This window comes from Bubalus bubalis, chromosome 23 (genome assembly GCF_019923935.1).
Source record: "Bubalus bubalis isolate 160015118507 breed Murrah chromosome 23, NDDB_SH_1, whole genome shotgun sequence".
Lineage (NCBI taxonomy): Eukaryota > Metazoa > Chordata > Mammalia > Artiodactyla > Bovidae > Bubalus > Bubalus bubalis.
In genome coordinates this window covers 23244254-23479680 of record NC_059179.1, presented here as the reverse complement: position 1 = coordinate 23479680, position 235427 = coordinate 23244254, and the positions used below count along the sequence as shown (strand labels likewise).

Sequence of the window (235427 nt, the reverse complement as noted above, 5' to 3'; positions counted from 1 at the left end):
GCTCAGGCTAGCGTAAACAGGCTTTCTCCAGTTCAATGGAGCAGTGAGCAGCTGACTCCGAGATTAGCTGCCTTCTCCACAGCCGTCCCATAGAAGGGATTTCTAAAGCTCAAAGAATTCTATGTTTAAATGATCACAATAGGCCGCTGCTATCAGATTTTAAAAATAAATGCAGCTTCACCATGAACCTGCTCCACTGAGAAAAGCCAGGCAGATCGATCTTCAGAAGAGATCAATTTTTACAGTGCTGGCAACTTGGTGGTGTGGGCTGCTCAAGGCTGGAGAGGGCTTGCTGCCAGGAGGCGCTTGGGTGTGTAGGGTTGCGGGGGCCTTGCCCAGAGAAGCCAGAGTCACCCCAGCTCCTGGTCCCCTCAGCCTCTCTCTAGCAAAATGTGTTCTCTGTTGATTGATCAGAGAGGAATGGCAGGAGATTTCTCCTGCCCTGTGTTGCAAAAAGAGCTTGTTTCCTTGAGCCTTAAGAAATCCCCAGCTTCAGACAAGGGAAGGTGGGCCAGAGCATCCCTTGGCGTCCCAACCGAGCTCTGTTCTGGTGCCTGGCCTCCAGGGTTTTCAGAGAATGAATAAGAGACCGTCCAGTAGCTGACGGGTCCCAGGCCAGCTGCTTTTCACATCCCAGGAGGCAGCCCTTTCCAAACCCACCAAGGCGTGCGAACAGACGGAAGGGGTTGCTCCAGCCCCTGGCCCTCAGTTCCCAGCCTTTATGGACCAAGCTGTGCCCATGAGGCTGAGGCATGGCCCGCTTCAAAGGCGGTCTGGGGTGAAAGTCATTAACAAGGCCAGACATGAAAAGGTGCCCTGGGGTGGCTATGGACAGACCTGTGAGGACTTGCAAAACAAAAGGTGAGGGTTTTTAAACCACTGTGAGCTTGCTGCTCCCTGTAGCCTCCTTAGGCTTGTCTGTCTTACCCAGATGCCTTTGAAAGGAAGCAAAACAGAATTACAAGGGACCAGAAATCCCCCTTCTATCCGGCTGCAAATATGGCTCTAGCACATGAAAATGTTTTTTCCCTCCGAATAGTGCAGCACGGATTCCCTCCGAATAGTGCAGCATGGATGTTATCTGAGGGGCAAAATGCCTGCTTTGAGGTCTTCGATTTGCTAACACAGCTATGTGGAACTTGGACTCTAGCAGTGGATGATCTGTGAAATATTTTTGTCCTTTTACCACCAACTTAGGGAACTGTTTGAAAGGGCACCCCCCCCCTGCCCTCCGCCAGCAGGCAGAAGCCACTTGCCTTCGTCTGATAACAGCCTCTGTGAATGTTCAGCTTTGCTTTTCAGCTAAAGACACAGAGATATTGTGGATGTCACAGGCTTTCATCTTCCCTCTGAGCCCTACCAAACCCTCCCGGGGCTCACAGGGTAGATGAGAGGAGCCTGAAAATCGCGGAGTTTGAAAGCTCGCATTTGTAAAAACAAAATGCTTCTAAAAGTCCCCTTTCCTCTCTCCCTAGTACCCCGCCCCCGCCCGCTGCCCCCCGCCGTGGAGGACAAAATTGGAAGCTAGAAGAGGGATGCTGGGTCTTTCCACTCCCAGGGAGTCTCAGTGGTGAGACTGGCTCTGGGCACAACTGCATCTGAATGTGCAGAGGGAGGGCAGAGGGGTGGAGGCCAGAGGGCAGGCCAGGCCTGGGACAGGGGCCCCAGGATGTGTGCTCAGACCAGCTGTGGGAAAAACTCCTTCCCCTCCCCTCCTCCCAACCTCCCCCGTGCGGCTCCTTCTGGCTGGCTTCCCCGAGCCCAGGGCAGCACACCCTTTCCCCTTCACTCTCCCTTGGTTACTATGGAAACAAGGGTGTCATTGATGTGGGCTGAGCTGGGGAACATGTCGGCGCACAGCTGAGAGTCAGCGATTATGCTGGCGGGTAGAGATGTGCCAGGGTTAAGGTCCGCAGCTCCCAAACTGCGGGAAGGACGTGGTCCTGCCCCCTCCCTCCCTCCCGCTCACTTCTCTCTCTCCTGGCTTTTAACAAATTTGTTTTATTCCCCTCTGGGCTAAAGCCGTGGCTATTTTTGCGCCACTCTGGGCCCCACCCTCGCTGTCGGCCGCTCCTTATCCGGCCTGGCCCGGAGGGTGACACCATGTCACCCTCGCCAGGACTCGTCCCTTGATTCCCGTCAGAGTTTGCTTTGATTTCTCTTTCCTTCTCAGGGGCCAGTTCTTACTTCCTTTTATTTTTAGCTCTGCACTCCATGTGGTTTCAGGGTTCAGTCTGCTCCATCGAAAAGTTCTTTTTTTTTTTTTTTTTTTAGTATCTTTTGAAAATGATAATCAAAGGAAGGGACATGGTATTTGTTCATGTGGAAAATTCAATGTATAATTTAGACGTCTGTCAAAAATCCGACAAATAAAATTTAGCTGAAACGAAGGCAGCCTGGAAAGCGTCGTGTCCTTTGCTAGAGAGGGGAGAGGGCTGCAGTGAGCTCGTCCTTTCAGAGGTCAGCATCTCTCAAGGTGCTTTCTGCAGGAGGGTGTGACATGAACACCACCACCACCAATAAACATAACCCTTTATTAAGCCCTTCTCACAAAGCAGACCCTTCATCGATGTCATGGGGCAGTGTTAATCTCACTTTACAGCTAAGGAAAATGAGGCGCTGGCCTGGGTTAAGGCATTTGCCCAAGATCACAGAGTCATCGGTGCCAGTGAGCCGGGAACCCAGGTCTGAAGGCAGCGGTAAGCTGCCACCGCCCCCCCAGGACAAAGACAATAACACAATAATGGCTCATTGTCTCAGCCCCCAGCCTTCCAAGTCCACACCAGGGGTCTTCTCTGATCAGTGCTGCTGGCGAGGGCGTGGGGGTGGGTGGGTAGGGAAGCGGGGAGGGGGGGGGGGTCCCCTGTCCCAACTGTTGTTGTCCTCTGTCCCCACAGCAGCACAGTTATTTTGTTTTGGTACCATCCTTTGCACAGACAGAAAAAAGGGAGAAATTAGGAAAATTGGGGCTGCAAGGATACTGGCAATTACCTAGTACTATTTCCTTTTAGACAGGGTTCAGAGAAGGGAGGAGACTTGCCCAAAGCCACACAGTAGGAGGCAGAGTGGGCTCCCGTCCAGAGCTCTGCCCTCTGGAGAAGAGCTTGTCTTCCCCTCCGGCAGCCTCACTTCAGCAGCCTAGAGACATACCAGCCTGGCTGGTCCCAAGGGCTGGCCTTTAAAGGCAAGCTGTTGGCAGAATAGAGGGGAGCTGGAGGCAGGAAGAGAGAGAAAGTCTAGTGTTGCCAGACAAATGGCAGGACACTCAGTTAAACTTGAATTGCAAATAAAGAATCATTTTGAATATAAGTACATCTATCTGAGACATAATACTCATAAAAAAAGTCACTGTTTACCTGAAATTCACATTTAACTGGCCATCCCAGTTGTGTTTGTGTTGTTTTGCTAAATCTGACAATTCTACCCAGAATGCCCTGCTCAATACAGCGACAGTGAGATACAATTAAATTTGTGTTCCCTGGGACTCAGACCCAAAAATCTATCCTTGCGCATCCATAAATCAGCTCTGTGATCTTAGGCAAGTTGCTTCCTTTCTTGGAGTCCTGCCTCTTCATCTGTGAAATGGGACAAGAGTGGCAGGGAGATTGAAAAGATATATAATGGCAATAGATGTAGATAGAAGGCAATAGCTAGCACATAGTAGGAACACTGTACCTCAGTTTCTTCCTGTAACATGAGGTAATCACCTACCTTGTTGAGTCTCCAAGAAACTAAATGAAGTTATGAATGTCTGGTGCAGAGTAGGTACTAAATCATTGGTAGCTATTATAATAACAGGCAAAAATTCTGGAGTCTAGGCTTTCCCAGGCCTCCAACAACCTCTGCCCTCCCACACGGCCCTCCATGTGTTTCGAGGGCCAGCAGCCTTCCCAGAGGTGCTGGCAGCCCCCTCCTCTCTCCAGAGGGCTCCCTGGGCCACCCCAGCCCCACCTCCTGCAATTAGATTTGTAAGTGGGAACAGGCTCTTGTCAGCGGCTCCTGATTGGCTCTGGGCAAAAACACAGTTTAGCGCTCAGTCAAGCTGCATTTCAGGGCCTCTGTCTCTCTCTCCCCCCCACCTCCCCCTTAATTGCAATCTGTTCAGTAATTTCCTTTTCCAACACTGCAGAACACGGAGAAGCTGCAGCATGGGAGCCGGGCAGGGAGGAGGGGAAGAGAGCTCCTGTTCCCTGCAGTGAATCTGCTGGTCCAGCACTGTGTCCTGTGTCATGTCCGTGCATGCGTGCGTGTGTGTGTGTGTGTGTATCCAGAACCAGACAGACACGAGCATGTGGTGATACAGCCAACAACCAGGCCCCTGCAGGGTCAGACCAGGGCATCCACTTGTACCAGGCACTTGGCTGTTATCATTCATTTAATCCTTGCAACAACATTAATAACTGTAGGTGTTATCACTCAGTTTGAGGCTAGGGCTCAGAGAATTGGATTCAGTTGCTCAAGATCACACCAGGAGAATGGGGCAGGGTCATGTTTTCACCTGGGCTTGTTTGACTGCTGGGCCCCAAGCCCGTCTCATGAAACCTTTTCCCCTTTTGGCTTCTGAACTCAGAAAAGGAGCTGAGGACTCCGGCACAAAGGAGCAGGGAGAGGTTTCTTTTCCCAGGGTGAATAGCAGTGTCCCAGGGACAAAAAACCTTCAGTAAAGAAATGAAATATTAATGACAGAAAGGCAGAGAGCAAGCTGAGTCAAGGAGGGGCAAGGTTTGCAGGAGAACTCAGGTGGGTACCTGAAGCTGAGACCTGCAAGGGTTGAGGGCAGAACTACCATTTAGATCAGCAAACGACTCCTCCTGTTAGTCATTCACTGACTGGATCCTTCTGTAGCCCCACAGGGTAACCATTCCGACCCTTCTCTTCCAGTTGAGGAAACCAAGGCTCTCAGAGCTTAAGTCACTGGCCTAGAAACACACAGCTAGGAAATGGTTTAGCTGGGGTTCCCTTTAAATAGAAAGACCATTTTTCTCCAGGGCACCTTCTTGACTAAACACAGGAGCTGAGAACAGTGGGGAGTGGGGCTCCAGGAAACCAGGCCGAGGCCTACGTCTCTTTCTCTCACTTTGCCACCCACCTCTTTAAGATTCACAGGAAACTTCACAGAGCCCAGAGGTGGCTGCTGCTCTGAAGGCCACCAGCAGAGGGGGCAGGCGGTGGCCAGGCCCCGCCCTGACAACAAAGGAAAAAGGCTGGGGAGGCTGTGACCCTTTGGACCTCGATTCTTCCCCAGGGCTCTGCAGCCCTCACTGAGTGCCCTGGCCCCAAAGGAGGAGAGACGGGCTGCAGCAAAGTGGTAGACGTCCCTGGAGCCCACTTAGATCACTGGAGGGCAAGAGAAAGGGCCGACGGCAGAGTCACACACAGACGCTGCCTGCCCCTTTCTTTGCCTTGTTAACAGAATGGGAATGCAAGTTCCTAAGACTGGGCAAGGCTGGCACGTGGCTTCCGCACACCCATTTGGGAAAGGATGCCCCCCTGACCCCACCAGGGTGCAAGTCTTGGCACTGGCTGAGGGCCCCTCAGCCGGGGTCAGTCATACTTATTACACCAGCCAGACCTCTCCCTGGACCAGGCTCTTAACACTCACATCGCCAATGCAGTCCCCAGTCTCTCCTGGACGACCTGCTCCGGTGAACTGGAGCCCACCAGCCTCCCTTGCTGCCGAGAAGGCAGAAGCCTGTGCCATCACACCATCACTCCCAAGCCCCTCTGATTCTGTCTGGGGCCACAGAGCAAGCCTGGTCTGGGCTTTCGAATATGATCTGAGGCTTCCCCGGAGCTTCCAGATGACAGGGTCGAAGCAGTTTTCCTGCCTGGAAGCTACAGATGGAATTGGGAGAGAAATAGATAAGGAGCTTGGGTTTGCAAGCAGCAGCCCATCCTGTGGCCAGAGATTACCGTACAATCCAACCATCCCCTCAACTCCCCCAGCTCTGGTGGGGGTGCAGCCTGGATTTCCTCCTGACTCACTCCCCAGGCCCCCTTCCCACCCTGATACCCTCAGATCTGGAGAGCAGCAGGTTGGGAGGAAGGAAAAGAGGGAGGACGGGGCAATTCAGGGGCTGGGATGCTGATCCAGGCAGGGGGGAGGTGTCTGCACAGCTGCAAGCAGCCCCCCTACCCCCAGCCTGTGAATGGGCACATCACCCCCTCCCACCCGCCTGCCACCGCTCCTGAAACAGTTGGTCCTAATGAGCGCAAAGCAGGCAGGGCAGCTGTGTGCATTATCCATATGCATGGGGAGGTGTATATTTATCCTCACGTCCCACCCCACCCCGCAGCTGCTGCCAGCCCCGATGCCAGGAGGGTGAGTGGGCACGAGCGCCCAGGCTGCTCGGGGCCCTGGGCCTCCTCTCCTGCCAGCCCTCCCTCTCCAGCCCACGCCCACAGCCTTCACTTGACCCATTTTGGAGGCAGAAGTTTGTGTGTGTGCTTGAGAGAGAGAGAAAGCGAGAGCGTGCACACATCATTTCCCCAGTTGGTGCTTTTGATTTCCTCTGAAGTATCTTGATTGCGGACGTACAATGGCATCTTGCTGCCAGTGCTCCCTCAGCAGCTTCTGGCTCTGCGCCCCCGCCTCCTCCCCAGGGCCGGGGTTTTCTGCTGACTCTGGGGCCCACGACTGGCTGGGAGGGAAGGAGCAGGGCCTGACCCCGGCTTCCATCTCTCAGCCTGAGCAACGGGACCCAGAGGTCCAGCCACAGACCTTCCTGCTCCTTGGGCTGAGGCAACCTGCACCCTGACTGCGCCACCCCCCCTCCCCCAGCAACCTCCTTGCTCCTTTGGACCTCCCACTGCCTCCTAGTTGGCCCCCTTGTCCCCACTGCTTGGCCGCTCACCCCTTAGTGCTCAGAAGAGCCATTGTTCTAACATTCAGTTCCTCTGTTCAGATGCCTGCGGAGGCCCCGCTGCTCTGAGACATGCAAGGTCAAGCTTTATCCTATCGTTCAAGTCCCCTCTGGTCTGACCTCAAATCTTTTTTTATCGACCTGTCAATCACGGGGTCTCACACACACCCTGAGCTCCAGATGAGCAATCCTTGCTGCCCCCTGACAGGGATTCATCTCCCCACCTGTGTTCGTAGAGACCTCCTCTCGGGGATGTCTGTCCTCTCTTCTGTGTTTTGCTCACCCCTCCTTTAGGGCACAATTCAAGTCCCGCCTCCCCAGGACGAAGGCCTGGCAGCCTCTAGCCCACAGGGCTCCCTTGGGAAACATTCAGAGCCCCAACAGCCCAGGCATTCGGTGTTCATTCATTCATCCATCATTCATTCATTCAGCAGATATCTTTTGAGTGGAGGCAGCGCACCTACAGTGCTTCATGTCCTGGCCCCCTCCTACCCGCCCCCCACCGCCCCCGTTCACTCATGCCTTTCTGACCTCATCACTCCCTGCTCTGCCCCTCACCCACCTTTCCAGCCACTCCTTGCTCTTTCTGAGCATCTTCTGCTTTTAGCCTTTGTGGTTGTTCCCTCCACCTGGGACTCTTTTGCTCCAAATATCCCCAGATCTTGCCTCCTCACATTCTTAAGATCTCCACTCAATGTCACCTTCTCAGCAAAGCCTTCCCCAACCACCTACATATATAAGAATTACCATAGCTCTTTACTCCTACTGACAAGCCCTGTCCCTGCTTTACTTTCCTTCTTGGTACTTATCACCAACTCACAGTTGTTGATTTCTTTTTAAAAAATATTTATTTATTTATTCATTTGGCTGCTCCAGGTCTTAGTTGAGGCACACTGGATCTTTAGTTGTGGCATGTGAACACTTAGTTGCAGCATGCAGGATCCAGTTCCCCAACCAGGGATTGAAGCCAGACCCCCTGCACTGGGAGCATAGAGTCTTAGCCACTGGACCACCAGGGAAGTCCCTTTACTGACTTCTTGTTTGTCAGCTCTTTCCCACTAAGTTATTAGCTCCAAGAGAGTGGAGTTTGTGTATTCCATTCACCAGTGTATCCCCAGCATTGGAATAGAGGCCAATATTAGAAGGACAGCAATAATTATTAGTTGAATAAATGAATGAGTGAATGAATGAAACAGGCACTGTTTCTTGGGCTCTGAAAAGTCAAAGATGACTAATATTTCACGTCCTCCAGGGACACACAGGCTACTTGGACACACAAGCTATGCAGCCTCTAACCTGACACGTAAATCACAATGAGTTAGAATACCAAGTGACAGCGCTAAGTGCATGGGAGTGTGGTTGGCCCAAAGGAACTTGAACATCATGATAACTATCAATGCTAGAAAGAGGCCTACACCAGCCCCATCTTGGCATCTCACACACATCTTTCATTATTCTTCATATACCCTCTGGAGAGGTGGGGAGGAATGCACAGAGAAGATGAGACTCTGAGGCTGGACAGGCAATCCAGGCAGAGAGAACAGCAGTTACCGGGGCACGGAACCACATGCGCTGCTGGAGGACTGACTCTAAGCCTATGACCTGACGGGTGGAGCTCAGGGAACTGCAGCTGGTAGGGATGGCATTTGGTGTGGAGGGAGAGTCCCTATGCATTAGGCCATGAGCTGCCCATTTGCTCAGTACCCTGCAGCAGGCACACACATGGAGAGTGTCTGAGGACAATATCCAACTCACAGCCAGGCAGGCAGGACACGCATATGTCAAGTGACTCACTGCCATTTTTTTTCAAGTGGGCTAGAAGTCTACACTGCCCTTAATTACGGCATGGTTCTTGGAAGCCTGCTCCCTCATTCCACTTCTTATCTGCAATTCTGAGATGTTGCCTATACCACCTCTAGACCACATTCTACAGGCTGTTGCAAACTACCCTGCACCCCACCCCACACATCACCCTCTTCTTGCCTCAATGTAAACCAAGAGAAATAATGTATGGCACTGAGCAGATGGGTTCTCTCTCAAAAAAGACCCAATTATTGAAGATCTAAGTGCAAGGAGACGTCATAAATAACCCAGTTTGCTGCAGTTGAGAGGAATTAACCACATAGCAATTAAGGAAAACTGGTCGCCTGTGGAGGAAACATCCAGCCTCCCAGTGCAGAAGTCCATTGGCAAGTCCTGGCATCATAAATGCCAGGGACAGGGAATTTTAGGGAAGAAGCCCTGGGCTTGTAAAGGCCTCTCTCCCTCAGGGGATGTGATTCTCATACACTGGAGAATGCGGTAGAGGCCAAAGCTCTACCCACCAGATGTGTTTGTTCTTTGTTAAGAGCTTTCATAATGCAAGGGGTGTCTCGAGGTTGTGAGTTCTCTGTCACTGGAGGAATTCAAGCAGAGAGTGAATACATCCTACGCTGGAAAGGAAGAAAGACTTTGGAGTGCAGGTGGATGGCACAGAGTGTTGGAGGAAGACAGATGCTGGAGAAAAAAGCTGGTATCCTGAAGGCCAGGCCCTTTCATGGGGGCTTCTCACCTCTCACCAGAAGTCCCCAGCCCCAGCTGCCTCTGCCTCCTATTACTGATCTGTTTCCCATTCCTTGCAGCCTCTAATGAAGTTTCTAGAATCTTAGCCCCAGCACTTTGGCAGAGTAAAGAGAGGGAGCAACCAAAGAGTGTCCTCTATTTCCTTCCTTGCCTCTTTAACTGAAAAAAACTGGATTCAGAGAGTTCTAGAATCAGTACCAAGATCCTAGGTTCTAGAGACCACTGTCGCTAAAGCCCCTCCAAGGAAGAGTTTTCCAAAAGCCTACAGGGAGAATCTCGCTATAGAAGAGGGGTAAAGTGTGGTGGGTCTGTCCAGGGATATCCAGGAATCGTTTTTCTTCCTCCCTTTACCCCACGGCACCCTTTGCTTGTAGGCCTAGAGCACTAGGCTGGGGAAGGGCATCTCCTAGACCTCCCAGCACCACACACCCAATCTACAGAAAGCAGAGATGGGATGGGGTAGGAAATCCCCCAGGGGGCCAGGTCTGATCCTGAAAGTGTTCTCCGGTTCTCCCCCACCCTCATATGGGAGCAGATGAAGGAGTCTGAGGAAAGGGCATGGTGGAGTGGGTGTATGCGAACAGGGCCTAGAAGAACCCAGACAGGAGGTTAGAACTCAGGGTCTCAGCCTCCAGAGAGGGCCCTGGTGCACTGACTCAGCGGCCTCCCCATTCAGGGTGCACCCCCGAGGGTGCCCTTTGAAGCCCGGAGGGGGCTTTGATCTGGGGTCTGCCGGGCTCTCGGCAGGCCGGGCCAGATGCGCTGGGGGCGGGGCAGGGGGTGGGGAAGAGGCGCAAGGGCCGAGAATCCCCCAGGCCTCACCCTCCCCCTGCACCCGGCCTGGGCAAGGAGACTGTTTCCGGCTGTCGCGGGAGGGCACTCGAACCCCCCCACCCCCACCCCACGCCTTGCAGCTGTTCCCCAGCTGCCCGGCCCCACCCCAAAGACAGCTGGGAGAGAGGCTGGGGGCGGAGAGCGGGGCGCAGCTGCTCAGCTCCGGGGCTGGGACCGGGGAGGGCGACATGAAAGAGCCCGGGCCCGCGGGGGTGGCGGGCGGAGGAAACCCCCCGGCGGTCGCCTCCGCGGGCTCCGCACATCTGGCCCACAGGAGCCCTCAGTGGGGTGGGGGAGAAGCGCTCCGCTCCTGACACCCTGCCCTGCCCTGCCCGGAAAGGGGAGGAGCGATGGCCTCCCTGGGGAGGGCGGTAAGACACTGCCTGGGGGGCAGAGCCCGTATCTCTGACAGCGCTTCGCGGAGGGAGGCACAGGGCGTGCCTGTGGGTGCGGGGGTGGGGGTGTCTCGAGTGTGCAGGGTGAGAAAGGCTCCCACACTTCCTCCCGCCGGCCCCTGTTCCTGGGGCAGCTCCAGCTCTCCAGGCCTCCTCTGCCCCTCCTCTGACACTTTTGGGAGGTGGGTGACAGCTGCTCGGACAGAGCCAGGGACAGCTGGGTAGCTGGGGACAGCTGGATGGGGTCAGCCTCTCCAGGCTTCCCTGGCTGCCCAGGCACCCCTGGCCATACTACACAGTTAGCTGCGTGGCTGCCTACAGCCTCTGTGCCTGGGTGTCTGTTTGCTGTGGTGGGCTTTCAGAAGTGGGGCCTGGTGGGGTTCAAGACCCTCCCACTCCCACCCGAGTCTCTCCTCCATATCCCACTCTCATTGATGTACATGGAGAAAGAACCTCTTCCATCCGCTAAACCAAAACTAGGCCAAGTGGGAAAGAAATCGGGCAGCTTTCCGTCTTGGCTCCCAACTCCTGGCACAGAAAATGTCCCAGGGTTCCTGACAACCGGAGAAAGCAAGAGAAAGCGACATGAGACGGGAGCAGATGTGAGTAGAGTTAAATGTCTATCTGTCCAGCAGCACCTGCCCCCAGGCATCCTTCCACCCTGGGTTGGAGGAGCACTGTGCTCCAGCCATCTGCCTCCCCTCAATAGTCCCAAACAGGTGCAGAAGAGAAGGGCGCAGGCCAGCTGTTGTCATCCTGAACTCCTGGCCTGGCTCCTTGCCAAAGTGGGGAAGGGGGAGCGGTGATCAAGGTCCACTCACTGCAGACTGAAGTCATTTTCTACCCCATAGGATTGGAGGATGCAGGAACTTAACAAGACCAAGACTTTGGTCTGGCTAGCCCTACTGGCTGGGGGACAGGGACTGACAATACCCTCCAACTTGCATCCTTTTCCTGAGAAGAGGGGTGACTAGCTGTTGGTGAAGTTTGGACCCCTGGCAAAGGACTTACCCATAGCTCCCTATCTTGCCCTAGCCCTTCTGGGGTGGGAGGCGTTCAGGCCCTGATTCCACCCAGACAAGGGGAAAGAGAACTAGGCACCCAGGAAAGGTTGCCCCTTCTACTTTACACATATGCAGATCTATGCAAAGTGTTAGGCAACAAACCAGAGAGCTTTTAAAAAGATCAGCCCCCCAATATTGTAAAGCAATTATCCTTCAATTAAAAAGATTTTTTAAAAAACTAGCCCCCACCCACCCTCAACCTGGCTCCTTCCCCAAGAGGGCTTGGTGTGCTCTGCCCATCCTTCCACTGTACCCACAGGTCTGACAAGCAGGTCCCTGGCCAGTCCCTCATGGCAGCACTTCTCAAACCCCAGGATGTGTCAGAATTACCAGGAAGTGAAAAATGCAATTCTTGGGAATCCCCTGATGGTCTGGTTAGGGTTCTGTGCTTCCACTGCCGAGGGCAGAGTTCAATGCCTGCTCGGTTTGATTCCTGGTCAGGGAACTAAGGTCAACCATGCCTTGGCAAAAACACACACACACACACACACACACAAAAGCAGGTTGCCCTCAGTGACTCCCACTGAGTCCATGTAGGGCCCCAGGAATCAGCTCTTTTTAACAAGCTCCCGACACACTGGACTTTGAGAAGCTCTGCCAAAAGGGATGAGGGTAGGATGTCTTTTTCACCTTGCCACCCAACCTCCATGCTTCCCAGCGTTTTCCTGCCTTCTCTTCTTCCATGCTCACTGGAGGAAGGGGCAGGGGCCAGAGCTTAAGCCACCAAAGGAAGAATGGAGCCAAGTGCCCCCCACCCTTATCGCATCAATGGGGGCTGAGGCTCCATTAGACTAAATTCCAAGATAGAGACTGCTGTAGCTCTGTGCCCTTAGCCCTACACAGTGCCTGGCGCTTAGCATGTACTTTAATAAATATTTGTGGAGTGAAGGAGGTAAACTTTGCAAGACTCATAGAAAGGTATTTTTTCCTTTGTCTGTCCTTGCTAAGAGCATGTTGGCAGCAACTCAAAGAGATGCCGGGGCCCATGCAGCAGGGAGGCTGGGCCTAGGAGGCCCTCAGCAAATATTTGTCAAATGAACCCAAGGCCGAGAGTAGATATAGTTAGTGGCTGACGAACTGACATTCACAGGCCTGGAACAGCCTAAACCCAGAAGAGAATCAAGGCCGGGGCTTCCGTCCCTAGAGGGGGCCCCTCCTCACACCAACGCCTGAAGACCCCAGGCCTGGGGGAGTTGGGGGTAAGAGGCGAGGCAGGGAGTGGGACTGCGCCATTATGTTTATTAGAAGGTTGGATTTCGGTGTGTGCTCTAGACAGATTACAGAATAAATACCTGCGCCTTGAGAACAGGAAGTCCACGATTCATACAAAGTGCTCACTACAGGAAGTTGCTGTGTCAAAACCCAGGCAAGGACCCAACTCTGGGCAGCCCCTCCTCTCCCGCTGACCTCGACAAGGGCTGTGCTATGGTTTCTTATTTTATTATTTCTTTTATTTCTCTTTATTATTATTAATATTATTATTATTTGCTTTTGCTGTGGTCACTATCATTGGCAAAGTTCCTTTTCCCCTTTCCTGGACATGGGGTTCCTGTCTTTAAGATTCCATTCTGAGGCTGAAGGTGCCGAAAGCTGCTTGAGAAGTGGCCTTTGAACTCCGTCTGGGAGGATGGTGAGAAGGAAGCAGGAAAAATCATTCTTCGTTTAAAAAAAAAAAAAAAAAAAAGCCCCATAATCTACAGGTCATTCCTTATTCAGTCAGTGATCAAACTGCCCAAAAGAAAACCAACAGGAGAAGCAGGCCAGTGGGCACCTGGGCCTTCCTCCCAGGGCTGGGTGAGGAGAGTTGGAAACTGCCCCTCCCCTCAAGGCTGTAAAGGAAGCTGAGGCTCCTTCCAGCCAAGGGGTGGGAAGGGGAAGGAGGGGAGGGAAAAAGGTGAGACAGAGAGCGAGAGAGAGCTCAGCGCCTTGAGGTAGACGCTTTCCCAACTCCGGGGCCACCTGCAGCCCCGGCCCAGGCCAGCTCCCACTGTCACCTCCGCGTCCAGGAGATTCATTAAAAAAAAAAAATCAAAACAAGCCCTAAACAAAACAAAATCCAAAAGGAAAAGACTTGGGGAAATGAAGGAGAGAGGGAGGGAGGACAGGAAGGTAGAGGGGCAGGTCTCTGGATGCATCATCCCCAAGCCACCGGGGGCTGAGGGGGCAGATTCCCCGGTGCTCACCGCCCGCGTGGCGTTAGCTCGTCACGTAGTGTTTGGTGGACGGCTGCCCATACACCCTGTAGAAATCTTGGTGGCCAGGCTGCTGGGAGGCATCGAGCCAGTCTCTGACTGCCAGGCCAGGAAGGGACTGGGGGACGGAGGGGGTGGGCGGGAGCGGGTGTGAGTACTCCTGCGAGGGCACTGTCCAGGGGAAGTGGCCGGAGCGGGGGTAGGGCTGGTGGCCGCCGTGGTTGGCCACGGAAGAACAGTAACAGTTGTCCACAGAACAGACGAGAATCTTGCGGCCGCCATACTGGGGGAGCATGGGCTGCTGAGCGGCGGAGCCGTTGGGATACTGCGATGGGGGGAACACCGGACTCGAGTGCACTGGTTGGGCGCCGCCCGGCAGGGCCACCAAGTGCTGCGTGGAGCTGCAGGGCCCCAGGGGCTGCCCTGACTGGCCCTCGCCGCTGGCTGTGCCCGCTGCCCCATACTGGCCGCCCACAGGGCCCGACGATGTCTCTAGGAAACTGGCCTCAGGGAAGGCCGTCGAGTGCTTGCGCTTTTCTGCCCCAGAGCTGCTCACGCCACAAGGATACAGGGGGACGCTCTGCAGGAAGGGCACCGGTGTGCTGAAGGGGCCTGTGGAAAGTTTGGGCAAAAGTCGCTAAAGCCCCATCCCAGGCCACCCCAGCCTCCTCTCCCCGGGGAACTTTTCTGTCTATGGGGCCAAGCACAGTACATCACACATCGTCTTGATGCTGGCTACTCCATTTCTATTTTACAGCTGAATAAGCCAAGGCTCAGGGAAGTACTATGGCCTGCCCAAGGTCCCACAGCTGGAAGTGGCAGAGCCAGGATATGAGGCAAGGCTTATGACAGGCCAGGCTACCGCTCAGAGGGAAGGCTCTGGCATTTACCCTTGCCCAGATGGTTCCCTCGGCCTTCCCAAGTGGCTCAGTGGGTAAAGAATCCTCCTGCAATGCAGGAGACACAGGCTTGATCCCCAGGTTGGGAAGATCCCCTGGAGGACGGCATGGCAACCCAATCCAGTAGCCTTGCCTGGAGAATCTTATGGACAGAGGAGGCTGGCCAGCTACAGTCCATGGGCTTGCAAAGTATCAGACACAACTGAAGCAACTGAGCATGCATGCAAAGTTTTCTCTTCCTTTGATTGAGGATCTCACACTCACCTTCTAGCATCTTCCGCAGCTGTTTCTCCTTCTTGGCCACCTCGTTCAGGAAGAGCTTGGAGTTCAGGTGGCCAATCTTAGGGGGAGAGAGGCTGCTGCCTGTGCAGGTCTGGGTCCTGGGGGCAGTGGACGGGGCGTCTGCTGTGAGGAGGTATCACGCGTAAGCCCGCCCTACCTCCCCGCGGTGGGCCTGCCCCTTCCTGCCCTCCCCGACATGTGTTCCCCTGAGGGCCAGCGGCCATCTGCTCACCTGTCCATTAGGATTTTCACAGACTTGGTGTTCTAGGGGGAGAGAAAAGGGTGTCAGTGGGAAAGGCAGCATGGGAGAGGAGAAGATGGAAGCTGCCCCATTCTCTCTCTCCCCGTGCAGGGCTGACACTTTTGAGGCTGGCCAGAGTGTTCAGGGGCAGAGGGTGGGGTGCCTCTGTTTTCAGAAGACTGAGCTCTTGCTGTGTGACAGACAACACGATGAGTGCTTTCCAGACATCCAGCATCTTATCTAAACAACTACCAAGAAGAAGGCTCTGCAGGCACTCAATATTTTATCCAGAATCTTTGGGGCAGCATATGTTTCGGATTATGGAATTTTTTGGATTTTGGAAGGGACATGTGATGCCTGTATCGTAATATGTGATTACGGAGGACACCATAATCTAACACATCAATGTTTCTACAGCAACGTTTCAACATTTGTACCAAGTAAGACCAATAAATACCATAAATTGCCAACATTAGTTCAGGTCAAATGTTTGCCGTTAAATGAGTTGCCTGAACTTTTCTCTTTCGGTTTTCAGAGATTTTTAAAAATCTGGAATTATGGATAACAGATAATAGATCTGTATGGAAAAGACCCTGATGCTGGGAAAGACTGAAAGCAGGAGGAGACAGGGATGACAGAGGACGAGATGGTTGGATGGCGATCACTGATTCAACAGACATGAGTTTGAGCAAGCTCTGGGAGATGGTAAAGGACAGGGAAGCCTGGCCTCTGCAGTCCATGGGGTCGCAAAGAACTGGACACGACTGAGTGACTGAACAAAAACATTATCAACACTATTTTATAAGTGAGGGAGCTGAGGCCTAGGGAATGTATATGACTTGCCAAGGTCATAAAGCTAGGAAGAACGGGGGTGGTGGGGAGGTTCTGAATCCATGCAAGCTGGCTGCAAACCCCTGTGGTGGGGGAGCCAGCTGGGGAGCAAAGCACGTGGACTCCAACTTAGAAATGTCCCCCTGGGTCCCGCCAGCCAGCCCTGGGCCCAGCCCACCTTCATGAAGCTGACGTCCTCTGTCTTGTCGAAGAGTAGCTGTAGGGAGCCCAGGAGCTTCTTGGCCTCCTGCATGCGCTCCCCGAGATGCAGCGCCTGCGCTGCGTTCTCGCTGCAGAATTTGGCCTGGGCCTTGTCCAGGACCTCCACTGTCTGCCGCAGGTCCTCGTCCAGCAGCTGGTGCAGCTTCTCATACTGCAGTCGCACCTCCTCCTTCAGCTGGCTCACCTTCTCCTGCAAGGGTGGGGGGACTGGTGAGTAGGGGTGGCTCTGGCTGCCACTCGTGCCTGACTCCCATCCTGGATAGGGGAGTCTGGGACCCCAAACCCCCAGGCTGCCTAGGGTTTCCCGCGGGCAAGGTCAGACCTGGAATCCTGAACTGGTAGTACAGCAACCCTGGCACCAGTTGGGGGCTCATCCACCGACAAGTCATTGAATGACTGAGCAAGGGATTCTGGCATATAGAGCTGACCATGCAACAGGTCCGAGCCCAAGCAAGGAACTAGCCCCAGGCCTTGTACCCAAACCATCCCCACCCTATACCATGGGCGTGGGCTTGGCTACCTCCACCAGGCGTTTGTCTGACTCAAGTTTGTACAGCTGGTCCTCAATATCCTGCTCTCGCTCCTCCAGTCGGTCCTGCTGCTTCATCAGCATCTTCTGCAGAGACAGTAGGGGGAAGGGCATCAGAGGGGGCTAAGATGGGTGAACACCATCCTTCCCTGTACAGAACAAACTCATCCTATTGATCCTTTGACCCAGATGATCTAAAACTTCGGCCACCCAATCCCTTCTGGCCCTCATGCAATCCCAGGGCCCTGGTGACAAGTGCCTGGCCAGCCTGTCCCCAGAACAGAGAACCGGGAATAGCTTCCCATACATATCTAAACCATGAGCTTTCTGAGGGCAGGGTCAGGCCAGCCTCCATTCTAAGCACTTTTCCTGTATAGAATTATCTAATCATTCCAGTAATGCTATGAGATAAATACTATTATTATCCACATTTCAGAGAAGAGGAAACCAGAAAGGTTAAGTAGTTCCTCCGAAGTCACACAGCTAGTAAGTGTCAGAGCTGGAATACAAACCTAAATGACCATGCAGTAGGGTCTGTTCTTATCCAAGTCATGGGGCCTCTCTCTGGGGAGCACCATCTTAGAAATGGTGCAGAGCTTCACACAGCCTTTCTGGATCTCACAAGTCCTCTGGCCCAGCCCAGAGATCTGATCTTATGCTTGCCTTACACTTGCGGGACATCAAGCCAGCCAGCTGACCCCTGGCTTGCGCCTGACACTGAGAGCTGGGCCTCTGAAGTTCTTGCTAGTTGGACCTGGAGGGAGAGGAGACTCTGGCTCTCCGAAGACCTGAGGCCAGTTTGCTGGAAGGGTCTGGACCATGCTGCTCTTCTCAGCCCTTAATCTGACTCCACAACCCCTTTCCTCCCAGGGCTGCTCATCCTGGCTGTTCCAACCACTTTGTTATCCTCCCTTACCAGACACACCTCTTGAAACAGGATCTGTTTCCTGCCCAAGAACCCTCAATGACCCCTCCTTCCAAACACCGTAGGCTCTTACAACCTGCTTCTCCCAGTCAGGTGGGCTGGTATCTTGTCCCTGACACTGCACATTTGAGCTCCCTGCAGCCTACTGATGCCTTTCTGTAGCCCACGGTGCCTTCTCCCATCCCCCGTCTATCCTTCAAGGCCCAACTTAAGGCTCCGCTCCTCTCCATGGCCCCTGCTCAGAGGCTCTGAAGGTCTCTCCCTGTCCTGGCTGTATGGTGGGGCTGTCACATTCTCTCCTCCTACAGCTGTGGGGTCCAATATGGTAGCCACTAGTCACAATGTGGCTATTTCACTTTAAGTTAATTAAAAGTCAAATACACTAAGCACCAGTTTTTCATGTGTACCACCCTCAGTTCAAGTGCTCAACAGCTCCATGTAGCTAGTGGCTACTATACTGGACACTACAGACACAAATCGTGGCCACGTCACAGGAAAAGCTATGACAACAGTGTTCTATAGTCTGTCTGACAAACTGCACTCTGATCTCCAAACAAAACTCAAGGCTTCTTGAAAACAGGGCTTTGCTGCTGTATTTTTCTACTTCCCTTCCCAGTTGAGACCCCAGGACCCCAGCACCCTACAGATGCATAACGTTGTTTGCTGAATAAACCCATGAGTTTTGTGCACAAAACAAGACTTGCAAAACAGATCACACAGACCCTAGCTCACAGTAAGTGTCCACTCCACAAGAAGTGGTTCTTTTTCTTCCTCTGTGTACACCTCAAAGTGCCCCTCAAGTTTGACCCCGTGACCCTCACTCCTATTCACATTCAGGTGGCTTCCTCAAGACAAGCTACCAGCAATCCCTCCCTTTTACCCCAACCCCTTTTACATATGGGGAAACCAAGGCCAGCAAGAGAGTTCAGCGACCCTGTTTTGTGTTGGTGGCAACCCTGGAAACAGAAAACCAAATCTCTGGGGCCAGGAGGAGGCATTCAGATTCTGAGCTGGCAAAGTCCGGGACACTGCACCGCGCCCTCCAACAACTTGACCTTTCAGTGACCCAGGACAGCACCTCATGACACGGATTCAGCCCTGCTCCCGCTCCAGCACCTCATCCTTCCAGCAGGCCCCTCACCCCAGCCCAATGCGCACAGGGATCTGCTGCCAGCCTGGGAGTCAGAGCCTGTCTAGAAACACAGCTGGCTGGGAGCAAGAATGGAGGTAGTCACACGTCCTTCCTTGGGTCTCAACTGGGAAGGTCCTTGGGTCTCAACTGCGAAGGGAAGTAGAAAGTGCCCCCAGTGACGTGAAGAGGGCAGGCAGCCCCCAGAGTACGGCCCAACGACATGTATCCACCTGCAGGGCACACACCAGCACACACCGCCCACTGGGCCCTGAGGCCGCCTCGGGCACGCTGTCTCACACACACCCCTGCACGGTGGGGGCAGGGCCTCCTGAAGGCCCCAGACAACAGAGGGAGGCCTGCGTGAAGGTGAGGTGGCCAGAATACCAAAGGACTTTAGACCTTTGTACCTCCCTGCAACAAATTTCTGCCTGGTGGCTGCCTCATCCCCACACTTGGGAGGACAGTCCCCCAACCCAGATGCCTCTGAGGCTCCAGGCCTTCCCAGTGTCCAGGACATCTGAGAGCCCAGGCTTCACCCACCCCCACACATCTGTGCACCGCCAAACCCATCAGTATCAGAGTAGGGGTACACCTGGGGCCGAGTCCCAGATGAGGGGCAGGAGAGAGGCAGCCCCAGATGGGATCCCAGCCCCCTTTCCCTCAGAGCCCTGGAGTGGGCCTGTTCACTCCCATCCTGCAGACCAGTGGGAGGCCCCCACCCCACCCCTCTGAAACCCCCCTCAGCCCAGGGAGGCACTTTAGGTCTTGTCCCAGGGGGTGGGACTCAGCCCCTTCCTTCTTCTGGGCTTTTCCCACATCCTCTCCTGGGAGCACTGTCACCCTAGGACCCTGAGGTTGTCCTCCCTTGACCTCCAGATCCAAGTCCTAATTCCTGCCTGCCCCGAGCCCTCTGGGACAGAGCCCAGCCCAGCCAAGTGGGCACATTCCCTAGCAGGTGGCTGGGTTTCATCAGCCCAAGCCCAGCCCAGAGGCCATCGGCCTTCTGTCTCCATTACAGGGGGAAGGGAGAGGCCGGGGATAGGAAGGAATCTGTCAGAGGGTAGGAGCCACCCTTGGCCTGGGAAGGGGGCCTACCTTGTCCAGCTCCCCCTTGCAGAAATCACTCTCCCTCGGGGCTAGGTGATCTTACTCCTGCCACAGTCAACACCTGGGGGAACAGCAGGCTGGGGGAATACTGCTGTCTCAGACAATGGAAAACTGGGGTTAGGAGTGATGGTGGGGAGAAGGGCAATCCGCTTGCTGCCCCTCGACCCCCCCAAATGACTGAATCAGGTTGCTAAGAAGCTAGAAGATGGAGAGCAGATGAAGCAAGGACCCCTTCCTCTACCAGCAGCCTCCTTTCCATCTCAGCCTCCCGGAAATTACTGAGAGTTGAGGCTCCATTTCCTACCTGGGAAAAACCCACAGGTGAGAGACTTCCCAGCTTGACTGCCTCTTATTGCAGGAAGCAGTGGGACACACACTCCACAAACTGCTCCCAGCACGAAGCAGGCCACCTGGACCGTGGCACGCCTCAAGGGTGCAGAAGCAGGATGGAGAGAACCATGGTCTAGACTAGCCGCACTCAAGGGACCACACCTCCTGCAGAAGGAGGGGCACTGTGGGCCCAGCCCCACTCCCACCCCTGTTCCTTCCCTGAGTACTTAAGACCTGCCAGTCTGCTCCTGGGCCTGTGAGGCCGAAAGTATCAGGAAGACTTGGGGGCTCACTATTCCCACACTTCCAAGACCCTCATACCTGTCGCCTAATGTTCTAGACTGCCTGGAGCTGCTCTCTCTGATGCCCAACCCCAGCTTGGAGAGGGATCCATCATGAGCCCCTCACATTCCTGCCCTGGGAAAGCTTCCCAGCCTTCTGGAGACTGACTGGCCAGGCCCAGCTGGCATTTCTGGTGCCAGACTAGACTGGGCAGACAGGTAAGGCCATAGAAACTCTAGGCTGTATAAAAGTTAATAAATGATAATAATAAAGTCCTCAAGTCAACCTTGAAGAAAAGCAGTCAGGAGGGAACAGGGCCCCAGGAGCCAGGCCCCTGGTTTTTTAGAGGAGGCCAGGGCTGGAGGTGAGAAAAGGGTGCTGGGCGGCCAGAGCATGTCTTTCTGCTCACATGACCCCCATGCCAGCTCCCGCTCTGGAGGCAGCCCCTGCGCAGAGTGACCCCCTCCTAACCTCCTCCCCAGCTGCCAAAGCCGCCCCCCACTCTCCCGCATCAGCCCTAGTCCCAGGAGCCTCCCCTCTCCTTGGGCCACAGCACTCCCGCCTGGCCTCAGAGCAGCTTCTGCCTGCCCTGGTCATCCCTTCCCGGGCCTCAGTCCCTGCTTGGGGCTACTGTGTGAACCCCTAGGCTGCAGACAACCACAGACCCAGAGTGAAGTGGCTACGGGGCAGGAGCCAGGGCAAGGAGAAAGGCCGCACCTCGGAGGCAAGCCTCGGCAGACCCAGAGAGGGTTTCCCAGCTGCAAAGTGGAATTAGCTTTTGCCATGCAGAGAGCAGCGCTCTGGGGCAGCAGAACAAAGAGGCGAGAGAGAAAGCCCCCTTTTGTCTGAGTTTGAATGCCAGGCCAGCCGGGAAGGAAGGCTTTCCCAGAACCCGGGATACGGCCAGCCAGGCCTGCCTGCTCAGGCCGGGGCTGGGGCCCCAGCCAGTCTCCCCTTCTTCCTACGACCACCCTGATTGCCCCCAACACAGCATGGCAGGATCCATCTGGGCTTCCTCCTCCAATACCCACCTCGGACAACAAGCTCACCCAAAGATGCGTCCCCTCCCCTCTCCACTCCAACATCCCCACCAGCTGAGAAAGTTACACAAGACTCACACCTACCAACCAACCACACAGGCAGGCAGTCACACACACACTAATGCCATCACTGATAGACATGTGTGCACACTCAACTTCCACGCACAGGTATACAGCAAGCAGGGCACCCCTAGCCCTCGCCAGTAACACACACATGGATCTTCCCAGCCCCACAGTCAGACACAAGACAACTCTGTGATTAAGTCAATCATTCACACTGCACCTTCTCGGAGATATACACGTGAGATACAAAACAGTAGTTCCACATGAGATGCACACCCAGACACACCAGTTACACACGCACATCTGTGGAGATGGATGCACAGGCACCCAGAGCTGGGGGAGGCAGAGTAATCAACAGCGCGTGCATGACAGGTGCCCGGCTGTATCAGCAGGATCCTGGGGTGGAGGTGGGGGAATGGGCCTCCGCCTCAGGTTCCTTCCTCTCCGCCTGGGGCCCAGGGAGGAAGGCCAAGCCCTGCCCCACTTCCCGATCCTTCAGGATGGTAAAGGAGCAGTTACCTGACCCTCACACGTCACACACACACTCACACACAGCCTCCCCATCCTAGCTCCCACCCCACCTAAGACCTGAGGATTATGGTCGGTGGAGGGCGGCAGGGAGCAGTGGGGTTTATACTGCCTGAGGCAGGCTGCAGCCACAGCTGGGCTCTAGTTGGGCCAGGGCAACCCTCTCCCCCAGAGCCTGCCTGGTGACAGACACATGAGGGAGAGACCTAGGGTCCCCTCCCGGGTCCCAGGGCAACCCCTCTGGCCAGCAGCAATGGGAACAGCTGCGAACCCCAAAATGGCCCAAGAAGTGGGATCCTGCCCCCAGAGAAAAACCTCTTCTCAACTCTAAACCTTTGAGAACTCAAGGTACAGAGTCCTGGGAACATTTCCAACCTCAGTCTGGGGGACTAGGAATGACACAGAGGCACAACTATGACCCGAACACACACACACACACACACACACACATACACACACGCCCTGCGTAACCATTTACAGACACATCTAGGCCTTATCTTGAGTCTTCTTTCTATGTTGAGGAAGGTTTTAAGATAAAGGTGCTCTCAGCTCAAACCAGTCCCAAGTTTGCTCACATGAATCCCTAAACCTGGGGGCTGAAGAGGGTTTGACAACCTGGATGCCCCAATCTTGGGTCCTCAGCCTTCCATAGCCGCAAACACACTGGGGAGGTGTCTCGGGAGCATGGACTCTAGGGTCTACCCAGTGGGCATCCAGGCTTCAGGGCAACACGGCCTGCACACTGGCTTCACAAGGGCAGAGTGGGGCAAGGATTTCAAAGGCCTGCCTTTGAGACCCCCTGCTAGGTGGAAGCTCTGCTTGGCTCCCTGAACCAGGTGGGTGCTTTGACTATGAGGCAGAGGACCACTGGGGGAGATTGATCAGGGTTTCCTGTTTCTAGCCAATAGGGCATTTCAGCAGCCCCTACCCCTTCTCTGGGATGACAGAAGAGGAAGCACAAGAAGTGGAGCTGTCTGTATCTTAAGGTGTGATCCAGGTTTCCATGCATCTGCTCCTGTATCTGGGAGAATTCTGTTGCCTTCATCCATGGCACCAGCAGGGGCCCTTTAAGACAGCCTCCCTCCCACAAGGGAAAAGAGGCCAGGAAAAGGCCCCTCCCCCTGGCTGGCCTAGTGAGGATGGAGCGCAATGGGTTCTTCCATTCAGATTCTCTGCGGCTTACCCCCTCCCATGAGGGTGAGGCCCTCCTTTTCAGTAAGTCCAGCTCACACCGAGTGGCAGTGGCATGGAGCTGAGACCACTGCAGGGCTTCCAACGCCAGTGCCCTGACACCAGAGAGGATCTGGAGGGCTTGGGGTAGGGAAGCCTGGGAAGGAATGAGACTCAGGCTGCGGGGCACAGATGCTGAGCACACAGAACTGCACATCTGGCTGTGATGCAACCCACTACTTCTGCGCCTGCCCAAGGCAGGCACGGGAACGAACACACACACACACAGACGCACATGGAGCTGCTAACAAAGTTCAGGCCTTTCCATGCGCTCAAGGACCTGCTGGTGGGAACTCCAGGGTGCACTGTGTATGTGTGCCAGGTACCTTCGAGGGCAAAGCAGACAGTCTCAAAGACACTCGAAAACACGAACCCACATCTACAGACACCCTCCTACTACCAAATCAGGCACAACGGTGTTTTCTCCCTCACTGAAATGAAAGACACCTGAGCACTCTGACACAACTAAGGGGAAAGCCGTGGGTGCACACTACACGCTCACTCATCACCCTGGTTTTTGTCCCTTTCTCTGCCTTTCAGCCACATCTCCACCTTTCCCCTCCTTTCATTTTCCACTGTCAAACCCAGGACAGAGAACTGGGCAGCTTTTCTTTCTCTGCACTTTTCCCAGCCTCCTTCCCAGCCCTTCTATCTTTATTAACAGCTTCTCAATACTAGGGACAGTCTGGGCTCTGCCTGCCCTGGGTGGGGGGTGGAGTACACTAAGGGGCTCATATCCTCCCCTAGGCCTCTGCCTTTTCCAGTCCTGATGTGTGTGAGGGGGTGGCTCTTCTCTCCATCCTCCCCCGTCACACACACACTTCCTTTAAGAATCGAGAGGCCCTGCCCTGGCACAAAACCCCAGAACTAGCCCATCCAATTGGAAACTAATTATACAGCAAATTTTATTTGTTATCCCTGCCCTCAGCCTGTGGCAGCCCTCCTGCCTTTTGTTAGTTGTATGTGTATGTTTGTTAATTGCTAAACAGTGACTCATTCTGACTGGTCCCCCTCACAGGAAACAGCCCCCATCTCCAACTGTGCCCTGTTCAGAGCTTCCTCATACCCAAGCTCCCACTGGCCTCGACTAGCCTCCAGGGGTCCCCACCCAGCAACACTCCCAGTCTCACCCCCATGATATCACACCCAGGCCCCAAGCTGGGGCTTCTGAGATGGCTCAGACAGTCCCAGGCCAACCCCTTCCTTCTGGTATGACTCAACCCTGAAAGCCAGGGGACCAGGGAGGAACCTAGGAGGAGCCCCCTCCACTGAAGGGGACGGAAGTATTGCTTCAGTCCAGCTCCACAGCCAGGCCAGACCCAGAGGCCTGAGGGGGAAGGCGGTTTTGACATTGGCCGCTGCTGCAGGGTGTATACAATGGGAGGGGATGCGGTTCCATAATCACCCAGCCGGCAGCCCAGGGGAGCCAGCTGCCTGAAACCAGATTGCAAGGCGGCTCAACCTTAAACCCACAGGATTCTTTTTCCGTCTTCCACTTCCCCTCCCCAAATGTGGGAGGGCTGTGATAGAGGGCTGGGCTGGGAGAAAAGGGTTCAGGGTGATGAAGACATACTTTAAGGTGTGTTCATGCGGACGCGTGCAACACACACAGGCACACCGTGGGCAGAGATTCCCACACATGGAGAGGGGGTCATGGGGAATAATCCCAATAGCCGAGATGCTGTCCTGGTGATGCCGTTGGCTGCCCAGGCCTTGGCCAGGGGCTCTGTTCTCCCTCCGGAAGCTCCCCCTCCACCCCCCCAATGTGTTTCCAATAGGGCTTGAAACTAACATGGCTGCTTTTGTTTACTTCCTCATTGGTATGCCAGCATCATGGATCATGTCAGCCACAGCAGCGGCACCAGGACACTCATTACATAAACAGCAGCTGGAGAAGCAGGACCTGGGTCACTGCCTTTAGTGACTTCCCCTAGGGCCTACGGAAACAACTGCCGGGCCAGGGAGCTGCGCGCAAAACAGAAAAGCAACAGCCAAACTCTACCCCTGACAGCCCCACACCTCATTTCTATAAGTGATTCACAAGATGGACCCTATGAGCACAGGTGCAGGAATATATCAAGTAGCGATTGGGGACCCTTCTTCCCAGGACCTTGCCTCCAAACTTCCAGAGTAGGAGTTTGGAAAGGGGCCTCTGGGCTGATGTCACAAGAGTCAGCCTGTCCGGAAGGGTGGTCCCAGGCTGCCTGGAAGGAGGGGAGTGTGTGAGTGTGTGTGTGTGTAGGGTACTTGCCCGGATCTCATTCCTCCGGATCTCCACGTCGCACACCGAGTGTCCCTGATGCGCACCGCTGTAGTAGCAGCAGTACTGGCACACGGCCACCTGCTCGGCTTCGCAGTGGTAAAGGCGGTAGGCGTTGTGCTGCGGGCAGCTCCAGGCCCGCACGTCGTCCGCCTCCACCAGGAGGTGCCCGCGGGCGGTGGAGGGCTGCTGCAGGTGCGTCTGCACGTGGGACTGGCAGCAGGGCGCCTCGCAGCGCAGGCAGACCTTCTGCGCGGGCAGCGGGGGGCCGCGGCGGCAGAACACGCAATGCAGCGCCGCCGGCGGCTTCTCCACGTGCAGGGCGTTGAACTTCTCCACGATGTTGGTGAGCTTCAGGTTCTTCTCCAGGCCCGGCTTCTGGTTGTAGGCCTGGTTGCACTCCGGGCAGCGCACCAGGCCGCTGTCCTTGGCCCACGCCTCGCCGATGCAGCCCCGACAGAAGTTGTGTTTGCACGGCAGCTGCACCGGCTCCACGAAGACGTGCAGGCAGATCGGGCAGATGAGCTCCTCCTCAAAGCAGTTCTTCCAATTCTCCGCCATGGCGGCGGCGGGCAGGGGGCCCGGGCAGGTCTCCCCAACTCCCCGACCTGGGGGGTCCGTCCGGTGCCGCGGGAGGGCCACCGAGCCCCGAGCGGTCCCGACAGTCGCTCAGTTCACCAGCGCCTTCCGCGCGCCCGCCCCCCCGGAGGAGTGAGCCTCGGTCCTCACGCAGCGCGCGCAGCCGGCTGCGTCTCCTCCTCCTCCTCCCGAGCGCCTAGCGGGAGCCGGCGGACTGCGCCAGGGCCGCGGCCGGGGCACCAGCCCTGGAGGGGAGCGCCGGGGTCTAAATTCCATATAAGAGGCCGCCTCCCGGTCGGCGCGGCTAGGGCTGCGGCGGCCGGCGGCCCGCACTCCGGCCCGCGGCTGACATTGGGGCGCGCCCCAAGGCAGACAGAGCCCGGGAGCCGCACACTTCCTCCAGAGACGGCGGCGGCAATGGTGGCTCTCTCCTGGCTCGCCGGCGCCGCGCCTCCCTCGCCTCGTCCGGGGTCTGAGAGGCCGGGGAAGCGAGTGCGGCCCGGCCAAGGACTGCTAGATCCGGACCGGGCGGGCGAGGCGAGCCGGTCCCCGGGCCGCGGCGTGGGCGCCTACCGGCTGGCCCGCGGTCTGCGGGTGCGGGCTGCGGGGCGCAGGCGGGCCGACTCCGGGGCGCTGCGTGAGCGCAGGGGCAGTCATTCAGATGAAATTCCAGTCCCCGGCCAGAGACAGCAGCCCGCCTCTGCCTTCCTCCTCCCTTCACAAATAGAAACGGAAGGGGGAGGGAGAGAAGTGGAAAAAAAAAAAAAAAAGCCAACCAGTAAGGGAGGGAGGAGAAGCCCCGGCGGAGCTCCGGCCTGACCCCCTCGTCTCTACTTCTGCGCTCCCTCGAGGCCTGGCGCCGGGCGCCCCCGCCGCGGAAAGACCCCGCTCTCCGTCTCCGCGCTGGGCGGGCGCCCCGGCTCTGCCGAGGAAAACAAGGATTGATCAAACTAGAAAGGAATTTTTCTCAACTGCTAATGAACAGGAGGCTCGGCTCCCGGCCTTCCCCTCCCCCCCCCGCCCCGGCCCGGCCCTCCCCCTTCGCCACCCCGGCCCCCCTCCTCCCCCCCACTTTCTTTTCTTCTCGGCCTCTGCTCCGGTCTTCGGGGCTGCGGTCGGAGCCAGCCCGCGGCGGCGGAGCCGGGCCGAGCCAGCCGGGCCGGGCTGCCTCTCTCAGCGTCCAGCCATCTTGAGCTCCCGGCAGCCGCCGCAGTGGCGGCCGGGGGTCCGAGCGCGCTCGCTGGAGGGTCCTGCAGCGTTCTTTCTATCGCTCGCTCTTTTTTTTTTTTTTTTTTTTGGTGGGATTTTTAAGGGGAGGGCTGTTGGCCTCCCTCAGATTAGAAGACAGGGGAGAAAATGCCAAGTCCCGATTTCTCTCCACCTCTGCTCCACCCACCCTGGTTCTTTCCAAAAAATAAAAAAAGATTAGAATTGGAAGAAGTCGTCAGAAAGGCGAGCGCCCGCGGCCCCCAGCTGCTGCCCAGGCGACGCGTCCGGGGCGGGCCCGAGCCAGTCGCTCCGTCTGTGGGTCCGTTTGTCCGCCCGCTGCTTCTCAACTGAGGGGAGGGCACTCCGGGCAGGGTCTCCGCAGCGGCTGTCGCCTCAGAGCTTTATCCTTAGATCAAAAAAAAAGGGGGGGGAGCCCCAACACTCTCATCACAGCCACCTTCAGCCATCTTGCGCGTATTATTATTTCAGGAATAATCTGTTTAATAAAAATAGCTGCGTCTCTAACCCCCTCCCCCTCATCCTGGGCTCCCCGCCCCCTTTTAATAATAATCTCGATAATAAAAATGATCTGCTGGCTGGGCAGTCCACGGCTGCTTTTTCCTGTCTCAGCTCGCTCGGGCTTAGGCTCTCCTTCCCCTAGGAAGGGGACGGGAGGAGGGGGCTCGCGGCTGGGAGTGGGGGGCTTCGTCCCTGCTGCCCGCCAGTCAGCCCTCTCTGCTTTAGTGGTGAGGAAAGAGAGCCCTCGCCACTACCGCGCTGTTGCGAGGACGGCAGGCGGGGGAGGGGCCCCAATTCGCGGGACCGGCTGGAGGGGTGCACAGGGGTCCCCGATCTTCCCGCCACAGCTTGGCCTCGGAGTCTGAGCCCAGGAATGGGGAGGATACAATGAGCTCGGAGCAGAGCGCGGCGGGCAGGGTGGAGACGCGAGCGGACTGCGGTGAGCCGGGGTCCCGAGTTAGCGCGGAGAGAGGCGGAGGCAGGAGGGTGGTGTCCCTACATCAAGGCCGGTCCCGCTACTCTGCGAGGGTAGCGGGGGGAGACTGGGAGGTGTAGGCGAGGAGAAAGCAGCAGCAGTACGGCGGGGCCTGTAATCAGCACCCGCTGGTTCTGCCCACCCGGCACTAGAGAAATAAGCGGACAGGGAAGGGGGAGGAGGGGAGTGGCTTATTGTCCGGAAGTGCTATAACAGTTGCTGGGCGCCCGGCTCCTCCCCTTATCCCTGTCTGGAGTTGGGGGCTGTTCCGGAGACTTTTCCTGCTATTGGTCTCCAAACTGAGACTCCGCCTCTTTAAGGCGGGGCAACCCGGGGCTCACGTGACTTGCACTAACTTCGGTACATTAAACATTGGAAATGGGGGGTGAGTTTCTCTGCTTCTTAAAAGGGAGACGATAATGCTGTGGAGTGGGACCACATCTTCCTAGGACTCTTCACCCGTGTCTCCTTTTACCTGAGAGGGAAAGGAGGGTTGTCAGTCGGCTCATCTGTTCTGATGGAACTCAGCAGCAAATTTCAAAGGTTCACTGTGCAGCAATTTCCCCGGTATCCTCAATATTTTTACCTACTTCTTTTTTTGATACTCTATTTTCGGCTGCCCAGGGCAGCATGTGAGATCCTAGTGCCTCCACAGGGATCGAACCTGTTCCCACTGCAGTGGAAGTGAAGAGTCTTAACCACTGGACAGCTAGAGAATTCCCTTCCCTACATTTCTGAGGCTCAAATCTACCAAACAAAATATGCATTATTAGTCTCTTCAGTTTATAAGGAAATGGAGGCCTAAAAAAATGGAGTAAAAAAAAAAAAAAATTGGAGTCAACCTGTCAGTTAACAAATGTTTAACAAAAGTCTCATGCACCAGGCATTTTTCTAGGCCCTGGGGATTCCCTGGAGTATATGTACCCCCCAAAAAAAATTTTTTTTAATTAATTATGTAGGATAATTTCTGTGACGGAGAGTAAGGGACTCACACAATATTCTCAGAAAGTGAAATTTGAGCTGAGACCTGAATATTCAGGAGGAGTCAGGGCTTCCCTGGTAGTTCAACTGGTAAAGAACCTGCTTGCAATGCAGGAAATCCCGGTTCGATTCTGGGTCAGGAAAATCTACTGGAGAAGGGTTGGGCTACCCACTCTAGTATTCTGGCCTGGAGAATTCCATGGACTATGCAGTCCATGGGGTTGAGAAGAGTCGGACACGGCTGAGAGACTTTGACTTCACTTCACAGGCAAGTGACAGTCTGGGTGTGGTATGTGTGCTTAGTCATGTCTGATTCTTTGCGACCCCATGGACTGTAGCCCGCCAGGCTCATCTGTCCATGGAATTTTCCAGGCAAGAATACTAGAGTGGGTTGCCATTTCCTTCTCCAGGGGAGTTTCCAAACCCAGGGATCAAATTGTGTCTTCTGGTTGGCAGGTGGATTCTTTACCACTGTGCCACCTGGGAAGTCCAAAGAGTGCTTCAATCAGAGGGAAAAACAAATACAAAAGCAATGAATGAAGTATGTTCCAGGGCAGAAAGAAGGCCTGTTGTGAGGGAAAAGCCAGGTAGGGACCAGAATACACAGTGTCGTGGTAAGGAGTTTGGACTTGAAGCTGGTTATGAGAAGCTACTAGATTTAGGATGTATTTTGGAAGTAGAGGCAAATTAGATATGGGGTGAAGAGGAATCAAGACATAATAGTAATAGAGTAAGAATGGGATCAAGATATGCTTATCACTGTATGAATACAGAATATTCTGAATTTAGGATTTGGGCCTTAACAAGAGCCTGGGCGGTGATGCCATTTACCCAGAAGGAGAGAACTGGAGAGGATTACATTTGGGTGGAGAGACTTTTGAATAGTTCTAAGTTATGTTTGAATTGGTTTAGCTATCCCAGTGGAAATTCCAGAGGAAACAGTTGTATATACAGACTCAGGGGAGGTTTGTGCTGAAGATTATGCATTTGAGATTCATGAGTTTGTTCTAAATGGTAGACCTGAGATTTAAGCCCAGTTCAAAATGACCCATGAGTCTGATCCTTTCATAAAACCAAAGAGCCTCTCTACTTTAGGACCTTCATTTCTTTATTCCTGATTGGGTGGTTAATATGGGTCCTTCAAGTACAGAGCATGTATCTTTTAGTACTTTGCATCCCCTTACATAGGAGGTCTTATGCTGAGTAAATGAACACATGCATGCATATCAGTGAATAAACAAAGAGAAAGTGACTTTCAAACACTAATCTTCAATTCCTTGGTTGAAAGATGGTGCAAAGAAACAAGGTCTAGGTTGGTGCTATTGGAACATCCTTCTCTGGCCTCCTCATCAATGACCTTCGGGATAATCTAAAGGATTCCACTAATTTCTCACCTTTCTAGACAGCTCCCCTTGACCTCTATAACATCATACTGTTCTGTCTCCTTATCTTTCTAACCACAGACTTCTCCAGTTTCTATCTCATAAATATTGACTGTCCTCCACACTATTATGAACCCACACCTGCTCCCTCATTTACTCCTAAGGCTTTCAGTTCAGTTCAGTCCCTCAGTCGTGTCCGACCCCATGGACTGCAGCACACCAGGAGGCTTCTGTTTGCATCACTAACTCCTGGAGCTTGCTCAAATTCATGTCCATTGAGTTGGTGATGCCATCCAACCATCTCATTCTCTGTTGTACCCTTCTCCTCCTGCCTTTAATCTTTCCAAGCATCAGGGTCTTTTCCAATGAGTCACTTCTTCACATCAGGTGGGCAAAGTATTCAGCTTTAGCATCAGTCCTTCCAATGAATATTCAGGACTGATTTCCTTTAGGATTGACTGGTTGGATCTCCTTGCAGTCCAAGGAACTCTCAAGAGTCTTTTCCAACACCACAGTGCAAAAGCATCAGTTCTTTGGTGCTCACCTTTCTTTATGGTCCAATTCTCACATCCATACATGACTACTGGAAAAACCAAACTTTGATTATATGGACCTTTGTTAGCAAAGTAATATCTCTGCTTTTTAATATGCTGTCTAGGTTGAGCATAGCTTTTCTTTCAAAGAGCAGGCGTCTTTTAATTTCATGGCCGCAGTCACCATCCACAGTGATTTTGGAGCCCAAGAAAATAAAGTCTGTCACTGTTTCCATTGTTTCCCCATCTGTTTGCCATGAAGGGGTGGGACCAGATGCCATGATCTTCATTTTTTGAATGTTGAGTTTTAAGCCAGCTTTTCCACTCTCTTCTTTTACTTTCATCAAGAGGCTCTTTAGTTCCTCTTTGCTTTCAGCTATAAGGGTGGTATCATCTACATATCTGAGGTTATTGATATTTTTCCTGGCAATCTTGATTCCAGCTTGTGCTTTATCCAGGTGGGCATTTCTCATGATGTACTCTGCATATAAGTTAAATAAGCAGGGTGACAATATACAGCCTTGATGTACTCCTTTCCCAATTTGGAACCAGTCTGTTGTTCCATGTTCTGTTCTAACTGTTGTTTCTTGACCTACATATAGATTTCTCAGAAGGCAGGTAAGGTGGTCTGGTATTCCCATCTCTTTAAGAATTTTCCACAGTTTGTTGTGATCCACACAGTCAAAGGCTTTGGCATAGTCAATAAAGCAGAAGTATATGTTTTTATACTAAGGCTTTACTACTGTCTATATACTGATGACTCCCCAATCAGTCTCCAGCTTAGATCCTCACCCTCCTGGTTGCAGATTCATGTAGCCAATGTGCTGTCCACTCCGATGTCCCACAAGTAGCTTGAATTCAGTGTACTCAAAATGAAAACCTTCATCCTCTTCACTTCCCAACCTGCTGCCCCTTCAAGATGTTGGCAAATCCTGACTACTTCTTAACCTCTCCATAACTTACCACAAACTCTTGTCTATTTATTTCAGTAGATCCTAACCGGTTTCTGTTTCTGCCCTTATGTGAAAGTGAAAGTCGCTCAGTGGTATCCGACTCTTTGGGAATTCTCCAGGTCAGAGTACTGGAGTGGGTAGCCTTTCCCTTCTCCAGAGGATCTTCCCAACCCAGGGATCGAATCCAGGTCTCCCACATTGCAGGCAGATTCTTTACCAGCTGAGCCACAAGGAAAGCCCCTGCCCTTAGGTCCTGGAGTCAATTCTCAACTGAAGAGCCAGAGTAATCTTTTAAAAATGTGTCAGATTTTGTCACTCTTCTGCTTACTCATCCAATGGCTTCCTACTTCCACCAGAATAAAAGTCAAAGTTTTATAATTGCCTGTAAGGTCCTACACAGGACCTTAAGGTCTGTGTAAGGTCTGGCCTCTGTGTAAGTAATCTATGGTCCCCTTCCTCTGCCCCAGCCACACTGGCTTCCCTGCTGTTCCTCAAGTATAGCTGGTGTGTCTCCCATGCCCCAGCCCCCAGGCTCTTCACAGTTGCACCTTACTTTGTCTGAATCTGTCTTCCCTCAGATATCCCTACTGCACCCTTCTTCCTGTCACTGAGATCCTTTGTTCAAGTGATGCCTAGGCCGTGAGGCCTTTCCTGACCTCCATATTTTAAAACGTGCCTCTCCTTCAGTCCTCACTCTCTCTCTTCCTCTGTTGCATTTTTTCTCCTTAGCACATAGCTCCATGTACTATGTGTCCAACTTTTAAAAATCTTCCATTACCAAGATTTAAGATCTGTGAAGGGATTTTTTTAATACTGTATCCCTGATGGGACCTAGCACATAGTAGATGCTCAACAAATATTTGTTGTATCAATGAATGAATCCCATTCTCTCCATTCCTACCACTTCTATTCTAATCTAGGCTTGACTGGTCACCTTGCCTCCAATCTACCTCTCTTTCAATATGTTCTCCATCCAGCAGGTAGGGGGATGATCCTACTGTGAAAGCTGGATGACTTAAGCAATCTACTGTAGGCAATTTGAACTCCACAGTTCCTGAGAAGAGTTTGGGGACTTTGCCCCTGTTGTTCTGTTTGCCTGGAGAGCTTTTCAAAGTACAGCACCCCACCCCGTTTTGCCCAATTTATCCTTAAGCATCAGGTTTCAACTTAGATGTCACTTCTTGCAGGAAACCTTTTTAAGTCTCCCCAGACTGGCTTGGGCACCTTCTCTGTGTTCATATCCTGGCACATGTGTGTGTGTGCTCAGTCACTCTGTTGTGTCCGACTCTTTGCGGCCCCACATACTGTAGCCTGCCAGGCTCCTCTGTCCATGAAATTTTCCAGGCAAAAATACTGGAGCGGGTTGCCATTTCATACTCCAGGAGATCTTCCCAACCCAGGGATTGAACCCTCGTCTCTTACATCTCCTGCATTGGCAGGTGGGTTCTTTACCACTAGCACCACCTGGGAAGCCCTTTAACAAAGTGGTATAGCCCTTTAATAAAGTGTTAACGCTAACTAAGCAATTACTATGATCCTTACAAAAACTCTGGGAGAGACCTCCCTGGTGGTTCAGTGGCTAAGACTCCATGATCCCCATGCAGGAGGCCCAGGTTAGATCCATAGTCAGGGAACTAGATCCCACATGCCACAACTAAGGAGCCCGAATGCTGCAACTAAAACCCAGTGCTGCCAAAATCAATAAGTAAGTATTTAAAAACAAAACATTTCTAGGAAGTGAGTATCCACTTTTACATGAAGAAACTGAGGCAGAGCTGAGTCAGCTTGTCTAAAGGCACACTGATGATAAGTGGTGGAGCTGGGGTGGGATGGAAAGCAGCCTTCCTCTTTTATGGTTCTTCCTGCAATTGCTTCCTCATCCGTCTTCCTCCCACTGCACTATGAGCTCCTTCAGGCTGGGCCTGTGAGGAGTCTCCCAGCATACATCCGAGTGCCTGCCGCACGTTAGTTGAAAGGACAAGCGAGCATATTTTCTAGTTCTTACGGTTTCCACAGTGGTATCATAGCAGCTCAGCACTGCTCAGGTGGCCCTCTTCTGTCTTGTCAAGGTTGAGACCACAGAAGCTCCATTCTCTTTCCTTTCGGTGCTTTCAGTACTGAGATGGAATGGGGGTGGCCGCAGTGAAATTGGAAAAACAAACGAACAGTGTCACTTCTCTTCGTTCTCTGGCCCCAATACGGCCACTCCTCTCATCACAATCCACTCAAGGTCTCCCTTGCCCCTCAAGTTCCTCAGAAAGCTACATTGACACCAACCGTGGATGCCCACCAGCAGTCTTCCTGCCCTCCCCGCATCCTGCCCTTACCTCTCTGCTGAAGACTTCCTGCGCTGAGGAGGAGGAGGGGCTGGTTAGTCTCTTCATACCCCCATGAAAGGGGCCCAAATGGCCTCCCCTCCCAGACCACATCCTTCCCTGCCCTGTGGTCTTGGGATGCTTCTCTTCCTTCTCCTGCCCAGTTGATCACCCTCCTCACCCCCTGCTGGCCTCCCCACTTCAGAGCCTGGCAGGCTGGGTTGAGTCACTCATTTCCAGTACGCATTAGCCTTCTGGTCAGGCCAGTTTGGCAAATCTCTCACCATCCCCTGTCCCATGGCTTGAAGCCTGTGGGTCCCCTGACCCCTCAAGTAGGGTGTCTACCTGGAGGAATGTATAGGCTTTTGGAGGAGACATTAGAGATCACATGGAAGATTCCTCTGTCCCTACATCTAGGGATAGAGTCTCTGCTTCACGCCCAGGAACTCTTTTCTTTCCAGAAACAAACTCAGCCTGCTCCTTCCCCCAGAGTCACCTCAGCACAGAATCTCCCTATTCTGTTTTCTCTGGGGCAAGAACGTCACCCTGACCCTGGGTCCTTCCAGGCTAGTCAGATGAGGAGGATTAGATAAGCACTCCGCCCCCAGTCTCCAGGGAGAAAGGGGAAGGGGTGTGGCCTGGGCCACCCCAGGGTAGTCAGCCTGGCTCCAGGAGGCTCTGCCTCCCGGAGAGACTGAAGGCCCCAGACAGGACTTGCCCCACTGCCTGGGGTGGGGGTAGGGGCAGCCACAGTTCAGCAGGAGGTCACAGAGGAAGGAGTAGTGACCTCCCTCTAAGGCAGGTCCCACAGATCCAGCTGCTTCTCAAGAGGACAGGGAGGGGAGCTAAGAGCCCTTCAGACAGGAGCTGACTCCTTCAGGTCCTACCCTCTCAAGCCACCCCCAGGACCTCTGCAGAACCTCCTGGGTACTATGGCTCCATCCTGAGGACCAGAAGAAAAGGGCTCTGCTACTCCACAGGATGGACAAGCAGGCCTAGTAGGAAGGGAAAGAATGTGTGAGGACCCAGAGCAGTCCTGCAGGGTTGTGGACCTGGGCTGGGTGCAGACCCCTCTCCTGCCTGCCTCTCGGGGCTTCTCCCCTCTAGCACTAGGCTCTGCTTTGCCACACCAGGCCCTGGAGAGACAGGAGCTGGGCGATTCGGGGAAGGAAGAGCCACCTGCCTCCTCACCCAGAGCAGGCCCAGAAGATTTCATAGGAAGGGTGGGCTGGTGTGCTGGTTCTGAGCCTACCCCAGGCCCTGAATTAGGAGATTGAATGTAGGTGGCTGGGGGTGGGGGTGGGGGTTGTTGCTGTCTCTTGCCCTCGCTGAAAGGGGCATAAGAACTCCAAACTGGACCTGAGGAAGGCCCGACTTCCCAGGGGAAAAAGGTTTCTTTTTTTTTTGGTGAGAGGAGGGGAGGAGAATGAGGCAGAAGAGAGGGTCTTTACCCACTCACTCATCACCCCAGATTGTTCCACCTCCTACCCCCTTGACCTTAGAGGAGTTCAAGACCAGTGAGAGAGCCTGTCCCTGTGAAGTCATTTCTGCATGACTGAAGAGTCACTGCTGCGTGATCCTGCTTCCTTGGCACCCCCTCCACTCCCAACATCAGTCTTCTGGGCCTTTCCACATCCTGGCTTCTTCTAAGAGGCTGAGTCCAACCCAGCCCTCTGCCAGGGCCCCAGGCTTTCCGCTCCCCTACTCCAGGCAGCCAGAAAGGAGCACAAGACCCAGGCACTTCTGCAAATACGTTTAATGCACTTAGATTACACAGAGGAAGAGGGGACAAGAAGGAAACGACATCTAAGTGAGTCACCCAAAAATTCTTACAAAAGTCCCAGGCTGGCTGCAGCCCCCAGGAACCGAGTCACCATTGACATTAGAAACTAATATAAAAATTTACAAAAGTCTGCTCATTGCAGCATTCAGGTACTTGTACAAAAGGAGGGCTCTTTCTACAGGGCTCCTGACTTATAACAGGGACCCAGGTACCTCACTTGACACAAGGACCTGGAAGCCAGCGAGGAAAGACAACCAGATAAAAAAATACAGTCAAGGGAATTCTCTCCTGGTCTGCCCCATAGGGGCGGACCTGCAGGTTTTTCCCCTGTTCTCAATCTCAAAACCCAGTCCCAAGAACTTGTGTTTATTTTTTAAAACATGCTAGCCCTTTAGTTTCTCCCCAAGGCTTCCCAGACCCTGCCCTGAAGCCTCGCCTTTGGAAGAGAAGGGCAGGAAGAGGCACCAGCTCCCCAGCCAGACCTGAGACCCTGCGTGAGCTTCTCCACCCCCACAGAATGGCAGCTGGGGCCGTGGTCCTCCTGCAGCCCACACTGGGCCTGAGGAGCTGCGGCTGTGTCCACCTTGTGTTGCCAGCAAATAGCATGAAGGAGCCCCTTCCCCTCAGAAGCTTCAGTCACAGGGACATGGAGGGACAGAGTAGGAAGGGGCAAGCTTCAGGGAAGCCTATGTAGGCAGATGTAGGGAGGAAGACTTCTTAACCTCCCCAACTTACTATGAGGTCAGGGCTTCCAAAGAGCTACGGAGAGGGAAAGAAGGGGTCCCTCTAGTGAGTGCCTGCTATATGCCAAGTGCTGTGCTGGACGTGCCCCACAATCTGTCTTGCTTTATCCTCAATGGGGGTCCCCTCTCAGTGAAGAACTCCCTCTGGAAGGCACCACCACCTTCCAGAAAGAGGAAAGAGGTCTGGGCAGAGATGGTAGATGCTCTGTCACCCCTCTGGAGCCAAAGCGTTGTAGGGAAATGAGATGGAGGCTGGTCTCAGCTGAACCTTGGAGGTTCCCGATAAGAGGAGGGGCTAGCGGGGGTGGGGGGAGGCAGGAAGGAGCCACAGGCTTCACAGGCTTGTTGTCTCAGAGCTAACCTGCTTCCCTTTTGCCTTCTGTACTGACCACAAAACTTAGCTCAGAAAATACCCGCCTGCCCCCAAGCCAAAGCAGGCGGGGTAGAGGCAGGTCCCCAGAAAGAATCTGTGGAGAAGTAGGTCAGGATGGCAAGGAAAGGAAGCAAGTCAATGACACCTCTTTGGCCACAAAACATCTAAAGACAAGAGTTTTCAAGGTGGGGATGCTGTGGTGGGTGAAGACCAGGAAATGTCCTTCTGGAAAAGTCCTCAGAGCAGAAGGCACAGCTGCTGCCAACATCAAGTCCAGAGGGGCTTCCACCTTTGCTGTGTCGGTGGTGGGGGGGTGGTGGTGGTGGTGGTATGTGTCTCCCAGATGCCAGGTGGATCTGCCTTGAAGCTCTGAGTTTGATGGTGCTAACCAGGTAGCCCTGAGGGTGTAAGCAGAGAAAGAGCCAGACCTGAATGGCCCCTTGGAAGTCCAATAGCCTGGCCACCCTCATGCCCCTGAAGGCAGCTCTTTGGCTGGATGGCTCATCAGAGGTGCCCTGCGCCCTATGGGCTTCCTCGGCACTCCTGATAGTGCCCATGTGTGTGGCGGTTGCAGACAGGGGCCAGGGCATGTTGTCTGTCTGTGTGGTCCCTGACAGACAAAAGAACTTTGTCATGGGAGAGCCAGAAGGGTGGTCTCGTAATAGCCATCCCCAGAGTTAGGGGTAAGAGGGCCTGAAACGGGCTTGTGATTACAGGTCAAAAGTGAGAGACAACACCAGAAGAACCCCCAAACTACGGGTCAGAGATAGGTTGGCTATGAGACAGGAAGACCGTGAGATCTGCAGTACTGGAGTGAGGAACCAAAGACCACTAGAGGCCAGGATGCCGGAAAGGAGACAGGACAAGGGGTAGAGAATGAAGGATGAGAAATGAATCAACACAGAAATGAATGAAAGGCGGGAGAGTGCAGTGTTTGCAAAACTAATGTGAAAGACATGTGAAGAGGTTGATTCTTCTGTTTTTAATAAGTAAGAGTCCTGCAGCCTGGAGGCTGGGAGGCCCAGTGGATGAGGAAATGGGATGGGAGTGGCAAAGAGCTGGAGACCCAGGCCCTGAGTGGCAGGTGGGGATGGTCTATGAAGTGCTGGGCTTTACCCTGTCTTGGGCAGGCCTGGTTGGGAGGAAAATGCCTAGAAGATGAGGCTGGGGTCACCAAGTCTCAGAGACCCTGATGATCTTGAACTCTGTGGGGGCCCAGTCCACCTGGGAACCAGCAGCAGCCCTTCCTGCCCCAGCTAAACTGGGCTCCAGGCTGCATGGGGGAGTGTCTTGGCTCCCCCAGGCCTGGCTGGGAAGAAAAGCCTCTGTGCGAAGCTGACTCCTCCGAGGCCTTGACCGGCAGGTGAACACCAGCACCTTTTCTGGTGGCGGCTCTGGGGGAGACGGCCCCAGGCCCTTGTCTGTGAGAATGAGAAAGTTCATCTGGAAATAAAGTTCTGTTTTTTTTAAAAAAACATATATACATGGCTTCTGGACATCTTTGAAGAGCAATAAAATACCATCCGGTTTCTACAAAATAAAATAAGGAGGAAGAAAACCAAACACGATCAAAGGAATCGTTGCACCGCCAGAAGAGCTTGACTACCGAAGGCTTCCCAGAGTTGAGCTGGGCAGGGTAGCTGGCTGTTACACCTCCCTCCCGCTGGGCTATGCGGCAGAGGGCAGGTGGGAATGAGGCCTGTCTCCACCTGGGGGCACATAAGAGGTCCAGAGGCAAATCTCAAACCAGAACCTGCGGTGGCAGCAGGAGGGGAAAGTTGACATTTGCCCGACTGCAGCCCCCTGGGGCCCCGGCCTGGTCATGTGGCTCGGCCGGCTGCAGGTGCGGAGACCCCCCAAGCTGCAGGTGAGGGGGAGCCCTGCGGCCTGTGCGGGGCATCCCAGCAGGCTGCAGTGTAGGGGCTACGCAGTCATCCTCACACTTGTCCTTGTGTTTGCAGGAATCTCGTTTATGCAGTTGTTACACTGGAGTCACCGGGAAGCAGCTGGGCTCGCCCTTGGCCCCTGCAGGGCCAGCCCAGGCTAGTGCAGCGGGCTGTCAAAGACCACGTCGGGGAGGATGGAGACTTTGAGCTTCTTTTCTGGCCAGCTGTACTCTTTGGGAAGTTTGAACTGTGGAGGGGGCAACAAGCACAGAACCAGAGGATACACGGTTAGAATCCACTGCCTTCTTCCCACACTGCCTAGAGAGGCCAGGACCCTCACCCAGGCCCTGTCTCCTGGGTGCTGGGGCAAGACAGACCACCGGTTAGTTGCCTGGCTTCAGTCACGAATGTTGAACCAGGTGAGAGGCTGGGATCCAGTGCTGACCCCTCCTTCCCCGCACCCAGCCAATAATTAACTGGGCTTGGAGGCTTGTTTTCTGACTCTTTCTTGACTGGGCTGACCTCCCTCCAGCTCACTTCCTTGGTTCTGCCTCTGGCCACAAGCATGTAAGGAATCTGCTCCCTGAGGCCTGGGGGCTAGAGGATGGGGGGGCAGGGGAGGGTGCAGATGCTACAGGGAAGTGGCTTGAGGTCTGGAACTCTGAGGTCCTGTCCCTGCCATGGCTCCTTTCTGAGGCTGGCAGGGAAGAACGTTGGAACCTGCCCTCTGGAGCCTTTGCCAAAGGGTCCCAAAGGAAGGAGGCCCTGCCTTGGCCTTGGTGGGAGTGGAGAAGCAGAGCTAGTGTGGTTTGAGGTGACTTCTTGGGTCTGGTGCAAACTTGAGAGGCGCTCCCCACCCTGCTCCCACTTGTTCATCCTCACACGCTTCCCAGGGTTACCAGCCTGAGAGAGGTGCTGGCAGTGGCCAAGGAGAGCCCAAGTTCTTACGACCCGACTCCCCGGAATCACTGATTTGCTTACAGTTTTGTTTCTCAAGCTTCTGGAGGGGGATAGGGGAAGAGACTGACATGTTCCCTGTGTATGCGAGGACCCTGCATGGGGCCAGCAGGCACACAGCTGGTGCTCATAGATGCTCCCTGATTTAGGAGTGGGGTCTGCCTTTTAGGTCTCCTGCTAATCTGGGAGCAAGCTGGGAAGGAGGGAAGAGCAGGGCCCTCAGCCTGCTCAGAGCTGGTGCTAGAAGAGGACGGCCTGACACTGCCCGGCTGATTCCCTCTCCCTCCCTCTTGATGGGGGACTGTCCAAGCCAGGACCAAAGTGGAGAGGAGGGCAGGGTGTGGGGACAGCCTTGCACAGGAAAGGAAAAAAAAAGTCATTTTTAGTGACCTACTTTCCTAAGCTCCTCCTGGCTCCTGTCCCTCCTGCCTGGACTACCCCTCTTCCACCCCCTCAGCACCCGAGCTGAGAGCAGCAGTCTGGCGCCATGCCATCCCTGTGCGACATGGCCTCTCCGGAAGCGCTTCTGGGCAGCCGGCTCTGGTCTGACTGAATGGGAGCTGGGCCTCAGGGGCTGGTGACTTGTGGGGCTTGACCAGCTGGCACAGACTGGGTACTTAGTGACTTCTGAATGTATAAATGAGAAGAGAGAAGACATTATCCCACTAGGGGTGACCTCAGGCTCTGAGGAGTTCCTGTCCACCTGGAGACCTGGATGGGCCAGTCCTGCCCCGTGGACTGTCCTCCGCCCTGTGGATATCCGTCGGAGGCCTCTGTGTCCAGGCTGACTGGGTCCTGGCTGAAAGCTGGCTCCTGCCTGGCCTCGCTCTGGCCTGGGAGGTGAAGGAGCTCTCCCCAAAATACACTTTTGGGCAGAAAGGGCAGAAGAAGGGTCTGTCTCTGCCCCCGGACAGGAGAGGGCCCAGAAAAGCCCTAGAACTATCAGCGTGCTAATGTTCCACTAACCTATCTGGGCAGGACTCTGAGGCCAGGAAGGCTCAGCCCTGCTGGGGTGCTGCTTGGTAGGAGGCCGGGGGAGGGGAAGGGACTTTCCAGGATGAGGTAAGTCCCCACAAATGAGGATGCCGGGAACAAGGAAGAAAAACAAAAGGGATTGTGGGCTCCACTCCTGTACCCCAGCGGAGTAGCCAGGACAAGCACAGGCCCCCACCTGGCCCACAGCTCGGCTGGGGCTGGAAGAGGCGGGCCTAGAGGGGAGCGCTTGTGGCCAGAGGCGGGAGGGAGAGTGGCTCCTGGGTGGCCTGAGGCTGGAGCAGGAGCCCCTCGCTGCCCACCAGAACTCCATGGAATGTTCTCTGGCAGCAGGCGTGGGCTTTCTGTTCAAAACCTGCCAGGGAACAGCAGGGGCTGAGGAGAACTCTGTACTAGCCCAAAGGCCCTGGCTGCCTCTTCAATGAGCTTCTTGGGAGCTGGCAATTCAGACAATTTGCTGGGTGTCCTCACAAGGGTTGAGGGTGGGGCAGGGGGAGGTTCAGGGAAGTGAAATAAAGCTGTTTAACATCTCCAGGGTCTCCTTTCCAGCCTCTCTGCACACGTCAGAGACAGACACATGCACACACGCAGACAGACTCCTGGAGACTGGAACCTGCTGTCAGAGAGAACCAAACAGCTTACTTCCTCTGGAGAAGTCAAATCTTCTAAGTCCTCCAACATTTTCTCTACAAACTCTTCGGTCAACAGAATCTGGGAAGAAGGCACAAGACAGGCTTTTATTATTATTATTTGTTTAAAGAATATGGTCTTTTTGCTAATTGCCAAGCTATGGACCTCTGTCCAGGCCGTGGAGGAGCGGTGAGCCCACTGTGATATGTTCTAGGGCCAGGGGAAGTACTTGAGGCCTAGCCCTGACTGTCACCCCCAGTCTGCCCCCACCTCCCACCACCAGCTGCCTACAGTATCAGACGGACGGGGGCAGAGAAGGGAGGACGTCCAGGACAGCGGGGAGCAGGGCGAGGACGTCAGGAGACATGGCAGTGCTGGCCCCGGGAGGGACATGAGAAGGGGCAGGGAAGGCCGCCTGTTTGGCAGTCCGGGCGCCCTGCACATTGCAGTATGGTAGAGGGGAAACAGAAAAGCCACAGGGCAGAGGAGAGTGACTCCAACATCCTCCTTGTTCAACAAGGTTTGCGTGTTCCCAGAGTCCCACTTGGGAGGACAAAACGAATCTGTCCAGGTTTGGAATACAAGCCTTGCCTGGAATCTGGAAATGCCCTGGAAGGTACCTCTAGGAATGTCTGAGCTGCACCAGCCTCTCTCATTTTAGCAAAGGGAAAGGGACGCCTCAACTCCCATGCGTAGTGTCTACCTCTTCTCAGGCCCCAAGCTCCCAAAGCCCTGCCTTGCCAGCCCCATTCAGCCACTGAGTCCTTCAAGTTCTAAGAAATGTCTTCTCCAGGGCACCTCCCACCTATCCCACTTCACTACTCTGGTCTGCTACCTGAGGCTTCACGCTTGCTGTTGAGAACAGCCTTGCCCCTCTGTTCAGGGGCACAACCACCACCCTCACCCATGTGTGTAGTCAACCATGCATGCAGTCAACAGCAAGGATACCCAGGACTTCCTCAACCTGCAGGGCCATCTTCTCAACAGGCTCCTCTATGCAGGCCGGTCCCACACTGGGCCCAGGCTGGGCATGTCTTTCCTCTTCCCAACCTGATCCTGTCTTCCACCCATCTCCTCCCCATGCTGGTCCATGGGACCTCCTGACCTCTGCAGTGGACCCTTCTGTAACCCCAGGCTGTGGCTCTCCCCACCTCTATTTTGCCTTCTCCAGTAGCCTCTGAATGCCCTGGGGTGGGATGTGGGGATGGAGGAAGAGAAACAACGAGGTGAAGACCAAGGTGTGGGAAAAGTCCCCTATGACAAGGAGGAGGATCCAGGACTTGAGAAAATACCAGCAGGTTTCCCCAGGGAATTGTCCATTCTGATAAGAACATATGGCTCAACATCTGGAATAGGTCAGTGTATCAGACAAAGTGGAATGGCAGAGGAAGGAGGGCAAGCAAGCAGGCTCACTAGGCACCTCACAGGATGGAAGTTTCCGAAGGGAGGAAGTTGACTGGGTGGAGGTGTGAGCAAGGAATGAGAAAACTACCCCAAGTGGGCAGACAAAATATCACCACACCGGGCACTGTGCTAAGCGCTCATAGAGCTTATCTCCTTCAGATGAGGAAACTGAGACACAGATAGGTTATGAGATTTGCCCAGTGTCACATGGCTTGTGAGCAGCGGAGAAAAGATCATCTCCTGGTCCTTATTTTTTTGGCTGAGCTGGGTCTTCACTGGGGTGTGCAGGCTTAGTTGCCCCATGGCATGTAAGACCTTAGTTCCCCAACCACAGATTTAACCCAGGCCCCCTGCACTGGAAGGCGGAGTCTTAGCCACTGGACCACCAGGGAAGTCCCCATGTCCCAGCCTTCTCTGGACTCTAAAGTTAGTGTGCAAAGCAGAGCTTCCAGTTCCTGAAGTCTAACCCTCACGGCGTTTACTAGTGTATTGATTCTTCCGGTCACCTGCCCGTCAACCTACTTGATTCCAGAAGCATTCCCTGGGTGCCTCTGCTAGGCCTGGCCCTGGGTGGAGCCCTAGGGAAACAGCCATGAAAGCAGTCCATTCCCCAGCTGGACAAGCACCTTCCTGGGGTTAACAGGGAGCCAAAGGTCGTCTCCTTCTCAGGCTACAAGCCCACAGTCAGGGACAAAACAGCTCCAACCACCAGCCCATATCTCCTCACCAGTTTCTGTTTAAGAGCTTAGGCTTCAAGTGGAGACAGAGACAAAGTTTGGACAGGCAAAGCGGGTCTGCGAGAATGCCCACCTGAGATGCCCCCTCCCACCTTCCTCCTGGCTCCCTAAGCTGGGACCGCGTAACTCCTCTCATGGACTACCGTGGCGCTGCCCAATGCCACTGATTCCAGCTCCCACAGCCGGAGCCTCTGCTCCTCTTGCTCTTATCCCAGGGTTCCCCCCTCCCCCCCCCACCCCCCAAAGCCCGGAGTCTCTCGACCAGTTATCACCAGTCTGCTTGGGCAGTACAAAAGTCATATTCACATTTTGGGAATTTCCGGGGCTTGTTGCCATCTCTGCAAATGTGAGCACAAACACAAGCATACCTAAAACCCAATTATATTACAATGGCTCCAGTCCGGGCCAGGCTGAACTGATTTCTAACCCACAAATACTTGGGAGGGTGGACATTTCTGCCAGAGAGGTAAATAGGCCTGGGACTGTAACTAGTGCTGGGGGTGAGAGGGGGTGGGGGAGGGTTCACAGGAATGGTGACCACACAGAGAGACTCCAAAGAGCTGGAGAAATGGGGAAAATAATCCCACTAACAGGAGTTCAGTCCTAAGCCAGTTCTTCTGACAAAGGTGTGGAGTTGGTGGTGGAGAGAGTGTGAGTTACGGTGGCTTTCGGTAGACCAACTACCAAATGTGTACTATTAATATCTGTGTGTGGACTCATTTTATACTCAGCTGGGGGAGGGGACGGCAGGACCAAAAGGAGGGACAAACCCTAGTGGCTCCTCAATTTTCACTTTTGGTGATTGGCTGGTTCCTGCTGGAAACTTCGCATTATTTTAAAAGAATTGAATGGGGAAAATTGTACACGAGATCTGCATGATATTAAGGGTGACATTCCCTACAAAGAAACACGACAGACTGTCATAGCTCCAGGCACCTAATTTAATTTCCTTTGGGAGTTAAACCTTAGAAGCTTAGATTGAACAAACAGGCCCTGTTCTTTGTATATTTCAGACCTGGAGCTGAGAATGTTAACAGATCCTATCAACAGGACACTGGAGATAGACAGCCGCGATGCAGCAGCTCCTGGATGCTCTCACGAGGAACAGACACGCCGTTGTGATGCAACTGTGGGAAAAGCCTGTGCAGTTCTGGGACTTGGGACTCTTGAAGCTCCCTGGGTCCCCATGGAGCTGCCTGGCTCTGCCACAAATAATAATAAGAAGGGTTATGAGAATGACAGCAGTAAGGATAACACCGCCAGCAGCAGAAGCACCAGTGCCTCCTCCATGTGCCAGGCACAGGGCTAAGTGCTTGACTGGTATCATCTTGGCCACCCTGTGAGGAAGGTAACCATCATTTCCACTCTGCAGACGAGCGGGTATCAAGACAAGTCTGGACTTTAGAAGAGCAGTGACCTGAACTCATGGTGGTAGAAGATGTTCTTTTTCTGTCTGGGGAGGGCACCTCAATTCTAGAAGCCTCGTATACTCAAAGCTGACTTCTCTTCTCTGCTGGGGGAGGTGGAAGTGACTCTGGCTTCAACCCAATGGCCTGGAAAACCAGCGACACATCTCCTGGCCACCTGCTCAGCTCAAGAGGGCTGGAACCCTGGGCGTCACAGACATGCAGCTGTTCAAAACCAGGTTGGCCAAGTGGAAAGGAAGGCAAACCATGCCCCGATATAGTTTCCAATGGGGCAGATTTCCAGGTCAGCTCGGTAAACATGTACACGAGGCGACAGTTGCTCCAGTGCAGAAAACAGCAGTAGAAATACTACTACTAATGAGACAGCACTCACTGATGCTCATGATCACCAAGAACTGGGCATAAGAGGCTTACGTCTGTGCACAAACAGCCCTTGGAGGGAGAAGACGCTCCAGTGAGCGGGGAAGCCCCCCAAGCAATCTGAGAAGAAACTCCCTGGGGAGGATTTTGAAAACCTGGAGATACTAGGCACCATCTAGACCTTCTGAATCTGAGTAGCTAGGTCAAGGGATCTGCATTTTAAAAAGGCAACCCCTCCCTGCAGAAGATCCTGGTGGAGGGTACCCTGGGGAAACACACTCACAGGGGCAGTGGGTCTAGGCACAGGTTTAACCAACAGGGATGAGTTAGTGGCTGCAGCTCTCCCACCAGCTCTGACTGGTAGAGCTGTGAGGCGGGCAGTGGCTCCCTGCCCCATACTCCCAGCCTCCACCTTTGATCAAGGAGGGGACTTGGAACACAGGCCAGCAACTTACTCCAAGGTGCTCACACCCAGTGCCTTAGGATAGCCTGGCTGGCGGATGAAGACGGAGGATCGTCAACAATCTTCCCAATTCCCCAGGCCCCGGCAAGTTCCAGAAGGAACCTGAAAAAAGTGATCTTTCATCATGCCTGCCCTGGGCAGGCCTGGCGGTGGGGCAGGCAGGGGCCCAGCCACTGCAGATCTGATTCAAATGTCTGCGGTCAGTGATATTTCTGAGTCTGCAAACAGCACTGACAATGCCCACTCCTTCCCCTCGGTGTGACAATCCTCACTTTGTCTGGGGCCTTGTTTGCTCTTCGTGTTGACACGTTGTTCTTGCTTCCCAACAAGTTTGGCTTTCTTTTTCCCTCCCTTTCCTTCTCTCAGGGAAGGAAATGTGTTATTTACAGGGTAGGGCCTGCCAAGGAGCTGCTCTGGCACCCATGATGGCAGGGAGGAGGCAGGGACCAGGAAGCCATCCAGTCTGCGTCCCCCCAACACCAACAGGCCGGACAAAAGCTAGACGACGGCCTGGAGCACCCCCACCCCCACCCCCAGGCTCAGGGGCAGAGGTGCGGGTGTGGCAGGTACCCACTGCAGCAGCCACACAGTGAGGCTGCATTCATTTCCTGTTCTCGGTGGGTGGCGAGGGGTTGGCTGAGGTGGCCAGGAGCGGGCTCAGACTTCTCTTGCTCTGGCTGGCAGCTAGTGAGGGCACGACAGGCCCTCTCAGTCCTCTCCTGTACCTCCCCAGGCACAGTGCTGGGATTGAAGCCCTATGGCTGTACCTGTGACAACGAGGACCCTCGGACAGCCAAGCAAAGGTCTTCTGGGATTCCATGTTCACTAGTGCAAGGAGAAATAGCAGAGGCAAGCAAGAGGAGCTGCGCAGGGCCAAGGCCAGGGTTCACCAAGTGTCTTCCACACAATGTCCAAATGGGTGCATGGGACAGGAGAAGGCTGAGGCTTGTCCACAGGGTGGGGGGGTGAGTCAGCCACTGGGCGAGGACCAGAGCCCGGCAGTGACTCCCCAGATCTGGCCTGGAGAAGTGAAGCCCACTTGAACAGCTGTTGGGCGTCTTCTCCCAAGCCCCAGGCCTCCCATCAAGGCTGGCAGAGAATGGCTGGGAAAGGGGGGCCACCTGGGTGAGCCGTCAGACACCACACAGCTGAGAAAGCATTGCAGGGCTTAAAAAAAATATTCTCATATTTGGTGATGTGACCTCTGAGTGACCTCTGGGGCCGACTTCTCCCCCTTCAGATCAATCTTGGCTGGGGACGGATGAACGACTCAGCTCTGGGCCAGGCTCCCGCTCAGAGACTAACAGCCCAGTGTTGACAGACTCAAGGGAGAGAGGCTTGTTAAAGCCACTGGGTTGAGGAATGCTGGGGGAAGGTGTGTGCGGGAGCGGACGCTGGCAGGCCTTCCCAGGTCCAAAGACCCTCCTGTACTCCTCTGGAGCTGGCTGACAGCCTTCACCATCTCAGCAGAGATAAAAACAGCCAAGGGTAGGGCGGACGGAGGAGTCTGGTGTCAACCTCCGGAAACTGAACAGCCTAAGGAGTTGGAGGATTCCTGCCTCTCCAGTTCCTCCAGGAAGCGGGGAGTGTCCCCTATACTCACTCTGGGGTGGCAGGCAGCCCTGCCTTTCTGTGCACCAGGCCTTGACGTTCCTGGAGCTGGAGAGATGGGGCGGGGGTGGGGGGGCGGACCTGGAGAAAGGGGGCAGCCTCAAGGCAGGTGCAGGCCCAGGAGCTGGTGGGTGTGGGGGCCTGTCTGGGGCTACTCCAGAAACCCCGGAAAGGGCCCAGATTCCCTCACTTTCTGCCTTTTTCTCTCAGGCTCTCCTTTGTCATCTTCTCCCATGAGGGGTGTCTCTGCCATGCCACTTCCCCAAGAGATAACAGGCCTGGGCTGGAGGCCAGAACAAGGTGCCAAGGCTGGGAGCGAGGGCTTCCAAGGCTGTTGAAGGCTGATGCAAGAAAAGTCATCCTAGCCCCTCCCAATTCATCTGGGACCAACGGAGAGTGTTCCAGCAGCAGCCAAGAGAACAGAAGTCTGGGTTTCTTCAGTCCTGGGGCGGCTGCATTCAGTTCCTTCCTGCCTCCCTGCCCCCCAGAGGCCTGGGCACATGGGCCAGAGAGACATCCTGGAATCCAGAAGCATGAGGGAGAGGTTCCCATAGGAGGTGAAGGCAAGTCTCTCGGCTGGGGTCTCCCTCTAGAAGGGCCCAGTGTCTTTCCTGGGCTAGTGGATTGGGCCTTCACTGGTGACCTGGAGCCTGACCCCAGACCTCCAGGAGGTCCTCAGACTCCCAGCGAGACAGGCGGCCCCAGGGGGAGACTAAGAGGCCCACAAGTAATTACAAGCCCAGGTTCCCACAAGCCAGGGAGCTGCCTGTGACCACAGTGGCAAGACCCTAGAGAGGAAGGCGGGCTGATGCTGGCAGTCAGATGCAGAAAGTGCTGACTGCTTTGGGGGTGGGGAGATGAGGAGGGCTGGGCTGGGGGCAGGGGCAGAGGGTTTCCCAAGGCTCCTTGGACAGGGCCTGAGAAACCCCTGGGTGAATTAGGGTGCGTGCTTGGGGAGCGGGCCCCAGCCAGCCTTCCCGGGAGCTCCCCTGTGAGCTGGCCCCCATGGTGGACCACACTAATGAGCCCATAACACAGGCCTTTGATTAAGCAGCTCCCAGCACAGCAACTTTATTGAAACATGCCGAGGCCAGCGGCTGGTTCCCACCGCTCCGGTTCCCTGGGCAACAGCGCCTGGGAGGGGACCATGTGCTGGGAGTCAGCGGGGCGAGTGCTCGAGCTGGCTGAGGGGCTGCCAGGGAGGCGTGGGGGAGCAGAGCTGGAAGGAAACCCCAGCAGCTAGGGGATCAGGGGCTTGGGAACCAGGGTTGGGCCCAGACCTTTGAGGGGACTGAGGATCAATGGGACATGTGCTGAGCCCTCTGGAGGCCCAGGTCACCAGGCTGCTGAGAACTGCAGATGCTGACCCCCTACCCCCACCCCAGGCAGGAAGATGTTCCAGGAGGGATGGCGGGGCTCCAAGGACAGGTTCAGAGTAGAGCACGTCAAAGGCAACTGGGTGGCACTTATTCTCGAGTTGGAGAGGCTCTAGTTCCTACTTTCCCAAGAAAAAGTGCTTAACCTTCAATACGCAAAGCGCTGAGGACACTTCTGCTGAGACCTGTCAACACACTGTCACCTGCTGGGAATGATGATCTCTGACCTGTCAGGGCTGGGGTCTCCTGCATGGTCCACCCCCCACTCCTTCCCAGCTCTGTGCCGCCCCCGCCCCTGCTCTCCACAAGCAGCCTGGAGGGCTGGTACATGCTGGGGGTGGGAGGAGGCCCCTTCCACTTGTTCCAGGCTAATTTCAAATGCTATAGTTCAGAGCTTTTGCTAAGGTAACTACCAACACCACATGGACAGAAATCTAATGTTACCAAGTGGGACTTATAAAATGTATTTATAACTTTATGGTTCAAAGTAATTTTGTTATGAAACAATGTAATAACAACAGTGGAAAAAGGCAAGATAATTTATGGAACACAATATCCCTAAAGCATGGCTTCCATTTCTACCTCAGCTTAGTCTTGGGAGTCTGGTTGGTATCCTTTGTTTGCTGTTTGTTTTAATTAAGGGTTAGTATTTTGGTGGGGACTGGGAGGGAAGAGCTGGCCTGAGGAGGAGACACACACACACAAACTAAAAGCATGCTTACATTAATGGTAAATACACTTCACAGAGCCCCCCAGACTGGCCTAAACCCACTTCCTCTGTACTGTAATCCCCCTGCCCACTGCTGCCCCCCACTGCCCAGGATACACCACAGACAAGGCAGAGTCATCTTTTACATTAGGGTCAGATTCCCTTTCTGAGAGAGGTAAGGTGGCGTGTTCCTTCTCCCATGCCCCCAACAGACAAAAAAGGATGTTGTTCCTCTACTACATCTGGGAGTGGGCTGGACCAGGCCAAGTACCCGTTAGAGACCTGGGCAGGGTGGGGATTGGAAGGAGGCCTGTGGCTGTCAGGTCTGGGCACCCTGCTTGGCAATGGCTCGAGGCTGTGCCCCAGCCAGAAAAGCAAAGGAAGGACAAAGTATTCTGGAAAAAGCCAGCAGGTTTGCACTGAGAAGCTGGATGTCCGTCAGGAACACAGGAGAACCATTAGATGAGAGGGGGCAGGCTTGGTCTGCCGAGACCTGCCCATCACAGCCCATTGCCCGGTCCAGGTTCAGATGCCTACTTTCTAGGTATTCTGGTGGGCTTCCCCATATAGCGGAGAGTGGCTTCCACACTCCCTCCCACCCTGCTGCACCCCTCATTTCCTGTACCTTGGTTTACCTGAGATGCAGAAAGTCGCACATCCCTCAAAACTGAATTTCCATGGCAAACAGAATTATCCACAGCCAGAGCCTGGAAGGTTACTGTTCCTGTCTCGGGGGACAGGCAGAGGCCAGGAAGTGCTCCTAGAGCTGGTGGGCTAGGTGGAAGCATCCACACATCACATGGCATCTCTCCACTGGCCCCTCAGGAAGGCACCCCTGGGAGCTTGCCAAGGGAGGACAGGGAGGTGGTGGGCACAGGAAAGGAGGCAGGCAGAAGAGAAAGAGCCTTCTCACTTGTAACCAGGGTCCGTGAGCTGCGTAAGGGTGCTCCTCGGTGGCAAAGGCGCCTTCTACTCCCGTGGAGACAAAGGTGATGGCCATGTCACCTGTGATACTTTTATATGTAAAGTGCCGTCCGTGCAGGAGCCTGCCCCTGGGGATGGGAACGTGAGACAGTGAGAGCGGGCCTGGCCAGGGCGCTCGGGGACTGTGGGGGCTACGCTCCCGGGATGGGGTGCCTGGAAAATGCCCTCCTGACTGACCACCTGCCCACTAACAGGGGACTTAACTAAACATGTTCGTCTCAACACTTCCCAAGAGAAGCCTCTCACGAGTGTTCTACTGTCATCCTTCCGAAGTGTTCAAGGCTGGCAGACACCAGAGCAGCGTTCAGAGGGGCTGCAAGGGGAGAGAGGTCCACCTCTTCCGTGTCCTGGTGAGGAAACTGAGGCCAGAGGGGCCAGGTGGTAACGTGCCCAAGGTCAGGTCCAGAGCTAAAAGGGGGATCGTGCCCCCCTTTGTTTGGAGGGTGGGGATGAAGAAGCCCCTAAACAAATTTCCCACACCCCTGGGTGATGGCACAGGGCCCTCACAGCACAACCCTGTGTCTGGTCCACCCACTCCCAGGCCTCTCGTGAGATTTAAATGGTTACCAAGTCCACATCTTTAAAAAAAGCTGAAGCCAAGGAGGGTCACTCTGAGAGAGCCACAGAAGTTATTGTTAACCCCTAGTCTGGAAATAACACCTGGGGGAAGGGTGGGCAGGGGCAACTTGTGGGGACAGAGATGCCAGTCAGCAAAGGAAGCAAAACCTGCTCCTGGCTTCCTCAGGCTGCCTCAGATTAACCCTTCACCAGCCTAAAGGCCCTGAGCCTGGGCCGGAGAGGGAGCTGGGGGAGGAAGTGGTTGGGGTCCTTGGGGAGGTGTGGGGGTTGTACAGGGCCCCGGCCAGCCACTGGTCACTCTAACCACTGGCTGTCTTTGCCCTGTTGGGCCAGGCTGGTTTCCACCCAAGCTCTTTCCCCAGGCTCTGGGATAGTGGGGATGGTCCCAGCAAGTACAACCCCCTTCTTCCCTGTCACTGTTGTCCGGGTTTACAGTTATCCTTGCTGTAAAATTGAGGGTGGAACCCCCAGGGCTGTGGAGGAAGCCAGCTGCACAGGTTCCCCCAGGGCAGTGTCCTCATGCAGGAAGCTGCATTCTGGCCCTGGGGCTGGGTTTCTAGCACTGTGGATGGCAGCAGAAGGGACACAGTCTGGGCTTCTGAGTCCCTCAAGGAGTGTGCGGGCCACAGGGTGTAGAGAACTGAATGTTTTGCTGGAAAAACAGCAAAGCAGGAGAAAACAGAGCCCCACCCGTTAGAGCCCCTGCCCTACCACCCTAGTGTTACCAGGGACCCTGCCACTAGGCTGGTGGGATGGCAGGGGGGTGGTCTGAGACACCCTAGGTTACTGGACCTTTGTAAGGGAGCAGGGCAGGGGGAACACTTCTCTGCACAAAGGAGAGCTCTTCAGTGCAGTGGGGGCTACTGGTGGGCTTAGGGGCCACAGGCCTGCCCACAGGCCCACCCACAGGCCCAGGCTGGAGCTGCCTGACTAGCTCTCCTCCACCCCAGGGTCCTAGACTCCGCCAAGGCATGGGGGGCCAAGCACAGGCCTGGTAGCTCCTTGAAGCCAAGCTGTGCTCTGTGGCACTCACCTGAGGCAGAGAGGGATGAGGGCTCCTGACTCCTGGTTGAATTTCAGATGGACGCTCTCCAGCTGCCGCGTGCGGATCAGCTCGTGGGGAATGATGGCCGTGGAGCTGTCGCTTTCCAGGCTGTCTTTGCGGCTCCTGCAAAGCAAGCACAGGAACAGGTTCAGCACAAGGTGAAAACCGCAGGGCAGAGCAGGACAGGAGGCTCCCAGGCTGGGCTCCTGTGCAACGACAAGGATGGTGACTGATGATAAAGCTAACAACAGCCACCATTCACTCAGCCCGCATTTGCCAAGTGCCAGCTGCTGTGCGAAGCACCCCTCGCATGGTGGGCACAGCGCCTCTGTGAGGTGGGCACGATTTTTATGGCCCTTTAACAGATAAGGAGTCTGGGATCAAGTAAGTGATGTAACTTGTCCAGGTTGCACAGCGGGGGCTGTGGAGCTGGGATCTGGTCGCAGGTGGGTCTAGTTCTGAAACCTCATCTTTGGCCAACACACTGTAGAAAAGCTGTCACAGTGGCTTGTTCTTCCCTCAGATGGCAGCAGGGGTCTCTGGGAGCCCTTCTTCTGCTGCCCTGGAGTCCCAGACCCCAAGTTCTCCAATGCTGGGGTGCCAAAGTTTCAGGAGACTCAGCTCTGAAAGCTTCCTTCCAGCTGACCCTGAAAAGGCTGTGACATCAGAGCAGACTCAGAGCATGCACACTCCTGCTGGCGGCCCACAGCTACAGTGACATGCACACCCTTCATCCAACAGGAAATGACACAGGCCTCACCGAAGGGTGGAGAGCAAGGCTCGCAGGATTCAGATCTGAGAGCCTGGCTGGGCAGTGGGGCCAGCCGCCACCCTACTGGGCAATGAGGCCCCAGGAGTGCAGTACCAGATTCTTCCTGACTGTGGCTCCCGCCACGGCATGTTGCCACTGCTGCCTCACACCCCTTCCTGTCCTGCTTCCCACCCACAGCTTGCTCCATAGCTGGGCCACAGGGCCCCTTTGCAATCTAAGATTCACTCTTTCAAATTCAGCTGCCCCCAATGATGACCTCGAAAATCTGCCCCAGCTGGAAGTGAGGGTTAGCCACTGATCTCATTCAAAAGACTAGATCCTGGTTTGGACTGTGAATTTCAAAATAATTACTCAAGTATCCAATCAAAATACTAGGTGCTGGGCTTCCCTGGTGGCGCAGTGGATAAGAATCCGCCTGCCAACACAGAGGACATGGGTTCAACCCCTGGTCTGGAAAGATTCACATGCCAAGGAGCAACTAGGCCCGTGTGCCACAACAACTGAGCCGTCAAGCCACAACTATTGAAGCCCATGTGCCTAGAGCCTGTGCTCTGCAACAAGAGAAGCCACCATAATGAGAAACCTGTGCAATACAACCAGAGAGTAGTCCCAGCAACCAGAGAAAGCCCACATGCAACAACGAAGAGCCGGCACAGCCAAAAATGAATAAATATAATAAGTAAATACTGGGGGAGAAGCTTTAGTTATTTATCATTCAAGCGGCAGAAGCCATCCAGGATGTCTGGGTTTGATAACCTCCTTATACACTGGAGGGCTGAGGGCTGCAGCCTGTGGCCCAAGAGGCACCCCAACACTCAGAGAGCAGCTCCCCAGAGGGAGAAGGTGAGGTCTGTAGGCAAGATGGAGGGTGACATGGGGCAGCACGGGGCCCCACTGAGGCAGCGACTTATAAGCCCACGGTAACAGGGGCCATTCCCACCAGCTGCATGGATCCACCCCCAGGTGTGACTGCTCTTTCACAAAGTAGTCTCTTCCTCTGGGCTCCCAAAGCCAACTCTGAGTTGCCCTTTGCCCTAGCACCTCCTTTGACAAGCCCTTTCAGACCTGTGAAGAAGACAAAACACGCTGGCCAAGCAGGTCACAGAATTTCAGGGCTGGGAGGAAACTCTGAGGGTGTTTAATCTACCTCTTTCCTTTACGAAAGAGACCCGGTAAAGCATCCAAGGTCAGAGAGCTGGGCTGTGACAGGCCAGCATGGGAGCCTCGGACCTCTGACCAGCTCTCTTCCCCTGAGGCCCTGGCCACTACGCTTCCCTTTGGAGGAAGGCAACACCAAACACCAGCCTGGGGGCAGGACTCAGGAAAGGCAGCAGCTCTCTTTGGTGAGCCCTTACTCTGCTCCAGAGTAGGACCCTACACCAGGTAAATTTTTCTGTGGTTAACCCTTCTTGTACAGGTAAGGAAACTGTGGCTCAGACAGGAGAGGGGATAAGCCTACAGTCAGAGTTTAAGAGGAAGAACCAGGGTGTGACTCTCACCATCACTTCCCTGTGTCACCTCTGAGACACATCACCCACCACCAGGCTCCCAGCCCAGCTGCCAGATGGGGCCGGGCAGCGGGCCTCTCTGACACAGGCAAAAATGCGGATGAATAGCAACTGGGGGGTGGGGGCAGCAGGCTGGGAGAGCAGAATCAACAGCACACAGGGCTAGAGACGTCTCAAGCTGGAGGGAAAAATAAATTGTTGAAAGTCAGCTAAAGTCACCTTGGTAACTGCTACAACACACTCACCCGGAACGAGGACATCAAACCCAAGTGCAAACAGCTTTAAAGAAATGGAAAAGAACTTAATCATCTGAAGAATTAATGTGACAAGTGCCCACATTTACACCTCCCACCAACCTTCAATCATTTGAAAACGTACTTTAATCTTTAAAGAGAAAAAAAAAATTGCAAAATGCTAGATCTGCAGTCCTGGAGCTTGGGTATTTCCGGCCTGCTGCTTCAATGGAAACAGGGCAGATACACACACACACACACACGCACACGCACACACACACGCACACACACACACACGCACACACACACACACACACACACACACACACACATGCAGGAGCCCAGCTTTTTGCTGATTTGTTTTTTCTGGACATCGATGCAGAAGCATGAATTATTTGTGTGGGCTGGGTGAGGTATTAAATCTGCAGCCGACACAGGTTTGCAATGTTTTGCACGGTTGTCAGCTTAATCTTAGTCATAAAAAAATAAGTAGTGTGCTCGCCAGCGTGGCCTAATTTTTCAGCTGGGCTGTTTTCTCCCTGAGTTCCTAGTGGAGGGGAAGGCAGAGCTTCGGGGTTGGAGGGGAGAACTGCTCCCAGGGAAGGCGTGGTGGCCGGCAACCTCCAGGGGCTGCTGGGGAGATGGAGCCAGGTGATAAAGTATGCTCAGGGAGGCAGAGTGGCTAATAAACGTAGGTTTGGGGTTCGAGTCCCATATGACCTTGGGCAAATAACTTAACTTCTCTCTAAGCTTTACTATCTTCTTGGTGGGAAGAATAATAATACCCTTTCCTTATAAGGATTAAATGAGATGACCTAGGTGAAGCATTAAACAGTGCCTGGGATGTAGTAGGTACTCAAAATGTATCTGGAAGGCATTACCAGGATGTTAGCGGGCTGCCTCTAGAAGTCTATCTGCTCCTCATGCAGGAATGTTGATAACTTAATAGAGACTTATTTGCCTTTACCCTGGGCCCAGAATCCAAGTGCCTCTAGCCAAGTCAGTCCCCCTTTCTGAGCAAAGGTCCTTACCCTGGGCTTGGGAGGGGGACTTCTGAGATGGGGCAGCAGTCACTGTGGGCCCTGGTCAACCACTGGTATTCTGGGAAGGCCCGACTACAGGTCAGCAAAATCCCTTGAGGCCTTTGTTCTGCTGAGGGATGTGCTGGCAGGGCTCCCTTCCTGCGCAATGAGCACAATGAGCCTTCCTGCAATTCTCATCCACTGGTCCTCAAGTCAGCCAGAAGTAGGTTAATTCATTCTCCACGACAGCCTTGTACATCCCCAAGGCCGCTCCTACAGCCCAACAAGAGTTTCTCTTCCAGGATTTGTGGCCCCAACTTTCAACAATATTCTCTGCTGTTGTTATTGTGGTTTTCAACTATATTCTTAAGATAAGGTCCTAAATCATCCATCCATCCAAGTAATTCTCCCTTGCATTCACTCTAGCTTGTCAAACTCTAGTGTTATGTCCAGAAGTGAAGTACCATGTGTGGAAATACAGTACGTGGTTTAACCAGCACATATCACAGAGAGACTGTGAGCTTTCTTGCTTGGGATACTTTATTTCTATTAAAACTGTCATCAAATTGTCCATTCTTTGTAACCTCGTCATAGCTACCAACTTATACCGCACTCCTTCTGTCAACAAATCCCCCTCAGGCTTTCTCCCATGGACTAAGCTTAAACCTCTTCTTCCCCCGCCTGTGTGTACTCTAGACGATTTGGAGCTTGAAACAGAACTCTGCTGTTACTCAGCTAGGGTTTCGAGCGGTCCGGATATTTCTGAAACCTGGCTCTGGCACACATCATATTGGCGTTTCCCCCGACTTCACATCACTGACAAAACTGATAAACTTGCCATCCATGTTCTCATCCCAGGCTTTGATTAAACAGTGAACAGGACAGGGCCAGGCAGACAGGCTGACAGATTGACATCATTACTCTTCGGGTATGCGCATCCAACTGACTGTAATCAACCCAACCATTCCACCGCTACGTCCCTCACCCTCCTGGATGGTCTGTAGACATTTCTGTGTCTTGCCAACGATGATGTCAGAAGACACTCTCCAAATGTCTTGCTCACCCCCACCTATATGAGGTCTATAGCACTTCCTTTATCTACCAGGTAGAAATAGGTTAAGTGTTTCTGAAAAGGCAGTGAGGAAGGTCCGGCAGGCCTGACTCGCTGTGAAAGCAAGCCTCACTGTTTTTCCTTAGGGAGTGTTCACAGCCTACTCACTGAACAATCTAGCCCAGAGTTTTCCCTGTGAGTTGACACCAAGCTCGCTAGTCTAGAGAGTGAAAGATGCTTTTCGCATCTTGGAACTTCTGAGTGCTTTCAGTCTGCCAACACCTCTCTCCCATTCCCTCAGAGATTACTGACACCAGCTTTCTGAATCTCATCTGCCAATTGGACTGGTATTCTGGGGTGCAATACATGTGGACCAGGAGATTGGAAATCATGGCTTCAATCCTCTTTTATCAATGCCTTTGTGATTCTTCCTAGTCTAATAACCATTCTATTTGAGATGGAAGCTAACAGAAGTAGAGTAAATTTTTGCTGCCTCTCTGTCTCTGATTAACATCGCTCTGTCCAAACAACAGGACCTAGGTTTTCTTCTTCTCATTCTAAACAGAAGTATAAAAAATAGTCCTTTTTGCTGATCATAGCACTTTTTTTGCAAGACTTAGCTCTTCTTGAGTTTCAGCTTTTCTTGTTGGTCTAACATACTTCTAGCTTTTGTTCAAATTCTTCAAAAATATTCTGAGTTACATAAAGACTTCTCTACATATCTTTACTGGTCCCCAGAGATATTACACCTCCTTTCAGTTTTCAGGGGACTATCCACAATAATAATAAAAGGTACCAACTATGAAGTCATTTCCTACTCCAGCGGATCTTCCAGCCCCAGGGATAGAACCCATGTCTCCTGTACCTCCTGCATTGGCAGGCGGATTCTTTACCATTGCACTACCTGGGAAGCCCAACTATGAAGCCAGGTCCTATGCTAAACCCTGTATATATTTGTTCCTTTCATTTCTATAACAACCCTATTGTTGTTGTTCAGTCACTAAGTCATGTCTGACTCTTTGTGACCCCATGGACTGCAGCACACCAGCCTTCCCTGTCCTTCACTATCTTCCGGAGCTTGCTCAAACTTGTGTCCATAGCGTTGGTGATGCCATCCAACCATCTCATCCTCTGTCGCCCCCTTCTCCTCCTCCCCTCAGTCCTTCCCAGCATCAGGACCACAATAACAGAAAACTAGTCAAAATGACCACATGGATCACAGTCCTACATAACTCAATGAAGCTATGAGCCAACCCGTGCAGGGCCACCCAAGATGGACAAGTGACGATGGAGAGTTCTGACAAAACGTGGTCCGCTAGAGAAGAGAATGGCAAACCACTTCAGTATTCTTGCCTTGAGAACCCCATGAACCGTATAACAACCTTATAAATAGGTATTATTTTTCCCATTTTACAGATGAAGAAACTGAAACCCAGACACTTAAATAACTAGACCCAAATCGCACAATGAGGTAATAAATGGCTGAGACAAAACCCCTAGGTCTTCCTGATGACAGCAAACATATAACCACAATATTTATTCTTAAGAGCCTCCCATCCCTTTGAGTGGTCTTTCCTTCTGGGGTTTCCAAGGCCACGAAGACACATCTATTTTTTTCCCCTGAACTCTTAAAAAGAATTGCTTCCTAGAAACCACAGCAGGGCTTCCCAAAGGGCATTCGATGGAATTTTAATTTAAGACACACTTTTAGAAAAGCAGATGTGGCAAGGGCTGGATGCAGCACACTGCATCTCAGATGAGAGATTCATAAAACGTTGGCATTTCGAGGAATCTGAGGAGGACTATGCAGGGCAAACCAACCAGTTTCACTTCGTGTAAGCCAGTATCTTCCAAGCTTAGCCACAGGAATCCCTTCTCACTCAATCCCCAACAAAGTCCCTTACAAGGTTGTAGGGACCCTCCCTCTGGGGACCCCTGACCAAGCAGTGTTCTGACAGGGCCCAGGGTTTTCCCTCCTAAACCCTGCTCTGCCTAAGTACTTTGTCCCAAGGACCTGTCACGCCTATGGCGTCGGCCTCCCTGCCAGTCAGTCAGGTGCACGCGAGGCACTCCATCAACTCCTTCACCCCACGGCAAGACGCTCTCAGGAGGCCTGTCAGACAGCTATCCAATGCTCACCTTGAGCTCTCGGCCTGATGCTGGGGAAGCTGAAGTTCCTCTGAGTGAGCAGGGATTACCTTAGTGCCAGTTCTGTGATTTCTACCTGGAATATGTCATTCTTTTCACTACGCAGGGTAAGCTGTAACAGCTCCTACAATATCACTTCTTTGACTTTCCTCAATACCTCTAACGTACTTTCCACTTCCCATTACTCCCTTTTTGGGCTATACCCATTGACTTCCTGCTACGGAAGATGAGCTTTTAGCTCACTTTCATCTCACACTCCCTCCTTCCCAAGATAACTGTGCTGTAAGTTTGTTTGGATCAGTATTAAGCGTTGACGTATTATACAATACTAACGCTATTTACAGCTGAGCTTCCCTGGTAGTTCAGCTGGTAAACAAGCCGCCTGCAATGTGGGAGACCTGAGTTCTGTCCCTGGGTTGGGAAGACCCCCTGGAGAAGGGAACAGCTACCCACTCCAGTATTCTTGCTTGGAGAAGTCCATGGACAGAGAAGCCTGGCAGGCTACAGTCCATGGGGTCGAAAAGAGTCAGACATGACTGAGCAACTTTCACTTTCACTTCACTTTCATGGAGTATATACTATGATTACTTTTCCTTTTTAGCGTAATTTTCTATTTTTCTTGTATTTAATAACTGTATTGTTTTCTATGAATTTCAATAATTCAATCCTAAACTAACTAACAATGGCCTGCAGATTGTCCCAAGACTTTCAAATAGAGCAAATATTTATCAATTTTATCTTTTTAAAGACATTTCTCCAGAGGATCCTTCCAAATGACTCCAGTCTGAACTCACTGCCCTCCATTCTTGCTACATAGGTGTCCTCACGGTTTCACCCTTCACCTTCACGCTGGCGAATCCTCTCCCCTCTTTCTCATGGGGGATCCTGTTTCTTGTTTCCCGAGTATTTTCTTGACTCATTTGATGGAGCATATCTTCTAGCAGATTTCACTTTATTTTTCAGTGTGCTTCTCTCTGATCTGTCACCTTTAGGAGTTTGCAGGCAAACTAACATCAACTTTACTCTGTGCACTGGTTCGGAGACTTTTGTGGCCTTCCTTCCAGTTATTTTTTCCTGAGGAGGGGCAGATACCTCCTCTACTTTTATCCTCTTTTACAGGCAGTACCTAGTGGTGATGAGGCCTAGATCTGGATTCAAAAAACCCAAAGTTCAAATTTTGGGTCTGAACCTTCTTAATCTTGGCTCATTGACCCAGGATAAGTTATAAAATCTAGCTAAGCCTCTGTGTTCTAGTTTGTAAAATGGGGACAAAAGTAATCCACAATACAGGGCCTGGCAGATGGTGATACTTAGTAAAAATGCCTGCTTGGCCACAGAACCTGTCCAACCCAGGATCCTTCCTGTACTGGGAACACTGAGCAATGGTTTACGGGATGGCTCAGAGAGGCACGCCTTAGTAATTCAGCAACTGATCTAAATCTTCCCATTTCTTTCTTTTTTACCACCTGTCTATATAACACATTCTATATTTACACTTCCCACTGTATAAGGGGACTTTTTATATATCCTAACACGCCTTCTCCTTCCAATGGCAGGAGAGACTCCTTGTTTCTAGCACTGCACAGATCGCAGTACATGCTTCTGGTCACCCTACCCACACTTCACAGGTTGACAGAACCGTAGCCATGTTTCCTCTGCACTCTGCTCTCAACAGATTGAAAAGTCTTAATTTTTCCATTTTAGCCTAAGGGTGTTGGTCATATTCTGTCAATGGCAGCAAGTGTAGAAAGAAGAGGAGCCCAGCCACCGTGACTCCTTTTAGCCACAACCCCAGCCCTGTGACAGTGATGATGTCTGCACTGGCTATGCGCTTGGGGCCTTCTCCTTGGGGACGCCAGGGAACAGGAACCAGGGCACCCGGCTTGGCAACGATTCAGAAGTGAAGTGGGTTTGGCCTGCTGAGCCCAGTCCAACCTCTGGCTTCTGCCCACTGGCCTGGGAGATTGTTCCTTTTGCTTTCAGATTGCTGACGAAAGCGCTGAACTTTCCAGAGAAAGAAGCACTCGCAGGTCTCCCTTCAGGGCAGGACTGGGACGGGTGTGGGTGGGAGTGAGGGCCCAGCTTAACTCCACAGGTGCTGTTACCGCTGAGTCCAGACAAATTCTCTGATGAGGATGACACAGGGGTACAAGGCCAACACCAACAGCCAAATGACAAAATGCAGTATTTTCACTGTGAACATCTCAAGGAGAAAAAGGTGATGATAGAAGAGTGGGATGGAGTGTGGGTGAAGAAATCAGGGTGAGGAACCATTGTGTTAAGGTTGGTGGATCCCTCCATCAACTACTAACTCCTCTGGGAACCGGGGACCTCCACCCTGCAGCCCCGTGGTCTGACTTGGGTCGGGGACGAGGACCCCTGCACTCCTGAATGAGCCAGCTCCAGTTAGAGCCCTTGGCTTTCTGTTTCCTGAGACACTGAGTCATTTCCTCTCTCTACCTCTCACCTTTGAGCCTTCCTTTTCCCTTCCCTGGAGAAGTGACTCACTGCTCAAGTGTTGGGTGACACTGAGGATCAAGGATGGGTGATAAAAATACTCCTGATTGTGCAACTCAAGGAGGAGGAGATGCAGCGTGGACTGAGAATTTCGACGTGCTGACCATGAACTCTGAGGCTGGGGCATTAACAATGGCCCCAGCTTCACCTCTTTGGGGAAGTGGACAGAGAATGGAGTTCAAACAGAAATTCACCCAGGCAGGAGCACTTTGGAGCCCTCATTCTGCCCTTTCAAATGTGTATTTCTGAGAAGGGCACGTAAAGGCAGGCGCTCAGCAAGACAACAGCGGCTCACAGGAGCCTGAGCCCTTCCCCTCGTCAGCCCTGTGGGGCCTGGCAGGGGCCCTGAGGACAGGGCTGTTTCTTTTTCTTTTGGGTTTTCTCTCCAGTGAAAACAACCGTACTTCCCCAGTGTGGGAGGGGTGAGGGGAGCCAACGTGACACGTGGGCTCCTGGCGGGCCACTGTGCTGACACGATGGAGCCCCCGGAGCAGGGTTATCCAGGCCTGCCCTGCGTGCGGGAAGTGACGGCAACAGCCCAGCTGTTTTCCCAGATGGACACTCACCTTCCTTCACCCAATTCACTGGATGCAAACGAGATATTGTCTTCTTCTAATTAATCTTCATGGGCCTCATAGGCTGAACAAAACAAAACACATGCGTGCTAAGTCGCTTCAGTCATGTCTGACTCTTTGCGACCCTATGGACTGTAGCCCACCAGGCTCCTCTGTCCATGGGATTCTCCAGGCAAGAAACTGGAGTGGGTTGCCATTTCCTTCTCCAGGGGATCTTCCCAACCCAGGGATCAAACCTGTGTCTCTTACATCTCCTGCATTGGCATTGGTAGGCAGGTTCTTTACCACTAGCGCCACCTGGGAAGCCTGAAAACAAAACACAGTTTTCTTTAAAGAATGACTCCTTGGCCAGGTCACAAGCTCTTCAAGATGGGGACTGAGGCAGTAGGGACCCCCTCTTCAAACGGCCAAACAGATGGGAGCGGAGACACTCATTAAAGTGGAGAGAAACGCACGTTGTGCTCTGGGGCATGCTGGGGGGAAGGTACAGCTGACAATGCCGTGACGGGAGAAGCCATGCTACAAAACTTTAATTTTTCAGAAAGTTAAGGCAACAAGAAAAAAAGCCTTAAATGCTGCTGGTGCAATTCCAGAAGACTGAAAGAGCTCAGAGATGATGGTTAGTGTGCTTTTTAAAGGTACCTCACCACAAAGGGTTTCTCCCACAGCCAGGAACCTTCCCTACCAACACATGTGCACACACACCCAGGAGCCCTGTCCCTCTTTGGAGGAGGGGGGCGTTGTTATGTGATCCAGAGAGCTCCCTAGAGGTGCCCCAGCCTCGGTCAGTGAGCCACTGCAGAGGGAAAAGGAGGAGGGCTGGTACCCCGAGGCAGCTTCCCAGCACCGGAGCAAGTTTACAGAGAGGCGAGCCTCGCCACGCAGTGCACCTGACCACGCTCATCTCCCAGTCCCTGTGCGGAGCCTGGGGAGCAGAGGCCGGGCTCCGTACCACAGTCCACGTCTAAGCCAGCCACCTCAGACACGGGATGCCAGTGACTTTTCCCCCCTTGACCCAGGTCCTTACAAATGCTGGCAGGCACAGTGCCTAAGCTGGGCTCCCCTCAGTGGCACAGAGGAGCTGCTTCCCAAACTCACGCGGGCGGGCAGTGGGAAGGGAGGCGCCAGCAAGCCGAAGGAGGCTTTTCTCAACTGGTCATCTTGGGAAAAGCCAGATACAAATTTCACGGCTGGAATGCAGGGGTTGTGAAACGCTGGAAGAAGCCCCACAGAGGGCCAAGGGCTCCCCTTCTGGGAAGGCGGTGAGAGGAGGGCTGGCAGGGGCGAGTGGGAGAGAAGCAGGTTACCCAGAGGGGCCTGCCTTTCTGGGAAGCAGGAAGTGAGGCCTCAAGAAAGAAAGAAATCCCCTAGCCCTGAAGCGGTGGAGAGGCCAGAGGTACGGCTGATTTTGTTTCTGAACACGAGGGCAACAAGGCTTCGTGTCAAGAAGGAACTGTGGTATAAATGAGCCAATTATGACACATTTCATTATCTCAGGGATTTGGAAGCACTGAGGCTGGCAGCATGTCCTCCTTGAGTTAAATACAAACAGTAAGCTTCTAACTCGGGGCTTTAGCCTGGACCTTGGCCTCAAGGGAGAGGTTTCTATTCATGCTCCGACTCGTGAGAAGGGGTCGGCCTGGGAGGGGGAGAGACAGGTCTGGGGTGCCCCTCACATGGGCCCTGAGCGTGGCGTGAGGAGTTAATACCGTGTTAACAGCTGAGGGACAGCCCTAAGTGCCACCCTTTCCTCACCAAATCACTTATTAGCCTTTCTGTACCTCAGCCTCCTCACCTAGAAAAGGGGGATAATAATATTTTCTACTTCACAGGGTGACCACGAGGGTGGTATTAATACAAAGCCCTTGGAACATGACCCGGCACACGCGCTTCACCAGTAGTGCTGGCTGCTACTGAGACGGGAAAGAGCGAGTGTCCGAGTCCCCCAGGCAGGCCAGAGCCTCGCTGCTCATGGCCAGGCTCCACAGCTCTTCTGCTTCTCCGCTCTATCTCCACAGCCTCCTCAAATCATGTTTGGCCCCATGAGGACCACATCTCAGAGTCCCCACCCAGAAAGCCTGACTAAAGGAAAACTGGACACAAAGACACAACACAGCCTGTGCCCATTGTGCCCCCGCAGGGAGAGAAGCAAACACTGGTGCCAGCACGTTTTGGGTCGGCTTTCTCAGTCGCGATCCAGGCGGTTTATCTGAAATGGGGTCAGCTCCCAGGGTGGGCAGCACAGATATTACACTCGTGCTTGCTAATGTGAATCGAGTCCACCACCACTGATCCTGAGATAACAGGGAGCTGGAGACTAGGGGGCAGGGGGTGGTGTTGGAAAATGTTCTTGGGGAAGGAGAAACCAGTTCTCAACCAAATGCTAGCAGATTGGTAACTAGGACCAATGACCTTAGAGGAGACAGTGCCAATTCCCTTCAGACTGCAGATTCCAGTGCCTTAGAGATGTGACTGGGTCCCTGAGCTGCAGGGAGGGGAGAGGACCCCAGAGGGTTGCACCTCTGCTCTACTCTCATCCATCTCTCTGTAGCTCAGCCAATTCAGGCCAGAGTGGAGGCTGCAGCTCTGCCTTGTCTGCAGACGGCCCGTGGACCAGGTCCGATCCTCACTGCCCAGCAGACTGAGTCTGGGCTAGATGTGAGCACCCAAGAACCTTGAGCCCAGCAAAAGGTTGCTGGGGCTACAGCAGCTGAAAGTATGCCCAAGACAGGGCGTGAGAGTTCAGGCTTGTTCCAGATATATAACAGGGGCAAGTGGGGTACCTCCACAGGAGCCCCTGCCCTTCTGCCCAGAAACCTAGACCTTCAGAGGTGGAGGGGCCATCTGAACTAAGACCGTCTACAAGTTATGGGGCAATCTGTTTGAGCCTTTGAGACTACAAGTACCTCCCAACCTCCCACCAGTGCCAACAGGGCCCAGAGGAAGAGGCCCAGTTCAGGGCATGGGAAGAAGTATGGCCCTGGGATGGGAGCCAGACTCCCAGGTGGAGAGTTTCCAGATGCCCCATGACTCTGCCTGGCCCTCTGCAGCTGCCAGGGGAGGATGGTGCCTTCGGCCAGCTCCTTCAAGGCAGCTGGCTGCAGAAACCCACTGGCTAGAGTTAAAAGCTGCTCAGAGGTACAGTGGAGGCTTCTCCAGGCTTTTGCCAAAGAGCTCCACTCTCATGGCTTCTGGATGGCAGATTCTCCAGGTGGGCCACCTCAGGCAGCCAGAGCAACTCTCCCTACTCCACAATCTGCTCCCAGGTTCCAGCCTCAACTTTAACCAGCCAGGCCTTCCCTGTTCCATCCCTGTCAGCTCCATCTCCTGCTTGTTAAAATTCTAGGGCACCTTCAAGGCCCATCTCATGTACTTCCTCCTCCAGGAAGCCCTCCCTAACTACTCAAGATCATGCTGACTTGTCCCTTCTGTAGCACATTAAATCACTACCGCTTCTGGGGGTCATGGATGAGGAACTGAAGATAGAAAATTCAAAGTAACTAATTCCAACAAATTACATCCACAGCCAGAATCATGCCAATTAATTAATTCGTTCAGTTCATGTGTTCCCAAAAGAGCCTACACCCCAGATGGCCCTCTGGGTCCTGAGCCTGCCACACAGCGAATGTGTAATAAAGACTTCTCAGAAGAAGGACGGATCACCCTGGACCTGCAGGAGTGGTCCGCCTCCCTTTTAGCCCAGGACACAGCAACTTCCTCTCTGGCAGGCAGGGTTCCTGCTCTGGGCTGCCAGTTCCCAGGCTGCCCCTGCCAGCAGCTATTCCCTGGAGTTGCCCTGGGACCAAGGGCAGAGGCGGGGGGTGCCCAGCTCCAGCTCTGCCTACCATTTGTCCCCAACAGAGGAGGAGAGGTCAGCAGGAAGTAGATCTGACCTCTCAGGTGGTCAAAAGTCTCTCTGAAGAGCTCGTGGACAGATAGCAGAGGCCTGAGAGGACTTCCCTTCCCTGGGCCCCCTGGAAAGGAGGCAGGAAGAAGGGCCTCAGCAGCAGGCGTCCAGTCTGGGGCTGGCCAGACAGGGAGGCCCCTGGGGTTGCAGCTATCAGCCGGAGACCAGGCTCCAGGAAGGAAGGAAGGGCAACTCTGGCCGAGGCCGAGATAAGGAGGGGAATGGTGCTCAGCACAATGGGCTCCCACAAGGCTGGGAGGCCCCAAGTCAGATTTCACCCCAACTTGGCCTCCCATCTGCTCACACAGTCCGTGTAAATATTTACTGTTGTTTATATTTCTGCTCTGCTGGGTCCCCTCCGAGGCCCTTATGACCATGGATCTGTGTGCCCCAGAGACCCTGAGTCCATCCAGAAAGGCCTCTGGGCATTGTTCTCTCTCATGCAAGCCATAGGGACAGGCTCTGAAGGACAGAACTGCTCCCGTGTCCCAGTCTCGGGACACTGCTGTCAGGAAGCTGGACTGACCCCCTCTGTGGGTGGGCAACTTACGGGGCCCGGTCGTGGGTGAGGCCGTTCTGTCGCTGAGGGTTGATTGGCGGAAGGACGGGTTTGCTGTTGATCTCAAGTCCTCTCCTCAAGGTCTCCCGGATCTGCTCTGTGTCTGCAATGACACCACCAAGTTACCCAATGGGTCTCTGGGCCCCAGCAGCTCCATTCCTGTCTTTAGAGCCTAGCTCTGCAGATGTGCTGGGGAAAGGCCCCCGAGAATGCTGGTCTTGAGGCCACTCCAGCTATCAGCTGTGAGATCTGAGTGCAGCATGAGGACACGGGGCAGACGAGGCATCGTGTGCTCCCAAAACTTCTGGTCTGAAGAGCGCCACGCTTGTAGAAGACGAGGAATGGCCCCTGGACCACAGAAGGGCACCTTCCAAGGCAGGGCTCTCCTTCACTGTCCTTCCTTTCCTGTGTCACAGGCCCTAGGCTTACCCCTAACATGGGTCCAGACAGTGACTCACAAGACAGCCGCTGCCCAAGACCACCCAGGAATTCGTCCCGCTTACTGGATGCCAGTAACGGCTGCAAGTGCTCTGCCGTGAACGGGCAGGCGTCCCTGACACAAGTTTCTGGGTTCGGGGTAGTCAGCTGGTGTCTGGTCTTGCCACCCTTTCCCCTGGGGCCAGGTCAGTGGGATGCTGAGTCATCTTCCCACCTTGGTCCCATCCCAGGGAACCCTGCCTCTTCACAGATCTGCCAAGGACCAGGAGGTGAGAAAAGAGTCTCTTGGTGGAATTATTTCTTTGCAAGATGCTTTGCTGGTCTTCGGGGTAAAGCTTACTACTCTGGTCCCCTATATTGAGATTTTGGTCTAGGACTTATTTCTGCAAACACACACTAAAAAGAAAATTAATGTTGGTTGATCAAAGGGTGGGCTTAGGGTAGATGCTGAACATGATTAGTGATTTTTCTAGCTGTTTGTTACAGCCTCATGGATCTTACTTAAAAGAATTTTTTTAAAATAGCCAATAATGGTTGAAATTTTGGACAAAGCTGTGAATCCTTCCTTAGATTAGCTCTTTTTCGCAAAAGCAACTGAATGAGTCTAATAACTGTACAGTCTCTCAGAACCTCCCTGGGACTTGGCACATCATTAGAACAAGCAGGAAGGAAAGAAAAGGGTCAGATATTTGCATGAGGGGTTTACGTTGTTCTTTACGGAAAGAAAACCTTTTATAATTGCTATCACATGTGTCTGTACTTTATGCAGGACCAAGTATCTTACTCTTCAAAAGATAAAGAAAGGGGGAGCATAGAAAGGAAGTAGAGCAGTTATAAGCACATGTCTTTATATATGGCTGCTTCTCTTTTGAAGATAGTTAGGGCTGCCCTTTCTTTAAAACCATGACTATTTCTCTAGCCAAGACTAGCATGGTGAGCTTCCAACAGGAGAGCCATACCCTCCTTCTCCAAGGCCCACCAGCCTATGTTCAGAGGTAAGGGTGCTTGCCCCTGCCCCTTACTTTGTATCTGCAAGACAGTGTGTGTGTGGCGGCGGGTAGAGTCTATAAACTGGTCTCATACTCAGGCCTTTCCCATCAGAGGCCTGGGCAGAGCTGAGGCCAGTATGATCCTCGGGTTTGGCATGGCTTTCAGGCTAGAGCTGGGCCCTGTGTCAATTCTGTGGGTGGCCAGGGCTTGTTCTCCTGCACTTGGGTGGACTATGGTCGTTTCCTGTAACTGTTCTAGGGCTTCCACTTACCTCCCTGACCTCAGATTGTAAGGGGCAAATCTAAAACACAATGGTCCCTGCTGGAGGTACAATGTGAAATACATACACACATACACACAAAACCCAGGAGAAATGGGTCAGTAAAGCTCCCTCCATTCCACCTTGCTGGAGATCTCACTGGCGGCTTAAATACTGCCAAGAAATGCTAAAACCCAGCCTGGGCAAGGGGAAGGCAAGGCCCCCACCTTTGCCGGAGAGCCGCCGGGGCTGAGCGCCCACGCAGATGCTCCGGCTGTCCTCGTCATCCTCGGGGGGCCGGCTCAGGTCATCCCAGGCACACTTAGCGCTGACACCACTCAGGTTGGAGCCGTCTGTCTCGATGCCTTTGTCAACTCGCTCCTGCTTGGAAAGAACCAAAGAGCCAGAGTTCCTTCAGCCAACCAGTGGCCCAAGGTCACCACCCATATTTGCTTGCACATATTTACTGAGCCTCAATAAGAGCTAAGGGCTTCCTTGGTGGCTCAGCAGTAAGAATCTACCTGCCAATGTGAGAGAGGTGGGCTTGACCCCTCGGTAGGGAAGATACCTTGGAGAAGGAGATGGCAACCCACTCCAGTATTCTTGCCTGGAGAATCCCAGGGACAGAGGAGCCTGGTGGGCTGCAGTCCATGGGGTCACAAAGAGCTGGACATGACTTAGTGACCAAGCACGAGCATGAGTAAGAGCTAAGCATGGGACAGGTGTCAGAAGAACAGGATTCCTGACTCTATTCTGCCCTGGTTACTAACGAGTGACAGTCTCTGCCAGCCACTGGGCTCCTCCAGGAGAACCAGGAGTTAGGGGAGCTGGGAAGAATGAAAATCCCAAGGGAAGCTTCTCCTCACTCATTAGACTTCCAGTATAGTGACCTTCACACCTGTTTCAGAGCCCTGACTCTGCCCACCCTGTGCTGGCCTATCGAGCTGACGTAGCAGGGCCAGGAACTACCTCCTGGAGGAAAGGCACAGTCCTTCCTCTGCTGACTGATCACCCAGCCCTGCTCCAGAGGCCAGTGTGGAAGCCAGCCACAGGCGGGAGAAACTGGGACTCAGCCCCACCTCTCCAGCTCCACACCTGCAGTTTCTTCTTCCAACAGCAGAGGGTGTGGTCACACAGTGACGAGCCCCCAGAGAGCAGAAGGGCAGGACTTCCCTGCAGCATCGCTGACTTGTTTGGCCAACGATTCTGGATGGAGATTCTTTTCCATTTCTTAGACTGAACTGGCCGCCGGGAGGGCGGTGAGCATCTGCAAGCTCTACCAGAGGTCCTGCCTTCGCACAGGCCTTGATATTGTGGAGTCCAAACACTCTCCAAATGGTCTCAAGGAAGAGGTGAACACAAACACCCTGGGATTTCCGGTAAAATACAGTTGTGCTGTTGGGCTTTGGATGAAAGGTCATCTGGGAGGCTCCTGCAACCTTGTTCATAAACAGTCATGTGGGCCAAATAAAGCTCCTGAGTCAGGACCTCAATTAGAATCTGCTCCTCCCTGTCTGGGGACCTTCTCCCCATGGCTCCACAGGCCCATACTGGCCTGCTGCTTGGCTGGGGAGCCTGTTCAGAAAGCACAAGGTAAGCCTACAGAGAGGGTCCTTGTTTCTGGACACCGTCAGCAGGTGGCCCTGGCCTGATGCCTCCTTCCCATCAGCCCCCCTCTCCCCATCTCCAGGGCTCCCATCAGCCCAGGCAAAGCTGAGGATTCTGAGTTGACAACAGGGAGTGGCTCTCTGTGCCCTAGGCAGGGGCGTGCAGGTTTGCTCAGGATAGAGTCTATGTTTTTCCTTCTCCACTGGCCACCTTGGGGCCCCTCATCTAAGCAAGAAGCTAAAGACATCTCTTGGCTCAATGAGCTCAGCCCGCTTACTTTATGAATAAACAAGAAACGGTAAAGATGCCGAGGAGTCTGGGGACTTGTTCCCGCACACAGCTGGCTAGTGGTAGAGTGTGGAGCAAAGGGCCAGGAGCAGCTCTAAAACAAACCAGCTGCAAGTAGACCCCAGAGACACAAGTGAGCATAGAGCAGCTCCCACTGGGTGCACACTGAGGTGCTTTGCTTGCTTTTAAAGAACACTAGTGCTCTGGGTCCTGCTGGCTGGCCTTAGGGACATCTGAAGACTAGAAAGGAGAACTGTTCTCGGCATGTAGAACAAGGACAGGCTGCTTACCCTAGTAGCTTAAAGATCGGGTGCTTTCTTAGCACTTGGCACTTAGGACAGAGGCCAAAGCAACAGCCCACGATGCCCTGTGCTGGATCCCAGTGTGGCTGCAGAACAAGGGCTTAGGGAAACACAGCCATGTGGTTCCAGTTCTTGCATAAGCAGAAGCTACTAGGAAACCAAGTTAAAGGAGAGATAACAGAGGATCCTGGCAGTGATCGGAAAGGTAAATAGGTAAATAGAGGAGCATCATCTGTGAATGAGTAGGCTTCTGCCCGAGAACTCCCAGGTCTGCAGTAATGAGCCCAGGGACCGCAGGCTGCCTGTCTGCCTGCTACCTCTCCCTACCCCCTCCCAGCCTTCCTAAAGAACACTAACTCTTGGCACTAACACAGGCTGCCTGTGGCCTGTGAGATTTCTACAGAGGCATAAAATGTTCAGAGATGGCAATGACTTGCAAAGGACAAGGGCAAGAGAGAAGGAGGCAGGCACGTGCCAGGCACATTACTGGCTGTCTGCGGATCCTGTTTCACGAGTAGCCCATAAGAAACAAAGTTATGCTCTACCCGGCTTTCAAAATTCACCTGCATACAAACAGAGTGCTGCTTCTACAAATCCCAGAGATGACACTGGTACTCTGTACAGGCAGGCCATACACAGCAAGCGGGGACGGCCGACCTGTGTGTATAAAGACTTTCTTTTATAGATCAAGGGATACCAACCTACCCACGGGAGGAGCTCAGTGTCTGACTGCCCAAGATGAAAATGATCTGAAAGAGGGTAGGATCTTTAGACCAGTCAGCGCTCACCCCCGCAGCTGGGCTGTGGGGTCACTGTCACCTGTTCCACTGTCTGTCATGGTGCGGCAGTGGCAGTAGGGAGGTTTTCTGAAAGGAAGCCCGTGTTCTTCTAAGAAGGGGAACATGGCAGGATGAATCCCAGACAAGCAATACCCATTATACTGATTTTCTTTCTTGCTGGTGATCCAATTTTTTGGTCAGGTTTATTGATGTATAATTTGCATTCAATAAAATCAATCCTTTTAAAATTCAGGAAAATGTGTTTAGACAATTTTTCCTGGACTGAAATCTCTGCTCCGTTATGTACTCGGCAGAATTGAGAGAACAAGTTACATATCATGCCATATTTCTACTCACTCACAAATACAGCTCCTCTGTTTTCCCAGCAGGAAAGCCAGGGTTATGTGGCAGAGGCCTAGGCACAGTGTGCTAGAAACGTTTTTCTCACTCAAGACATACTTGCAAGTGCGGGTCGATCTCAAATATGGTCTCTCCCCTCCGCATGTCAGTTATCAGCCAGGGGCCGCCAGCGCTGTGGACAAGGAAAGGGGACAGGATGGTAACTGAGGGGTTGGGGCTGACGGGCTGGGTCTACAGCCTTCCCTGCTCGCTGCCCCAGGCCCAGAACACAGGGTACTAGTGGCCAAGGGACAGCCAGGGGTAGTGATCAGGGAGGCCCAGTGTGAAAACCCAGAGTCTGAGCAGTAATGTAAGGGGGAAGGAGGGGCTCCCAACCCCTGACCTGGGGAGCCTGCCCCCACCTCCTGGCGCAGGGGTGCACTCACACGGGTACTGTCCGCAGCAGCTCCAGGATGCCCTGCCCATTCCACTGCTGGGCTGCGTGGAGCTCCTCAGTGCAGACACCGACGATCTGAGACCCAAGGACAAAGATGCCATTGTGCGTTAATGGCCATTCCTCCCACCCATCCGGAAGGTCAGCCACACAGGCTCTCTCAGTGTCCCCAAACCTGGGGGACCACAGGCAGGATCTGTGCTCTGGGGTTGATGTGTCCAAAATAGGATGGTTCCCTTAGAAAGGAACAGCGGCCTGACTAGGAGACAGATGGGTCCACAGGTGGGGCACCAAGGTCTGACCCTTGCCCTGCTGCGATGGCTCGGGTGTCTGGGTGACACAAAGCCATGCCCCAGACGGCAGAAGAGAAAATCAGGGCCCTGCAGACTTAGGATGGGTCCCCAGCCCACGTCTCTGGAAACAGAGGAGGTCCAGGGAGATGTTCCTGCCCAGTCGAGATCACAGGAATTGTAAACAGAGGAGATTCTGAGACCCTTCAAGCTCGGAAAGACAACCAGAGGCTGCCAGCAGCTCGCAGAAAAGCTCCCTTCCTTATCAGGGGCTGAACTTTTGAGTAAATCTCAGAGGAAAAAACTAGACCTTCACAGAGACCCACCATGACCACAAGCAGCCTGGTTACAGCTGGGGGAGATGCACACTCCCCTGGGTAAGGTCCAGTCCAGCCCCAAGCTGCCCACCGGAGGGGTCCTGGGCCTGTGGCTGTCCAGGTCTTACAAGTTCACAGAAATACCCTCCCCTGCTATCCGCTCAGCTATGGCCACCCTCTCCTACCCAAATGGCCCTGCCCCTGCCCCCTCAGCCCATCTCAGCAGATTGAAGCAGACCACCCGAATCCACCTGACAGACCATCAGAGGGACTAGAAAGAGGGAGAAGACCAAAAGGAAATGTCCATTCTCTCACCCGCCTTCCCATCCTGCCAGGGAAGGCTGGAGCCCATGTCCAACCCGGGCCTCACCTGGAGGAAGGTAACCACCCCAAAGGGTGTCTGCACAGGCTGCATCTGCGGGTCCTCTGTCAGCAGCATGTGCTGAATTCTTGACTCACTGTTGTCCAAAGGACTGTGCCAAGACACGTGGTCGCCACTGCAGAAGGTGTTCTCTGTGGAGAGACGTGAGGGTCCTCAGCGTTTGAGGCCTGGCAGCCAGCCCTGAAGCCCAACCTGGGGCCTGAGAAGCCTGGGCTGGGAGGCTCCATAGCCTTCCAAGGTGGCCCCAGTGAAGGAGGGGAAGCATTCACTCGGATGAGAGCAAAGAATATGGCTATTTCCCCCAAATCAAATGCATTCCTGCTCGCCAATCCTGCCAGCCTTCGATGGAAAATGACAGGCTGCCAGTGGGGCTGCTCGCCTGGGGGGCCCAACAACTTCTGGAATCTTCACTTCTCCAGCACCTTCACTGGGGGAGTTCAGTGGGAAGGGGCAGCCACGATCAGGTCTGCCAAGAAAGAATGAAGTACTTCACTGTTGGGCCATTCAGCCAGAAGTCCACAGGAAGGCTGGAGGGCTGTGAAAGCCCTTCCACCTTGGAAAAACATACTAGGATTTCTGTGCAGCTGCTGTTGCTGCTGCTGCTAAGTCACATCCATCGTGTCCAACTCTGTGCGACCCCATAGACGGAAGCCCACCAGGCTCCTCCGTCCATGGGATTTCCCAGGCAAGAGTGCTGGAGTGGAGTGCCACTGCCTTCTCCATCTGTGCAGCTGAAACTGTTCAAATAGGAATCCCCAACCTCGGAGGGCCTTTGAGTTTCCCATAGGCAGAGAGATTCAGGGAATAGCTCCTCAGAAGACAGAGATCTGACCATGCCTCACACACCTCGGCAGAGACATGAAGCCCTGAGGGGCAGCTGCTGCCCTGGAGGACACAGGCTTTGGGCCCAGGCTGCCTAAGAGAAACATGCAAATACGGCCACCTGACAGTCTCCCTGTTGCCCTTCACAGGGGCCCACTGCTTTAAAGAAAGATGCGTGAGGGAGCAGAGCCACAAGGGGAAAATACCCAGATGCTATGAAGTTTCCTGTTCCCCTGCCTTTCACCTTGGGTATCCTTCCACAGGTCTGCATTTACCAGACTGAAGGCATCTACAGGTCCTTTTCCATTTCTTCCCGCTTCACATTGTTTTGCACATTTCATTCAAAATTATGTATCCTGGAGATCATTCATATCAACACACAGAAAGTTACCTCATATTTTCCCCTCAATTATAAATTATTATTTATAAATATAATATTGTATTATATTGGTTTAAGGTACACAACATAATGATTTGCTATATGTATATATTGTTAAATTATTATCACAACAAGCCCATCACCACACAAGATTTTTTTTTTCTTGTGATGAGAACTTTTAGGATCTACTCTCTTCGGAACCTTCACGTATATAACACAGTATTGTTGACCATAGCCACTCTGCTGTATATACCTCCATAGAATTTATCTTGTAACTGGAAGTTGTACCTTTTAACTCCCTTTACCCAATTTCACCTACCCGCCCCCCCCACCCCCCCCAGCAACCTCCTCTCTCCTCTGGCAACTACCTGTCTGTTATGTGTATCTATGAGCTTGGTTTTCATTTTTTCTTTTGTTTGTTTATTTTTTTAGATTCCACATGTCAATGATATCATATGATACTTATTTTTCTTTTTCTGACTTTGTAAATTAATTGACCACGTGTGGCTTTATTCCTGGGTTCTTTACCCTGTTCCACTGATTTATGTGTCTGTTTTTAATGTTAATACCATACAGTTTTGGTTACTATAGTTTTATGTACAATAACTACTTCATTTCTTATTCTTATTTTTTTTAAATAATCATGAAGTAAGTTTGTATTTTTCATTCTGAAATAGTCAACTACTTCATATTTTATATAACTGTCGTAGTTCATACCAACTACAGTTAGTAGTAGAACTAATGTATAGTGTTTCATTGTGGTCTATTACTTATGATCTGGGAATCTGCAATTGTCAAGATCTCATCCCTTTTCAATCAACATTTAAAGTAAGGCGCAGGGAGAGTCAACTACAAACCCCCCAATTTCCCAATTCCTGCTCGGCCTGCTCCTCCCAGATTTTCTCCCCTTTACAGAAGTATGTGTCTACAAGCAGCATACGTGATCTGCAAGAAAGAAGCAATACAACAGGTAAAAAGACTGGATTAGTAATTAAAAGCTTCCCCCCACAATAAAAGGTCTAGGCCCAATGACTTCAATGTAAATTCTACCAACATTTAGAGAAGAATTAATACCAATTTTTCATAAACTTTTCCAAAAATCAAACAAAAAGAAAAGGTAACACTTCTCAATTCATTCTATGAAGCCCTGATACCAAAACCAAAGGCATTACAAGAAAAGAAAGCCACGGACCAATATCCCTTATGCACAGACACAAAAATCATCAACAAAAATATCAGCAAACTGAATACAACAACATATAAAATGACACAATGACCAAGTGAGATTTATCCCAGAAATACAAAGTTAGTTTAACATAAGACAATCAATGTAATGTAAATACTATGTCAACAGAATACAGATTTTCTGGAAAATCACATGATTCTCCCCATAGACACAGAAAAAGCATTTATCAAAATCCAATACTTTTTTTTTTTATGACAAATACACTCCAACTAGGAATAGATGAGAACTTCCTCAATCTGTTAAAGGGCACCTACAAAAAATCTACAGCTAACATCATACCTGATGATGAAACACTGAATTATTTCCCTCTAAGATCAACAACAAAAGAGAGACACTGGCTCTCACCACTTTTATTCAACATGGTATTAGGGGTTCTGAACTTCCCTGGTAGTCCTGCGGTTAAGAATACCCCTGACAATGCAGGGGACGTGAGTTTGATCCATGCTTTGAAAAGATCCCACATGTTGTGGGGAGCCCTCGAGCCACAACTACTGAAGCCTGTGTGTCTAGAGCCTGTGCTCCACGACGAGAGGAGCCACCACAAGGAGAAACTTGCACACTGCAACTAGAGGTGCCCCTGCCCACCACAACTAGAGAAAGCCCGTGCACAGCAGTGAGGACCCAGTGCAGCCAAAAGCAAACAAATAAATCAGTAAAACTTAAGAAGAATACAATAAAAAAGAAAAGAAGGACCAAGAGGGGATCATTCCCTAGGTTCTAAAAAACAAAACAAACAAACAAAAAAACCCTATGGTATTAGAGGTTCTAACCAAGGCAATAAGGTAAGAAAAATAAATAAAAAATTGGATAGACTGACAAGGAAATAAAACTATCTCTATCTATAGATGACATGATCTTATAATTGAAATCCTAAGGAATCTACTAAAAAACTATCAGAAAAACACAAGTTCAGCAAGATTTCAGGATACAAGAATAATAAACAGCTAGTGCATATTTCTATACACTAAGAAGAGCAACTTGAAAATGAAATTGATAAAATAATTCCATTCACAACAGAATCAAAAAGAATACAATACTTGGGAATAAATTTAACAAAAGAAATGTAAAATTTGTACTCTGGAAACTATAAAACAACTGCTGCAAGAAAATAGAGAAGACCTACATAGATGGAAATTGCTCATAAACCAGGAGACTTAATGTTGTTAAGATGGCAATATTCCCCAAAGTGATCTACAGATTTAATACAGTCCCTGTCAAAATGCCAAATGCCCCCCCTCCGTTTTTTGCAGAAAATTCACAACCTGATCTTAACATTCATTTGAAAATGCAAGGGACACAGAATAACCAAAACAATCTTGAAAAAGATGGACGATTTAATCTTTCTGTTTTCAAAACTTGCTACAACGCTACAGTCAAGACAGTGTGGTACTGGCACAAGAACACCATTTGATCAAGGTAACAGAATTTATAGAGTCCAGAAACAAACCCTCAAATTTATGGTCAATTAATTTCTGACAAGATAGTCAAGACAATTCAATACAGGAAAGAATACTCTTTTCTGCAAATAGTGATGGAACAACTGAATATCTACATCCAAGAGAATCAAGCTGGATTCCTTCTCTAAACCATAAATAAAACTTAATTCAAAATGGATCATAAACCTAACTATAATAGTTAGAACTACAAAACTCTTAGAAGAAACATAAGAGTAACTCTTCTGTCCTTGAATTAGGCAATGTTCTTAGATAGATACCAAAAGCACACACAAACAAAGATAAATTGGACTTCATTAAAATTAAAACCTGTTGTGATTCAAGAAAGTGAAAAGAAACGCAAATGAAAACCACAAGGAAATAATCACTTTACACACATTGATTGATTGAGCCGCTAAGTTGTGTCCAACTCTTGTGACCCCATGGACTGTAGCCTGCCAGGTTCCTCTCTCCATGAGATTCTCCAGGCAAGGATACTGGAGTGGGTTGTTCTTTCCTTCTCCAGGGGATCTTCCTGGGTCTCCTGCATCGCAGGTAGATTCTTTACCGACTGAGCTATGGGGGAAGCCCTCATACATACATTAGGATGGCCATTATAAAAATAAAAAAATAGGGGAGGGAGGAAGGAGGAGGGTTCAGGAGGGGGAGCACATGTATACCTGTGGCGGATTTGTTTTGATGTTTCGCAAAACTAATACAGTGTTTGAGGTTTAAAAATAAAATTAAATTAAAAAAAAAAAAAACAAGCGCAAAACATAAAAAAAAAAAAGAATCTATAGCACATGTTAGCATTTTCATATCTCTTGATTATCTTAAACTATTAATATATGCACAATTTTTCCATCTAACAAAAAAATAAATAAATAAATAAAGCAAACAAAAACCTCAGAAAATAACAAGTATTGGTGAGGATTTGGAAAAATTGGACCCCCTCTGCATTAGTGGTGCTGTGCTGTGCTTAGTCACTTGGTCGTGTCCGACTCTTTCTGACCCCCAAGGATTGTAGCCAGCCAGGCTCCTCTGTCCATGGGATTCTCCAGGCAAGAATACTGGAGTGGGCTGCCATGCCCTCCTCCAGGGGATCTTCCCATCCCAGGGATTGAACCCAGGTCTCCTGCATTGCAGGCAGATTCTTTACCACCCGAGCCACCAGGGAAGCCCAAGAAAACTGGAGTGGGTAGCCTATCCCTTCTCCAGGGTAATTTCCTGACCCAGAAATTGAACCTGTATTCCATTTGTATTCAACCTGTATTTGTCTCCTGTATTGCAGGCAAATTCTTTATCAGCTCAGTTACCAGGAAGCCCATGTAAAATGGTGGAACTGCTTTGGAAAAGTTTGGTGATTCCATGAAATACTAAACATGGGATTACCATATGACCCAACAATGCCACTTGTAGGTACATACCCCAGAGAAATGAAAACATGTCCACACAAGGACTTGTACTTCAGTGTTCACAGCAGCATTATTCATAATAGCCCAAAGGTGGAAACAACCCAAGTGTCCATCAACTAATGAATGAATAAATAAAATGTGGTATATCCACACAATGGAATATTATTTGGCAATACAAAATACTGAAGTATTGATACATGCCACAACATGAACAACATAGCAAAAACATGATGCTAAGTGAGAAGCCAGTCACGAAAGGCCATGTGTGATTCCATTTATACAGAATGTCCTGAGTAGGCAAATCTACAGAGATAGACAGATTAGTGGTTGCCTAGGGCTGGGTGACTTCACTTTCACTTTTCACTTTCATGCATTGGAGAAGGAAATGGCAACCCACTCCAGTATTCTTGCCTGGAGAATCCCAGGGATGGGGGAGCCTGGTGGGCTGCCGTCTATGGGGTCGCACAGAGTCGGACACGACTGAAGCGACTTAGCAGCAGCAGCAGCAGCAGGGCTGGGTTGGGTAAGGGGGAATGGGAAGTGACTGGTCTGGGGCTGCTTTTTGGGGTAATGGTCTCACAGCTGTGAACAATAAAATAATATGTGAATTATATCTCTGTAAAGGTGATTTTTAAGAAGAAGAAAGAAAATGCAGCAGGTAAAAGGGAAGAATCTTGTGGGAGAAGAAAAGTGGAAGAAACAAGGCCCTGACTATTACTACCTTCACAGGTAAAGCAGCCTGACCCGGGCGAAACCTGAGTCATTGTCCCCAGACTTCACAGCATTTTATAGTCCACCTATGCAATCACCTACTCCATTTTCATTTTCTACAAACAAGGAAAGGATCCTCAAGATTGCCCAAGGTTGTAGAGCAAGCCAGTGAGGATGGGCACAGTGCAACATTGCCCACACTTCTGAGTCACCCGTAACATCCATCAGGGTTTTCAACTTATCTGTGTACACCCATCCCATTGCCTACCTGTATTTCCCCCCTAAAATTGACTCACTTTTTAAAATCTAACAAACTTACTTTAAAGGAAATGTCATATCACTATACTACATAAGGAAAATAAAAAACCAATTTTGCTCATCATAAAGTGGAAGATAATTTTGATAACTTCAAAATAATTTAATGAAAAAAGTTAATAATTTATAACTGATACTGCTGCCTATCTAACATTGTTAAAAACTGAAATAAACAAGTGTTAAGGACTGTTAGAGGTTTAAAGAGTCATATCAAACTGACAAACTCAGCAGGATTGAATCAGAACCGAAGAGGGAAGACAGTCCTCACTCGTCACAGTATTGAATGCTTTGTCCAGTTACCATCTAAAATCTCTTGCTGGCTTTGGCAAACCCTGGCCAACTGGCTAATTTTGCAGGTAGGAAGGCTCTGTCCTATTTGCCTCTGCTGCGTGCATGCTCGTGCTAAGTCACTTTAGTCGTGTCCAACTCGGTGTGATCCTATGGACTGTAGCCCACCAGGCTCCACTGTCCATGGCATTCTCCAGGCAAGAATACTGGAGTGGGTAGCTATTCTCTTCTCCAGGGGCGTCTTCACTACCCAGGGATCAAACCTGTGTCTCTTACATCTAACCTGCATTGGCGGGCATGTTCTTTACCACTAAGTGCCACCAGGGAAGCCTATTTGCCTCTGTGACTCTGGGAAACTTGCCCAATAACAGTCTCTAAGCCCTTCCACATCTGTAAGTAGGAAATAGTGTGCCTACTCAGTGCGTGTTCCACTGGAGCATGTTATTACTCCTGTACTGGAATACTGCTACTTCCATCTCAGTCAAAGTCCCTTTACCAAAAAGCACGACAGGCCACAGAACCTGTAGCTAACAGCAACTGCCAGTAGGTGGCACCATTGCTCCTGGATTAAGGAAGAGTGGCCAGTTCCCTCCAGCGCCCCACCTCTAAGCAGACTTCAGCTGGAAACAGGGAAGAGGCTACAGAGGTTTGGAATTACGACCTTTATTAACCAGAATTAACATCAATTTAAAAATACATGCTTTACAAAGCTACACTGTTTAAATGAAATACGAATAACGAAAAGCAACTCTGTACAGACAGTTTGGGAAGGGGTTGACTTTAGTCAGCTGGGAGACAGACCCGGGTTGCAGTTCCAGAACCAACACACCAACCTGCGTGATCCGGAGTGAGACGGTCTTAACTACCCACAGAAAGGTTTAGAGAGCACGTAGTTAACAACCTCCCAGACCTGCCTGCTGGGTGAACCAGACTTTTGAGCTCTGCTCTGGCCAAGAAACGGTCTTTCTTAACAATGAAAGAGCCTTGGTCACAGTTTTCAAGCCTGGGACAAAGCCACAATGGGCTCATTCTTGAGTCCAGCCTGGTCTTTATGCCCCGGATGCTCAGCCCCATTCTGTGTGGAGCCAGCACGGCCTCTGCTCTCAGGCCCAGCGCCCACCCAGGGAAGGCCTCAGCCCAGTCAGAGGGGTTTTGAAATGCTAATACTGCCTCGGTTGGAGGCTCAGCTGTTCAGCCCAGTGGTTAGAGGAGCTCGCTCCCTCTCCCTTCCTTTCTTTGGTCCCCTCAAGTGTTCTTACCCAGACATCCCTGGGAACCCCACCCAAACTGCACAGCAGAGGGGCTGCCAGGAGGTGTGAAGGTGGGCAATTCCAGGTGAGGCCTGGAGGCCACTTCACATTCCCTCCCTCTTCCTCTCCGCTCTGCCTCCCAGTACCATTCCGCTGCTGCAGCCTGTTTGGGAAATTTACACCACTCCAGGGTGGCATAGGATCCAAAACATACTCGCTGCAGTTCTGCCCCTTGCTCAGTTTAAAGAAAGCTTTCATCACTGGATGTCTCTTTCCCCAGTAACAAACAACTCCCTGGCAAGAACTCTTAAAAGGCTGGGGCGGGGGGGCGATGCGTATGGCTGTGCAGATTCTAACTGACCCCTTGAATTGGCTGTCACCCCACCCTGCCTTGCGAACATCCAGCTTTAGTCATGGTGGTTTGAAGTTGGACTGTGCTAGATAGAAGAAGTTAGCAAAATCTAGGGAAATGGATTGCAGAAGAAAACAGCTATTGTTTGCAAAATAATGAGTGCTGCCTTTGAAACACTAAGAAACAAATGCGTTCTTCAAGAGTTCTTTTTTTTTTTTATTTTATTTTTAAACTTTACAATATTGTATTGGTTCTGATATATATCGAAATGAATCTGCCACAGGCATACACGTGCTCCCCATCCTGAATCTTCAAGAGTTCTTAAGAGTGGGATCTGTTTCCATTCTGTGTAGAAGTATAGGAGGAGCCCCCCCCCCCCCACCCCCCATCTCAGTGGTCAGAATCCATAAGCTTAGTCTGAGGAGAACAGGTTAATATTGTCTCCTGGATCCTCAAAGATAGGGTTTCTCATGGCAGATGCCTGAAGTACTCATGCTTGCGGATGGTTACCTGTGCTCCAGACACAAAGAGCAAAGGCAAGAAACCCAGCTGAACTGGGACAGGTGTCAAAGGGGTGGCAGGTCTGCAAAAGGTGTTTCAGGGAGTGGAGGAAAACAAAAGGCGGCCCAAAGCAGGCTGGTAGACTGGAGTCTGTCAACTTTAGGGTCAAGCTCTGAACAATGGGGTTGCCGTCATCATCTTTCCATCCCTCTCATCTTCTTGGTACTCACAAAATCACTTTCACGATGAAGCCTTCCATGCTTCCCAAATGAAGACACAGAGCTGGTTCCTAAGACAGCTAAGCAGTTCTTCCCTGAAATGCCAGATGTTCCGACACAGATGGCTGAGCAGGAAGGTCAGGTGGCCTCCCCTGTCTCAGAAAGTCCCAGGATCAAACCAACATTCCAGGTGGGGAGAATCTGGCAATGGCCTCACCCCCTCTCCTTCCTGAGAAGGCCCACTGTGGGCTGCTGGAGCTGGGCCCAGAGAAGGCCTTTTCTGTGGTTGGAAGAGAGCCCCTTCAAGTCAACTGAAGGCCCATGAACTGCAATACATTAAATGGGCAGAAACACAAGTCTGCACAGGCCCCAGCAGCCTCCAGATGCCCCAGCAGGAGGAGGAGACAGCCTGGAGGTTTTACTGAATGACCCAGGCCTAGCCGAGGTGGTGGAGGGGGTGAAGTTCAAAGTCAGCCCTGTCGGCCTCTGGCCAGCCCAGATACTCCTAACTGAAGCCACTTAGTCTGCCCACTGCCCCGCTGGATCTCCATGTAATCCTGTCCTAATTTCTAAGCCCTGGTGCTTTCTCCTTGCTTGTTCTAAGCCAAGCTGTAGGGAAAGGAGTGGGGTTATATATTGCCTCATCTATTTGTGTCATGGTAGATTTCTAGAAATGAGGAGCCTCCAACATCTTCTGAGGTCATAGAGTGTAGGACAGCTTGGTATCACTGCCACAGATTACATTTCTGGAGCCCTTAACACACTTATGAGATGTTGTGCTCATTCTGGGGAGGGAGCACCCCAGGCATCAAGCAGAGGGCACTGGCCTCACTGTCCTAGCACCCTCAGACCCAGAGCCTCCTGCAGTCCTCCCCTACATCCATCTGAAAGCACCTGCCGAAGGAAGGGAACAGACCTTCTTGCTGGGAAAGATCAGCGCTCACCTTTTCCTGGCAACAGCAACTCTCCTTCCTCCAGGGAGCCAAATAAAGTCATGAGTGGACACTTCTCTGCCCGCCTGCCCAGACTCCCCAGCTCCAAGCCAGAGCTGAGTGCAGTTCAGAGCCCTGCAGCACTGGTGAGACCTAGCCTACCCTAGGGAGTCTGGATGGCAGCTGAGAACAATATGTGTGTATATCACATAGGAGCAAAAAACTGACTGCGTCCTGGGAAATTCCCCTTTAACGCTTGAGTGCTGTAAGCAGACAGTATGAGGGGGACACGGGAGTTTAGAAGCTTCAATTGGTATGGAACAACAGAATCTGGCACCCCTGCCCTTCTGCGCACACATGCACAGCAGACTGTAGGAAGGAGATTCCAGGAGCCGGGTTGCACAATCGCCCCGCTGCAGCGCTTCAAATCACACTCCTCCAAAGAAAGGCCGAGACAGGATTCTTTCTTTAAGAAAGAAGGAAATAACCGCAAAACAAACAAACAGTGTGTGGAGGCGGGAGAGAGACAGATTGCCTGTACGTGTGTTAACGGGCTTTCGTGGCCAGCAGGCAAAGTTCTTCATAGCTGGGTGGATGGTGTCAAGCTCTTCCAACCTGGTCAAGGGGTGGAAGCAAGAATTCAACCCCCTCTCCCACCTTTTAAAAGTCCTGAAGGCAGTTTCTCTAGACTGGAAAAGTGAATCTGAGTGTTTGGTTAGAAAGAGTCATTCAACTAGTTCTGTGTGACATTAATCTGGCTCAATGTGGCTGCAAGACACGGCTGGGGAAGTGGGCGTGCCATACCACTTGATTAAGTCAGGAAGAGCAAGAGGAGACGTGCTTGTTCTTACAAAACTGAAGGGGAAAGGAAAGGATATTTCTTCTAGGTTTCGTCCAGAATCAAAGGAATTGCCAAGGATTGGAAAGCCAGTCCAAGGAGACTCAAAATTGTTTCCCTATGTATTTTCTCAACAACCTCTGGCTCTCCACCTTCCTCCCTCTTCCTCAAAGACACAGACACAAAGACAAACTGTGCAGGGGAAGGGAGACCCCTTTCATAACAGAGAAACTCAGCAAAATCAGAGCAGGAGGGGGCTGGCAGGCTGCCAGTGGCCCCCAGGGTCCTCCCCCAAAAGCGAGTCTCAGGACGGGCTCTCTATCTGGTAGTGGGAATGACCCCAGAGGCCGACGGCAGATCCCGGACACTCCATGTCCATACACACAGGGTCCCAGTGCGACACCCTCATTCTCCCCGTGTGGATGGCGAGGCCCTTGACTGCAGTGGGAGCTCGTAGGGATCTATCTGCCACAGGTAGCAGCTGTCACTAGTCAAATCCTGTTCCTCCACCCACCATGGCCATGCCCTCCTGTAAGGAATTCAGGGCCTTCCAGAGAGCCCTGAGTCCTAAACTGGCAGATGCTTTCACTTCTCTCTTAAAGCAGCTCCATGTATTTAGACATCTGTCAGAATGTAAAGGCGGAGTCTTCTGCTCAGAGGCTAGTAACTGGGCAAAACCTGTCCGTGCTCCTCTCACTCTCCTGAACTGGCACAGAGGACTCGCCACCTACACGCAGAGCAGATTCCAAGCTCCTTTGTTCCAAAAGCCAAAATAACAAAAAAGATTTTAAACTTGCAACCCCTACATACATTTCAACCCCTCAAAATGCCAAGAGATGTTTTAAAGTTTTAAAATCAAGTGCATGCTTCTACTCCTTCTGCCTCTTTCCTAAAGAGACTAGTATTTAAATCCACAGGAAAATCCATTTAGTTGCTAATGCTTCCATGGTGGCTCAGTGGTAAAGAATCTTCCTGCCAATGCTGGAGACCCAGGTTCGATCCCTGGGTCAGAAAGGTCCTCTAGAGAAGGAAGTGGCAACCCACTCCAGTATTCCTGTCGGGGAAATCCGATGGACAGAGGAGACTGGCGGGCTATAGTCCATGGGGTCACAAAAGAGTCGGACACGACTTAGCAACTAAACAACAAATACGTAAACTAGCATAGTCACTGTGGAGGGCCACATGGCAGAAACTATTAATAAAGATACATTCCCTTTGACTCAATCATTCTACTTCTTAGCATCTACCCTAGAGCAGAACACGTGCCCAAGGAGGAGTGAACAAGGATGGTTGCAGCATCGGTGCATTGTTTGTGATCATGGAAAAACTGAAACAGCCTGAATGTGCATCACTAAGAAAATGGTTAAATGATGGCCTAAACATGCTACCAAATCATAGGCAACAGTAAAAAAGAAAAAAATAGATAAACTTCATAATTGACATGAAAGATCTGCAAGACATACTGTTAATTGAAAAATCTATCTGTGAAGAACAGTACCATTTCACTTACATTAAAGAAGGAAAAAAAAAAAAAGTAAACCCATTTCATTTCTTTAGGTACCTAGAAGAAGGTGAATACACAGAAAAAAAAAAGTGTCTAGATGGTCATACAGATAAATGACTTTTTTTAGGGAGGGGCCTGAGATTGGGTTGTATGGTTAAGGAGGGCTTTATCTGGAGAATCTGAATTTTTAGCCTCAAAAAACGTACTTACATATTATTAATACACTTAAAAAAATAAAATCAGAAAGAACTCCTCCTTGATACCTCAGACATGCCTCAGGAACTCTGTGTGCAGTGACACAGATCTGGCCCAGCCAGGAAGCTAGGGGGCCACCCTTGGCTCACATCTAACATGTCACCAGTGGCACTTTCACCATCTAAGCTTTTAAATTCTTAAACAAATGCGCCACCTTCTAAATTAACCAGACTGATGATGCTGGTCCTGTTGCCACAGATTTCAAACTTTTCCTGTTACTTTATTTTTCTTCTTCTCTTGGTGGTTATGGTCAGTTACATAAAAACAATCCCCTTTCTCTCCCTTGCAACTTTTGTTCTTAGTCCTATTTCTGTACACTGGTTCTTACCAGCACTTCTAGCATTCTTACTGCTTTACAGCTCAGGGTTAACACTGCTCTTAAGAAGTCTAAAATCTTAGGATATTATTTTAAATTTCTATTAATAGGCTGTTTTTATGTTCTTTGGGATACAAGATCTCTGGGGACAAGGACAAGATCTGTTGAGTGATTTTGTTCATGATACTTTGACAATCAACATTTGCTATTTGATCATTTTAAGAATAAAGTCAGCTGTTCTCTTCAAAAAAAAAGAAAAAAGGTCTGAAATCTAAGATCTGTGGACATAGCTACAGACCAACCACCTGACAAGCCCAGGTGAAGATGACCACACATACCTGCTATTCACATTTGTTAGGATAAACAGAGGAGAAGCACTCTTAGTATGGAACAAAGCTGCATTCACATCTCTGAGTCAAAGAACTTTAGCACAGCCCTCATTCTGCCTAAATTCCAGAGGAAGGGCATTTTGCTCCTTTGCAGAAGTCTGGAAGCCTGGAGGGACACTCTAAGGCACTTTTTTGCTTTGTGGTCATTTTGCACTTGCTTTGGGAGTGGAGAGAGGTGTACCGTTGGCACGCACAGGCTAGGAAGGTGCAGATAAAACAACCATCTCTGTTTTTCCTTCAGCAAAGAGGATGGTGAAGACAGGATGTGGCTCCAGTTCCTTTCAGGGGAAGAACCTGGTTCTGCCCAGGCTTTATGTACATAAAGCGTTTGGTTTCCAACGAATATGAAGAGAGAAACCTTCTGGAACCAGGTAAGAAGTTACATAGGTGAGAAAAGCAAGTCTTCTCTCAAGTGCCATCCTCATTTAAGAAAACATGTCTGCCCTCATCCCAGCTATGAGTTCAGATGTAAGCAAGGTGGAACCATTCAATGGCAGGCCTTGGGTGGAGCTCAGGCTTCACCCTAGGACGCTCAGGAAGAAGTCATTCCTGAGTGAGTCACCAGACGCAGTCAGGCGGCAGGGGAAACTGATGAATCAATCAAACCAAAACCAGTGAACTTCAACCCTTCTCCCGACCACCAACCACACTGAAACAGGAGAAAGGAAAGCATTTCGGTACAGCAGTGACCTGGGTATTAGAGAACATAATTTTCAAGGAGTTCTTTCCTACTAAATCTGCTAAGACTTGGCCAGCCTACCGTACAGCTTTGTACTTCAAATCTCTCCAAACTACATTAAAATATTTACATATGTTTTTTTGCGACTCCTGGTCTGAAACTTAGGCTTAGAAACAAACCAAACAACTTGTCAAGGTGAATTTTCAACCAAAGTAGAGAAAATAATACAATAAATTCCCAAATATCACTTAGCTATACTAATTATCAACTCTCATGGGCAGTTCTAAATCATCTATAACCACTCCCCCAGCTTCCACCCTAACCTCATATGATTACTTTGAAGTAAATCTCAGATATTATATCAATTCACCCATGAATATCTTAGTTTTGATCTCTAAATGGTAAGGAAACTTTTAAAAGCATAACCACAATTACAGGCATCAAACCTAAAAAATTTGACTGTAGTTTCTGATGATCACATATCAAAGTTATTGTTCAAACTGATCTTCCATAAATGTCTTTGACAGTTCGTTTGATCAAATTACTATTCAAACAAGGACCATACAGTGTATTTAGACATGCTGTGCTGTGCTTAGTCACTCAGTCGTGTCTGACTCTTTGTGACCCTATGGACTGTAGCCCACCAGGTTCCTCTCTGTCCATGAGGATTCTCCAGGCTAGAATACTGGAGTGGGTTGCCATGCCCTCCTCCAGTTGCCATGCCCTCCTCCTCTTCCCAACCCAGGGATCTAACCCATTAGATGGTTTACTTTTTAAGCCTTCTAATCTCAAAGTTTTTTTTTTTTCTCCTCCTTGTTGAAGGAAACAGGTTTTTTGTCCAGTAGAATTTCCCAGTCAGAATTTTGCTGTTTGCATCCCCATGGTGTTATTCAGCATGCTGCTCTGTCCCTTGATGTTTCTTGTAAACACCAAAGGTTAGAGCTAGACTGTGATGTTAGCAGACAGTGATGATGCTAGCTACATCTAATATTTCATTGGAAGGTCACAAACACGATTCTATCACTCTTTATAGCTTTTTTAGCTGGAAATCATCTCTAAAGTTATCTTGAGGTAATTTTTACAGGAAAGGCAGATCAAATGTGTGGCTCTTTTCCTTTATTTGCTAGTTTTCAGAATGATAAATGGTCGTATCTTCTAAAAAGATGATCAAATGAAGTTCTTCTGGTTTGATTGCCTTTTCTTAAAAATTTATTTTACTGAAGTTGGTTGATTTACAATGTTATGTTAATTTCTGCTGTACAGCAAGCTGATTCAGTTATACATATATTTATAGATATCGAATATACTGATTATATATATACATACATAAATATATTGACACTGATATATTCAAGATCAGAGGTGTTGAATATAGCTTCTATGCTATACAGCAGGACCTTGTTTGTTTACCTTTTTAAGTATTACTATGAACACAGATTTTTTTTAAAGATTTTTTTTTGGCTGTGCTTGGTCTTCGTTGCTGCGCAGGCTTTTCTCTAGTTGGATATGTTGTGAATTTCGTTTGCTACATTTTGCTTTGAATTTTTAGGCCAACTTTAAGGAAGCCCCCATGATTCCCCACCCCCTGGTGTTCATATCCTGTATTCTCTCCCTTTGAGTGTGGGCAAGACCTGTAACCTGTTGGTTTCCAAGAGAATATGAAAGTGAAGGGATTTTACACATTATTAAGATCTCTAATCATTTGATTTTTAAATTTTTTTCTTGTACTAAAATACACATAAAATAAAATTTACCATCTGAACAATCTAAGTGAACAATTCAATATTATTATGTACATCCACCTTATTGTGCAAACAATCTCCAAAACTCTTTTCTTGCAAAACTGAAACTTCGTACCCATTAAACAACTCCCAATTCTCCACTCTCTCCTGCTTCTGGCAATCACCAGTCTACTTTTTGTCTCTGTGAAGCTGGCTACTCCAGGTACCACATGTAAATGGAACCATCCAATATTTGTCCTTTTGTGACAGGCTTAGTTCACCTAGAATAATGTCCTCAAGGTTCATTCATGTTGTAGAAAGCATCACAATTCTCTTCCTTTTTAAGGCTGTTTATTTTCTACTGTATGTATACACTACATTTTATCCATCCTTTCTTCTGTTGATGGGCACTGGGTTGCTTCTCCTTTTTGGCTCTTGTGAATAATGCTGCTACGAACATGGGTGTATGACTAACTCTTGGAGACTCTGCTTTTCAATTCTTTTGGATATGTACCTGGAAGTGGAATTACTTAACCATACAGTAATTCTATGTTTAATGTTTCGAGAAACCTCTGTGCTATTTTCCACAGTGGCTGTACCATTTTACATTCATACCAGTGGTGCATGAGGTTTCCAGTTTCTCCACATCCTCGTCAACACATTATTTTCTGGTGTTTTCTTTTTCTTTTTTTTTTTTTTTAACAGTAGCCATCCTAATGGATATGAGGCCCAAACAAATGATTCTGAGTTAATTATAGGGGAGATAATTTTTGGCGTACTTGACTAAATTAGGTGAAAACTCTTAAAAAAAAAAAGGACTGTTGAGATACACACACACACACACCAGAGATTCTGCACTGCTGGCTTTGAAGAAGCAAGCTGCGTTGAATCCTACAGCCATAAGGAAAGGAATTCTGCCAACAACCTGAGGGAACTTGGAAGCAATCTCTCCCCAGTATAGCCTCCAAATAAGGATGCAGCCTGCAGCCATTTCCATATCAGCCTTGTGAGACCCTGAGCCGAGGACCTGTCAAAGCTAGGTCTAGACCACTGACCCAAAGAAACTAATAATAAACATGTGTTGTTTTAAGTCATTAACTTTGTGAAAATCAGTTTTATAGCACAGAAAACCAACACAGGAAAAATGTTCATTTTGGTTTTTGTTTTATATTTTTTTCAGAAGACAGATACCTTTCATTTTTCAATATTAGGTAGTAATGTCATTTTCTCCATTACTGATATGCATTAACAATCTTTAAACAAAGCAAACAAGACAATCTTCTTATCTAGAAATCTTCATTGTATTATTACACTTTCTTACTCAAATTTCCTCAATGCTTTTGTAGAATATAATGAGGACCAACAGCAAGGAGATCAAACCAGTCAATCCTGAAGGAAATCAGTCCTGAATATTCATTGGAAGAACTGATGTTGAAGCTGAAGCTCCAATACTTGGGCCACCTGATGCAAAGAAGTGACTCATTGGAAAAGACCCTGATGCTGGGAAAGATTGAAGGCAGGAGGAAAAGGGGACGACAGAGGATGAGATGGTTGGATGGCATCACCAACTCGATGGACACGAGTTTGAGCACGCTCCAGGAGTTGGTGATGGACATGAAGCCTGGCATGCTGCAGTCCATGGGGTCACAAAAAGGACACGACTGAGTGACTCAACTGAACTGAACTGAATGAGGATCAAATACATCTGGTTATAAACTACCAAATTTATACAATGTGAAATATAGATCAATCACATTCTATCTTATAAGGAGTATTTTGGTAATATTATAGGCTTTTTTGTTTGCTTTGTAATTAAATAAAATTTACATCACTCCAAAGTCAAAAACCTAAAAACAAAGTCTATTTAGAGAAATCTGGCTTCCTCTACATTCTGTTCCTTTTTTCATAGATCATCATTTAAAAAATAATACAGTTTATCCTTCCACTTAAAACATATAAAGAAAAACATGTTTTCTTATATAAATAACTTACTATACATATTTTTCTCCACATTTCTTTTTTTTTTTTTTTTTTTTTAAGATTGCAGCATCTGTAGTTTTATTTTGGTCACAACATTACCATATATTTGATTCTATATCCCTGAATATTCAACAACTTTTTAGGCTATGTGAAAAAGAAATTTCTTTGCTTTGACACATTTGCCTGCCATTCTGAGTAACAACTCTGAGGCCACTGCCCAGCCTTCTGCATGAAGCAGTTCCACTGCTTATCCTCAAGAGTATTATCCTTATTACCACCAAATCTTTTATTGCACAGATAGAATGATGAGCATACATATTCTTAAACATAACTGCTTAATATATATTGAAATATCTGAAACGGTTGAATTTATACATTTTAAGAGACATCTTGCTGACACAGTGTATTCTCCTTACATAACCAAGATCATAAATCTATAAACCACGCTGTTTGAATTACAAGTACCTGTACTTTACCCTACGGTAAACTGACTGCATTGGTAGTCCCAATTAACATATGCAATTTATCTGTAACTTGGTAGACCCTTCACTCTCTGACCCTAGGCTTGGCCAGGGGCTTACACTGGCCCAGGGGACAGCAGCAAACGGAAGCAGAGGCATGACAAAGCGTGCACAAATTTCCTTGTCTTCCCATGGACCCCCACTACTGCTGTGAGAAGATGCCTGCACTAGTTATGACAAATATGTAATGTTTCAAACATGTAAAAAAAAAAGCTTTAATTAGTAGCCATTTGTAAATATCTTTTCCTATTTTTGCATCTATGTCTCGGATTCTTAGAAGTGAAACTGCTATAGCAAAGGTAAGTAGATACGCATTTTGCTAGACAGTGATATGTTCTCTTTCACCGAGAGAGCACCATTTTGCATCCCACCATGAATGCCTGAAAGTGCCTGCCTCCTCACAATTTGGCAACAGGTTATGTGATCAAATGTGGATTTCTGCCAATCTGACAAGTGGGAAGTGGTACCTCAGGGTAGTTTAACTTTAATTTGTGTTTTTCTTATTATGAAGTGAACATCTTTCTTTTCATGTATTTATGGGCCATTTGCTTGAAACATCAACTTTTAAGCCAGAGAGCTTTCCGGTGGGCCTCATCTCCAGCAACCCAAAAAGAGATAAATTAATAAAACACTGACTTCTCTTGGCTCTGTCACCAGCCACCACAGCATAAGGTTCAAGCAACACTCGGCATTCATCAGTTTTCCTCTACCGAATCATGGAGACAAAGAGTTGGCCCAAACGTATTTTGTTTACCCTCGTGTCCAAGGCAAAAACAGGGCATCAAGTGAGGAGTCTCCGCGTAATCATACTTTATTTTCCGATACATTTTCCTTTGTTGTGCAGCCTTAAAGAAGTCACTTAACTTCTCTGCATCCCTTTCCTTATGAATCAAAATGTGATACGGTCTACCTTGCAGGGTAGTTTTTACAACCAAATAAAAGAATTAACATAAGTAAGAATTGTCTTGAGATGAAAGTATGGTACAAATTAAGGAACTCTTACACATTTGAACTGTTACACATCTGAGCCATCTTCCCTGGTGGCCCAGATGGTAAAGTGTCTGCCTACAATGCAGGAGACCTGGCTTCAATCCCTGGGTCGGGATGATCTCCTGGAGAAGGAAATGGCAACCCACTCCAGTATTCTTGCCTGGAAAAACCCATGGACAGAAGAGCCTCATAGGCTACAGTCCATGGGGTCACAAAGGGTCGGACATGACTGAGTGACTTCACCTTCACTTTCTACACATTTGAAAGATTCTACCACTGGAAAACACGGCCACTGTTGACAAGAAAAAGAATGAAGGTGGAAGGGCATAGTGGGAGGTGAGACCCTCAGAGTCCATCCACTGTGGCAGAGCAGACAACTTCCTCATGGAGCCAAGATTCTAATTTTCACCTCAAGAAATGAAGCCTCCTCTTCCTTAGCTTATATCAAGAAACACAGCCACAGTACTTATGGGTGTTCTCAGAGACTGCCCAGCAGGGTCAGATCAAGAAGGGCCTGGGACGAAAGCATGAAGAAGTGGGGAGGCAGGCTGTTTGCAGGAAGCCAGACCAGAGCACAGCAGAACCGGCTGGAAGCTGGATTAGAAGGAAACAAGTATGTCTTAAGTGGCCTTGGGGTTTAGTGGTTTGAGCCCCCAGATAACCAACCCCACATGAAGCACTTAAAGCCTCTCTACTTAAACCCAGACTTGACTAGAACAACTTTAAAGATGGAAGGTCTACCGCCTCCTTAGAAAATGCTTCCACATCTCAAAGAATAGTCAACAGCTTTCTAATCCTCTCTGGATAACAAAGAAAAGTCAAATCCCTCTTCCATATGGCAAGACCTCAGATATTTTTAAAACACCTGTGTGGGTCATAGTTCACCATTCTCCACACCTCATCCCAAAGTCTTCTCTTCTTCAAAGTAAAATGTTTCCAGTTTCCTCACTTTTAAAGCCATTCCTCACAAACCACATTTTAGAGAACTTCTGTCAGTCTGAGAACCACTACTCTGGATACACCGAGTTGTCAATGTCCCCGAAGCATGTGGCACCCAGGAAGTTCTACTGTGTTGGAGATGGAACATGAAACAGAAACTTAGTTCTGGGTACAGGTATAAAGACCAGACCTCCAGCTATTCATGTGTCTGCCCAAGCACTTCCAAAGTTCCCTACCCCTCAGATGCAGGAAGGAGGTTGGGGATAACCAATTTTGTGTGATCTGGTTATTGGCAGAGGCTGCAAATTATGAGTGGTAACAGCTTGGTACTTAGACCAGACTTCTTGTCAGGACATTTCTTCATGGTTGAAGTGGTGGAACAGGGACTAAGTTATGAGGGTAAGCTTGGAAGTACATTTAGCTCGGCTTTCTGAGAGCCATGGAGTTGGCTTAGCTTACATGCCCAGGTGTCGCAGAACTCTTTAACCTTAGAATCAAGGCAGCCTTGAAGTTACCAAAAATGGGAAGACTCCTGTGACTCACTTTGGGGACTTCGGAAGCTACTTCCTCAGTGCCTGGGCTGCCAACTGACCATAACTACAGATGAGAGAACACAAGGTAGTGATGGCCAGGGGCCACCCAGCCTTATGGAATCATCTTCACAGAGGACAGCCGTGCACACGTACCAAACCACAAAATGTGCAGATCTGTGTCCCAGAAATTCCACTCTAGAAATTTCTTCAGGGTGCCAAGGACCCAAGATGTCTGCCTCCAGCCAGAGTTCACATGGATGAACACTCCACTGTATCCACTACCAGCTTTTGTGACCCCAGGACCCCTTACCTCCCCAGGAGGCCCTCCAAGACCAGCAGGAAATAATCAAGTTCATCAGTATCAAGAATCAACATCCAAATGTGTCAACAGCTTCTACTACTGACGTTATCCTTTCCAGAGCACAAGTCCAAATTCCTCCAGGACAGGACTTGAAGGAACTCTGAAATTCCCAAAAAGCCCCTCTGGAGAACTTTGGTGTTTGGCAGAACCAGTTCCAAGTAGTGGGAAGCACAGGCAAAACCAGACTACACATGAGTTCCAGTAAAAGCAGCCATTTTACCAACTCTGAAAGGGCCCCCTTATTTTATCTTCTCATCTCACTTGTTCAAAAAAAAATCTCTGCTGCTGATGTTGGATCTGATACACTCCTCTGTCCTGCCTCTGCTGTTGCTACTGCTGCTAAGTCTCTTCAGTCATGTCCGACTCTGTGCGACCCCATAGACGGCAGCCCACCAGGCTCCCCCGTCCCTGGGATTCTCCAGGCAAGAACACTGGAGTGGGTTGCCATTTCCTTCTCCAATGCATGAAAGTGAAAAGTGAAAGTGAAGTCGTTCAGTCGTGTCTGACTCTTTGCGATCCCATGGACTGCAGCCCACCAGGCTCCTCCATCCATGGGATTTTCCAGGCAAGAGTACTGACTGGAGTGGGGTGCCATTGCCTTCTCCGCTGTCTTGCCTCTAGAAGCATGTATAAGGAACGACCCACAGAGAAGGAGGTGAGGTCAGAGTCACCACAGAAGCTAAAAATGCAAGGTTTAAAAAACCCAGAGAACACTTAAGTGAGTTCCATATGATTGAATGATTTCCTTGTAGCCTAAAGATTAGCTGGGTCTTTTCCATGGCAAACACCAGAGAAATACGTACATTAGCCAGAAAAACAAACAAACAAACAAACACTTACCTATGCCAAAAAAAGAAATTTATTCTGAAATAATTGAACACAGTCGCCAAGATATACATAAAAATGTTCCTTAGAGTATTGTCTAAAGTGAGGGAAAGCTGGAAACTGAAAGTTCATCAAGAAGGGTCTGTTTATACCGGCAGGGTCTGTTATCTTACTATTTGTGATGTTGCAATATAAGAAACATATATTTTGGTTTTTCTCCCTGGCTCTTATTTCGAACTCTTAAAACCTTTGTCATTTCTTAAGTGATAAAGGTGCTAGAAGCATGCTAACGCGGTGACTCTTGCTGAGCTCCAGGATGGCTGCAGGGTGGGGGCTGGTCTCTAAAAGGACTGAGCCATGGTTAGAAGCTTGGAATGTTCAGCCTCGTCCCCACCCGCTCTCCTCCAGGGAGGGGAGAGGCTCTGGAGACTGAGTTAATAAATGGTCTTGTCTATGTGATAAAGCCTTGATAAAGATCCCTAAAGTATGAGATTCAGAGACCTTCTGGGTGGGTGACCATGTGCTGGGAGCATGGCACACCTGAAGAAGGTAGGGAAGTTCTGCACCCTTTCCTGCAAGCCACGACCCCTGCATCTCTCCCACCTGGTTGTTGCTGAGTAGTAGCCTTTTTCCTTTCTTTTTATTGAGATGTAATTGACATATAACATTGTATTCGGTTCAGGTATAAAACATAATGGTTCAATATGTGTATATATTACAAAAGGATCACCAAAAGTCTAGTTAACTTAACATTCCTCACCAAACATAGTAATTAGTCTTCTTGTGATGAGAACTTTTAAGATATACTCTCAACAATTTTCAAATATACACTACAGTATTATTAACTATGTTAACCATGTTGTAAATTATACCCCCTTGACATTTATTTTATAGTTGGAAGCTTGTACCTTTTGACCGCCTACATCCATTTCCCCCACTCTCCACTCCCCTGCTTCTGGCAACTATCAATCTATTCTCTATGAGTGTTTTTTGGGAGGAGAAGGGGTCAGTTTCACATAAAAGTGAGATATATGAGTAGTGGCTTTTTCTCTATCTGATTTATTTCACTTACCATAGTATCTTCAAGGTTCACCCATGTTACTGCAAATAGTAGAATGTCTTCATTTTTTATGGGTGAATAATAATATTCCACTGTGTGTGTACATATATATATATATGCATGTCACACCTTCTTCATCCATTCATCTGGTGATGGACCCTTAGGTTGCTTCCATGTCTTGGCTATTATAAATAATGCTGCAACTAAGTTGTATCCTGTAATGATGAATCAGTAATCTGAATTCTGTGAGCTGTTCTAGCAAGTTATCAAACCCTAAGAGGGGGTCATGGGAACCCCAGTTTATAGATGGTTGGTCAGAAGGACAGTTGACAACCTGGAGCTGATGTCTGAAGTGGGAGCAATCTTCTGGGACTGCACCCTTACTTGTGGGACTTGATGCTAATTCCAGGTAAACAGTGTCAGAACTGGGAGCACACCTCTATTTACCGGGGGGATGCTCCCAAATTCATGAAATGTTGAATAAAACCAATCAGATCTTTAAAAAAAATGTTTTAAATGTCAGAACTGAACAGAATTGCAGGACACCTAATTGATGTCTGCAGAAAACTGGAGAATTACTCGGTGTGAAAAAACCCACACATCTAGTCACATAGTTATTTTTGTTTGGCGGAATAAAAGTGCATCAGCCAAGATGGATCACAACGTACATGTGATCTAAGTGGCCCAGTACACAGAGGCATAGGACAAAGGCTTCTCAAGGTCAGGTCACCAGGCTGGCCAGTCCAGGTGGGGACCCAGAGATGCCCAGTTGGCCCAGGAAGTCAATAAGTGTCCTATTCTTCCTAAATTTTCAAATCCAAGAGGGACTGTTAGAGCTGGGCCCAGGGCTCAGGAAAGCACAGACAGGGCTGCAGCCTGTCCCATAGACACACACTCCATGCCAGTGCAGTGCCCAAGGCTTCAGCTTCCACTGGGCCAAGCCAGACAAGGCCGTGGATGGCTACCCAGCGGCTACTTTGGAGGCCCCGTGACAGTGTGGTACAACCACCCAGTATGGCCTGGGCCTGCTGCAGCCCCTCTTGAAAAGTATTCCAGCTCCTTTCTCTTTTCATCCTCTGGTTCTAGTTTCAACTGTCATATTCCTGGAGAAGGGCTCTGTAAGGGGTCAGAAATGCTGCTGGAACCTCATCAGAGCTCCATGGGGAAGAGCAGGCTAGTTGCCTGGCCTCTGAGTCCTGGAGAGAAACCAAACAACAAGCCTGTCACCATGTCTGCTCTGAAAAGCAAGAAGACAGGCCTGGCTGCGGAGACCCAATGCTAGAGAGGCCAGAGCAGAACTAAATCTGGCTTACAAGTCACTTTTTCGCACTGAAAGAGCTGTGACGAGACTGGACAAGAAAGCAGAACCCCTTGCACTGGCCCATCCTTGCGTGGCATTCAAAGCTGTTCCAGTAAGCATAGCAGGGGGCACACCCCGAGGTGGTGACTGGTCCTGCAGCACTGGCCTGGGGCTGCTTCTCGGGGCTCACCATCCTGTCCCCTGGGAAGTTCTTTGAAAAACTTAGTCATAGGTGTCCTTTTGGTTTTTCTATTCTGATAATAAAATCCATGCTCTTTGCAAAAAATTCTATCACAGTGGAAGGTACCAAAAGGAAAATCTCAATAACTCATAACCCTATCACCTTGGGATGGCCTCCGTGAGTATCTTCATGCATCTCTTCCAGGCATTTTTGTAGATGTGTACATATTCATAAGATTAGGACCCAACTCTGTAGAGTTGTAAGGTACACCATTTTTGTTCTTTTAAGCTTATTACCTTTCCCCCCCTCCAATATGCTTTTTCTTTTTTTTTTGCAATATGGTTCTTAAATGACCACATAAATAATATCAATTGCTTCCATGTGCTGTACTAGGGACACTGACTATATTATAAAGTGACAGTCGCTCAAGTGTCTGATTCTTTGCGACCCCATGGACTATACAGTCCATGGAATTGTCCAGGCCAGAATATCGGAGAGGCTAGCGTTTCCCTTCTCCAAGGGATCTTCCCAACCCAGGGATCGAACCCAGGTGTCCCACATTGCAGATAGATTCTTTACCAGCTGAGCCACTGCAGAAGCCCAAGAATACTGGAGTAGGTAGCCTATCCCTTCTCCAGCAGATATTCCCAATGCAGGAATTGAACCAGGGTCTCCTGTGTTGCAGGCGGATTCTTCACCAACTGAGCTACCACGGAAGCCCATATTATAGATATCCTGATTATCCCATTTCACAGATTAAGTAACCAAGTCTCAGCGATGCTCAGTTTTGACCCCAGGTGTCACAGGTCCCACATCGCCAAACCAGCAGCCTGCTTCTTGCGCTCCTGCCCCTACCCGTGCTCTCCTCCAGTCCTTTCACTGAACACTCAGTGACGAGCCATTTCAAGTTAGCAAAGGGCTCTATCTACTGTTGAGGTGTTGGGTCTGCTCCGAATGTACCAGCTGCTCTGTTCTACTTGCCAGAGGCCTTCACTGCCCCCTTCAGGGAGCACTCCTGAAATGCAGGTGCTAGAGACAAAGGAACCACATTCTGCTGGAAGAGCCAACCAATTAAGACTCCATGGGGGGCTACAGAAGAGAGCGCTAATCTCAGGGTGAATAGCCTAGCTTAATGCTCGTATCAAAGAATTCCTTTCTGAAAAGAAGCTCATTTCACGCAGTTCGAGTAAGATACGACCCACAGAAGAGAAAGGAGTTTGCGTCAAATTCCTCCTCCCCCAACAAACCTCTTGGTACTGTGATCCCTCTGTGTTGGGCAAAGGCACGGGCCCCAGCTAAGGCAAGGTGTTTCCCAGGACCTCTGAATCTATCACAGAGATGTAAAGATGGCCACCACTCGACTTGGGTGGTTATTCAGCAGTGGAAAACACTCTCAGACAAAGGTTGGCAGACTTTTTCAGTGAAAGGCCAGATATCAAATATTTTTGGCTTTGAGGGCCATACAGTCCCTGTCACAGCTACTCAGTTCTGCTGCAGCACAAAAGAAGCCGTAGATAATATGTAATAGGCATGTCTGTGTTCCAGTTACATTTTATGTACAAAGTCAGATGTCCATCAGGATTCCATGTAAAGGACATATGTTGCCAACTTTTGTTTCTAGGATTTAAGTCTCCCCTAAAAACACTTAAATTTAAATACTGAATAAATTACAATTTACATGCAAACCACTTAAATTTTAGGCCATAAGATCATTTCTGAGGAGTTGACTGTTTTATTTCAGTGGAGTAGAAACACAATCTTTCAATCACCAATCTTAAGATCTTGGAAAAGTTCAGAGAAATCAGGAATTATTTTGCCTTATAGTTGGTCAGTATTACTAACAGATGAAAGGGAAAATATTTTACAGATCCATAGCAACCAGAAAAGAGGATAAATCAGGCTGAGGAAAAGAAATCGTCAGGAAAATCAAAAAGAGTATGAGGAAGAAAAATGATATTAATATAACCAGGCAGCTCCATTTGGCTTCAGTTAACTTACTAGGGCAATGGAACCAGGAAACGCGAGAACTCGACAGCTCTCATTGGTAATGATGGAGCATCTCCTTTCAGAAAACTTTACTTGAGGCAAAGATATTAAGATCGAATACACTTGGGATATTTAGAGAGAAGCCAGCCAGGTAAGCGGCTGATGAGAAACTGAACTGCAGCCTAGCAACATCTCACACCTGGGGACATGCTCTAAGCGCCTCACTCAATCTTCCTGACTTCTTTCACTCAACTGCAGAGCAGGGATGCGGAAGCAAAACCCGGTCCACTTCTCGGATCTGGAAAGAAAGCCCTGTGGTGTGCTGCCGGGCACAGGATGCCGAAGCTGCTAACAATCCCCAGAGAGAGGAGGGGTTCCCCTCCCAAGGCTGAAGAGCCTTAGCAGAGGCTGGCTGGCAGCAGGATTGGACTGCAGGAAGGTCCCAAGGGTTAGAAAGGCTGGGCTGAGAAGCAGCCATGACTCTGATGCTGTGCTCCAAGGACGGCAGTGGCCCCAGCACCTCCTAGGGAAGAGCCATTCTAATAATGCAGGCAGGACACCTCAGAACACCTCAGTTTCAAACGCATCTTAATTCCTTTTTTAAAAAGTGTTTTCACTCCCCAAACCGGTCATTTCCCCTTCTTCCTCGAAATGCTTTTGTAGCTCTCCACTGCCCTTAGAATCAAAACCAGACTCTTGATCGCGACTTTGAGTCCAAGTGCAAGTACAAAACCCAGCACTTTTCCAAGCCTGCCAAGCCTCCAGCTTTTCCTGAGCCCCTTCCTCTCCCTCCCTTCAGTTCCTCATATTCCTCAACCTCTTTCTCTCCTCCAGGGCCTACACATGCAGGTCCCTCTGCCAAAAAACTTCTTCTCCTCATTCTTTGCCTTCAGTTCTGTCCTTGCCTGACTCCACAACCTGAAGGGAGCCCGCCACCTTATTCTCCTGGGGCACCTGAGCTTTCCTGTTCTGCCATCTTATAGAATCCAGTATTTACTGGCCTGTGTTTTCGGTGTCTCTCTCCACTGCCTGAGGGAAGGGATCCTATCTGTCTGTTCCACGCAGCTTACCCAGCATCTGACAGCATCCTTGGCATGGAGCAGGTACTTCAATAAAAAACACAACCAAAGAAAAAGTGTTCCTTTCTCCCAAGGCCTCTAGTCATTTAAAATGGATCCTTGGAGGCTCAGAGGCCAGAGAATGCAAACCAGTGCTGGTAAGGGTGGCACTGGAGACTAGCTCCTGCCACTCACAAGCTGCAGGAAATTCTCCAAGGCCCACCTCCCTTCTGAGCCCATTTCCTTATGTGAAAAGTGGCAATATCAGCATCTTCCTCATTAAGCCACCTACTGCAGAGCTTAAATAAGAGAATGCAAGTGCCTAGGATAGCTTGGTGCTCAATAGTTATTGTTTTATTTACTTACTTTTAACTATTAGGGGGGAAAAAAAAGATCCCAACAGGAAAAGACTTTAACTGCATGAGTATTTTTAACTTTAGGGAAGGTAGGAGGAAGCAAAACTTGAGAAAATTCCATAATTCACTGGGATTCTTTAATCAAACTTGACCCATTGTCAACACCTGGAAAAGTCTCTAACTTCAGGCAGCAGGCAGTGTCCCTCACCACTTCCAGCTTCAGAGACAGGAAGCATGATGGATGGGTTCCCAGGCTAAATCTAAACTGTATAAGGACCACATAAGAGCTTGCACGGTTCCTAACCCCAAACACATGCCGTTCAACATGTATTAACAAGCCTCCTCAGGCCAAGTAACCTAAGGAAGGGGACTGTTCTCAAGGACTCAGAAGAGTACTATGTTGCTATGAAAGTAATTTTATGTAACAATCATTCTGTTGTTTGTTGAAAACAATTATAACATTTATGGATGATCACAGGAGTATTCTTAAATAATATAATCATTCATCTGCAATGGCTGTTACCATATAAAATGTTCATTTCCCTTAACCTAGCAATCCAACTTCTAGGAATTTATCCCACAGAAATACTTAGGCAAGAGTACAAAGACACAAATAGACAAGGATGCACACTGCAAGTTTGTGGTAGGGAAAAACTAGAAATCACCCAAATGTTCAACACTGGGAAAATGGTTAAAGTACAGTGTATCTAGATAATTTAAAAAAGTATACAGTTAGAAAAAATATACTGACATGGAAAGATATCCAAAAGATATGAAGTTAAAAAAGAAAGCAAGTTGAAAAACATGGTCTATTTTTATAACATAATGACAATTCTTTCTAGATACATGCATTGAAAAGAAAATCAGAGGTGATATATGTATTAATATAATTACAGCTGATCTGCATTGTTGTATGACATAAACCAACACAACATTGTAAAGCAATTTTCCTCCAATTCAAAAATTTTTTTTAAAAAGAAATTATCACAGAAAAAAAGAAAATTAAAAAATAGAACACCTATGTTTTCTCAGTGCGGGAATGAATTACAAAGGACTTCACTCTGTCACATAATTCTATGTTTCAGGTTTATAATGAGCAAGTATTTTTTAATAAATGGGAAAAGGAAAAAAAGATGTAAAGTAAAAAAAAAATCTCTTGTTGGCATTAGTCTGTCCATACTACAGAACTCAGGATGCTCAGTCGATGCCACCCACCCCCACCCCCATCTCCCTGCTTGGGCCTGAATCACAAAGTGAGCCGACTTAGCCCATGTCATGAGGTTGCCATTAAACAGCAGCAAGCAAAGGCATTTGAATTTCCAGTGTCAGTTATAAGGTTGGAGGGCCACGTTTCTCCTAAAACTCAAGTGAAATTGCCTTGGAATTTGTGGTTAAGGTCTACCAATGGCAGAACTGAGAACAGACAGCCTCTCCAGCAGAATTCTAAAGCGCAGCACAGAAATCAAGCCCCGCTGAGTTGGGGAATGGTTTCTTTCTAATGAAACCCAGAGGGTGGTGGTGGGGGTGGGGGGCAGGGGAGCAATCACTGGCAATCTGAGAAGAAAGAATGAGCTGATCACAAAAATAAAAGGGAATGGGGAAGTAAGAGAAACTGGCTGTAAAGTAAGAGGGAAAGAAGTTGAAGTGCCTACTGGTGAAGTTACTGCAGAACTTTCTGGTTCATGATGGTGACTGGATTTTGTTCTAAATCTGTGTAGCAGGTGAAACAGCAGCAGCCACCCGGTCACATTCTCTTTCCACATGACACTTTTATACTGGCCTGGCATCCTGATCAATATACAAGGATCCTCTGACCCCAGGTACCACTTGGGTACGGGGACAGAAAACTCTTTTGCCCATCTGCTGGCCACTCATCTTCTTACTAAGAGAACCCCAATTTTCCTCCTCCACCTTTCCTTGGCCATGACTTTCAGGGAACCAGGGTGCATCCCCTGGCCCAGCCCTAGAAGGTGGATATTGATCAGTAAGTCAACAGGGTTGTCTCACTTTCCTGACAACTGTAGCCAATGAGGGGCTTGCCTGATAGCTCAGTTGGTAAAGAATCCACCTGCAATGCAGGAGACCAAGGTTCAATTCCTGGGTCAGGAAGATCTGCTGGAGAAGGGATAGGCTACCCACTCCACTATTCTTGGGCTTCCCTTGTGGCTCAGCTGGTAAAGAATCCACCTGCAATGCAGGAGACCTGGGTTTGATCCCTGGGTTGGGAAGATCCCCTGGAGAAAGGAAAGGCTACCCACTCCAGTATTGTGGCCTAGAGGACTCCATGGACTGTATAGGGGTTGCAAAGAGTTGGACATGACTGAGCGACTTTCACTCACTCTAGCCAATGAGATGCAATGAGGGCAGTTCTGTGAAGGTTTTGATTGGTCTTGAAAAGAGACACAGGACAGAAGTGTCTTTTTTGCTGCTGGTAGACTCTGTCAAGTGTGATTTCAGGATGGTAGGGATTCCAGCAGCTCTCTCTAGAACATCAGGGAACCCCAGTTTAAAAAGACAATCCAAAGCACTGGAGAAGACAGAGCAGGAAGTTAGAAAGAACTCAGGTCCTTAACAGCATTGCTGAACAGATGATAACCAACCCTGGAACTCCCCACCTCCAGATGACTTACTATGTAAGATAACAGCACTATTGTTAGGCCATTTAATCATGGTGTTCTATTACTTGTTGTCAAAACCATCCCAACAGATACAAGAACAAAAGGTGCCCGCTCCACCTGCATCCTCTAATGACCTAACTTCCATTAACTGCACACCAGGTCTGAGGTCCTAGATGCCCCTAAAGCCCTGTGAGAACAGCTGACTTTGCCAGCCAAGGGCTAGACCTGCATGTTTTCTCCAGTGCTTTCTGCCCTGTGCTCTAGAGGACTTCTCTCCCACTCCATGTAGTTGGAAGTGAGGAGCAGGAAAGACTTTAAACATAAATCCTGGTGCTCCCATCTGGACCACCCTTAACTGGGGGAACCCATTTACCTAGACAGAACTAATCTGAGTCCTTCCCCAGGACTGATGGAGAGATGTTGGAAGAAAAAAGCCTTTTGCCTGCCGGGTACAAACTGGGAGAACAGGATACTCTGGCTGGTGGTGCTCATCTTTCCTGGCACGTGGGCAGAGTCAGTCTACAGTACAAAACCAACACACAAGTAGGAGCCCTGAGGACACTTTTTGAAAATATAGGTAAATCCATGCTTGAAGCCCTGGACATCCCAGTAACCTGAGCCGATAAAGTCTGTTCTTATTTCAGGTAGTTAGTGTTGGGCTTCTGTCATCTGTTTATGACTAGAACCATCCAGACTAAAATAAACACTGACCTGCCCCACCCCACACCTTGACTTCTTCACCTTCTCTGGATACTCATCTTTCCCAGGCTGCTCACATTTCTACTTCCTTTTCTCTACAGCTCAGCTTCCCATCTCTGAGCAAACCAACCAGAAGATGACTGCCCTCTAGCAGGTCGGGGCTAAGTTATGGAACCCATCTAAGTCATTCTTCAGAGCAAGCTTCAGATACTGCCCCATGCAGCCCCAAGGCAGGGTGAGAGCACCACCATCACACCCCCTAGAGTCTTGTCTCTTTCCTTTGCCCTCCCCACCGCCCTAATGCTGTTTCCAAGTCTGGATAGCAATGCTGTGGATGCTGTTCAGACCTGGAAAAGCAGGTCTAAGCACTCTACTTACTAGATACTGCTCAACATGTTCTCACATGCAAATAGGCAGGGTGCTTCATGTAAGTTACTGAGTTTAAGGTGGACAGCCAAGTGAGGCAAGACCATCACACAGAACTATGCTGCTAGGTACACGCGTGGGTCTATCTATGTACACATCAGACATAAAATACATGTTCTGTGTAACAGCATATGTGTGATCCTTGTACAGTGGAACCAGTCAGGGCAGAGCAATGCCTGCACGTCACAAGGGAGGTTCTCCGCAGCATCAGGAAAGTGTGCCCTGCTCCAAGGAAACTATAAAAAGATTTTTCACCTTATGAAGAAGGATTTACTTACAAGGTTCTACTAAAGTACATGGGCTCTAGTGCATTTAGAATAGGATTTGATTTGCTTAAGACTTTACAGGCACTGCCAACTACATAAATCAAGGAGCCACAGTTGAACTGAATTTGCTTTTTCATTTTACAATGTGATACATATAAAATGAGGTGATTTTATTTGTATCATTATTATTGATTTTCGGTGTGGGAGAAGGATAACAGCACCAAAACTGTTACCATATCAGCCAAGGCAGGCATCTGATACAGAAACAGGCAATGGGACAACCAGGGTTTTCCTGTAAAATGGGGTCTTTATTAACACTGTAAAAAAAAAAAAGATCAAGGTACCCACCTTCTTTATTCATATAAAGTTTTTGAAGACTGAATAATAATAATTGGAGGTTTTATATATATATATATACACACATACAGAGAGAGAGAGAGAGAGGGAGAGAGAGAAAGAAGCACTATTCTAAGTGCTTTGAGGGTATTAACTCATTTCATCATCTCAATAACTTCATGCATAGTTACTACTATTATTTCTGCTTTATAGAGGAGCAAATGGGTTATGTTGCACAAGGTCAGGAGGCAATAACTGGCAGAGCTGAAATAAAAGGCAGGCAGTCTGGGCCCAGGGCCCATGCTTGTACCATCATACTATGCTGTCCCCCTTGATCTAGTAGTAATGTGCCAGATGGCGAAATGTGCCAGTGGCAAAGTGTGCCAGGGAAAGAAGCAGAAATGGGGGCTACCTCGTCTATAGCTACCTACCTAACTTACCAACAAGCTCAGGCATGTGGAGCTGAGAGCCTGTACTATGCAGTAAAACAGGAAGGATGGAAAGGAGGGAGATAGGGAAGGAGGGAAGGGAAGAAAGGAAGAAAGAAGGAAAGAAAAAGGAAAAGAAAAGATGACTGAGAGGAGGCACAAGGGAAGTTTCTTGGTTTGGGTGCTGGTTACGTGGGGTATGAATTCTCAGCAAGCTGCACTTTTCATATACATATTTTCATGAATAAAAAGTTAAAAGATGAAAGTATGTGTTTAAGAGTACTTGGATAACATTACAAATGGCTTTGGCCCTCCTCTATTTTCCAAATGTTCTAGAATGCCCGAGCAAGGCATGCTGGAGTTTAAAGACTACGCATACAAGTGCAATCATCTATGTGGACGACTCTCAAATCTCACTGTCCGACCTGAGACATGTGCAGCCCAAATGTCAACTAAGCAATCATGGTTAAGAGAATGGCGGTAAGAACTACAACACCTGGGTTCAGATTGTCCCTCGGACTTTACCAGGTGTGTGATTCTGAACAATCTACTTCCCCTCTCTGTGTTGTCTCACTTTCTGCAGCTGAAAAGCTGCTATCACACAGTGCCTAACTCACAGGGCTTTACTGCACATTGACTGAGCACTTACAATAGTGCCTGGCACATAGAACACACTATGAATTTTAGCTCTGTCCTTACGATTTCAGCTCATGGCCGTGGTCTCTCTTACATCAGTTGCCATATACTTTTCTTCATCATTTCCCCATTATTTAGATAATTACTACTTCCTGCCATGTTTCAAGAAAAATCTAAGGTAGATTTGTTTTAGCTATTATTCAAGAATACCATCATATTACGAAAATCAGAAAATCAGGTATTATACTTTGGAGAGTGAAGTCATCCTGTCGCTGCTGTGAAATGCCTGAAGTGACCTGCAGACACCAACCACAGCTGTCCCACTGCAGACACCACGAAAGGGCCCGTCGGGTCAGACCATGCTGTGGAGCGACACCAGTCAACGCACACTCAAGAAACAGCCACGACATTTTATTTTCAAAGTTTTCAATCCCATAGGAAAGTTAGAAGGAGAGTACAATATATCCTTCACCTCCATACCTTCTTCACCAAGATTCACTGGTTATTAACATTTTGCCACATCTGCTTTCTCTTCTGTCTCTCCTCCAGCCCACTTTGTTTTGCCAAATCATTCAAAAGTTAAGCTGCAGACATCATGTTATTTTGATCATAAATAATTCAGCTCCTATCTCCTAGGAACAGGGACACTATCATAATATAATACCAGAACATAATACCATATCACACCCAAGGAATTTCACAGTTGCACAGTACTATTATCTAATACACAGTCTATATTTTTTCTAATCACTCTAAAAATAACCTTTTTGAGGACTGTAAGTACATTTAAACCGTCATGTTTTCTTTGATCTAGGCGAGTCCCAGACCTTTTACCTTTCAGAGCATTGACATTTTTGAAGGGTCGAGGCAGTTGTCTTATAAAATATCTTACAATCTGGACTTTCCTGACTATACACCCAGGATTCAATTCAGGTGAAACATTTTTTGGAAAAGTGCTACATGTGTGATGTTTCATACTTCACAGTGTATCATGTAAGGTCATTTGTTCCATTTTGCATCGCTACATTTGATCATTTGGTTAAGGTGATGGCCACTCAAACCACTGTAAAGGCATTATTTTCCTCTTTGTAGCAAATAAGTAATCTGTGGAGGGATTCTTTGAGTTCCTGTGAACATCTTGTACCCCAACAATCTTTTTTAATCCAATGGTTTTGGCATCTGTTGACAAATGAGCTTGAATCAATGACTATATTAGTGTTGCAAAACAGTCACTGTGATGGTTACTCTGTAGTTGAAATGAAGCTTTGCAAATCAAATCCTATTTTCTCCCTCACTTGCATTATTATTTCGGAACTATAACATCAGAACTATTTCAGAAGTTCATCTGCTTGACTCCACCTGACAGTGATTCATAACACCTGTTTTACATTTCTCTGATCTTGATCCACCTGAGCAGGTACATTAAGTGCAAACAAACGTATAAACGCACTGGCTTAAGCAGTGGGCAGGAAGCTACCTGTCTATACAAGCAAGAGACTGCCTAGTCTTTAGAGCCCTCCTTCCCATAATGGATCAAATTCCATGTCAGGAAATGTCTATTTTCTAGGAGCTGAAATATCTCAGTTGGGAGAGACTGAAGAAATGTCTATTTTCTCAAAGACAGTTCTCTATCAGCATCAGTTTCAGGCATCCCAAGAAGGGAGAGAAGGGGACACCGTGGGTTCAGGCAGTAGACTCCTGGCACAGTGTTAAAAGACACCAGGACAGCACCAAACCACACGGGTCCACTTCCAACAGCCGGTTCTCCTGCCCCAGTGAATGACATTTCTTCCTGTCAACAGTCCTTTAAAGTCCAAATGACATCCCAGACTACTGCAGTAGAATCCCCAGGAAGCTGCTTAAGAAACAGATGCTCCAGTCGCACCTCCAACCAACTGAATCAGAACCCAAAGGGGCATTTGGGACTCAAGTATGTTGAGATCCCAGAGAATCTCATGAGCAGCCAGGTTTGGGAACTCTTGTTTAGAGAAGACCCACTCTAGCCTCCAAAGGGAAACTATCCCATAGGCCACACAATGGTAGATGGTAATTAAGGATCAGTCCCATTACATGATGGCCATCCAGCCAACAACTGACAGCCAGGGGTCTGGAACGAGGGCAGAGGCCTTCAACATAGATGGTCAACTGCACCCCCAATTTAGAGCCTGCTCAAGGCTAGGGGGAAGAAAGTGACTATACTTAGAGAAGCTGCCAAGTCTATGGTTTTCCAAATTTAACTTCTATCAGAACTTTTGGGAACATCAGCCCCCTAAGGTTCTGAGTCAGAGATCTCCTCTGGGGCCCAGGGCTGTGTGCTTGAAACAAGCTCTTCAGATGATTCCGATGCATGGGTGCAAGGACCATACTTTGAGACATCCTGGCTTGGATGTTGGTCTGCTCTGCTGGTCAAAGAGCAGGAATTGGATAAAACCATGCTGGCTTTCACTTCAAGGCTACTTACCAAACCAAAGAAGCAAAATGTGAAGTCATTTGGGAAAGTTTCTGAGCAATTAATTAACCACTCAGAAACACTCAGATGATATGAAACCATCCATAAAAAATACTGACTTCCACTCCAACATATCATCCCACTGGAGGACTATTGGCAAGCTAAGTCAAGAGCATGTGACCGAGGCTCCTAGCACAAAGCCCCCTCTTCAGGTTCCATATTAGGTCTCCAGAGGGGCACCGGGGGCATTGGACCATCCCCTAGAGGGCACCTGAATCATCTGAATCAAACAATATATCTGACCGTCAAGGTCCTGCCTGATTCCAGCTTCTGGTTCATATTGTGAGGGAGCAAGCTCATGGCAATTCATTCTTTCTCTCTGGCCTATGCTCTACTGCTAACCCTTAGCCAAGATTAACATGTGTGTGTTTGGCCCCAGAAATGGAGATGGCTAGGCCTCCAGCATCAGGGATGAAGGACTGTGCTAACTGTGGGAAAGGGGGCAAACAGGAAAAGCACTGGTCAGCTCCACGCAGGGCTGGCCTTTGGCTCTCTGGGAATGAGACGCAAGGCTAGCAGACTGCGACCAAGGTTCTGTGTGTTAGCGACTCCCACTGCTAGAGGTCATATGACATGACCTTCCTTCCCATGGCCCAGACAGCTTTCCACCTGGGAAACGCCAGGAAACAAATCACCTTCATGGTGCAAATGGGGTACACAGCACTCCCAGGAAAGCTCCCTCCACAGACATCAAAATATACCTGTAGGTCCCAACCCTAGCAGGCTCATGGTGAAAGGACACCCACACCCGCCAGCTTCTGGGGCTCTTACCTGACTGGAACACATATCTGGCCAAGCCCTGCATTAGCTCTGCTGGCCATGTTGGGGGCGCAGACTCCCCTGTTTCTCTTTTCAGACGAAATGTCAACTCAAAGCCAAAACCACTAGGTCCATCTGTTCCTGTGAATCTGGAAGGAATAAAAAGCAAATGTTTTTAGTTTAACTACCTTAGGGAAAACACTGTTTTGTTGCCTAATTAAAGTTCTCCTTTCTTGGTGGCCTCAGCATCCAAACCCCCTAGTTGGAAGAATCTCAGGGAATAAGCCTTGAGGGGAGGGAGGACCCTGAAAGGGGGTAAGGAACCAGAACTCTAGCCTTGTCCTCCAGCTTCCATACATGTGTATGACCTCAGCCTGGCCAATTGAATTCGCCTGCTGGTACTCTGAATTACGAGTTCCAAATTTTGTGGCTCTGAAATATTCCTTTCTGTATGACTGAGGCTCCAATACTGAAAATTGTCCTTATCCACATTCTTTATTCCTACAAGCTATTAATAAGCACCTACTTGGTTTGCTAAGAATATACGTCCTACTGTACGCCCTAGGAGGATGAGACCTTTCTCCACTCCCACCTCCACTTTGCCCCACGAGGGGACAATCCTTGGGTTGAGCTGGCTGGCCTCCAAACTCAGCATTTGAGGACGGGTCTCAAAGTAGACTCCAAATACTGGGAGGGCCTCTGATCTTTCTGAACGCTGGCACCCCGTGTGCACTCTCCAATCACTGGCACCTGGAGGGAGCCGAGTTTGCCCTCCCTTCCTGGCCCCAAGTGGCCCAGAGTGATGATGGTCACACACATCAGAGGGAGATAAGGCAGGTGAGCAGTGCCTGCTTGGAAATGCTCAGGAGCCCAAATCTCCAGAGGAGTCCATGGGCTTCTGCCAGAGAGGGAAATGATGTAGATTAGAGAAGGAGGCTGGTTGGTGGTGGCACCTCCTGGGGTGAGGGAAACATCCAGGGAGGGGTGGCTGAAAGCTATAGGAGGCCTGCCAGCCCGGAAAGGGTTAAAAGTTAAAATATGTTCATGATATAATTTTCAGTAATTATATCTGTACAAACATGAGCCACAATGATTATACACATGTCAACTCCTGAGCATACAAATTCAAGCTATAAAATAAGGTGACAGCCAACACCTTCTTGGAGCCAAGTTACTAGAACAGGTGGTCAGAGAGAAGCATGCTGAAGGCCAGAATGAGGTGGTCAGTGCTCAACCCTGGGATTCCACGTGACATCGTTCCTCCATCATCATCATCATCGCCTCCAAGGGGCCAGGCCAGGAGACTAGACATAAAGAGGTTCCAGCGACTCAGAAGCTCTGACACCAAGGCCAGCCCTGCTTGTGTACATGGGTGGGTCCAGCCCACCCGCACCTGCTGCAGTGAGATCACCTCTGATAAGTTAAGTTCTCTAAACTTAAAGTTTCTCTAAATTTTAGAGTCTAAAGGACTGAAAAGGAAGCCTTATAATACCACAGAATACTTAGATACCATTTTCTTTTTTTTTTAATTTATTTATTTATTTTAATTGGAGGCTAATTACTTTACAATATTGTAGTGGTTTTTGCCATACATTGACATGAACCAGCCATGGGTGTACATGTGTTCCCCATCCTGAACCCCATCTCCCACCTCCCTCCCTATCCCATCCCTCAGGGTCATCCCAGTGCACCAGCCCTGGGCACCCTGTCTCATGCATTGAACCTGGACTGGCGATCTTTTTCACATATGATAATATACATGTTTCAATGCTATTCTCTCAAATCATCCCACCCTCACCTTCTCCCATAGAGTCCAAAAGACTCTTGAATACATCTGTGTCTCTTTTGCTGTCTCGGATATAGGGTCATCATTACCATCTTTCTAAATTCCATATATATGCGTTAACATACTGTATTGGTGTTTTTCTTTCTGACTTACTTCACTCTGTATAATAGGCTCCAGTTTCATCCACCTCATTAGAACTGATTCAAATTTATTCTTTTTAATGGCTGAGTAATACTCCATCGTGTATATGTACCACAGCTTTCTTATCCATTCATCTGCCGATGGACATCTAGGTTGCTTCCATATCCTAGCTATTGTAAACAGTGCTGTGATGAACATTGGGGTACGTGTGTCTCTTTCAATTCTAGTTTCCTCAGTATGTATGCCCAGCAGTGGGATTGCTGGATCATAAGGCAGCTCTGTTTCCAGTTTTTTAAGGAATCTCCACACTGTTCTCCATAGTGACTGTACTAGTTTGCATTCCCACCAACAGTGTAAGAGGGTTCCCTTTTCTCCACATCCTCTCCAGCATTTATTGTTTGTAGACTTTTTCATAGCAGCCATTCTGACTGGTGTGAGATGGCACCTCATTGTGGTTTGGATTTGCATTTCTCTGATAATGAGTGATGTTGAGCATGTTTTCATGTGTTTGTTAGCCATCTGTATGTCTTCTTTGGAGAAATGTCTATTTATTTCTTTGGCCCATTTTTTGATTGGGTCGTTTATTTTTCTGGAATTGAGCTGCATGAGCTACTTGTATATTTTTGAGATTAATTCTTTGTCAAGTTGCTTCGTTTGCTATTATTTTCTCCCATTCTGAAGGCTGTCTTTTACCTTGCTTATAGTTTCCTTCATTGTGCAAAAGCTTTTAAGTTTAATTAGGTCCCATTTGTTTATTTTTGCTTTTATTTCCATTATTCTGGGAGGTGGGTCATAGAGGATCCTGCCGTGATTTATGTCAGAGAGTGTTTTGTCTATGCTTTCCTCTGGGAGTTTTATAGTTTCTGGTCTTACATTTAGATCTTTAATTAAATACCATTTTCTTTGAGTATCAATGGGGAGGCAGATTCCACTTGGGGATATACATCTAGAATTTGGGAGACCAGGCTAGAAGATGCTTGGCAGGATGCAGTGTAAGCTATTTTCTTTCCTTGCTGAATTGTCCTGGCTGGGAGCAATTCTATGCAGAGAGGCTGAGGGAAGAGTTAAGCTGAGGCTGTAGGCTTGCGAGGGGGTGTGAAAACTCGGGGTAAAGACTGACTTGGAGTCAAAACCCTGCAAAGGGAGATGGGTCACTAGGGCAAAGGGAAGATTTTAAGCAGCCACCAATTAGAGGTTGCTTTGTAAAATGTATTAGACCATTACTCCCAGGCTTTCATCCTGGGCCAAGAAAAATAAATGATTTCTAACCGCAAAAACTTGAGAAACAGACTAAGAGAAACACGCTCCTCAGACTGTGCAAAGGGGAGAACCCTCAGATGCACAGAGAGGAGTCACATCCACCCAAGCAGTGCCGCCTCTCTAAGGAGGGACATGCACACGCACACACACACGCACACGCACACATGGGTGTGTATGCGCATAAATGCACGGGTACACCATCTGCCTCCACACAGGCTGCTTTCTGGGCCAGCTCTGTGGTGGGCAGGCCGGCCCTCACTTGACTGGCTGGGAGGGACAGTCTGGGCCAGATGGTCTCCACCTGCATTTGATTACCACCCACCAGGCTAGCTGGACGCAACCTCTAAACTCTGAAACATGAGTTTGGAATGGCCTAGCCTCGGGATAAACACACAACCTGGGGCCTGTCAGAAGGCCTCTTCTTCAAAGCAGATTGCCCGGGCAATAGCCGAATGACAAGGTCATTCAGTCTTTAACATCCCCTGGAGGGGCCTGGCTTGGTCTGCATTTCCTCACGTGAGGGCTTCTCCAGCCAAAGCAGAGAGCGGCTGTCTTGCACATCCTCTTCAGAAAGGAACGCATGAGAGGAAACTGGCACATGCTGTAGAAGGTGGGATCTGGGTCAGAGAGAAGGATCTTACTAACACAGAGGCTGCTAAAACACTGGCTGGTGGTAAAGGCGCCCAGTGGAGTTTCTTCCTACAGAGATTCTTAAAGGAAGGCATTACAGGTCCTCCCCTCCCCAGTCTGGTAGGGAGGGGTGAAGGACTCTAACTGTCTTGTTGTAGAAAGCTGGATGAGATGGCCTCCCAGGATTGCTTCCAGATCAAGAACATCTGATCCTGCCTATTAAGGCACCCTAGGGAGAGGCTGGCTTTGTCTCAGCAGTTTGGGGAGCCCAGGCAATGGCTGTGCCAGCCTCAAGAGTCACATCGAAGCTGCCAACAGGAAAAACATGTGCCTCAAATCCCAACCACTGGAACCTGCCCAAAGGTCCCCCCCAAAGCACCTGACTAAGAAGGTGCCAATCAGCCTCAGAGAGACCAAAATGACTGCGAATTCCAGGCAGAAGACAAACAGGAGCTTGGGAGAGACTTCCAAGAATAAATACAAGATGTGGGCAGGCAGAAAAAGCTGACCTAAAAGCTGGCATCTTGTGTTCAACACCATTAGTTACTAGGAAAATTCAAATCAAAACTACAATGAGATACAATTTCACACTCTCTAGGATGCCCAAAATAAAAGACGGACAGTAACAAGTGTTGACAAAGATGTGGAGAAATTGGAACACTCATAAAACAGCAGAGTTGCTTTGGAAAAAACAATGTGGCAGTTCTTCAAAAATTTAAATATACCATATGATACAATTGTTCCTCTCCAAGGTATATACCCAAGAGAACTGAAAACTGTTTTTACACAAAAACTTGTACGCTAATGTTCATAGTGAAGTGAAGTGAAAGTCGCTCAGTCGTGTTTGACTCTTTGAGACCCCATGGACTATACAGTCCATGGAATTCTCCAGAATTCTGAGGTGGGTAGCCTTTCCCTTCTCCAAGGGGTCTTCCCAACCCAGGGATCGAACCCAGGTCTCCCAGATTGCAGGCAGATTCTTTACCAGCTGAGCCACCAGGGAAGCGCAGTGTTCACAGTAGCATTAGTCATAACAACCAAAAGGTGGAAGCAACCCAAATGTCATTGACATATAAATGGATAAACAAAACATAGAATATCCATACAATGCAATATTACTTGGCAATAAAAAGGAATGCTGTACTGATTATTTGTTACAACATGAGTGAACCCTGGAAACATTATGGCCAAGTGAATGAAGCCAGATACAAAAGACCACATATCATATGATTCCATTTATATGAAATGTCCAGCATAGACAAATTCACAGAGACAGAACGATTAGTGGTTGCCAGGGGCTGGGGAAGGATAGAATGGGGAATGACTGCTAATGGGTATAGCGTTTCTTTCTGGAGTGCTGGGAATGTTCTGGAATTAAATAATGGTGATGATTGTACAACCTTGTGAATATACTAAAAAGCACTGAATTGTATACTAAAAGGGCAAATTTCATGCTATGTGGATTACATCTTTAAAAAAAGAAAGTTGGCATCTCAGATACGCCTCTACGCTAGGGGAGTCAGAGCCAACCATGCCAAATAAGCCAGGCCTTTACCTGGCTCTATCTACAAATAACCACTACAATTAACTGAATACCTATTAAGTTGGAGGCCTTGCACTAAGCACTTTCCTGATGCTGTATTATTTAATTCCCCAACAACCCTGTGACTCAGCCATTGTTATCCTCGTTTAACTAATATATGAGAAAAAGACACTTGAGAGAATTTAGGTAATATTCTATAAGTCATACAGTAAGCAAGTGATGGACTTCAGACTTGAGGTCTGACTCCAAAGCCCATTTTTTTCACTGCAGTGTGACTTCGGGCAAGATATTTGATCTCTCCATGCCTCGGCTTCCTCATCTATGAAATGAGGATAACGGTAACTATTTCAGAGTTGTTAGGAGGATAAAACATTTCAAAACTGCCTGAAACACTGTAAGCACTGTATCACTTAAACCAAGTGAAAGAAGGAAGTTACGAAAGACCATATGTTGTATGAATTCATTTATATGATACAACAAATAATTTATAATATATATTCATATTATGCAAAATATCAAGAATAGGCAAATCTACAGGAACAGAAAGCAAATCAGTGATTGCCTCAAGCTGGGAGACTAAAGACACAGAGTCACTGCTAATGGGTGTGGGCTTTCTTTTGAGGGTGATTAAAAAAAAATTCTAAAATTAGTTTATGGTGATGGTTACATAACTCTTGAATATATTCAAAACCACTAAACTGTATACTTTAAGTGAGTGAACCGTCTGGTAAGTGAATTTTATCGCAGTTTTAAAAACTGAGTTGGGGGCGGAAACCCCAAAGACCTAATGGTAAAAAAATTCACAAACTGAGCTATAGATATATTCCTCTTAAGCAAACAACAAGATGGTCCATCTCATTCATGGTAAAAGAAATGCAACTCAAATACAAATTAAAAAAACGATGATACCATTATCACTTAGAGTGGCAAAAATTTTAAAGTATGACATTATATTCCATTGATGAGCCTGTGAGGAAAGAGGTATTTTCATATATTGCTGGTGGCAATACAAATTAGCACAAGTTTTTTGGGGGGAAGTGAGTAACACCTAACAAAATCACATATTGTTTACTTTTTTTTTTTTTGGATGCACCACAGCAGTTTGCCCAATCTCAGTTCCCTGACCAGGGATTGAACCGGAGCAATGGCAATGAATGCCCAGAATCCTAACCACTAGATCACCAGGGAACTCCCACATATTGTTTACTTTTTGACTCAGCATATCAAACTCTAAGAGTTTATGATCCCAAAATACTAAATGCCCGTTCATAGGAGAGTGGTCCAAAGAGTACAATGCAGCTGTAAGAAGGAATGAGGAAGACCTCTAAAAACTGAATGGATATTGTTAAGTAAAAACAGCAAAAGAGGACTATACCATGCCACCTTTTGAGAAGGAGAAAAGGGAATACAGGAAAATGTACCTGTATTTGCTCATTTCTGCAAAAAGCAACACAGGAAGGATATAAGATTGGTTACCTACAGGCAGTAGGTAGGAATCAAGTGGAAAGGACTGTGGGGTGGGGGAAGTATGAGTGTGACATTTCTCTGAATATATATTTCTGTATGGTTATCATTTCTGGATCAATGATAATGCTTTCACATACTCAAAATAAACAAGGATGGAGGAAAATGTTAAATGTAATACAACTGTAAATTAATGAACTTAACTGTATTTGAAATAATATTACCACACTGAAGAGGGGGGAAAAAGTCACCCAAGTACCTTAAGTACACAGTTTGTTAATCATATGTCCTCAGACTAAAGACAGAAAGAACAGTAAACAAATACTGAACTCTGGTTAGCATGCAGTATTATGGGTTGGTAATTGTGAAACTACTTTCTGGGTAAATGTATTGTGGATAATGAGAGCCAGGTTACTCTCACTGTAAGAAATGATAAAAAACTGGTAAACATATATCAAAGTTAAAAATATGTAAAAACAGAAGGATAGAAAGAGCCTCATAGGTATGATTTTGGAATTGGAGGTATTGGTATGGTATTTAATAGTGGAATAAAAGATGTAGGTGTGGGTGTGGGTGTGATACAGATGTATTTCCTAGCTCTCTCCACTGAGTAACACCTCAAAAGCAATGATAACCTGCAGCACTTAGATCTTGGTTTCTAAATACCATCTGCCATTAAAAAAGACTAGAGCTTGCTGGAGAAATGGCTGATTTGAGTTGGGAAAGCACAAAATGACCCTGGAACTTTTTGTTGTACCAGAAGGTAAGTAAGTACTTAAAGAATGATGGGAACATTTAAGTCAACGGTAAAGAGAACCCAAACTTAAGGGCTCCCACTGGCCAAACTGAGGACAATTGAGCATCAAAACAAATGGTATTAACAAGTTATAACCTATTAATTAAAACCCTATTGACTCCATACTGATTACAATGGACCTAGTGACACTGGCGCTATGGATTTTGGTCTTACAGCCTCCATAATTACATGAGTCGATGCCTTATTTTATATATATATATATATGAGGGGCAGCAGCTCTTCACTCCTGTATTTGGAAAAAGCCTTTTCTGTAAATATATTCAGTGGTATTTATAAGAGTAAACATTTAGAAACAATCTAAATGTTCTACAAGTAGCGGTATTACCAGTTCTGGTGCACTGTGTGGTGGGAGAGTACACAGTCATTAAAAACGAGATTTCTTCAAAGCAGGAAGACTAATCTCTGAGTTTTGAGAGGCAAAGGGTTTTCTGCCTCTAACTGCTGAGTAAGTATGTGTTAGTCGCTCAGTCATGTGCAACTTTTGGCAACCCCTGGAATGTAGCCCACCAGACTCCTTTGTCCATGAGAGTCTCTAGGCAAGAATACTGAAGTGGGTAGCCATTCCCTTCTCCAGGGGATCTTCCCGATCCAGGGATCAAACCTGGGTCTCCTACATTGCAGGCGGATTCTTTACCATCAGAGCCACCCAGGAAGCCCCAGCTGGTGAGTACTAGATCCTAGATACTTTTCCCCAGTGGAGCCTCAGGTGAGAATGCAGCCCAGCTGACACTGATAGCAGATTTGTGGGCCCTAAAGAGAACACTCAGATAAGCCACACCTGGACTCCTGACCCAGAGGAGATGTGAGACTATGTGTGCTGCTTTGAGCTACTCAATTTGTGGTCATTTGTTATGCAGCAGTAGAAAACCAACACACCCACCTTGCTCTCTGCCCTTTAAGGCTGACCTCTGTGGGGCTCTTGAACCTTCTGGCATTCAATTGGGTTCAGCCAGTGGAAACCCTAACAGGAAATCAGAGGGAGGAGAGAGACCCTTCAATTGAAGGTTGCCGCTTAAGGTCACTCTGAAGAACAACACTTTACACAACTCTTCTTCTGGGTTCTCAAATCTCACTCCCTCCTCTGGTCCCTTCAGCACTAGGAGAGTAGCAGCTGAGCCAATGGCTAGCCTTGTGTGACTGCAGTCTCTTCTTTACAAACAAACCCTTCCCCAGCCATCCTACTTTGAAGGTGCCAAACTCTCTCTTGTTGAGACCAATATAGGGCACCTACCACTCTTGCTTACTCCTTGCAAGCCCCCACCACAGGACCCTCCTTGCTATACAGTAACTGCCTTCCTAGTTCTCCCATTAGGACTGGAGTTGCCCCCTTTTTGCACCACCAGTGACTGACAAAGAAGTGCTCAGTGAAGGCTTGCTGAACAATGGAACAGAGTAAGACTAAAATATTTACTACTGAGACTAAATTTGAGAAAAAAGGCAAAGTTTTACAGAATTTAGAACACTGGGCAAGGGATAAAGGGGCAAATGCCAGCCCAAGGTTATGAGCTGAGGGCTTAGGCAGAGTAAGCCTGCCAGCAGGGCAGGGAGGCTGGGAAGTGAGGATGGGGAACACAAGACAGTCTCAGTCTTGGGCTCCTTGAACCCTTTGGAGGTCCCAAGGTGGACTCCGGGCAGCAACTGCAAAAATTTATCCCACTTTATGGTCCTAATAAAATGCTAGAGAAGAGTCCAGTGACATAGACAAGACACAAAGTCCAGCTCCACCACTTTCCAGCTGACCCTTGGGCAAGTTAATTTCCACGTGCCCTGGAGTTTCCTCATCTGTTAAACTGGAATAAGAATATTTACTTCATAGGGCAGCTGGGAGGCTTTTGGTGGGTGGCACAGTGTCCAGCACTAGCAAATACCCATACAGAGAAGCTAGTAGTCAACCTTCCCTTACTTGGTGCTCCGCAGAAGCAGTCCCGTTTATCACTTCTTCCTGAGAATAGCAGCAGAAGCTTCCAGCTTCCCTACCTTCTAGACTCTGAAGCTTAACCAGCCCCATCCTCAAGAGGTGCTGGATCTTCCAACTTTGCCCAAGTTCCTGACCTTGGATTCCTCAAACCATGCCCAAGAGTCTTCCTGGCTGCTTCCATGCTTTGAGTGACAGCCGTTACAACAGAATTCAGTAAACAATTACAAACTAAACATTTGCAAAGATTATGTTTTCATTTTGAACAGTTCACAAGTACTGATACATCATGACCTATTTTGAAATCGTGTTTGGTGACTACACAAGGACTAAATGAGGTAATAAAACTTTGTAAAATTCTTTTCCAATGTCTCTACGGTAATATTCTGACATAGCTGTGTTTTTTTTTAAACACTTCCAGCTATATCATGTTAATTTTGCACAATCTTAAAGAAAGTAAAAAAGAAAGAAAGAAAAAACCGGATCAGTAGAGACTCTGCACCTTATGCTGAGCTGGGATTCTAATGAGGCTATGGTGCAGGGCAGCCACCTCTGAGCTTGAACTCTGAGTAGCAGATGCTCTTTCTGCTTCGTGCCATCCAACCAGACTCATGGAATGCATTTGCCTCACTCAAGTAGATGTTTCCTCGGATCCCTTGCTGGGAGTCAACTAGCATGTTCCCACAGCATTCCTCAGGCTTAAAAACAGTAGCTCCCAGGCTGATTCAGCTGAGAACCCAGCTAAACAATCTACCTGGCTCCCAACACTCAGGGTGGTTTAATTCTATCCTGGGCTTTCAGTGAGCAATCAGCCTCCCAGCCTGAGAACTGAATCTAAGAAAAGCACCGAGCCAAGAGCAGCAGACCCTTTCTCTGCAAGATGGCAAAAGCTGAGAGTTCATCCTCCCCTAGTGGAGATCAACTATACCTTCTCCCCTCTACTCCCAGCCACCACCAAAGAACCCAAAGGTCAGTCCCCAGAGGGATCCCAAGCCCACTCGGCGTTCTATAGGAATTCTAGGCCAAAGAGGAGCTTGGTGCTTGAGTTACTTGGCATCACTAGGACAGCCCCCACTCTAGGCTTTGGGTTAAAGCAGCATCTATACTAAGGTTTTTTTTTAATTAAGAAAAAAAAAAAGGCTAGGCCAACAGTGGCAAGATCACAGTCGGATTTAGGAAGCAAGACTCTGTCTGCACACAGGTGTACAGCCTGGGGCTTCTTGCAAACCCAAAGAGCCAGGGCATTCTGCCCAAGGACTTTCTATTCACCCACTTGCCTCCAGGACTCTGGGAAGTCAGACACCCCAGATTGAGACACCTGAAAGAGGGTAATGGGAAGGAACAAATATTTTTGCAGTCCATTCCCCAAGAGCAAGGACTGTACTTATTGTGTGTTCTGTATGTGGGCACAAAGTGTCACAGCTGAGCAAATGCTAAACAGTAGTAATATTCCCATTGCTGTCCAAAGAAATAATCAGGCTGAGATATTCAATGACAAACAAGATAAGACAGTATTAAAAAGCAATGAGCTTTCCTCTCTGTCACTACCAAAGTCAGATTCAAATATCTTAACGGCATTTCCTTGGAGTCAATGTGCAGATGTTTCCTTTTTAGGGAAATAAAACCATCACTCAGCTCTGTTCTCTTGACTTCACACCAGTGCTGACTTCCTACGTTACTGGAAAAGCTTCCTGAAACCTCTGCCCCATCACATCATCCCTTTGCTCCCCTCATCAACAGATAATAGATAATCTGTTGAATGTCACATTCTTTGTATTGCCTTCAAACTCTCCAACCTCATCTGGCTCTACTGTGCTCTTCTTACCAAGCCCCAAGTATACTGGCCTTCTTTTTGTTCCTTGAACATGTCAAGGTCCTTACTACTATAGAGCAATTTTCACTGCCTACAATCTTCACATAATTGACTGACCAGAGCATCATACAACTCCAGGGAGCACAAATTGCACAGAATAATATGAATGGTGCCCCTAGAGTTGCAGGGGGTGGCAACCTGGTTGCTACTTTGTCTCTGAGCTCTCAGTTCAAATGCTGTGTCTTCAAGGAAGCCATTACTGATTACCTGCTAAATGTAACCTCTCCAGCTACCTCAACCCCAATTTCTACCTGGATATCTCCAGCACATCATCTCTGCTTTATTTTCAACAGAGTACTTGCATTATCTAAAACTTTTTAACAGGTTTTTTTCCTATTAAAATGTAAAATCCATGAGAACAGAAACCCTACCTGTCTTGCTCCTATGATATCCCCAGCATTTAAAACGTAAAGTGCACTAAACACTTCAGGAAGCCAATTATGGGCTTATTATACACCAAGTACGATGCCAGGTGCTAGAGGTTCTCCCGCACCCCAATAAAGCAAGGTTCCAGCATTTCTACTGAAATCACACACCTCCTCCCAAAGAAAGGCTTTTGACTCTTATGAAAATCCCCATGGAGCATCAACCCCATTATGAGTACATAGGTCCAAACTGAAGAAATCTCCCTGCATGAGCTAAATGCTCAGACTTGGTGCTGGGCCAGAAGAATTCTTTGCCTCTGCTGTGAGAATGCTTTCCCAATACCAGAGAAACCCCAAAGCAAGGTTTTTAAATTTTTCACTTACTCATTCACTCAACAAATATTTGTTGATGTACTGGGGAAACACCAATGCATAAAGCAGATGTACATCCTTACCCTAGGGGAGCTTACATTCTAGTGGGAAGAAGGGCAGACAGACAACAAACAAGCCAATTAAATAAAATAAGGTAAATGGTGATAAGTGCTTTAAAAAAATTAAGCAGGAAAGAGTGATAGTGTTTCATGGAGGGGGCTCAGGGTTTCCATCCTAAGTAAGGAGGTCAGGTAAGGCCTCACTAAAAGGTGATATTTGAGGAAAGACCTAAGGAGATGAGGGAGTAGGGCATGAAGCTATCTGAGAATAGAGCTTTCTAAACATGGGGAGAGCAGGTACAAAGGCCCTGAGACAGCAGAGTGCCTGGTTTTGCAAGAACAGAATGAGGAAGGAGAAGAACAGCAGGGGATGAGGTGGATTAAAGAACCTTGGTGGCAATAGCCTTTGGCTATTACTGAGACAGGAGGTCATTGGATGGCAGGGAGGGATACGGTATGAACATTGCCATCAACCACAGAGCTGGGATAGGACTAAGGGCTCTACAGTAGCAAAGCTCCTGTAAAGCTCCAACCTCAAAGGCTCCCTGCTCAGCCACTGCCTTCCTTCTGGGCCTTTTCTTTCTATAGCAAAACCCATGGCTATAGGAATGAAAAATTGCCAGACTGGCTCCAGGAGGGCAGGAATCCAGCATGTCTGCAATCTGATATACTGAAAAAGCTAGGTCAGGAAGGAGAAGGGGTTAGGACAAGCCATGGTGTTGTCTGTTGGATTTCACTAAGTTTTTTCCTCAAACCAAACAAGCTTTTCAGAAGCATTTAGGAGTCAAATCCATCACAGTCAGAGAGTGCAGCCAGCCAGCTTGACCCCCTGGGACTGGGAGCCTGGGCCAGGCTCCATTCTCTGCTAGTTACCCTCCATTAGCCCCCTCCACAGGCATGGCTCCTGAGCTCCTCACCTCATGCTGAAAGGGGAGATCAGAGTCAGGGAAACTGGTAGCAGAGGCAAGCCTCCAAGTACCTCCAGGCATCACACGGAGGTCAGCACTGGAATAACAAAAATATCTCCTTGATTGGCCTTATTGCAGCAAAGCTGGTTCTATGACGGGTCTCAAGAAGCCTGAGTAACGGGGGAAGGAGTAGGAAGGTAAAGGATCTTTAGAGGCCACCAATTTATACTAACCTGCTAGTTAAGGGCCTAGAGTCTAGTGAACCACATCTCTCTGAGTAACTGCTATGAATCCACATTCTCACTTACAGATGAGCAACTGGCCCAGCCAAGAACAAAGGCCTGGCCTCATTTCTGAGCTTCAGGACTCCTGCTCACAAAGAGCCCCCCTCTAGGCCTCAAGGGACAGACTGCAGAAAAGGAGGCTGCTGCTGCTGCTAAGTTGCTTCAGTCGTGTCCGACTCTGTGCGACCCATAGATGGCAGCCCACCAGGCTCCCCTGTCCCTGGGATCCTCCAGGCATGAACACTGGAGGGGGTTGCCATTTCCTTTTCCAATGCATGAGAGTGAAAAGTGAAAGTGAAGTCACTCAGTCATGTCCGACTTCTAGCGACCCCATGGACTGCAGCCAACCAGGCTCCTCTATCCATGGGATTTGCCAGGCAAGAGTACTACAGTGGGGTGCCATTGCCTTCTCCGAGAAAAGGAGGCAGGGAGGCTCTGTTTGATACCTAAGGTTCTGAGGCTGTAACAAGTCCACCTCCCCACACTTTTCCTGCTCAAGGATGCTTCAGCCAAAAGACTGGAGGTTCCATGAAGACAAGACCAAACCAGGAGTATCCTTTTCATTACTACATACCTCATGCCCACAACTATCCCAGCAGTGACTATCTCTGTAATGAGTGAATGGCTGACCCTCCAAGCAAACAAGAATGGCCAGTGATTAATGTTGGATGAGAACTAAGTGTGCCCACCCATCACCTGGTAAACCCAGTGCCAGGAAAGGACAACAGACCATCCTTTCTCCTAGATCCACTGATCAGATCTCGCTGCAACACAAGAGTATTATTATGTTATTGATTTGATTCCTATGTATGGCAGAAAGCCTCCAGGGTCCTACACAGTAGCCCATTTATTTCAGGTAATTACCTGAAAAGGATCTTACCTATCTCTGAGAATCTGTCATCAGTACCTTGGGTACTGACACCCTAGGGTACTCTGTAAGGTCAGTCTCGGTCTTCTGTATCCACACACCCAAGTAAGGGAGAGACAAAGAGGCTCGTGGTGCTTAATTTCCAGGTGACAATGATCACAGAATCTAACTGCTGATCAACTTCCAAAGGGGCACATAACAAAAAGAACCACACACACTCTCAAGACTACCACCACCATGCAGGGTGATTTGCATTAAAAGGGTCGCCAGCACAGTTGATACACACAGACCTCAGCTCTACTCTTCACTTCTGTGAGAAGTCAAGCAGCAAACTTAATGGATGGAGTTAATGCAACCCGACAATGGGTAGGAGCCATCATCTCAAGCAAAAGTGCTGTTTTTAGAAATTGGAAGTTTAAGCAGCCATGGCCCAGCTGAATTTAGAAAACAGTGTAAGCCAGGTACTAGGGAAGCCTTGGAGAAGGCAATGGCACCCCACTCCAGTACTCTTGCCTGGAAAATTCCATGGATGGCGGAGCCTGGTTGGCTGCAGTCCATGGGGTCGCTAGAAGTCGGACATGACTGAGTGACTTCACTTTCACTTTTCCCTTTCACGCACTGGAGAAGGAAATGGCAGCCCACTCCAGTGTTCTTGCCTAGAGAATCCCAGGGACGGGGGAGCCTGGTGGGCTGCCGTCTATGGGGTCGCACAGAGTCGGACATGACTGAAGCGACTTAGCAGCAGTAGCAGTAGCAGGGAAGCCTTGGAAGATGTTAACCTCAAACTGAGAAACTCACACAAGACAGAATCCTTGCGTTATCTGGGCACAGCATCATTCACAATGAACTGTTCACAGCAGTCATAATGAGGACAGACGTAGGATTGCAAACAAAAAATAATAGGATTATGAACGGTTTCTTTTCTTCCTTAATTCCAACATTTTTTGGTAAAATGGTTCAATTGAAAAAAAAAAGTGAATTTGTAACTCAAAAGTGACAACAATAATGAATGGAACAGGAAAGTTTTGGACTTTAAAAGAGTCTTCTTGATGCTGGTTCAACTAAGAGAGTTTGAGGTCTGGCTGGGGCCTCAAGGAACCTGGTATACTCATTTCTCATCTAAGGTGAGATTAAGTTTGCCAGGGTCTGCTGTGGACAAGTTTGTACTCCAGTCTTTGTAGTATGTGTACCGGAGGGCAAATCAATCTTGAACCTTGGGATTGAAGTTGCAGGCTATCAGCCTACCCAATACCAGCTACAGACTTTGTAAAAAGACACCAGGGAAAAGAAGGTATCCCTAGGGAAAAGAGGGTACAGAACACTGGGCCAGCCCCAGTTAAAAACCAGAAAGATGGAGGAGTCAGATGTGGTGTGCGTATGTATTCAGTTGCTCAGGCATGTCCAACTCTTTGCAACCCTATGGACTGTAGCCCACCAGGCTCCTCTGTCCATGGGATTCGCCAGGCAAGAACACTGGAGTGGGTTGCCACACCCTCCTCCAGGGGATCTTCCCGACCCAGGGATCAAACCCCCGTCTCCTGTGGTTCCTGTATTGGCAGGCAGGTTCTTTACCACTCACTAGCACCACCTGGAAAGCCCTCAGATGTGGAGCCAGCTCCTATTCAAGGGAATTAACTCACTCAATGGCTTGAGAAGTGACCAAAAGAAAAATATACCAGAAAACACTGTCTGCACCCATGATGTGAGAAAAAGGAGTTTGTGGTCAGAGGTAAAATGGGGAAGGAGAGAAGGTGAAGAACAAAACCAAATATATATGACCAGAGAAGAAATACAGGCTTTCCTGGTGGCTCAGATGGTAAAGAATCTGCCTGAAATGCAGGAGACCCAGGTTTGATCCCTGAGTGGGGAAGATCCCCTGGAGAAGGGAATGGCTACCCACTCAGTATTCTTGCCTAGAGAATTCCATGGACAGAGGACCCTGGTGGGCTAGGGTCCATGGGATCACAAAGAGTCAGGCACGACTTAGCAACTAACACATTCATAGAGAGAGATACAGGTGGCAGATAAGCATATAAAAAGATGCTCAACATCATGTGTCATTGGGGAATTACAAACTAAGATACCAATGAGATACCACTACCATCCCTGTTAGAATGGCTAAGATCCAAAAAACTGACAACACCAAATGCTGGAGAGGACACAGAATAAGAGAAATTCTTATTCACTGCTGACAGGAATGCAAAATGGTACAGCCACTTTGGAAGACAGTTCGGTAGTTCCTTGTAAAACTAAACATAGTCTTACCATGTGATCCAGCAATTTTACCCAAATGAGTGGAAAACTTATGTCCACAGAAAACTCACATATGAATGTTTATGGCAGCTTTATTAAAAATTGCCAAAAACTGGAAGCAATTAAGATGTCCTTCAATAAGTGAGTAGATAAACTATGGTATATATACATGATGGAATATTGTTCAGTGATAAAAAGAAATAAGCTATCCAGTCACAAAAAGACATGAAGGACCCTTAAATGCATACTGCTTAGTGAAAGAAGTCAATCAGGCTATATGCTGTATGAATCCAACTACATGACATTTCAGTTCAGTTCAGTTACTCAGTCGTGTCCAACTCTTTGCTACCCCATGAACCGCAGCACACCAGGCCTCCCTGTCCATCACCAACTCCCGGAGTTTACACAAACTCATTTCCATTGAGTCAGTGATGCCATCCCACCATCTCATCCTCTGTCATCCCCTTCTCCTCCTGCCCTCAATCTTTCCCAGCATCAGGGTCTTTTCAAATGAGTCAGCCCTTAGCATCAGGTGGCCAAAGTATTGGAGTTTCAGCTTCAGCATCAGTCCTTCCAATGAACACCCAAGACTGATATTCTTTAGGATGGACTGGTTGGATCTCCTTGCAGTCCAAGGGACTCTCAAGAGTCTTCTCCAACACCGCAGTTCAAAAGCATCAATTCTTCGGTGCTCAGCTTTCTTCACAGTCCAACTCTCACATCCATACATGACCACTGGAAAAACCATAGCCTTGACTAGACAGACCTTTGTTGACAAAGTAATGTCTCTGCTTTTTAATATGCTGTCTAGGTTGGTCATAACTTTCCTTCCAAGGAGTAAGCATCTTTTAATTTCATGGCTGTAATCACCATCTGCAGTGATTCTGGAGCCCAGAAAAATAAAGTCAGCCACTGTTTCCCCATCTATTTGCCATGAAATGATGGGACCAGATGCCATGATCTTAGTTTTCTGAATGTTGAGCTTTAAGCCAACTTTTTCACTCTCCTCTTTCACTTTCATCAAGAGGCTCTTTAGTTCTTCACTTTCTGCCATAAGGGTGGTGTCAGATTCTGCATGTCTGAGGTTGTTGATATTTCTTCCGGAAATCTTGATTCCAGCTTGTGCTTCTTCCAGCCCAGCGTTTCTCATGATGTACTCTGCATATAAGTTAAATAAATAGGGTGACAATATACAGCCTTGACGTACTCCTTTTCCTATTTGGAACCAGTCTGTTGTTCCATGTCCAGTTCTAACTGTTGCTTCCGGACCTGCATACAGATTTCTCAAGAGGCAGGTCAGGTGGTCTGGTATTCCCATTTCTTTCAGAATTCTCCACAGTTTATTGTGATCCACACAGTCAAAGGCTTTGGCATAGTCAATAAAACAGAAATAGACGTTTTTCTGGAACTCTCTTGCTTTTTCAAAAAAGGTAAAACTAAAGAGGAAAACAATCACTGGTTGTCAGGGGTCTGGGAGGAGGGAAGAAGGGATAGAAAGGCAAAGCACAGGGCATTTGGGGGCAGTGAAACTATTCTGTATAAGATACTCTAAGGGTGGATACAGGATATATATTTGTCAAAACCCACAGAACTATATAACAAAAAGAATGAACCCTAATGGAAACTAGAGGGCATTATCTAGTAATAATGTATCCATACTGGATCATCCATTATAACAAATATCCCATACTAACAAAAGAAATTTAGTAACAGGGAAATTACATGCAGAGGCAAGAAGGGGTATATGAGAACTCTTTGGACTATTCAATTTTCTTCAAACCTAAAACTGCTTTAAAATATAAAGCCTATTAATTAAAAATAAACATTATAGAGATTAAGATGTTTTAAAAAATGATACGACAGTTTGCATTGAATATAATGACAGAGGAAAAATATATCCTCTGCAGAGTGATAAGACAACTTCATTTCAGACCAAAAATCCTTCCCATGTTGACACTACAGATACCTCAGCTAGAACGTATGAATACTCCTGGCTTTGAAGTGTTCCTCATTTCTATACCCTCTCCCCAGAAAGAATGATCAGACAGTCCACACATTCTATGCAAGATATCCTCTGCGCTACTGGAATGCTGGGCACATCCCTGACCACACAGGAAGCACGACCACGTGAACCTGACATCCAAGTCAGAAGCATCAACTTTGTGTTCTTAGGAGTCCCAAACTTTGCTGGAAACCTACTAAAAATGGTTACAGTAAGGCTGCAGAAGCCTTGACTTAAATTTGACAAAGGATCCTGTCACCTACCCCCTTGCCATTCCCTGGCAGGACTCTTTCATTACAAACTTGTTTCAATACCCAGGTTAACATTTCCCCTGCAAAGCACTTCCTGCTTCCCTAGTCACACTCCATTAATCCAAGATACCTTTGAACTGAGGTGCATGATAGTAATAGTGGTCTGAGGGGGACCTCCCACCACACTCCCTGTACGTGGAGGAAGGAAAGGGTGAGGGCTGCTGGAGCCAAATTGCCTGGGTTGATGGCCCAGCTCCAGCATTCCCTTGCTGGGTGGATAAGTTCTCTAACATCTCTGTGCTTCAGTTTCCTTGTAAAATAAGCTTAATAATACCTACCACAAAGAGCCATTGTGAGGATTCAATGAGCTTATATAAAACACTTAGAAGAGTGCCTTGCACACAGTAGGAGCTACAATTATCATTACATGGTTTAAGATTCTTGAAGCACTGAAGACTACAGGGTGAGGGGAGACAGCCGCAAAGCCTGAGAGTCAAGTAAAGCCAAAAGCTCCTCCCAGCCCTAATTCTCACTGTTGCCTCTTTCCCAGGGACTCTGCAACTCTTACCAAGTATATACATTGGGTATTTCAAAGACAGGAGCTAAGTATGACTTTTCATTGATCTCCACCACTACCCAAACACATCACCTTCTCCAGTGTTCTGCCTGTTGTTCTTGTTGTTTAGTCGCTCAGTTGTGTCCAACTCTTGTGACCCCATGGACTGTAGCCCACCAACATCCTCTGTCCATGGGATTTCCCAGGCAAGAATACTGGAGTGGGTAACCATTTCCTTCTCCAGGGGATCTTCCTGACCCAGCAATGGAACCCATGTCTCCTGCATTGGCAGGTGGATTCTTTACCACTGAGCCACCTGGGGAAGTCCATTCTGCCATTGTTGGGACTCAGTGCAGCTCTGCTGTTGGAGTGTGCTGCACAGCCTGGTGCTCTGTGGAGAGCTCAGCAGGCAGGTTAGCAAGCTGCAAAGGGATGTGCAGGGATGGGGGCCCACTCCCAGGGGGCTCAGGTCAGTGAGGACAAGACCTCTCCACACACATCTTAGGACCAGACAGCAGAACAGAGCTACTGAAAACAGGAAATGTAGTTGACTGGGAGACCCAAGAGGCGGGACAGAGGAATGAATTTAGGAGCCAAAGACCAGAGTCCTGAGTCAGGCTCTCTGAGTCAGAATACTGGGCAAGGGAGATGCTGGCAAACCCAGACCCAGAACATGGCAGGTGTGAGGACCAGCATAGTTGGGAAAAACTGCGGCATGGAAGATGGGAGTCAAAAAGAATGTGCTAGCATAGCAGAGAAGAATGCTGGGACTTCAAGATCTGATCATATCAAACCCATAAGGGCTTCCGAGTTTCTTCCCCTCTCCCTGCAGGAAGAGGAAACTTCCCAATGCTGACCAACCTGGCACCACACCAGCCTGGCAGTCACCCCAGATTAATCAGGCCTCTCGGACTGTTCAGTCAGTTTGACTGGGCCAGCTCAAGGAATCTCTTCCCAACTGCCCCCTTACTGAAGGACTCCTTGAACTGGAAAATTTAGAATCTTTACACCATGAAGGAAGAGAGAATCCATGTTGCAAATGAAATGCTTTACAGAGGATAAAGCCACATACCCACACAGATCTGCTAAGAACCCTACAATGTCTCAGGTCTTCCGTGGTTACAAAAGAAAAGGAATTCTCAAAGTTTCAAAATTCAAGATCCGGGGCCTGCAATTCAGCCCAGAGCAGTAGTTTCTGCCTCAGGGAGAGCTCTATTCCTACTGCTGACCCTTCTGCCCATTCCTGGGCCAAGACCAATAGCCCAGGTCTCCTGCCCTTAGCAGAGAACATCACCATTTCACACGGTCATACTGAAACTAACCACCTCTGAGATGAAAGACAGAGAGAGGAACCAAAGCGTCAGCAAGGCCTGCCTTCCAGTGAACTTGCAAAGGATTTCCTCAGCCTGCTGTGCCCAGCCAGGGAGAGGGCCTACCATCTGTGGGTGTCTAGAGAGGCAATCCAGTTGTCAGCCTCTGGAGAGCCCTGGGAAGAAAGCAAAGGCCAACTAGTAGAGGACCTGCACTCCCAGAACAGGTATGTTATGGCAACAAGCAGAATCTCCACTGGAAACCCCAGGGGATGAAATGGCATGTTAAAAAGTTCCTGCCAACCAAGTTCTGAGAGAGGAAAATGAGCATTTCCCAACTGCAGGGGACCAAGGCCACGCAAAACAACAAGTGGAAAAGTTAATCTGTATCCAGTGTTTTAATAAATAATTCATTCGGTGCAGAGCCCAGATGGGAGAAACCCAAAGGGAAGAGAAGGTTCTCCACCAGCCTAGCAGAGGCAGCCATGGGGAGCCAGTAAACAGCAGCTCCAGGCCCCTGGGGTGAGAGAACACCTCTCTACTTTATGAGACATCTGCCAAGAAGCCAGGGTCTGTGGGGCAGAGCCCAGATCAACCGTGGAGGTAGCGTCGTGGTGTGGGCTCTGCCCTCTGGAGCTGCCAGCCTGCAAGCCAACACCACACAAAGGCCGGCTTTGGAACCAGCCCGGCATGAACAGCAGATGACCTGCCCAGTGGAATCCCACCAGGGAAGCCTGCCTGAGATTACAAACACACTCGGAAACTAGCCAGCCTCCTGCGCCTCAGTCAGAGCCCCTGTAGCCTGGGTCCTGTTGGGACTGCTGGCAGGACCAGGGACAGCCAGAAATTCCCACGGAGAGGGGTGCTGAAGCCACTTCTTCCACAGCCCTGCAAAGCCCCACATTCCAGTCCGCAGCTGCCTGGCCACAAAAAGAAGAGCCAGAGCTGCAGGCTTCCGACAGGCATTTGGCAGCTGAAGCTCAGCTGTCTCACACCTCTCAAGCTGGGAGGGTTGGGGTGGGCGGGGAGGGGGGGGGAACCAGGACAGTCTTGGCCACTGAAATCAGCTGGGGGTGGCCTTAGGGTTCCTAGAAAAGCACGCCCATCTCCCATGTGGCTGCCCCGAGGTGGAACTTGTTCCAGCTCTCCAACTTTAGAAACAGCCTCTTGAGAACCTTTTAATTCAAACAAGTGCTCTCTTGTCCTGTTTCTTTAGTGAATGTGAACGGGGAAAGAACTTGGAGGGAACTGGCCAACCCAGGGCTCATCCAATCAGTTTGCCATTCACCCCTCTCAGGGCTACCAGGGTGGGGCTCCCCTCCTGCTCACTGAAGAAAGCCTTCCAGGAGCAAGAAGAAACCCAGGGACCCCCACCCCCCGGGCTTCTGCCTGTTCTGTCCCTGTCCTCCATAAGCTATGAGGATAAAATAAGACCTTAATGGGAAGAGGTACACAGCAGGCATTTAATAAATGCCATTGACTGATTAAAATGGAAAAGCAATACAGAACAATAGCTAAGAACACAGGCTTTGGGGTTGCTAGAACTGATTATTAATTTACTACATGTGCGATAAGTTCTCTACGTGTAAATTTCTATATCTATGAGCAAGAGGTAATAAGAATTCCTTATGTCATATAATTACTATAAGGATAATATAAAGAACTTAGCACTACTCTAGAATATATTCAAAACTAAAAAGAAAAAAAAGTTTGCTTATATTATTACCTTAAAGACAAACAATGCCCTGTACATATTCCTTTCTCCCCAGTCAGGAGAGAACACACAGAACATTTTAATTTTTTACTTTTCACACTTTTTTAAAAAAATTGAAGTAGAGTTGATTTACATTGTTGTGTTAGTTTCTGGTGGGCAGCAAAGTGATTCAGTCATACACATATATTCTTTTTCATTATGGTTTATTACAGGATATTGAATATAGTTCCCTGAGCTATACAGCAGGACATTGTTACACAGAACATTTTAGATGTCAGGAGACCCTGCTGCTAACAGGTCAGGAGACATTAACTTGCTGTATGGCCTTTGGTAGGCTACTGTACTTTCTCAATTGCACAATTAAGAGAGATGGACTAAATCAGTGTTTCCCATTCGTCTGTGACTAAATAATACCGACTCATACTTTCTAAAAATATTCTCTTCTCAATTGTCTTTCAACTTTTCTAATCATACCTATGGCCAGGTTCAATTTGGTGTTCAGTTCAGTTCAGTAGCTCAGTCATGTCTGACTCTTTGCAACCCCATGAATTGCAGCACGCCAGGCCTCCCTGTCCATCACCAACTCCTGGAGTTCACTCAAACTCATGTCCATTGAGTCGGTGATGCCATCCAGCCATCTGATCTTCTGTCGTCCCCTTCTCCTCCTGCACCCAATCCCTCCCAGCATCAAGGTCTTTTCCAATGAGTCAACTCTTCGCATGAGGTGGCCAAAGTATTGGAGTTTCAGCTTCAGCATCAGTCCTTCCAATGAACACCCAGGACTGATCTCCTTTAGGATGGACTGATTGGATCTCCTTGCAGTCCAAGGGACTCTCAAGAGTCTTCTCCAACACCACAGTTCAAAAGCATCAATTCTTCAGCACTCAGCTTTCTTCACAGTCCAACTCTCACATCCATACATGACCACAGGAAAAACCATAGCCTTGACTAGACGGACCTTTGTTGGCAAAGTAATATCTCTGCTTTTTAATGTGCTATCTAGGTTTGTCATAACTTTCCTTCCAAGGAGTAAGCATCTTTTAATTTCATGGCTGCAATCACCATCTGCAGTGATTTTGGAGCCCAAAAAAATAAAGTCTGACACTGTTTCCACAGCTATTTGCCATTAAGTGATGGGACCAGATGCCATGATCTTCATTTTCTGAATGTTGAGCTTTAAGCCAACTTTTTCACTCTCCTCTTTCACTTTCATCAAGAGGCTTTTTAGTTCCTCTTCACTTTCTGCCATAATACTTCACTCATACTTACTAATCTCTTGGACTGAGAAAGCTGACCTCAGGCTTAGACTCTTCTCTGACAGGCCAGAATTGAGCTAGAATTTAATAACATTGCTTTGCTATCACTATGTTTACTCTAATAAGTACCTTTAAATTACAGCAAGTGATAATGGTTTCCCATATATGGTAATGATTTAACTTTTTTTTTTCTTGGCCACAGCATGTGAGAACTTTCCCCAACCAGGGAATGAACCCATGTCCTGTGCTGTTCTAACCACTGGACAACCAAGGTAATTTGACTTTTAAAAAGATATCAGTTTTTTAAAAGGAGATTCATTTAAAGAGAACATAAAGTAGGTAATACACTTAGGTGACAAAAATTATGAAGGCAGCAGTAAAAATTTTGGAAATACTGGGCTAGAAGATTTTGAAAGCTCCTCTTAGTTCCCAAAGTGAATGTTTGTGCCCGAGAATGTCAGACTGCAGATCTCCCCCAGTCCCTTCCTACAAGGTTCCTCTCCAACTTCACTTCCTCCCTGGAGCTTCTTCCAATCCAGCAGCCCGACTACAAGTCGCTTGCTCCACTGTGCTCCCAGATCATGTTCCACATCATAGATCATAGCATTTATTTATTCAGTATCTGTACATTTATCCTCCCTCTACAGCATGTACTCCTTGAGACAGGAATTTTGCCTTGGCATATTATCCTCAAGACATCTTATCCCTAAGACATCTGCGTCCAGTGCAAAATAGAACTTCAGCACGTGATGAATGCTGAATAAACGAGCCGAGGCTTCTGCCCTTTTTTTCACTGAATGAGAAGTCAAAAGACAGTGTAAAAAGCCTATTGCCAGAAATTCATTTGTTATAATTCAAATTCAACACCTCTTAGCACTTAAGTTGGGTGAGAGAACGCTCACCTTTCTGAACTCAGTTTCAAGCGCTAAATTACATGAGAATTCATGAAACAGTTTTAAAGAGGACTCTCCACATGAAATATTTGGAAAAGCAAACTTTTCTTCAAGAAACTTATCAGGATCAAGAAGAGATCAGTCACACCAGCACAAGACCAATTACAAAGGTACTTTTGACTTCTGCAACATAGACCAGAACTCAGTAAATATCTAAGAACGTCCCTCCCATATCCTTCCAGTGACACGTTTTAATACCAGAAAATCCTAAGCTTGAATGGTAAGATAAAAGCCCAAAGGGAGGTCTCACCATTGTCATGAATGACATCTGAATATCAAAGCGTTTTATCACAGAGAAATGACACACATATACAGGGGTACTGCTGAACAAAGAAAGGCCCTTTTTCAAATTGAGAGGTTGCCTTTCCTCAAACATAGAACCTTCTCAATTATGTTCTTCATGTCACCTGGGCCTTAGACTCATATCTCAGTGGCGCGTAGACTGTAAGAATATTTAGGTCACATAGAAAACTGTATTTTTTTTAACTGGAATAAATCTGTCAACAAAAAGGTACAGGCTAGCGGCACTAAATATCCTCTGCAGGTTCTTATTAAAAATATAAATTAAAGTCCAGCACAGTCCATTTACTCCCGCATCTGTTTGCTATTCTATCTCCATTATTAATAATGTAATGCAGGGTCTTGATTCAAGCAAGATTAATTCCCCGTTCCCAAAGCCTTCTGCTGACACTGCAATGAATATGTCTGGAAGGCTATAAAGGGCAGGCCCAGGCATTGCTCCCAACACGTGATCAATGAGGAGATGGGGCCTGGGCCTCTAAGCTTAACAAGAGTGAAGAGGAAGTTGAGTTGAGCCTGTGATCAGAGAGGTGGTATAGTCCAGTGGTTAAGAGCTCAGACTCTGAACAGCTCAAGTCAATCCTAGCTCTTTTATAGCCTAGATGTGTGACTTCTGACAATTCATTCAACCCCTCCAGGGACTCAGTTTCCTCATGTACCAAACAGAGATAACAAAAAGACCTGATAAGATTGTAAAGCATTCGACACAATGATATGAAACACAGTAAGAACTAAAACAAAGCAAAAAAAAAAAAAAGAATATTATCATCTTTTTCAGAATCATCTCCAGAATCAGCCTCTTATGCTGAGGCAGGGCAGGAAGAGCCTGGCTACTCTTTCAATTTATACACACTAAGCAGTCACCACCAAGATACCAGAAAGATGGCAATAAAAAGATAATATGCAAGGCAAAAAATAGGAAAAGATATAATAGAAATCGGCTCTTGCTTAACCATACTAATAAGGGGGAGGGAAAACTACATTAAAATTGAAGAACTCTTCCTTCAAAAGATGGAAAAATTTTTTTATTATACATTATTTTAAAATTATTAGGGAACATGATATAATTGTTTAAGAGGCAATGGAGTATAGTCATTAAGAGTACTGTCTGACTGCCTGTGTTAGAATCCTGGTTTCAGCACTTTCAATCTGTATGACCTTAAGCAAATTATAGAATCTCTTTGTGTCTCAGTTTCCTCAACAGTAAAATGGGGCAAATATCAGAATCTACCAGTATTTTAGGGTTGTGGTGAAAACTAGTTAATATGTATACATATAAAGTGATTAGAAGAGTACTTGGCTCATATTAATAGTTAATGCTCAACAGCTATTGAAGTGAAGTGAAGTGAAGTAGCTCAGTCATGTCTGACTCTTTTCGACCCCATAGCCTGTAGCCTACCAGTCTCCTCTGTCCATGGGATTTTCCAGGCAATAGTCCTGGAGTGGATTGCCATTTCCTTCTCCAAACAACTATTAGGTTTTATTATTTTGTTGCTGCTATTTTTTTCAGCTGATGATGTTTAACTTAATATTAAAATGTATTTAAATTCAGTGATTAGACAGGGAAGTAGGGGAGGCAGGTAGGATTGAGAAGTGTCACAGGGCAGCAAATGGAAGATAGACTAGGATAAAAAGTGTACTGCAGCTGATCTGAGCACAGATAACTGGAGGTAAAAAGGAAGTAGGTAAGATCCACAGAGGAACAGAGATGTACATATTGATGATAAAGCAAGTAGAATAAAATCTTAATGGTAGAATCCAGGTAGTGGTATATGATTGTTCACCGTAAAACTCTTTCAACTTTGCTTCTTTTAAAATTTTTATAATAATCTAGAGGGGGGAAAAGGAAGTAGACCTAGAGGAATCAACTCAACTTTTGGGTCACAGCTATGCTGCCTGTACTCTGAGCTCAAACATCACAACAAGCTTGGAGAAACCTAACAGTTTTGGAATTCTCTCTCATCATTGACACTTTTCTGCACCAGATGAGTAGAGCTCAGGTCCTGATCTGGACCACATCAGCACAAGTAGCTACAGGCAGAGGGCAGAAACCCAGATGTTCCATGCGAGAAATGCCAAACTCAAGGGACTATGACATGATCCTCTCTGCTCAGGAAAACTTTGCTAGGGAAATTAAAATAGAGGAAATCTTGTGCAGGCTTCGGAAACAGGAGAGTGGACCTCTGACCTGCTTCTGACCTGCATGGACACTGCCCAGGTTCCAAGCGACAGGCACAGTCAGTCAGGCGGCACTTTAGGTAAGAAAGGGAGTGGATCTTGGATCTCATAAGCCCCTAAAGGCCTAGCAGCCCCCCGGGGTCTAAGAAGTCTTGTGACTCACAAGGTGAAACAAACACCACTGTAAAAGTTAAATCAGAGCTGCCTTTTTGCACACAAACTGATGATGATATCAGTTTGCGGCCTGGGATTATAAGCAGGAGCCCCCAAAAGTGCAATATGAAGTCTCACCCGTGGGGTGGATGCACTGCTCGGTACCCTTTCCCAATTGGGACTTCAGATTGCTATCATTCGGGACTTCCCAGAACCGTTCAAGTCTGGATGTTGGTGTCGGCTCAATTTGGTGATGTACATGCTGTTACTTCTCTCTATTGTTTCTATTTGTTTTCCTTCTAATGACTGTATATTGAAATTAAGTTAATCTATTAAAAGTTGAAATTATTTATTTGTATGTAATGCGCGGTTTCTTTTGTTAACGAATCCTTCAAACCTAAAATGAAAGTAAAACTTTCAGCAAAACAAAACTCAAAAATAAGGCTCAAGGCTAGGGGAAGAGGGAGATAGAAGGCAAGAGTACACACTCACTCATGGACTCTGTTGTCGCCATAGAGATCGCTCAGGCCAAAGCTGATGTAGTGCCAGTGCTCAGGGATGTTGGCAGAGGGGCTCCCCACATTCCTGTACATGCTAACATAATCCAAGGGGTCTGGGCCACCCAACCTGCAAAAGACAAAACACAGGGATGTCAGCATAAACCTTAAAGCAGACAATGTGAAGCTAAAGGGCTCTGCCTTACAAACCTACAGGCCCCATCCTGGATGAATCTGGGGTAAAAGAGAACTAAAGGGAGGGCCACACCTCTCTAGGATAAGACCAAAGGATGGGCAGCTGGAGGTAGCCCAGCTCCACAAGCACAAGAGGCTCCCTTCTCCTATCTCAGGTAGAACCTCTCTTAGAAATAAAACAGACTGATTGCTCCCTTTGACTTCCTTCTGTTTCAAGTTACCAACCCCAAGTGGGATTGGCAGGGATTATCTCTCTTCCACAGTGCCTGTAAACACGCCAAGCTTCAAGGCAAGAAGTGCATCAATCAATGCGCCTCTGTTGAAAGACCATCCTGAGCATCTCCAATGGGCATTGTTACTGGAAGCAGAGGCTCGGCTCCACTCCTGCCTCTTAGACAGCTAATTCCTGAAAGACCATATTGTACCCTATGTTAATTATAGTTTGTTCTAAACAGACCCAATGCCTCCAGACCCCAGCCTGAACATCCCAGACCAAAGCTGATCTTTTATCATGCAAGTGACAAAGGCCAAACTTAGGCTAGCTTAGCTCTGCACAGAGAACTGCAGCAGGAGCCCGGCTGAGCCCTGTGAGGTCTTGCAACTGCAAGATGATCCCGGGAGATGGCTGCCTGAAAGGTAGAGCTGGAACATTAAATGATTTAGGGCCTCTGAGGACCACATTAGACTTCCCCATAATTCCAACCGAGAGGCAGCTGAGGAAGAGATTCAGTCATTAGCTCACTCTGAGGATTTAATTCAAGAAGGGGTCCCTTTAGCCGAGTAATTAGTGATCTTTTTAAAAGAATCCTGCTTTTCTTCAGAATGGAGAGGGAAATGTGGTAGACTCGAGAGACAGACTAAATGGAAACCATTAGCACAAGGAAGTCTGCATTTAGCCCCCAAACCCTGTACTTGAGCTGCCTTGGACATCGGACGGTTCCACAGACTGCAAAAACTTTGCTTGACCCTGGGACAAGGATGGGGTACACTTGGCATTGGGGATTATATCCTGAAAGAACACAACCAACCAAATAAAAGATGTTACACGTATGTGATCCCAGCAAACATGCCAGTAACACACGATGCAAACACTATTTAAAACCAGTAGGTTTGGTTTCACCCTCTTTTGCCAGGACATTATTTGCCTTTGCAGAAGTCCTTATTCTCTGCTGGGAAATGCTAAGTTATTTATAGGACTTGCAAGAAAGTCGCTACAAATAGCTTAGAATCTCAACGGAGTGGATTAGGAAAAGGGATAAATCTCCATGGCTTTCCTTAACTCTGCTTTTGCCAAGTTACTCACTCAGTCATGTCTGACTCTATGCAACCCCATGAAATGTAGCCTACCAGGGTCCTCTGTCCATGGAGTTCTCCAGGCACAAATACTGCAGTGAGTGGGTAAATCACTCGGCTAATTCCACAATCATTTGGATTTAGAAAAGTTTGTTGGGGAAAAGAAGAAAGAAAGGGTGGCTACCCCTGCAAGGACCTCATGATAACTGCAGAGCCCTGGAACAGGTGGGAATGATTACAGGCTCCATATCTACTCTAGTCTCCCTGCTGCCAAGTCCCAGTCCTGCCCGTCCTTCAGCCTAGGTCCCTCCAGCAACAAGGGGCAAAATTGTGTCCACTCTTCTGTGCTCCCCATCTACCACATCCCTGACAGCCCTGGCCAAGTCTCCCAAAGGGCATTTCATCAAAGAGAGAGGCTTTACCTCAAAACTCCGTCTGCAGAAAAGGACCAACAGTCAGACAAAATTAGCCTTTTCTCTAAGTACATAGTGTTCTGTTCTACTCACTCGGAGACCTGATAGGAAGCAGATGAGTACGTGGAAAATTATCATATTTTGCACTTGGAAAAAGATGTTATCCCAAGACCCAGATCATCCCTCAGTGTAAGTCCCTGAACACCTGACTTCACAGGGAAGTTGCCAGAGTGACCCAAGGCACTGGCTCTACTTCAGCTCCCTGACCAGTAAAGCCTCAGCTTTCAGCCACGATGTCCCGGTTGGCTAGGGACTACTAGTCAAGAAAGTTATCCTTCTGTCACAAGAAAAAAGAATCTCAACATACCCCGGGCCACAGCCAAACTGAGGCAGCCTCAGTCAGTCATCCTGCTATGAAAATTGAAGAGGGCTTATAGGATCTTAAATGTGAAGGTTTATCAGTGAACCACTTTCAGGACTTAATTATGCAACGCCTTCTGAATGTTAGAAAGAACCAGTCCCTGGGCTGTTTCTTCTCATTTATTTCTGCATCCAGGCAGCATTTCTAATTTCACAAAGTGCTACACAATCATCTTTATTCATCATTAGATACTGGCCCATCTTTTAAGATAAGTCCTGACCTGGCTAACAAACTTGCAGCAAGATGGGAAAAAAGGTTCACAGGGAGATGGAGGAAAAAGCAGATTCCCAAACCAGTCTTAGTCCTTTGCATTGTTCAATACCTTTTTCTTTTTTGCCACACCTCATGGTTTGTAGAACTTCCCCAACCAGGAATCGAACCCATACCCCCTGCAGTGGAAGCACAGAGTCTTAATCACTGGACCACCAGGGAAGCCCATGTTCAATCCCTTTTACAACTCTATCCTTCATGTCCACTTGGGTGACATAATAACAGTGGCCCAAGTCTGAGAAGGGATTTCTCCTTATACTCAAACAAGGCCTGAACAAACAGCATGGCAGAGGCAGGTCCCCTTTTTCTCACGAAGTATGCCAATAGAGTCCATCACTGTACATATTTAAATATAGTGGTACAAACCAACAAAGACCTATTGTATAGCACATGCAACTCTGCTCAATGTTATGTGGCAGTCTGGAGGGGAGAGGAACTTGGGGGAGAATGGCTATATGTGTATGTAAGGCTGAGTCCCTTCACTGTTCACCTGACACTATCACAAACATTGTTAATTGGCTATACCCCAATACAAAATAAAAAGTTTACGTACTGAAAGGAAATTATACCAGATGGCAATAAGTCAAGAAAAAGAAGTAAATGGTAAAAGAATGATAAAAATGAAATAAAATTGCCATAATTTGTAGATGAAAATAAATAAAAAGTTTAAAATGGGTGATTAAGTTATCAAGAGCTGCTTTTTACTCAGAAGACCTCTTCAAAAACTCCTCTCAACCAAAGAACACCGTGCCTGCCAGAGAGATCTGTACTGGCCACACCTCCTCCTGGCTACCAGACAGAGGCAGGCTGCTCCTGCTGCTCTCCCCACAGAGCAGGTGGCTGCTCCCCAGGCCCTTCACACTGTCAGCCTCTCTACATCCTCCCACAGACATAGGGAGCTGGCCTGGGCCCTAGGCAACCCAGCTCCTGCCATCTCCAGAAGAAGTGGTTGCCATGGAGGGAAAAGACTCAGCCCTAAAGGAGGATAACCAGTAAAGACATCCACTCTACTCATTCCCCCTTCGGGGGTACCTCCCCTTTGGTCACACCCCAAGTGGCTGCCTTGAACAGTCTTTCAGGAGCCAATGAAGGGGTTCATCTAATACAGTGCCTGCATGAAAGTGGTTTAGTACAGATGTAACTTGTTTCTCAGTCAACTTTTAGTTCAGAAAGACCATGAAGAAGAGTCCCCATAACAGAGGTGGCACGAAGAAACGGGTTGCAAAAAGAATGGGAAACTAGAAAAGACCATTCCTTCCCCAGGGGCAGTCCATGTGTACATAGGTCTGATCTTAACAGAGTTACTTGGGGATTTCTCTCAGCTCCCCTGAGGAACTGTTGCCTCCATCTGGGCGCTCCAGACCACAAAGTTCCTCTTAATATCTCACTGAAGGATCCTCCCTGTCTAAATTCCGGATCTTCATCGTTTACGGCAGCCTCCTTCAATCCTGAGCCAAACCATGGATCTCCCTGACCCAGCCTGCCCCTGTTCTAGCCAGTGACCTAGACCAAAGCAGCCGCGGAGCCAGAGGAAGCTCTGCATGGAGTAAGAGAACTGTGCAGAGTAAGCAGAAAGTTGATCGGGAGAAGCTGCTCCATCAAACTTCAAACGCAAAAGCACTGCACTGATATGAATGTCTGAGCTCATCCGGAAGGTATCAAAATGAGACCTCCCCCTCATCCCTTCACAAGCTCAACGCTCACATCCTAACCCACAGACCCACACCCGCCCCTACCCTGTGCAGTCCCGTGCCCTCCGAGCTCCTCCGGCCGCGCGGCTCCAAAGCCTTCTCAGATGCTCCTCAGGCCCCGCCTCGCCTCCCCCATCTCACTTCAGCCGCCCCCCTTCGGCTTCCCCGCGCCCACTTATGACCCCCTCCAGGCGCCCCCTCCTTTCACCACGTTTACAGTTCCCTCTCTCTGACCGTCGCCCCCTCAGCTTCTACAGACACCCCCAATTCACTCCATTCTTCTAATGCCAGTTAACCCTTCATCCTCCCCTCCCTTGCTAACCCTTCGCTACCCACAGGCTTCGTTAACCCCTTTGTCCCCATTCCTAACTTGAGCCTTAACTTCTTCCCTCACAGCAGGAAGCCCTCTTCCAAGTGCTTTAACCATTCTCCTTTCCCCTCCAATTCCCTGGCAAATTACTTCGCCCCCGGCGCTTTAACCCTTCTCAGCCCGCCCCTGTCGGTCTCCGCGCGGCCCAAGACGTACCAGTACTTGACGATAGCGGTAACCTGGAGCGGGTTCGGCTGGTCTGGGTACAGGCGGCGGCACTCTCCGTAGATGGCGTGCAGTCCTGGGGGGAAGAGCGAGGCGAAGGCCGGAGGGGCAGTAGGGCCAGGGGCCGGGGGCGCGGTGGGGCCGGGGGCGCCGCTAGGCCGCAACTCCGCCATCGGGGCGCTTAGGGTGCTGGGGGGACCGGGGAGGGCAGACGAGGGGGAGAGCACTGACGCGCCAGCAGGCGAACTCCTTGGGTGCGACTCCCCGAGGCGATGGGGGCTGCAGCGAGGTCTAGGCTCCGCGCCTGCGCAAGGCGCACTGTCCGCCCAGGCCGTCGCCGCGGTGGAGACGGCCAGAGGGTGCCTCGGGGGCCGCGGGGCGCTCAGGGGGCGGGGTGCCGGCGCGCCCTATTCCGGTTCCATTGGCTAATGTCTGTGCCAGTCACAGGTAGAGAAGGCATGACTTGACAATAGGTCCCTCCTCCGTCTCCCAGAGTTGTGGGGGTGTTCCAAGGCTCTTCGCTTCCCCCTAGCGTTAGGAGGAGCCCAGGATTAAATAGAGATACTGGGACATCCTCTGAGGTGCTAGGGACCCAAGAAAGCTTTGGGAAGTGCGCCGACAAAAAGCATGTCACTGTTATGCTAACACGGTGCTCAGAAGGATTTATTTAATTAATTTCAGAAGGATTTAAATATAAATGTGACAATGGATTGCTTCCTTCGTCCATGAAGCATTAAAAACGGAATTTTTTCGTTTCTAAGGCACCGGGTTGGAAATTATTTTCCTGCCTGCAATAACTTTACTTATATTAAGGTCTTCCACTCAAATAATCTTGACATTTCAAGAGAAAGGGATAGAAGAGAGTCCTGACTACTGGCGGAGAGTCCTGACTACTGGCTATTAACTAAAGGTCCCCACAACATGAAGGAAAAGAGGAAATAATTTATTAGAGAAAAATGCACTGGGCTCCTTAGAAAGCAGTAACACATAATCTCTCTTCAATTCCATTTTTTCATTCATCAGTGTCATTTCTAGCTCCCCATGAAAATTAAAGATATAATAGAGCAGTTCCTGGGCTTCCCTCACAGCTCAGTCAGTAAAGAATCTGCCTGCAGTGCAGGAAACCTGGGTTTGATCCCTGGGTCGGGAAGATCCTGTGGTGAAGAAAATGGCAACCAACTCCAGTATTCTTGCCTGGAGAATCCCATGGACAGAGGATCCTGGCAAGCTACAAATCCATGGGGTCACAAGAGTCGGACACGACTTGGCGACTAAAGAGAGAGAGAGAGAACAGTTCCTGAAGCTATTAGATGAACGATGTTTTAATGACCAAAAGATCATCTATACCAGTAGTTCCAAATGTCAGTCTTCAGAACAATACTAGTATGTTGCCAAGTTTACACCTTTCCAGGAAAAAATGAGAAAATCAACCAAAAATATTTTGTTGATTATTTCCAGTACTTTGGCCACCTGATGTGAAGAACTGACTCATTGGAAAAGACCCTCATGCTGGGAAAGATTGAAGGCGGGAGGAGAAGGGGACGACAGAGGATGAGATGTTTGGAGGCTTCACTGACTCAATGGACATGAGTGAGTAAGCTCCAGGAGTTGGTGATGGAGAGGGAAGCCTGGCGTGCTGCAGTGCATGGGGTCGCAAAGAGTTGGACACAACTGAGCTGAACTGAACAAAAATATACCTTTTTTTTTTTAAGCAAGCTTTATGCAATATACTTTCCTTTGTTCTAGGAACATGTCTCTCACCTGTATGTATACTAAAATTTCCTTTTATTAGACTAAGAAGGTGGTTCAGTTCAGTTCAGTTCAACCGCTCAGTCGTGTCCCACTCTTTATGACCCCATGAACTGCAGCACCCCAGGCCTCTCTGTCCATCACCAACTCCTAGAGTTCACCCAAAACCATGTCCATTGAGTCAGTGATGCCATCCAACCATCTCATCCTCTGTCGTTCCCTTCTCCTCCTGCCCTCAATCTTTCCCAGCATCAGGGTCTTTTCAAATGAGTCAGCTCTTTGCATCAGGTGGCCAAAGTATTGGAGTTTCAGCTTCAAAATCAGTCCTACCAATGAACACCCAGGACTGATCTCCTTTAGGATGGCCTGGTTGGATCTCCTTGCAGTCCAAGGGACTCTCAAGAGTCTTCTCCAACACCACACTTCAAAAGCATCAATTCTTCAGCGCTCAGCTTTCTTTATAGTCCAACTCTCACATCCATACATGACCACTGGAAAAACCATAGCCTTGACTAGACGGACCTTTGTTGGCAAAGTAATGTCTCTGCTTTTTCATATGCTGTCTAGGTTGGTCATAACTTTCCTTCCAAGGAGTAAGCGTCTTTTAATTTCATGGCTGTAATCACCATCTGCAGTGATTTTGGAGCCCCCCAAAATAAAGTCAGCCACGTTTTCACTGTTTCCCCATCTATTTGCCATGAAGTGATGGGACCAGATGCCATGATCTTAGTTTTCTGAATGTTGAGCTTTAAGCCAACTTTTTCACTCTCCTCTTTCACTTTCATCAAGAGGCTCTTTAGTTCTTCTTCACTTTCTGCCATAAGGGTGGTGTCATCTGCATATCTGAGGTTATTGATATTTCTCCCGGCAATCTTGATTCCAGCTTGTGCTTCTTCCAGCCCAGAGTTTCTCGTGATGTACTCTGCATATAAGTTAAATAAATAGGGTGACAATATACAGCCTTGACGTACTCCTTTTCCTATTTGGAACCAACCTGTTGTTCCATGCCCAGTTCTAACAGTTGCTTCCTGACCTGCATACAGGTGGTAGATGTTTATTAATGCCTTATAGACCCATATAAAAACATCGCAACCTCATATCGTCCAGGGTAAGTGGTGGCGAGTGGAAGGACTAGCCTGTAAAATCCAAACATTCACCAGTTACTGATCAATCCAAACCGAACTACAGACAATACTGAAGACTACATACTTCAGCATGCACTGAGAATCCCTTCAAAGGGACTACAGATGCAGACGTGAGATTGCAACCATCAATAGGCGTACCCTTCTATTTACCTACAGAAACTACAAAGCCCAGGGTACAGTGCGTCGAAACGCGACGCTCCGTTCCTTAAACTAGGCGGGGTTCCGAAGCAGCCTGGCTTGCTAACTCAGGTGCAAGGCATGTTGGGTATTGTAGTTCTTCGAAAGTGAGGTCGGGCCGCTCCCCGGCTGCCCATTGCCGGCGGCTAGACTGCGCATGCGTGTCAGTGGCGTTAGCAGCGGACCGGGCTGGCAGTTCCTTCCTCGGAAGGAGAGGTTCTTCTGCCATGGAGTCCTACGATGTAATCGCCAACCAGCCTGTCGTGATCGACAACGTGAGTTGCATTCCCCCTAGCAGGGCTTATGCTCTCCTCCCCGAAGGGATCGCTTCCCGTGTTTCAGTCTGGGCTGCCGGTTCTTTGTCACTGGCCCGGCCTGTCAGGCGGGTTCAAGCCGCCGCCGCCTCTCTCCTCCCTCGACCCGAAGTCCGCAGATAGGGCGACCAGCTGGCCAGCAACCATGGGATGGAGAACCTTGGGATGGATAAAGGGAAGGGTTATAGTCCTAGCAGGGTCCTTGGGCCCTTGACTCGAGGGGCCTTAACCGCTCTCTGAGCCCCCGGCGCCCGCCCCTCCCCAGTGTTCGATAACTCTATTGGCTGCTCTGGCTGTCCATCTTGACCGCTGACCCCGCCTCTGGGCCTTGCCGGATGAAGGCAGCCTTCTGCAGTGATTGGCTCGTTCCCCTGCCGTTCTTCCGGGCCGCCATAGTGTTTCCCCTCTCTAAGGGCGGTGCGGTGCACGAGGGCTGTTGTGATTGGTTTCGGAGACTTCCAGTGGAGAGGGCAGACGGGATAGGGCGGCGGTGGAGCAGGGCTAAGTTTCCTTCGGTCCCAGCCGGCAGGGCGGCTTGGCGGTGTATCCGGGTGGGGTCTGAGAGTGTGATGCCAGAAATGGCCTGAGGATTTCAGTTATTTCTGTGATTATAAATTACAGCGGTAATAAAGGTCGAGAAGAAAGGAGAATGACAAAGCAAGCAGGGAGGTACCTTCCTCTTTGAAACGCCTAGTTGCTAGGGGTAAAAATTACTAAACATAATACTTGCCAGGCGCTCCAGCGCTTACACGGAGGGGTTCGCATACATTCCAATTGGATCTTGACAAAAACCAGGTGAATAGTTACGGCAGGAATTTTGATCCTCGTTTTACAAATGAGAAAACAAGCGCAAAAGTAAAGTGAGCCCAAGGTCGCACATTAATCCAGTGCTTTATCCGTTATTCATCCTGATAGTAACCCACGCAAATGCATCGATAGTCACAAATGGAAAGAATCTAAATATAGCTCTTATTTTTGGCGGAAGGAGGCAGTTATTTAAAAAGTGGATGTCTGTCTTCCATTCAAAGGTTTGGTCCAACGGAGATTTGTTGCTACCTTTCTAGTCCCCTCTGAGTTCCTCTACTAAGCTGACTCAGATTCGGTCTCTTGATTCAGTCCTTGGGACCGTTGGCACTTGCAAGGACTTTCGTCTGCATCATCTTATTCAAGCTTCAACACTGATAGGTAGATAGGACTCGAAATATACAGAAAAATGAGACGTGTAAGGTTAAATAACAGTATTCAAACCACCTGGCTTATGAATTTAAGAGCCAAAATTCAATTTGAGATTGAGTTCTTAATTCCTCACTTTTTCCAAGGAAAGGTGCTTCTTTGGCTAGCTTTCCTTCTCTCCTGGAAAAAAGTTGAGCTCAGTGAGACACCTCATTTGGGGGAGGATTTGATCGGCGGGCGGGGCGGGGAGGGTCGCGGATCGCCTTCCTTAGGCTATTGAATCCGGGTGGGAAAAGATGCTTGGTAGTCCTTCATTTTTCCTTAGTCTCTCGTTCCCCAGTTCCCCACACACAGACAGTATCTAGGGCCTGGCACCACTAGGTGCACATTGGATTTTTAATTTTTATGGGTGAGGATTAATGGCTGAAAATCTCTATCACAGTAACAAAGATGTCACTAAATAAAAGGATGGGAGGAAGGACTAGTTACTGCATAAGGCTGAGCAGGACTCTTTGTTCTTGATGTTAATTTTCAGAGAACACTACTATTTCTATCTTCAGCCAGTTTGTGTATGCTTCATGTGCCTTTTTCTTGGTTTTAAAAAGAAAGGAAAATAGAAATTAGCAATTTCCTGTTTTCATCAGCAGTGCAAAAGGAGCAGTCTGTCCATCCCACCAGACCTTTTGCTTCTAGAATTGTTGGGCAGCAGTGCTATCTCCAACCATTTTCTTTATGTCATTTAAGCAAATGCTTCTTAGTTCCTTCTTTCTCATTCTTGATAATGTATTTGAAATGCATCAAAGAAGCGGTACCTTTTCAGTTTGAATACTTAAGGAATAGACTTGTTTTTTCTCTGGGAAAACATTTCCTTTATTATGCCAGCAATCCCACCAAAAGTTGAAGTAGGAGAAACTTAAATTAATTTTCCCACTAGAATTTACTATCTGCCAGTAAATCATTTAAAATATTTGAGCCAGCTTTATATTATGAGAATAACGTGTCTCTAGCAGATTTAACAGCTCCATAGCTTATCGTGCTACCACAGTTTTATTTTTGGGCTAAGGAGAGTGTAATTAAAAGACAGAAGAACAAAGAAAGCAAGGAAAAGAGAGAATAGCCCCATTATCAGTTCACAGCCTTTCCTAGTCTTAAGACAATTGTTGACCACCCCTTTCATAGAATTCTGGGACCAAACCAATTCATCAGAATTTAATGAAGAAGATGGAAGGGTGTGTGTATGCATATGTGCATGCACGATTTAATGATCACAACAAAAAAGTGATGAGTATTTTAAAAAACTAAACATGTTGTTCTTCCCAAAGTCACATCACAGATAGTAGTACAAGAATGAGAAGGGCCACTCCCAGGACTACAACACTTTAACTGGAAAACTATATTTATTCTGAAGCTCATATCTTTGGGAGGATCTCGAAGGTTAAATACTTCCATAAAATGAAGCAACATTATGGTCAATCTTAAAATTGTCTTTTTTGGCTATATTATGTGGGCCTAAATGCAGGAATAATATCAGATCTCTACAAGTTTTTCAAGCTGAGAGTTTTACTGTTTTGAGGGGTCATTATGCTTCATCAGCCCCCTTTTTGAAAAGTGAGATTCTTTAAACACACGGAAAAGTTCAGAGACATATATAACAAGCACCTATGTAGCATGTGTCCTCCACCTTGATTTAATAAATGTTGTCATTTGCCAAATTTGCTTCAGATTTTTTTAGGACATAAAACATTACAGATATAATCGAAGCCTCTTTGTACCCATCCATAATCCCATCCTTTCTGGTCCATACATAACCCCGGAAGCAAACCTCATTGTAAAATTAATGTGCTCCTTTCTGATTTTATGGACACATGTATTTTATAATGTGTGTGTATATAGTATTTATGCTTTGAATTTTTACTTAGCTGCTATCATCTTATTTGCTAGCTCTCCTTATTCTGGTGGTGGTGGTGGTTTAGTTGCTAAATCGTGTCTGACTCTTTGTGACCCCCATGGACTGAAGCCTGCCAGGCTCCTCTGTCCATGCGGTTTTCCAGGCAAGAATACTGGAGTGGATTGCCATGCCCTTCTCCAGGGGATCTTCCAGATTCAGGGACTGAACCCACAGCTCCTGCACTGGCATCCTGATTCTTAACTGCTGAGCCACCAGGGAAACCCTTCCTTAATGTAAAAAATTTCAAATATAAACAAAAGGAGGGGAAATGTTATAACAAACATCCATGTATCCATCGTCTAACTGTAACAGTTATCAACTCTTGACCAATCATTTTAGCTTCATACCCACCCACTTCCCTCTTTCACAAAGATTTAAAAACATAACTAATATACTATTATCAAAGCTAATAAAATGAACAGTAATTCCTTAATATCATCAAATATCTAGTCAGTGTCAAATTTCACTAATTTTCTCTCTTTTAACAGTTTGTCATCCGCTCTTAAGATCTGTTGATTCACTTAAGTTTAAGGGACACTAGAATTAGCTGAGGAAATGTAGTCAGTGTATGTATTTAACACCATCACTTGTGGTATGACTTTCAGCCTGTTGGTTGTACAACTGCAGTGAGAATCTTCCCTAGTTTGGTGGAGAGAGGGAAGAGAAGGTGGCTTATAGATTACACTCAATTATGTGTATTTTGAGAGCCATGGATGTGCTTCACAAACTGGAAAGAATGTCCAGAATAGGGGTCTCAAACTCAATGCCTGGGGAGGCCAACCAGATACATTAAAGAGGCGGAGGAGGGGCAGGGGGATGAGGAGAAGGTAGTCTTAATAAGTGAGAAATCTGAGAGGTGCACTGAGCATGCTTGACCAAGGTTTCCAGCAAGTTGTCCCCATGCAGGAATGCAGGCCCAGTGTTACCAGATTTTCTCATTTTTCAAGGGAAATCAGAAGTGTTAATTTCATATGCAATCTCTAGTGTTTTTTAATTTTTAATTTTTTTTTTTTTTTGGCCACACCAGGTGGCATGTGGGATCTTAGTTCCCTGATTCCAGGGATCGATGCTTCGCCCCCTATGTTGGAACCATGGAGTCTTAACTGGGCCACCAGGGAAGTCCTGCAATCTCTAATTTTTAACTTTTGGAAGTTAATGTAAAAGTAGTTTGTGGTCTGTGGAGACAGAAAGTATGTTAGTGGTTGCCTCTTGCCTGGAAAATCCCATGGACGGAGGAGCCTGGTGGGCTGCAGTCCATGGGGTCGCTACAAGTTGGACACGACTGAGCGACTTCACTTTCACTTTTCACTTTCATGCATTGGAGAAGGAAATGGCAACCCACTCCAGTGTTCTTGCCTGGAGAATCCCAGGGACGGGGGAGCCTGGTGGGCTGCCGTCTCTGGGGTCGCACAGAGTCGGACACGACTGAAGTGACTTAGCAGCAGCAGCAGGGTGGGGGTAGTAAGGATGGAGAGTGGCTGCTAATGGGTACAGGGTTTCTTGGGGGGATGATGAAAAGTTCTAAAATTAGGTTGTAGTGAGGATTGTTCAGCTCTGTGAATATACTAAGAACCATTAGATGATGCACCTTAAATGGGTAAATTGTGTGGTATGTGAATTTTATCTCAATAAAGTTGTTTTTTAAAAATGACTTTGTGGACCAAACAAAATATGTCTTTGGGCCAGAATGTCCTAGAATCTGCGTCCAAATCGGAAGCCTGAGCTAACAAGTTCCCCAAATTCTCTTGTACGATGTTCTCACCAGTGTCCTAGAATCTGAGGCTCCACCTCACACCATTAAATGGCAGACAACTAGCCTTCTTCCCAGCATGTTAAGAATAATCAGTGCTTAGGGTAAAGTTGCCCAAGCCACAGGGTCGATAGCCAGCAGGGACTACGAGAAACATGCTGAGGAATTTGCTATTTGTTCTCCTGTAACAGGAGAATGGTCAGAGTTGGCTGGCAGCAGACTTGAGTCCCAAAAATCAAATATTTAATGAGATTACTTTTTCAAATGTAGGCATTTGTTTCAAACAAGGCCTTTGTTTACTTGGTTTTGACAGAGTGAATAACAAAGAGTGGCAGCTCATTTGCCAAGTATACAGTTCCTAGTTACAAATACTATTAAAGAAATTGACATGACCCCTTTGTATGCTCTCCTGGTATGGCTTGAGCAGAAGAGAGGCAACTCAGCCACTTCCCTTGTCCCCACCCATTTTTCACCTGACACTTGGCCTGCCAAGCCAGCTCATGGGGCTGCAGGGACAAGCTGGGTCTGGTTCTACCTTGTGTATCACCTTCGCTGTACCACCTCTGCCTGGGGCTTCTGGCATTCCGGCTGCTCATTCAGGTTCCATACTTTCGGCTTCGTATGCCAATCATTTGAGCTTGGTTTTCATTTTAGTTAGCCAGCATCTAGCCAAGTACCCTGCAAATGTCAGATACTGCTGATATATAAAGTCTCTGACCTCAAGGAATTTGCAGTGAAAAGAGACAAAAGTGTAAACCATAAATTAGAAAGCAGAATGAAATTCATGCTACCTAGTGAAACAGGTAATGGTGATTTGGGACAGGTAATAGGAAGAGGATAACAAATTGCAACTGGAGATTATCCTTCAGGAGGAAGGCAGTGATATTTGAACTGGGCCTGTTATATTCTAGCTGGAAAGGACAGGGAGAAAGAAAAGAATCTAATGTCTTAATCTGCTTTGTCACTCAAACTCTAGCCCTCTTGTTAGTAAACTCAAAATCAAATCTCTAGGAAAATCATCTCTTAGAAATATCTCGGAGAATCCCTGGTAGTCCATTGGCTAAGACTCCATAATCCCAAGGCAAGGGGCCTGGGTTCAATCCCTGGTTGGAGAACTAGATCCCACATTCCACAACTAAAAGATTCCACATGCCGCAGCTAAGACCTGGTGCAGCCAAATAAATATTAAAAAAAAAAAAAAGTATCAGTCTCGTAAAAAAAAAAAATCTAGAGTCTGAAGCACAGATTTCATCTTTACTTTTCTCCTTTTCAACTCCTGCCAGGAGATCTAATTAGTCTGTTAGCATCACCACACCCAGATGAAGGCAGTGGGCAATTATCGGAAGCCTGAGCTAACAAGTTCCCCAAATTCTCTTGTACCATGTTCTCACTAGCTGCGCCACTGTCCCCAAGCCCTTGGGTTTGCAGTAGGATAGTCTGCCCTCCTTCCCAGTCTTTCAGCTCAGTTTACAGCTGTACCTTTTCCAGTCTCCTTGCTGTTCTGCCCAGACCGATGAGTTTGCACATTGTCTCCTGTTTTTTCTGTTGGCAGAAGTTCCTGCTGTCTTAGAGAACGGGCTTGCCCTGCTCTCCCCCAACACCTCTTTCCCTGTCCTTCAACCACTTCTTACCTCCTCCCTTGCTAGGATCAGTCACCTACCCCCTCACCCTGCTCTTATAAAAAAAGCAGGAATAAAAAAGACAGATGGATCCAGGGATGTTGCTGGGAAGCCTTTGGTGCCAAGGTAACCTTGGCTATGTAGCATCTCCTGGTGTGTTTAATGCTTGTGTGTTCTGGAAACATTACACTCCACCCCAGGAGAAGTCGACAGGCAGCAGGAGATGGCTTGCTGCACTTGGAGCTGCAACTGTGTTGGGGGTGGAAGGACAAGGGTAACTGATGTAGTGGTAGAAGAATTAAGAAGGAAGAGAACAGGGTGATCTGCAGGCAGCATCAAGCCTCAACACCTGTCCTGCATGGCGTTGATGTCCAGAATCAATGTTTACTTTGGCTGGGCCCACGCGGTACCAGAGATGGTGGTGGGAGATGGCAGATTCTTCTCAGAGTGCTTAAGGGCTCTTCTGCTCTTGACCCTCAAGAGACCAGTGAGTGCAGCAAAACACAGTGAAAAGGCAAAACACCTACTGCAGCCCCCCCAAATCACTGTAGTCTGCCCCTGCAGTCAGTGCCCGACGACATACGCCATATGGGAGTTAGCTTCAAGCATGGCAGTGCTCTCAGGGTGTGTCTGTCATAGAGGCCCTGGAGGGCTGGGACAGTTCAGGTCCGAGCTGGGAAGGTAGCTTAGACGTGCACTCCCTGATGGTTTAGCAGAATTGTGTGCCCTTCCCACCTTGGTTATGTTCCTAAACTCGGCCGCTCTGTGCTTCTAGGTACTTTCCTCTTCTGTCCTCAAGCGTTTTCCTTTTCTTCCCTTTATTAATATTATTTTTAATTCCAAAAATAAACATGTTCAATGTAGAAAAGACGAAGAATACATAAAAATCAAATTAGAGTGTGTAGTAGAAATTCCCCTCACCATTCCCAGCCCCAGTGTCCTCCCTTTGGCATGCATTCACTGTACAAATCCTCATGAGTGGATATATTACACATAAATATAAGGTCCTTTCTCTTTCTAAAAGAAAGGTGGGACTGTATTATACATACTGTGTGATATGAATCTCCTCTTGTTTGTGTGATATTCTGATTTCTCTTTCTCCCCTCAGGGATCCGGTGTGATTAAAGCTGGTTTTGCTGGTGATCAGATCCCTAAATACTGCTTCCCAAACTAGTAAGTCATTCTGTAGCTTAGCAGCTTGTAAGGCTTGTCAGTTTTGTTATGATGTCAGCCCTCTGTCTTTTAGGGGAAAGGATCTCTCATTTAGGTCAGTCTTGGTCTTCAAAACAACAACAAGCAGGGACAAGAGCTGGCTTTTGGAGTGAGCAAACTGTTGCCTGCATGGTACAATTGAGAGGCAGTTGTGTTTTGTTTTGTTTTTTTAATCTGATGCCAAAAATGTTATCATTGGTGACTACTGCTTTGGATGACAGTCTCATAATGGAGTCTTCTTCTGAAAATTCTCCTGTCACTCGGAATGGAATTTGACATTAAACCATACCTACCATTCTAGGGAGAATGAGTCTTTTTCTCAGCACTTTCTTACTAAGGCAGAGGTGCTGCAGGCAGGAGAAAGGCACAGGCACCTGGGAAAGGGGTCAAAGCAGTGGAGAAAGGAGGAAGGCCATCTCTTAGTTACAGCATCACAGTTGTCCTTCATAGAAGACCTAGGCAGGAGGCTAAGGAGACAAAAACTTTTTGAGTTAATCATTCTCAATGAACACTTGTTTCCTTGTGTCTCTTGATCTGTACATACATTGGGGAAAGAGAAGAACTAGGGATATTGAATCCTCCTGAATTTGATAACTTATAATAAATAAATGAAATAGTATGCTAATAAATACAAAAAAATGTTCATTATAGAAATTGTGGGAAGTGCATTCCTCAGTGACAGTCACCGTAGAATGGAGTATATTTCTTCCCATCCAAGTACATGCATCAGTATAACTTGCCTGTGTTCTGTCATGAAATGAGAAGTGATAGTCTTCCCCGCTCTCTTTTGTAGTGTGGGCAGACCCAAGCACGTTCGTGTCATGGCAGGCGCCCTCGAAGGTGACATCTTCATTGGCCCCAAAGCCGAGGTAATCCCATGTCCTACTGAAGAAGCCTCAAGCCAGCAGGGGACCTTCACTGCTCCCCACACAGGCAGTATCCGACAGAGGGACATGAGTAAAAGAAACAATTTCCTCTTGAAATCTCCCCTTTCACTCTCTCATTCTAAAGAGAATAAACCTAACTGGTTTATTTCTCCCAGGAACAGCCTCTGGTTTTGGAAAGGAAATACCTAGAACCCCACTTTGGGAAACAGAGACCAGTCCAGAAAAAAGGGCTTTTGCCTTCCTTCTATCACTATGTTGCCAAAGATCAAATTGACTGGCTTGGTTATTTTTTGGCAAAAGTGATTGAGGGGAGATCCTGGCTGGGGTACCCTGGGGATAAGTTAATTAGCACAGTTTGGCAGAGGCCTCGGGCAACTTCTAGAAGCAGAACAACAGAATCTTTGTTGCCAACCTTGGCTGCAGATGCCAGGAGATTGTGTCCTGGGACCAGACAATGAGGAGGATGCCACCCAGGGGCCCACGGAAAGGCAGAAGCCCTCTGTTTTGCCAGCTGGTTGGGCATTGAGCACAGTTCACAGCATACAGTTTAGGGACTTGAAGGATGGGTGGGTCCACCCTTAGCCATGGGTGCGGATTGTGGGGTCCACCCGGCAGTCCTGAGAGGCTGGCTGCGGCTGCAAGCACTGCTCTCTGCCCCCAGGAGCACCGAGGGCTGCTCTCCATCCGCTACCCCATGGAGCACGGCATCGTCAAGGACTGGAATGACATGGAGCGCATCTGGCAGTACGTCTACTCTAAGGACCAGCTGCAGACTTTCTCAGAGGAGGTGAGGGTCCTGTGTGTGGGGCGCCATGTGGGCTATGCAGCGCAGACAGAAGCCCTACCCGAGAGATGAGGCAGATGACTACGATAACCGCCTTGAGCATTTGTGTCTTATGTTCTAGGCATCAGGCATGTGCTTTTCAGACATGTTTGCATTTAATCTTCACAGCATCCCTATGAGGCACAGGTAGTATTATCATCTCCATTTTACAAACAAGGGAACAGAAGTTCAGAGAAGCCAGATGGTGTTTCCACGATCACCCAGCGAAGAATGGTAGAGCTGGGGTTCCAACCCACGCCTTTCATTCCTCGGAGCTGTATTCTTTAGTTTCTAAGGAAGGAACTCTCAACTCAGAAACACAAAGGGAGGTGCTGACTAGGCTTATCAGAATTTCCAGGAGAGGGATGTATTCTGTTTTTTAATAGTATTATCAATAATGATATTTAATTTTCTATTTTGGAAAAAAAATTTTAAGTATTACTTTTATCATAGTAATTCCAAATATAGAGTTTAGCAAAATCTTGACACCTGGAGCTATCCAGAAGGTACAAGGGCCTATATAAGAATCTTGGAGGACAAGAGGGTAGTAGAAAGTGAGGATAGAATGACACTTTAGAGGGGGTATGAATTTGGAAAGTTGAGAAACTAGCTTGGGTGGCGGTAAGTGACCAGCCCACCAGCCCTCTTTTAGAGAGAGGCTGACAAAGTTCGTGTGGGCTCTCCAGCCAGCCACGCAGTGCTAACGAGGGCTGGGAATCTGTCCTCACCTGATTGCTGTCTGGGCATCTTTCCCCAGCATCCTGTGCTCCTGACAGAGGCGCCTTTAAATCCACGGAAAAACCGGGAACGAGCTGCTGAAGTTTTCTTCGAGACCTTCAACGTGCCAGCCCTTTTCATCTCCATGCAAGCTGTGCTCAGCCTGTGAGTAACAGCTGGCTGGCGAGCCTGGCCCCTGGGGGGAAGCAGTCCTTTGGCAGAAGCGAGGCTGGCCCTGCTGTGGGTTGGTGCAGAGCTCCTTCAGTACCCCTGCCAGGGACGGTAATGGATGGTGGGAAAGGCAGCATCTCCCAGTCTCGGCCCTCCCTGCTGGTCTGGTGCCAAGGCTCTCCGCTGAGCCTGCTGGGAAGGCCACGTGCTGCAATAGCTCTCCCTGCTGGCCCCGCAGTGAGTTCAGGTGTTTTTCTCAGGGCCTACTTGAGCCAGGCGCTGTGCAAGGCTGGTGATAGGCTCATGATGAAAACACCCCCGTCATCCTGTCTTGCTCCCAGCCTGCCTCCCACCAGGGTTAGGTCCATTGCCAAGATCATATATTGGTAGCCTGCAGATGGCATGTTTGACCCCGCTGAAAAATTGTGAGCCAACCTTTAAAAATTGGGACATTTCCTATCAAAATCAAAATTTCTGACTTCTCTTAAAAAAGAATGAGAAGATCTGATAATGCCGGGCCTGCATTCCTCTAGAGCAAAAATCAGCAGGAGCTGAAAGAAAATTGCAGCTGCCATTTTAGATAGGGTTTGGAAACCTGACTTCACCACAGCCTTCTCCATTGCCTGTCATCCAACACGAAGGCTGAATGTCAGGTGCTGTTTATGAAACATTATGGGTTTTTCCCCCTCATTATCACAAAATATATTTCTGTACCCTTGTCCCTACCAAGAGAAAAACTTAAGGACAGACCTAGAGGGCCAAAAGCTAGTTGGTTGGTTGGTTGGTTTTCCTTCTTTAACATTTTGGCCACATTGCACAGCATGTGGGATCTTAGTTCTTTGATTAGGGATCGAACCTGAGCCCCCTGCATTGGTAGTGAAGAGTCTTAGCCACTCTACCAGGGAAGTCCCCAAAAGCTAGTTTTTTATGCAAGTGAAAATATTCTTATTTTCTTTAATTCATTCACTTTTCTTGCCTGACCCCTGAGTTTTTTTTCCTCTTGTCTAGAGAGTAAAAACTGTCCCTCAGGCTGGGTCCCTGAAAGTGGAAGGGCAGGTCATCTCCTGCGGTTGGAGGACCTATTCTTCTGGAGGAGTGGCAGAAGGGGTGCTTGGAGAGGCTTGGCTCCTTTCCTTTAAACATTCCAGGCTTGCTTGCTTCAGTGCTCAGGCTGCCTTCATATTCAGTCCAGTCGGAGGCTTCTGGAGAAGGCAGGCCCCAGCTTTAGTTCAGCTGACCTTGAACTCTAGCAAGAAGTGAGAGTCTTCCCAGAGTGAGGAGGCAGGGGTGAGTGATGGTGTGCCCCCTTTGCTTCAGTTATGCCACCGGCAGGACCACGGGTGTGGTGCTGGATTCTGGGGATGGCGTCACCCATGCCGTGCCCATTTACGAGGGCTTTGCCATGCCCCACTCCATCATGCGCATCGACATCGCTGGCCGAGACGTCTCTCGCTTTCTTCGCCTCTACCTGCGCAAGGAGGGCTATGATTTCCATTCATCCTCCGAGTTTGAGATTGTCAAGGCCATAAAAGAAGTGAGTGCTGCCCTCCATGGGCCCAGGGCTGGGAGAGGGAATGGGAACAGCAGCCAGGACCTCCGTGACCTGGAGTGAAGAGTGGCTAAACTCCTGCCCTGGAGATGGGTCTCTGTCCTTCCCGACCAGGCCTCCTGGCAGCCCTATGATCTCCAGCCAGTCCCCTCACCCTGAGGGACTGACCTTCCAAAGTGCTGCCATCTTGTGGGCTAAAGGGAGCTTCCTGTATTTCCTAAGCTGGGTGATAAGCACACCCATGCTCATTATGTTTCTTATACATCATGTACAAATTACACATGTTCTTTTACACTCTTGAAGAAGTCAGACTGCTTTTTTTTTTTTTTTTTTAAGTAAAATGAACCCTCCTGTCATCTACGGCTCCTGGGAGACCTCTGAGCTGGGTAGGCAGGGCCCAGAACCATTCAAGTAGTAGGAAAAAGACACCTGAGTCTGAACTAAGATTAGGGTGTGGTCTCAGACTCAAATCCAAAATGCCGAGTTGCCACTCTTGGCCTCCAGGAAGGTGGAGCAGGTGGGGACACATATCCTAAGAAGGGGCGGGGAGCTTTGGGTCAGCTTCACTGGGTGGCACTTAGGATATGCAGCTCTCATGACCTTTAGGACAGTCACTGCAATGGATGGGGACTTTGACCAGGTAGGCACCAGCTTCTCAGCCAGCCTGACTTGTGCTTGGTTCTCCAGAGAGCCTGCTACCTGTCCATAAACCCCCAGAAGGATGAGACTCTAGAGACGGAGAAAGCGCAATACTACCTGCCCGACGGCAGCACCATTGAGGTAGGCGGCGGGGCCTCTCCCCTCAGGTCCCAAAAGCACTGAGCCCAAAGAGAACTCCCCATGGGGAGGCTGGAGTCAGGTGCACCAGTCCTTTTACACCCTCTGCCTGGAGCAATGTAGTGTTGAGCTGCAGCGTTTCCTGCAGGGTGAGGTGCCAGGGACTTGGCTTCTCCTGTGTGGAGGGGAGGAGGTGTTCTCCTGTGGGATTAGAAGGCTGATGTGTAGTGCTATCCTTAACCACTCAGGACAGTATAGAGTGAATTCCAGCCTCCTGGACCTCCACCGATAGGAGGAAATTTCCACAAATGAATGAATCTGTCAAGTCTCTTGGCTGGAAAATGTCAGAGCTAGGATTAAACACAGGAGCTTCCTCTCTCTAGTTTCCCAGGAGCCCTATCTTTGTTTGTTGAGGCTCTTGACATACAAAGTCTTCCCTGAGCATGGCCTTCAGAGCCACCTGGTTACTGAGCCCTGGGCAGAGGGACCTGAGCCTAAGACGCTTGCCCCCCAACCCGGCAGATTGGCCCTTCCCGATTCCGAGCACCTGAGCTGCTGTTCAGGCCGGACCTGATCGGCGAGGAGAGCGAGGGCATCCACGAGGTGCTGGTGTTTGCCATCCAGAAGTCTGACATGGACCTGCGGCGCACGCTGTTCTCCAACATCGTCCTCTCGGGTGGCTCCACCCTCTTCAAAGGTTGGGCTTTGCTCTCAGGGCCCTACCCCAAGAAGCTGCCACATCCTGCTGGGCCCAGGGGACTGACGTGAGATTCTCCCTTCCTGCCTATTCAGGTTTTGGTGACAGGCTATTGAGTGAAGTGAAGAAATTGGCTCCGAAAGACGTGAAGATCAGGGTAGGAGTATGCCAGGGGGTGGGCGAACTGGGCCGCCAAGGGTCTGGAGTACCACATGGCGCAGCCTCCCCTCCTGCTCTGCCCAAGATTTCCAGGCACCATCAGGTGGCTCCCAGCTTCTACTGTGCCCCTGAGGCCTGCTAGAGCGAGGGGACCCATCCTCATGATGGGCCTTCACCAAACGGGGCAGTTCTGATCCCCGATGTGGCATGATGCTAGACATGCAGTCTGTCAGGGAGCTTGACTTCAGCTGCCCCCGTGACACAGTCCAGCACCTCAGTGACTGCTGAGAGGAGACTGCCATGCAGTCTGCTCCCCACCAGCTCCCAGCAGAGCTGGATCTTGCCTTCAGATGGCCCCTGCTTCCCTGGGAGCCATAGGTACTTCGGGTTGCCAGAAGCCTGTTTCTCCAGATGAGTGTCAGGCTGACCATGGTACCCCCCAGAGAGGCCACAGGGACAGAATTTAAAGGTTGTTGTGTGAAATGTATCCACTGACTCTCACTGGTGGAGAGATAAGTATTGGACGGGGAAGGGGGAGGGGAGGACGGCCATCTCAGATTCCTCTTTCCACCCACCCCGGCAGATATCTGCACCGCAGGAGAGACTGTATTCCACATGGATTGGGTGAGTAGCTCTTCTGGGAATAAGAGTGGAGCACTCTTATTGCAGAGTCATTGATTACACCTCACCACCCCAGGCCTTTGAAGAAAAGCCTGGTCTGGTTTGACCCCAGGGGGACTGGCTGGCTCCACAGATACCCACTCCCCATCTCTGACATGATTCCTTTGGATTCCCTCCATGCCAGGGGCTCCATCCTCGCCTCCCTGGACACCTTTAAGAAGATGTGGGTCTCTAAGAAGGAATATGAGGAAGATGGTGCCCGGTCCATCCACAGGAAAACCTTCTAATATTGGGACATCGTCTTCACCTCTCTCTGAAGTTAACTCCACTTTAAAACTCGCTTTCTTGAGTCGGGGTGTTTGCGAGGAACCGCCTGTGCGTATGAATGTGTGTGTGTGGGTATGAATGTGTGCACATATGCGAGTGCCGTGTGGCCCAGGGATCCCAGGATTTCAGGGCCCAGAAAGGACGATGAACTACCCATAATGGCGACGGCCTGAGACCTGGGGTTGACCACTAACTGGCCCCTGACAGGGAAGAGTGCTGGCAGAGGGCCCTGCTCTGTCAGCCGGGCCTTTGTCTGGCTGTGTGGGACTATGTTTACTACCACAGGGAGACAGAGAGGGAGGTAAAGCAACCCCGGGGACACTTGCTGCTGCCCATCCTAGGCTGGGCTGGCCCCACCCCCGCAGGAGGCCCTGCGGCCTCCCCTTGTTCATCATTCTGCTCTCGATGCCTCTTGATCGTGAACTGAGGCTTGAGTCCAGGATTGAGTTCTTATCTGGTCTTGTTGCAGTTTGGGTTTAGAAAGCTGGAGAAACACTCCAGGAGCTGTTATTGAGACTTCCCTGTCAGGAGCGGGCAGGATGCCCTCAACTTCACCTGGGGACCAGGACCACACTGGGCATTTGAGGAGGGCATGGAGCGCTACTTCTGATCAGTGGCGGGCTTACCGCTCCAACCCCCAGCGCCATCCGGGGATCTCGGGAGAGTTTCAGGAGCCTGTTGGCCTCAGGTCCTGTTAACTTGCTTTCCATCCATCCATGGGCAGTGCCATCTTCAGTTTTATTTATTAAAGTGTTTGTTCAGTTAGGGGACTGGAGAGAGGGAGCTCACTGCCCCGCCCACCAGTCACCCTGCTCACACTAATGTTTACAGCGCCTAAGCTTAGCATAGCGTTCAGGGCCCTGCCACTCCCTGCCAACATGAACTGACAGTATCCATAGGCCTCAGGACCATTTGGGATCAGAGGCTACATTCAAAGTCACTCCAGCCTCTTTCTTTCTCCCTCTTCCACTTGCTCACTGCCCTGGAATCAACAGGCTGGTTGCTGGTTGGATTTTTCTGAAATAGGAGGTAGAATCACCATTTGGCAAAGGCTCCCGGCAAAGGAGGGGTGTTGGGGATGCCGCCTCCTTAGGACTGGAGAAAGAGCCACAGTTAACCAAGCTGCCTTTTCCCATGCTAGCTGACCCCAGGGGACTAGCTTGTAGAGGCCAGACAGCCCCCTCTGGCTGACTTGTGCTATTCTTGTCTTTGGACTTGTTTGGTCAGGGAAGGAGGGGCCAGACCAGGCTGCCTGGAACTGATGGGCTCAGGCTCACTTCGTCTGGTCCAGTGGGGCCAGGCGCCTACCCTGGACTGGGCTGGCCTGGCAGGGGTCCAAAGGCTCTTCAGCCCAGAAGTGCAAAGCTGGAGCTAGCAGATATTCACCGGCACCCTCACCCATGACACCAATACTTGCCCGATCCCAGATTCCAGGCAGTATTCTCGACCCCATGCCGTCCAACGACCAAAGGCCCTGCCAGGTGTGGGCCGCAGCAGCAGGTGTGTGTGAAAGCGATGTGGCGACCCGTGGACTGCAGTGTGCTTAACCAGCTCACCTCCCTCCTCTTAGCCCAAGCCTGTCCCCTGCACAGCCTCGCACAAACCATGTTGCCTGGTGGGGCCCAGTGTACTTAAATAAACTTGTTCTAATAGACACATCAGCTGGGCCTCTGTCTGCAGTCAGTGCGGGGTGGGAGGGAGGAGCTGTGGGCCCTGAGACTGGGCCTAGTCTGTCCTCTAGAGGGCATGTTGCGCCCGCCAGACTTGGCCAGACCTTCACCCAAGTCCCAGCCTGTCAGGTGCATGCAAAGATGCTGTTGACAAAGAAGCCCAGAGATCAGGCCAGGAACTGAGAGTCCATGCCCTGTACACATGCCCAAGCCCATGGATGAGACTCCACCCACAATAAGAGGTCAGCTCTTCACATCTCTGAAGTCAGGAGCTTATTAAAACGCAGTTCCCGGGGTCTATGCTCAGATATTCTGATTAATCACTTCTCCATTTTAAACCTGTATACTTGAGCAGTTAGGGGTGGGAATTGCTAGGCACTTTACAAGTGTTAACCATTTGATTCTCGCAACAACTAAAATGCAAGTATGTTTGTTACTCACTTTACAGATGGCGAAATAGAGCCACAGAGAGATTATGTAATTTCTCCCAAATCTGCCCTTTGTTAGCTAGAATTTGAACCCAGGCAATATAGCACTAGACTACATTCTTAACTGTGATGCAGACCTTCAAATAACCATTGGTCTAGGGCAGTGGTTCCCAATTAAGGTCAGTTTGCCTCTCGGGACACATTTGGCACTATCTGGAGGTGTTTGGTCGTCATGACTGGGGAGAGATGCTACTGACATCTAGTAGGCAGAGGCCATCCACAATAAAGAACTCCCCAGCCCCAAAAGTCCCTAGAGCCCAGACAGAAACGCCGGCCTAAAGCCTAGGTTTCTAGTCCCATTCTCACGGTAAATAAAAAAAATTTTTTTAAGTCATCTTTGGAAGATCCCTGTGACTCCAAGGATCTCTAGCCTAGAAGTAGCCACTCCTTACCCACTACCTCCAGCAGTGGTACATGGGAAACGCACTGGGGCTACGACCACAGGCCTGAAAGCTGTTTGGCTCCCAGGGGCCCATGAGGCTACTGGTCTGCAGGCTCTCCCCACTACCTCAGTGAACCTGATGCAGCGTCCCCTCCGCCCTACCCCACTCATCTTTGAAAACGTTCTCAGGCTGCTCTTATTAAGGAATCCTGTTCTCCAGCCCACCAGTCCCATACACAGTATAGACTCCAGGAATGGAAATAGAAATGACTGGCTTTAATCAATCTGTGATGAGATAAACCTCATTGAGAGGTCATTTGGGGTTCAGGGGCGCCCTGCAGCAGCTGGGGCATGCTACTCCAGGTGCAGCTGAAGCAGAGAATTCTGAGACAAATCACTGGAAGGGGCAGGTAGGACTCCCCAGTCCTGACCAGGCAAAAGTGGTTCCTGAGCCCACAGGGCGCCAGCCCCGGCCAGGTAGGAGGAATGGCCTCCATACCCATAGCAACCCCATGTGACCACAGTGCGGGCCCCACCCTTCTCGGTCCTCTTCTTCCTTCTGCTCGAGAGGAGGAAGCAGGTCCCTGAGCACACACACTGCCCAGCCTTTGCCCAAGCTGGGCCAGACAGTCATGCAGGAACTGAGACCCCAGTGACACTCCGGCTCAGCCCCAAGTGCTCCCACTCTGCCATCTGTCCTCCAGGCAGGACCCCAGGGAGGTGGAAGAGCAGGACACAGGGCTGGCGCCCCCAGGGCTACAGGTAGTGTCCTCAGCAGGGTGGCTTTGCACTCCCCTCACACCATCTTAACGTCCAGGGTCTGGGCCCGTGACAGGCTCTGGCGCTGGGCTTTGACCATGTGCAGGCGCCTCCCGTGCAGCGTGAACTGGGACCAAGTGAACAGCTGCAGCAGAGCACAGGCGATGGGCACCAGCACCAGCAGGTAGAAGCAGCCCTGGCGGAGCGGCGGGGCCTGTGCCGGGGGTGGAGCCGGAGGCTCCGGCCAGGGCTGAGCACTCCCCACAGGGGCTGGGGGGGGCTGCTGGAAGAGATCATGACCTAGGACAAGAGAGCCCGAAGAAAGAACAGGTCAGCCCCAGCCTCCAGAGTCCACAGTGCCTCATCTCAGATGTCACATGGACACGTCCAAACCCCAACTCTCAATTCCACACCCAAACTTGCTTCTCCCCAGTTCTTCCTTCTTTCGGAATGGCACCACTATCCCCCCAATAACCAAAGTCTTCCTAGAGTCCTCAATTAGCTTCACCACTCCCCAAGAGCCAATCCTTCACCTCCCCCAACCCCAAAACACAGCCCAAACCAAACACTTCTTTTCAGCCCCCAGCACCACCCGCTCCAAGCCTCCATCGCTTTTGCCACAACCTCCCTACAGTCCATTCTCCAAACAGCAGACAGAGTGAACTTTAAAAAATGTAAATCAGACTAGGCCATTGCCCTACTTAAAACCTTCCTAAGAGCTGCACTGAGAATAAAATCCAAACCCTGCCCTGATCTAGAGAGCCCCTCTTCACTTTTTCAGCCTCATCTCCAAACCAGCCCTGGGCTTCCCAGGTGGTGCAGTGGTAAAGAACTCATCTGCCAGTGTAGGGGATGCAAGAGACTGGGGTTCAATCCCTGGGTCAGGAAGATCCTCCGGAGGAGGAAATGCCAATCCAAACCATTCCTGATAACCTGGGCTCCTGTACTTTCTTTTCTGCCTGTCTGTGATTTGCTGAGATCTTTCTAGACTAAATCCTCACCATTCAGTTCACATCCTGGGTGCCATCTCCTCAGGGTCCTTCCGGACCACACAGAGTAGCTTCTTAGCCACAATGATACTTTTACCAGTGCACTTATCACTGCCTGCTCTTCTCTTGTTTAGCTGTTTAGTGCCGACCCCACCCCACCCCAACATAGAATATAAGGTCCATGATGGCAAAGACCTTATCTGTCTTATTTTGTTATCTCTCTCCCTAGAGGCACCTAGAACAACACCTGGCAGAGAAGGTATCCCATACATATTTGGTGAATGAATGAATGAAGTACTGAAAGATGGAACCCAGTTCCTCTGCCCACATAGGGACAGGCAGAGGAGGGGTGGCAGCCAGGGGCAGCCCAGGCCCAGCCTCTGTCATGGCTGGTTGTCATTCTCCCTGCTTCACTTGACCCAGGTCCCAGGCTCATCAGCAGGTACACCAGGTATACTGTGCTCCCTGGAGCCTCGAGCACCATGCCAGCCCCTGGGCCCTCACCTGTGTAGAAGCAGAGCAGCCAGGTGCCCAGCAGCGGAGCGAAGGTCTGGCCTGGCTTGGTCACCAGGGCCACCATGCCAAAGAGAAGTGCTGAGGCTGCCTGCTTGCGGTGATTCAGCACCAAGTCCTCATCCACCAGGTCCGTGACCACCAAGGTCAACAACTTACAGGTGCCCTCAGTGAAAACACGGTTGCTGCCGGCGAGAGAGAACGGATAAGAATGAAGGGGGGTGGGGGTGGGGGGACACAGGTGTGGGGGCGAGGGAGGGGCAGCGTCTACCTGGCAATGAAGAGGCAGAGCAGGCCGGGGTGGTCGGGGCCAGCCAACAGCATAAGCAGGCTCAGGCCCAGCTTGAGCAGGAAGAGCCCCCGCACCACGGCGTAGACACCCCAGCGCCGGCACAGGGGCAGGAAGTAGAGGTTGTTGAGGTGGGGAGCGACGTAGGAGATGCCTGGGGAAGGGAACGTGGCCTTGTCAAGGGGCGCTGCCACAACCTCCACAGCTGCCCACATTTTAACCATCAGAAATCAAAGTTTGCACTGATTCAGCACTAACTCGGTCCAGGCGGTGTGCTAAGAGTTTCCACATCCTTTTATTTAGTGCTCGCAACCCTTTAAGGTAAGTACTATCTCTACTTTGCAGATACATGGAGACCCAAAAAGATGAAATGAAACACACCCAAGGCCACACAGGGAAGAAGCACAGTCAAGACACGTTCCCAGGCCTGTCAGGAGAGTAGTCGTCCCTTGTGAACGAGCTACTGCGCCGCATTACCGCTAGGTGGCATGACTACCAAGAGGACCACCATGAGGGCAACCCCACCCACTCAAACTCGCAGAAGCTCCCTCCCTGCCTCTGGAAAACAGAGTGGGGTGGGGCTGGGGGCTGGAGGTGCAACGCCGGTGCAGATTCTGCCCTCTGCCACCTGGGCACCAGCTGGGAGGTGGCTGTATCTGCAGTCGGTCTAGGGGTTCTGGGGTGCAAGCCTCTGTCCTTCCGGCCAGCACAAGGTACCCACTCACCCAACAGGAAGGAGCCCGTGGAGAGGGAGATGTGGTCTGACAACAGATGCTCCAGGAAGAGGGGAAAGAAGTTGCTGTTGAAGTGGCAGTGAAAGACCTGCAACCAATAGGGACACTAAGGAGGCTGGGGAGGCGGGGTGAAGGGGAGCCAGGAACAGCCAATAGGGACACTAAGGAGGCTGGGGAGGCGGGGTGAAGGGGAGCCAGGAACAGCCAATAGGGACACTAAGGAGGCTGGGAAAGCGGGGGTGAAGGGGAGCCAGGAACAACCAATACGGACACTAAGGAGGCTGGGCAGGCGCTGGGGAGGAGGGGTGAAGGGGGAGCCAGGAACAGCCAATAGGGACACTAAGGAGGCTGGGGAGGCGGGGTAAAGGGGAGGCAGGAACAGAGGGAAAACCAACAGGGGTGGGGCGGGGGTGGGCAGCAGCAGGAGCCAGAGCGGCGTCTAGTACCATGTCCTTCAGCATGGAACATACCAGAACAAAACCTAAAACCAAATTCCTATGCTTATCTATAAAAGTTAGAAGGAATGATAACATCACCATTAAAACAACTGAAAGCTTTCTCTTGTAAAACTTACAATGCTAAAACAAGCTTAATGACACAAAAACAATGTGTTTCTAAATTTCGCTGGCTTATATACCACATGTGTTCTAGGTCTGGCCTGTGGTGTTTTAAAAACAGTCCTCAGGGACTTCCCTGGTGTTCCAGTAATTAAGACTCGCTACTTCCAATGCAGGGGGTGTGGTTTTGATCCCTGGTTGGGGAACTAAGATCCCACATGCCCTGCAAAAAAACAATTATACAAAAGTGTTCTAAGCACTGTCTGTGCTTAGTCGCATCTGACTCTTTGGGACCCCATGAACTATAGCCCATCAGGCTCCTCTGTCCATGGAATTTTCCAGGCAAGAATACTGGAGTTGGGTTGCCATTTCTTACTCCAGGGGATCTTCCTGACCCAGGGATCGAACCCGTGTCTCCTGCATTGCAGGCACATTCTTTACCCACTGAGCCATCAGGGAGGTCCACATATGCCCTGCAGAGTGGCCAAAAAAGTCCCCAAGGGAGCACCTCTCTTCTATTCGCATGTTGCAGGTGAGAACATGGCTGCCCCAAAAGAGAGAGACTGGCCTAAGATCACATAGGGAGTTAGGAGCTCAGATGCAGTGAGAATCCAGGTCTCTAACTACCCAACTTGTATTTCTGCCATTCAGCCGCTCAGCCTCAGGCAAGGCCAGAACTGATTTCCCAGCTTCTGGGAAGGCGGTTCCCTTGAGTGAGGCATTTGTAGCCATCCTATGAATGGGCATTGCTCCCATACCTGCACCAGGTCCATGCCCACGAACCACAGGAAGTTCCGGTGGCGTGCCAGCTGCCGGAGGTACTGGCCCAAGGTGATGCTACCCGCCTCCTCGCCGCCCACAAGCAGCTCTTCTTCACATAGGCTACGGGGCAGAGGGGAATCAAGAACAGCTTAGGCTGGGCCAGAGACATCCCCCACCCCAGGCAGCCATCCATCAGCCAGGAGCCCCAGCATGGCAATCAAGCCCAGCAAAGTGCTGGCCACTCACCCGCCATTCACAGCCATGGCTGGGCACCCCGGCTCCCTGCCGGCCGCCTCAACCCGCTGCCTCAGCAGCCGTGCGGCCCCCACAAAGCCCAGCCCAGAGCCAGTGGCCAGTGCCAGGCAGAAGGCGCGGAACGAAGAGAAGTCCTCTTTGTTCCAGAAGGCGTAGGAGGCAAAGACAGACAGGGAGCCGGCCGCGCTGAAGAGGGAGCAGTAGAAGTTGAGGTGGGTGCGGTCGTGGGCTGAGAGAGCCAGGTCGGCCAGCAAGGCATGATGGTGCAGGTCTACGAGCGTCAGGAAGCTGTCGTAGAGGCACAGGCACAGCAAGAACTGCAGCCCAGCAGGCGCCCAGGGCACCCAGAACGCCAGGAACGACAGTGCCAGCAGCGGCCCATGCCAGCCCAGTGCCCGCACCCGTGCCAGTACCACGGTCCGTGAGGAGAGCCCAGCACCTGACCTGCCGGGGAGAGGGGGGCCGTTGGGAGATGCCCTGGCAGCCCTGGCAGGCCCCACTCCCTGCCTGAACTCAGGAAATGAGAAGGCCCAGCCAACGGCTGGCAGTGGTCTCCCTTTCTTTCCCCACCCCACACACAGGCAGCGGTCCTCCAGCCCTGGGGAGGGGGAGGTGGGAGAGGACCAGTCCTGCACTTTCCCCAGGAAACAAACCGGGGTTGGGAGCTAAGGAACTGACGGTCACTCAGCCAGCCGAAGAGGGGGTCGTTGAGACTGTTCCAGAGGAGAAACACCGTCTGTGGGCAGAGGGGAGACGGGCAGGTGGGCTCCAGGCGGCGTCCTCTCCAGGACTTTCCCCACCCCAGCCTGCTCGCCACCCCTCGGAGATGATGCCAGCTTTCCTGCCTGCAAACAGGTGCTCAGGTCAGTCCCTCTGCCATAACCCACAGCCACTGCCCCCATCAAACTCCCACCATCCAGGGCACTGCTGATAAATACATGTGAATATATTATAAATGTGCATACAGTGCCTGGCTCACAGGACAGAGGACGGGAGAGTTGGCATAATCCCCACTGAGGCCTCCAGCTCTACCTTTTCTTGCTGAATCTTAGTGGGCAAGCCAGCTTACCCTCTGCTCCTGCCTGGGTAGGACCCTGCCCTGCCATCTGCCCAGCTCCCACCCCGGCAGACTGCCCCAGTGCTGGCCTACCTCTCCAACCCAGAAGGCAGCTTTGTCGACCTTGTACACTGAGACAAAGGTGTCCACGTAGTAAAGCAGGAACACGTTGTGCAGGACAGAGACAAAGAGGGCCAGGGAGCCATAGACCACAGCCGTGGGCAGGCCCAGCAGCCAGGCCCAGGGCCCACCCAGCCTCATGGCGGCCAGCCCAGCCTCAGCCCCAGGAGCACTGAGGTGTGCCCATGGCCATGGGCATTCTGGCCATACTTGTCCCTGGGAAAGAAGGAGCCAGTTAGCTGCAGGGATCAGAGCCAGCCCTGCTCCTAACCCCAGACCTCTGAGTCATCTCACTGGGAGAAAGTTTACACACAAAACTGGGGAATCGCCAGTGGGAATCACCAGCTAAAACAATGCTGGACACATACCACTACTAGGGAGTAAAAGGAAACTGATAAAGGCGTGGGAAGAGAAGGCAGGCAGCTAGCAAGTGCAGAGTCAGGTCACATGCTAGGGCATCTTCTTTCATCCTTACTCTAACCTGACAGCCCTGGGCCTGGGCACACACTGTGCCTACAGTAGAATCTCAGGCAAGCTAGTTAACCCCAGCCTCAGTTTTCTCTTCTGTAAAAGGGAAAAGTGGGTGATCATGGCTACTCAGAAGAATAAAAGGATTAAATGAGGTAACTCACAGAAAGTGCTCAATAAATGGTGGTGGTATCATTATCATCTTTATAAAACCCATACAAAGTTTACAGCACTGTTCCAATATTATAGGAGAGCAACCCCAAGCTCAGAGATGGTTAAGTCATTTGCCCAAGGTCACACAGCATAAAAGTAGCAGACTTGAACCCTGGCCTGTCTGGCTCCAAAGCCTTTTTTTTTTTTTTTTTTTGCCACTTGACCTCCCAAACTGGATTACTGTGGGGTGCTGGGTAGAATGGAGAGACCTGCCGTGATGTCAGGTTTCACAGGGACATAAGAGTGATATGATATGATAAGAGTCCACAACTGCCCATGCACTTTGATTCCAGAAACCCCACCTCAAGGAACTAACCCCAAGAGAACATGTACAGAGTTGTTCACAGCAGCAACATCTAAAAACAGCCAAAAGTTGGACATAGCCCAGGAACACAACAAAGGGACTGGCTCAACAAGCCCAACGCTCTCCACAAAGGTCAAGTACGTGGGCAGTGTCAACACACGGGAGAGAAACTCAAGGACGTGTTACATGAAAGAACAAAGGACAACACACGCGCCTGCTCCGGACCAGGCCAGCTCATGCAGAGACCAGCAGGCCAGACTGACCATGGGTTTAAAAGGAAATAAAAATCCAATTCTTATTACAGCAATGCTTCTCATACTGTAATGTGCTTCCACGTCACCTGGGGACTTGGCTCAAATGTAGATTTTTACCTTCGCAGGTGTGGAGTGGAATCTGAGATTCTGCATTTCTAACAGGCTCCCAGGGGGCACCGATGCTGCTGGGCCATGACCACACTTTAAGCAGCCAGGCATTAAGTCTATCTGTCTCTTTTTTTAGATTCAAAGTTGTTGTTCTCTTTTCAGAAACATAATCCCATGTGTGCCTGTCTGACCACTCCCCCTTCTCCGCCCGTCAGAGGGAAGCTATAGGGGCTTTCTTCTCTCAAACTCCCTGTAGCTAGTTGAATTAGCCCCAGAGAGATAGGTTCAAGTCCTAACCCCCAGCACCTGTGAGTGTGATCTTATTTGGAAAGAGCTTTACAGATGTAACACATTAAGATGAGGTCTGAATTGAGGTGAGCCCTAACCTAAGGACTGCTGTCCTCGTAAGGAGAAGGAAATCTGGACACAGACACAGAGAAAGGGAAGACAGCCATGTGAAGATGAAGGCAGAAATCTGAGTGATGCAGCTATGAGCCAGAGAACACAAAGAATTGCAGGTAGCACAAGACAGCCAGGCGGAGGCAAGGGAGGATGCTTTCCTAGAGGCTCCCTCCAGAGGGCGCATGACCCTGCTGGTGCCCCGATGCTGGATTTCCACCCTCCAGGAACCGTGAGGTTGTTTTAAGCTACCCGCTGCTGCTGCTGCTGCTGCTGCTAAGTCGCTTCAGTCATGACCGACTCTGTGCGACCCTGTAGACGGCAGCCCACCAGGCTCCCCCGTCCCTGGGATTCTCCAGGCAAGGATTCTGGAGTGGGTTGCCATTTCCTTCTCCAGTGCATACAAGTGAAAAGTGAAAGTGAAGTCGCTCATTTATGTCTGACTCCTAGCAACCCCATGGACTGCAGCCTACCAGGCTCCTCCGTCCATGGGATTTGCCAGGCAAGAGTACTGGAGTTAAGCTACCTAGTTTGTGGCAATTTGTTTCGGCAGCCCTAAAACTTATGCAACTCCTCAGAGGCTATCTCCTCTTGAAGCCCTCGTGACCCAAGCCTACCCACAGGCCTCATTTACATGTCTGCATCCTTGCACACACATATGCAGAACAGAAACTCCTGTTTCCCCATTAGAGTCAGGCCCTGGAGAACCAACTCAGACCCAGTCCCTAAGTGGTGACCCGCCCCCGACAGGCCCTGTTCTTGCCCCATGAGTCCCCAGGGCTCTGCTTCCATGCCCAGCCTTCAAGGGCCTCTATAGTCCAGCCTCTCCTGGCCAGTCCAGCCCAGCTTCCCATGGACCTTCAAGCCTCCATCTTCTCTGGCCAGGCCTTTGTTCTCAAGGGCCCCTGCTACCAGAAGCGCCCTCCACATCTCTTCGTTTCCATCTCACCCGTCCCTCAGGTGCCATGGCCATTAGAACTCCAACTCCTCGTCCCTCACTGTGCCTCCAGCCCTGCACACATTCTCCCGCCTGCCCGCACTCCAACCTGATGGTGGGGTTCGCCAGCATGGGGCCTGTGTTCTCACCCTCTACCTCCATCTCTGGACTCAGCCACCCTTGCTGTGGGAGTGACTGGCTGGGGAGATAGAGGCTCTGCAGGGAGAAAAAGGAGGGACTCTCACAGGGTCTCTCTCAGACTCACTGGAAGCTGAGGTGGTCACTCAAGAGGTCAGTATGCAGCCTCCCACCCCCGTGCCAGCTTTGTGCCAGTCCACATCTTAGTGATGGAGGAAGGAGAAGGAGGAATGGCCAAAACTACCTGAAGGCATGCATGCTAAGTCACTTCAGTCGTGTCTGACTCGTGAGATCCTTTGGACTGTAGCCTGCCAGGTTCCTCTGTCCATGGGGATTCTCCAGGCAAGAATACTGGAAAGGGTTGCCATGCCCTCCTCCAGGGGAATCTTCCCAACCCAGGGATTGAACCTGTGTCTCTTACAACTCCTGCATTGGCAGGCGGGTTCTTTACCACTAGCACCACCTGGGAAGCCCGAATTTCCTGAAAGCAGCCGCTAAGTCTGTGAGAATCTCTCCCTGGCCAAAAGGATCCCGCCTTGTCCAAAAGCAAGACGATATCCATGGGGCCTTTAAGCCCCTGAAGAAGTATTTGGTGGGAAATATTGTTTTTTCCCACAGCCTTATTGAGGTATAACCGACATACAGTAATCTGCACAATGGAGAAGTCTCTGGTGGCCTAGGGGTTAGGACTCCAGGCTTTCACTGTCATGGCCCGGTTTCAATCCCTGACTGGAGAACAGAGATCCTGCAAGCCACGTGGTACAACCAAAAAACAAAAAAAGAGAGAGAGAGAATGGAAAAAAGAACCCTTCCCTAGATAATAATACTCTGCACATATTCAAAGTGTACAGTCTGATCAGTTTTGGCATGTGTATGCCTGTGAAACTGTCACAGTTGAGATCAGGAATATATCCATCACCCTGAAAGTTTCCTTGGCACTTTCCCAAGCAATGTAGTGGAAAGAAGGCACAAGTGGAGGTCTCCACAGGCCCAACTCCATTTCCTACCCATGTGACCTGCAGCAATTTGGTTAACCCCTCCACGCCTGTTTCCTGAATTGCACAATGAAGCCAACCTTCCTAAGGCTAGGGTCAGCAGTCAATGAGAAGATACTTCGACACAGTGAGCGCAGTAAGTGCAGTGAGCACCGGAACTTCACAGGCTATCACTATCAAGCCTGGTCGTCCATATCCACCACACCAGGATGAGATGGGGATTCATCTAAAGGTGCTTTGTGCCTATCAAGCACAGTGTATGCCTCTGCTTTTACCCTTAACTCAGGTCACCTCCTCTGATTCCCCAGGGCCTTTCAGAACTCCCCTCCCTCACCTCGAAAGCCTTTGTCCAGAGGGAGTGAAGCCTCCTGGTGCCCCTACCCAGATGTCCAGTGACCTGCCCTGGTTACTGGAGAAGGTGGACTCTATAGGCAAGGCCCCCAGCTGCCAGCCGCCAGCTCCCTGCACCCACACTGGGACAACAGTAGAGGAAAACCTCAAAGTGTGGTGAGATGGGAAAAGTATGACTTTTGCCATCAGAAGAGCCTGGTTTTAAATCTCAACTGCACTTCCTACTAACTGTACCCACAGGTAAGGTCTGAGCCTGTCTGAACCTTGGTTTCCTCACCTGCAAAATGAAAGTAAGTGCCTATCTTTACAGGAATGCAGGGAGGATTGACTGGTTTGATCTCCTTACAGTCCAAAGAACTCTCTAGAGTCTTCTGCAGTATCACAATTCGAAGTATCAATTCTAGTCAATCCTAAAGGAAATAAGCCCTGAATATCTATTGGAAGGACTGATTCTGAAGCTTCAATACTTTGGCAACCTGATGCCAAGAGCCGACTCATTGGTAAAGACCCTGATGCTGGGAAAGACTAAGGGCAGAAGGAGGCAAGAGAGGATGAGATGGTTGGATAACATCACAGGCTCAATGGGCATGAGTTTGAGCAAACTCCGGGAGATAGTGAAGGACAGTGAAGCCTGGCATGCTGCAGTCCATGGGGTCGAAGAGTCAGACGTGACTTAGTGACTGATCACCAACAAACAAAGGGAGTATTAGTAAGCCCCAGAGCACCGACAGAAATATGTGGAGAAACTGGCTTTTTCTTAGGCTCACTTAGATCAGAGTAAGAGCAGGGGAATATGCAGGTAATCAGGTCCTTCTTGTGGCAAGGGAGTTTGAGGGGGAAAAAAAGCATAAGAGGTGAAGTCAGAGGAGGAAGGCCTGCAAGAAGCAGGAGCATATACAATGTTCAGGGGTACCAGAGACAAACCCATAAACCATGGACTAGATCTAGAGGCAAAGCATCCTGCCCAGGTAAGCCTTTGCCCAGGAAACAGAGCTGTGGGAGGAGCATGCAGGGCACTCAACGGTTTCTCTTCCAGATTGTATTGCTCCATCGGTAACTTCTTCCTCTGCTAGCCCTCCCCACCTGTTGGTGGTTTAGTCACTAAGTTGTTTCTGACTCTTACAGCCCCATAGACTAGAGTCCATCAAGCTCCTCTGTTCATGGGATTTCCCAGGCAAGAGTACTGGAATGGGTTGCCACTTCCTTCTCCAAGAGATCTTCCAGACCCAGGGATCAAACATGGGTCTCCTGAATTGCAGGCAGATTCTTTACCAATTGAGCCACCAGGGAAGTCCCACCTGTTAGGGAAATTAAATAAATAGTCCTGTTTAGGCTTCAGAGACAAGGCAGACCAGGTCTCTGACCTTGCTTCTAACCTGCCTGGATACTGCCCTGACTGTGAGTGCCTTGACTGCCTGCTGTGAGTGGAAGCCTTGTGGCACCATAGATAAGACAGGGGACAAATCTTGAAATTGTTGAACCCATAGAGTGGCTCTGACCAACCAAGTCCCAGGCTTAACAACATTCCAAGTTTTACATGACAAAACAAACAGCATTAACATAAAACCAGAGCTGCTTTTGCTCACAGACTGATGATGATTATCAGTCTGCAGCCAGGGATTATGAGCGGGAACTCTGAACTGCAATTTTTGAAGTCTCACCCACAAAGTGGATGGGATGCCTGGGATCTTTTCACAACTGGGACTCCAGATGCGCTGTGTCATGGGACTTACCAATGCTATCTGAGTCTGAATGTTGGTCAAAACTCAATTTGGTGATGTATCCTCTGCTGTTTCTTTCTTGTTTCTTTTAATGTTAGTATATCAAAAGTAAGTTAGATAATTCTCTAATAAATACTGGTATTATTTATTCATATATAACAAGAGGATTATTTTGTTAACAATTCCTTTGAACCTGAGACGAAAGTGAAAACTTTTCGCAAACCACCACCCCCAATCCACCCCTACAGAGAGCAACAGCCCTGGTTCTCTTGGGAAGGAACAGCTTGGGGCCCACGCTAGCCTAGCTGTATAATGTGACTGAGATCTCCTGTAACCTGCAACCAGCTCCACCCTCACCTTGACACCATGAGAGAGAGACTGCTGGAGGCTCCACAGCTCATCCCCCACAGCGACAGCAGGTATGGTCCCAGTAGTGCGACCTTGAGCCAGCCATTTCCTCCCTCGGGGCCTCAGTTTCCCCATCTATAAAGTGGGGATCTAAGCCAACCTCTTAGATTGCTGTGGGGCTGAAACGCATAAAGGTATATAAAGCACCAAGCCTAGTGCCTGGCATTTAGAAGACCCTCAGTAAAATGTAACTATTCCTTTTTTTCACTTCTCTGAAGTTTGGCTTTATGATCTCTAAAGGATTTCAGTCTGTGTCTTCTGGCAGATTGAGGATTGAAGTTGTCTTTTCAGTACGAAACACTGATGCTTCTCATTGCCTGGAATATCCTACCATCTTTCAAATTCTTTTTTGAATGCCACCTCCAACCTTAGTTCATGTTGTTCCTTCTACCTAAAACACTCTAGATATAACTACATACCAGTTCTCAGGCATATAAGATATGCCTGGTTTTTACACCTATCATCATGTATCCTTATAACTTGTTACTATTTCTATCCTTATCTTGTAAGTGAAGAAACCAAGGCTCTGAAGGATCAGTAACTGACCCCAAATCACAGAGCTATTAAGTGCTGGAGCCAAGATTCAAAACAGATGCTTTTGAGCAAAAAAAAGGAAAAACCCTCAGCATTTCTCACATCACTTTGCCCATCACAACCATTATCAAATCCTACTTATCTGAGAAAGGGCCAGTTGAGTGGCACAACCTTCTCAAGAACACCAAGTTAGATGTTCTCTCCCTTTTTCAGGTTCCTTGGCTGAATCCTCTGTGCTGCTGCTGCTGCTGCTAAGTCGCTTCAGTCGTGTTCGACTCTGTGCGACCCCAGAGACGGCAGCCCACCAGGCTCCCCTGTCCCTGGGATTCTCCAGGCAAGAATACTGGAGTGGGTTGCCATTTCCTTCTCCAATGCATGAAAGTGAAAAGTGAAAGTGAAGTCACTCAGTCGTGTCCGACTCTTAGCGACCCCATGGACTGCAGCCCATCAGGCTCCTCCGTCCATCAGGATCCAAAGGTCTCCCTAACCCTTCTCCAGCCTCCAAGCTCCTTATGGGCGGGGCCAGGTCAGACCTACCCCTGATTTCTACCTCTAGCCTCCACCAGGTTCCTTCACCACATATTGGCCTTTTAATTAATACCCAGTGGGTCAATTTGCCCCTAAAATTAGCTCATATGGACATCCCCAGCCCAAGGGGGGAAAAATCAGTCATAGGAGGAGTGACACCCCCAGATCCCACTGTCCCCCTCAACTCTTCATTCTGCTTGACTGTGGAAGTCAGAAAGAAGCAACCTGGGAAAGCCTGATGTGAAATGTGGACAGCAAGGCAACAGGTGAACAAAGAGGAACAGTGATAATAACAAAATGTAACATTTATTAAGCCTTCACCATGTGCTAAGGAAAACTGATACAATATGGAGAGTGAGCTCAGGACAGAAAGACACCAGATTAAGAAGGGCTTGGAAACCACACACAAGATAGTCTCCTGAGGACAACAGAAAGGGGTGTGGGGGCCACTGGGGGTGCCCGGGTGACAGAAAAAGATTTTTAGAAGGATCCCCCCCGCATCTTTCAAAAATGCTTCCCTCTTCACCCCATCGGGCTCCTGGGAAATAACTAGAAAAGCACGGAAACAAGAGTAGCTTCCTGATCTTTGAACCAGCCTATGGTGGGCAGGGAGCTGATAAACTTGGGAGAGAAAACCAAGAGTGCCAGATAGGGCTCCCTGGGGTGAGGGGCTTCCAAAGGACTACAGACTGTATGAGAAGCAATTAGTATGGAGGGAAAAAAATCTACTAGTAAGCATTATTTGGAGTTGGGAGCCCTGCAAGTCTGAACCTTATCACTAACTAGCTATTCACTAACTAGTTTATTCCTATATCTGCAAAGCGGGAGAAAAATTCCATTCCCTGTCTGTCCCCAGGGGGTATTAAATGAATTTTAAAGGTATAAAACCCTATGCAAATATTAAGGGTGTCCTTTTTTCAACAAGGTGACCTTTGAATTGTCTGCTGAGTTTCCTGTTTCACATCCCCTTTGTCTCCCTGTTTAGTCTTCCCACAACCCCTGGCAGGGCTGATGGGGAGGCCCACCCTGGAAGGGTGCCCACTTTCCATGCAGTGACTAATGGGCCCATCCTCTTTCTTAGGCTAGAAGTCAATTTCACCCTGTTGGGAGTTGGGACCATTTCCTTGGAGGGTCAGTAACTTCACCCCAAGACCACCCACCCGTTCCAAGCCACAGAGGAGTCTGGGATCAACCATGGTGCTAAACCATGTGGTGGCTCTCCAGCCTGTCTGCACATTAAAATCACCCGAGGAGCTGCTCAATCAAACCAAGGCCCAGCCTCACTCCCGACCAATTAAATAAATTGTAATCTCTAGAGAAGGGGCCCAGCATCGGTGTTCTTTTAAAGCTCCCCTATAGGTTCTACTACATCACCAGGGTTAAAGGCCATTATGTTAATGAAATGGATCCCGGCCTGAAGCTGCCGGCGACTCTAGGGAGTCCCCTCTGCAAGAATTCCATCCTCACCCCTTGAGCCCAAGCTTTTCCCACCCTGACCCAAGCACTTTCTCAATCCACAATCAGATCACTTCAGGAACCCCCGAAGACAGTCCCCAGGACTCCCAGAGCAGACAGCACTCCTGTCCCCCTCCGTGTGTCTTTTGTGTCTGACTGGCCCCCAGTCCGGCCCGCTGCCCTCTAGCCCCTGCCGCCGGCCAGCCGCTCACCGCAGTTGTGGCACGCGAAGCCTAATCCCACGGCTGCCGGGAGCCAGCTGCCAGCCAGTGCGCCTGCGCGCGGGCCGCCGGTAGCTTCTCCAGCCTCTTCTTCCGCCCCTACCCAGCGATTGGCTCCGCGCGGCTCCTGGGACCGCAGTTTAGGCAGGTGCTGGAGCCTGAGGCTGTCGCCGCCATATTTGTTATGGGCCTTTGCCCTTAAGGATCAAACAGAGGATGTGCACGCTAGCAAAAAAAAAAAAAAACGGGGCAGGTTGCCTGAATTCCTGACTCTCACCTCCACGAAGGCTTAATGTCACTTAAGTTCAAATCAACTGTTCTGAGAGCTTCCCGTCCTCTCCACCCTCCTTCCTATTAATTCGGAGAATGAAGAGAGCTCAGTGCCTCCTTCAAGCCTTGTCATGTGACTGGATGCACAGCTGAGACAGATAAGGAGAGGGCGGTGGCACGACCTGGGACTCCCTGAAGCTGGACTGTGAGCCAAGAGTGGACACGCCCACCTCGAACTGCTGTGGGCACCAGGATTCAGGTCACACGCACCAGACCCTGAGAGAGCAACCAAGCGGCCCAACCTCCTTGTACTGTTAATAGTAAAATATGGGCTTCTCCGGGTGGCGCTAGTGGTAAAGAACCCGCCTGCCAATGCGGAAGACTGAAGACACGAGGGTTCGATCCCTGGGTGGGGAAGGTTCCCTGGAGGAGGGCATGACAACCCATTCCGGTATTCTTGCCTGGAGAACCCCGTAAACAGAGGAGCCTGGTGGGCTACAGTTCATAGGGTCTCACAGAGTTGGACACAAGTGAAGTGACTTAGCATGCATGCACACAATAGTAAACTATAAAGCTACTGAGCTCTTAGAATGTGCCCTGTGCTGTGTTAAGCACTCTGTATGCATTATCTTGTTGAGTCCTCACATTGTTATCCCTGGGAAGTAGGTCCTATTATCCCATTTTACAGAGGAGGAAACTGAGGTGGGGAGAGATTCAGTGAGTTTCACACAGCAAGCAAGCGGTCCAGACAAGCTGGAACACAGGTCTCCTGACTCTTAGGAGTCTTTCCTCTTCCTACCCCTTCCCAAGCCCTGAAAGTCAAGATTTGTTTTGCTCAGTCCAATCCAATGAGGATGTCCCATGTCTTCTCTCAATAGGCCTGTAAGCCTAGTTAGGTTTCTAGGCAGTCAGACAGCACAGACTCCAGTCCTACTATTTCCCTACCCTGGGATAAGGGGCAATGATCACGACTTGTTACTTCTGGGGGACTTGGGACTCAGTTCCCTGGCTCCACCACTTCTTTTACAGGAACCGTCATTTTGTGAGTCTCTGCTTTACTCCTTAGAGGGATTTTGTGGGCATTAAATGAGAAATAGGGGTGTAAAAGTTTTGTCAACAGGAATATTAACCTTATCTTCCATCCTGACAACCTGGGTGGCACCCATTGCAAACAGTCCAGCCCAAGAGCCTAAGTGTCCAGGGGTAGAGTCTCTTCACCCAGTTCCTGGAGAGTCCTAGAGGCCCCATGAACCTTGCCCCCAGCGTCCATCTCCCACTAGTCTTTTTCATTTTCCTCCTCCCCAATCCTGCCCTTCAGACCCTCTTCTTACCACCTGTATCCTCCCCCCCCTTGGCCACACAGGCATCATCTCTCTTCTAAAGACTTCAAGCAATTGCTGAATCCCCTCATGTTCTAGAAAGCCCTCATTACTAGAATGAAGACTACCATTTCTCTCCCATTGCTACCCTTTATCCCTGTCTATGCTTTCCTGGCTGTGAGAATAGAAGGCAGGAAACCCAGCATTCACTATGGACTCTGATACACTAGGTCCCCCATAAATTGACTAAAGGAGTCTTTCTGGCATCCCATGTCTAGAATGCATGCACCTTTATTTCAGAGCAACCCTGAATCTTGGCTTAGCCCTCCCTGGGTATCCAGTGGGGGAACAGAAAAATGGGCTGAACTGCCAAGGGGTGAGAACTAGATGTGGTCTTACAGGGAAGGCTTTGGCCTCTGTATTGCACTTAATGCTCCATAGTTACACTTGGGGTTCCCTCAGCTTCTGACTTTATAGACAGTGTAACCAGTTACCCTTTTGTGTCAGCACCAGGCTTGTGATTATATCTGATTTCCTTCCCAGTTGTCAAGCACAGCGATAACAGGGAGGGGACATGTGGTACAACTGAAGATCATGTCGCCTTCTCTCAACTTGTATCAGAGTCCTTGGATGGTGGGAAAGAGATACACACTTTCCCTGAAATTCTTTCCTCCCTTGGCTTCCAACCTCTTTCATCTGGGTACTACCATAGTCTCCTCCCACCTAACAACTCCTCAGTCCCCTTCCTTGGGGCACATTTTTCCAGGGCTTTCTTAGTCGGAGAGAGGGTCCCCCAAATTTCCATTTTCAATACTCTTTTCATGTATTCACTTAAACTCATCAGGCCATACACTATATGGGGTAAGAGGGACTTCAAAACCAAGACTGCCTGTTGATGGGAATATAAACTCATTCAGGCACTATGGAAAACTGTATAGAGGTTTCTCAAAAAAACTAAGAATAGAACTACCATATGACCCAGCAATTCCCTCCTGGGTATTTATTTGAAAAAAATGAAAACACTAATTTGCAAAGATACATGCACCCCAATGTTCACAGCAGCATTATTTACAATTGCCGAGATGTGGAAGCAACCTAAGTGCTCATCAACAAATGAATGGATAAAGAACATGTGAGTGTATATATATATATATATATATATATATATATATATGCTGTGTGCTCAGTCACTCAGTCGTGTTCTACTCTTTGCGACCCTTTGCACTGTAGACCGTGGGCTCCTCTGTCCATGGGATTTTGCAGGCAAGAATACTGGAGTGGATTGTCATTTCCTTCTCTAGGGGATCTTCCTGACCCAGGGATTGAATTCCGGTCTCCTGTGTCTCCTGCATTACAGGCAGATTCTTTATCCATTGAGCCATTGGGAAAGTCCCGATACACACACATATACACACAATGGAATACTACTCAGACATAAAAAAAAGAATGATATATTGCCATTTGCAACAATAAGAATGGACTTGGAATGTATCATACTAAGTGAAATAAGTAAAAAACAAATACTGTATGATTTAATTTATATGTGGAATCTAAAAATAAAACAAAAATAAATAAATAAAATAAAAATAAAACAAACTAGTGCATATACAAAAAATAAAGACTCAGATATACAGAACAAATTACCAGTGGGGAGAAGGAAAAGGGGAAGGGCAAGATAGGGGTAAGAGATTAAGAGGTACAAACTACTATATATAAAATGAATAAGCTACAAGAATATATAGTACAACACAGGACATATAGTCAAATATCATAATAACTATAAATGGCATATAACCTTTAAAAATTGTGAATCACTATTTGTACACCTGAAACTTACAATATTATACATAAACTATACCTCAATTGCCCTCAAAAGGCATAAGTGGAACCCAACAAATTGGCATCCGTGATGACACAGTGTATGTAATACGGCCAGGGTAGCGGCAGCGGCTTTGGTAATTTCACTTACTACCTTTCCTTCATGACCAACTCACCTCCTATCTCCAGCCTGAATATAAAACTGCTGCTAGATAGTCTTCTCCAAATGTCCCACCAGAACTCGGCACTGTCTCAACTTCTGTCACCCCTTCATGTTTCTTATCTCCAGGATCACCTTGACTACCCATCCAGGTGACCAAGCTAAAAACATGTGCATCCACCTTTACCCATCCAGGCAGTTGATTCACCTGGAACCAAGTCCAGGTGAATCTGCTCCCATGTCTTTTTCATCCCTGCTCTTGTTCTGGTTGTCAGTTTTCCTGAACTAGGATGTGAACCTCCTCCAAGACTGGCTTCCAATCTTTCTCTCCCCAATCCATCCTCTACTTTGCCTGAAAAAGAGCCTCTGATCCATGGGGGTCACTGATCAAAAACTACTCAGGTTGCTGTATTTTGAATTTTTTCATAAATTCTGGGGGAAAAACACTCAGGGTGTATTGTTGATGCAAACAACAGAAGACCCACTCCACAGTATAATAAATATTTAAACTTCCAAAGGCTAACATGATGGTGCTTTGGTATAATTTTTAAAATACCCATTTCATTGTGTCTTTTGTAGTTAAGTTTATATGAAGTAAACAAAACTGGTTACATATACAAAAAAAGACTCCATTCAAACTAGATTAAGCAGGAAAGGAATTTATTGCGGGGTGAGGAGAGGGAAGTTGGATAAAGCTGATCAAAATACAGATTTCCAGTTATAAGATAAACATATACTAGGGAGGTAAAGTATAACCTGATGACCAAAGTTAACACTGCTGTATGGTATATCTGAAAGTTGTTAAGAGAGTAGACCCTAAGAGTTCTCATCAGAAGGAAAATAAAATTTTTTTTGTATCTATATGAGACGATGGATATTGACCAAACCTATTGTAGTAATCGTTTCACAATAAATTTAAGTCAAATCATTATGTTCTACACCTTAAACAGTGCTGTATACCAACTATATCCTAAAAAACTGAGGAGGGGGGAGAAGGAATTTAATGGCTCACATAACTTCAAAGTCCAGGATTCAAACGATGTCATTAGGACTCAATATCTCCCTCTGACCTTTGGTTCCACTTCTTATGCGATTCCATGCTGAGAGAGCATTGCCTTTGGATCCAGAACTGCATTCTTCCAGATTTCGGTCCAGGGGAGAGAGCCCTTCCCTCCACACAAAAAGAGAACAGAGCCCTGGGCTTGGTTCCCATTGGCCCAAATTGAGTCACATGGCTAGCCTAAACTAGTCACTATGGCCAAAGGGATGTCAGTGATGATTGGTCGAGCCCTAAATCACCTAGGTAATTTAAGGATGGGCTAGAACCAACTCCCCCAGAACCACTTTCCTAACAGTAGATAAGGTGTGGAACCCTAAAAATGTGGAGGCTGTTACTGGAATCAGGGTGAATAAACGCTGAGAAACTTGACCTGGTTCTTATTTTTCTCATTTTTCCTTAAAACTACCCTCCGCCCCAGACCAGCAGAGGTCTTCAGCAAGTATGTCAGAACATTAAAACACAGGCTTCTCATTGTCCCAGGCTTCAACTTGAGCTTGGTCTCACACTCTCATCTCCCACTCAGGGTGATCAGATCCCCATGGGGGAGAAAGGGGCAGTTATAAATAGAGTGGGGAGGTATATTAATTTTCCACTAATGGTCTAACAAATTACCACAGACTTAGAGGCTTTAAACAATACAAATGTATTATCTTACAGTTCTGGAGACTGGAATTCTGTCTCATTAACTAAAATCAAGGTATTGGCAGAATTGCATTCCTTTCTGGGAAGAATCCATTTCCTTGTCTTTTCCAGCTTTTCCAGCTTTTCGGGCTGCCTGCATTCCTTGGCTCACGAGGCTCATGACCCTCTTTCCATCTTCAAAGCCAGTGACTCTTGAGTTTCCATCTTCCACATTTGACTCCTGTAATTACACTGGACCAACCAAGATAATCCAGGATAACCTCTTTATTTTAAGGACTTCTAACTAACAACCTTAATATCATTTGCAACCTTAATTCCCCCTTGCCATGTAATGTAACATATTAACGAGACCCCAGGGATTAAGCCATGGACATCATGGGGGTGGGAGGCCTCCCCCAACAAAGACCACTATGTCCTGGGACCAGTTCTTTTTTTTTTTTTTTTTTTTTGCCACACAGCATGAGAGATCTTAGTTCCCCAACCAGGGATCAAACCTGTGCCCCATGCATTGGAAGTACGGGGAATTTTAACCACTGGACCACCAGGAAGTCCCTGGGACCAGTTCTTAAAGAAGACAGAGGGGGAGGCTCCCTTCTTGGAGCTGTTGAATAGGGAGTGTTAGGTAGATAACCTAAACCAGTCCGAGCTGCTGCTGTCACTAGGCCAATGGCCTGAATTAGACTTGAAAGAGTGGTGCAGTCAGGAATAAACATGACATCACCAGGCTGAGTGTGGGAGAACTTCCCAGAGGGTAGCTGGACTCTGAGGGATGATGAAAATCTATGAGAAACTGTGGGGGTTAGTGGTAATACTGCTTAGATTAACAGGAGGAAGGAAAGTATGATGGCCTGGCAGCCCAGCAACTAGGAGAGGGTATCCATTTTAACCATCCAGCAACTATGACCCACTCCACTGGGGAAGAGAGCTGGAAGGGCATGACCTGAACCAATGGGGACTGGAACTCAGATAGTCCTCACCCCATGGGAATGAAGCAACCTTTCTGGCTTCACCCAAGTTGCTTCTGGGCTTTGGCATCAGTTGGACTGAGTTCAAATCCCACAGTGCCAGTTACAGACTGTGAGAAGATGGGAAAGTGGCCTAACTTCCTGAGTCTCTGGTTCCTTAATCTATTCCATGAGAATGATATCACCATGTTCTTCATGTGGCTAATAAGAATTAGAAGTTCTTTGAAAAAAGTTATAAGCTCTTATGTAACATTCTAGAGGGGAGGATAGTCAGATAGCAGAAAAGCAGACCCAGCATAGATTGGTGATTATGCCATCACTGACAGCACAAGTCTTGAGAATTTTGCCCTTAACATAACTAGCTATGTGAGTCTGGACAAGATACTTACATAAGCCCCAGTCATAGAATACATTCATTGTATACCAAATCTGAGACAAGCAGCTTCTTGCTATGTAAGGTGGGGAAACTATTAATACCTCATTTCTAGGGTTGATGTAAACTTGAAGTTAGATGCTCATAAGCAACTCGAACAAGGATGAGACGGTTGGATGGCATTGCCGACTCAATGGACATGAGTCTGAGCAAACTCCCAGCGATGGTGAAAGACAGGGAAGCCTGGCGTGCTGCATTCCATGGGGTCTCAAAGAGTTGGACACGACTGAACCATGAAGCAACTTGATTCAGTGCCTGGTGAGGAGCTTAACTCAAATGTTAGGATAACTCAATCCATCTAACTGGGAAAACGGGATGTGGTTAACAGAGAGCTAACCTAATTGCAAAGGGCACTGGGATACCCTCATGGATGTTGTGTCTAAGTTGGGGCCAGCATGATTCCAGCAGGTTCACCCAGTGTAAACACAGGCTGGCTGGCTTCTGGCAAGGTAAAGGTGTTTCCCTTTGCCTGGAAACCAGGAGGTGTGGCCGAGTCAGGGCATGAAGAACAGCAGATCAACTGAAAAGCGGTGGAGAGGAGCCCTGTTCCTGGATCTCTCTGCTTCCTCCAAATGCTGGGGGCCAGCTCCCCGAGGCTAAAGGAGACAAGTGAGTGGGGAGCTACCTGGAAGGGCATTTCAGGGCTGGGGCTTCAAACGGCCTTGAGTCCTTCCAGCCTGCTGGGAGCCTGGGCTTTGGGTCCCGCCCTAGGACAAGAGGTGACCTGGTAGCCAAACTCTTTAGGAAGAGTTCCCCAAAGCCAGGGGCACAATCGCAGGGGCTCCTGCTGTGAACCAGGGCCTGCGTTACTAGTCACCAGGATCTGCGGTGGACCTGAGAACAAAGCGCATCCACCTCCCCTACTCCAGGTCTGGACCAGGACAAGGCCCCAGGAACCACGCCGGCCGCCTGAACTTCAGATCATGTACGCATACTACTGCCTAGCGCCTGGGGAGGACATCTGGCCTCTACTGCAGCACCTCACCTACACCTACCAGCCCGCCCCTCTGCTGCTGCCCCCTATCCAGGCCCATAACTTCTGCAGCCGGCCCCGCGACCTGTGCGCCGGCGAGTGGGCTGGTCCGCAGGAATACCACTGCTTCCACTCCACCGGAGCGCCCCTGGAGGTCGCGCCGCCCTTTTGGGCCTTCCCGCCGGCCTACGCCGCGGCCCTGCGCCCGCCGTTCCCCGCGCCCGGCTACCTGGGGCCATCGCTGCAGGCGCTCGCAGCCACAGGACAGGCGGCAGTCGAGAGCGGGGCGCAGTGGCCGGAAGGCGGCACCGTGCAGGCCGAGCTGCGGTGGGGCCGCGTGGAGTGCGCGCTTGGCCCGCGCCTCGAGCTGCCGGACTCGGTGCGCCGGGAGCTGCGCCGCGTGTACGGCACATACCCGCGCACCAACGTGCGTGTCACCTACCGCGGCGGCGAGTTCCTGCTGCAAGGCGCGCCGTGCCTGCGAGAGCCCGAGCACCGCGTCAAGAGGGGAGTCCTGCGGCCGCCGGCCAGCAGCGACAGCGGGGACGACAGTTCCGCGGGGGAAGCGGTGGAGCGCGGCCGCCTGAAGAAGAGGAAGGCTTGAGCTGGGGGCGCGCGAGGCCCGGCGGCAGGCGACTGTGAGCACGCGTGCCGTTCTCCTGCCGCCGCAGCTATGCGTTGGGGCTGGGTGCACCTGTCACCTGTACTTTTGCCTTTTTTTTTTTTTTTTTTTTAACCACCACCGGCTTGCTGCTCTTCCTTGATTTCAGGTTTTTGCAGGATGGCGGGGCGAGGGCGAAAAGGGATCATAGAGATCTCTGAGTGGGTGTCCTGTTACTCCTTCCTTCTCCTTGGACTTGGAAAGCCTGAGCGTGTGGTGGAGGAAGGGCCTGGACCCTTTGTTTCCTCCCTGCCCAACCCTGCCCTGCAATGAGCCCCCACGTGCCCTTTTTCGTCTCTTCTCTCCAGGAAATCTCCCCTAACTCCCCAAGCTGAGGGCCCACTTATTCTCAGCTTGTAAAGAAAAGTGACTGAAGTCAGGTGTAGGCTTAAAGATTGTTTTTATGTTTGGGGGTGGAGGTGGGGTTTCTTCATCTATGTAATGTGAGACTTACTTCCCTTTTTGGGGTACAAGGTGTCAGGGATTAGAGTGGGAAACGTGTGCTTCCTCACTCGCCCGGCCCCACTTTCTCTTAACCAGCTGCCTTCCAGTGCAAGATGACTCTCTCCTAGGTCCTGAGCCCACCATCCATAGAGAGATTCTGAGGGCATCAGCTATTTTATTGAGGTGTGGATGGCAAGCATGGCTGAGGAAGGGATCCCTAAGACACAGATTTAGGGCTGGCTCTGACATGAGTTTGGGTAAACTCCAGGAGTTGGTGATGGACAGGTAGGCCTGTTGTGCTGCAGTCCATGGGGTTGCAAAGAGTCAGACTGACTGAACTGAACTGACTGACATTTTTTAGACTCTCCGAGTCTCAGTTTACTCATCTGTCAAAGAAGAATAAAACTAACACAGCCTACCTGGAAATTTTACCAGGGTTGAAATCTAAGATGAATGTCACATCTTGTGTCCCGATTCTTTTTAAACTTTTATATTGTGGGACAGCCGATAAACAATGTTATGATAGTTTCAGGTGAACATCGAAGGGACTCAGTCATACATATATTTGTATCTTGTCTCCTCCTTTTTGCTAACAGTCTTTAATAGGTTGAATGTGCACTATTCTAGGAGTTTGCTGGAGGATTAAGCCACACATCCAATTTTAACTACGGGTCTAGCCATACCACCAGATCTGACACCCAGGCTGTATAAATTTGGTTCCTCATGGAATTGCTTTCAGTGAACTTCCATTTGTCGTTGGCCAGAAGATACCTGGGTATACAGGTATGTTACTGAAACTGTAGATCACTTGATTGAACACTGCTATAATTATGAGGTTCATGCAGAAGTTCTGTTAAACCTCAGCACTTGGTAAAGAGGTTTCTCCTGATGAGCGGTTTGCTTTTTTATCTTTGAAGCACCAAGGATCTCATAATTGATCATACTTTTCTCTTTGCCCTGGTTTCTAGGGAGCCAAATTTACTTAGCATCTTTTGTGTAAAACCTGGATCCTGAACTATTACCCCTAGTTTCAGCTTATTTTCCTTTCTTTCTTTTTTTAAATTATGGAAACACAGGGAGCTGTTGTAGTGTGTTAGGTCTGCTGTGTGATCTTGAGTGAACTATTTAATGTCCCTGAACCAATTTCCTCATCGCGAATGGGGATGATGGTATCAGGACCTATCTCATAAGATTATTGAGAAGATATCATGAAGTCCTGCACACAAAATGTTTACCACAGTAACTGTCATATACTAAGTGCTCAAAGGTTAGTATTTGTTTTTAAAAAGTAGTTTGCAATACAGAAATTTATAAAATAGAGAGTTAAAATCTGTTCTAATATTTTGTGTGGGCATGCTAAGTCCCTTCAGTTGTGTCCAACTGTGTGCGATCCTATGCACTGTAGCCCCCCAGGCTCCTCTGTCCATGAGATTCTCCAGGCAAGGCTACTGGAATGGGTTGCCATATCCTCCTGCAGGGGATCTTCCTGACCCAGAGACTGAACCTGTGTCTCTTATGTCTCCTGCATTGGCAGGAGGGTTCTTTACCACTAGGGACACCCGGGAAGCCCATCACCCACAAATGATCACTGAGGTCCAATCTAGTATTTTTTTACTATTTTTTTCTGTGCACCTAATATTAACTACATAAAAGGAATTGCAGTTTTGCTTGTTGCATTTTACATTAAGTATATCTTGGACATCGTTTTATGCCAATGAACATGGTGTTACCTCATTCTGTAACAGTCTGTAGCATTTGGATTCTTTCCAGTTTTTAGCTATTAAAAATCCATCCAACAAATTTCTTGAATGCCTTTTATTTGCCAGGAACTATCGCAGGCCTTGAGGATATAGTCGTGAATGAGATAGCCATGGCAGTTTCTGTCCTTATGGAAAACATTTAAGCTGAGACCTAAAGAATATGAAAAAGCTAGCTGTGCAAAGAGAAGGGTGAGGGGAAGCCAGGCAGAAAGTATGGTGAATGCAAAAGTCCCAAGGAATGAAAGTCATCTTCATTGACTTGACAGGCATTTGAAAGCCCACATATGCTGGGCAGTATTCTAGGCACTGGGGCTCTAGGAGAAAAATAAACAACTCTCTGCCCTCTATAGAGCTTACTCTAGAGATGTAATGTAGGGAAATGAAGACTGACAATAAGCAAAGGGGAATATACAATGCAGTGTCATACAGCAATAAGTGATGAGGTGCTGTTTTCATCAGGATACTTACGGAAGGCTTCTCAGAAGAGGTGACTCTTCAGTGGAGACCTAATAAAGACCTTTACAAGCCATTTGAATAGCTGGGGGAGAAAAGCAAGTACAAACACCCTTGGCTGGGGTGTCCTTGTCTGGTGAGTTAGTGAGAATGTAACAGTTAATGGATGGTGTCACCAACTCAGTGGACATGGGTTTGGGTGGACTCCAGGAGTTGGTGATGGACCGTGAGGCCTGGCATGCTGTGGTTCATGGGGTCACAAAGAGTCAGACACGACTGAGTGACTGAACTGAACTGAATAGTTAATGAAGTTACAGATGAAGCTGGATCCTGTGGCATCTTGAAGTGATGTAGAAAATTTTGGATTTTTTTTCCTTAGAGGAACATTATGAGCACAGGGAAATGTGATGAGATTTTTAAAAAATTATTCTGGATGATGTGTGGAAAAGAGACTATAGAGGGGCCATTGTAGAAATAGGGAGAACAGTTAGGAGGCATTTGAGAAATAAGCTGAGAAAGTGATGAGAAAATAAATGTCCTTGAATATGCATCTTTGTTCACAGATACAAGTGTTAAATTGTGGAATCTGAAACCTTAGAATTAGAGATTGAATCATTGAACAATGACACCCTAGTAGCAACAAGCACAGCCAGTGCCCAGATCTTTGATTCTAAATTCCATCCTCCAAAAAAGGAACCACTCCCCTTGGGAAAATGGCTGATTTCAAGGCTGTGGCAGGAAAGGTACAAGATGAGCCTGGAACAACTTGTGCCAGAAATTAAAGGACTCCTCAAAAATATCAAAAGAACAAAGGAGCCAACTTGAAGGGACTTCCACTGACCAAATCAAGGACACTTTAAGCATCAAAACAGTCACAGTAACAGATTATAACCTACTGAATAAAATAAGGATCCCTAAGTCCATGCTAATATTAACTAAATAAATATATGTGACTGGAAAGCTCTCCTTATAGAAGAAGGAAAAATGAAACTAGAAAATTACCATTCCCAGTCATCACAGTAATGATTGATTCAAGTGAGAATCATTTCTGGATACTAAAACTAATGGGTGAAAGTTTGATGAAAAACCTGATATTTATATAGTTTCAGATATGTTCCAATAAGATATTTATTAATTACAAATTTTAAAGTAGTAACCTGAAGAAAATAGTAACCTAATAGTATAATAGGGAAAAGTGGTGGGTAAACACATTAATAACCCCATTGCAGTAGTCCCTCTTAAACAAAATCTTTCTTACCATTTTTTTTTCTTACCATCTTTTTTTTCTTACCATCTTTAATGAGTGTCTTTAAATTTTTTCTTTAATGGAGACAAATTGACATCATGTGCTTTGGATATGTTAAACTGAAAAATACAACATCAAAAATTCAGTGGTAAGGCATAATCATGAGGAAACATAAGCCTAAATTGAGAGAAAATTGCTCGAAAATGTCAGTGTCATAACAGACAAAGGTTTCAAGTCAAAGGAGGTGAAAGAGACATGAAAACTAAATGCAATGCATGATCCTCTTTTGGATACTAGCCTAGAATGAACATTGTTATGAAGGACAATGTTGGGACAAGTAGCAAGATTTGAATGAGGACTATAGATTAAAGAAAGCAATATGGCAAAAAAAAAAAAAAGGTTAACAGTTGGTGAATCTGGTATAAGGCTAAGTCAGAGCTCTTTGTACTATTCTGGCAACTTTTCTGTAAGTCTGAAACAATTTCTAACTAAAAATAGTGATAATAAGGATATTGAGTCTCTGGATCAAAAAGGATACACATTTAAAACGTAATTTGTCACAGATTTTATATTTTAATCTTAGAGATATTTTCTACATGCTGGTAAGCCTCCTCAAATCCTTTTTCTTTTCTTTTTTTTGAAACAAAGAAGGTTAAGTAAATCATGACTCTCCCACCATATAAAATGTGTTCTGAATCCCCTTCCTCTACTACCCTCTCAGGCCCACTCTTACAGTCTCTCAACTCTCCTCATCTCTGAGAATCCACATTGCTCACACACATTCTTCCCCTAAGGCCTCCACTTATGTCCTGGAAATGTCCAGAAGCTGCACATAATTTACCCCTGCCCCCAGCCCCAGTGAGGAAGGAGGCCCCAATTGTAGACTTTTTGAAGGAAGTGCTGCCACTCAGCTCAGTCCAGCCTGCCATTGCTTCCAAACCCCCATGCTCCAGCCCTGTGGCTGTAAGGAAGCCCTGCATGGAGTCCTACATGCTTCTTTCTTTGATCTTTTCTTTGAACTTAACTCTTAGAAGCTTAGGACTCATAAAACATCAGAGCCACCAGAGACTTTACTGTTTATCTGGCTCAACCTCCTCAAGTTACCTTGTGTTGGGAAACCAAGGCCAGAGAGGGGTGACTCACCCAAGGTCACACAGTAGTACTGTCCCTCAGTGGGGCTTGAGCCTCCAAACTCTCATCCTGATGGCCTTCTCCTCCTGGCTGCGCCCCAGCCTTACCCAACCCTGGCATCTGGTTTAGAGCCCTTTGCCAATAAACCATGACTGACCAATTTTAAACCCTATCCCACCTCCCAACTGGGTAACTCACATTCTACTGAAAGGAGGGTAATAATCACAACAATCTTACAGACTTAACTGAGCACTTACTGTGTGCAGGCACTGTGCTAAGCCCTGTACAGAAACTATCATTTAATTTTCACAAAACCTTGATGTGGATATAATTATTATCCCCGTTTACAGATGAGGAAACTGAGGCCTACAGAAATTAACAACTTACCCAAGGGTATACACAGAGTACACCTGGGCAATCTGACTGTAGCCTTAACATACAGGCCTCTTCATACATGAGACATGCTCAGCAAAATACAAGGAACATTTATTGAAAAGCCACTCTGTGAGGAATACTAAACTAGTCATCACGGGGTTCATGAATCAAGCCCCACTGGAAGCAGAGTGTGGAGGATTTGTAGGACATCGTATGCATCATTGAGGCATTGAAGAAGCTTCTTGTAAGAGGCATCTGAGAAAGACTTTGAAGGATGTGTAGGAATCTGACAGTGATGGAAAGGAGGTGTCCCGAGAAGAACTGAGGAGGGGTCAGCACGAGTAAAAGCATGGCAGAAGGAGCAGGAAGGAGCAGGGTTTCACTGGAGGACAGGTTATAACCAGGAAGCAGTGGAAGATCAGGCTTCAAAGCTAAGTGGAGGCCATACTTTGAAAGACTTTAATGGCAAAGTGAGGAGTTCTGGGGAGCCATTGAAGTCTTTGACAAGAAGAGTGGCTTGAATTGAAGTTATTAAAAGATCGAGCCAGTGGCAGCAACTGGCTGATGCCCCGTGACTTCCGTATTGATGGTGTAGCACAGCCGGGCACCAGAACTGAGTCCCTAGGGCATTTGCTAGAGCTCACAGCCTATGGAATTCAGTTCTCAGAGCCAGGCGGCCAAAGTTCTCTTAACCTTGATGCTGCCCTCCTGCACTCTCTTCTGTGAATCTTTCCTCATCCCCAGGATGGGTCAGGTGAGAAACCTGAGATCTCAAGATTCCTCCTATTCCAGGAAGGGTCTGAGCTTGGAGCAGAAAATAGGGGTCCATTGCTAGAAGAGGCAAAGGTTCTCTCAATTCCAACAGGATACTGATATTAGATATGAGGGGTGGGGGCTCAGGGCCGTGGTAGAGATTCCACGCAGAATGGGTCCCGTCATCCCCTGCCCAAATGTGCTCCAATGGGCCTAGGTGTGGAATTGGATAGACAAGGGACTGGGGGAAGAGCTAGAGCATGTACACTGAGAGGGTATTTCTCTAGAGACAGGCCTCCTGAGCCAAACAAGACCCACAAAATGTGGATCCTCAAGATAGAGGCCCAGGAGTCCAAGCTCCCTGAAACCACTGCCCGTGCCCCTACACACACACAGAAACACACCTGAAATGAAGACAGGAAGTACCTGGTATAGATAAGGGAATGGAAGAGAAAGACTTCCCTGAAACACACTGTGACTTTCTAGAGAGTTAAACTGAGGACTGGGGTGCTATTTCCACTCAGAGCAGAGCTGCAGCCTGTCTCTGGAGAGGTAAAGGCAAGCCGGCAGGCTCAAGAGCCACCCTCCACTACCACCCCCAACTTGAGTTGAAAGAAACAGGTCTGCACTTACCCTTGAAGCCTCTCCTCTCCCTCCTGGAGCTGGATCTACAGAGATGCTCCCAGAGACTGCTCCTTAAATAGGCCCCGCCCCAGCCAACTCCCGCCCCCGCCCCATCCTGGCTCTTCTGAGAAAGGAGGAAGGTGTGGGAGGGCCGGGCACCCTGCCCAGAGAGCCCTTTTTGACCTCAAGCAAGAATGGGGACCCCCTTCTCCACACCCCCCAATCTTTCAAAGCATCCCCTTCCTCACCTCAGTCTCTGACAGAGTCCCTCCCACCCCTTGAAACCAGCCACCTGGATTCTTTCTCTGCCCTTAATGTCTGGGAAATCTGCCTTTTCTGCCTAATTCAAGCCCAGTTCCTCACGCTGAGGTTGAACGGTGGGGAGCTGATGTGCTAGTGGAGGCTTCAGCACAAGATTCTAGCTTTCCCCTTCAGCTTAGGAGGCCCAGCATCAGCTGCAGAATTCACTCATGGAATGGGGAGGAAGGGGGTATCAGTCTACCTCCTTCTACCTCATGTGGCTTCAAGCTGTATCCAAAGCATAAGTGGAGTTTATTCCCATTCCGTGGAAAGATACTGAGACCTGAGGGAACAGAAAAATCAGGGGCTTAAGGCCGAGGCAGTGTGAATGTCGCATGGGACTAGTGTTCCCTGGAGCTCCTGATTACGGTTTGTATGTGTCCCTGTGTCTGTGGTGGGCCCTCTCCCCAGCCCTCCCTCTGTCCTCTGATTCCAGAACCCAACTCTTACTGCACAGAGTTGAGACCCTCCGGAATCTGAGCTGGGAATTGAGGGGCTCCCCCTAAATGGTCTTTCCCCAAAACCTCAAGAAGTTCTTTCCCATGATAAGTAGCTACATCCACTGCCATTCAAGAAACAGGCTGTTGGGAAGGGGGAAAGGTACAGTCTCAGGGATGGTCACCAGGGTCTTGAGCTTGGAACCAGGGACAGCTCTACTGAGGAAACCTGGAAATTCCTGTAATGGGGGTGGTAGGGAGAGAAGAGGCATCAGTATTGTGCAATGGAGGGGAGAGGGAGGACGGACTGGGGGCTGGGGGAGGGGAGCGACGGCTTAGTCTTTAGAGGCCTGGCAGCCATCCATCACCTCCTTCCCAGGGGCCTGCTTGGCCAGAGTTCAAAGTGGCTGTCACCCCACCCTTCATTAACCCCAGCAGCACCAGGCTGGCAGCAGCAGAGCTTTTATGGGAGACGCGACGCCAAAGTGCTCCCTCCTTCTTTCCTCCCCTTTCCTGCCCCCTTTCCCCAGCAGCCCACATCTTGCTCACTTTGAGGCCAGAGAATCCTGGTGGGGAGGTGGGAGGTTGAAGTGAGGGACAGGACTGGAATAGGGAGTGGTGATCCTCTTTTTCTCCATATTATGGCATTGCTTCTGTCCTTAGGGAAGAGAGAATGGGACTTTCTACCTTGGACCATGAGCTCCTCAGCGTAGTGACGATCTCTGGGCCCCCAGCACCCTACAGGGGGACTAGACCTGAAAAGAGGCTCAGCCTCGTGACTGGGAATGGGAGAGCTCATTCTTGAATGGAACTCCTTCCATCATGACACACTGAAGGACTTCTGGGAAGGGAAGGCTCTGGACTTCCCCCCTGGATAGCACCGGGAAGCTGAGGTAGCAGGAACAGAAAGAGGAAGCTGGGGCTTTACTGGGTACTGGGGTTCAGCCATCCTGTCCTAAATGAGGAGCCCTGCCAACATGGGCATTAAGGTACTGGCCTGTAGGCATCCTGCATCTGAGCTCAGGTGGGTCCTCAGAGCACCTGCTGCCCCTTCCCCCATCCAAACCAGGTTCCAGGTCCCAAAACTTAGGCCCTGTAGCCACCCTAATCTTGGGGAGACATCGCTGTTAAGAGAATGCATAGGGGCAGATACAGTCTTCTCTGGTGGCTTTGTGGTAATGAATCCTCCTGCCAATACAGGAGACCCAGGTTCGATCCTTGGGTTCGGAAAATCCCCTGGAGGAGGAAATGACAACCCACTCCACTATTTTTGCCTGGAAAATTCCATGGACACAGGAGCCTGGGGGCTACAGTCCATGGGGTCACAAGGAGCCCAAAACACATGCACACACTTGCATGGCGGGTAAGTCAGTACCTAAGAGTTATCTGGGCAACGTGTGGCCTATATAAAAATTGATAAACAGAAGCCTTAATTAAATAGACTTGGGAGACCAGAATGGGGAGTTCCCATGCCCTATGACAACATCAAAGACCTCCTCCTATTTCCTGACATAGGGAGCAAAATTTGCTGTCTCAAAATGCTTCTCTTCAGCATGGGAATGAATTTAGGCTGATTATTTTTGATGGGTGACAGGGCTTGAATCTGGACTGGACACGTTAGGAGGAGAGACAGTGGGATTTGGGGAACACCAGGTCTAGGAGTATAGGGGCCACCAGAATCAACCAGTGAGCCACGGGTTTGTGGGAAGACGGGAAAAACAAGGAGAAGTCGAGGGGAAGATACAAGATTTGAGCGAGATTTGGGGGGCTCGGAAATAAGGTGGATGGGAATATACTGGGTGGGGCCAAATGTCCTTGGTCAGGGCAGACAAGGAAGTAGGAGGGCATACAGTCAGTCGGTGAGACTCCACCCATGGCGTAATCTTCATGCCTAACTCCTCCCTACCCTCAAAAAAAATGGCCGCCGCGAGAGCCCGTCCAAAGCCCTGAGACAAATGGGACTGAAACCAGAAGCCCCGCCCACTTATGGGCACTTGCCCTTCTTAAAAATGGCCACCACAGCGCTTCTGGAAGTGAACCGCTCTGGGCCCCGCCTTTGATCTCGTTGGTGGGGCTGGGGGCATGCGAGCTGCACCGCGCGGGACAAGTCGCCGGCGGCGCCCGACGGAGCAGGTGATTCCCCCTCCAGGCCCCGACTCAGGGCTGGAAGAGTCGCGGAGAGCACTGACCCAGGGTACCCGTCCTGTGTGTCTCCCCACGGTACCCCCGGGGCCCGCCGGACCCCCATCTCTGATTCTCGCCGTGGCCTGTATTAAGGCACTTTTTAGCTTGCTCAGGCCTCCCTCATCATGTGTCCCCCAGGGCCGCAAGCACATCCATGTGCCCTCGGGCCCACTATTCTGGATGCTTAAGGGTATCCCGCTAGCTCGTTTAGGGAGCTGCTGCTTCAGGGTTCGGCCATCATTGTGGCCCCACTTCCTGTACTCCCATCACCCCGCATTTATACTCCCGCCTAATTTTGGATGCCGGAGTCCCATATACCCCTCGATCCCCTTGGTGCTTCTAAGAGCTGCATTGAGGGTCAGGGGACTATGATGTCCTCTGGAACCTGCGTTATGTACCAGGGCCCCAGGAGCCGGGCTTCATAGAATCTGGGAGAAGCAGTGAAGACCTCGTTTCTAGACTCTTGAGTGCCCGGGGCTTCTTCCACTCCGCTTCCCAGGACTCCTCCTACATGGCCTACTGGTCTCCTTCCACCCGGGGCACATCCCCACCTGAAGGGAACAACATAGTACTTCTTTCCCCAGTTTCACTTAAATTTGTTTGGGGAGGGGAGGAGGCATTATGGAGCATCTGGAGAGTTCAGGGCTGTGCGGTCCCGGAGATGCTCCCAGGCCACCTGGCCAGTGAGGATGGGGCAGTCAGTGTTGGCTCCGGAGGGGAAATGAGTCCTGCAAAGTGAGGGGCAAAGGGGCAAAGACATTCTGAGTGGGGAGAATGGTGTAAGCAAAGATTCTGAGGTAGGCAAGAGGGCTAGCCAAGCAGGAGAGGAGGATCAGAACATAGGCTGGGGACAGACCCTTTGCATCATGAACGGTGGTGTAGTATGGTGATTAACAGTGAAGGTTTTGGAGCCAGACCGCCTGGATATAAAGCTGCGGTTAACTTCCTTTGTGACCCTGGGCAAGTTACTTAACCTCACAATGTGTCCATTTCCTTTTGGGTAAATGGGATAATATTATATATTAGTATCTATATGTTAGGGTAATTGTGAGGATTAGGTAAGTTAATACATGTAAAGAGCACAGAACAATCCCTGGCAGATCTTAAGCAGTCATCCATGAGTGCTAAGTCATTTCAGTTGTGTCCGACTCTGTGTGACCCTATACGACCCTATGGACTGCAGCCAACCAGAATTCTCTGTCCAGGGGATTCTCCAGGCAAGAATACTGGGGTGGGTTGCCATGCCCTCCTCCAGGGGATCTTCCAGACCAATGGCTCGAACCCACCTCTGTTTAGTGCCACTAGGGCCACTAGTGCCACCTGGGAAGCCCTGTAAGCAGTCAGTAAATGCTAAATATTATTACCTTCATTAGAGGTATTCAAACAAGACTCACAATAGGATGTCAGTCACATTTCATGGGTGCAGCTAACCAGTGAACCCTGATTTGGAGCCCCCAGGATGTAATGGGGTTCTGAGGGTTATATCCAGAATTTGAAAAGTCTTGGGGAAATCATGTTCTGACCCTGGAGAAGCCTGGCTGTTAGGGCTGCAGCTTCCCCAACTCAGGGACTATGAGGAGAAATATTAGGAGAAGGTTCTGGGTAGGAAAGGAATGCCAATGAAGCCTAAGGAGTGGAGAAGGGTGAAAGAAAGAACTGGCAAGCTTTGAAGGCTGGGGAAAGTTTGGGCAGCCCAAGAACAGGAGGAAGGGGGACATTCTGTTAGGAAACAAGCCAGAGCAAAAGCTCAGGGCAGGAAGACTTTTATTTGAGCACAGTGAGGTGTTTCCCATGAATAACTTCTTGGACCCTGGCTAGAAGCTAGGCATCAGCCACATCCCTGAGAGCTTCTTCCCTAGAAGCTTTCATGCAGCATCCATGGACCTTGGTCCTCGCAGAGGTTGGCAGACAACTGCTAGCAGCCAGGAGTGGTATAACCTGGGGTGGATGTTGGTCTCCACAGGGGGCTGACTTCTTGGGGGAGCAGCATGATGGGATCTGGTATGCCTGGTCTGAGCAGTTACACTCCTCGCCAAGGCCCATACTAGGGTCTGGAGCAAGAGGCTGGCCTCCCCTGGTAGGACAGGGCTTCTCAGTTCTGTCTCAAGTGACCCTGTCCTGTCACAGCAACTCTGTGTCACCAGTCAGGGGACCAGGAACTGTGATCGTAGATGGCAGCCCTATCTCAACCCAGTTGGAGGTCTTGACATCCCCCCATTCCCAAAGTAGCCCCTCGAATATACACTGAACTAGAAAGTCCTGGATTTATCTCTTGACTACTACAGTCAAGCCAGGTGACTCTGGGCAAGTCATTAAGCCCACTGAGCTTCAATCTCTTCATTTGTGAAGTGGGAAGTAACTTTATTGAGTGTACATTGATCAATAAACCAGGTGTGTAGTCTCGACGCTCATGAAGCAAGTAGAAGAATCATTACACATTGCCCCAGTAATTTTTTAAATTATAGCTATAAAAGGTATTGCTAAGTAAGGAAAAGTGTAGTCAGCAGTAAGGGTGTGAGATAGAGACCAAACCAGTTCTAGAGGGTCAGGGACAGCATCCCTTGAAGGAAACTGTAAAATGAAACCTGAGAGGTGAGAGGAGTTAGCAAGTGAAGGGGTGGATGCAGCAGGTTACCCAGGCAGAGGACACAGTTCATGCAGAGACTCTTGCCATGAAAAAGCTGGAGTGCTGGCAAGGTGAAAGCAAGCCAGGGTGGAGGGGAGTGATCTGGGTGGGGAGGGGGGCGGGCAGTGGTACATGACAGCTGGAGAGACAGAGGCAGGAGTAAGGCCCTGAACTGAGGGCCACAAAAAGAATCTGGACTAATCTGGAAACAGGAAATCATGGATAGATGTTATGCAGGAAGAACATGATTTTTGTAAAGATTGTACAGCCATGATGTTTGTGGAGAATAGGTTGCTGGCGGAAAGATGGTGGTGAGGAGAACGATTGGGAAACTTGCAGTTAAGGCAAGAGATGGAGCTGAGTGGGAGGAGAGATGGAGAGAAGTAGGTATGTCGAGAGATAATGGTCAGGGCTTGGTGACTGATTGGATGTGGGAAGGCAGACAGTAGGATGGTGTCAGGGATCCTCACAGCATCTGGTCTCAGACTTGTGGCAGGAACAGCTGGGTACATGGACAGGTATACACGGGGGACAGGGACAGCCTTGGAGGAGTAGACAACTTGGGAGAATGTCAGTTTGGAACACGTTAAGTCATCCCCATGGAGGTGTCAGAGAGATAGATGTATAAGTGTGTAGCTCAGAGGAGGAGGCTGGACTAGAGAATTAGACATTTGGGAATTGGTGACATGGAGTTGGAACAAGAAGATGTGGGCCCAGATGAGATCTTCCAGAGACAGAGGGTGCAGACTGAAGAAAGAGGAGAAGCAGCTTTGAGCCTGAGCTTTGCTGCCACAGTTAGAAGGGGAAAAGAGGAGAGGGGGGCAGGGATGGCCTGGGAAGTAATGGCCAGGGAGGTGGAAGAGAAACAGGAGGACATGATGCCTCCTAGACCAATACTGATGCTGCTGAAAGTGCAAATATGAGGTGACAGTATAAGAAATGGCCGTTCTCTCTTTCTTGATAAAAAAGGGATAATATTGGGAAATTCATATGGTTCAACCTAATTAGACCAATTAGGGCTTCCCAGGAGCTCAGCAGTAAAGAATCTGCCTGTAACACAGGAGATGTGGGTTCAATCCCTGAGTTGGAAGATCCCCTGGAGAAGATGACCACCCACTCCAGTATTCTTGCCTGGGAAATCACATGGACAGAGGATCCTGGAGGGCTATAGTCCATGAGGTTGCGTAAGAGTTGAACACAACTTAGCCACTAAACAACAAAAACAATTAGACCAAAACCTGAAAACAGTAACTCCTGACCTTAGCCTGAGAAGATGTGGTAGAGATGTTGGAGCAGAAGCCAGACTGAAGCTGGGGAGAAGTGGCTAGCATGGAGAATAATAAGGCAGCAGACTTGACCGGGACCTGGTGACTGACTGACTGCAGCGGGTGGGGTTGAGAGAGGGTGAGGCTCAGGGTAACCCCCAAGTTCAGGTTTGGCAGCTGAGCAAGTTGTGTCAGCTAGTGAAACAGGAGGAGGTACCTGTTTGGAGAAGGTATACACAGACGGAAAGGATATGGTGAACTGGGGGTAGGTGCTCCTGAGTCTTCTAACTGGGATAAGCTGACATTTGGACCTGTGGATCTGGAGCAGGTTGTTGCCACCTGTATGTTCTTGACTACCAAATACAGACTTTATGGAGTCAAAAGCATGTAAGTAGGATTGACACAAGTCAGTAAGTATTTATCAAGCACCTACTAAGTGCAGGCATTTTTCTAAGCGCTACTGCTACTGCTAAGTCGCTTCAGTCGTGTCCGACTCTGTGCGACCCCAGAGATGGCAGCCCACCAGGCTCCCCCGTCCCTGGGATTCTCCAGGCAAGAACACTGGAGTGGGTTGCCATTTCCTTCTCCACTCTAAGTGCTAGGGCTATACCAAAGGATAAGGCAAAGTCCCTCCCAACTCCCTCTTCCTGAAGCTTATGTTCTATGGGGGAGGAGAGACAATAAGGAAATAAACATAAAAATAACATTAAACTGTAGTATATGCCATGTAGAAAATAAAGCAGAGAGAGATTGGGGAGTATGGGGAATGCTTATTTTTGGTAGGTTAGTCAGGGACAGTCTCTCTGGAGGCAGCATTTGAGCAGAGCCCTGGCAGAGGTGAGGGGATGAGCCATGTGGATATCTGGAAAAGATAGGCAGGAAGAAGCTGGGCGAGTTTGAAGGACCCCAAGGATGCTGGTGGAGTGAGCTGGGAGGGAGTGGTGAGGTTGGAAGGTAGGCAAAGGCCAGATCTTCTAGGATGTCGTAGGCCTTGGGAACGAGAATGGACAGCCTCTGTAGATAGCCCCAAGCTGCTGGAAGGGCAAGGACCAGGCAGGGAGATAGAATTCATGAAAGACTTCCCCTTCTATCTGGGCCCCAGAGCCAGAAAAGCCCCTTTGTCTGAAGGGTGGGTGGCCCATTCTGGGTGGGGGGATGGCTATGCTCAGTCCTGAGGCCTGCTCCTTGGGGGGCTGGACAATGGGCCCCTTGTGGCTGGACTTGGGGGCCCAGTGGCCCTCTCAGTGATGGGATTCCTCAGCCAGGAGGCATGTGACCTCAAGACCTTGGCGTCTTCCCAGAAGATCTTGGGCCTACTTCTGGGGAGTGGGGTGGGGAGATGGGGAGAGGTCAGGGGGAGGGAGGAGGGAAACCTCCACTCTGAAAACTTTCTCCTGAGACAGTGTCCTGTCCTGTCTCAGGCTGGAGGAGGTGGAGAAAGAGGGAGGCGGGGGGGGGGGGGGGGGGGGGGGGGGGGGCTGTGGCTCTGCTTGAGGGAGCAGGGGAGGACCAGAGAGTTGGAAGCTAAGGCAACTTCAACAAATGGTTTCCACAGCAGGGCAGGAGGGAGGAGCTGGCTGCCCCCGGACCTGGTGGGCAGGGTCAGGCAGAAGAGGGCCTGACAAGCCTCCATCTTGTATCTCTGCAGCAGAGGAGAGAGCATGGAGCTGGAGAGGATTGTCAGTGCAGCCCTTCTTGCCTTTGTCCAGACGCACCTCCCAGAGGCCGACCTCAGGTAGGAGCTGCTCTCCTAGAAGGGTCATGCTTGGGCCAGTGCTGGAGCAGCTGGGGAGGACTCTGGACCCTGGCCCGTGGAGAGACTGGCGTGGGAAACACTCAGCCCTGTTCCTGAGATGCGGAAGGGCTGAGTATGATCTGCTGGTGTGGCCTTGCCCCTCATCCTGTTCCCATCACCCTTGTTGAACAAAGGGGAGACCAAATCTCTGAGGAAGGGGGAGGGTGGGATACTCTCCAGGCTTAAGGCTTGAGGTCTGCTTCATGGTCCTCAGGAAGCCAGGAGCTGGAGTCCCAGGCTAACAGGGCTTGTCTGTTCCCTTCCTGCAGCGGCTTGGATGACGTCATCTTTTCCTATGTGCTCGGGGTTCTTGGGGACCTGGGCCCCTCAGGCCCATCAGAGGAGAATTTCGACATGGAAGCCTTCACTGAGATGATGGAGGCCTATGTGCCTGGCTTCGCCCACATCCCCAGGTGGGGCCTGGCTGGGGCCAAGAGGACGAGGGGGGCTGGCTGATGGTGGAGGGTGGTAGAGTTGTCCTTTAACCACCCTCCTGGTCTTTTCAGGAGTACAATAGGGGACATGATCCAGAAGCTCTCAGGGCAGTTGAGTGGTGCCAGGAACAAAGGTGAGCCTGGGAATTGGGCTCCTGGGTGACTCAAACTGCCTCCTCCAAAGCCCTGGCAAACCTGTTGCTCTTTCTGCCCCTTTAAGAGAATGTGCAGCCACAGAGCTCCGAGGTCCAAGGTCAGGTATCTATCTCCCCAGAGCCCCTGCAGCGGCCCGAAAAGCTCAAAGAAGAGACGATGTCTTCTGCTGGGGACACCCAAGATGAGGTACTGGTAGAGGAGGGTACCAGTGAAGGAGCTCGGGGGGCTGGAATGGAGGAAATAGTGCCTCTTGTCAACATTTATGCCCACAGGCAGCCGGCCCTGAGGAAGAGCTGCTGCCAGGGGTGGACGTACTCCTGGAGGTTTTCCCCACCTGTTCAGTGGAGCAGGCCCAGTGGGTATTGGCCAAAGCTCGAGGGGACTTGGAAGAAGCTGTGCAGATGCTGGTAGAGGGGAAGCAGGGGCCTCCAGCCTGGGATGGCCCCAACCAGGTATCCTCTGCTAGACGCCCCCCACCCATGTAACCTCAGCCATGCTCCAGCTTAGTGTTAAGCCCCTGCCCCTAGCCTAGCCCCATTTGCTTCCCCTGCTGGTACCCTAGGCCCTACACCTGGCTTCTCTCTTCAGGACCTGCCTAGGCGTCTCAGAGGCCCCCAAAAAGATGAGCTGAAGTCCTTCATCCTGCAGAAGTGAGTCTGGGCTGGGCAGGGCTGGGACCTTTGAGGGTCTTCCCAGGGTGGCAAGAGCTTCACCCAGCCAGTTTTTGGCAGGTACATGATGGTGGATAGTGCAGAGGATCAGAAGATTCACCGTCCTATGGCTCCTAAGGAGGTGAGACAGTCGGGGTCATGGAGCGGGCGCATCTGTCTCCAGGCTTCCGCTGCTCACTGCCTGATTGCCTGACAGGCTCCCAAGAAGCTGATCCGATACATCGACAACCAGATAGTGAGCACCAAAGGGGAGCGATTCAAAGATGTGCGGAACCCTGAGGCTGAGGAGATGAAGGCCACATACATCAACCTCAAGCCGGCCAGAAAGTACCGCTTCCACTGAGGCACTTGCCAGACTCTGCCCGAGCCATCTAGGCACAGATCCCAGAGGGATGCAGGAGCCCTACACACCACACAGGGCCCGCCCTAACTCCTGTCCCCCTTCCTTCCCAACTTCCTTGCTCTACAGTGTTAACCTCCTCTTGGAGCTGCCACAGGCACAGTAAAGGTAGCCCCAGGAAGGTGTGAGTGCATTCTGGTCATTTCACAGCTGGGGTGCTGGAATACTGTGTCTGTCTCTCCCAACTTTACATCCCCTATCTCCAACAGGGCAGCGGCACCAGGTAAGAGGGGGTAAAAAGCTCTTTATTTGAAGCTCTAGGGTGGGGCAGGACACTGGCCTCTCACCGGAGGCCCCCACAGTTCAATTTCCTTACAGTTCGCAATGAGGCCCCGGCCACACAGTCCAGCTGTGCCGGCAGGCGGGTCAGACCTGCAGGTTGACAAAGGGTGCAAAGCCCACCATGTCCTGCAGCAGTACCAGGGCCTGATGCAGCGGCGGCTCGACGTCGATGTCCACACCGCGCTTCCGCAGGCGGCTTAGGCTGGGCTCGGCCACGTGGTGGCAGTGCCGCACCCGCAGCGAGCGCAGCGCCGGGCAGTACTCTGCCAAAGTCCTGGGGGAGGCAAAAGGCGTGAAGCCGCGACACACGCGGTGGGGGAGCCAGCAGAGCCCAGTCTCCCTCCAGTTGTGGCATACTTCCCTCCGAAGGGGCCTAATTTGAGGTCATACACTCAATGCCTCCAGTGAACCAGAGACTGCATGCCCCAGGATTGCAAGGTTTTCCCCTTGTTGAAGAATAGCCAGAAATCTTTGTTTCTGAAATCTCCCAAGGTGTAAATACGAGTTCAGAAAAGTTTTTCAACTATGGGATCTCTGGCCTAGGTATTCCTGGAGGCACTTCCTGTTCAGAATGCAGTTCCGTGCTAGTAGAAAGATCCAGAAACCCCAGTTTTGCCAACTACAGCCCGCCTCTACCCCCAGAGACTTAAGCGATTGCTCTTCTCCCATCTCACCGACCCCAGGCCCAGGTACCTGATACCGTCGCTTCCGACGCGGAGGCACCCTGTTAGGTCGAGGTGCTGGAGTTCCGGGCAGTTCCGAGCCAGCTCCTGGACGGCGGTATCCCCTACATTGGCGTTGACCGCTAGGGAGAGGCTGCGAAGGCCTGCGCCGCGCCTCTGCGCCAGGTATACGATGGCCTCATCCTTGAGCTGTCGGCAGGCGGTGAGGTCCAGCTCCTCCAGGGCCGGACAGCGGTCAGCTAGGCCGCGCAGCGCCAGCCCATCTACCCAGTCACAGTGCGCGAGCGAAAGGCGCTGCAGGCGGGGGCAGCCCTCGGCCAGCGCCCCCAGCGCGCGGCGGCTCAGTTGCCCGCAGCCGGCCAGCGCCACACTCCGCAGCTGCGGATTCCGCGCCAACACCGGCACCAGATCCTCGTCCGACAGCCATTCGTGACACGGCGCCAGCGCCAGCTCCTGCAGCCCCTCGGCGTCCCGCAGCAGCCAGGCCAATGCGGCCCGCGGAATCTGTGGACCCACCTATGGGCGGGGAGGCACCTCGACTCTCAGCTGTTCCCGGGGGAGGACTCTGCCTATTCGCCCCTGAGGAGTTCTTTCCTGGCAGCAGGTTGCACTCGGGGCTTGGCACCTGCCCTCCCAGGAGAGACCCTACGCGCCCTCAAGTTGATCCCTGGTACTCCCCCATTGAGAGTACTTTTCGCTGGGTGGATCGCTTCCCAGGCATTCCTAGAGGCCCACGGGCTATCTGGAAGGGTAGACAGAGGGGCTGGGGTCTGGGGGCTGGATGTTCCGGGCTGGAGACTGGGGGGTGGAGGCGGGGCACGCGCAGGGAGGGGGGGGCGGGCAGTATCCAGAAGGGGGCGGGGCTCCAGCCCCAGGCTCACCTGAGCGGCGTCGAAGCGGCGCAGCCGGGCGAGGTGCAGCTGCACTAGCGCCCGGAAAGCCCGACTGACGCGCTGCAGCCAGAGCAGCTGGCGCAGCGGCACCCGGCTCAGGACGTGTGGGAGCAGCACGTCTTCCCAGGGCAAATCCAGGAGCCTGTGGGTAAAAGGGCGTTGGCGGCGGCGTCCCCGGGTCACTGTTACCTGCGAGTCCGCCTCCGTTATGCTCCTGAGCCTAGGCTCCTAAAAGCGGCCCCCAGGCCCGGCCCTGGTTCAACTCCACTCGCCCAGGCTCTTCTTCCCTCTCTCGGCCCCTCCGGTGCTCGGTACCTGACGGCTCCGGGCTCTTGCTCCCCTCCGGACGGGTCCATCGGTGGCTCCATCGGCTGCCTACTGCGCGTGCGCAGTAAGGTCTTCTCGCTGTGGCCTTGAAGCGGGCGCAGCAAACCCGCCTTCTTGAGCTACAGAGACAGACCGATTCAATCGAGTGCCGGCTCACTGAGGCTCCTATCTGAAAGCGTTCCGGATGGATCCCGAAACCCAAGGCGGAACAGACCGGTGGTGTAAACTGAGACCTCGCCTTCTCCGCTATAGGGCTTGAGACTGGAGGCTGAAGAATGCGATGGTGCAGCAGAGACTGACTTTTTTCGTTTTGGGCCAGTGGCCGCGTCTAAGTGAAGTGATGGGAGGAGCAGGCAAAGTCAAACGTATAAGGGGCGGGGCCAAGATTCTAAGGTTCTGGGCCTCTTTCTCTGCCCTCTGGTCGCGTTTAGCGAGTTTGAAAAATGGGGAGAAACTGTCCAGGCTCTCATTGTTTGACACGGAGTGGATATCCAAGAATTGGTGAATGAATTGAAGGGGCAAAGTTAGAATTTATGTTCCTTAATGAAGCAAATTTGCCCAAACCTCCCATCCCTGGTTGATTGTGAGGTACAGAGCTATTCAACCCCTTCCACTCCCAGAAGATTTGGAACGGGTTTACACCTTTTGGGGAGAAATGTTGGAGGCGAGAAGGATTGTATCTCCAGCTAGGTCCCTTTCCTTTACCCGGGAGGTCTGGAATCCTGAGAAGAGGTAATGTTCAGGTCGGTTCACCAAGAATATTGCTTCTTGGTTGGCCTGGCATTGGTCTGGGGATTTAGTTGTGGGGTCTAAGATTGGGCCCTCCCAAGGGCAGCGGCCCCTCAGATCTCTCGGTTCAGACTCTGGGTCGTCCTCTCACCGCGTCCCCAGATCCTAGTTCAGAGTCCGCTCCAGGGAACATCTGGAGCAGTACTTTCCCCATCATCCATTGTCAGGGAGGGTGTGAAAGACGCAGAGGGCTACTGCTGTCCCTAGAGCTCCCCCACCCTCACACCCGCCTTAGCAGGGTTGCATTCTCCCTTCGTGCAACCGTTTCACCTGCCTCTTCATAACGAAAACTGCTTCCCATCCATTACCAGGGTTTCAAGCACCTCTGCAAGGTGGACAGGTCTGTTTCGTCAATCCACTTTAAAGATGAAACCGAGGCCCTGGAGAGGAAGCACCTTGTCAGGGGTCAAACGAATCGGGATAGAGAACTCAGGCATCCTGTTTTTCCCCGAATTCCTTTCGCACTCCTCCAACCTCCCCCACCCCCACTCCCATGCTGCTGAGAAGAGAGTAAATAGCAGCGGGGAAGGACCAAGGAAGATCAGTCTGGGTGGGGGACTTGCTCCCTTTTCCTCCGCCTGCTTGGGGAACGGTAGCTGGGAGGATAGATCTCTGCTAAGATAGAGTCAAGTGGGCGCGCACCACCTCGGGCTGCGCGCCTCCTCCCACTTCCAGCTTTGTTCGCGCTTCTGCGCCTGCGCAGTGCGACAAATCTGGCGCTGTCCCCTTCAGCACCACGCCGAGCCCGCGCCGCCCCTCCCCGCGGTGAGCCCCGCGCACCCCCGCCTCGCACGTTCTCGCGCCCCCTGACCGCTCGAACAGACCCCTTCTTCCTTCCTAGGTCACTACTTGCCTGACTTGGAGTTCCCAAGGAGAGCAGTTGCCATAGTAACTCTAGCGGCGCTTTCTTAAAATAGCCGGGCCCGCTTCTACCTTGGCCAAGGGCACAAGGGTTGCCTGTCTCCCACTTCGTCTAGTCCAGGCGTTATTCCGTCTAACCTCTTACTCCCAGATGGCAAGATGCCTAACTCAGGCAGCAAGGAAGTTCTTTTTGAAGTCTGACTAACATCCCTCCTGCTGCATCCTAGGCGAGTGGTCAGGGCTGTGTCTCCTGAGTCCTAGTCTCAGAACCTCCGGAGGGGTTGAGGCCGGGTTCTCTGGATATATCTTCCATAAATTGATGGTCTCGGATGTAGGGGGCAGGTCCAGTCTACACCCATACCGTGTGCTGGCGCGGCCGCGTGCTCGTGGGGGCGGGAGCGCGTGTGGCATATAACAGGTCATGTGGCAACCTCCTAGGGACACGCGTGGGGTCTGGAGCGGGACACGCGTGTGCAGCTGGGTCCCGCGTGCGGCTCAGGGAGTGGTGGACGAGAAGGACGTGGACACGATTGGGGTGGGGCATGTGAGGGTCTGAAGAACAGACCAGAGGTTCCATACGTCCTCCCCCTCTTCAGGGGCGGGTCTCAGGTTGGCGGGAGAGCCCAGTGGGGACCTAGTGTCGAGAAGGGGGGGCAGCCTCTGGGGCTCAGGGCCCGGGGAGAGGCCGGGGGGGGGGTGGTGGGTGGGTTGGGGGATTAGCTCTGAGCCGCGCGTAGGGGGGAGAAGGAGGGACTGAGAGGCGGGCGGGCCTGGAGCAAGCGGGAGCAAGCGGGAGCCGCGCTGCCTTCACAGCTGAGCTGGGCCCAGCCTCTCCGCTGCCTCTTCTCGGCCCCAGCTCCAGGCAAGCAGCGGTGAGTACTGACGCGGCTGAGTCCAGGGCAGCACTGAGAGCACATGGGGCCCCGATTGAGCTTCAGAAGCCTTCCTGGCAAGGCTGCTGCTCCGGACCTTGGCCCCTACCCTGCATTGCCGCCAGGGGCCCCTTTACCCCTTTATGGTCGATCCTGGGCTGGACAAGATCTGTCCCTGGGGGTGGAGAGAGAGATGGGGAGAGGGGTCTGGTGTAGCTCAGCCCCACCGCCTCCCCTCAGAGACCAGTGACTGGTAGGGGTTAGGGGAGAGGGTGTATGTCCCTGTTTAAGTATGTGTGTGAGTAGGCATCTGTATTTGTGTCTGATTTTGACCAGTAGGTCTCTGTGAGTGTCTGATATACCTGTGTCTCTGTGTGTCTTGGGGAATGAGGGCCTTGTGTGTATATTTGGGTATCTCTTTGTGTGTTTCTGTTTGATTGCCGTGTGTGTGTGTAAAACAAGCATGTGCCTTTCCATTACACACATATTTGTTATGACTGAGTGTATGAGGGTGTGTCTTTGAGCAATGTGTGTGTGTGCCTGTGTCTGTGTGTGCTGGAGGGTGTTGCCTATGAACATGTTAGCTGTATACTGACATTATTTGTCCTTACGTGTGTGTGCGCATGAGTGTGTGTACCTGTATGGAGAACAAGAATATCCTTTTCCCATTCATCACGTATGTATTACAGTTTCACCTGTGCCTCTGAGCCTCTCATGTCCCTATATACTACCCCTATTCTTCCTCCCTCTCCTTCCAGGAGGCCTGAGTCCCCTCCCCTTGAGTGAGGGGCTCCCACAGAGAGACTGTGGGAAGCCCCTGACCGGATGATGATGATGATGGCTGGCTCATACTTCTGATCCTGAGGGTGGGGTAGCAGTCTTCCCCCTCCCCCACCAGAAGTAGTTCCAAAATGCCACAGTGACTCTGGGCTCACTCAGCTTCTGAAATAGCTTCCTTGGTTCTCCCAGGGTGATGCTTAGGGCCCCCAGGCAGAAAGGAAAGGAGCCAGGGGCCCTGCTGCTGCTGCTGCTAAGTCGCTTCAGTCGTGTCCAACTCTGTGCAACCCCATAGACGGCAGCCCACCAGGCTCCCCCGTCCCTGGGATTCTCCAGGCAAGAACACTGGAGTGGGTTGCCATTTCCTTCTCCAATGCATGAAAGTGAAAAGTGAAAGTGAAGTCGCTCAGTCGTGTCCGACTCTTAGCGACCCCATGGACTGCAGCCTACCAGGCTCCTCCGTCCGTGGGATTTTCCAGGCAAGAGTATTGGAGTGGGGTGCCATTACCTTCTCCAGCCAGGGGCCCACTGGGGCATAATTCTTTTCTTCTCAGGCCTCCATGGAAATAGCCCAGCAGGAGGGCTGATCACCACCCCCAGGGGTGGGATCAGTGCTGCCATATTCCCGGGGTGGGCTAGACCCCTGGTGCCCAGTGGCCCCATCTGCTTTCCCCTCCGTCTCTGCTCTCCCATCCTCCTGACTCCCCAGAAGTTCACCCCCTGCTCCCCTTCCTCTCTTGCAGGCCTGTCTGAAGAGCATGCTGCCCGCTCACTCCCCACCTGGCCTGGCCATCCCTGCCCCCCCAGCCTGACCCCCGGCCCCAGCATGGCCCAGGGTGCCATGCGCTTCTGCTCGGAAGGCGACTGTGCCATCTCCCCACCACGATGCCCACGCCGCTGGCTCCCCGAAGGCCCAGTGCCCCAGAGCCCCCCAGCCAGCATGTATGGCAGCACAGGCTCCTTACTCCGGCGAGTGGCAGGTCCAGGTCCCCGAAGTCGGGAGCTTGGACGTGTGACAGCACCCTGTACACCTCTGCGTGGCCCCCCTTCACCCCGCATTGCTCCCTCACCTTGGGCACCCTCTTCACCCACTGGGCAGCCCCCACCAGAGGCCCAGAGCTCTGTGGTCATATTCCGCTTTGTGGAGAAGGCCAGTGTGAGGCCACTGAATGGGCTGCCTGCTCCTGGAGGCTTGAGTCGGAGCTGGGACCTGGGTGGGGTCTCTCCTCCCAGGCCCACTCCAGCCCTCAGGCCTGGCTCCCATCAAAAGTTGAGGCTAGAAGCATCCACATCAGACCCGCTTCCAGCTGGAGGAGGCTCAGCTCGGCCTGGGAGCCAGGGCCTTTTACAGGGGCCACCAACTCAACCCCAGGTTGGAGCAGATGGTCTTTACTCCTCTCTCCCCAATGGGCTGGGGGGACCCTCTGAGCACCTGGCCACATTATTCCGAGGACCTGCTGACACTGGACTCCTGAACCAGGTATGTGATCTCTCTTGGGCTCCCTGCAACCCCAGACACCCAGTGAAGGCCAAGGCTTGTCTTGTCTCCTTGGTGGTCTTGGGCCTATCACTCTGAATTCTTCAATCTGTGCTAAATCTGCCTCCTTCTTGCTCTCTGTGTTTGTCCTTATTACTCTGTACCTCTGTCCCTGTATGTTTTCCCTTCTGTGCTTTTGTCCCGTGTTCTTGTGTCTTTGTATTTCTGCTTTTCTCTCTGGGTGCCTGTGTCTATGACTCCCTCCTTGGCTTAGGGGGACATCTGGTCCTCACCACGAGAAGTCTCCTCTCATGCCCAGAGAATCGCTCGAGCCAAATGGGAATTCTTCTATGGCTCTTTGGATCCCCCCAGCTCAGGTAAGGCCTGGGACTGAGGCCAGGGGAACAGGACAGGGCCTTTTCCACAGGAGCCATGGTATGCTAGGGAGCCTTCCTTTAAACTCCCCCAGTCCTTTCCTGGGCTTCTGAGTCGGCTAATGCCTCTCTAAGCCTCAGTCTTTCCATCCATGTTATGATAGCAGTTGGGGATGGCAGCTGGTTTGGGCACCTGGAGGCAGCTGGGTAGTGGAGGGAGGGGAATGGCAAGATATCAAGGGCCATTCCTTGGAGGAGTAAAGAGGCTGGTCTCCCTCAGGCCCCTCAAAACTGTTTGACAAGAACTTGATTTGAAAGGAGCCTTACCAGGAACAGGCTGAGTCTATAGCAGAAGGAATGGTGGTTAGACAGCGAAAGAAATTCGGGCTAATATGAGGCAGTGGGGGAGAGCTCCTTCTGAGAACAGAATCAGGACAGGGAGCTGACCTGAGTAACCTGCTGACCCGGATGCCTATGCACACTGCAGGTGCTAAGCCCCCAGAGCAGGCCCCCCCATCTCCACCTGGGGTGGGCTCAGGGCAGGGCTCTGGGGTGGCTGTGGGGCGAGCAGCCAAGTACTCCGAGACGGACCTGGACACAGTGCCCCTGAGGTGCTACCGCGAGACCGACATCGATGAGGTGCTGACTGAGCGGGAAGAGGCTGACTCGGCCATCGAGAGTCAGCCCAGCTCTGAGGGCCTGCCTGGCACTGCCCGCCCACCTGTCCCACGTCCTGGCCCATGCCTTGGCCCTCACCCCAGCCTGGGCAGTGGCAATGAGGACGAGGATGAGGCAGGTGGGGAAGAGGATGTGGACGACGAAGTGTTTGAGGCCTCAGAAGGGGCCCGGTGAGTGAGTGGGGGAGTGGGAGAGAAAAGTGACTTGTTCTTTCCCACTGACCCAGAGCCAGGGTTGGGCTCCAAGGGACTGGGATAGAGACAAGGGTGGGGCTGGGAGTGTCAGGACCAAGCTGGAGTGCCGACAGGGCGGTGGAGCACGGAGTTCTGGACCTAAGCCTGCGGCATGGCAGAGTACTGGGTTTGGGGTTGTGGGGGGCCATCAGCAAGAACCCAGGAGGGTAGGAACACAAAGATAGAGGAAGAAAGGGGTTCTAAGGAAGGACAGGGGGGCAGGGTGAAAGGCCAGAATCAAGCCTGGGGGCTTGGGAGCATCAGTTTAGACCCTGGATCCTGGCAGGAGAATGTGGAGTGTGGGGGCTTTCCTCTCTGTCTCACACCCCATTGCAGCTTGGAGCCTCATCTTCTTCTCCTAAGATGTTGCCAGAAATAGAAATGGAATGGCAGGAGGGGAGAGGATCAGGGAGAAGGAGGAGAAAGGGAGATTAGCAGGGAGTGAGAGAGGAAAGGGATTGGGCACTGGGGATGGGTAGGGCTGGGGTGTTCTGGGGCATTGTATAGCCTGGTGAACCTGTGGTGGGGAGCCCTGAGCCAGGTAACTTTTGGGAGGGGATGGGAGCCTGTGAAAAGAGATGATAATCCCCTTCACAGAGTTGGTGTGAAAGTCCAGTGAAATGATACCTGAGAGCTGTCCTCTAGGCCCCTGATCAGAGATTCTCCCTGCCCCTGCAGGCCAGGTACCCGAATGCCTCACTCCGGGCCTCTCAAGTCACCTCTGCCCTTTCTACCTGGGACCAGCCCCTCGGCTGATGGGCCTGACTCTTTCAGTTGTGTGTTTGAAGCCATCTTGGAGTCACACCGGGCCAAGGGCACCTCCTACACCAGCCTCGCCTCGCTGGAGGCCCTGGCCTCACCTGGCCCGACCCAGAGCCCCTTTTTCACCTTCGAGCTGCCTCCCCAACCCCCTGCCCCAAGGCCTGATCCGCCTGCTCCTGCCCCACTTGCTCCTCTGGAACCGGATTCTGGTACCAGCTCTGCTGCTGATGGGCCTTGGACACAGAGAGGGGAGGAAGAGGAGGCAGAGGCTGGAGCCAAGCAGGCCCCAGGGAGGGATCCCCCTAGTCCTTGCCACTCAGAAGACAGCTTCGGACTGGGGGCAGCACCCCTGGGCAGGTGAGTGATTCCTTTGGTTCCTCAGACCTCAGGCCCTAGGGTCCCAGGAACAGTTGCTCCAAGGGATGGATCCTGAATGTGAAAATGTGGTTTATATTCCTGACTCCTGACTGGGGTGGTTAGGGGATACAGATGTGTTTTCCCATTTGGAGAACTACTTCCAGTGGCTGTGAGTGGAGCCCCTTACAGCCTGCTGCCTTGGTCTCAGACCCAGTGACTTGTAAAACCATGGTTCAGGATGGAAGGATCCCTAGAGAACACTGCCCTTTTTCTCTAGAAGGCTGCTTCCCTCCTTACATAGAGCCTCTAACCTGCTTAGAATTCTTTTGCTCTTACCCCACCCCGCAGCCTGGAGGTTCCTCCCAAAGAATCAGCCACCAACCTCTCCTATTTCCTCTCTCCCATGTCGCCTACCCGCTCCAATCTGGAGTCTCTCACCCTTCCCCAGGAAGTCCTTTCACCAGTCTAACCTTTCTGCTCTCCCCTCTGCCAGCTACCCTCTCAGTCACTGAAGCCATGGCAACAGGAGGGGGTGGCCAGGGAGACAGGGTTGCCTAGCAACCAGGAGTTTCCGGCCTCTGTCTCTGGGGTGACAGGTGGCTTTGTGAGTAAAGCAGCTGGGGTGGGAAGGGAAGGGAGGAGGAGACAGGGGCTGAGGAGGTGTGCTCTGACCCCCTATCCCCTCTACCCCAGAGCCTACTTCTTTGTGGGTGGAAGAGAAGGACCATGGAGGAGACTCCTCTTGCTAAAAGGCGGGAAGAGGAAAGACGTAGGAGCAGGAGAGTGTCCCTGCTGCCTCACATCTTTGTTTGACCCTCCACTGTTCCTCCCTAGCAGTCCATCTATCCTATCTCTGCCCATATTCTCAGAGAGACAGGACTCTGCCCTGGGTAGGGCCAGTGTGGGGATGGGGAATCTATGTCTAATAGCAAACTTAGGGAGTTTGGGGGAAAGCAGCCCGAACTCCCACAGCAGCAAGATGGATGTGCGTTAGATTTAAGGCAGGACTTCCACAGAGAGGTGATAATGATAGATTAGGCTGATGGAAAGAATCTCCTCTGGAGAAAAGAAAAATACCTTTCCCGTGTCCCAATCTTTCCTTCTCTGTCTACTGGGTCTGGAGGCAGAGGAAGCATCTGGATGGCCCCTGAGGGCTTGTCTTACCTCTGAGCTGGTGTTCTACCCTGGCAGTGAACCACCCCTGAACCAACTGGTGTCTGATTCGGACTCAGAGCTGGACAGCACAGAGCGGCTGGCCCTGGGAAGCACTGACACCTTGTCCAATGGGCAGAAAGCAGACCTGGAGGCTGCACAGCGCCTCGCTAAGAGGCTGTACCGACTAGATGGCTTCAGGAAGGCGGATGTGGCCCGGCATCTGGGCAAGAAGTAAAGACACTGGGCTGGGATTGAGGATGGGGGGAGAGGGAATGCATTCTGTGGGCAGCACCTCCACATCCCCTATATCTGATACCCCCAGGTCTTTATGTTACCCCCACCTGGGCCCTTGACACTTGCCCTTGAGACTCCACCTGTCTCTCTGCCCTGCCCACAGCAATGACTTCAGCAAACTTGTGGCTGGCGAGTACCTGAAGTTTTTTGTCTTCACGGGCATGACTCTGGACCAAGCTCTCAGGTGGGTGTCCAGCCCTTTGAGAGCAGGCCCTACTCTCTATGCCTCGTGTGCAGGGCTTCAGTTATGCCTCCCCTGAGCCCTGTGCCTCCTCTAAACTGCCCTGAAGTCACTCTTCCCAAGCTGACTGGGCATGGCCAAGAGCCAGAGTTGCCTGGTAAGGGGACCTTGAGTAGATGTGACATGCCCCCTCTTCTCCTCTCCCCAGGGTGTTTCTCAAGGAGCTGGCCTTAATGGGTGAGACCCAGGAACGGGAGCGTGTGCTGGCCCACTTCTCCCAGAGATACTTCCAGTGTAATCCTGGAGCCCTGTCCTCAGAGGGTGAGGAGGCCAGGGTCAGGGTTTTCCTGTCTGGTTATGAAGGCAAATGGGTACTGCATCTGTGCAAAGCGGCATGAGTGTGTGTGCATAAGTACATGAGTGCACAAGCTTGCAGGCATGGAAGCATGCATGTATGCAGACAATACTGGCATGACTGCACGGATGTGGAACTGTGCATGTGGGCAGGTACAGTGCTAGAGGCTAGTGTGTGCTGTGAAGAGGCACATGGCTGGTGTGTTTGCATGCCGTTGTTCACATATATGTACAAGACAGTGCTTGACCTGAGTAGGGATTCTGTTTGGCCTGCATAACTGTGTGGGGCCCAGCTGCTTGTGTTTAATGCATAGACACAGAGGAACCTTGGTGTTGGGTGTGAGCAGTGGGCTGTCCCCAGAACCTTAGGGAGTTAGGTAGGGTGACCTAAGAAGGGGGAGAGGTCCTGTCTGAGGGATTTGCTGGAGGAGAGAGGTCTTTGCTTCATAGGGGTTTGCCAATGGGGTCCAGGACTTCCGAAAGTGTGACTGTGGGCCAAAGAGGGTCCGAGAGGGGGCAGGGCATGAACTGGAAGAGAGAGGAAGGGAGCTGTGGGAAGACCCCTTGGGAGGTAGCCGAGGCTAAATGTTAACTCTCCCCTAGACGGTGCGCACACGCTGACCTGCGCCCTCATGCTACTCAATACGGATCTCCACGGCCACGTGAGTGGGGGGTTGGGGGGAGGGAGATGGGAAAACCCCGTTCAGAGACTTCAAGGCCTGGGAGGCAAAGGACCGCCCCCCCCCCCCAAGTTGACAGGCCTCTGTGCCCTCCAATAGAACATCGGGAAACGCATGACCTGCGGAGACTTCATCGGTAACTTGGAAGGCCTCAACGAAGGCGGCGACTTCCCCAGAGAGCTGCTCAAGGTGGGGGGTTGGGGCAGGGCAGAGGTGGCCGGAGGGGAGGGGCAGGGGACCTGACAGCAGGCCTCCAAGGCGGGTGAGCTGAGGGGCCTGCAAGCACCCAGCTCCCGCTGTGGAAGCCTGGGCTCTAGTGACTCAGCCTGGGGACCGCCCCCTCCCCCAGCCCCCAAGGGACTGGCTCTCCCGGAGCATGCGCTATCGTCATCCCCGCAGGCCGTGGGGGAGGGCGGAGCTGGTCTGGAGAACACGTGATCAGCGGGCCCTGGACTCTGTATTTTGCCTTCATTAGTGCCCCTCCTACAGTGTTCTCTGAGTTGGGGTGTATGGCGCCCGCGCCAAGGTGTACGGCCACAAAGGCCTCCTTGGTACCACTGCACCGGAGGGACCCGGAGGTAGAGGGGCGTGAGAGGGACAAAGGCTTTAGAAGATCGCAAAGTCAGTTAGCACGAAACTGGGACTACATACTTAGCTTCTGGGTCCTTAATGGGCAGGCCCTGCGCCCGGGCGCCAGAACCTGAGGGTTAGCTACACTGGAGCTGGTAGAACGGGAGGAGGAGGTGGGTGTCCTGGTCCGTGGCTTCACTCCTCTACCAGATCCGGTGGTGCTTTATCCGAGGAGGCCTGCACTCCCAGAGTTGTCAAGGGGGTCCCCGGGCACCACCTACGTGTGACAGCACAGGCATGTCTGTGAACTTGGGGTGTGTCAAGCTTCTGAGTTTGGGGATGCATCTGAGTGGGGCTGTCCTTTGTGAGTTGGGGGTGGTTAATGGTTGGGATATATACTGAGTTTAGTTGTATACTTGTATACGTGTGATTTAGGATGTCGGTGAACCAAAGGGGTTTGTCTGACTTGGAGTGTGTTTGTCCTTAGGTTTTATGATGTAAAGTGTATCTGAGTTGGGGGTGTAGGTTGCGTGTTTGTGTGTGTTGGGGTGTATGTCTGCGAATTGGCTATCTGGTTTATGACATGTGTCCATGAGTAGGGGGGTATATGTGACTGTAAAATTTGAGGTGTACCTCTGAATTTCTACTGTGAGTTGAGGTGAGTGTGAACTGGTGCATCTGGCTAGTTGGGATATATGTAAGTAAGGTGGGGTGTTTGAGCGTGATCTGGGGGTATATACACGGGCATTTGAAGTATCTGCGGCTCGGCGAGGTGGGTGATTCCAGCCTCTTGGCCCCTCCTGGCTCCATAAAAAAGGGCCACCAGGAGGCGTTCCGACCTTTCTTCCCACCACCCCACCCTGCCGAGCCCGGGGAGCGCTCCAGACCCTACAGGAGCATCCCTCCTTCACAGCCCCACCCTCCCAGCACCCCTGGAGCAGCACCCCCCCCGCCCCGCCCAGAACCCCCTACTGGCTCTCCCAGGCGCCTCCCCGGTGACGGTGACGGCGCGCCGCGGGCCCTCCTCTCGGTCGGACGCCTCCATGTTGCGCCGTCCCCGCCCCAGCCCTCGCCCTCCCCTCCCCGTCGGCGCCCCCCTCCCGCTCTCGCCAAGCTGCAGAGCCGACCGCGCCGCCGCCGCGCGTTGTGTGCGTCGGTGGGAGCCGAGCCGGGCCGGGCTCGGGCCGGGCCGGACCGCTCGCGCCGGCTGTCGGGGGAGCCGTCCGCGGGCCGTCCGGGCCGTCCGGGGCCGAGGACGGACGGGGGCATGGCCGGGGGCCGCGGCGCGCCGGCCAGGCCAGCATGATCGGTGTCAACAGCATCCACAGCAGCGCCGGGCGGCTGCGCTCGCGCTCGCTGTGCTCCGTGCGCTACGGGCGCACCCACCGCGGCGCGGAGACCCTGTGCTACGGCTGGCCGCAGCGCTCGCGCAGTCTCAAGCCCGTGCTCTACACCGACCTGGTGGTCAGCCGCCTGCAGAGCCGCAAGAAGAAAAAGGCGGTGAGGGCTGTGGGGCCGCAGCTCACGCCAGGCTGGGGGGCGACCGAGGGGGTTGCTGAGGGCGGCGCGCCACTGAGGGGGCGGCTTGAGGGAGGCGTCGAAGGCGGCACGAGCCGATGGGGGCCTCGCTGGGGCCGACGGGGGAGCCCGACAGAGACAGAGCCCATGGGTAGCCAGGGGTGGGCATGGATGGAGAGGGTAGGGCAGAGGCCCTGAGATCAAGTTGGGGATCTCAGACCAAAGGGTCCTTCTAGGTGAGAGCACGATATGGGGCTCACGCGTGGAGTTTAGGACTTTTGGAAGGAAGACGTGGTTGTGGACCAACGGAAGTGCTGAGAGGGGGTAGGGGATGAACTGGGAGGCTGGAGACACGATTTCAGGCCGGATCCCAGCGACCACCTCAGCGTTCTGGCCAGGGAGTAGAAGAGTGAGGGCTTGGGCTCTGAGCTATGCTGAGTGTGGGGTGGGCTTGTACTGGGAGGGCCGTGTGTGCACCTGTCTGGGTTGTGCTGAGGGGTGGAGGTTGTGGTGCTGTGGGGTGGAAGTGGTGGGGTGTACCTACCCTAGACAGGGTGTGCACAGGTGAGATGCTTGGCATTTGGGGCTGGGCATAGCGGGTGGACAGTGAGAGTCAGAGACCATGTTGCGTGGGGAGCGGTGTGTGGGGGGCTGTGTCCCATCTTGGAGAAGGTGCCGACGTCACCACTGCACCCAGCTTCTCGCAGGCAGGCAGCAGCACACGCCACCACACGCCACACACTTAGCCGCACATGCTGGGGACACACCCACTCACAGGCTGGTGGAGGCACCCCCACAGTGGGAGGCACTGGTGTGAGCCCATGTTGCTGGCTGCTCCCAAGAAGAGGGGTCCCCTGTGCCACTCCTGGAACTCATCCTCTCTTCCCACCACCCTAAGGCCCCTGCAGGTCCCCCAGGCCAACTCCACAAAGAGAAGGGACTGGTTCAGGAGTTAACAGGGAGTTTGTGGTATACAGGGTTTGGAAGCTAAAACTATTGCCCTTTAGACTAATGTCCATTCTCCAGTAACATGAAGTATGGGCATGGGCAGGGGGTTGGCACACCCTGGCGTTTGGCTTGGTGAGGCCGTCTGGGTTGGGGGAAGTGCTCAGCTTGCCCTGGGGTTGGGAGCCACAAGAGCGTGTTCTCTATTAGCCAAGGAGGGAGGTGACAGGGAAAGTCCTGTTCCTGGGCCTCAGTTTCTCCATATGCTCTGTGTGGGTTTATTCCATGGAAATAGGCCAAAGATGTGGTTGGGGAAAGGAGAGCTTCTTAGGCTGCTCTTTCTGTTCCCTCTGGAGCCGCGTTCCCCCCACCCAGGATCTGAACAGGATGACCCTTAACAATAACAGTAAAGATGCTTGCTAAGTCACTTCAGTCGTGTCCAACTCTTCGAGCCCGTAGACTATGGCCAGGCTCCTCTGTCCAGGGGATTCTCCAGCAACAATACTGGAGTGGGTTGCCATGCCCTCCTCTAGGGGAGCTTCCTGACCCATGGATCGAACCCACATTTATCTCCTGCATTGGCAGATGGGTTCTTTACCACTAGTGCTACCTGGGAAGCCCAAAGATGATAGTAGCAGTTACTGTACATCAACCATGTGCTGAGATGTCTGTGTTAATTGCTTGCCTTGTGTTAAACATGTGGTACTGGGGCTTCCCTGGCGGTCCAGTGGTTAAGACTCCAAGTTCCTAATACGGTATGGGGGCTGTGGGTTTGATCCTTTATCAACGAACTAAGATCCTGCACGCCTCACGGCTCAGCCCCACCAAAAAATAACACATGGTAATAGTTTGTTCTTCCCATAGACACTTGGCCTGCAGCAAGTGCGAGATCTGGGCCTGGGTCCTGTCCTTCGCTCTACAGCCTGGGTCGTTGGTCATTACACCCATGCCCATCCTTACCCGCAGTTCTGTCTCCTCCCCCTGACTGGGAGGGAGGGCTCTGAGCTCTGGCATTGGTGCACCTCCCCCTGGATCGACCCCCACCCCCCTGATTTGTTTCTTCCTCCCCAGGCCTTGTACAGCTCCATCAAGAATGAAAAGTTGCAGTGGGCCATGTGAGTCCTGGGGATGTCTGGAGGTGGGGTGGGGGGGGGGCGAGATGTCAGGAAGGGGCTGCCTGGAGGGGTTGAGAGCACTGAGGTGGGCTGAGTGAACCCTGGGGCCGTGAGACAGGGGAGGTGGCTGAGACTATGAGAGGCTATGAGGCTGCCTCACTTCCTTTTTTGGAGATCCTGCCTGGATGTGGGGCCTGTGTCTTGTCTCTAGCTGGTTGTTTTGACAAGCTGGGTTGGGTAGGTGGCCAGTATCAACTGGTCTGGGAGGAGGGGTACTGAAACAAAACAGGGAGGTCTTTTTGACAATCTAAGTGGAAAGTAGAAGTCTCTAGTCAGAAGTCTCTGACCGATAGAGGGAGAGCCCCCTCTTGGGTCCTAGGGAGTCCAGAGTTGTCTACTCTTGGCAGCCCCAGTGAAACAGAAAGACTTAAGAGTTGTCTTGGAAAAGTCTAGTCTGAGGGAGGAGGTCTAGTGTTGAATCCCCCAGTCTGAGAGTACAGCCCTCATCTAAACAGTCAATGGGTCACTCATACTTGCTGGTATCTGCTGAGAGTCCAGTCACTGCCCAGTTTAGTTGGGTGCTCCCTCTGCTCCTCAGAGGAGGCCAAGCTCAGGACTAGGGTACGGGGGGGTGGGGATCAGGGAAAGCTTCTGTGAGGACTGGTCTTGGGGAAAGCCTTGAAGGAGAGGAAAAATTGGGGAGAGAAAGAGGGAAGTTGATATTTGGGAGGCAAATGCATGGTGGCTGAGAGGAGTGTGGGGTGGGGAGACCAAGAGAAGGCAGGCCTGGCTGGCCTGAAGAGTGGAAGAAGAGAGACAGTGCTGGTGGGATGTGGTGTAGGCTCCATGTGGGGGTAGTAGGGAGCTACTGCAGGTTTCTGAGGAGGGAGTAACAAGATAGAATCAGATCCTTTGGAGGATATCTGACAGAGCCTGCAGACCAGGATGTACAAGGGAACTACTAGGAAGCTCCTCTTGCCACCATTTAGCCAACAAGCTGTGAGTAAAGCCTGGTGCTGGGTGTGGTTGAGAAGCTGAGTCAGATGTTTCTGCCCTAGCACAGAAGGGAGTGAGGGGTGTGTGTGCAGAAATGGAGAGGATGGGACTGGGTCCATGTGAAGAGAGGAAGGAACAGACATGGCCCTACCCGTGGGAGCTTTAGTATGGGGGCAGAGACATGCTGGCTCAAGGAGCCCTGATCTGAGTGGCGAGGTACAGCAGCACCCTGGGCCACCCGGTCTGAGGCCAGAGATGTGGCTCCAGGAGCCTCAGGCTGAAGAGAGCCACACCCTCTGTGGCTTCTTCTGTGGAGAAGAGGGGCAGCCCCCGCACCCCCTTCTCCACAGACACTGGAGAGCTTTCCTGGGTGCCAGAGGTCAGGACTGGATGTGGGGGCAGGGTTGTGGCTCCACGACCAGCCCCCTCTGAGGTAATCACACCTGCAGAGACGAGGAGGAGCTGAGACGGTCTCTGTCTGAGCTGGCCGACCCCAACCCCAAGGTCATCAAGAGGGTCAGCGGGGGCGGTGGCAGTGGCTCCAGCCCTTTCCTGGACCTGACTCCCGAGCCCGGGGCTGCAGTCTACAAGCACGGCGCCCTGGTGCGCAAGGTGCACGCGGACCCTGACTGCAGGAAGAGTACGTGGCCAGGTGGGAAGGCCTGGGAGGGGGATGGGAGTGGGCCTGTCTCAGGCCCCCCTGCTCGTCTTCCTCACCCCCCACCTCTGCCCACCTGCCAGCACCTCGGGGCAAGCGCGGCTGGAAGAACTTCCACGGGATCCTCAAGGGCATGATCCTCTATCTGCAGAAGGTGCGAGGCCAGCCCAAAGGGGTGGGGCTGGGGTGGCTCAGAGGATTCGGGGGCTGGGCTGGGACAGAACTGTGGCCAGGACAAGACGGGCACCCCACAGGAGGAGTACCAGCCTGGGAAAGCGCTGTCGGAGGCAGAGCTTAAGAACGCCATCAGCATCCACCACGCGCTGGCCACGCGGGCCAGTGACTACAGCAAGAGGCCGCACGTCTTCTACCTGCGCACTGCTGACTGGCGGGTCTTCCTCTTCCAGGCCCCGTGAGTGCCCTCCTCCGGCCCATCCCAGACCCCTTCCCCCCACCCCCAACATGCCCCCCTTGCTTGTCCCCGGACTGCCTCGCTCCTTCTCAGGCCACACCGAGCCAGCACTGCCATCACGGGGCGGATCCCTGGCCCAGTCCCAGGTGGCCGTGCTGTCTCCCCAGGAGCCTGGAGCAGATGCAGTCCTGGATCACTCGCATCAACGTGGTGGCTGCCATGTTCTCCGCACCCCCATTCCCAGCTGCTGTCAGCTCCCAGAAGAAGTTCAGCCGCCCTCTGCTACCCAGCGCTGCCACCCGCCTCTCCCAGGTACCCTCCCCCACCTCCTGTCCACCTGGTGCCTCGGGGCAAGTGGGGCGCTGGAGTGGGGCCAGCCTAGGCCGACCACACTCGAGGCTGCTGCCTATAATGTGGCTGTCCACCTCACCAGGATGCGGGGGGCCGTGGAGGCTGAAATCCAGTCAGTTAACCCAGACACCGGGTGCTTTGTTCATCCAGAGGAAGGGGCACCTTTTCAAAAACCTTGCACAAAGGCACTGTCTCTGCCAGAGTAACCCTGATCGTGCTCCCGTGGCCCCTAGGAGGAGCAAGTGCGGACCCACGAGGCCAAGCTGAAGGCCATGGCAAGTGAGTTGCGGGAGCACCGGGCCACGCAACTGGCCAAGAAGGCCCGGGGCAAGGAGGCTGAAGAGCAGCGGCAGAAGGAGGCGTATCTGGAGTTTGAGGTAAGCTCCCAGCCCAGGCACCTCTTGCTCCCTCAGGGCCTCTGTGTCCCATGCACAGGCTCAGACAGGTGGTTAAGGGCATGGCTCAGAGTGGGACTATCTGGGTGACCCTGGGTGGGCAGCTTTCTCGCCATGAGCCTCAGTTTCCTCTCAAGTGGGACAGGGAGGACAGTAGTCTGTCCCCACTAGGGTGATGAAGGGAGCCGATTTCTGCCAAGGGCTCCATTTCACTGACTCTGGTAAAGGCTCCAGGAACACGAGGTGTTACAGCTGGCAGTCTACAGTCCAGAGAACGGCACCAGAACACCCAGGGGTGTGAGTGGTCACAGTCAGTCCTTGGAGACTTTGGGAGCCCCAGAGGTTGGCGAGAACCTGGCATCTCCTAGCCTTCTTTGTCTCCCTGCTCCAGATGGGGTGGGCTGGGCAGAGGGGGACGAGCAGCCTCACCGCTGCCCTTCTGCCTCAGAAATCCCGCTACGGCACGTACGCAGCGCTGCTTCGGGTCAAGCTGAAGGCGGGCAGCGAGGAGCTGGATGCGGTGGAGGCAGCAGTGGCCCAGGCCAGTGGCACGGAGGATGGACTACCCCCTCCTCACTCCAGTCCCTCCCTGCCGGCCAACACCTCCAGCCAGCCCCGGGCTCAGTGTCCCGACTCAGAGGCTAGGGCAGGGGCAGGCAGTGGGCGGTGGAAGCCCTGAGCTGGGGGGTGGGAGTGGGGGGGCGGTGCCCACCGGGCACCTGCATGACACGGCTCTGCCTAAGCCCGGGCCGGCCTCGGGCCACCTGTGAGGGCCTCTTGGTCCAGGGCCTGACCGCGCCGGACGCGGTGTCCGGGGCAGGGCAGGGCTAGGGCGTGGGCCTCAGGAGCCTTAGGCTAAGGGCCCCTCTGAGACCCCTTTTTTGTGATAATGTTTTGCACTTTTTCGTACAGGGGATGGGGGTGGGAGGGGCCAGGGCCCCTGGACTCTTGATGCTCCTTTTTTTTTTTTTTTTTTTTTTTGTGGGGGAGACCTGACGTTTCTGCTTTCTGCTGAGACCACCCCCACCCCTGACACCAGCAGTCCCCCTCCATCCTGGGGCCTGGCTCAGACACAAGCCAGGAGTTGGGGTTGAGCTGGTTTCCCTCCCTCTGCCCTGAGGGCTCACCATCTCCCTTGCCAGAGGTGGAGGATGGATGTCCAAGCTGAGGCCCCGTGCACAGGCCAGGCACTACGGCCTTGCTTCCCTCCTTCAGTGGGCCCTGCCCTTTGTATTGCCTCCACCTCCATTAAAACTGCTCTCGACTTGCTGGCTGGGCCTCCTCCTCTCTCTGGTGCCTGGCCTGAGGCCAGGGTAGGCATTTGCTTACCGGGGACAAGCATCACACACATCAGGGGCTGCTGTAAGTTGGGGAGGAGGCCAGGCCCCCTCCCTTTCTCATGAGAATCTTTTATTTGCCCCAAATGAAGGGTGGGCACGGGGTGTTAAATAAGAACTGGAATAGGCAGGGTCACTGTACAGAGGGGGTCCTGGAAGGGGCTGGTGGGTGGGGAGTGGTTCAGTGCACCTGAGGCTGGGGGCGCCCGTGGCAGAGCCCTCCTGGTGGCTCAGGGGGTGGGCCCAACTTCTCTGTTTCCTGTTCCACCGACTGGCTCCCATAGGCACTGTCCTCCTTCACCTCTGCTGGGGGAGTGGACACGGGAAAGGGAGCAGGAAAGAGTCAGGCCTTAGGCCTCCCACCCTCCAAGCCCAGATCCACCTCTCAGTTATGGTCCCTTTACCTGTGCTGGGCAGCTTTTCCTGGGTCTCTGGACCCTTCAGCAGCCTCACCCCCTCCTCCAGGCCCATGTCAGACAGAGCATTCAGCAGGCCCGCCAAGTCGCCACCAGCCAGCTGAGGAGAAGGAGGAGGCATGAACCAGGAATTGTGGTTAGGGTGTGGGATCCCGGAGGAAGCACCAGAGATCTGAGACTGGGGCATGGAGCATGGGCAGGGGCCTGACCGACCTGGTAACTGCGCAGGAGGCTGCCACTGGGCGAGGCTGTCCTTCGATACGTGTCCACCAGACTGCGCAACCCCAGCCGTTCTGCCAGCTCCGCCCAGCTGCCCTGGGCTCCTGGCCCGTCAAGCAGATGCTCCAGGTTCTGTAGGACTGTATCTTCAAGGGGTATCTCTGGCCCTGAAGGGGACACACACATAAACATGTTAGTCACCCCCAGAGATGGCAAAGACAGACACCCAAATGTCACCTTTATCTCAAGGCAACCTGATAGATAGTGCAGGCGGGGCCACTGGGGCAATGGACAGAGGATGGGGTGGAGAAAGGGAGACCTCCTTCAGTGGTCCCGAAGGACAAGAGACCGCTGTGAGCAGGGGTTCAGGGGTCTGGCAGTGGGTGGGGAGAGCTCCTCACCTGCAGGGCTGGGCGGGGTCAGCGGCGGTGCCATGGTGTCCTGAGCAGCATTTAGCAGCAAGATCTTCACCTGGGGAGACAGCCTCAGCCTTGACTACCCCCTATCACAGTCCTTGACCCCCAGTACCAGCTACTTAGGACCCCATCTACAAGCCCAGATGCCCCATCCCCTGGTACTGCTAGTCCCAGGCTGGCCTCACCTTGCTGCTGCGAGTGAGGTCAAGAGGTGTGTGGCCCCGGAAGCTGCCTCGGGTGTCCCTCTCAGGGCTCTCAGAATCTGAATCACTACCAGAGGTGGGAGGCGAAGGCAGTGGGCACAGGGGCTCCTCGTTCTCTGCATGGACGTCAGCACCTGGGGCAGGGAGATAGTCACAGGGAGGCTCCCTTGGAACCCACATTAAGGACTGCAAAGTGGGGGATTGGGAGGCACCCCCTTTCCCCCCTCAGCCCTGTTCATAAGCCCCTGAGGGTGGGACTGACCAGCCTTCAGAAGGAGGCGGGTGAGGGTTGGGGATCCCAGTCCAGCTGCCAAGTGTAGGGGTGTGTTTCCCGCAAAGGTGCGGGCATTCACGTTGGCCCGGAGCTGTGGGGTGCGAGGGAGTGGTTGGTCACAGCACTGACTGATCCGCTGGGCCTCCCCCGACACCTTCACCGTCCCCAGCCCTTGGCTCCACATCTTCCACAGTCCTCAGTCCCACCTTGGTGACGAGATGGGTGACCAACCCCAGTTCCTCCATCTCTGTGGCTAGATGCAGGGCTGTCCGGCCCCCCTGCCGCTCTGCAGCCTCCACTTCGGCCCCACTCTCCACCAGCAGATCGAGGCACTCAGGGCTTCGGGCACGGACTGCCAGGTGGACTGGGTATAGCCCTAGTGACACAGGGTATTCAGCCTGCAGCTGTGCCCCTAATGTGAGCCCTTGACCAGCCGACCTCCACACCTCACGTCCACTATCAGGCACTCCCCAGATCCTCTCCCTGGTGCCCACTCTTGCCCGCTGGTTCAGATGAGGTGATGAACTCACCTTCGAAGTCGGGTACATGCAGCAGTTGGGGCATGGCAGGAACCCCACTCCGCAGCAGGGCGCACAGCATGTCGGGGGCGCTGGCACCTGCCCGGAGTGCCAGGTGCACTGCTGAGTCTCCATGCCGATCCAGCAGTGCTGGGTCTGCGCCCACCTGCAGCAGGAAGCTCACCACCTTCGTCTGCCCCGTGATCACTGCCAGGTGCAGGGGCGTCTGGGGGAGGCAGGCAGGGTGAGCCAGGCCCACTCCTTGCCTCACCCACCTGACTTCCAACCCCTCCCCCTCACCAACAGAGGCCCCTCACCTGGTGCAAGTGATTGGTGATATTAACCACGCCGAGGTGTGGGGCGTGGTAGATGACGTGGGCTATCTGCTCAATGACGGTGGTCTGCCCGTGGATAATGGCCAAGTGCAGTGGCCTAGGGATTGAGGGGGTGAGACTCTGGCTTAGGAAGGTCAGCAACTCGTTATGCTTTACTCTCAAAACGCCACCACCTCCATAATCTCCTTCTCTCCAGCCCACGAAAGTAAATCCTTCCGCGCACCTTTTGCGGTAAGTGCGTACTATTACTGTGCCCCTTAAGCAATCGACAAAACTGAAGTCTACAGAGATTTAAGTATCTTGAACAGAACTAGAGTGTAGCGAGGCCGAACTTGAAACTGGGTCTGCCTAACTCCGGAACCCTGGCTCTATAGGTTCCTTCTCTGCCCCACAGCCCACGACCTTCCACCGGCGCGCGGAGCCCTGGTCCCCGCCCGCTCTCCCGCCCACCTACGTGTCTCCGTTCTCATCCTGTGCGGTCAGCAGGTGGCGCTGTCCCGCCAGCAGCGAGCGCGCGTCCGCCGTGACGCCGTAGTCCAGCAAGGCTCGAGCGCTGCGCTGCGCCAGGCCGAACAGGCGTGCGTTGTACTCCCGGGCTGGAGGTGACAGGGGGCGTGGGTGTGGGCTAGGTCCCCACCCACAGCGTCCCGACCGCTGGGATTCCCGAGGTCATACCTCGATGCAGCAGCTCCGGGGCTTGCTGTTCGCGCTGGGGTGTCCCGGGGGCTGCGCTTGGCTCTGCTGCTTCCTCCCCAGCATCCACACTAGGCGTCTCGGCGGCCATCTGCGCCCCACCCCCGCCTCCCGGGTAGCAGCCCATTGGGGCCGCGCCCGACTGGTAGGGGCTGTAGGCCAAGGAGGAGGGGAAAAAGCCGAGGCTGCCACCTGTGGATACAGGCAGGACTGTGGGGAGCGGGCACCAGGAGGACTCTCCCAGATTTCTTCCCCACAACTTTTCTCCCCTTTATCCCATCCTCCTCCATTGCCCTTCCTGCCACCAGCACCACCTCACCTCCTCCTCCAGCTCCTCCATAACCCCCAGCCGAGCCCCCAGAGCCTCCACCCATGTGGGAGCCACCCCCAAAGGGCTGGGAGAAGGTGGGCAAGGCTTTCCTCCGCTTCCGCTGCACCTCCTCCTTGTCTAGGGGTAGAGGGAAATGAGATGTTAAAACCCCAACTTGCACCAGCCTCAAGAGCCCTGTCCCACTCTGGTAATGGCCTTTCCCCCAAAAACCCTCAGGCTGGCTCCTAGGGCCACCTCTTTCTGGGACATTCCCTACTCCTGATTTCACTCATGGGTCCCCTGACCTAGTTCTTGGGACCCTCCAGTCAAGCCCCCACCTCCAGCCCCCCTGGGATCTTCAGCCCAGCTCCACCTTCTACCAGAGGATAATAGGTGAACTGTTTGGAGTCAGAGACATCCCCCCCACGCTTGCGTTTCAGTTGCAGGAACACGGTTACAGGACGCTCAATCTTCATCTTGTGATAGGGAGGTGTCCGGAACACAATGGCATACTAGGGGGAAGGAGGACATAGGTGTCATTAAGGCCTTGACTTAATTTGAATCCAGACCCAGCCCTGGCCCTAGGGTACCTGTTTGTGAACATCTGTGGGAGAGAAGTCCCCAAAGGCCTGCCATCCATTCTCATCATCCTCGTAGAACCGAACCTCAATGTCATCTACAGGGAAAATTGAATCTATAGGGCCATTTGTCCTGAAGCTGTGTTACTCCCCAAGCTTGATACCCATCGCTAGCTCCAGCCTGGGCTCCAGCCTCACCTTTCTGCACCTTGTCACAGAGCAGATAAACCTCATCTCCACCCCGCACAGAGCCAGCTGTCTTGTCCATTCGAGAGATCTTCAGGTTTGAGGCTCCAGGAGACTCTATGGAGATGGCATATCAGTTACTTGAGATGATACAATAGCCATGGCCCCAACTAGGGAGCCAGGTGTATTTTAACAACCCCAAGAGACACAGGAACTGCCAGTATCTTCATTTACTCAGAGAGGGGACGTGACTTCCTCAAGATCACTCAGCTCATACATGGTGGGGCCAAGTTCAAATCCACAGTTTGAGGCTGCCCTCCACACTCCCTGTGGCACCCAGACCCAGCACCCCAGGTGGTCAGGATACTCACTGCTGTCATGTATGGGCTGGGAGATAACTGGCTTCAGGGGCAGAGAGAAGGAGCCATCACTGGCTCGAAGGAAGGCAGAAAAGCGCAGTCGCACAATGCTCAGATCCATCACCTTCTTCAGTTCCTTGGCCTCCTGCTCCAGCTCTCGACGCTCAGCCTCTGGGCAGTGGGCATACATGTGACCCCTGGATTCCTCCTCTATTCCTTCCATGACCACCTCCCATGACTCCCTCCATATCCCCCATACCCGTAAGGCCCTGGGGCCTGGAGCGAAGACGCTGCCTCTGAAGTTTTTGTATCATAATCTCCATCATGTTCTTTTTGGTCACATGGAGGACACCCAGGTTGTTAAATCTGTGTGGGGGCAGGGAGAAGTCAGAGGCCTTGTGGGCAGTTCTTTCCTCCTGAGGCACCCTCCCCACTGCCAAGGCTTGGCCCTGCTCTACTTCCTCTAGGAAGCTTTTCTAGTTTTTACTTGGGGCCCTGGGTTCTGGGGCCAACCAGAGTCTTTCCTCTTGGTCAGATGCTAAGCTCACAAAGGTGGGCTGGGACCTAGGACTGGCAAGCGATGAAGGGGCACACCAGTGGGGACCAGGGGTAGGGGGCACCAGGCACCTACTGGGCAGTCATGTCCTTGGGCCCCACAGACACTGCGCAGACCCCCAGCTCCGAGCACTGTTTGCCCACCAGACTGTGGGCATGGGCACGAGGTGGGTCACTGTGTGTTACCAGGTCCACCTCAATCTTGGCAGGTCCCTCGTAGTTACAGATCTGTGAGGGGTGAGGGCTGTCAGTAATGCCCATGGACACACTGTCCACTAGCCCACCCTCCAGCACCGCCCTGGCTCACCTTGACAGTGGGATAAGTCTTCCGGCCCTTCTCGCTAGAGGCTCCTGGCAGTCCTCCATGGGAAGGGCCTTCACATCCATATCGAAATCGGAAGCCTCGCTGAAGGTGCCAGGGCAGAGTGACATTGTGACCAGGAGAAACATCCCCCCTCACCAGCCACATCCCCAGCCAGCAGTGACCATAATGACTGGATGTGTGTATCCTGAATCACCATCATGCCACTGTGATCAGCAGCTGCTAACGATCCCAACCTGAAGTGGCTCTGTGATAGTTACCCTCCCCGTGGCCAGCCAGCTACAACTGTCCCACTTGCCCCCAAAGCTGAAGCCATCCCACACCATCCCTTCTACTTGCTCACCTGCTTAGGCTGTTCCACGATCACCAGGTAGGGACCATCAGCTGGGGACAGAGGAGCCAAGACCTCTGAGCCCATTCCCAAAACAGAGGGCACACACCACATGCTCCTCCCTCCTCCTCCCTCCCCCTCCCTCCAAGACAAGAGCAGGTCAGGGGACTTATTAACCTGTCTCTGGGGCTGGCTCCTTGGGCTCCACAATGGACGGGTTGAATTTGAAATCATCATATTCAATGATGCCATCCAGACCCTGGTATGGAGACAGACTGGGATGGCAGCTGATTCTGAGCCACCCCCAGAACCCGCCACCTCTCAGCTCTCTAAAGCATTAGCAATCACCCCCTCTCCTAGGCAGGCCCATAAAAAAGCTCCTACTGAAAGCAGTTTGCAGAGAGTGACTGACAGGCAGGGTGAAATAATCTGAGGACGTTAGAGGTGTAAGGGAGTAGAAGGGACTAGGACAGGCAGGCAAACAAGCAGACAGGCACGGGGGGGTGGCCGGCAGGCTTTGGGGCCAGGCGGCGTGACTCACTGGGTCGTAGCAACTGTCCATGACTCTGGGCTAGGCCCGGCTCTGTCCGGTGGCTTCGGCCGGGTTCTGTTTCCCAGAGTTTCAGGCGCCCGCCTTAGGTGGAGAGGAGTGGCGGGTGTAGGGAGAGACAGATCAGGACGGGAGTTGGGGGGAGAGGGGGGCCCAAATTTAGGGGAGGGTCCGATCTCCTCCAGCTACCCGTCCGGGTGTGGCGGGCAGGATCCGGTGGAGGGCGAGATCCGGAGCTGGGCTGGGCCAGGCCGGGGAAGGGGCAGGAAAGTTAGAACAGCTTAGGAAAGTCCCGAAAATACCAGGGGGAGGCGGGGCCAGGGGGGCGGGCCTGGAAATGACGCCACTGGCCACGCCCCCTGGCGGGAGGGGCGCGAGGTCCTCTCCTCGCTGGCCAGAGGGCGCCTGCAGCGTCTCTGCAAGCAGAGGGGCAATCAGACCCAGGGAAGGCCCCGCGGGGTTGCGGGGGCCCCCCCTCCTCTCTCCAGGGCCGGCGCCGGGGACTGGGGGTCTTTCAAGGCCGGAGGAAGGTCCTAGTCCGGGGCCCGGCCCCTCCTCTCCCCCTTCCCCTCCCCCGTCCTGGAGCAACCTTGGGATTTTCTACCCTCAGGGAGGCCACGGCTGATTCACCCCGGGGGGTTTTGGGGGGACATTCCTGCTGTAGGAAGGCCTCCTCCCCGAAGGCCTGTAGGTGGGGGCTCTTCCGAGTAGAGGGCCCCGGGGTTCTGTCCCGAGAAGCAGTCTCTGAGGCCAAGGGGCCAGAGGGGGTGTTGGGATGGGCACCTCCATTCTCTCTTCCCGAAAATCTCAACAGTCGTTGATTCCCACACCGCACCTGCTTTGGGTGCACCTCCCCCGCCCCTGTCCCATGGCCGTATGTAACATAGGTACATCACAGGTGTCTATGTTTCAGCCCATGTGCTTGCGCATTGTGTGCATGACGTGAACATGCGTGTACAGGTGAGACTCCTTAAACTTATTAATGTGGACACATGTCAGCATGTACCTGAGGGCACAGGTGAACCTGTCGTTGAGTTTCTGCGTGGAGGGTGTGTGTCCAGGCACTTGTGCACGGGTGAGTGTGCTTTGCGTATGCATGTGTGTGCGAGTCTGAGTGCATGGACGATCCTGTGCACCTGCGGGCATACGTGTAGATGGACGTACGCCCCGTGTCTTTGTACAAGGATATCGATGTGTATCCGCGTGTCACGTTCGTATGAGCGCTCTCTGAATGCGCAGATGCCGCTCTTCAGCTCTAGGGCTCGGTCAGCTAAGGACCCTCCTCCCACCCTTGCCGGTGTCCCACCACCCAGGGGTCTGAACCCGGCCACTCACCGCGGCGGCGGCTCCGGTTCAGGATTCTCTCCCGGCCGGACCCACCTCGGACGGGTCGCGACACCTCTCTCACCACCAGGACTGCAGCCGGGAAAGCCCCTTTTCCGCCCCCGGGAGGGGGGAATTCCCGTGACGTTTCCGTGCGTCACTCGCCATGCCCTTTTTCATTGGCTGAAAGTTTAACTCCTGGACTTACACAACCAATCGGGAGTGACTCAGGGGCGCCCCTTGGAGGAGAAACATTTGTGTAGCTCTGGAAGCCAGAGTGAGAATGACCCTTAGACAGGCACTAGCTCTGCCAACCCGCTGCGGGATCCGCTGACCGAGCGCCATTCTCCAGCCGAGGGACCTGGCTCCTGTCTCCTCACACCCAGGCCTGTCCAAGCCGGCTGGCAGCCCCTGCTGCTACTCGGTTCTATGCTGCGCCTCATGCTCGGCCACCTCTGAAGTCGGGGAACCCCAGGGGGAAGCTGATATGCCTCAACCCTCTGGTCCCGCCCGGAGCGGGGCCCGGCTGCCGGGAAGACTTAGAGGAAGAGGAAGGAAGTTGATCTTGCAGTAGGTTCTAGAGTGCCATCTGGTGGCCCCTCTGGAGCCTCATGGAGACTCCATAATCCTCTCAGTCTTCCCGGGAAGAAAGTGTCTGGACCTGAAGCTTGTTCTGTAAATGACAGAACATTTAACAGCTGGCCAGACTTTCAGACCTGAGCTCAGGAAGTCTTCCGAGGATAAGGGAAAGGAGGTATTTATCTGGGATACTCAGGTCTTGCTCATCGATCACGGAAGTTTGGAATATTAGAGTTGAAAAGTCATCCAAAATTATTAGTTCAAATGCGTTTGATGTAAGAAATTACCTTTTTATATAGTTTCCAATGTCCGCTTACTTTAAAGACATATATACACACACACACACACACACACACACACATATATATATATATATATATAAATAATTTGGCTGCATTGGGTCTTAGTTGAGATCTTTGTTGAGATCTTCCGTCTTCATTGTGTCTAGTTCCCTGACCAGGGATGGAATCTGGGCCCCCTGCATTGGGAGTGCGAAGTCTTAGCCACTGGACCACAGGGAAGTCCCTGCTTAGACACTTCTAGCGGCAGCAAGGTCAGTACAGATTCACAAAGTACTGACCTCTGGGGCTGGACATTTCTGGTTGGTAGAATTTTTTTTCAGGAGGTGCCATGAGTAATCTCCATTTTTGGAGATGTCCTCCCTTAGGCTCACCATGGTAGAACACAGGCTGTTGTTTCAAATCTTGCCTGCAGCTTGCCCCTGACCTTAATAACAGAATTACAGGCCTGCAGTAGCTCTGCATGCTGCTGCTACTGCTGCTAAGTCACTTCATGCGTGTCCGACTCTGCGCGACCCCATAGACGGCAGCCCACCAGGCTCCCCCGTCCCTGGGATTCTCCAGGCAAGAACACTGGAGTGGGTTGCCATTTCCTTCTCCAATGCATGCAAGTGAAAAGTGAAAGTGAAGTTACTCAGTCGTGCCCGACTCTTAGCGACCCCATGGACTGCAGCCCACCAGGCTCCTCCATGCATGGGATTTTCCAGGCAAGAGTACTGGAGTGGGGTGCCATCGCCTTCTCGGAGCTCTGCATAAAGGGAGACTATTGTGGCCCTTGATTTGGGTAATTTCCTCTCACTTCCCCCTCTTCATCTTGCCTGCAAATTGAATGTGCCAGATACTATGTGAAGATGTATGTGTATTCAGTTGCACAGCCGTCTCTGACTCTTTGTGACCCCATGGACTGTAGCCTTCCAGGACTGTACCTCTGTCCATGAAATTTTCCAGGAAAGAATACTGGAGTGGATCGCCATTTCCTTCTCTAGAGGATCCCTGGGTTGAGACCCAAGGATTGAAACCGAGTCTCTTGCATCTCCTGCATTGGCAGATGGATTCTTTACCACTGAGCCACCAGGGAAGCCCAAACTGATAAAGTTAAGACTCAGAGAGGAGAAGTAACACAACCAAATACATGGCTTTAAAGGGACAGAGTGAGAATCAAACCCAGTCTCTTAACTCTAGCACAAAGCTCTTCACCCTAAATTTGTATAAAGCAAAGCAGGTCTTCCCACTCCATTGTGAGACTTTAGACTTGGGTGGGAGTGGGTAAAACTGGGAGAAATGGTTATATTCTAGGTAGATTTGAAAGTCAGGGGCAATAAAACTTGCTGAGGAATTGGGTGTGGGATGTTGGGAAGGGGTGTTGATATAAGAACCTAGAGGAGATGAGGGGTAATTGTACATTAAGTCAGTGTAATGGATGGTATTTGAAGTTTTGACAGTGTTCACCATTACCCCACGATTGAATGTAGAGAAAAGGAGTTGACAAGCACTACACCCTGGGACATTCTGATGTTGAGAAGCTGTGGACATGAGGAGGAACCAAAAGAGGAAATTGAAAAGACATGGTCAGTGAGCCAGAGGAGAACCAAGAAAAACCTGTGTCTCAGCCAGGTGAGAGCATTTCATGGAGGGGGTGGTGAACTATTTAGTTGAATTAAAGCTCCTTCTCAGCTGAAGCCCAGGGTTCTTGTTTTCTCTCAACCACAGTTTCCCAGTGAGCCCTGAACGCAGGTGAATACCCAAGGGCTTGAAAAGCCACATACTTTACTGTTCCTAGCATTTATTGGGAGGGGCGGGGTGATGGGGAAGTGTGCGCCCATTATTACTAACTCTGTAATTTGTCCTCTCTGATATCTTTTTTATTTTTTTGGCTGCTCCATGGGGCTTGTGGGATCTTAGTTCCCCCAGCAGAGATGGAACCCATACCCCCTACAGTGGAAGTGTGGAGTCCTAACCACTGGATCTCCAGGGAAGTTCTGATATCATTCTTATGTACTCAGAAAATTCACATTTATTCTTGGTTATGTTTGTTTTTTCCTGTTTTTATTAATTATAGTTAAAAAAATATTATTTGGCTATGCTGGGCCTTAGTTGTGGCATGAAGGATCTTTAGTTATGGCATGCAAATTCCTAATTGCAGCATATGGGATCTAGTTCCCTGACCAGGGATCAAACTGGGGTCCCTTGCATTGGGAGTGCAGAGTCTCAGCCACTGGACCACCAGGGAAGTCCCCTTTTATTGATGTATAGTTGATTTACAATGTTGTGTTAGTTTCAAGTATACAGCAAAGTGATTCACACACACATACACACACACACGGAGAAATAAACAGCAACCCACTCCAGTATCCTTGCCTGGGAAATCCCATGGACAGAGAAGCCTGGTGGGCTGCAGTCCCTGGGGTCACAAAGAGTCAGACACAACTGAGTGACTGAATAACAACATACACACACATATATTTTTTCAGATTATTTTCCATTATAGTTTATAACAAGATATTGAATATAGTTGATCTATTTTATATGTAGTAGTGTGTATCTGTTATGGGCTTCCCAGGTGGCTCAGTGGTAAAGAATCTGCCTGCCAATGCATGAGATGCAAGAGACACCAGTTCGATCCCTGTGTTGGGAAAATCCCCTCGAGGAAGAAATGGCAACCCACTCCAATATTCTTGCCCAAAAAATCCCATGGACAGAGGAGCCTTGTGGGCTATACAGTCCACAGGGTGGCAAAGAGTTGGACACAACCGAGCACGCATGCACACACACTGTGTATCTATTAATCCAAACTCATTTATCCCTGCCCCTCTTTCCCAGTTTTCTAGTGAAGTCTTAGCTCACCATGTAATTATTACTTCAGGTACTTGACCTTTTATTTCCACATGAGAAACTACAGAAAAATGTACTCCTTTTCGAGAGTTTCCACACCACCATCACTACTTTTGAGCTGGGGAAGTGTCATAGGAAAAACCATGCAGTTTAGAGTGAAACAGACCTGGGTTTGAATCTCAGCTCCCTAACTTCCCAGGAATACAGCCTCTCTGAACCTGCTGCTTCATCTAGGAGAGGAGTTAATATTTCTACAAGGTTGGGTAAGCAGTGCACTTAATATTGACATATACTCGTGTTCCAACGTCACTCCTCCTTGTTAGGATCTCAGGTCTCCGGGCTTTTTGAAACCTGCTATCCTCAAGTTCTTATAGGAGACACGATTAAGACCAGCATTTTCTTCCAGATTATACTATTTTCCCAGAGGTTTTGTCACTTCCACGTCATTAGCCAGTCTTTCGTGGTCAGAATTAAGGCCCGAGTATTAGATCTTCTTGTAGTTTCCTTCACCTGACAACACTGTTAACAAGTCAGGTTATATGTCAGCTGATTTTTCTATACCAGAATAAGACTTTCGACACGTTTTCCTTTGCTTGCCAGTGGGGTGGGGTT

General features: G+C 50.3%; 9 protein-coding genes and 2 long non-coding RNA genes across 32 annotated transcripts; 5 read left to right on the top strand and 6 right to left on the bottom strand.

Annotated features, from left to right (window-relative positions):
* Window positions 1-12937: 12937 nt before the first annotated feature.
* Window positions 12938-26372, bottom strand: TRIM8 (tripartite motif containing 8). The gene is made up of 6 exons (XM_045164135.1): window positions 25803-26372; window positions 16906-17001; window positions 16342-16575; window positions 15324-15355; window positions 15074-15189; window positions 12938-14522 (listed from the first exon to the last, which is right to left on the bottom strand). Exons 1-6 carry the CDS (start codon window positions 26370-26372, stop codon window positions 13915-13917), a joined length of 1656 nt encoding a protein of 551 aa, XP_045020070.1. The 3' UTR covers window positions 12938-13914.
* Window positions 26373-36497: 10125 nt separating this feature from the next.
* Window positions 36498-142809, bottom strand: SUFU (SUFU negative regulator of hedgehog signaling). Of its 5 annotated transcripts, none has more exons than XM_045164136.1 (12): window positions 142404-142804; window positions 137590-137724; window positions 109899-110035; window positions 73544-73686; window positions 72559-72644; window positions 72233-72305; window positions 69024-69180; window positions 67101-67212; window positions 52806-52940; window positions 51123-51261; window positions 42135-42203; window positions 36498-39789 (listed from the first exon to the last, which is right to left on the bottom strand). In XM_045164136.1, exons 1-12 carry the CDS (start codon window positions 142583-142585, stop codon window positions 39700-39702), a joined length of 1458 nt encoding a protein of 485 aa, XP_045020071.1. In that variant the 5' UTR covers window positions 142586-142804; the 3' UTR covers window positions 36498-39699. The 5 variants fall into 5 exon arrangements, 4 of the variants coding, with proteins under 4 accessions (XP_045020071.1, XP_045020073.1, XP_045020072.1 ...); XM_045164138.1 differs by having other exon boundaries at window positions 69024-69177; window positions 142404-142802; XM_045164137.1 differs by lacking the exon at window positions 36498-39789 and adding an exon at window positions 45279-45465 and having other exon boundaries at window positions 42149-42203; window positions 142404-142809.
* Window positions 142810-145603: 2794 nt separating this feature from the next.
* On the top strand, window positions 145604-161888 carry ACTR1A (actin related protein 1A). Its single transcript, XM_006064910.2, has 11 exons — window positions 145604-145758; window positions 153396-153460; window positions 154293-154368; window positions 155048-155173; window positions 155967-156091; window positions 157415-157631; window positions 158334-158426; window positions 158946-159120; window positions 159216-159277; window positions 159863-159903; window positions 160085-161888. Exons 1-11 carry the CDS (start codon window positions 145711-145713, stop codon window positions 160185-160187), a joined length of 1131 nt encoding a protein of 376 aa, XP_006064972.1. The 5' UTR covers window positions 145604-145710; the 3' UTR covers window positions 160188-161888.
* A 1134-nt stretch (window positions 161889-163022) lies between these two features.
* Window positions 163023-178050, bottom strand: MFSD13A (major facilitator superfamily domain containing 13A). 5 transcript variants are annotated; one of them, XM_044935551.1, is made up of 10 exons: window positions 170159-170775; window positions 168776-169018; window positions 168279-168361; window positions 167617-168069; window positions 167367-167490; window positions 166043-166139; window positions 165300-165471; window positions 165020-165213; window positions 163522-163826; window positions 163023-163226 (listed from the first exon to the last, which is right to left on the bottom strand). In XM_044935551.1, the coding sequence occupies exons 1-9, from the start codon at window positions 170258-170260 to the stop codon at window positions 163564-163566; spliced, it is 1731 nt and encodes a 576-aa protein (XP_044791486.1). In that variant the 5' UTR covers window positions 170261-170775; the 3' UTR covers window positions 163023-163226; window positions 163522-163563. The 5 variants fall into 5 exon arrangements, with proteins under 5 accessions (XP_044791486.1, XP_006064973.1, XP_006064975.1 ...); XM_006064911.4 differs by lacking the exon at window positions 170159-170775 and adding an exon at window positions 177828-178050 and having other exon boundaries at window positions 163023-163826; XM_006064913.3 differs by lacking the exon at window positions 170159-170775 and adding an exon at window positions 174093-174217 and having other exon boundaries at window positions 163023-163826.
* Window positions 174309-175986, top strand: LOC123331472. Of its 2 annotated transcripts, none has more exons than XR_006548128.1 (3): window positions 174309-174367; window positions 174939-175109; window positions 175846-175986. It is a non-coding gene; the product is annotated as an uncharacterized LOC123331472 (long non-coding RNA). The 2 variants fall into 2 exon arrangements; XR_006548127.1 differs by having other exon boundaries at window positions 174320-174389.
* A 4006-nt stretch (window positions 178051-182056) lies between the features above and the next one.
* Window positions 182057-192983, bottom strand: LOC112581553. 2 transcript variants are annotated; one of them, XR_006548126.1, is made up of 4 exons: window positions 192933-192983; window positions 188312-190159; window positions 185919-186059; window positions 182057-183336 (listed from the first exon to the last, which is right to left on the bottom strand). It is a non-coding gene; the product is annotated as an uncharacterized LOC112581553 (long non-coding RNA). The 2 variants fall into 2 exon arrangements; XR_003106141.2 differs by having other exon boundaries at window positions 190086-190159; window positions 192933-192964.
* On the top strand, window positions 183548-186951 carry C23H10orf95 (chromosome 23 C10orf95 homolog). Its single transcript, XM_006064915.3, has 2 exons — window positions 183548-185112; window positions 185373-186951. Exon 2 carries the CDS (start codon window positions 185427-185429, stop codon window positions 186078-186080), a length of 654 nt encoding a protein of 217 aa, XP_006064977.3. The 5' UTR covers window positions 183548-185112; window positions 185373-185426; the 3' UTR covers window positions 186081-186951.
* A 2652-nt stretch (window positions 192984-195635) lies between the features above and the next one.
* Window positions 195636-203312, top strand: CUEDC2 (CUE domain containing 2). 4 transcript variants are annotated; one of them, XM_006064919.3, is made up of 9 exons: window positions 195636-195793; window positions 201384-201470; window positions 201800-201943; window positions 202037-202098; window positions 202239-202306; window positions 202393-202572; window positions 202709-202770; window positions 202852-202912; window positions 202988-203312. In XM_006064919.3, the coding sequence occupies exons 2-9, from the start codon at window positions 201397-201399 to the stop codon at window positions 203132-203134; spliced, it is 798 nt and encodes a 265-aa protein (XP_006064981.1). In that variant the 5' UTR covers window positions 195636-195793; window positions 201384-201396; the 3' UTR covers window positions 203135-203312. The 4 variants fall into 4 exon arrangements, with proteins under 4 accessions (XP_006064981.1, XP_006064978.1, XP_006064980.1 ...); XM_006064916.3 differs by having other exon boundaries at window positions 202185-202306; XM_006064918.3 differs by having other exon boundaries at window positions 195654-195793; window positions 201387-201470; window positions 202185-202306.
* A 103-nt stretch (window positions 203313-203415) lies between these two features.
* On the bottom strand, window positions 203416-207095 carry FBXL15 (F-box and leucine rich repeat protein 15). The gene is made up of 6 exons (XM_006064924.3): window positions 207019-207095; window positions 206440-206545; window positions 205365-205495; window positions 205038-205191; window positions 204167-204672; window positions 203416-203747 (listed from the first exon to the last, which is right to left on the bottom strand). Exons 2-6 carry the CDS (start codon window positions 206464-206466, stop codon window positions 203558-203560), a joined length of 1008 nt encoding a protein of 335 aa, XP_006064986.1. The 5' UTR covers window positions 206467-206545; window positions 207019-207095; the 3' UTR covers window positions 203416-203557.
* A 178-nt stretch (window positions 207096-207273) lies between these two features.
* PSD (pleckstrin and Sec7 domain containing) lies at window positions 207274-223130 on the top strand. 3 transcript variants are annotated; one of them, XM_006064922.3, is made up of 17 exons: window positions 207274-207898; window positions 209419-210155; window positions 210427-210529; window positions 211014-211374; window positions 212116-212556; window positions 213748-213942; window positions 214109-214189; window positions 214395-214507; window positions 215144-215202; window positions 215320-215409; window positions 219325-219368; window positions 220814-221004; window positions 221106-221176; window positions 221277-221434; window positions 221602-221746; window positions 222019-222162; window positions 222629-223130. In XM_006064922.3, exons 2-17 carry the CDS (start codon window positions 209502-209504, stop codon window positions 222857-222859), a joined length of 3081 nt encoding a protein of 1026 aa, XP_006064984.1. In that variant the 5' UTR covers window positions 207274-207898; window positions 209419-209501; the 3' UTR covers window positions 222860-223130. The 3 variants fall into 3 exon arrangements, with proteins under 3 accessions (XP_006064984.1, XP_025129550.1, XP_025129552.2); XM_025273765.2 differs by having other exon boundaries at window positions 220814-221016; XM_025273767.3 differs by lacking the exon at window positions 214109-214189 and having other exon boundaries at window positions 220814-221016.
* A 408-nt stretch (window positions 223131-223538) lies between these two features.
* NFKB2 (nuclear factor kappa B subunit 2) lies at window positions 223539-231265 on the bottom strand. Of its 7 annotated transcripts, XM_025273769.3 has the most exons (23): window positions 231118-231265; window positions 229774-229866; window positions 229410-229491; window positions 229245-229285; window positions 228887-228985; window positions 228656-228807; window positions 228284-228390; window positions 228037-228195; window positions 227678-227782; window positions 227492-227595; window positions 227275-227413; window positions 226911-227039; window positions 226574-226783; window positions 226353-226494; window positions 225881-225995; window positions 225576-225789; window positions 225252-225421; window positions 225034-225136; window positions 224754-224905; window positions 224554-224623; window positions 224147-224319; window positions 223922-224033; window positions 223539-223823 (listed from the first exon to the last, which is right to left on the bottom strand). In XM_025273769.3, exons 2-23 carry the CDS (start codon window positions 229792-229794, stop codon window positions 223699-223701), a joined length of 2724 nt encoding a protein of 907 aa, XP_025129554.1. In that variant the 5' UTR covers window positions 229795-229866; window positions 231118-231265; the 3' UTR covers window positions 223539-223698. The 7 variants fall into 7 exon arrangements, with proteins under 7 accessions (XP_025129554.1, XP_025129553.1, XP_025129556.1 ...); XM_025273768.2 differs by lacking the exon at window positions 231118-231265 and having other exon boundaries at window positions 229774-230067; XM_025273771.3 differs by lacking the exon at window positions 231118-231265 and having other exon boundaries at window positions 223539-223820; window positions 229774-230066.
* Between the last annotated feature and the right edge of the window lie 4162 nt (window positions 231266-235427).

Bases quoted from the DNA above. Each gene is read 5' to 3' on its own strand.
- TRIM8 (XM_045164135.1), bottom strand. From the start codon at position 26,372: ATGGCGGAGAATTGGAAGAACTGCTTTGAGGAGGAGCTCATCTGCCCG. The intron at 15,190-15,323 runs GTGAGCAGATGG...CACTGCCCCCAG, and splicing joins GTGAAAATCCTAATGGACAG to GACCCAGACCTGCACAGGCA. The intron at 14,523-15,073 runs GTGAGTGTGAGA...AACTTTCCACAG, and splicing joins GCTGCGGAAGATGCTAGAAG to GCCCCTTCAGCACACCGGTG.
- SUFU (XM_045164137.1), bottom strand. From the start codon at position 142,585: ATGGCGGAGTTGCGGCCTAGCGGCGCCCCCGGCCCCACCGCGCCCCCG. The intron at 110,036-137,589 runs GTGAGTGTGTAC...TATTCCTTCCAG, and splicing joins GGCGACAACAGAGTCCATGA to ATTCACAGGAACAGATGGAC. The intron at 67,213-69,023 runs GTGGGGGCCTTG...GTGTCATTGCAG, and splicing joins CCGGCGGCTCTCCGGCAAAG to ACACAGAGCAGATCCGGGAG.
- ACTR1A (XM_006064910.2), top strand. From the start codon at position 145,711: ATGGAGTCCTACGATGTAATCGCCAACCAGCCTGTCGTGATCGACAAC. The intron at 145,759-153,395 runs GTGAGTTGCATT...TTCTCCCCTCAG, and splicing joins AGCCTGTCGTGATCGACAAC to GGATCCGGTGTGATTAAAGC. The intron at 159,904-160,084 runs GTGAGTAGCTCT...CCTCCATGCCAG, and splicing joins CTGTATTCCACATGGATTGG to GGGCTCCATCCTCGCCTCCC.
- MFSD13A (XM_044935551.1), bottom strand. From the start codon at position 170,260: ATGCCTGGCTGCTTAAAGTGTGGTCATGGCCCAGCAGCATCGGTGCCC. The intron at 167,491-167,616 runs GTGAGTGGCCAG...TCTGCCCCGTAG, and splicing joins GCCATGGCTGTGAATGGCGG to CCTATGTGAAGAAGAGCTGC. The intron at 163,827-165,019 runs GTGAGGGCCCAG...CTCTTGTCCTAG, and splicing joins GCTGCTCTGCTTCTACACAG to GTCATGATCTCTTCCAGCAG.
- C23H10orf95 (XM_006064915.3), top strand. From the start codon at position 185,427: ATGTACGCATACTACTGCCTAGCGCCTGGGGAGGACATCTGGCCTCTA.
- CUEDC2 (XM_006064916.3), top strand. From the start codon at position 201,397: ATGGAGCTGGAGAGGATTGTCAGTGCAGCCCTTCTTGCCTTTGTCCAG. The intron at 201,944-202,036 runs GTGGGGCCTGGC...TGGTCTTTTCAG, and splicing joins GGCTTCGCCCACATCCCCAG to GAGTACAATAGGGGACATGA. The intron at 202,913-202,987 runs GTGAGACAGTCG...ATTGCCTGACAG, and splicing joins GTCCTATGGCTCCTAAGGAG to GCTCCCAAGAAGCTGATCCG.
- FBXL15 (XM_006064924.3), bottom strand. From the start codon at position 206,466: ATGGGAAGCAGTTTTCGTTATGAAGAG. The intron at 205,192-205,364 runs GTACCGAGCACC...TTTTACCCACAG, and splicing joins CAAGAGCCCGGAGCCGTCAG to GCTCCTGGATTTGCCCTGGG. The intron at 204,673-205,037 runs GTGAGCCTGGGG...CCCCGCCCATAG, and splicing joins GCCGCTTCGACGCCGCTCAG to GTGGGTCCACAGATTCCGCG.
- PSD (XM_025273765.2), top strand. From the start codon at position 209,502: ATGGCCCAGGGTGCCATGCGCTTCTGCTCGGAAGGCGACTGTGCCATC. The intron at 211,375-212,115 runs GTGAGTGAGTGG...CTGCCCCTGCAG, and splicing joins GAGGCCTCAGAAGGGGCCCG to GCCAGGTACCCGAATGCCTC. The intron at 219,369-220,813 runs GTGAGTCCTGGG...TCACACCTGCAG, and splicing joins GAAAAGTTGCAGTGGGCCAT to AGACGAGGAGGAGCTGAGAC.
- NFKB2 (XM_025273769.3), bottom strand. From the start codon at position 229,794: ATGGACAGTTGCTACGACCCA. The intron at 227,596-227,677 runs GTGAGGCTGGAG...ATGGCCCTATAG, and splicing joins CTGTGACAAGGTGCAGAAAG to ATTCAATTTTCCCTGTAGAT. The intron at 225,137-225,251 runs GTGGGACTGAGG...CGCACCCCACAG, and splicing joins TCACCCATCTCGTCACCAAG to CTCCGGGCCAACGTGAATGC.